General features: G+C 38.8%; 2 protein-coding genes across 5 annotated transcripts; one reads left to right on the top strand and one right to left on the bottom strand.

Annotated features, from left to right (window-relative positions):
- The first annotated feature begins 68763 nt into the window (after positions 1-68763).
- Positions 68764-93702, top strand: Rgmb (repulsive guidance molecule BMP co-receptor b). The gene is made up of 3 exons (XM_070031023.1): positions 68764-69070; positions 75401-75909; positions 90218-93702. Exons 1-3 carry the CDS (start codon positions 68914-68916, stop codon positions 90884-90886), a joined length of 1335 nt encoding a protein of 444 aa, XP_069887124.1. The 5' UTR covers positions 68764-68913; the 3' UTR covers positions 90887-93702.
- Positions 93703-125960: 32258 nt separating this feature from the next.
- Positions 125961-219945, bottom strand: Chd1 (chromodomain helicase DNA binding protein 1). 4 transcript variants are annotated; one of them, XM_070031018.1, is made up of 38 exons: positions 219532-219945; positions 216929-217122; positions 199514-199555; positions 185885-186086; positions 184647-184763; positions 182563-182627; positions 179792-179941; positions 179378-179649; positions 178301-178526; positions 177863-177963; positions 177335-177513; positions 175208-175335; positions 172841-173057; positions 172265-172354; positions 170919-171109; positions 169674-169862; positions 164084-164246; positions 163402-163554; positions 158148-158219; positions 157490-157639; positions 155989-156137; positions 155498-155594; positions 155308-155403; positions 152973-153149; positions 148935-149095; positions 147598-147639; positions 145023-145153; positions 144221-144359; positions 143899-144049; positions 142433-142555; positions 141600-141728; positions 140707-140952; positions 140212-140352; positions 133081-133259; positions 131479-131575; positions 130801-130852; positions 130089-130299; positions 125961-128985 (listed from the first exon to the last, which is right to left on the bottom strand). In XM_070031018.1, the coding sequence occupies exons 2-38, from the start codon at positions 216979-216981 to the stop codon at positions 128640-128642; spliced, it is 5427 nt and encodes a 1808-aa protein (XP_069887119.1). In that variant the 5' UTR covers positions 216982-217122; positions 219532-219945; the 3' UTR covers positions 125961-128639. The 4 variants fall into 4 exon arrangements, with proteins under 4 accessions (XP_069887119.1, XP_069887120.1, XP_069887123.1 ...); XM_070031019.1 differs by lacking the exon at positions 219532-219945 and adding an exon at positions 218851-219002; XM_070031022.1 differs by lacking the exon at positions 140707-140952 and having other exon boundaries at positions 219532-219944.
- Between the last annotated feature and the right edge of the window lie 68413 nt (positions 219946-288358).

The following is a 288358-nucleotide window of genomic DNA, read 5'->3' as shown; positions in this document are numbered from 1 at the left end:
CTGGTAATCTAAACAGAATAATTTTTGAGCAGTAAAATTGATGTGAAAGTTACTTTAGCAAGTTAATTGTGAAAAATGGCCATGATACTTTCAATGGCTTTATTTATAGGAGTTGTGATAAATAAGGTATTGTAAATATGAAAAATATGGAACACAAAAAATATGAAGAATGCTGTCATTTATGTCATTCCCCAAACTTCCTATGATGCTGAAGGAAAAATAAATACAATTACCGTGAAAATTTCATGAATATGTTGCTCTCTTAAAAGTCATATAATTCTATGTACATATGACCATATAAGATGATGCTAAGCGAAATGAACCCCAAGATAAGGACACAAAAGGTTTTTTTTCTTTATCGCAGTTGTTTTGTGATTTTTTTGTTTCTTTGGTATGTTCTTCCCCCATGGTATAACCCATATTTTCACTGAATTTTATTCTGGTACCCTGTATCTTGCATATACATTGTGTATACATGTTTCTAATGTATATGGGGAGGGGAAGGGAAATAACAAAATGCTGAAACAAGGATACAGGTTGAACCATTGTAACAATGAGACCTAAAGACACTATGCTGAAAATAAACTTTACAACTTGGGGTTGGGGGAGGTAGGAATTGTGGAGGTAAGAAGGGAAGGGATAGTAGGGGGAAAATCAAAGCAGGGGGTAACAATGCTCGATAGGAAATGTACTCATTACCTTACTTATGTAACTGTAACCCCTCTGTACAATATCTTTACAAATAAAAAAGTCATATAATACAGTGAAAACAGGGATTATACCATGGGGAGGAGTTGGGGAGGTAGGGAAGGAAGGGATGGTAGGGGAAAAACAAAGGAGGAGGTAACAATGCTCAATAGGAAATGGACTCATTACCTTACTCATGTAACTGTAACCCCTCTATACAGTATCTTTACAATAAAAAATATAAACTAAAAAAGTCATATAATTGTCTTAAATTTTAAAAATCATAAACTCAATGAGCATGGTCCCCAAATTCACATGAAAAAATGAAGAGAACCACTTATGTGTACATAATGAAAGTTATATGAATTGCCTTCAGGCCATTTAATTTTGCTCACTTTATTTTCTAGCTTCATAGGCATATGGATCCAGGTCCTTAAACCCACTCCTCTTCCCAGAAGACATCACAATGGGAGAGTTAATGAAGGGCAGAAGCATCTGAGTCCCAGAGATAAACTATGCTAGAAGGTTACTACACTATAACAGCTGTATCTACTACGACTATGAAATAACAAATCATAATACCATTAGTTCCTGATCATTTTTAAGGTGCCTACTTAATTGAGTTTTTAAAAAAATCATGTCAGTGACTAAGGAGGTAGTCCAATAGCAATACCTGTAAATAGTAATTTTAAAACAAACTAATTTTAAAACAAACAACCTTAGTGGAATTACGACTCTTTGTGCCAACCTGGTTTTGACAAAGAATGGAATCAGGCTGTTGAAAGATAAATGAAATCCTGATGGGTGTAGGACTGTCTTGAAATAAACTCCTCCCCTGGGTTTTTAAGGCATCCGCTCTGGCAGATGAGACCTCCAGTCAATCAGATGTGTGATTGCATCATATAAATGACACCCACTGGACTTGCCTTATTTGCTCTTATGAAATTCCTGTCAGTTTTCAGACATAAATAATGCAAGCAAATGGCTTTAGACACCATAGGCTGCCAATTATTATTGTGTCACTATCTCACCACCATTTGTTTAGGTCACTAGAGTATTTCTTTAAACACACACACATACACACACACACACACACACACACACACACACACAGACACACACACACACACACACACACACACACCACATATGATTCCAAGACACAGAATAAGTTCCATATTAAAGCAGTTTTCTTCCTCTCTACCTTCTTACAAACAAGTTTTATCTGTTCTTTAGAAGTCAAAATGGAAGTTTATCATTCACAAATGCCTTTTGTGTTTCTTTGAATTCCTCTACAAAAGTTCCAAAATAATATGTCTGGGAATTAAATAATACAAGCAATTACATCAGCAAAATGGAGCTTGCACTTTCCGTATTTTTAAAAGAACCATAACATTCCCAGAGTATAATCAACACATTTAAGAATTCAAGGGAGAGAATTACAGTGCTTGCCTTGGCCTAATAACTGAAATGAATCCAACATTTCCATTTTAAAGCCACTAATCCAAGAATAAAGAGGAGATGAAACAAACTCAGACAGCTATAAAACAGCTATGTTTGGGGCTGAGCACTGTGGCTTTCTTGAGTTTAGAGTTACCACAGGTTGAGACAGACGTTTGCTAGATGCACTGCAAAACCACATTACTTTCCTGAACCATTCTTTCTGCCTTTAGCAGTTTGATAAATCATGGCATGGGTGTCTTTATTACACTTTATTACTAACTCCATCTAGTAAAAATTTTATTGTGACATAGTGGATGCATTCTCTTGTCTTTTTCAGTTCCATATTGTTCATTTTTGAATCATTTAGAATGATTTTCTTTTTACAAGTTGCAATTTATTGCATGAAGTTCTATGGCCTTAAGAAACAAAAAAAAAACACTCAAATGAAAATTCTTAACAGCATTATACCTTAGCCTTGGATACAAGCAACTTCAGAGCTAAAGCTGCTTTATTTTGGTTTTGCTTCTCATATAGGGGGAAAAAAAGGGTTCTAGACTCAGAATTAGTCACTGACTTTTTACAGCTTCATTTGCTGTCCTGGGATGACTCAATAAAGCTGCATGAGCAGCCAGTGCTAGTCAACAAGGCCTTGATCCTATTATTAGTTTGTCATCACTTGGACCTAAATTCTGTGATTGTTCTTATTATTAAAATCATAGGTCCTCCACAAAGAACACTTCATATTTTTGAGACTTTTTTTTTTTTTGGTCGGTCGTGGGGCTTGAACTCTGGGCCTGAGCGCTGTCCCTCAGCTCTTCAGCTCTACCACTTGAGCCATAGCGCCACTTCCCACTTCATATTTTTGAAAGATAAGGCACCATGTTCAAAGGATGTGGAACATCTTCCCACCACGCTTCCACAGCAGTTTTCTCATTGGTCAGAACTGGAGAGCATGCCTCTGACATAACGATGCCAGATTTAGCAAATCAAAACCTAAGATGTCCAGCTCACCACAGAGTTCTGATAAATGACAAATATTTTTAAGCATATCCCATGTAAAATTTTGGACATATTTACAGGAAAAAAACAGATTATTTATCCTAAATCAAATTTAACTGAAAAATGTACTTTTGTCTGGCAACCTGACCTGATGATCTCAATGTGAAGTCTACTAGAGAGAGCACAGAGAAAAGAAGACAGTCCCATGGCTTCAGGTGACATGCTAAAAGTCAAGTGGTGGCCAACACAGAGGCTTTTAAAAGCTTTTCTGCAGGCAAGGAAAGTGGTAGCTCTCACCATAAATGCAGCTGGCTCTGAAGAGAGACTGAGCCTGGGGATAGCAATGACCAACAACAAAGATCTCAGTGACATTCTTCAGCTTCTTAATAAAGGACACACACCTGCTTCCTATGGCTGCCACCATAAGGTGGCTTTCCTGTGGGTATTCTTTTCAAGACTAATGGTGTGTGACAAAAATAGTCAGGCAAAGCCAGCAAAGGCTTTTCCTAAAAAAATTAGCTATCCAGCTTGTTCTAATTATTACCTCTCTTTAAGTATCTCTGACTATTCCACCCAATCATTCAAAGGAGTGAAAGGTCAAAGATCAAACATTTATTACTTGGAGCATATTTTTGTTTTGGACATTTTTTGGAAGAGAATCTTTGCAAAAAATCTTAGTTACATCTTTTTTAAATATTATTTTAAAGTTCCTTTAAAAAAATCAGTATAAAGAAGTAAGGGTAAAAGGAGAGGGCAAAACTTTTATAGACATATATGAAAATAAAATAATAAAACTCACTAAAATTTGTTCTAAGAGAAAGAGTAGATCATCAGGATGGAAAAACTGGGAGAAAATGAGGGAGAGGATGACACTATTCAACAAGAAATGTACTCATTTACCTGACTTATGTGACTATAGCCCTTGTATATCACCTTTACAATAAAAAAAGAAAGGGAAAAGAGTAATAGGTAGGGTGAATATGTATGCATATTATATGCATATATTAATTGTACAAAAAATCCTCTGTACAATTAACATGTTAATCAAATATATTTTAAATGAATTAAAGGAGCCAAAAATTATATTTACATTACACACAAAATATGCAATGGTGGTAGGTGGTAGACAATAACAGGCTAATTGATATGTTGGAAATAAATTTTTGCCACATTTTCCTCAAAAAAATAAATTTGTGTTTATCTCAGTTTAAGGCTCTAGTCCCTATTGTGTCCAGTGTCTATGAGAATTCTTAAATGTGGGTTTGATGGCCCCCACAGTAATCTACTTTGTGATTTTTTTCCTCTTTGTCTCCTAGAACTATTATTGGGTAGATGAGCATTAAAGATCAAAACATCCTTCTCCTTGACAGTGTTTCTCTTTCATTTCTTTCCTTCTAGTTGTAGGAAAAATAGCTGACAGATACCCTTCTAATTTTTAAAGCAACTGGAATGATTTTCATACTAAAGAGTGCAACATTCTTAATAAGTGAGTTTAAAGTAAATGTCATTATGTTAACCACTAGCTACATGAAGGTATTCAAATTTTACCTGAAATTGATCAAATGATAAAATTGCTCAGATGGTTAATGATTACTATTTTGGACACTGTAAGTGTGCAACATTTCTATCATCACAGAAAATTCTATTGGACAATGTTATCTAAAGACTCAAACATTTACACACAAAATGTGGGGAAATATGCATATTTTAGACACAACTCTGTCCTAGGAAAGTAGAAGGAAAAAAGACATACTTGAACAGTGAGTACTTGAACATTAAGTACTATAGTCCAGCAATTTCCATCATTTTGAGGAAATAAGATAGCAGAAAGACAACATACAGGTAAATACACTGTTCAAATGTGAATGATAATTGCTATTACAGTTGATATTAAGAATAGTCTTGCCAGGCAAAGGCAGCTTGTGTCTGTAATCCTACCTATGCAGGAAGCTAAGATCTAAGGCTTACGGTTCAAAGACAGCTGTGAAGGAAAGCCCAAGGAGACTCTTACCTCTAATTAAACACCAAAAAGCTGGATATGGAGCTGTAGTTCAAGTGGTATAGGGCTAGCTTTGAGCACAAAAGCTCAGGGACAGTGCCCAGGCCCACACAGAATTACCTCATTTTCTGTGCATTAATTGTTTGTGCCTGTAATCCCAACTGCTCTGGAAGCTGAGATCTAACCACTGTTTGAAGTCCACCCAGGCAAGAAAGCCCATGCAACTCTTTTCCTCGTTTAACCACCAAATAATTAAATAAACAAGCAAACAAACAAAAACAGAAGTGGAACTGAAGCTCAAGTGGTAGAGGACTAGCCTTAAGCAACAAAGCTCAGGGAGAACTCCCAGACCCTGAGTTCAGATCCCAGGATCAGCACCAAAAGCAAAAGAAAGAATAGCTTGATTAGTATTCTTCAACAAGGCTTCCAGTGTAAATTCCATTTGCCACTTAGTAGCTATTGGATCATAGGCAATTTGCTTGGTTTCTCTGGATTTCTGCCTTTTTTTAATTTGCTTCCCATAATACAGAGATAGCATAAGTACTTATCTTTTTAAGAAAGGTCATCTCATGTATGTCGTGGTCCCTGCAACACAGGCTGTGAACTTGTATAAATTGCCTCCCCCCACTATTGAGATTAAGAAGATGAAAGGCAAATTTATTCAAAGAGTTTGGACAGTAGCTGGTATATACTAAAGCATTTGACAAATGTCAGCTATTCATAAAAGTATTTTACAAAAGAAGAATTTTCCCAAAGAGAAAAATCAAATAGAAGAATTTTAAAAGATGTCATTCATAACCATGGTTTCTAACCAATCTTTCCTTGCCCTGAATTTGTCTTCAGAATGTAGAAATTTCAGTTTTAAAACCAGAAAATCCCAGGCAAACCAGGGTAAATTAGTTACCATTTTAAAAAGAAGCAATATACTTAACCACAAGAAATACTCAAAAGTGAATAAAATTTACTCTATCCAATGATTACCAGTATTAGCAACAGCTAACCATTAGGAATTTCTCAAACTAAACATAAGGCTCAGTGGATGTACAAGATTAGAGTGGAACTTTGGATTGTTAATGTGGATATCTGCATGAAAGCCAAAGCATCCCACTTGAGCAGAAAATAACACAGTGTCTGTGGCTTGTGGCTTTGAAATAACAACACTAGCTACCTCCACTTATGGTCAGATGGCCAAAGTAGGATTGCTTTATTTTCAAAATCCCTTTTCTTTTCTTGTTTGGCGTGAAATGGTTTGGGTTTACCCCCTAGTCTCTAAACCTGGAAACCTCGATTCCAAAGAATACTGCTGACCAGGAAATGTTTAATTGCTACAGAAACCCTTACTGTTGCCCTGCTTTTTTTACAAACCATAAAAGAAGAATTGTGTTTTCTCCCTGTGCACTTATTGTGTCGCCATTGTTGCAGTGTAATCTCTACCTTGGCACTTGGAGAAATGGGATTGGTAATGGTTTTAATTAAATCAAGTGTTTATGATTTCCTTTACAGCCCCTTCTTTGCACAGCCTAAAGCAAGAACACAGCAGGGTGGCAGCAGTCAAATCAGTGGAAGAGCACACAGAATTGGCCTGGTGGCCCTAAAGCTTGCAAGTTGCCATCTACTCTGTAAGTCTCCCTTCAACTAAGCCCTAAATTGGGTTTTATTGGGCAAACTCCAGCCACTTAATACTATCATGAGTCCCACCAACCAAAGTATCATTTCCTGCCTACATTTATTTGGAACACTGAGAGATAAAAGGAGGGGCAACATGTCAGTCTAAGACATGTTTTAATTCTGAGAAGTTGAATGTGCCCTCTTTCAGTAGGAATATTGTCTCAATTAGCAGCTCTATTTCTTTTTTTAAAGTTTTTTATTGTAAAAATACCATACAGAGGGGTTACAATTACATGGGCAAGGTAATGAATACATTTCTTATCAAGCATTGTTGCCTCCTCCTTTGTTTCCCCTTCCCATCCCTTCCCATCTTCCACCCCAGCAGCTCTATTTCTTAACTGATATTTGGGTTATCTTATTTCTTCTCTTTCCCATCAGTAAAGTGAGTAACCTGATCTCCTGGGCATAAAATACTCCTTATATGCCAGACACTGCTTGTTTACGCTTAGAATCCTAATTGAGATCCTGAGTCTTAATCTAACCCAGAAAAACGTTCATCCAATTCCATCTCCAAAAAGTAAACAGCAAAAAGTAAGGCTGGGAACACCAGTTGAACAAGCTGCAGGCCCTGAGTTCAAACTCCAGTACTGGTAGAAAAAAGAAAAAGAAGAGAGAGAGAGAAGGAGGAGGAAGAGGAGGGGGAGGAGGAGGAGGAGGAGGAAAGAGAGAGAGAGAGAGAGAGAGAGAGAGAGAGAGAGAGAGAGAGAGAGAGAGAGAGAGAGAGAGAGAGAGAGAGAAACTGCTTATCTTTTTCCTAATCAACATCTAAACTCTTTGTTCTTATGAACAGACAAATTTTTCTGCTAGACCATTTCTTCATTAATTCATCATCAACAAATGTCAGGGGATGGGGTTTGGTATTGGGATGTTATACCTTACTTAGAACACACTAGGGCAATATGAGTTAGACAATGCTTATCTCCAGTTTGCAGTGATTAGCAGTGATGGAGAAGAGCAGGGACACAAAGGCTTTTTAACTTGTTAGTTGGGGGATTGAGACCTTACAATTTAGCTCTTCCATAGGTTGTTTGCTTAATTATTCACTTTTTTCTGTCTCCATTTTCTGTCTACAAAATAAGGATCAGTAATCATACAGTGACCTGTGGAAAACCCCAGGGTATCACAGCAAATTTCACAATTATAATATATACCTGGGTTTGAAGCTTGAAAGAAATGAAGCCAAATAAGTCCTGTCCTAGGAGTATAAGTTGTTTCATAAATGAAAGCTCTTGCCTTTGGCAAGTATTCTAGGTTTCTTAAGCCTCTGATACTAGAATCAGACTGTTTAATAAGAAAACACTGCCTAAGTTGGGTGTTATAGATCAAAGCTACAATCCAAACTACTTGGGAGGTACTATTCTGAGTATCACAGTTCAAAGTCAGACCAGACAAAAAGAAATTTGCCAAGCTGCATTTCAACCAATAGTTGGGAACTATTACTTGTTATCCCCAACTATGTGGAAAATTATGGAAAGGAGGATAACATCTCAGTCTAACCTAGGCATAACGCAAAACACAGTCTCAAAAACAACCAACACAAGCCACAAGCTGGTGGCTCATACCTGTAATCCTAGCTACTACTCAGGAGGCTGAGATCTGGAACTATAGTCTGAAGCCAGGCTGAAAAGAAAAATCTGTGAGAAATGCTTATTTCCAATAAATTATTCAGAAAAAGCCAGAGATGGAGTTGTAGCTCAAGTGGTAGAACACTAGCCATGAGCAAAAGAAGCTCAAGGACAGAACCAGACCTGAGTTCAAGCTTCAGGACTAGCACAAAAAAAAGGAGTGAGGGGGTGGGAGAGGGGTCTTAAGTAGTAGAATATCTATTAACAAATGAGCTTAATCCCCAGTACCAACAAAATAAAATACTGAAGGACTTTTTGGAGATTATTTTCATAAAAACTATTTTAAACTTTTGTACCATGCATTAATAATACAAGAAGTTCACATTGTAATAATTCTGTAGATGCATACAAGAAACTTTGAATCAATTCTTCCTTCTACTTTATTTAGTATTTGGTAGTCTCATTATGTATTCTTCATGTGTGGGGTTTTTGGTCTTTGGTCTGGGGTTGGGTATTATTTTTGACAATTCTTTAGAATTTTTATCTGTTTTTGTATACATGGATGTGTAACAAACTTTAGTCCTCTTGCCCACCCAGACAGTACTCTCTTCTTTCCCCTCCAATCCTGCTAACATGAACCATCTGATTTCCTTCTGATTCTTCCCCATGCAGTCCTCCTTTTCTCTTCGTGTCCCATTATTATTACTGTTGTTGTCATTATTATTATCATTTTAGATATAAATTTCACATATGAACAAAAACATGTGATATTTGACTTTTGAGATTGGTTTATCTTGCTCAACATATCATCTTCAGTTCCATTTACTTTTTTGCCACAAAATATCATTCTTCTTTATGGCTGAATGTGGCTTTATTTTGTATATTTGTTGTGAATAGGGCTATAATAAACACAGGCATGCAGATACCTTTTTTGCATGTTGTTTACTCTCTGGAAATATTTCCAGCGTGGTATGGTCGGGTCATAAGGAAGGTCTATTTTTAGTTTCTTGAGCAATCTCCATACTGATTTCCATAGTGTTTATATTAATTTACATTTCCACCAACAGTATTGGAAAGTTCCTCCTGGAATTCTGGCCAGTATTTGCTGTTATTCATTTCTTTATTTGTCTGTCTTGATGATAGCTGTCTTGACTATGCTGAGTAGTAGTTTGGGTTTGCATTTCCTTGACCACTAAGGGTGTCAACAGTTCTTCATGTATTTATCCATCATTGTACTTCTTCTGAGAACTGTCTGTTCATCTCACTTGCCCATTTAATAATGGGACTCTTTGTCTTTTTACTGCTTAGGTTTTTGAGCTCTTTGTATCTTCTGGGTGTTCACTGGCAAAGATTTTTCCCCCATTCTGTGCAATGTCTTTTTCTGGTAATTGTTTCTGTTAATGTGCAGGAGCTTTTTTATTTAACATAGTCCAAGTTGTCCATTTTTCCTCTTGCAAAGACTCTTTTTAAATCTATTTGTTTATAAAACAATACCTACAGATGTCTGGAAATTGAAGACTAGGAAGCCTGTCTAGATATGAGCAAGCAAGAGGAACTTTTTCTGAAGATTTTTTTGTAAAAGAAACTCAACGTTATCCTCCAGTAACTAATATAAGCTCTCAATATGATTATTGTAGTTCACAGACGAAATAACTAAGAAAACAATACAAAACAAGATGCTAGTCGAAAGTAGCATGTAAATATAAAGCACCCCTGTATTGATATGATGGTTCTAGGAATTTAATCTACTTTAGATTTTGTTTTTCAAAAGTTGGATAAAAAGAAATTTCTTTCTAAAATTGACATTTGTTTGAGATTATCAAAACTGAAAAAAATAGTCTTTTAGCTTCCTAAAACTTAAATGCAAATTTAAAAAAAAACAGCAAACCTGAAATAGTTTTAAAAGAAAATAAAAGCAAACAGAAAGATTAATAACAAGCTGGTAATAGGTTAGCATTTGATATTGTCTGCACCTTTGATTCAGTTTAGGTCTTCAGCAGATTATCCAATTTAGCTTATTTTTATATAAATTAATACTTTTACTTGAAAGATTAATCTTTTTAAAATTTAATCTTATTTTTATTTAAATATAAATTTTTATTTAAATATAAAATATCATTTCAATATCAATTGAATATATTTATTATAATAAGGATTTAAATATATTTAAAAGTACTAAATATATTACAGATTGCATATTCTCAGATGAAACTTATTTTTACTCTTTCCTTATTCCTTTTTTTTCTTTTATTCACCAAGTTAATACATAGTTTGCTACTGATAGGATACAGTGATATTATATGCTTTCATATATGACTCCCCAAGGTCACAGCTTTACCTTTGTGTCAATCATATGAAAAATCTTTTTTTTTATTGTGAAAATACCGTACAGAGGGGGTTACAATTACATGGGCAAGGCAATGAGTACATTTCTTATCAAGCATTATTTCCTCCTCATTTGTTTCCCCTTCCCATCCCTCCCCCCCCCTGCCTGTTCCCCCTACCCCCAACCTCCACATGCCCCCCACCCCCAACCAAAGTTCTAAAGTTTGTTTTTCAACATAACATCTTGTACATCTCATTGTTGCAATGGGTCCACCTGTACCCTATTTAAACAATTTGTTTTTTCCCTTCCCAGCCACAAATTATACCAACATCAAATACAGTGAAAACAGGGGTCATAGTGTGGGGGAGGGACAAACAAAGCAACAAAGAAATAATCTTATAAATATGTTAGAAACAATGGCAAGAAAGAAAAAAAATTTGAGTCCTTATCTTGAGGTTCATTTCCCCTAACATCAACTTATCTGACCATTTCTGCTTGTCTCAGACTAGTTATTGCAAATAAGAGAAACCATGGGACTTATGGATCTTTGGGCCTGACTTACTTCACTTAATAGAATTTTTCCCAACTCTTTCCATTTCCTAACAAATGGGGCAATGTCATTCTTTCTGATGAAGGCATAGAATTCCATTGTGTATATATACCACTTTTTCTTGATCTATTCATCTGCTAAGGGGCATCTAGGTTGGTTCCATATCTTAGCTATAATAAACAATGCTGCAATAAACACAGTTGTGCTGCTAGCTTTAGTATGGTCTTGTTTGTGATCATTTGAGTAAATGCCTAAAAGTGGGATTGCTGGGTCATAGGAGAGCTCTATGTGGAGTCTTTTGAGGAACCTCCATACTACTTTCCAAAGTGGTTGAACAAGTTTACACTCCCACCAACAATGCAGTAAGGTTCCCTTCTGTCCACATCCCCTCCAGCATCTGTTGTTATTAGAGTTCTTGATTATAGCCATTCTAAGTGGAGTGAGGTGGTATCTCAATGTTGTTTCGATTTGCATTTCTTTTATGGCTAGGGAGGTTGAACATTTCTTCATGTTTCTATTGGCCATCCTTCTTTCCTCTCCTTACATATCACCCTGTACCCGAATCAACTCCAAATGGATCAAAGACCTCAGAGTCAAAGCTGACACTCTGAAAACATTACAGGATGGAATAGGAGAAACCCTAGGTCTCCTTGGCACAGGCCAAAATTTTCTTAAAAGAGATCCAGAAACACAACAAATCAAAGAAAGGTTGGACAAATGGGATTGTATGAAAAGGCAGAGCTTCTGCATGGCAAAGGACATAGCTAGCAAGATCAATAGAAAGCCCACTGATTGGGAGAAAATCTTCACTAGCCATACAACGGACAAGGGTCTCATATCTAAAATATAGCTGGAACTCAAAAAATTAAATCCCCCAACAACAGATTCTCAAAGAAACAACTGCCCAATAAATAAGTGGGCTAAAGACTTAAAGAAAAAAAGGTTAATATATATTTTTATTGTAAAGATACTGTACAGAAGGGTTACAGTTATGTGAGTAAAGTAATGAGTACGTTTCCTATTGAGCATTGTTACCCCCTCCTTTGTTTTTCCCCTACCATCTCTTCCCTCCCCACCTTCCCAACTCCCCCTTCCCCCCCACCAACCCCCATATTGTAAAGTTGGTTTTCAACATAGTGTCTTGTATGTCTCATTGTTAAAATGGATCAACCTTTATCCTTATTTAGGCATTTTGTTATTTCCCTTCCCCTCCCCAAATTAGAAAAATGTATATATACAAGATGCAGGGCACCAGAATCAAATACAGTGAAAACAGGTGTTATGTCATGGGGAAGAACATACAAAAGAAACAAAAACATCACATAGTACATTATAAGTACATTAAAAAGCAACAGCAAGAAAGATAAAACTACTTGTGTCCCTATCTTGGGGTTCATTTCACTTAGCATCATCTTATATGGTCATATGTACATGCCTTTTGACCTTTTCTGCTTGTCCTAGACATACATATATTAGTTATTGCAAATAAGGGAAACCATGGGACCTATGTTTCTTTGGGTTTGGCTTACTTTACTTAATATAATTTTTCCAAGTCTTCCCATTTCCTAACAAATGGGACAGTGTCATTATTTCTGATGGAAGCATAGAATTCCATTTTGGAGACACAGAGAGAAGGAGAGAGAGAGAGAGAGAGAGAGAGAGAGAGAGAGAGAGAGAGAGAGAGAGAGAGAGAGAGAGAGGGAGGGAGGGAGGGAGGGAGGGAGAGAGAGGGAGAGAGAGGGAGAGAGAGAGAGAGATTGACCACATTTTCTTGATCCATTCATCTACTGAGGAGCATCTGGGTTGGTTCCATATCTAGCTATGGTGAATAATGTTGTGATAAATATAGTTGTACTGGTAGCTTTAGTGTGGCCTTGTTTGTGATCATTGGGTAAATGCCCAAAAAGTGGGATTGCTGGGTCATAGGAGAGCTCTATGTGGAGTCTTTTGAGGAACCTCCATACTGCTTTCCAGAGTGGTTGAACAAGTTTACACTCCCACCAACAATGCAGTAGGGTTCCCTTTTGGCCACATCCCCTCCAGCATCTGTTGTTATTAGTTTTGGGGGGGGTTGTTTTTGTTTTTGTTGTTGCTGTTGTTGGTGGTGGTGGTGGTGTTTGGGGCCTGAACTCTGGGCCTGGGCACTGTCCCTCAGCTCTTCAGCTCAAGAGTAGCGCTCTACCACTTGCGCCACAGTACCACTTCTGGCTTTTTCTGTTTATGTAGTGCTAAGGAATTGAACCCAGGGCTTCATGCATGCAAGGAAAGCACTCTACCACTGAGCTACCTTCCCAGCCCCTAGATTTCTTGATTCTAGCCATTCTAACTGGAGTGAGGTGGAATCCCAATGTTGTTTTGATTTGCATTTCTTTTATGGCTAGAGAACTTTAGCATTTCTTCACGTGGCTATTGGCCATTCTTTTTCAGAGAAGTCTCTCTTTAAGTCTTTAGCCTATTTATTAATGGAGCAGTTATTTCTTTGAGGATTTGTTGTTGGGGGATTTAATTTTTTGAGTTCTAAGTATCCTACTAAAACTCTTATAGCAGTTGGAACCACCAGACAAACAAACCTAAATTAAGAGACATTATACAAAACAACTCACCTGTGTATTCCAAAAATGCAAGGATTTTGAAAGTAAATAAAAGATTGAGATCTATTTCTGACTGAAGGAGGCCAAGTACATGACCATTAGACATAATTTAAAGTCCTGAGTGAGATCCTGAATCATAAAGAGCAGCATTGGAACAAAATTTGAACAATCTATAGATTTGATAATGAGCTTCTTGGTTTCATGACACTGATCATTTTGCTGTGATACTAGAAGGAGAATATCTTTTCAATTGAGAGATAAATAGGCACCAGTGGCTCACACATGTAATACTAAGTACTCAGGAGGCTGAGATCAGAGGATCATGGTTATAAACCAGCCTTGGCAGAAAAGACTCAGTGAGACTCTTATCCCCAATTAATCACTCAAGAGGTGAAAGTGGACTTGTGACTCAAAGCAGTAGAGCACTAGCATTGAGTAAAATTGCTCAGGAACAGAGGCCAGGCCCTGACTTCAAGCCTCAGGAACAACAACAAAAATTATAAAATAAAAATTTTAAAAACACAATTTGAAAAGCTTAATACTACTGAGGCATCATGTCCAAAACTTATTCTAAAATGGTTCAAAAATATAAATAGCAGGAGAATCTAAATAAAAAGTACAGTGGAACTTTAACTAGGCATACCATCCTACAATATTGTGAAATTTATGTAATTACTTAATCTCAATAAAAACATTAAAAAATAAAAAAGTACAGTGGAATTTTGTATATTTTCCCTTTTATCTTTGTTTGAATTGAGGATCTTTTGCTTGCTAGGCAGACACTCTACACCTTAGTCCATTTTTGCTTTCGCTGTTTTTCAGAGAGAATTTCAGGCTTTTTTCCCAGGAAAAAAAAACATCATAGTATACTATGATGTTCTTACCAATGACTCTTGAGTAGCTGAGATTATAGGCACATGTAGTTTTATTCCCCTGTTGCCTTTTGTTTTGTAAAAGAGCCAAATGCCTTGTCTTGTCTTGTCTTGTTTTTGTTGTTGTTGTTGTTGTTTTTGATGAGTCACAGATTGTGAGGTCTAAATCACCTGAGAACTTACTTGGAATACAAGTGCTACATGTAGTGAAAAATCTCTTGTTAGTGGTGAGAACAATTTTATCACACTCAAAATCCAATGGGTAAAACAGAGCAAAGGGAAGAATTATTAGGCAAATATTTCTCTTATTTACTGAGAAGGCATCTCAGAGGCCAGGGTAAAGGCTGGAATCCAAAGTGAAGAAAACTCTTGGGAATAAGTAGGAATGCACACTAAGGTTTGGGTCTCCTTGATCTCCATACTGGGAGCCATTTAGAAGGTCTAAACACAGAAATTTCACTACTGGGGGAGCTAAAACTAAGTACTTCCATGTGGACACGAATTTGGGGAGGAGAGAATATGCTAATGTGGAAAGAATAGTCCTGGAGGATGTATGCTCCTTCAAAAACAAAAACAAACAAACAAACAAAAACTGTATGACAAATGCAGCATGCATTCCTTGAAACGTTGCTTCTGCAGTATTTGTACTGACTTACAGTGAAGTTTCACTTTAAATCTGAAGATCATGTTCACTGTCATCATATACATTCATACAAATAGCAAGTGTAAAAAAGTAGACAGTGGTGATTATTCCTCCAGAAATGTACAAATTTCTATAGCATTTTAAAGGAGGAAGAAAGGTCATTCATTCAAGGCAGAGGGTAAGAAATAAGATTTTGAAACAAAGTATAGCAAAACTACACCAAGCCATCATCAAAGACAAATTACAATATTCCTTGTTGTGTAAATTCTAGCATTATGCAGCCAAGATGAGATAATTAGTGAAGATAAAGACAAATCACCCCCAGAATGCAAAACCTCAAGAAATATGGACTACCTTGAAAACCTGCTTTTTCTTGGTGCCTTTGAAGATGGTCTCACAGTAGCAGGACCAAGGACCAATTGTCAGGTTGGGCCTGGGCCTTTGGCTTTAGCTGCTGAGAGAATCACCTCCTCACCCCTGGACTAATGGACAGTGTTGGCCATTTGTGAAGAAGTAATTGTGAGATTGAGATCCTCACACTATGAGTGATATTCAAATAAGAGCTATGTCTCTGATCCATGAAATCAAATGTTTTGTTTTTCATTACAAAGTAAACATTTACAGACAAATCCAGTCAAATGGAAAGGAACCAAGGCAATCCATCTTTCCCTAAGCCATTGTAGCCTAAGGTCTCAAGTTTTGCTGGCAGAATGTACCTGAGGTGAATATGTCAGTCCCCAGCTCTTCCAAACTGAAGGCTCATCTACATGGAACACCTCAGCCCCCATCAGGCTTGCATTTTCCATGTATGGTAAGTTTTATTATGAAAATTATTGCTCCCCTCTGAATATCCTTTACCTTGCTTTAGGCAACCAAAAAGACTGGAATTAGAAACGATGGTGAGGCAAGACCCTTTGAACACATAAACTGCTTTGTTAAATGTTCAACATATAACCTAAACTTAAGTAAGGGAAAGGGTGGGTTGGAATGGGTGGGTGAGAATGTGGAAAGGGGCAACATTGATCAATATTCACTGTATTCATAAACTGCTGCAACATCTTCAAGGTAATAAAAAATTCAAAAAATGGTGAAATGACAGTAGTAGGGTCAAATAAGAGACACAGCTGCTTCCTGTGACAAAAATTATCCTGTATTATCTCAATTATCTTGTATCTATCTGAATATATAAATACTGGGAATGGCAAATTCATTTGAAATATGTAAACCAATGAACACTGAACATTATAAAGAGAAAAAGAAGTGATGTTTAACTTCTTTGAATTTTGGAAACCAAGTTTCTATGGACAGATACACTATCTGTTGACTAAAACTATAATAAGAAGATAATCTTTGTGCATCCTTGCTAGCAGCTTAGGTCTGGAAATTCTTAGAGATGTTACTATAAATACTGAGCATATAATAGATACTATGAAAGCTTAATAGATGCTAACTGCTGGAGACAATGTTCCCATTGTAATGGCTACCTCTCTATTGTAAGACTATAAAAATAACGAACCCAATGCTTTTATGCAAGTGCTCCTAGAGGGAGAGAGAGTGAATATGACAAAGTACCACGTATATGTGGATGAAAATGGGATAATGAAATCCATAAAACTTGTCTTAAAACAGGAAGGCGATAAGAAATAATAAAGGGATAAATTTTACCAAAGCACATTATATGTATGCATCGAAGTGTCACAATGGACCTCATTTGTATAATTAATACACTCCAATTTTTTAAAAGTACTCTTAATTAAATTTGATTTGAATACATTTCATATTCCCTTTTCCAAACAGGAAAATGTTGTTAAAAGCTAAATTTTCATAAATCATGCCTCCCTTACTTAACAAATCTTGTTTTTATCGCCAATTGACAAGGTTAATTTTCAGTACAATTTCAGGATATTTTATTACTTTCCTGTGCTGGGAATGGAACCCAAAGCAAACTTGTACTTTTTACATCTCTGAGGGCAGTTTACAACCGAGATTCTACTGTGTTATCAAGACCTATCGTTAGAGATATATAAAAGATTGACAATTAACATACACAGTGAGAAGTTAATGGAGGCTTCCCTCTTTGGCTCTCCATTGCAGTTGATCTGTTTTGTTGGGATTGTTTTTCTGTTCTTTCTTTGCTTTACTACCCTCATGGCTCAGTTTTCTAACTGTGTTAAGTGTTTTTGAGGTTGCAAGTTTTAGAGAGGACATGCATCTGCCTACAGTCATTGGCTTTCTAATAAAGACTCCCAATTTGACCTCTAGAAAAAAAAAAGGAGGGAAGGAAGGAAGGGAGGGAAGAAGGAAGGAAGGGAAGGAAGGAGGAAGTGAGGGAGGGAGGATGGGAAGGAGGGAGGGAAAGAGGGAGGGAAGGAGAGAGGGAAAAGAAATTAATGGAAATCAAAGGTAAAAAAAAAAAAAAAAAGTCTAAATCCAAAAAAGATTCTACCTATGAGTAATTTAATCCATTCAACCAACATTGACTACATACATGGAATTTTAAGTATAGAACATATCATAAAAAAAGACAGAGAGATACTCAACATCTCTGGCCATAAAAGATATGCAAATAAAAACAACATTGAGATTCAACCTCACTCCAGTTAAAATGGCTATAATCAAGAAAATCTAATAACAACAGATGCTGGAGGGGATGTGGCCAAAAGGGAACCCTACTGTGCTGTTGATGGGAGTGTAAACTTGTTCAACCACTCTGGAAAGCAGTATGGAGGTTCCTCAAAAGACTACATATAGAGCTCCCTATGACCCTGCAATCCCATTTCTGGGCATTTACCCAAAGAAGCACAAACAAGGCCATACTAAAGCTACCAGCACAACTGTGTTTATTGCAGCATTATTACCATAGCTAAGATCATGGAACCAACCCAGATGTCCCTCAGTAGATGAACAGATCAAGAAAATGTGAGATATAGATATAGATATAGATAATGTAATTCTATGCTTCTTTCTATCAGAAAGAATGACATTGCCCCATTTGTTAGGAAATGGAAAGACTTGGAAAAAATCATATTAAGTGAAGTAAGCCAGACCCAAAGAAACATAGGCCCCATGGTTTCCCTTATTTGCAATAACTAGTATACATCTAGGATAATCTTAGCAGATGAGTAGAATAGCTCAATAGCTATGTAGATATGACCATATAAGATGACCCTAATCAAAATAAACTCCAAAACATGGAAGCAAGAGGTTTTTTCTTTGTTGTTGTTGTTTCAATGTACTATGTGAATTTTGTTCCTTTTGTATGTTCTTCCCCCTATGGTATATCCCCTGTTGTCACTGTATTTGATTTTGGTACCTTGTCATTGTATACATGTTTATTTTAATTAAGGAAAAGAGGGGAACAACAGAATGGTAAGACAAAGAACCAATGCAATAGCAATATACACAAGACAATATGTTGGAAATGATCTGTACAATTTGGGGGTGGAGAGGTAGAAGGAGGGAAAGCAGGAGAAAAATGAGGGAAGGGGTAACAAGTTTGATTTTAAAAAATGAACTTATTACTTTACTTATGTAACTATAACCCCTCTGTACATCACCTTGACAATAAAAAATATTAAAAATGATAGAGAAAGAGAGATAAATAAAGTATGATAAAAACAGACAGAGAAAAGACACACAGAGAATGCATCTCCCTTTAGTTCAGAGTCTCCTGGGAAAAACAGTCAAAGTAAAACCATAATTACAAATCAATATGATAATTGCAGGGATTCAAAAAGATTGCCTAGCAGCTGTGGTACTTGAAGGATAAGTATTAAATATCTAGATGGGAAAGAAAAGGGCTAGGTTTCACTCTCTAAGTAATAGTATCAGCATACACAATCATACAAAGGTATGTGACTTTTGGTTTATTATGTTAAACTGTCATTGAGTGGAAAGATGCAGAAACTGAGGAGATCCAGTTAGGAAGTAGAATGATCAGTTTTATGCAAAATATTAAAGAATTTGAACTTAAGCATGGCTTAAACAGATTTTCGGTTTAGATTGCTCATTCTGTAAGCAACATGAAGAGTACATTAATGGGCAAAACAATCACACATTTTAAGGCATGGTCTATGGGCCTAGCCAATGGAGAAAGCATGAGAAAAAGTTAATTTACCATTAAACATACTCCAATCAAGTAAACCAAAGAGAAAAATAGCTTTTGACAATTGAATCTGGAAAAACTAGGATAAAGTGGAATTTTCTCAAGATTACATAGATAGCTTCACAATAGTCATCAGGCTCACTCCAGCTCCTCTGATGTCCACCTGTATATTGAACTCACCTTGATGAGGACCAAGTCCTGATCAGTGGGAAGGAGTTTCCCACTCTCTGTTTCATGTCTCTGAGCTTGAAAAACATGGGCAGAAGGACATATGCCACTAAGCCTTCAGTCAGAAAATTACAGAAAGAGTGTTAATTATGCTAGCTGGCTCCTGTGCTCATTTCACCACATGTTATGGCCAGGAGACAAAACACACAAAGTAGCCAAGCCTAGTTGCTCACCTCTATAACCAATGGAGTCAGAACAGTGTAACAAACAAACAGCAAACCTGGGTAGCTAAGCACCTGCTACCTAAAAGAAGGCAGGAATATAGGAAGCAGAAAGAGGGAAACATTGTGTACAGAAACATTGTGTATATACCCCTTGAAGCAAATATCCATCTTAGTTAGCAGCTAAATAGAAACTGACAAGAACATGGAGTAACTTGAAGAATTATTGGTTAGAGAAAAAATATAATTAAAATTGATTTAGGAAGCCAGATTTATGAGACTTGTAGAGTGTCAGTTGGATTGTAGATACATCCGTTTTGAAGCAGATGGTATGGCATTTGAAATTTCTGTCAGAAGAAGAAATTGTGCAAATAACAAAAATCTTAATGTAATAATCCCATTGCAAAACACATGAGTATGCCTGACATTTTCACAGATACAGCTCAAGAATGATTAGGGAAAAGGTGAAAAAGGAGATGTTAGCAATAACACCTTATTATCCGCCAGAATGTGCCAAGTGGGGACATGTTGTTTACCTCAGTGGGAAAAGTGTGGAACATTTATTAGAAATGACATGTCATCACAAAAGGAGACAGCATGAAATTGTTGCCAAAGTGTCATTCTGTGAGGCCTCCTGATACACTAATAGTGCTTGATTTGTAGCAAGAAGTCCCACTAAGTAGTTAAGTAACTCTAAGAAAGTTCTCTGCCAACTAGTTGCTCAAATAAAATAGGATAAATTGCAACACCAACATTGCAGTTAGTGTACATAAACTGTCTTGCATGGGGAAAGAATTCAATAAATGCAAGTTTCCTTCTGACTGGCACCCAAGGAAGCAAACTCGCAAAGAGTATGCTAATTCAGTATGCAAAGAAGAATGTTTATCCAGTTTATGCTATATGATAAGATTCCTGAATATATAACATTATATAAGACACATCATTTCTAACCTCAAGAAGTTTGTGAACATTGATTGGAAGGAAACAAACAGGAAGAAAAGGTAAAGAAAATCTTCATTGTACTCTACTGATTAATAGATTGATTACCTTGGACTTTTTATCTCTGACGAGGGCAGGGTTTTATTCTTAACAGAGAGGATACCTACTCCACACATAGGTTTTCTTTCCTTGTGAGAAGTACTGTACCAGCAGGACCAGCTTCTAAGGACCTTCAGAATGGCTGAAATATCTGGATGGAATGTCACACAACCTTGCCTGAGACCAATTCATAACATTTTAGAGGGATGGGGAAGTACAAGAATGGAATTGTGATTACACGATACACTTGCCCTATCATATACTATGACAACCTAAGACAACAATATAATGGGCTCCTACAAACTCAGGTAGCTGCCAGCTTGAGAGCAATGGCCCTCAGGCTGCAGGGATAGTCTTCAGGATTGAATAAACAATAGACACATATTAGTGCATGGAACTAAGGGAATGATCTTTGAGTCCCTTAATCCATCGGATTACAGTGAACCAGTTGTGAAAAATAGGTTTTTCATTCCCTAAAACTTAGAATAAGAAGTCTTAATTCACAAAAAGAGAATATTTGCTGTAGGAAACACACCAGTTTGCAGCCAGTTTGCACACCAGTTTGTCTGTGTAAGTGGAAAAATGAGCAAAATATGTAGGTCCTACACTATCAGTGTAAACAGACTCAGATTCCATGAAGAGCTAAAGATACACAGCAGTACTTCTAAGACTCATCTCCCAGGCAGCATTTAATGCTTATGTGCCTGGAAATAATTATGATTGGGAAATTTATTGAGAAATTACAAAATTGTAGCTCAGTGAAGGAAAGACAAATAAGAACTTAAATGCCTTCAGATGAAAGCCCATGCTTTCTGGGCAACCTAAGTTTGATGTGCTAGTTGAAGGGGGATGAAAATTTTGAATAAATAATGAAGGAAGAAAATATCTAAATTAACTAAGATTACAAGACCAAATAGAGGAGACCATGGGTTGTTCCACTAAGTCCACTGCTGTAAGTGCTCTGTAGAAGCTGGCTAGTCACAGTAGGAGCTTCTGTGACTGACACTAATGGAGAACATAAACACACATGAGCAGTTGAAGGGGAAGGTAATTCTTGTCCCTCTCCCCACATCTTCTCAGCTACTTTGTGCTTTGACTGTTGCCACAGAAAGCAGCTTTTTAATATAAACTGAGAGCATGTCACCTCAGCTGTACGGTACCTCTCTAAGTTTCTGCCATTGTTTGGTAGGATCATTAGCATCATACATGGACAACCTGTGTGCAAGGCAATTAGCATCCTTTTCCAAACAGAAAGGGAATTTTCCTGTATTATCTGCCATTTTGTGTCCTTAGTATAGAAAGAAGGAGAATAAGGAAGGAGAAATTCAGCTATGTGATCCATCTAGCTCCTGGGAACAAGAGGATCAAGGTTGGCTGATCACAGCAACCAGAGAAAATGCCACTATTGAAGTAAGGAGGCCAGGGGAGCCATATTGGCCACATGGTGGATGGTAAGGTCTGGCATCTTGTCTTCATGCTAGGGGAAGGAATGCCTCCCTTCCCACCCACCCCCCCATCACCTGCCTCCCAGGTAATGGGCATACTCAGACCCCTGGAGGCAGGGGCAGGCACTTGGCTGACAGGTTAATGAATCTGTCAGTCTAGTGCCTGGGACTGGGAATTTCCTGAGGATCTGCCTCCTGCGCCCACCTATTGAGGCCTGGACCAGCCTAGCCGCTGGACTCCATGCCACGTGTGTCTCTGAGATCATGTCCTGTGTCCTGTCTCCTGGAGTCCCAATTCAGTTCTCCATTGGAGCTGAATTGGCTTGTTGGTATTGTTCTTGTTATTTTCTTTCCTCTTTAGCATGTTTCTTAGCTGTGTTATGTGCATTCGCGTGCTGCAACTGGCGGCCTGCAGCCTGCTAACTGTATAAGAAAGACTCCAATATTCTATATTTTAACATGTGTCTTCTGGAATGATTTACCTTACAACACTATGAACTGGTTTTCTCTCTTTCCCTGCTATAGTCTCATGTCTTACACTCTTACTTCTTTAGGCCTACAGATAAGTCTTTTCTCCCACTCTGTTTTCAGGGGACTTAAGCTGAGATCCCAGCTTCTCTCCAATTGCTTCATGTATTCTTTTTCTTGTAGATTTTTTTTGCCAGGTTTCCATGCATTACATTCCAGAATAGTGTTTGTAGATACTTTGAAATGCAGCCTAATGTAACATGTGATCTCTCATGATTACAGAATGGATTTGACCTCATACCTCCTAGTAATGTATCAAACAGCTCTTTATTTTCAGATGACTAGTTTTATGAAATTTAATACAGAATATTCTTTGTTCACACTGAATAATTTATGTAGAAGTTTTCCTTTTAAGAATGTTTCAGGGGGCTGGGAAGGTAGCTCAGTGGTAGAGCGCTTGCCTTGCATGCATGAGGCCCTGGGCTCGATTCCTCAGCACCACATAAGCAAAAAGAAAAAAGCTAGAAGTGGTGCTGTGGCTCAAGTGGTAGAGCGCTAGCCTTGAGCTGAAGAGCTGAGGGACAGTGCCTAGGCCTAGAGTTCAGGCCCCATACATAACCTGACGCAAAAAAAACAAAAAACAAAAAAAACAAAAAAAAATGTTTCTGGATTGCAGATTTTCAAATTGCTAGCAAAAGCACAGTGATTATCCAGCTAAAAATTGAAATAAATTTTTGATCATCTGTATTAATTCACATGCTATGAGAAGGCTCTCTTTAAAGTCTTTGAAGTATAACATGTATTATCTCCAGATTATTAATGTACAAGAAAGCTCACTGTTTGCAAGTCTATGGGCTTAACCTTACACAAATATTATTTTAATATCTGTTAATCCTCTAAATTGAATGATTTTTTTTCCTTTTCAGAAGCAAAAATAAATTTACTCTTGTTCCTGTGATAATGGATAACTGTTTCCCTAGACGAGGATTTTGAAAAATGCTGATACGGTGGTGCCAGGGTACTTGCATTGTTCACGCGAAAGCTTAAGAAGTACACAATATATTGGCTTTGTGTAAAGTTAGAGGCTTAGGAATGGAAAGGTGAGGAATGTCTTTCCTCAGTGTTGTTTGCTCACATCCTGGAGAGACTCAAATGGCCGATAAAGCTGAGCAATTGTTCCATGGAGGTTTTGTACCGGTTTCCGTGTAGGAAAGCTGTAATCTAGGCACAGAAGCAGCTATGTGTTAGAAGATTGCCTAAGAGAAGGCTCAAAACACTTTCTTGGGGGCATGCCACCGGGAACCTCTGAAGCAAAGAACTGTGAATTGCTCACCCTGCATAAAAAAGGCCCTGAGCCAATCCCCGCTGAGCACGCTTTCCCTTCTATTGTTCTATAGCCCTCCTGCAAGCAACAATTATTTGCACCCAGGCTAAAAGATTTCTTACTTTCTTACAAGAGAAGTCTTTAGAAAAAGGAATGCAGATTTTTTCCTTTCACTTCCCTGACTGGACTCAATCTTAAAAGTTGTACTGTGCTTCTGTTATTTTGATAATGGGAAAATAAAAGGGTACACCCTAATAAAACCCACCAAGGTGCCAAATAAATTCAAAATAACTTTACAATTGCAGTTTCTCCAACTACAAAGGTTCCATACCTTGAGATTAGGGAACCTTTGGTCTTTCCTAGCACAGCTGTGGTTGACGTTTGTGTAATCCTTCTTGATTATGTGAGAAGTGGGCAATTGAAAAGACAGCTAGGGGGAGGTCAGAACTCTAAAACCAGTAATAGCCCAATCTGACAGCCATTAGTGTTGAGGAAGTACCCACTGAAACCCTTTACTTGGCAATTCTGGATTTTACAGTCAATGCTTAATTTAGTCATTATATGGGAGGTAAACCAGTCACCATGGTGTTCTTTAAGAAGATGCCCAGTATGTTTTTTTATTCTTATTATAAAGGTGATGTACACAGGGGTGACAGTTACATAACTCAGTAAAAAGAACATTTCTTTTTGAATGACTTCACCACTCATTCCCTCTCTCTCTCTGTTTTTTCCCTCCCACCTCCACTCTCAGTTGTATGGTTCATTTTCCACATAGTGTTTAGTGAATATCACTGCTACATTTGTTCACCATTTGTCCCTCCATTTTGTGCTCTCCCCTTATCCTGAAAGTTTGCCTTTTCAACTTACCATGAAATCAAAAGAACCTTTGAATGTGAATCTTCTTATCTTAATATTGTACCAAGTATGTTAGGTTCTGTTTATAACCCCAGCACTTGGGTGGCTGATAGCAAGTTTGAGCACAGCTTGACCTTCATAGAAAATTTCAGGGCACCCAGGCTACAAACTGAGATTTTGTCTCAAAGAAATTTAACAAAAATAAAATTTAGGCATCAAGTCCTCCAAATGTTATTACAAAATCCTAATTTTGGGTTGTAGAGCTGTGGCTCAAGCGGTAGAATATCAGCCTTGAGTGAAAAAGCCAAGCAAAAATATGAGGACCTGAGCTCAAGCCTCAGTATACTCTCTCTCTCTCTCTCTCTCTCTCTCTCTCTCTCTCTCTCTCTCTCTCTCTCTCTCTCTCTCCACACACACACACACACACACACACACACACACAAAAGAAAGCAAACAAAAATATAATGGAAATTATGGTTAGCTGATATCCCTTTCCTCAGAAAAGGTCTCAAGAATATATGAAAGTGTAACAAGCCATTTCATATGAATGTTATTAGAAATTATTATTATAGGTTGTTGTATATTATTTTTATCTATCTACCTAAAACAACTTACCATCAAGCACACTGAAGGTTAAGTTGTGCCCAGCATACACAGGTCTGTGGGGTGGTTGATTCTATAGTATATTGTAAGTTGATTTTTAGGGAAACATAGAACAAGTATTTCAAGTAACTAACCTGTGGATATATTATCCATGTTGTTTATATACAGTACCCCTGAGCTCCCTATTGGCCTCTCTCTATTCCTCTGCTCCCTGCTTAACTCCTATACATCCACAGCTTTTGTCCTGATCAGGGGGATCATGGCTACACACACCACACTAATGCAGAAAGTAACAGAAAATATTTTCATTGGTCACACAGACATGGCCAAGGGCTTATTATTTTCTGTTATATAGCTTTATTGATGGGGTAATACAGATATATGAGGAAGAGTCCAAGTACTGTATGTACATAAAGACAAATAATGACCCTATTATCTTTACCTTGAAAACTGATTGAGAACTGTATAACTCTAATATTTAAGAATGTTTTGGCAAATATATATGTGTATATATACTCATATATATGTAAGTATTACAACTTATTTCATTTCATACATATTGTGTTATTTTTATTACTCAATTTTATATCTTGAAGATATGCTATTAAAAAAAATAGTTCTTCCTAGCATTTAAGAACAAGGTCTGAGACCAGACAATATGCCCCAGTCTTTTTTAATGCTTCATATCATTCACTATTTATAGCACAAAAACATATTTGCTCTTCTACCCCCAAATCTCCACTTCACTCTACTGTTGTTTTTCCTATGCATTTGGTAGTTGAGTATCTCTGAAATGAGTTTAATAGTCATAGCAAAAAATGAAGACCCTTTTGTTTTGCTCTACTGACTACAAGTGTATTGCAAAATATAACATCTACTTTGTATCTATTTTCTAGGAACTCGGCCTATCAGATCATTTCCTAAGCAGTAGGAATCATACTTGAGCAACGGGGTATTTGGTTAGGATATTTTTCTTTCACCCTTTTCTTTTTATGATGATGTTTACACAATTTGGTTTTTGCTTGTAACTGTCACCATTCTTAGAATTCTGTCCCTACACTGCCTAGTTAGAATGAGTAGGCAGCAATGAGTCATGATAACACAATGCGAACTCTTTGAGTTAAGAAGCTGTCTTAATTTTATAATATATTTCAGTAGAAATATATACAGTATTATTTCAATTGAAACACATCTAGACAACAACAAAAACTTTCTTTAGAGGGTACACGTTAGGACTCAGCTATTAAAAGTTGCTCTCCCTCTCTCTAGTTTCCTGTGCTTTTAAGCCTTAGTTCTAGAGCCTTACTTCTATTTTATAAGGTGTCATAAATGAATTAAACACCAGCTGCTCTGAACCAAGTTTACTTAGATTATGATACCTCGTGACCTTCAAATTCCCTATGCAAAGATCCTGTCTGCTCCTAGTCTCTACAAAGAAGTCTATTTTTGCCCGGATTCCAAAAGGAAAGAAAGAACTCTAACATTGAGGACATATTTTTCTTTTTTGTAAAAAAAGACATACTTTTTAAGTAATGAAGAAAGTAAATAATCTATTTTTGGCAATTTATACTATAATTATTGCACGAAGGCCAAATTATGATAACCAAACATGATTGAATTACTTCTATTTTTATGTCAAACCATAGTTTATTTTTAAATTGCAGAAATGGTTAAAGTTTTGGGGTCGATGTTTTAGGACCATAATATAATCATTAACAAGACTCTGACTGCATATGAAAAGAATAGGTACATTTATTTTATTAAGAGAATGGATAGTAAGCCTTTCTCATAGATTTATTTTTCCTATTCTTTTTTTATCATCTTTAAGTAGATGTACAAAGGAAGTGCTATATAACAAAGCAGCTTATTGAGTACAGTACATCTTCATCAGTCAACCCTTCAACATTCTCACCCCACTTCACACCACCCCTTTCCTTACTCTTCTTAATTTTGTGGGATTTATATTGGATTCTTGATTCCATGCTCCCCTATCTAATTCATCTAAAGCTTGTATTTTTCTAGTGAACTTGTCTACTTATTCATCCTCCAAGATGTATAGCAGCAATTTGACCAGTAACAATCTTTGCAGATAACAAAATGCCTATCCACGCTACATTCAATATAGCCAGTGAATCACCGTCATCTTAACTCATATACAAGATAATTAAATATATGATCCTCAACTTATTTATTTATACGTTTTTCACAATAGTACTGACTTTATAGTGTTATTGTAGAGATTGAGTCAATAGATATAGATTGAGTGTTAGATATAAGCGTTCAACAAAAGCCAGTTCTTTTTTTTCCTTTTTTATTTTTAGTGGGTTTTGTGAAATAGCTTCTCCCTGCATTGCCCAGGCTGGACTCAAACTCACGATCCTACTGTCATAAAGTTATCATTTTTAAAACTTCACAATTCCACAATGGGTTGCTCTACAATTTATTTGTCAAAATTCTTTTTTTTGGGGGGGGGGGGTCCTGAACTCTGGCCTGGGCATTGTCTCTCAGCCCTACAGCTCAAGGCTGGCACTCTACTACTTGAGCCACAGCGCCACTTCCTGCTTTTTACTTTTTGCTTCTGTGGTGCTGAGGAATCAAACACAGGGTGTCATGCATGCAAGGCAAGCGCTCTACCACTGAGCCACCTTCCCAAAATAAAATTCTTTTTTTTTTTAATTGTGAAAATACCATACAGAGAGGTTACAATTACATGAGCAAGGTAATGAGTACATTTCTTATCAAGCATTGTTGCCTCCTCCTTTGTTTCCCCTTCCTATCCCTTCCCATTCCCCCCCTCAGCCAAAGTTGTAAAGTTTGTTTTTTGACATAATGACTTGTACATCTCATTGTTGCAATGGGTCCACCTGTATCCTTATTTAAATGATTTGTTTTTGCCCTTACCCTCCACAAATTATACCAACATCAAATACAATGAAAGCAGGTGTTATACCATGGGGGAGGGACATACAAAGCAACAAAGAAATCATCTTATAAATATGTTAGAAACAATCGCAAGAAAGAAAAAAAAATTCAGTCCTTATCTTGGGGTTCATTTTGCCTAACATCAACTTATCTGACCATTTCTGCTTGTGTCAGACATGTACTAGTTATCGCAAATAAAAGAAACCATGGGCACTTATATATCTTTGGGCCTGACTTACTTCACTTAATATAATTTTTTCCCAGTCTTTTCATTTCCTAACAAATGGGGTGATGTCATTCTTTCTGATGGAGGCATAGAATTCCATTGTGTATATATACCACATTTTCTTGATCCATTCATCTGCTGAAGAGCTTCTTAGCTATGGTAAATAATGCTGCAATAAACATAGTTGTGCTGGTAGCTTTAGTATGGTTTTGTTTGTGATCATTTGGGTAAATGCCCAGAAGTGGGATTGCTGGGTCATAGGGGAGCTCTATGTGGAGTCTTTTAAGGGACCTCCTTATTACTTTCCAAAGTGGTTGAACAAGTTTACACTCCCACCAACAATCTTTTCTGTATGCCAACAATGAGAAAAGCGTGGCTGAAATCAGGAAAGCAACTCCATTCGTAATAGCCCCACAAAAAATAAAATACCTAGGAATTAACTTAACCGAAGAAGTAAAGGAACTCTATGATGAAAACTTTAAAAACCTGAAAAAGGAAATCAAAACAGAATTTACGAAGTGGAAAAACCTCCCATGCTCCTGGATTGGAAGGATCAACATCGTGAAAATGGCAATACTTCCCGAGGCTATCTACAAATTCAGTGCAATACCTATCAATATTCCAACCTCATTCTTCAAGGAAATAGAAGAGGCAATCCAAAAATTCATATGGAACAATAAAAGACCCCAAATAGCAAAAATGATCCTTAACAGAAAGAACAGTGCTGGAGGAATATCAATACCAAATTTCAAACTCTACTACAAAGCCATAGTAATCAAAACAGCATGGTACTGGCAAAAGAACAGACCTCAGGACCAATGGAATAGAATTGAAAACCCAGAAATGAACCTATAGATCTATAGCCATCTAATCTTCGATAAAGGAGTTAAAAAAATAGTATGGAAGAAAGACAGCCTCTTCAGTAAATGGTGCTGGCAAAATTTGTTAATCACTTGTAGAAAACTAAAGCTAGATCCTTATATATCACCACGCACCAGAATCAACTCCAAATGGATCAAAGACCTCGGAGTCAAAGCAGACACTCTGGAAACATTACAGGATGGAATAAGAGAAACTCTAGGTCTCCTTGGCACAGGCCAAAATTTTCTTAATAGAGACCCAGAAACACAACAAATCAGAGAAAGGTTGGACAAATGGGATTGCATCAAAATTCTTATTATAGTTGTTTTTTCTACTAAAAATGTCAATTAACATCCATGTTCATATGTCTTCCCATATATTTCTAAATATTTTGGAAAGCAATAAGTTTACAGAAGTACACTTTCTCAGTGTTTGATCATTCACAAACCAATATATTCTCAAGGCGGGGGCGGAGGGGGGGAGGGGGGGAAGAGAGGAAGAGTTGGGAAGGGGAAATGAAGGAGGAGGCAACAATGCTTGATAATGTACTCATTACCTTGCCCATGTAATTGTAACCCCTCTGTATGGTATTTTCACTATATATATATATATATATATATATATATATATATATATATATATATATATATTCTCAAAAATGCTCAGCAAACAAACTTGAGAATACTTATTGCAAAAGCACTTAACATGCATTATCAGTCTTTCAAATCTTTTTCAAAATGACAGACTAACGGGGGATGGGGGAGCTCATTATTATTATCTATCTGTTCAAACATTTTCAAATATTTGTCATCTGTATTTCTTCTTTTTAAATTTGCTGTTCATGCCAGGTACTAGTGGCTCATGCTTGTAATCCTAGCTACTTACGAGTCTGAAAGCTGAGGATTACAATTCAGAAGCCAATCCAGGAAAGGTAATCCATAAGACTCTATCTCCAATTAACTATGGAGTTGTGATTCAACTGGCAAAGTTGAATCTAGTTGAAACTAGCCTTGAGTAAAAAAAAGCTTAGGGATAGTGCCTACGCCCCAAAGTCAAGTCCCAGGACACACACACACACACACACACACACAAAATTCCCTGTTCATGATCTACCAATCTAAATTTTTTTTGTTACTGATTCTTTAATGGAATCATTTAAACATAAGAAAAAACAGATTGGGTGTATAACAAAATGATAGCACACTTCCCTGCCATGTGTGAGATCTGAGGTTCAATTCTCAGCACAGCAGAAAAAGAAAAACATTAGTGAAACAATCATTGATCTCACACATTGCTAATATATTTACCATATGTAAAGTTTTTAATAGCTTTCCTGTAAGTATTAGGGAGAAACAAAGCAGAAAACTGGACTTCCCTGAAGAAGTCACACCCACACATGCTCTGAAGTAAGCTTTCTTTGCTCCCCAGAGGAAGATTCCTTTGGCCAATCAAATGGCAGTAACCAAGGAAGGAGAGTTTGCTCCCACAGGAACTGACTCTTCTATAAATCCAATGCCAGAAAGATACAAGAGAGAAAAGGAAAAAACAAAATATAAACCAGCCTAACACAGTAACATCAGCTCCTAACACCAGCAAGGCAGAGGCAAAGAGAATCAAGATCTGGAGATCCACTTGGGCAAAGAGACTTAGACCCTATTTCAAAATAAAAAGGAAAGAGCTGCAGCATGACTCGAGTCAAGAATACCTAAGCACAAGGCCATGAATTCTAGCTCCAATAGTGTGTTGAGGGGTGAGGGAACAGTATTACGTCAACCCTGAGGTGTGAAGTGGATATTAGAAGAAGAGGAATTATAGCCTGTACAGCTTGGCCAATATGAGAAAAGGAATACAGCATGAAAAGGAAATGCTTGGAGAACGATTACAGTGCATTGTATCTGTGCTTTTTTGACTTCAAGCATTTTAAAGAGCAATGTGCATTTCTAAAAATCTATAAAGCATTTCTAAGAACTTCATTTAAGGAAATCTTACTATAAGAAGAACATATTGATCAGATCTCTAAGCCCAAAAGGCATTTTAAAGCTGTTTCTAATTAATATTCTTACAGAATACATTTTAAATTACAAACTCTTAACTCAATTTATTAACCATTTTCAAAGAGTTACTATACAATAGCTACTCTTCTGATTACTAGACGTGACGTTAAGAAATGCAAAATCTCCTTGCCATACTTGAGTTCATATTTTGAAATCAATAACAAATTTATAATACTCATATAAAACCAGTTCTTTGCAAATGTTTATGAAGAAAAAAGCTATCATGAAGTGTTAGAGTCTATCAGTAGAAGTAGAGGAGAGCTTTTCTTAGCAGGATAATAAGAGATAGAATAATTTTAACTCCTCAATAGCACACTTAAATAACATGAGCAGGTTTGATAAGAATATAAGAGTGCTGAATATCATGACCACTAGATCAATAGAAAATACTATGCAAGTAGATCCATCTCTTTTGATTCTCTATTGACTGTTGTTTGATTACTTTTAAAGCAAAACTGAGCTTGAAAAAATACAAAATTCCTCTATACTTAGAAAAAAATACATTTTGGCTTATCCAATGCATAGACTCATGCATGGGCTAATATATGGGCCAATGTGGGTAAAATACAACATGGATGTCTATTTTCATTTATTTCCATATTGACTTTCAGGCAGTTATTAGGGAGTGTGGGCTGGATTGATCTATAAAAGGCAAGACTAGACAGAAAATCTTGAAAAAAAATTGTTCATTAACTATATACTGAAAACCTACTATGAGTCAGAGCATGATTTAATATTCAATTCCTTGTCTTCCTCCCAGTGTTTTTCAGTTGCTTTTTTTTCCCTCAAGTACATGGCACAGTTCCTTGAACAATGAAAAGCCAATTTGAATTAAATAATGGATGAGGGAAGAAGCTGGCATCTGGGTTGGTTCCATATCTTAGCTATAGTAAATAATGCTGCAATAAATATAGTTGTGCTGCTAGCTTTAGTATGGCCTTGTTTGTGATCATTTGGGTAAATGCCCAAAAGTGGAATTGCTGGGTCATAGGGGAGCTCTATGTGGAGTCTTTTGAGGAACCTCCATACTACTTTCCAAAGTGGTTGAACAAGTTTACACTCCCACCAACAATGCAGTAAGGTTCCCTTCTGTCCACATCCCCTCCAGCATCTGTTTTTATTAGAGTTCTTGATTGTAGCCATTCTAACTGGGGTAAAGTGGAATCTCAATGTTGTTTTGATTTGCATTTCTTTTATGGCTAGAGAGGTTCAACATTTCTTCATGTGTCTATTGGCCATCCTTCTTTCCTCTTCAGAGAAGTTTCTCTTTAAGTCTTTAGCCCACTTATTTATTGGGCAGTTGTTTCTTTGAGGATTTGTTGTTGGGGATTTAATTTTTTGAGTTCCAAGTATATTTTAGGTATGAGACCCTTGTCCATGGTATGGCTAGTGAAGATCTTCTTCCAATCTGTGGGCTTTCTATTGATCTTGCTGGCTATGTCCTTTCCATGCGGAAGCTCTGCAACTTCATGCAATCCCATTTGTCCAACCTTTCTTTGATTTGTTGTGTTTCTGGGTCTCTATTAAGAAAATTTCGGCTTGTGCCAAGGAGACCTAGGGTTTCTCCTATTCCATCCTGGAATGTTTTCTGGGTGTCTACTTTGATTCCAAGGTCTTTGATCCATTTGGAGTTGATTCTGGTGCGTGGTGATATATAAGGATCTAGCTTTAGTTTTCTACAAGTGATTAACCAATTTTGCCAGCACCATTTATTGAAGAGGCTTTCTTCCATTCTATTTTTTTACCTCCCTTATCGAAGATTAGGTGGCTATCGGTCTAGCATATATCTGAGACAAGCAGAAAAGGTCACATAAGATGATGTTAAGCGAAATGAACCCCAAGATAAGGATATAAGTGTTTTTTTTCTTTCTTGTTATTGTTTCTAATGTATTTATCAGGTACCACGTGAGTTTTTGGTTGCTTTGTATGTCCCTTCCCCAAAGTATAACCCCTGTTTCCACTGTATTTGATGTTGGCATAATTAATTTGGGGAGTGGAAGGAAAAAACAAATTGTTTAAATAGAGATGCAGGTTAACCCATCACAGCAATGAGATGTACAAGATGTCAAAAAATGAACTTTAAAATTTAGATGGGGGGAGGGTGGGATGGGAAGAGAAGGGATGTGGAGATGGGAGGGAAGGAATGGTAGGGGGAAAACAAAGGAGGAGGCAACAATGCTTGATAAGAAATGTACTGATTTCCTTGCTCGTGTGATTGTAACCCCTCTGTACAGTATTTTCACACCAAAAAAAAAAAAAACTCATTAAAAAAAATGAGAGAGAACACCACACACTATTCAGGCAAGGAAAGAAGCTTATTTACTGAACTGCTGTCCCTGCCATGCATGGTGGATAGGCTCGGCTGAGAAGGAAGGGGCGACCCACCTCTGGGCCAGGACTTATCTAGGCCAGGGTCAGGAAGAGGTGTGGCCAGGTGGGGGAAAGGTGTGGCCACATTGGATCTGGACATGACCTCAGGGTCTGGGACCCTCCTAAGGTCACATGGGAGGCATGTGACCAGAGGTGGCCCAGGGTGTGACCTAGCAGGAAGGGAAGGTGACTGCTTCCAGGTCTTCCAGTTACCTAGGTAGAAACTTAGCCAAGAGGTAGGGAGGTGTCCCTGTGCAGACCTTACACTTTCATTCCTATGTAGAATCTTATAAATACGTGAGTAGATAGAAGGAAGTACTATTAGGGAGTGAAATGGATGACCAGTGGGAGAGGGAAGGAGAAAAGTACACTCATGACCTCCGGAGAGCAAGACAATCCATGGAGGCAAAGACAGTCAAAGGTGGACAGAAGAAGTATATTTGCACTATTTACACTGAGACTACCTTGTCCTAGACCAGATATCCAGAACCAAGAGCAGCCTCGACCACCAAACCTCTGAGCCTCCAACAGGCAGCCCCGACCCCCCGGCCTTTATTAGTTGGTCTGCAAATCACCAATGAGTCGGTCTGCAAACCTCCAAACCTCTAGCCTCCGAAGCTCCGAAGGGGAAGGCTTTCCCCTGTCTCCCCTTCCTCCTCCACCGCAGGCCTCTCCGCTCTCCACAGGCCACAGGCCTGCCCTGCCAGGGAGGTGCCTCTCCGCAGGCCTCTCTAGAGGGGGCCGCAAATGACCTCCACAGGAGCCCTGAATGACCTCCACAGGAGGCCCAGGATGACCTCCACAGGAGGCCCAAATGACCTCCACAGGAGGCACCGAATGACTTCCACAGGAGGCCCCAGATGACCTCCAGAGGAGGCCCCAGATGACCTCCACAGGAGGCCCCAGATGACCTCTACAGGAGGCACCGAATGACTTCCACAGGAGGCCCCAGATGACCTCCAGAGGAGGCCCCAGATGACCTCCACAGGAGGCCCCGAATGACCTCTACAGGAGGCACCAAATGACCTCCAGAGGCGGCCCCGGATGACCTCCACAGGAGGCCCCAGATGACCTCTACAGGAGGCACCGAATGACTTCCACAGGAGGCCCCAGATGACCTCCACAGGAGGCCCCAGATGACCTCCACAGGAGGCCCCGAATGACCTCCAAAGGAGGCACCGAATGACCCCTCAAGGAGGCCCTGGATGACCTCCAAAAGAGGCCCCGAATGGCTTCCTGGAAAAGCCCTAAATGACCCCCCGAGGCTGGCCCTGTCCTCCACAGGCCTGCCCTGCTCTGCTCCGGCAGGCTTTCCCCTAACCTCCCCTCTCCTCAGGACTCCCGGCAGACTCCTCTCCCCTCAGAACCCCTGGTTTCCTCTGGACTGCTTTCCCCCTAACCTCCCCCTAACCACTCCTCCGGCCTCTGGTTTTTCTCCTCGGGGTTTTCCAACTGCCATTTATGCTCCTCCCCAAGCTGCGCACTGTCCAATCGCTTCCTGACAGCTCACCAAGTGGGGCTCGATGCCCCACCCCTCCAGTGGCATGCCACGCCCCTTACAGTGGCCTGCCCCACTCCTTCGGTGGCATGCCCCGCCCCCTTTCCGAGGCATGGCACACCCCTCCGGAGGTCAGCCTCTCAAAGCCATGCTCCATCTGGTGGCCTGGTCTGTGGAGCGGTGAGACTCACCTCTTGATGCCCCGCCCCCTCCAACAGGCCAGGCCACCGGGCCACACAGACTATTGGGCCCCGCTGATTATCAGGGCCCCACAGGTTATTACAGTATGGTTAATGGGAGGAGGGGGAAAGTATGATCAATATGCCAGTATGTGATTTCATATACATGTATGAAAATATCACAATAAAACTATTTGGTATAATTAATATACATTTTTTTTAAATAAAAATTCTGAAAAACATTTTGCCAAGTGGATGAGTTTTTCAATGCAAGCTATAAAAAATTGATTAAAGAAAGTCAATGTGCAGGGCACCTGTGGCTCATGCCTGTAATCCTACCTACTCAGGAGGCTGAGATCTGAGGGTGGCCTTCAAAGCCACCTTGGGCAGAAAAGTCCATAAGGTTCTTATCTCCAATTAACTGCCAGAAAACCACTGTGGCTCATGTGGTAGAGCACTGGCTTTGAGCTGAAGAGCACAGGGACAGCGCCCAGGCCCAAAGGTCAAGCCCCACGACTGACCAAACAAGAAAAAGAAAAGAAGAAATTAAATGTGACACAAAAATATCTCAGGGGAGGGGAGGGAAGAGTTGGGGAGATGGGGAGGGAATGGATGGTAGTGGACAAACAAAGGAGGGGGTAACAATGCTCTTTAGGAAATGTACTCATTACCTTACTCATCTAACTGCAACTCGGCTGTACAGTATCTTTCCAATAAAAAATAAAATAAAAACCTCAAATGTGTATGGATAGGAAGAATATTGTTGGGGCTGGGAAGGTGGCTCAGTGGTAGAGCGCTTGCCTTGCATACCTGTGGTTAGTTAATTTAAAATTGTATTTTTGTTATCTTTAAGTAGCTATACAAAGGAGTTACCATTCAATAAATTATGACCAATGTCACCTCTTTCATGATTCTCCCCTTCCCTCCTAACCTTTTCCCTCAATTTTCTAAATTTCATGATATACATTGAATATGACTGTATTTTCCCCTCCTTCCTCTATTCATGTCTTCAATAAATGTAGTTATGTCAACTGAAGAATGAAATGAATGATATGAAGATTGAAATGAAATCTTCACCTCATGAGGCATCAAAAAATCAACCCCAATTGAATCAAAAAAATCAAACTGAAGTGATTCACTTAAGATCTGAAACTATAAAACAAAGAAGGAAACACGGAATCGCTATGATCTGAACAAAGATCTTGTACATATACTCCCAGAAGCAAGGCAACAAAAGCAAAATCATACAAAAGGTACCAAAAGAGACCAGAAATAAATCATTTTTAAACTATCAAATTGGGGCTGGGAATGTGGCTTAGTGGTAGAATGCTTGACTAGCATGCATGAAGCCCTGGGATCAATTCCTCAGTACCACATATACAGAAAAAACCGGAAGTGATGCTGTGGCTCAAGAGGTAGAGTACTATCCTTGAGAAAAGAAGCTCAGGGACAGTTCCCAGGCCCTGAGTTCCAGTCCCAGGACTGGCAAAAAAGAAAATCCCAAAAGTATGAAATGGGAGAGTATGTTTGCAAATTATACATCTGATAATGTTAATATGTAAAATGTATAATGAAGATAAACCTCTCAATAGCAAAAAAAAAATCACTTAATAAAAATAGGCATTGGCTTCATTTCTCAGATGAAGAAATCAAAATGATCATGAGTAAATGACATGTTGAAACCCATTAGTTTGGAAAATTGATCTATGCCAATAAAAAAGTTAGGCAATAAAAAATTAAGCAACCAGTATATGAAAAAATTCAACATTACTAATTTTCAGAGATATGCAAATTAATACTATAATGATATATATATGTTAGAATGGCTATTATCAAAAGAAAAGAAAGATAACAAATGTCAGAGATAATGTGATGAAAGGGAACCCTTACTCACTATTGGTTGAAAGCAGATTAGTTCAGTCACATCTGTTCTTAAAAAAAAAAATTAGAACTATCATATGATTCAACAGTCCCATTACTAGTATATGTTCAAATGAATTAGAATCAGTATTGTCACAGAGACATCTTTAGCATAAACATTTACAATCATGATGTGCTCATTAAAAATACTTTAAGCAAATTTTGTCATTTTTGACAGACAGATGTATTCATAGGATATTCAAGTAACTGAACTAGCCAGACACAGAAAGACAAATACTGTACAGTCTTACCACATGTGGAAAGTAAAAAAGTTAAACTTACAGAAACAGAATAAAATTATTTTTTTCAGAGGTTGAGGGAAGAGAGGTTATGGAGAGGTTGGTCAAAGGACACAAAATTTCAGTTAAATGAGAAGACAAAATCACATCACAGTGATGTACTTAGTAACAATACATTGTACATTTAAAATTGTCTGAGAGTAGATTTTAAGCGTTCTTACCAAACATTCACCAAACCTTTGAGTATGTATATCCATGAAGTGATACTTGCTAAATAGCTTGCTGTAGCCACTTCACAGTATATAAACATCAAAATATGAAATACAAAATACATATATACAATGTGTGCTTGTCTATTAAGCACTTTTTAATTTGGAATGGAATTCTTGAATTTTATGATTAAGACTCTGTATCTTCTATTCCTCCTTGCCTACCAACACTATTACACAATGAATTTTACAAATTTTAGCACACTTCTATTCTCAAAATGTTTTGCCCTATCTTAACCATTAACACAATAAAGTAGATTGAGAGTTTTCCAGTTGTTCCACAGGATAAAAGGACTCAGACTTCAGTTTTTGGATCCAAGACTTCCCTCATGATTCTCCCTTTATGATTAGGGTTATTGAGAAGGGTCAGCAGGAAGCACACTATGTCTGTCTACTGCTTATTCTCCACACTGCCTTTGCTAACCTGAGTATTTCTGTAGCTGACTTCATAGATGCCCCCAAAATGAGGTCTAAGCCCTTCTATTACAAAGATACAGGAAAGAGAACAGTATGTGCTTTGCAAACCTTTGTGCTCCCTTCACAACATCAAGGAAATTAGTGATCAATGAGCTGTCCTTTTATCTGTGAAGAATCCTCACTGACCCAAGACTGTACAAGCCCTCTGAATTACTTTTTGGAGGTGGAGAATAACTATACAAAATTTCTCCCAGCCTATTAGTCATTCCCATTTTAGAGTCAAAGTGCATTGTTTGTCTGGGATGAGTGAAGCCTGGGACCTCTGGCAACACAGCAAGAACCATTTGTTTATTTGTTTGTTTGTTTGTTATGTATTTAGTTGGTGTAAAGGTGCTGGTAAGAACAGAGAAAGTAATCAATTAAGATTAAGGTAGACTTGCTGCTGGGGGAAAGCAAAACAGGAGACTACTTAGCAGAATACTGATACTATTAAGGCTTAAGAATCATATATAGGAGCTGGGTGCAAATGGCTCACGCTTATAATCCTAGTTACTCAGGAGGCTGCGATCTGAGAATCACACTTCAAAACCAGCCCAGGCAGGAAAATCCGGAGACTCTTATCTTCAATTAACCACCAGAAAACCGGAAGCCGTGCTGTGACTCAAGAGGTAGAGCACTTGCCTTGAGCTCAGACAGCACCCAGGCCGAGTTCAAACCCCATGACTGACAAAAAAAAAAAAAAAATCACATATAGGACTTGAAAATAAATTGCCACAATCTAAATATTATGACTGTCTAATTTAATGGGCCACAAGACAATGCATTTTAACAATTCAATGAATGTGGCTTCTGAGATTACATTCAAGAAACAGTGGTTAAAAGACAAAGGAAGAAAAATACTTTTTCTGTTATATTTTTCCTGCAGATAATTCTAAGTCATGGATACTCTCAAATGTCAAGCATTAAAGAGAATAAATTAATAAATTTGAAATATATATGTAAAATGTAGATGCCAAGCTGCCTTGGTTTTTAAGTTTAAGTAAAAAGAAAATACATTAAAATGGCTTGATTTTTAATTCTTTGAAATAAAAATTTGATGTTATTACTACAAAATTTAAATACTGAAACTGTTGTTTTAAGTATATCAACATTTGGGGAAAAGTAAATTACCTAATAACAGTTCTTTCTTACCTGTGCTGCTTCTGGACTTATAATCTTCACAGAAACAGCTAGAACCACCCACTGTTCACCATGGCAAAGAGCTTCATTCAGTTGTGCAACAAAATTTTGTTCTTTGGATAAAAATAAATTGTAAACCGATTATATGTGGCTTACACTTATAATCCTAGCTACTCAGGAGACTGAGATCTGGGAATTAAGGTTCAAAGCTAATTGTCTGCAATTAACTATCAAAACTCCAGAGATGGTAGAGCTCAAGTAGTAGAGTATCAGCCTTAGGTATAAAGGCCAAGAGAAAGTGCAAGGCCCTGAGTTCAAGCCTTAGTACTGGCATAAAAATACATAGATACATACATGCATAAATACATACAAAAGTGAATAAACTTTTTTTGGTGGGGGGGGTCTGGTTGTGGGGCCTGAACTCTGGGCCTAGGCACTGTCCCTCAGCTCTTCAGCTCAAGGCTAGCGCTCTACCACTTGAGCCACAGCACCACTTCCGGCTTTTTTTCTTTTTGCTTATGTGGTGCTGAGGAATCGAACCCAGGGCCTCATGCATGCAAGGCAAGCACTCTACCACTGAGTCACCTTCCCAGCCCCTGAATAAACTTTTGACAAGATTTATATTGTATATGGAGAAACAAATGGTTTGGGTCTCATTAGCTAGGCAATGGAACTTCCATATTTTCTCAAATTTTGGGAAATTACCCATACATGAAGTATTTAAAATAAGAATAAATACTAGGTAAACACACCTTCCTGTATAGGAGGTATCTAAGATTTCTACTCTTCCAAAATCCTATGTCCCTGTGAATAGGGGAACACAGAATCTCCCACTCTTTGAATGTAACTTCAGGGACTAATCCATGAAATCCATGAAATGAATCCATGTGGTAACCTAGTGAGGATATGCTGGCTTTGACTCTTGATTTTCTAGACATAGATGAATGTCTGTTTTAACAGTTATTTTTCAGAAGTTAGCAAAAAAGACATTACCTAGCCAACAGAATACAACCAAGAGACATCAAATGCAGCCATTCTATTTAGGTCAAAACTCCATCCTGTCTCACGTCTGACAAGATGAGCCATTTCCACTAATAGGAAAAAAAGAGTGGGCATGCCCCTGTCCCCTACAGACGTGATAAATATTGTGTTTTAAGTGATCCTGGACAATCACAACTTCTTTTCCATACATCAAAGGATTGAGCTAAATAAAAGGAAATAGTAGCATTTTTTAATATTTGCATTGCATGATTTTTATTTAAGTTCATAAAATGTCAGGAGCTTCTTTCTAAAACCATATTTTGAAAAGTCCATTTGTTGTAAATAAGAAAGAGATTATTTTACTTTTAGATTGTTAACACCTTGGCTTCAGATCTCTTTCTAGTTTCCTTTCTAATTCATTATTGGAGACTCTTTACCATTACATTTTCTATACTCCTAGCCTTGACTTATTTCTATGTGTTCTATTTTTTAACTTACTTTTTTACATTCTCCATCTTTTAACTACCTCAGCAAATGTTTGGCCTCCCTTTTTCTAAGATGGATTAAATATTTCTCAGTGCCTTTACAATCAAGTGTTTTTGCACCAAACAGTTCTGGTTTATATTTGTAAAAATTTTCCAGGTAGATATGATTGGACAAGTTGGTCTTTAATGTTAGATTTCAGAATCCAGTCAAATTTTTCAGTTAATCTTGACAGACAGAATCCCATTCCTACCTTAGTACTCAATGCAAAAGTATAATAATAATTTTGCATACTGTATTCATATGAAATCACACAACTGAACTATGAAATCCTATTACAGCATGTTTTCCCTTCATTACACAAAAGGTAGCATTGACTGTATATTTTGTCAATATTGAGGACTGTGGACAAAGAACGAAATACATTTCTTAAGCCATGATACCACCTTGAATATCATGGTGTTCAAAATTCATCTAGAGAGTATGGGGAAATAGTAGAATGCTATGAACAAAATGCTTGGTGGGTAACATGGCTGATATTTCAGAGAACAGCTGTATTCTAGACAAGCTTTTCTCCTGCTGTCCATAGTGTGGTGATTGAAACTGCAGACCTCCCACCTTCATATAGCAGTCGGTGAAATTTCCCCTACATCATTGAAATGCACTCTAATTAGGGTCCTCTTTAAAGACCACCCAGAAGTTACATCTGGTGAAAAAAATGCAGCTGATTGGTCCAATTTGCATTTATATGTGATACAGGGAGGGACTAGATCTACATGCTTTTGAGTGACTTCTTTAAAAATTACTCTGTTTCCCTTGGGCCAAAGTGCAACAAACAACAACGCTGATATAATTCAGTATTCTCTCACTACATCTTTATGTAGAATATAAAGATATGGTGACTGTTTGTACATTGTCTTCTAAAGTAAAACACATTTTAGCATTAAAGAACATGCTCCTTACTTACTGAGTTGTTCAAAGTAAAGAAGAAAACAAAAAGGAAATATCACACACACACACACACACACACACACACACACACACGATCCTACAGTTCTCAAATTCCTTGCCAACAACATTTTGGCAGCAGTCTACTTACTTACCATCCAATGTCACTAACATCCCACTAATAACACACAGAGACCAATGTTGCTCTGGTTTCCTGACATGAGTCATTCATTATTAGATGCATGATTATGACCTATGTTAAACCTTATCTCCCAAGTCATAATTTTGTCAAATAAATACCAAGGAAAGACAAATAAATCTTTTCTTCATTCATGCCTAAGTTCATGGTTGAAGCAAAAAGATAGATTCAGAAGATAAAACATAAAGTCATTTACTATAAATTTGATATTGAATTGGGAGTCTTCTTAAACAAAGAAAAGGGCTCCTGTGTATTTGAATGCTCAGATGTAATGAAGAGTGAATTGTGTGGGTGCAGACATACAGTTGGACAAAGTAGGGTACAATCTAATAGTAACAAATGGAGGAAACTAAGCAAAACTATTTTGTCAAAATTCTTTTCTGTCCTTGAGTCTGAGAGATAGGACAATTCTTTTTTTTTTTTTTCACATGAGGGTCTTCTGACCTTCTTTGAAGGACAGCGAATTCTTCTATTATCTAATTCAGAGGAGACTGGTGAGAGCAAGGTCAGGGTGACCTTTTTGCTTTTATTGTTTTCTCAAGTGCCAGGGTGTCATATTTAGGGTAGCATATCCTGAATACATCTTAATTTTCTACCATTTTTTCTGTTGGAAATAAAATATACTTACACTTGACGCTAACAACATTAATTAAAAATAAACTTTATTGTTTCTTTTCTACTTATATTAAGAAAATCCTGTGAAATGTCAAAGAATTTTTTTTGTTTTGTTTTGTTTTTAATTTTATTTTATTTTATTTGTGAACATACTGTACAGAGGGGTTACAATTACATGGGCAGGATAATGCGTACATTTCTTACCAAGCATTGCAGCCTCCTCCTTTGTTTACCCTTCACATCACTTCCCAGCCTCCCCCCTCCCTCCAATCCCAATCCTTCTCCTTCCCCCCCTTACCCCCCCCTCCCCGCACCGAGGTTGTAAAGCTCGTTTTGGACATGACAACTTGTACTTCTCATTGTTGCAACAGGTCCGCCTGTATCCTTAAACAACTGGTTTTTGTCAAAGAATTTTTAAAATCTCTTTACTCTTTTCTTTGTGCTCTTTGACCTTTCTTTATATTGTATCTTCAAACACCTCATTTGTTTTTCTTTTACAAACCCAAGGAGAATTAAATTGTTAAATGAATCAGCTTTCCTTTTCATTGATGGTGAACCTTAACAAACATCTAGACAATATATTTGCATGCTTCATTTCTATTTGCCTGCAATACCACAAATGCACTTGAGTTTGACACCAACACCATTTCCTTTTAACCCAGAAATAAAGCCTAAAATTATTGGCATTACAGGAAGTTGCTGGTCTCTTGACAATGTGCTGCTGTATGAAAACTCCATATGGATATATGTTCATCAATCAAATATTTACTAAGCAACCCAGCATCAGTTTATATTGGCAGTAGTCTGGCCAGGATGATAATAGCATCCCATAATAGGATGGCAAGTCACAAAATAGGGTAAAGAAACCCTCCACACAGAGGAGGAGCAAGAAGCTGTAAAGGGAGATGAGATTTACACAAGGAAGACTCATCTAATAAATTCAATGATAATGACAGCCAGGTTTGTCAGGGTTAAGGAAAAAAGTTACAGTATGAGAAAATAGAAACCTAGAATGAAGCTTCTGTTTGCATTGGAATTAAGAACATTAGTACATGCTCACGATTTTTTAAATGTATAGATTGTAAAGCATAAATGCACATGTTTATGTGCAACTTAGTTTGGGAGAGTTTCATCACCACAAAAAAATTATTGGATATTAGATGAAAGTGACCAAGTTGTTTTCTCAGCATATCATACATTTGAGCTACACTGGATTTGGGTGTGCTGTTTTCATATTCAGAATATGATAAACAACTTAATTTCACTATGATGCTAAGTACCTCATACAAAAAACAGCAAAGTGACAAGTGTCGAACCAAACAAAATTTTATACAGCTGTTTCCTTAGATTTGTGGTCCTCAAAAACCTTTTGTCGGGGCTGGGAAGGTGGCTCAGTGGTAGAGAGCTTGCCTTGCATGCCTGAGGCTCTGGGTTCGAGTCCTCAGCACCACATAAGCAAAAAGAAATAAGCCAGAAGTGGCGCTGTAGCTCAAGTGGTCGAGTGCTAGCCTTGAGCTGAAGAGCTGAGGGACAGCGCCCAGCTTTCCCTCAAAAAAAAAAAAAAAAAAAAAAGAAAAGGAAAAAGAAAAAAACCTTTTGTCACCAAAAAAAAGGTCATGTGTAATTTGTGCCCAATATGTACAAGGTCTTCCATTTTAAATGTTTACTGAAATCATCAATGTATTTTTGGAGTGAAACACTAAAAGAAATGACAACCTGACTTGCCAGTAACAAAAGCATATTTCATTATAATTATGACTGAAAATTTTCAACTAACAAAGAAAAACATATAAAACTGTTACCACTTTCTTTTTGCTATTAGTATGTATTGCATTAAGCATTGTTTTGAGTTACAACATCATTGTTAATAACTGAGGTCTATTTTAGAAACACAAAGTAGGAAGACACAGCATGAACTATTGTCTTGCAAAAAAACTGTCCTGGTACAAAACTGGAGGTATAATTGATGCTGTGGCTGTGTTTATACAACTTCAACATTTTTTAATGAAATGATGAAGGTAGCCAATTCCTGTGTATCTCCTCAACTTCCAGAATTTCTTGCCTTAGTTAAGGCCACCACATTAAACACGGCATTGTGCTGAAGGCTTCTCAGCTGCCTGAAATAGAACAACTTATCTTCTTCTCTAATTAATGGGAAAAATTATACAGAAAATTGGTTTAATTATTTATGTTATGGACAACTGTAGCTACTGTCTTACATCAATTGCCTGTTATTGTAGTCTCAAAAGTCAATTTGAGTTTTAAGTTTGTCTACTCTGTTTGTCTTCTTCATAGAAAATAGGTTGGATACTATTAGCACTTCTTATTCTAAACCCTCTGCCTATCCTAGAGAGTTAATAGAAGAATGCTAAATATTTTCCACAGTACTTAATTATAAGAATGTATGTATATTGAATATACAGAGAATAAACTCTCTGCAATGGATGGATGAATGAAATAGTGGATAGTTGGATGGATTATCTTGGAAAATAAAATGAGTCATTTAACTTTTATGTGTAATTAGATGTTGTAGTTGGAATATGAGTTGAACAGTAATTATTTGTGCACTATCAATAAGCATTTTTCAGCTCTAGTCTCTATCAAAAATCAGTAACAATTTCTTACAACAAATAATCTGTATGATTTTTGTGGTGGTCATTGTGCTAGCATTTGATTTTGACTATCAAATATTTACTTACATTTTGGTGAAAGTTCAACTCAAGACCTCCTGCTTTCTAGGCAGTTGCTCTACCTTTTGAGGCATCCTCCACACTTTTAGTTACTTTTCACATAGGATCTTGTGCTTTTGTTCTGAGCTGGCCCTAAACTATGATCCTCCTCTCTATGACCTCATGCATAGCTGGGATTATAGTTTCAAACCACTATGCCTGGCCCTTATGATTTTATACATAGGTATAGATATTGAAATAGGGGTATTCCCAATGGTTTCTTAGAAAATGTTCTAGTAAGTAAGGTGAATTTTGAGTGTTCTCACGCCACTCTATTTAAGTGAAGTAATTTTTTCCTGCTGTTAGGACAATCTTGGCCTTTTTATCTGAGCCATTAGAAATAGATGAGCTTATTTTATTAATACGTCACAAACTACATGAATATTAGAAAGCTAAAAACTCCTGATGAACACTAAATCATAATTTTTTGTAATATTTAGGTCATGAAATTATGTCAGTTTAGATTCTCAAGTATCTTAGTTTTATCATCTGTACCGAATAGGTTTCAACTTTTATTTACAGTTTTTAATATTTATATATTGCCTTATTCACTTAAAACAGAAGTGATTATAACTCATTTCTCTTGATTTTTATATATTCAGACCATCACTATTAGGAGGATGATAGATGTGTGGAAGACATGTAGTGGATATGTGCTAAGTAATGCACATATTCTATCTTTTTAAAATACTATTTATTTGCATTATCTTTAAATGGTTGTACAAAGGGGTTTCAATTACTAAGTTAACTTTAAATTTAGCTTCCACACAGCAGCTTTGCTTATTTCATTCTTTGTCACATTGTAAGTCCCTATTCATTAAGAATTTTAGCTGATGGGCTGGGAAGGTGGCTCAGTAGTAAAGCGCTTGCCTTGCATGCCTGAGGCCCTGGATTCCTCAGCACCACATAAGCAAAAAGAAAAAAGCCGGAAGTGGCGCTGTGGCTCAAGTGGTAGAGTGCTAGCCTTGAGCTGAAGAGCTGAGGGACATTGCCCAGGCCAGTGTTCAGGCTCCATGACCGGGCCCCCCCCCCAAAAAAAAGAAAGAATTTTAGCTGAATTTCAACTGAAATGATTTGGGGTAAAAAAATTAAAATAGACATAATTAATTAGGCAATGTGTATATAGATTCTGGAAATTAAATCGAATTTAATCATAGATTCATTTCTGAGGCTAGATAATTTTCCTTAAAAAAGAAAAAAGCCATGAAAAGAAGTCAATAATGATCCAGTCAACCTCCTCAGAGATAGGTAATAGAAAATAACGTATGAAAAAAATATATGTGGGATAGACCATTTTTACCCAAAAGCCTTTATTATTCAGAGCATACATGGTATATACAGATGTGTAATTGTTAAATTTATTCCTTTTTTTATAGGTCATGTTGATTTTTATTTAGATTCCTCAATTTTCTTTTTTTAATATCAAATTTATTTCTTACATTATAGAAAGAGAAAACTCTGGTTCACTTTTGTAATCAAAACTCAGATACATCTCCTGACATCAGTTGGTCCTGCTCGAGATTAGATCATACTGTCTTCTTTGTTTTTTTCTTTTATTTTTTTGGCAGTCACTGAGGCTTGAACTCAGGGCCTAGGCGCTGGCCCTCAGGTCTTTTTCTTAAGGCTAGTGCTCTATCACTTTGAGCCACAGCACCACTTTCAATTGTTTAGTCGTTAATTGGAGATAAGAGTCTCACTGGGACTTTTCTGCTTTGGCTGGCTTTGAACCATGATCTTCAGATCTCGGCCTCCTGAGTAGTTAGGATTACAGGCATGGTCTAACAGCACCAAGCTTTATAATCTCTTTTTATGTTTGTAAAACTCAGAGTGACCCTAAAGTTGTCTGGAAACCAATAGCAGTTCAGCAGAGAAAGAGATTTTTTGTCACACATATGCACTTGGGGAGAATCTCAAAGGCAAGAGGGCTAGGCAGCATGCAGAAAAAGAAAGTTTTTATAATTTCAAAATTATGCTGAATAGACTTACAGTTATTGTTCACAATCATTACTTTTTAAAGTGTTTGAATTCAAAGCATTTTAATGAGTTGTTATTTATTCATGGCAAACCACCCTGGAGAAAATTCCTCAGAAGGATTTTTTTCCTGCTTTCCCAGGAAATACCTAGCTTGAAGCAAAATCAACTTCATCAATAAACATATGAATGTGTGTGCCAACACAAAGGTGGCAAACTGTTAGATTCTCTCAAATCTGTACCAAAAAAAAAAAAGTTAGCAGTACGCTGGATCTCCTTGCAATCTGCATTTCCCACACTGGAGTCCATTTACTGACAAGAGACTATTATTTGTGTTTTCAAAAAAAAGGGGGGGAGCCAGTCCTAATTTGGGTGAAACTGAAATGAGTTACACATAGGTCATTGGAAGCGGTGTGGTCTACAGTAAATGACAGATCTCCACAAAATTCAGTCACTGACATGCTGAGTGCTTTGAGTAAGTCAATCATCATCTCTCTGACTCAATGTAAGCAGTCAAAAAACTGCAGCATACAGAGAACTGATTACTAATGAATACCTGTAAATTATTTTGAGTTAAATTATCAAAAAGAAGAAAGTAGTGCCTTTCATGTAGTTTACTTGAGGACAAAATCTGGACCTTTTTGAGCCTTTTTCTTGGCTGTTTTTGCATGATTTGTTTTCTGAATGATAGTTTCTATTGGTTTGTTAGTCAGCTCTCATATGATTTGTTTGTGCTATTCCCTGTCTGCAGAATAACAAAAAGAAGCCAAGATTGGAGGTGTTTTCTGCATAATGCTAACACTAATCTCAAAAACTGGAAAAGTTCTAGTCATTAAAGAAGAACAAATGTCTTCCCTCTTCAGGGACATAGAAGAGAGAGAATTTGGCTAATGTCCTGATTTTTACAAGATGTCATGACTATCATTGGCTTTAAATGTTGATAAACTCAATCATATACTTCCACAGAGAAATCTAGGAACAATTTAGGATTGGAACTAGGAATACAAAGGACAACACAGAACAAGAAAAAAAAGTATGAGACAAAGCCAGGTACTATGTCCCATGCCTATAATCCTAGCTACTCTAGCCTGGGCAGGAAAGTCTGTGAGACTCTTATCTCCAATCAACTACTCAAATGTTGGAAGTGGAGCTGTGGCTCAAGTGGTAGAGCACTAGCCTTGGAAAAAAGAAAAACAGAAAAAAAGTTTGGGATAACATACACAAGGTCCCAAATACAAGCCCCTAGACTAGAAAAATAAAAGTGTGAAACAGTCAAGGATGAGTTAACTAAAAATTCAAGCAACCAAGTATTACAGAAATTTTAATCAGGTAGAATCAAAATCTTGAAAGCAATTAAACCTAGCAATGAAGGTCTTGGTAAAGGGAGAAGCACTGGGCAGAGTGCCAGGGATCACCTGAAACAGTGATATCCAGAGAATGGAACAACAAAGCTTGCTGAGATTGGTTTGGTGAGATAGTGTTCTGATCAAAGTACATTGTATACATATAGGGACATACCAAAATGAAACCTCCCTGAACAACTAAGCAATGCTCATTAAGGTTTAAAACAATAAAATTTAAAAAGAATATCACCTATTTTACAAAAAAAGTTATCTCTTCCAGAAAGATACTTTACCTTTATATAACTTAAACTTAAGGTAATCAGAGACTTGAATTAGTTGGATGCCAATGGGTCACCCCTATATTCCTACTACTCAGGAAGCTGGGAGCTGAGGAATCAAGGTTTGAAGCCAGCCCAGCAAGAAAAGCCTCTGAGACTCTTATCTCCAATTAACTACCAAAATGCTGGAAATGGAGCCGTGTCTCAAGTGGTAGAGCACTAGGATTGAACAACCAAAACTCAGGGACAGCTTCCAGGCCCTGAGTTCAAGCCCCAGGAGCAGCACACACACACAAACACACACATGTCCCTTATAACATGCACTACCAAGCAAAATAAACAATAAAACAATAAAAACAATAAAACTTATAAACTTTCAGATGAAAAAACTGAGGCTAAGACTCACAATAACATCAAAGGTAAGTTGGCTTCTGCATTACTAATCTATCTTCCTTGGAGTTCTTTGAGAGTAGAGTATACTGATGAGGAAAGAGAAGTTATTAGAAGGAGAATTACCAAACAAATTTCAGTAGCAAAGTCCTCTAAAATAGAGAACTTTAGTGTGAGCCACAGAAGAAAAACTATTCAAATAAAAATTTTTGTAAACCAAAGACATTTTGCACAAGGAAAATGTGGAATCATACTAAATATTCAAGCCATTTTATAAGACTTATATTTTACATTTGATTTTGGAATACTTACTTTTGGAATCATCATGAATGTAGAGTAAAGCTAGTTTAAACTTAAAGGGAGGATAAGAAAATAATAACCAATAATGTTTATTTGTTGAGGAGCTAATCAAGAATGACCAAAATGTTGAGTAACAGTGACTCATGCCCATAATACTAGCTATTCAAGAGATATGAGGATCTCAGTTCAAAGCCACTCTGGGCAGGAAAGTTTGTAAACTCTTATACCCAATTAACCACCAAAAATGATGGAAGGGGAACAATAATTCAAGTAGTAGAATGCTAACTTCCAGCAAAAAAAAGTTCAGGGATGTTGTCTAGGTCCTAAGTTAAAGCCCTGGGAATGGCAGAAAAAACAAAAACACAAAAACAAAACAAAACAAAAACAAAGAATGCCAAAAGCTCACCATGAATGAAAGCTGCCATCTATAACTGGAAATACTGAAGTTGTCTTTTTTTTAATACTCTCGCCCATAGCAAAATCCTTGGCATACCAGCCATCATTGTTTTGGCACACATGGTATTGTTTCTTCTTCTGCCAAACCCATACACCTCCTTTGCCTCCTTTGGTTATTTTTACAAATCAAACCAGCCTTTCCCACAGCTGTCTCTGAGGTAGAGGCCTGTCGAAAAGTTCCTACCTACCTTGTTTATGCCTCAGTCAGAATTTGCTTTTAAAAAAACACCTAATTAGGAGAATAATTCTCCACTTGTTTATTCTAACGATAATGTAAAATAGATTCAAGATTCAAGGAAGAGCCCCTACATTCAACCATGTAGGACAAACTGCACATTGCACCACACCAGACAAGTCCATGGGATAACATTTTTTGTGGACTTGGGACTGTGGCCTCTAGAAACTATAAAATGCAGCAACTCTGTTCTGTGAGCCCACAGAAATATAGAATGCACAACCCACACAAAACTACTTCTCTCTTCTCAAACATCTTCCTAATTTTATTTGAAATTTTCAAGACTGAGTAAATCAATGTCTGTTCAAGTTGTGCAGAGAATTTCTGTAGAAAATTTTTTTCACGTTCTTTCCTGACACCTTATTAAAAGAACAGAGGGAAGACATCTTAAATGTCTAATTTCCCTTACCAGTGAGAATATTGTAGACAGAAGGAGGGGTGTTTAGTAAGTTTATTTTGTCAGTTTGCATTGTTTTTCAGCTGGTATATTCATGAGCGCTCAACATGAATATTTTTGATGTGCAAATGTACAAACTGCATTTTCTGCAAAGAACATTTTAATTTTGTGAATATTCTTCACTATGTTATTACATCAAGTATCAATTTCATCACATTAAATAGTTTCAGAGTCTAAATGGTTCTATTCACATCATGTAATCTTATAAGAACAAAAAAAGATTGATTTTTTTAAAATTGGCTTTAATGTGCCTTTTCCTAATCAAATTCAGTATTGCTAAGAATTCAAATGTGTTTCTATAAATCTGAAAATATCCATCCAAACCAGGGTTCCCATGTTTATTTAATAATATATAAGACCCTCAAGCAGTATTGAAGGAAGTCACAAATATCTAAAAAATTCCACAGATACTCTCCCAATTTGAAAACAGCATAAAATAGTTATTTTGTACTCTGTGTAATAGTACTCTGTTATTAAATGGAATTGAATTAAAGAGATAGTGGAATATTTAAATGGACATAAAATAATTTTTTAAAGGAAGACTATAAAAACAATATGGTGTAGGGGCTGGGAATATGGCTTCATGATAGATTGCTTGCCTTAGCATGCATGAACACTTGGATTCCATTCCTCAGTACCACATAAACAGAAAAGGCTGGAAGTGGTGCTGTGGCTCAAGTGGTACAGGGCCAGCCTTGAGCAAAAGAAGCTCAGGCCCTGAGTTCAAATCCCAGAACTGGCAAAACAAAATCAAAACAAGATCTTGTGGAGAAAGTGAGCTCCTGTGGCTGGTTAGTTCTCCATCCACCATCCTCTCGTACTCCTCATGTCCCAAAGGCAGCTAGGCCTCTCTTTTAGCCCATGGGTCTATGTGGGCTCCCGTGCCCACCTTGGAGCTTCAGCTATATCTAAGCCAATCAGTATCTCACATTACCTTGAGCTATATTGGTTAATTCAGCAATAGACGCTTGACCTAGTTAGAAACCAAAAGGCACTTCTAGGGATCCTTGGGCAAAGAATCTTGTCCTTTGACGTTTAAAACCTAGACCACAAAAGATTGACAGCTGCTGGGACCAGGAGGTGTTTTCCTCAGGTCAGAGTTAAACAAGACATGATAGTAAAGAAGCGAGATGTGTGTGGATAAGTGCCTGTCTCCTATCTCCAGCAACAATGGTTGAACCCTGGTATCTAGCCAGACCATGATCTACAGTCAATTTTATTAGAAATCAGCTTTCAGCAAAAAATAGGAAAGGCAAATCACAGAAAAAAAATTTATTTCACACAGCTTTACTTTTCTCTATTCCTTCTCCTTTTATTATCTGTGAATCACAACTGTCTTCTTTATTTTCTGACTTGGCTCATTCTACCTCTTTTACAATGTACTTGAAAAGATTGGTCCTATTAGCTTCTCTAGGGAAGAGATTATTCTGCATTCATTTCATACCTGCACAATCTATTTATCTGACTTAATTTCTGGGACATAGCAGAGACTTCCAGTAATTATAGGAATAGTATGTTGTAGAAAGAGCTGTGAAGAAAGCATGCACACATATGTTCCAACTAGCCAATTGTTTTGCTAATGAACATCTTAGTGCCTTAATATTCTCATGTGTAAAGTAGGTATAATAATGTGTCATCTATGACTGTGATGAAAATGAAATCTTGTTTGCAATGTCTATATGATGCCTACATTATAGAAAATTCCCTATCATTATTAGTTTTTCAACCTCAATCCTCATGAGCATTGCATTAACTGATAAATCCAGAATGAGATGAGAACATGAGAGATTAATATGGATATAGACAATAGAAATGACCAAATTTAGTAAATAATGTGAAGATAAAAAATAACAAATTTTGGAAACACACTAGATAGTGTGGAAAGTAAAGAAAACTAAATATAGCAGAGCAGACTTGAAGACATATGAATACCAGAGGGGATTTCTATCAGGATATGGAAAATAAACACAGACTATATTATTCACTGTTTAAAAATTTTCTCTCCAAGTTCTAACAATGAATCAAACTGGCAATAGAAATAGTGAGCTATAATTTAATTTCTGTGAATTTTTTAACTAATCGGGCTCTATTTCTCTGTTAGGGCTCCTATCAATCATTTCACTAAGTAATTTCCCAATACATTCTATGCACAGAGTTCATCTGTAATAAGCAATTTGATAATAACCATGCATAGAGGAACAATATAAAAAGAAACTCCTCAATACTGAAAATGAGATATGCATTACCTTAGTACTTAGTTACTACATATGTGAAGTCCTGTGCCTTTCTACAAAATGTCCACTGAATTTTTGTGGTAAGATTTGCTGGCTAGGTATGCTGGGAAGGTAGCTCACTGGTAGAGTGCTTGCCTTGCATACAGGAGGTACTGGGTTCAATTCCTCAGCACCACATAAGCAGAAAAAGCCAGAAGTGGCGTGGTAGTTCAAATGGTAGAGTGCTAACCTTGAGCTGAAGAGCTGAGGGACAGTGCCCAGGCCCAGAGTTCAGGCCCCATGACCAACCAAAAACAAAAAACAAACAACAACTACAACAAAAAAAAATGATTTGCTGGCTAGAAACACCATGATAGACAAATATCTAGATAAATAAATCTAAATATCAAAGTGATATGGAAGGCAAAATATCTTTTAATGTAGTCATCGAAAGATGAATAAATGAAGCTACTTTAGCTCACTAATCCCTTTTCATTAGTGGAAAAAAAGAGTTAAACTTATTACAACAGTATATTTTCTCTGCCATTAGGGGCAATGCCAACAGAAACCAGTGAGGTCATTTGTAGATTAACTACAATATTAACCATATCTTGATTCAGTTAACATAGTCCATGTATACAAATTAGAGAAAGTGAAGTATCTCTTCTACGAAACTTAGATGAATAGATATTTCTGACCTGGTGACTTCAAAATTTTATATGCCTAAACATTTTTTAAAATTTCTTTTGTGGAATTTTTCATTGGTGTATATTAATTGTAGAGAATGAAAGGTTTCATTGTGACATTTTCTTATAAGCATTAAAATCTAATGTGATCAGATTCACTACCCCCCCCTTTCTACTTTATTGCTATCCTCCTGGATAGAATTCTTTCTAATATAAATTAGCTAATTCTCCAGTGAGGAACACTGATTGCTCAAGTTTATCATTATAAATAATAACTAATAAAGCCTTAAATATTTAAATACTCTCTAACTTAATATTTTCATTTCTAGGAATTGATCTTAACAACATGATCATAACTGTTCACAAGTATTTTACCATAGGGGTATAATATGAGATGGGTTGGTTTCCTAAAAGATAATTTATTTATGCAATGTATATTCAAAAGTCATTAAAATGGTCAATAATAACTGTTTTAATGAAATACATAACATTTACAATAATCTAACAAAGAAATGAAAAAATTCATATTTTAAATGAGGAAACTGTAAATGTTACTCTAAAAATATTATGATATTGTTCAATGGTTTAGTGGTGCTGGTCAAACCTATTGATGAGTGTAGAGTTGTTTGCTTGCAAACACAAAAGAAATACCAAAACTTATTGTGTTATTTTTCAGTCTTGTTCCTGACCATTGATACGTTCCTGCTTCTCTCCATTGCTATAAACTTGCCTTCCCTGTTATCTCAGTTTTGGCAATGAACCTGGCCAAAGCAGCCCTTTTTCATTTTCCTGTTTTACAGAATCATGAGATAGGGGCTGGGAAGGTGGCTCAGTGGTAGAGAGCTTGCCTTTGCATGCATGAGGCCCTGGGTTCAATTCCTCAGCACCACAGAAGAAAAAAGCTGGAAGTGGTGCTGTGGCTCAAGTGGTAGAGTGCTAGCCTTGAACTGAAGAGCTGAGGGACAGCGCCCAGGCCCAGAGTTCAGGCCCCACGGCGGGACCCCCCCCCAAAAAAAACAGAATCATGAGATATCAGTGGTCATTCAAACTACTAAGCTTCCCACCTTATTAATAGCCCTGCTGAAAATATGTGCTTATTTACTTATGACAGCTCAATTCTGGTTTTATTTTTGTTCGTTTAAGTTTTGTGATTTTTTTCATACCTTCTATATCACAGTCCATTCTTTTTTTTTTTTTTTTTTTTTTTTTGGTCCAGCTGTGGGGCCTGAACTCTGGGCCTGGGCACTGTCCTTCAGCTCTTCAGCTCAAGGCTAGCACTCTACCACTTGAGCCACAGCGCCACTTCTGGCTTTTTTTTTTTCTGCTTATGTGGTGCTGAAGAATCGAACCCAGGGCTTCATGCATGCAAGGCAAGCACTCTACCACTGAGCCACCTTCCCAGCCCAATCCATTCTTTTTTAATTTCAGTCCTAAAATTTGAAGCAGTCAAATAAAAATCCGTTTCTAGTCACTCTTTTTCAAGTATCTGAAAATCAATTACAGTAGCCAAAGTTGTCTTTTTTCCTTCATTTTTCATTCACAAAGGAACCATTATTATTCTTCTACTTTGTTCTGGGTGCTACTTTAGATACTAAAATTAAGCAACAAATAAGAGCAATACCTCTCTTAATTAGATTTACCTTCTGACCAGGTAGATTAGAAACAATAAAATAAAGATGCAAATAGGACAGTTCAGGAAAATCGACATGATACAGACCATAAAAAAGAAGCAAACGATGTAGAGTTCTATTTCTGAAAGGTGCATAGGACAGGCTGCTGAATGCAGTAGATACCTGAAAGTTGAAGCACTGACCAGGGGAAAAGCCAAGAGAGAAGGCCATTGGACAGAAACTGAACAGACCCTTTTCAAAGGAGGAAGCACAAATTACCAATAAATACATGAAAAAAATGTTCAACATCCTTTTATCAAGGGAAATATGAATCAAAACTACAGTGATGTTCTATCTCTTTCCAGTCAGAATGGCTATCATCAAGAAAACAAGTAACAAATATTGTCAAGGATGAAGGCACAGAATCACTTTTGATGGGAAGGTGAATTAGTCCAGCCACTATGGAAATCAGTATGGAGATTCCTCAACAATGGAAAAATAGAATTCCCAAATGATTCAGTCACACCACTGTGAGTATAACCCAAAAGAATTAATCAGCTTACTACAGACATACCTGCATGGCCATTTTTATTATGACACTATTCACAATAGTAAACCATGAAACTAGCCTAGGTGATGATGAATGGCTAAAATGTGGTATATATACACAAAAGAGGCTGAGTCATTAATAAGAATTAAATTTCACCATTTGCTGAAAAATATATGGAACTGGATGTTATCACACTCAGTGAAGCAAATCAGTCTCACAAATTATTACATTTTTTTCTCCTTTGTGGAAGTTAACAGAGAAAAAAGAAAGGCAATGAGAAAAATGGAAGAGAAAAGCAGGAGGACTGGGGAGTATAAAGAATCATAGCGAAGATGAACATGATAAAATTACATTATGTGTATTGATGGAAGTATCACAGTGAAATTTCTTTTTTTATTGTGAAAATATTGTACAGAGGGGTTACAATTACATGGACAAGATGATGAGTACATTTCTTAACAAGCATTGTAGCTTCCTCCTTTGTTTCCCCTTCCCATCCCTTCCCATCCTTCCCCCGCCCCCCACCCAATCCTCCCTGCTCCCCCCCCCCAAAATTTCTTACTTTGTACAATTAAAACATACTAATAAAAAGTGAGGGTAGATCCAAGTGGCAGTGTCTCACGTCTACAGTCCTAGCTACTCAGGAGGTTGAAATCTGAGGATCAAAGTTCAAAGTCAGCCATGCTAGAAAGTCTGGGAGACCCTGATCTCCAAATAACCACCAGAAAACCAGAAGTGGTGCTATGGCTCAAGTGGTAGAGAGCTCACCTTGAGCTGAAGAGCTCAGGGACAGTGTCCAGGCCCAAGCCCCATGACTAACAACAACAACAACAACAACAAAAAGAGGGTAGAAAGAAGAGCAAAGGAATTCACTCTAACATAAGAAAGCTCTCAAAAATCATCCAGGATCATTAAGGAATGTGATTGTGTCTGGAAAGGAGAGAAATGGGTGGAGTAATAGCCTGGAAGAGTGGGAGATGTAGGCAGCATCAGATCATACAGGGCCTCAATCAAAAGGGCAATTTCTTTCTAAATGCAATGCCAAGGACCAGACACGACAGAGAAATAAATCTAATGCCCATTAAAAAAAAGAATCATTCTGGCTGAAAAAAACATTATACACTCCCATTGGCATTTCTTACCAAATGATTGTATTCTAAAGCCTGCTCTAGTTTTTCTATATTCTTCTTCAGTAGGTTACCAGAAGTGAAGATAGCATTTTGAGTGTGCTCTAATCATTTACAGTAAGCTGAAACAATGATCTTTTACCCTTCATTTAATGTAGCTGAAGATTAAGATTGCTTGAAGGAATTTCAGAATCAAAAATAAATGAATTAGCTTATTAGAAATGATAGTAAGTAATCTTTGTGCATTTGAAGCACTGATTCTCAACCTTTGCCTGCTTATCAGAAACACCTAGAGAATTCTTTTTGAAACTCTCTAGTGACTAGATAATATTGTAGAATTATTAAATCCTAATCTCTGAGGGTATTCTTTCAGAGTTCCCTAAGTTATTTTCTTATGTACCCCAAGGATCCCAAAAGAAAACCCATACAAAAATGGTTGAGATTGTCAAATTTTGATATATAATTATTTGAGAAGATTGTTTAAAAGCATATTCTTAGTAAGTAGAGCTGTGACTCAAGTAGTAAAGCACTAGCCTTCAGCTGAGGGACAGCACCTAGGCCTGAAGTTTAAGACTGGTTTTTTTGGGGGGGGGGCGGGGCCGGGTAGCAAAGGATATTATTATTCCAGTGTCTTGACTAGAGTCAAGAAATCTGAGTTTCTAGATCAAAATTATGTACATATGACCAGATAAGATGATGTTAAGCGAAACGAACCCCAAGACAGGGACACAAGTGGGGTTTTTTGTTTTTATTTTTGTTGGTCGTGGGGCTTGAACTCTGGGCCTGGGCACTGTCCCTCACCTTAGCTCTTTAGCTCAAGGCTAGAGCTCTACCACTTGAGCCACAGGACCACTTCCAATCTTCTGGTGGTTTATTGAAGGTAAGAGTCTCACAGACTTTCCTGCCTGGGTTGGCTTTGAACTTCGATCCTCAGATCTCAGCCTTCTGAGTAGCTAGGATTACAGGTGTGAGCCACGGGCACCCGGCTACACAAATGTTTTGGTTTTTTTTTTTCTTGCTTGCTATTGTTTTTAATGTACTTATAATGTACTATGTGATTCTTTTGTTTCTTTTGTATGTTCTTCCCCCACGGTATAACCCTTGTTTTCACTGTATTTGATTCCAGTGTCCTGCATTTTTTATATATATATTTATAATTTGGGAAGGGGAAGGGATATAACAAAATGCTGAAATAAGGATACAGGTTGACCCATTTTAACAATGAGATGTACAAGACACTATGTTGAAAACAAACTTTACAATTTCCGGGGCGGGGCATGGGAGGGAGGAGTTGGGGAGGTTGGGAAGGAAGGGATAGTAGGGGAAAAACAAAGGAGGAAGTAACAATGCTCATTACCCTACTCATGTAACTGTAACCCCTCTGTACAGTATTTTTACAATAAAAAAATAAATACATGAAAAAAAGAAAAAAGATAAAAAAAGAAATCCGGATTTCTTTATATCTTCCAAATGATAAAAGAAAGAAAGAAAGAAAGAAAGAAAGAAAGAAAGAAAGAAAGAAAGAAAGAAAGAAAGAAAGAAAGAAAGAAAGAAAGAAAGAAAGAAACGGAATAGCAAAAGGCCTTGTCCAAAGCATGAACCAGAATCACTGGAAGGCCTTGCTAAAAATAAAGGTTGCCACTGGTTCCCATTTCTAGAGAGTCTGATTCAGTAGTCTGAGTAGTTACATTTCCAACAAGTTCATATACAATGCTGGACTATCCACACAGGAGTAATCTGGGTTCTAAAATTGGGAACACAAAAAGTTAAAGGACCAAATACTCTGACAGGTATGAAATAATATCTTATTATAATATTAATTTACTCTAGTTTTAATTTGAGATTCCCTAATGATTAGTGACATTGAGTATCTTTTCATATAGGTTGGCCATTTGTGTGTCTTCTTTGGAGAAATGTATATTCAAGTCTTTGACACATTTTTTAATTCGAGTATTAGATTCTTGTTTCATTTTTTTTTTTTGGCATTTGAGTCATAAGAGTCTTTCTATATTTAAGAGATTCACTTGTTGCAGATACCTGGTGTACAAATATTGTTTTCCAATGAAAAGGATTTGCCTTTTTACTCTTTATTATTTTCCACTACTTTACAGATGAATTTTTTAAGTATTAACTTTCCTTTAACTTGTACTTCATACCCAACAGAGCAGAAAGATCTAATATACCTAGAAGACAAATTTTTAGTTGGATATATTTCATTTGTCATTGGTTGCTCTTGTTTTTGATGTACTATCTATAAAGTCACTTGGGGAAGGGAGTAGGTGCCAATACCAGAGCCTGAGCTCAGGGTCTCATGCTCTTGCTTTGATTCCTTGATCATGGGTGGTGCTCTAACACTTGAGCCATACCTCCATTCTAGCATTTTGTTGGTCAGTTGGAGAGGGAGTCTCATATACATTTGCATTTGGGCTAACTTCAAATTTCCATACTCCAAGGTCTTAGCCTCCTGAGTAGCTAAGATTACAGATATGAGCTACCAATGTCTTGCTTCTAGTACTTTCATAGTTTCGGATCTTATATTTAATTCATTTTGAGTTGATTTTTGTATATAGTGTAACCTAAGAGTCCAATTTCATTCTTTGTATAAGGATATTCTACTTCCTTCAGAGTGAGGTTTAGAGTGAGGTTATGATGATATATACAATTTGGAGAGTGCAAACTCCAGATGAAATGACTAATAGTAACCAATAATGAAGAATGCTTCCTTTCTTCATGTCACTGGAGTTTGAGAACAATCAAGAAATCTGCCATAACTTTTGTCTGTTCCTTGAACATTCTAAACTGTTCTGCCTGAAGGTATTGATCTCTTTCTAGGCCCTTTCTCCAATTTTATTACATAATTATGCTGTATTCAGGCTTTCACATAGTATCTAAAGTTGCCCTTTCTATAAGTAGTTTCTCTCCTTTTCACTCCTGCCTAGTATCTACCATAACACTCTCTGCCTTATAACATTATTGAATTGCTTGTTTATTGACTTATTTCCTAACTTAACTTTCCACTACAAGAATATACATTCAAAAGAGCTCATTTTATTTCTTTACAATCATTACCTCCAAGGTCTTAGAAGATTGCCAGTCTCATCAGTGGATCTCCAAAAATATTGCTTCATGAAAAATGAAAGGGTTTCTAATCAAACATGAATGTGTATCAGAACCTTTCTTTCACAGATAGCAAATATGAATGATGTTGATTGCTTAGTAGGGTGTGTAAAGGCGTAGATCCTCATCTCCTCTGTCAGCCCCCATTCCCCAAGAGGAAGGAAAGGAAACTTTATCTATCTTCACATAGAAACTTGCACCAATCATGCATTCCTCACATTCTTCATTGATGGACAGTAACAGCTGAGACAGCTGAACAGCATCTCAATGATTCAATAGCCACAGCCAAGACCTCTGAGAGTCCAGTCCCATTTTCCAAGCTATCTTCTTTTGAAACAAGCACAGTCCTGAATTTAGAGAGATTTCTTTCATGCAAACTTCTCGTGAATATATACTATATGTAGTCTTGGGTTTAGCCTCAGGTTTGAGTCCAAAGTTGCTTCTGATACAAATACTACTTAACCCTCCTGTATAGCTCAGACAATTTGAAATGATGGGATGGTTAAAAATAAGAAGAAAAGGAATATTGAATATTTTGTATTTGTAAATATTTTTGTTTCATGGTATTAAATTGGCTGAAAAAATTATTAGGATTTTTGCTAGTTTTGTTAATATATAAGTATTGCTAAGATATAAACATATTTTACCTACATATTAAAATATGCCCTATTTTCCCTTTCATTTAATGTTTTAATTAGTAGTATGGCTTATTAGAATACAGAGTATGCAATTTCCCCTTTATCTTAGATTTCATGGTACTTTAAGGATTATAGTATACAACGTTTTTATTGGTGTTATGATTTTTTTGTCATGTGGCTTTAAGAAAGTGTCAACAAAGAGATTTTAGGTGTAACTTGGTTAATAGATGTGTACCTTCACTGTCATTTACCTCTAAAAAGGCTTTTTATTGACTTCTTGAAGTTCATTTTGTAGAGAAAATATAATGTGAAATTTAGAGGAAAATTAATGTGAAAATATAATTATCTTTAGTATTTGTCCCTTAGGATGCATCTTACAAGATCTAAAAGAGATGTGAGTGTTTGTTTATAGACTGTGATTGTAATTTACAAATACAACAGTAAAACCGCCAGCCTTTGCTGTTTTATGTTTTATTTTACACTGTGGGAAAAGTATAAAATCTTTTAGAATGACTAAAATAAGCATAAAAATAGCTTTCATATAGACAAAAAATAGGTGTTTTCCAAGTAAACAGATCTATAACAATGAAATGAAAATGGTAATAAAGAGCCTCCCAACAGAGGAAAGCCTAGGTTCAGATGGATTCACTGTTGAATTCCCTCAGACCTTTAAAGAACACTACTACTCCTCAAACTTTTCCATGAAATACAAAGGGAAGGAACACTACTGAACTTATTCTATGAAGCCAGAATAACACAGTATAACAACAACAAAAAAAAAACCCAGAGAAATGAAACAAAAGAGAGAGAATTATAGACCAATCATTTAAAAAATTCTCAATAAAATTTTGCAAACCAAATTCAGCAATGCATGGTCAAGTTCATTTCATCGCAGAGGTACAAGGATGGTTCAATATAGGGAAGTTAATAAACATAATACATCACATAAACAGAATCAAAAACAAAATTCACACAATCACCTCAATTGGTGCAAAAAAAAGCCTTTGATAAAATTCAACAAAATGTTATGATCAAAGTTCTGAAATAAAAGGAATATACCTGAACTTAATAAAAAGTTACACATGGAGAATGCAATCATATCATATTAAATTGGGGAAAATTGAAATTATTTCCCCTAATGTCAGGATTAAGACAAAGGTGTTCACTCTTAGCATTCTCATTTATTATGGTACTAGCACTCCCAGTCAGAGGACTAAGGCAAAAAAAAAAAAAAAAAGATTCAAATAAGGAAGAAAGAAGCCAAATTATCCCTATGCAGATATGATCCTATATTTAACAGAACCCCTCTGCAAATGAGTCAGTGGGGAATAAGATGTCAATTCAACCTAATTTGCTGACCAAATCTTCAGGAAGATCCCAGAGTGAAGTTATCAAAGAGACTGTCCCAAGGTGCAGAGAACAGGAGAGAGAAGGTGTAAGGCATTTTTTAACATCATTTTGCATCACATATATTGACTCTGGAAAGGAACACAAATTGAATAAAATGATTTGATACAAAAATATATTCCTTATTAATAATATTATTGGAACTATCACTATTTCAAGACTGTGTAAGTTGTCATGAGACTAGGGAAAAATTAAATGAATGGTTTGGTGGTCATTTATATGACTACATAGGGTACATTAGCAAATCCCAGTTATTCTGACCAGTATTTGTAGGAAATGGGTAGCTTGAAGAAGAGATTGTGTCAGCTTGCATCCGTACAGCTTAGCAAAGGAGAATGGTGAGGGGCTGGGGAAGTTTTGGGAAAACATCCTCTGAGCTTGCTCTTTGGGTTTGCTTTGAACTCTCTTTCATCATTATTTTATGCGGCAGCTTGTCTTTGTATTGGTAGAAGGAAAAGGAAAAACACAGGAGACCAGCCTTTAGTTTCTGAATCAAAGGTCTGCTTTGCTGATTGCTGAAGTGCCTTTTCAAAGGCAAAGCAAGTGGGAACATTAAAATTCCTGTTTCTATGGACCAGGAGCTGAGATTCTTTTTTTTTTTTTTTTTACTTTTTCGTCTTAATTCTCAATAGCCAAACAAGACGTCTCGATGTATCTTACATTTACCTTGAAACGTTCTTTTGTTTATTTATTGTTTTACCAGTTTGATTGGCATTTGGAAAAGATAAAGCAAGACGGGAAAACACCAAGACGTCGGAATCAGCAGAGTGAGAAGAGGAGTCTGTTGTAACCGAATTTCAGAAATGGAAAAAACTGGGTCATTACTTCTTAGCTATCTTTCTTCATTAGTGACCCCAAGGCTCAAAGATGTGAAATCAGTTGCCAAAGATCTACACGTAGAGTTAGTACCAAATCCTTCCTGTTGGAGTCCCACTCCTGACCCATGCAGCCTCTAGCGTTAGATGCGGGAACTGTTGGAAAAGGAGGGGGCGGGGTGGTGGGGAGAGATCAGCTAGGGAATGCGAAAAGGCTAGAGAGGGTCGTCGTGAACTAACTGCAAGTCAAGAGGCTTCAACATTTACCTTAAAAAGAGAAGCAACATTGAACCCGTTGAATAATTACCACTGAATATCTGGGAAGCTTATTTGCTTACCTGGAAGGTTAGCCTAGGAAAAAGCATCACCACGGAACCGTCCCCCACCCCAGCGCGCGCACACACGCGCACACACACGCACACGCACACACACACACACACACACACACACACACACACACACACACACGCTGATCAAAGAGACTGGTGCCCTGGAGCCTTTCCTGGACATGATCTTTATAATGCCCTTCCTGACCAGGGTCTCAGGGATTTCTTTCTCGCCTGGTCATTCGCACTTCTTCACCCTGGGTTTTCTTAAACTATAAATTCAAGTCACACTGGCACTTCCTGTGAACAAGGGGGGAAATCACTCGATTCCTTTTCTTCCACATTAGTCTAGAGACGCCTTTCTTACACACACACACACACACACACACACACACACACACACACCTCCTATCTAGGCACGTCGAGCCGGCTCCCGAGTCTCCTTGTGGAGAGGGGTGTCTTTCGAGGCCCTGGTGAGCGGCTAGAGAAAGGCGTTGTGCCCAGGCGCGAAGTGGACACAACCCGTACGGGTCAGTGCTGCTTTGCCCAGGGCACCACTGGCATCGATCGCCCCCCGGAATCGGGGGGTGCCACGGGTGGACCAAGGCGGTAAGGCGCGCGTTCGGGGCAGCGCGGAGGGTGGCACTGGCGGCGTGAAAAGTGTCTTTGTGCTAGAGCGGGGGTGGGGGGGGGTGGGAAAGGCGGACTAGGGGAGAAGATGGATGAGTCGGGACTTGAAAGTAGGGATCTGGGCCGGAGAGACTCTGGCACAGACAGCCCTGGAGCGCACTAGAACCTGGTGGGAGGGGGGGGGGAGACCCCGTCAGGGGTAGGAATGGAGCTGGGGAGGTTGTGGGCTCCGAGAGGCGCTTCGCGGGGTGCAAGACTGGGAAAGCAGGCGGCTTGGAGGGAGGAAGTGAGGGCGAGGGACTGAGGGCTCTGGCTCCCGGCCTCTCCCCTAGGTGGCAGAGGGATCACGCCGGCGGGAGGGTGCAACTGCTCCCACTCCAGCGTCAGGGAGCTGAGCGAGCACCCCCTCCTCCCGCACGGGCGGGGCCTCCTCCCGCCCCCGGGGGGCCCGGGTCCCCCCTACACCTGGACCAGAGGGGCGGGCGCCGCGCCTCCGCCGTCCTTCTGCGCCCCGGCCGCGTGGCTTGCGGCTTATTTTCCCAGCTGGCAAGCGTCGCGCTGCAGACAAGGGAATGCCTGTGGTGAGTTGTTTATTTTGTTGAAGTTTGCGGTGGGCCAGGAGGACGTGGGGGGCGGACGGCAGGCAGCGGGCCCCCGGACTGTTTTGTTTTGGTCTCCTTCCACCTGTGTGGTATAAATCTGCCAGCCTGAGGGCGGCGCGGGGGGCGGGGGGGGGCAGGGTGAGAAAGCCCCTTCTTCCCACTGGCAGACCAGGACCCCATCTCCTTCTCTATGCCTGGAACCGACTAGATCCTAACTAATGCTGCCCTCCACCCCAGAGCCTGGCTGCACGCCCCAGGGGAAGGCAGTCAGTGTCCAGGATCTGGGGGGGGGGGCAGCTGAACCCTGAATTTCCTCCCAAGCTCTCTTCCTTGTTCCTTGAGAAAAGTGGAGCTGACATGGAGGGCACCTATGAAATTAGAGGGAAGGTGTTCTAGAGGCTTCTGCAGTGAAGTAGGGGGTGTCAGCTTGGCCGGTCAATACAAACTGGGGTGATAGGTTAGCCAGACTTTCCCAGAGTTTAGGCTGGAGAGAAGTAGATGTTTGGGTCCTGGTGAAGTGGGGTTGGGGAGGGAGGGATCCAGAAGAACCCCTGGGGTGGGAAGTTAGTCACCGGCGGAGGCTGCTTTGGGCCTGGCAGAAAAGCCTAAATACATTAGAGAGCTGGTAACGCTTTTAAGGCCTTCTTGGGAGTGAGTGGTCGGCTAATGAGAGGTTAATTTTGTTTCGAAGGGAAGACTGAGCTGGTTTCCTGAGATAAATGGACAGGAAGCGCATTACCTCCGCGCGCTGGCAAGCGGCTCCCAAATGCTTTCTGCACCTGCCGCTTTGAGCCAGGCGAGCAGAGCTCGAGTCCGCAGGGATCCCGGGCCCGAGGGGCAAGCGCGGGGGATGAACCCCTCGCACCCCCGGGCCTCTCGCCCTCCTGGGTCTCTGCGCTCATGTCGAGTTCTGGGGCTCTTCTCTTACACCCAGGTCCTGCGTGTTCCGGAGCTCGGGGGCCCCTCGATCCCGCTGAGCCCCTTCCAGGAGCGGAAGGGTTAAGAATGATGTAAGTACAAACCACGAGCTGCTGGCCGCTGGGCTGCTGGGCTCTGGCTATTTCTGCCCTTGCTTCGCTTACACAGTGGACCGGGAGCGGCAGGGGAGCCCTTCCTCCAGAATGGGTTTGCAGAAATTGCAACCCCAGGTCTGATTCCTGGCTTCTGTGTCCTCCTCGTGTTAGATTTCTGGAAACGGAGCTATAACTGGGAAACAGTTAAGACAACGTGTATGGGTTCAGGAAATGAAACCGCATCTGCTTTAGAATCCATTAATGTTCCTGGCATGCGTTTTAATGCTGTCCGCTTGCATATCCATACTGGGGTATGCTTTGCTGATCTTTCCTTCCTGGCAACAAAGGGGGAAGGAAGAACGAATACAAGGGGCCACAAGCAGGCTGAATCTGTTCAGTTATTCAAGTCGCCAGCCACCTCATGATTCTTTCTAATTAAAATGTAAAAGTTATAAAAAGTCATCACTTTCACGTTTGCGTTCCCAGATTTGTCTTTGTTGAGTTCAAAAATCTTCCTTAAATTTGAAGCATGCGAGCCTGGGGGATGGCTGGGGTGTACATGACCATTCACCACACTCTTGATTTTCAAGCCATTCTTGATCTGGCCAACAGTCCCGATTTATTCGCAAGTGTGTCACCCGAGCTAATGTCTTGAAAATAGGAACCACCTTGCGGTTTAATTGGGAAAATTAGCATTTTTCTTACAGCGGCTGAACACTTAGGCAGCAATAAAAAGTGAATTGTTAGGCTTATAAATCTTGAGCTTGTCAAATTTTACAACAGAGGAGCAATAAAGCACCTTAGTGGAGATGAAGTTTTTCCTCGGACTCTTCAGTTCTTGTTTCATGACACCAGCATTTGAAGTAACTCGAGGTTTCCCTCTAGCGATAGGAAAAGTCTACGCCACTCGTTTAAAGAAAAGAATGGAGTAAGTAGTAGGAAGAACACAGAAAGTCACCAATAGAAAGACCCAAACCAAATTTAATCAGCTGATCCTTCACTTTGGTTATTGACGTATTGCTAACGAAGTGGGGTGCTTTTTATAGGGACCGTATTCAATCTTGGTTTAAGAAGAAAACCCTACAGCTTACCGTTAGTCTTTGTGAGCTAAACAGTTTCAAAAAATGAATTACAGTATGACTTTTTAAAAGACATTTACGAGTATTTTGTAGACTTTACTTCACAGATTATATATAGCAAGTTCAAAAGAGTAATTTTGGGCTAAGGTATTTAGTCCTCAGCATTATATAAAAATGTCAGATATGTCCTACCCCTCCCCCCCACCAAAAGTCATTTCTCAGGGCAACTGTGAAGCTATTATTAAGCACATTAAAGATAGATACAGGGCTTGGATTATATCGTGGGTAGTGAAAGGTGTGTTTACCAGCTGAGTCATCACAGTATGTAATAAGTAATGAAAAATTACAGTAAAAACACATACGTATCCTTCATTAGGGGGACCTAGTAGTTTGAGCAATTCACAATGTGTCTAATGACTAAGCTGGTGAAATCTAAGGTTTGCCCCCAATTATCTTGGTCCATTGATTAGCACATTGTAACTTGGAATGTTAATGTGTCTGTGGTTGATACGAAATTCCTAATTAGAGATTCTGAGTAACGTAGCGGGTAAAGGAGCAAACTATAATTTGGATGCAGTAAGTGGATTTTAGAACGGCAGTCCTGAGCAGAGGGCAGGGCAGAGGCCAGGCCAGTAAGCGATGTTTCCCAGACTTGGGGCCATTTCTGAGAGGAGATACCACTTCACACTTACTGATAACAAATTGGAGCCTGTCATCGATCTCACCGCTGCTTTATCTCCACTTAATAGAGCCATTTGGGGGAAAGATTTAAAAGTAGGACGTGACCTGACATAGAATTAATCTCACAAGACTGGAAATCTGTGGACAAGCCACTGAGTAACAACAAATCGTGGCACAATTACACTGCATAATTACACCGTAGGCGAACACGTGGATGTTCACCCACTCTCAGACCCCTCTCCTCGCTGCTTTGAGGTAGGGAAATGTCTAAGGAACAACACCGGATCCTCACCGGATCCTCTGGTGCTAGCCAGCGAATTCCTCCTGGAGTTCTCCGGTACCCTCCAGTCCATCCCTGCAGCTCGCGCTCGACCTCGGGTATCATTTGTGATTGGTTGAGATGGGGGACCTGCTGCACCGAGCTCAGAAAAGGCACCAGCTTCTTCCGAGAAGCTGGAGCGGCCGCGGAGATGAATGAACAAACACAAACTAGCAAAAATCTTGGGGGAGAGGGAACCTGATCATTTTAATGCAAGGGGAGGTTAAAGATAAGTTCCCTTGCAATTATCGCCGTTTCCCATTGGGTGCAAGGAAGCAGCACATCGCGGAAGGGGGTGGAGGAGAGAAAGCAGAAGGCGAAGGGAGGAAGGCAGGGCCGGGAGCCGCGAAGCCACCCGCAGCCAGCAGACACGGAACTTGAGTTGCCAGAAGCAGGCGAGGAGGCGGGAGGAAGCGCGGGTGCAGGCGCTTTGAGACCGAAGAGTGGCGGGCCCAGCAGGGCGGACGTCTGATTACAGCCAATGGGAAGAGGAGAAGGGGTGTGACCGGAGGTGGGAACAACGCGGATTGGTGGGTGCGGGGAGGGGGCGGAACAACAATGTAGGACTGAGATTGATTGACCGCGGGGCCCGGCGTGCGGAGATATCCGGGCTGCCCGCCGCTGCTCCCTGAGACTGCCGCCCCTCCCGTAAGGTCTACGCCGGCGCTCCACGCCCGCCGAGCCCACGCTGGCCCGGGCCGGGGCGCCCGAGCGCTCGGGGCTGGTGTTCGTATTCGCTCACGGTCTTTTGTGTCTTCTCTCCCCTCCCGCCCGCCGTCTCCGGCCGCCGCGATGCCTTCGCGCCCCGTGGCCGCCGCCGCCGACTCGCTCGGCCCGTGGCTCGCCGTTCGCTGCGGCGGTGGCGGAGGCCCGTCTTCGACCTCGGCCTGAAGGAAGAAGAAGAGGAAACGAGGCGAGCCCCCCGGCCCATGCCGCAGCCACGGGCCCGGACCCGCCACGGCGCCCGCGCCGCCGCCCTCGCCGGAGCCCCCGAGACCTGCATGGACGGGCATGGGCTTGAGAGCAGCACCTTCCTGCGCCGCCGCCGCCTCCGCCGCTGCCGCCGAGGCTGAGCCGCGCCGCCGCCTCGGGCTCTGCCCGCCGCCGCCGCCGCCGGCGCTGCTGCTGCCGCTGCTGCTGCTGCTGAGCCTCGGGCTGCCCCACGCAGGTACGGCGCGCGCGGGGAGGGGGGCGGCCCCGGGCTTTGTTCCCCTCCGGTTCGGGCCCCGGGGCGCCCCATCAGGTGGCGTGCAGCGGGCGGGAAAGGTCTCGGGGGGGCCCCTCTCCCCGACTTGCACCTTCGAGAAAGCCGGACCCACGGCCCGGTGCGGGGCACCCGGGGCGCTGGGGCCCAACCGTGCGCCCGGGGCGCTCTCCCTCCCCTCCTTCGCCTCCGCTTCATCTTCCCTCCGCACGCAGCCGAGTAGTGAGTTGGCTGGGGGCTTGTAGCCCCCCGAGACAAATGCTCCGGATGCTTTATTGCCCTCGGCCTTGGTGTTTACCGAAAGTCAGGCGGGCATCGGGTTTCCGCCGCCGCCGCCGCCTCGGAGCGGAGACAAGGAGCCTTGTGCGGCGGCCGCCCTGGAGTCGGGGGGTGGCGGCCAGGCCGAGCAGTTGCACCAGATGGAGAGATTCCTTCCCCCCAACCCCCCGAGTTTGAACACCCCGAGGTTCATCGCGAAGTTACTTAAGCTTCAGTTGTAGGTTTTGTCCAAACTGCTTTGAATTCAGCGCGTGGCCTCTTTTTTTGGGGGGGGTGGAACCCGGGTTCGTGACTGGCCGCGTGTTTTCGGGGGCTCCGTGCAGGGGGGTGACAGCGGCCGCCTTCCGGAGGCCGGCGGTCCTGCCTGCAGACGTTGCTCGCAGAGATGTTTTCTTAGGGAAATAAACCTGCCTGTGGGCCTTCTCACAAATAGGCGCTGCTTTTTTTTTTTTTTTTCCAGGCGTTTGCCTAGACACGGAATTTTTCCCGAGTGCCAATACTGAAAGAGGAATTATCCCCCATGTTTGAGAACCAGAGCCTTAGATGAGTTTCTTTTTTCTTCAGTCCTTTTTTTTTTTTTTTTTTTTTTTTTGACCCAGGTTTGTCTAGACCAGCAGTTGCAAGGCCCAGATTGGGAAAGTCCTTCACTGTGATGATGCCACCCAACTTGTGCAGAGAAATTGTTCCTTATTCAGTCATACCAGTCTCACTGAAAATCAGGAAGGTCTTTTAAGGAGTACAGGAAAAGGTGTCATGGAAAGATGGGGCTTCATGTACTTTGTGTAATTTTGCATTGTGATGTAGGATTGCCCATGCGTTTTCACCCTGTCATGTGGAGAAATGGACTGAAGTTCTAATAAAAAAAACGATTAAGTTTTAGAACATGAAAGCTTTAGATTAGTAATCTTAGAAAATAGTATCAATCTGCATGCCATTTCTGGAAAAATTATTAATGTACCAACGGATACATTAGTAAGTGTTCTTTGTGGAAGAAAAAAAAATGTGTCCATAATGCTAAAGTGAGTTTTATGAAATGGAAATAGCTAAGTTGGACTACGAGCTAGCAAGCCCCCATTGGCTGCTTAGATATTGTTTCCCGTAATTGTCGTAGCCCTATCTATGATGAGACTGGAATGTGGTTCTTAAAAATTCTTTGCCACCCATGAAAGGCCTAAAGAAGGTTGATTGCTTAAAGGCTCACAAAATTAAGGCAGCTTAGTTTTTAGATTTGGAACATGAGGCCTTTTTCAGTATTTGTGTGTCCATACTAGTCACTATTCAGTTCAGCACAGAGTCGGTGAGTCTTGATTTCTGTGGACAACTTGTTGGAGTAGAGCAATTAATCTGGTTATAGAAAGAAGGCTCTTTCTGAGAAGTCTCTTTGAAGAGTGGTGCTATTGAGATGCAAGGGTTGTTTCCCAGATTAGAGAGCCTACCAAGTGCCCGTTGCAGATGGACTAGCATATGTTTTATGTCTGTATCCATATCATTTGCCTCAGCACCCCATATGGCCCTGCCATTTCACTCAATTCAGCTTCAGCATATCTCATTTCTTTTCTTATAAACTGGTAATTGTGCTGCAAATTCACACATGCAGTCCTGGCATTAGGGAAACTGCCTTGAATGGTGAGGCCTTTTAAGTGTGACTCATTAAAAAATGATGAAATGAAAGCTCTAGAGCCACAAATCCTTTAGCACTTTCAATATCTAGCATGAAAATACTGTCACGGCTACTATGGATGATCTCCCCTCATACAGAAAAATGTGTACGTGCAGCTTTCAAATCTTGCCCCTAGGAAATGGCTCTTGCTTATTTACATATGCATACATGTTTTAAATTTTATTTTAAGCAAACCTCTGCAGTTCCTGAATAGAGATATGGTATGGGAGTTACTTGCTTACTTATATACTTCATGGCCTTCTTGGCTACATTCTTGAGATGGTTTCTGCTCTGCATTGTCTTGGCATTTTGACAGACGGCTTACTTTACCGCCTGTAACAGGCAAAGTGTGCATTGTCATTATAAATTCATGAAGCCTGGATATTTCTGGGTGTATGCTACAAATTAGTCATTATCCAGAGCCTGAAATGCAGCTGAAAATGCTGACCCAGAAGCATTTTCTCTCTGGTTAGCCCTCCTCCCTCCAGTCATCTCTTGCTTCAAATGGCTCCTAGAAAAAGAACTAGAGTTCTGTTTTGTGTGTAATTTCTCAGAGCCATCAGCACCTACTTGTTAGGAAAAAGGGAAAGCTTGAGAGTGAAGGTAGGGAAGAAAAGAGAGGAAAAGGAGCTCAGAAGCCAAATTGTGTTTCCCTTTACCTTCTGCACCGTTCCATCCTGATTTCCATGCTATTCTTACTTTTGGTATTTTATGACTATTTGAAGTAATTATAAGTAAATGTATGCTAGGATAGATTTTATAGACCATAAAAAGAACAAATAGGCCCTGCAAGTTTAGCGGAAAGTTCTTGCGTGTGCTGTCATTTGTAGTCTGAGTTGTTCATTACTGAGTGATCTTGGCCCTGTTTTTGTTTTCTACTTACTGTGAATCTGATTTTTTTTTCTTTTGTTCAGCTGTCAAGAATACTGTTGTTATGGAATTAAATAAAGATTTGGCCTATGGTAGAAGGTAAACAAGATTTGAGGAAAGGTGTCACATGCTGGCTCAGAGCAGCTGTACACAGTCCTAACTGCTCAAGGCCTTTAACACCATTTGCTGGTTTTCCCATCTGTAAAATGGCTTGTATTGCCTTTTAGGAGTTTTTGTCATTGTTTCATTTTGCTTTTCAGTAAATGTTACTTGTTTTGCTTTGTTTTTGACTGAAAATGGTATAATCTGTTGTGGAGAAAGGTATCCTGTAAAGATTAGAGCTATTTTTTTTATCAGTTTTGGACCAAGCAAGTGTAAAACAGGCCAAATATATGACAGTGGTTTTGTGACTTTTCTAAAATGATTATTGTAAAATGCTATAAATTTTTAGGTCCAAAACTATTAAAAATTAATTTTGCAGCAATCGCCAGTGGCTCACGCCTGTCATCCTAACTACTCAGGAGGCTGAGATTAGAGGATTGTAGTTTGTAGCCAACCCTGCTCAGGAAAGTCCATGAGACTCTTTTTTTTTTTTTTTTTTTACTTTATTTTTTTACTTTATTTGTGAACATACTGTACAGAGGGGTTACAATTACATGGGCAGGATAATGCGTACATTTCTTACCAAGCATTGCAGCCTCCTCCTTTTGTTTACCCTTCACATCCCTTCCCAGTCCATGAGACTCTTATCTGCAATAAACTACTCAGAAAAAGCCAAAAGTGGCACTGTGGCTCAAGTGGTAGAGTGCTAGTCTTGAGCAAAAGAAGTTCAAGGACAGAGCCCAGGCCGAGCTCAGGCCCCAGGGCTGGCAAAAAAAAAAATAAAAGACAGGGCTGGGAAGTTGGCTCAGGGGTAGAGCGCTTGCCTTGCATGCCTGAGGCCCTGGGTTCGATTCCTTAGCACCACATAAGCAAAAAGAAAATGCCGGAAGTGGTGCTGTGGCTCAAGTGGTAGAGCGCTAGCCTTGAGCTGAAGAGCTGAGGGACAGTGCTCAGGCCCAGAGTTCAGGCCCCACCACCAGACCCCCCCCAAAAAAAAAATTAAAAGATAGTAATAATTTTGCTGTTATCATATGTTGCAGTTAAAATGAATGTGAAGTCTAGGGTATAATATTTTTCTTGTTTAGTCTTTGAAATGTTTAAATGATAGAGTTGTTATCAGACTTTGTGCGGCCCTCCCTGCCTCACCCCCCCCCCCCCGTTCTTCTAAGTAAAGCCAGAAATAAATAGATTGCTGGCTGTTTATTTCAAACTTAAAAGCAGTTTGCTACTGAAAATATTAAAATGTCTTTCTAACACAATATTAGGATTAATGTTTGAATTTTCCCAGATGAAGTCCAAAATCTTGATAATATTCTGATATTTATTGAAATACATATACATGCATATATGCACAAATAAGCATACACACATATATATGGTACTAAAGATTGAACTCAAGGCCTCATCAGGCAAGTACTGTAGTATTTGAACAACATTCAGATAATTATGTATTTAAAAGTAAACCACTAAGCCTGGTGCAAGTGGCTTGCGCCTGTTACCCTAGCTACTCAGGAAGTTGAGATCTGAGGATTGCAATTCAAAGCCAGCCCCAGCAGGAAAATCCCTGAGACTCTTTTTTTTTTGGGGGGGGGGGGTGGGGGAGGTCCAGTCATGGGGCCTGAACTCTGGGCCTGGGCGCTGTCCCTCAGCTCTTCAGCTCAAGGCTAGTGCTCTACCACTTGAGCCACAGCGCCACTTCTGGCTTTTTTTCTTTTTGCTTATGTGGTGCTGAGGAATCGAACTCAGGGCCTCATGCATGCAAGGCAAGCGCTCTACCACTGAGCCACCTTCCCAGCCCTCCCTGAGACTCTTAACTCAAATTAACCAGCAGAAAACCAGAAGTGGCGCTGTGGCTCAGGTGGTAGAGTGCTCTCCTTGAGCTGAAGAGATGAGGGATAGCACCCAGGCCCAGAGTTCAAGCCCCATGACAAATCAAAAAAATAAAAATAAACCACTAGTGTTAACCAGGAGTGATCCATGCCTGTAATCCTAGTTCTTTGGAGGCTGAGGCAGGAGGATCTGTAATTAAAGCCAGTTTGGGCCTCATGCAGACCATTGCAGAAAAACAACAAATGAGCAAATGCATAATCCACTGGCCTTAGATTGTCTAAAACACTTTATGCTTGGAGGTCACAAAGGTCATCTTAGTACCTCATTTCTCAAAGGAGAGGCCTAATCCAACTTGAGAAATTAAGAAACTTCTGTAGTTTAAAAGCCTAAAAAGAACTTAGTAAGATAAATTTATATGACAGCTCATTTCCGTAAAAATCTGCAGTTGATGATAAAGTATTTCTCTTTCAGTAATTTTATTCCAATTTTGTGAAACAGAATTGTTAAACTGATTGGCAGATATGAGTAATGTAGTGTTCACAGTTCTTGTGATTTCTTTTTCTTGTGTTTTATAAATTGTTATTTGATAGGCTGGTGACAAAAAAAAGTTAATTTGAAGGGTTGGTTTTTGGTTTTGGTTTTTTTTTTTTTCAAAACATAGGACGTTATGCTAGAGTTATGAATTTCTGGTTTGAGGGGAGAAGTAAAGTTGATACATAATTACTAATTCTCTGCTCTATAGATCTCTAATTGCATTTTAAAAAATTATGGAGGTCATCATTGATTTTGTATACTTTTTAATGTCGTGCACTTGTAATCTGCTTGAGAGCTGGTATGCTGAGGTGACAGCACTGGATGTTTATGAAGAAAAGTAATACGTTAGGATCAAATGAATCACTCCATTTTTTTTGTAAGCAGAGAATTGACATTTTTATAGAAACAAGAAAATTGTGACCACGTTTGTTGCTAACATGCCTCAAGGAAGGAAGAATAACTTAGTACTAAGATTTTCGCCCTAATATTCTGATCCTGTAACCTTCTGAGTCAAGTAAAATTTTTTTAAATATCTATACTATCATTTAGGATTTTACCCCTTCCCCAAAGCTAAAGGCTTTAATCATAGTTCTTGCAAAGTGCTGCTCTTACAATGCTTTCCAAAGCAAATTACACAGTTTTAAAATCAAAACAAAGTTCATGTCTTCACCTTTGCATTAGTGCAAAAGAATCTTTGTCGAATTCTATAAATGTAGCAAAATTCATAAAATATTACTATCCCTTGTAATTTTAACCGAGGAACAGTAGACCTGACTCAGATTCATGCATGAAGGCCCATGTTTTGAAGCTTTAAGCTTAACCCACTGCGTGCAGCTTCTTTCACAGTGCCTTGAGAGACGTGTAAGGATAACACAACCCTATTCCTGAAGGACTCTTAAAATAGGAGTATATGAACTAGAACAGACAGTTCCCAGAGGAGAATGTCAATGTCATTTTCTCATGTAGCTCAGGAAGTTATGAAGCATTTACACATGTTTGGTTTTTCTTCTTTCCCATAGGTGACTGCCAACAGCCAGCCCAATGCCGAATCCAAAAGTGTACCACAGACTTTGTGTCCCTGACTTCACACCTGAACTCTGCCATTGAGGGCTTTGACTCTGAGTTTTGCAAGGCACTGCGTGCCTATGCTGGCTGCACCCAGCGAACTTCAAAAGCCTGCCGTGGCAATCTAGTATACCATTCTGCTGTGTTAGGTATCAGTGACCTCATGAGCCAGAGGAACTGCTCCAAGGATGGACCCACATCTTCTACCAACCCGGAAGTGACCCATGATCCTTGTAATTATCACAGCCACACAGGAGCCAGAGAACACAGGGGAGGGGACCAGAACCCTCCCAACTACCTTTTCTGTGGCTTGTTTGGAGATCCTCACCTTAGAACTTTCAAGGATCACTTCCAAACATGCAAAGTAGAAGGTGCCTGGCCACTCATAGATAATAATTACCTTTCAGTTCAAGTGACAAATGTACCCGTAGTTCCTGGATCCAGTGCTACTGCTACAAACAAGGCAAGTTTACTTTTTCTTTTTCTTTCTGCGCATGACTTGCAGATGTTCAGTTCTTCAGACAACTTTTGAAATCTATTATAAATGGCCTAGTTTAGAGAAAACTTTGTCTTCTTGGAAAGCAATTACAGAGCTAGTAAAAGATTAAATAAAAATTGTTTAGTAGGGAATTCGTTCTAGAATGTGGGTCTAAATTTAAATGGGCAGTGATACGAAGAATAAAAAGTAAACATTGAAATGGAGTTCTCCAGGGAGAAAAGGCAAGCTTACTTAATGAAAAAAATGTGTCCCTTTTTTTCAGTAATACCTTTTGAGTGCATATGCGTGTGACTCTTAAGGAAATATGTTCAGATTTATTAGATAACTGAAATGGGTGATCTGGATAAGGGAAGGTGTCAAGCCTAAGGCAGTGACCCATCAAGAAACATACTTTATTGGAGCTTTAAAAGTTATAGTGAATGGGGGGGGGGGGCAGAGGGGCCGGAGGGGACGTGGTCGGGGAGGGAGATGGGAAGGGTTGGGAAGGGGCAACAATGCTTGATAAGAAACGTACTCATTACCTTGCTCATGTAATTGTAACCCCTCTGTATGGTATTTTCACAGTTTAAAAAACAAAAAGTTATAGTGAATGTAATGGCCATGAACCTTGCTTCCCAGTATCAAACCCATAATGGTGTTTTAGTTATTAACTTCTTAGTGACCAAGGAAGTTAAAGACTTGAATGTTGTGGAACAATGATATATTCACCTCATGCAATGTCATGGCTGCAGGTTAACAGTTTAAATCAGAAGCTAAGGGAAGAGCTGGCAAAATTGAGTCATACTTGCCTGCCTGCCTGCCTGCCATGTAGTCCATGTTTGTCTGTATCAAAGAAGCTGATAATGTACAGAGATGGTTGACACCAACTTCAGTGCACCATTGTCTTAGCAGAGGTAGTTGGAGAGGTTTCTAGCTGCTGATTTAATTTAGTGCTGATTTAATCATTATTAGATAAAATCATGATTTCTATTAAAATAATGTTCTAAATAAACCACTCTCTTCCCTTTCTTCCCCAGCCATAAAACTGCAAACAGACCATCTCATCTTACTTTAATTTCCTAAGTATATTATACCTTAAGTTGGGTTAGATTGAAATACAGTTGACAAGGATCAAGCTTTTAAGATCCTTAAGACTATTCTTTGGATTCCAGGTCACCTTTCCTTATCTTAAAATGCATGGCATATTGTCTTAAATGAATTTAAACATTATTTTATGTGGCATTTTGTGAGACAGAAGGATTTTATAACACTTTAGGAGATACCTGGAGACTCCTAGGGATGTCACAAATCTAAAAGTAGAAGTCATTGCTCTGAACAAAATGACATGCACATGGGTCCAGACATCTTAGGGGATCTCCAAACTCTTTATCTTTTAACTCCCAGTAAAAGCTCAAGTTTACCTTTTGCCTTACCAAATTCTGCAACTTACTTTTCTTCCTATGGTTTCTATATGTAAGCAAGTAATTTTCCATAGCTCTATCTCACATAATTTATTTACTCTAAATCGTATTATGAAAATACACCATTGTGAGGTTATAAGATAGATCATAACCAAAATCTATTGTTGCTGAAGATCTGCGGGGCATCTAAAAACCTGAGAATAGTCATTGCAAATTGTCTTGGGAATGGGAAAGTTATCAGCAGTTGTTCAAATAATTAAGGACTTGGAAGGATCACTTCAGATTAAGACTACAGAGACTAATGAGAGCTGGTGCATTTGGAAATAGTATTTTCCGTGCCTTCCTTCCAATCACATGTCACTTCTTTTTGTCATTTGACTCGAAAGTTCTGTACATTTTACTGATGATGGTGAAAATATTTGAGGGACACCCAGTAACCTTGTACAATATTATATCAGTGGAACAATGCACACCAAGGTACTTAAAATGATTTCATTGCAGCAAATGAAAGTATAATTTTGCATTAGCCTTTTATTTGGCAACTAACAAAGGTTTTACCCATTTCAAAAAAGAAGAAAGGAAAAAAAAACCTAGTCTATTGGCCTGAATTCAAGAAGGCAAGGAGACTGTGTGGCTCTTTAATTACACTATTCGAAAGTATTTTGACACATCTGGTGACCATGTTGTATCAGAGGCAAATTGCTGAATGGCTTCAGGACCTCTCATAGTTGTTGGGAGTTTTTCATTATTGTTTTCTGCCCCTTTCTTTCTCTTAAGTCTCTCCAGGGCCCTATAAGCATCTGAAAGGTTATTCTTGATGGTCTGTCTCAAGGTTGGTATGGTACATGCTGGTGAAACTAAGCAAAGGTCTAAAACTCTATAGTACACTCTTACCTACCCAGGGTCAAATAAACACTTTAAAAACGATTACGCATGTTAAGAAGAAAAAGCATATGAGGTAAAAAGCATGTCTTACAAAATAAGTTCTAAACAAGATCTCTAATTTTTCCCTTGGGTGTACTATGTATAGTATACACATGTATTCAAAAGGATTTTTTCATGTGAGTCCCAGCTTGTGTTAGACTTTTTGTCACAGTGACAAATACCTGGAAGAAACAGTTTAAAGAGGAAAAATTGTTTCAGTCTAAGATTGATTAAAGCAGTGGCTTTAGATAGAGGCAAGGCAGAATATCCTGGCAACAGAAGTACATGACAAAGTCTTGTCATAATATGTCAGAAGTACATGGCAAAGTCTTGTCATAATATGTTGGACAGAAAGCAGAGAGAAAGGCCAGAGACAAGGTTCTGTTTCTACCGTGTGCCCCTCCCTCTACCTACTTCCTCCAACTGGGCCCTACCTACTTCTGTCCCCTCCCTGTAATGCTATCATACATTGATAGGCCAGGGCCCTCAACAATCCATTCACCTCTCAATGATTAAATCCATCATCAGGAAGTAACATGTCAACAAGTTTTCAGAGGGGAGTGAGAGGTGGGCTGTAGGGATGAGGCAAGATACTTCCCCTAACCATAACACAACTTTACTGAAAACAAGCACAGACATAAAGCAGTATTGAATAACCAGTATGGTACATTGCAGATATTAAAGCATCCTTATGTGACCAACGATGCATTGTAGATACTAAAGCATCCTTGTATGGCCAAGTATTTTATCTGAACAAGTGTTGGCTGGCCAGGTTTTGTAGTGGAAGTATTTTCTTTAAATACCCATTCATTTCATTGCTTTCATCTATATACTGAAGCACAGGATCCAAGGTATTTTGCCGTGTCTGGTCACAAACGCAGCTCAGTTCTGGGAGCCTGATTTCTTAAGCCATTTTTAAACTTCGCTTAGTGAGGGCTTCCTATTCCCAAAGCACTCCTCTTTCCTTCATCAAAGGACGCACACAAAATCTAAGAAACAGAATGAAAGAACATGAAGTTATCTGTATTTTAAAGGTTGTAAGGGAAGCCTTTTTTCCACGTGATAAACAATGATTTTGATTAAATGGTGATTTTTAAAAGCACATCAGCCTTCAGTATGGTGTTGCTTCAACTCCCCCTTGTCCACTGACCTCTGCCCACTTCCCTGGGCAGGTAGGGCTTATTTTACTAGCAGTCATGGTGTGTGCAGGTATGCTTTTTCAGGGCCACTGTTTTTGTTTATGCCATCCACTACCCTGCTTGTTCTCATGCTCTCTGGAGAATCTGTACCAGTTGGCCAGCTTGAGTAGATGTGTTCGTGAAGAGGAAGCCAGGGCAGGTTTTTCATCTCTCCACCCCAAGGCTGCCAGGGTTTCTGGCACACCTACACACCTTGGCTGAGATCCACATCAGCTCTGGGCCATCTTCCCCATCTTGGCTGAGAGAGGCAGCTGCAGGCATGCAGGTAACTGAGGGAGAGTTGAAATGAGAGGGACAAGCTTAGATCTGGCAGAGTTAGTTATCTACAGTGGGAGAAAGAGCAATTTTTCTTGTTGGGCGGGAGAAGGTATCCCACAGAAGACACGTGTGAATAAATCCCTTGTGTCTCAACGTATACCACAGGAACTAGCTCATCTGTGGAGATGTTTGGCTTCCCTCATTCTCTTTCACATTCTTTGCTGCCCTCCCAGAATCAACTCTAGTTTATTCTGTTTATCTGTGAATGTCTACATAAACAAAGTTGCTCTATAAGAATCAGCCATAATCAGAGAAAGCAATTGGGAAGTAAATTCTTTATTCTATGGAAATGATTTTGTACTTTATAAATGAATTCCTAGTAGCATATATTAAAATCAGTAGAGCCAGGATTTATCTCAGTTGTACAAATTTGCGTAGCATGAGTGAATACCAGGTTACATTTTAAAATTTTTAAATCATCTACGTTCTTTCTACTATCCTTAATTTCATTGAAACAAAATAAGAAGTAGAGGAATTGATTTGAACAACATCAGGCCTTATTCCAGATCTTCTATGTATTTGACTGTGCTTCTTCCTTGAAAAAGAAGAGGAAAAAGAGTTTTCCCTAAGGCAATGTGAATTTGGAGAGTGAGTGTGCTCTTTGTGCTTGACCAAACCAGATGACTGTTGGCCTAGTAAGTGGACATGCTGGGGTGTTTTGAATGTTCTTGCCGCTGCCATCATCTGCCAGCTCCTGATAATCCCATGGGCAGTACCCAGTGCCTGTCAGAAGCAGTAGGCCCTAATGGGCACATCAGGAGTGTTTATATATTTTCTATTTCTGTAATAATCCCTTAGTCTCAAATTCTACAGATACTTTCTCAGAAGTTCCTTACACTTTCAGTAGAGATGTAGAGAAACAGTATTGTTTATGGTTTAATACCTTACACAAGTTCTATATAACAGTTCGCCATTGAAATGAAACATCGGCCTGTTTATAGGCTCCTAGATCATGAGGTGTGTCCACTTTTCTGTACTGATTGACCCTTAGCGTGTATATATTTTTTCTACAACAGCATATGAGCCTGTTAATCAGTGTTCTGGATCATTTTCTGTTGGTTACAAAATCAGAGCCAGACATGCCTGCATTGCAAAGGCTTTCAACTGTCATTTAAGCATATCTCTGGATCAAGGTTTGGAAATCTGTCCTCTGTTGACCTCAAACCTAGTACAGTTTTTGGAGCCAAGTTTTTATAACCCATTATGTTTTTAGTATGTCTGCAAAGACTATGTGTGCTACGGATTAGTGATTCCTATTAGCTTTATAGACTAAGATGTTCCTTCCTCCCATTGGCAGAATTGTGGTTGCAAGGTAGGGACGTTACTGTTCTTGTATGTGACAGTGTTATGGAGGTTAGGGAGAATGACATTTTCTTTGAGAATATATAGAGAAATCGTTTTTCTTCCAGATACACTGTCTTATAGATACATTTGTAAATAATCCTTATAAATGTCAATTTTCTTATTTGTTTTTAGGAAAATGTGTGTTATATAGGTAATTCTTGCTTTTGGGGATGCGTTACTTAAAATTTTCCTAACTTTATATCATGATGCTAATAAAGTTGGTTGAGGCATATTGGGAACCAGTGAGAAAATGCCCTTCTCAGTCTAATCAAGGGTCCGATAAGTGTGTGATTCATTTCGTGATCTGCAGCCCTAAGTATTAAAGGAACCACTGTGTGGGAGACATGGAGTGACTGTAGCCTCTGCTTCAGTCTAAGCACGTCAATTTGCAAGAATCAGTAGAAAAATATGGATCTGTATATTTACTCAGAGGTTTACTGAGTACCCTTGTAGTGGGCTGATTCCAAGAGATTATTTAGCAAGTTGACATGAGTGTCATGAACAGGAAGGAGAATAGGCCAGAGAGATCAGCTACAGGTTACTTACATGATTTCCCAGGGCATACCCCTTCCTAAGTTGGCTGCTTTTCCAAGGGACAGTTTTTACTCCTGGGACTTGGCATAGTTTTTTTTTTTCATTTTACGCAGTCAAGATGGCCCCTCATGTTTATCTTTCTTTATGTTGATAATCATCTGTCTTAATTAATCATTTTTCAGGGTCCCATCTCATTGTTTAAACCCTCAGGGAACCATACTATACATGCCTTTTTCACCTTATTTTAGAAACAATTCTGATATATTAAAGAATGGATTTTAGAAGCATAGAACTCACCAATAATTTCCGGAGCCAGTGTTCTCATTTGTCCTTTCCTGTTGCCTATAATGTTCTTGTTTGTACTGGATTATAAGATCATAGTCTCAGGAACTACACCACTTTATAATAGTTTCAATAAAGTGCCTGGAAGTAAAAAGATTTCCAAGTACTTGTGGTGAAAGAAATCAAAGAAAGGAGAAATTATTAGCTAGATAATAAACCTGTAAGTGTGAAAGATCATTCATTTTGTAAGATGTATTGGCCCACTTTGGTTATTCTTTCTGCTATACTGTTCACACAGGTATATCTTTATGCTTTCCATGTGCTTTTAATTACTTTAGATAAGCCAGGTGCTGGTGGCTCACACCTGTAATCCCAGCTACTCAGGAGGCTGAGATCTGAGGATCACACACAGTTCAAGGGCAAGAAGGTCTGTGAGACTCTTGTCTCCAATTAACCAGCAGAAAACCTGACATGGTGCTGTGCCTCAAAGTGGTAGAACATTAGCCTTGAGCAAAAGAGCTCAGGAAGAGTACCCAATCCAAAAAAATATTAATACTTTAGGTAAGAAGTCATTTACCATCTTTGTAATCTCCCTAACAGTGCCACTGCTTATTCCCAGATGTGGTTTGGAAGGAGGAAGAATCCTTCAGAATCCTCCATTTGTAAGTGAAATTAACCAAAGGTCTGTCCAAGCTAGGCAGGATTCCATGAGGGTGTGGTGGGCCTTTGCTGCTTTAAAACAAATCCACACTCCTCCATACTTTAAACCAGAGGCAGGAAGCCAAGTCTGATACACAGCTGAGAGTCAGAACTTGTTTTTCTGTCACATGTCCAAATGTATCTCTCTGCCTGGTTAAGTTTTCTTTGAGTCAACATTTTGAGGGAAAGGGGCAAGAAGGAAACACTGGATAGTGGGGACTTTTTTTGTTGGCTTCCATTAATGCTAACCAAACAATTTCTGCCTCTGTGGAATGTGGCATGTAAAAGGAGTTACCTACAGTGTTGAACAATGAAAACTGCTACCTTACCCATTTTGTCTTTATTTGTTTTAACTGTAGTAGAACTTGCTCTTCCACTGTTTTAAATTTTGTGTTCTCATGCGTGGAGTCACCTAAGGACTTTGAAACTCTTCACGTTTTAAGTGTTAAGTAATAAGAGTTGCTAACACACATCTAAAATGCAAGCTAATAATGGGACAGCCTTGCAATAAACACCTGGTACTGTTGGATCAAGACAACTCAGGTGAAACTGCTTCTGTGGATAGTGGAGGAGAGGTGTGTGTGTGTGTGTGTGTGTGTGTGTATGTGTGTGTGTGTGTGTGTGCTAGAACTCGGGTGTGTGTGTGTGTTAGAACTCGGGTGTGTGTGTGTGTGTGCTAGAACTCGGGTGTGTGTGTGTGTGTGTGTGTGTGTGCTAGAACTCGGGGGTGTGTGTGTGTGTGCTAGAACTCAGGTGTGTGTGTGTGTGCTAGAACTCGGGTGTGTGTGTGTGTGTGTGTGTGTGTGTGCTAGAACTCGGGGGTGTGTGTGTGTGTGTGTGTGTGTGTGTGCTAGAACTCGGGACCCCCCACTTGCGCACCTCAGGTCAGAGAAGGGAATTCTTTTTTATGTTCCACTTAGCAGGTTATTGCAAGAGTTTTGAGCCAAAAGAACATTTATCTTAATTCTGATGGAGTTGTTTGATGTTGGAACATAGTATGGGCACTGTGGATTGAATTGATATGACATCATTAACTACTTCTCATCTGCTGTGTGGTGATTGTAGAGACTAGGGAAGGGGAGTTTCATCTTTCCACTCAAGGTATGTGCACATTCATTTACATACATGAGGTACTGCCAAGAGAAAATGTCTTGGTGAGTAGCATTTCAGTTAGCTGGCGTTTTGAAATACATCGTCACTGCTGCTAACCTCATTCCTGAGTTCCCAAAGAGCCTGTTTTGTTATTTTTGGTGGTAGTGACTGCTTGGTTGATTGGGTAGTTGTTTGGATTTTTTGTTGCTCTTTCCACCTTTCTGTGACCCCCACTTTTTTTTAGGGGGAAGTGACCAGGTCTGTGTGTACTGTAAGGCCTTCACACCCTTTTATTTGGTTATGTACTTCCTTGTGCTGAGCAGCAATCAAAAGGGTGATGGTTTCCCTCCCATCAATTTGGGGAATAACAGTGATGAGCCTAGGCCTGGAGCATTTGCCTAAGGTTCCAACAAAATTCCAGATCAGTGTCTCTGCCCCTACTTCCATCAGGAGGGGATACCTGGAGGCAAGAGCTGCTGGGGCAGATTCTGGCATGCTGAGAGTTACTGCCAACAGCTCAGACTCTCAACATTGAGAAATGCTTCTGGCCTCTAGTCTAAAAGGCTGGGGCAGCCTTGGCTTATAATAGTGTCTACACGTGCTTGCTTACCTTCACCTGTAGAAGCACCGTGACTTCCTACGTGTTAACAGCCTCCTTACAGTGCAAAGTCTAAACCTATCTATCAGACAAGCCGAGGAAGAATTCCTTTTGGAATTGTTACAATAGCCAAGACTTACAAGCCTGAAGACCCTTTCTCCTCAAGCTTAACACAGGACTCTAGCCAGTTTCCCTGCCTCTTGTTTTAAGTGTATAGAAATGATTCCTGAAAATTGTCAGTGCTTGTGTGCCTGTCCCTTTCATTGTCATTCCTAGACCAACTTCTTCACTCTTGGTGTTCTTTCCAGCCAATGAGCTCCATGCTTCACTGGACCACCCTAGCAGCCTTTAGCTGTGGGTGTCCTTACCCTTTGGTTTAGCGGCTGCTTCCTCCATTTGCTGCCAAGTACCCCTCCAGCAGTCAAGGCAGCCCCTGTTCCTGCATGTATTTATTACCTAGGGCAACACTGAAGAATTAAGTATGATCATTTCATTTCCTTGGATCTTATAAGTGCTCTGAGAAGAGATCACTGTGGAAACAGTCTTAAGGGTTGAGAAACCCATGTAGTTGGTATCTGTTTTGAAGGTAGATTTCTTAATTTCATTTAAGCCCTGAAAGAAGTCTAGGGTAGACATATGTACTCTTAGTATCTTCTCCAGTAAAAGTATTTAATACCTTGTACTGTTTATGAATCTTTAAGCTTTCTGTATGTCAGATATTTGATACGTAGGCTGAATACTAACTGTAAAATTACATTCTGGCATATTGAATTCACAGATTCCTCACATATGTCTTCCTTAATTATTTAGAAAAAATGCCAATAACCTCACATATTTCCAGCTCAGTATATTTTTTTCGTTGTTTTGTTAAATTTGGTACATGTGAAAAAAAAAGCCCTCTGGGTTTTGCATGGAATTATTTAGACAGAAAGTCGTTCTAAATAAATGTGTGTGGTTGGTATTTTTCTCCCTGCCCCACAAAAGGAAGACAGGCAGACGTCTCCTCCCCATTTTTTATGTAACCAAAGTAGACTTGCCTCCCTGCCACTCCATCTGACATCCACTGTCCACTTACCCTGGGAAGACCAGGGAGATACTCAAGAAAGGTTCTTTCTTGGGACTCTGTTTCCTTTGGGGGCTTTAGCAGCTTCCTAGTCACTCATTTCTCAACTCTCAGAAAAAACAACCATCCAAAGTAGAATTTAATTGTGTTAGGGATAGAGATAAAGCCTGAATATTTCTTTTTCTTCTCTGAGGTTTATACTTTTGATAGAATGGTTTTGATGTTCTTTTTAGAGGAATGCTTGTCAAGGCTGTACATTACATTTATGTGTAACACCCAAGAACAGTCTTAAACTTGTAGTTAGAATCTACTGGGTTTCTTTGGGTTTTGGTTGGTTGGTTGGTTGGTTGGTTGGTTTGGGGCTTGTACTCTGGGCCTGAGCTTTTTTGCTCAGGACACTTTACCACTTTGAACCACAACTCTGCTTCTGGTTGGTGGTCTATTGGAGATAAGAGTCTCATGGACTTTCTTGCCTGGGCTGTTCCAGATCTCAGTCTCCTGAGTAGCTAGGATGACAGGTGTGATTCATCAGAACCCAGCTGAATCTACTGTTGTTTTTAAATATATATATATATATATATATATATATATATATATATATATATATATACACACACACACACATATATATAATTACACTCAGAGAAATGACAATGTAAATATATAAGCTAATTATATAAAATAAAATTTATTTTAATTTCACATAAGCAAAATTTTAACTAGCTTTATATTAAAATTCTATCTATAGTTCAAGCTAATTTGTATCTACTGTAGTTTTCAGTCCCATCCTAACCCACAAGATACTTCGTTTCTCAGTCTAAAGTTCAGTTTTGATATTTGAAGATTCTACAAAGGTCCTTGTACTTTCAGTGCTAACTGGTCTGATTAAACACTGATAAATGTTCCCTCCAAAATATATGCATGCTAATTAATACAAATCCTTTGGAGAATTCTTTACTATCAACCATTGTGCAGACTGGATTCAGTGACTCACACTTGTAATGTGAGCTCAAGAGTCCAAGTTGTGAGGATCACGGTTCAAAACTATAACTTAGGGGGAAATGTTACTGAAACCTGTATCTCAACAACTAGGCCATCTGCGGTAGTGCATCTTCTGTAAGCTTAGCTATAAGCTAAGCATAAGTAGGAGGATAGTGGTCCACCAAACTAGACAAAAAGCACAAGACCTCATCTGAAGATAACCTAAAGCAAAGAGAGCTGGAGGTTTGGCTCGAGTAGTAAACATATGCCTCTAAGTGCAGGGCCCTAGGTTCAAGCCCCCCTTCTCCCTTCCCCAAATACCCTGTGTGCAGCATTTTGCAAGGCTGTTAGGATGAGGAAAGAGATCTCTGTATTTCGTGGAGAGGTAGTGAGTACTTCATGGAGTACTTCATTTTCACATAATGTACTTTTGTTTGCCGGTGGAAAGGAGAAGCGGGTGCCTCTTAATTTTGATCTTTCACAACAAACCTTCTTAAGGTATTCTGCCTCTTGTGTGGAAAGGTTGATTTGTAGCTGCTGTCTTTTTCCTCCTAATAGGCCTCGTGGGTGGCAAAGATCTCAAGGAATGAAACATTAAAAATGAATGAGAAGAACTAGAGTAGTTTCTGTAAGGTGGGTGGAGAATGGCTGAAGGGGGAGGGAGGCTTAACAAAAGGCATTGATGTTTTAAATGCACAGAAATGCCATCTATCAATAATAAATGGTGTGGCATAGAACAGATGTGCCAGATTGAGTTATTACAGTATATGGATTAGTTCTTGGAGGGTGGGTGAACCGCAGAACTGATGATTTTAAATTTTTAAATGTTGTATGAAAGCTTTAGAATACAATTTGGAATTTTTTTTTTAATATTGCTGTGATGGCTGCTATTTGGAAATAGAAAATGTTTGGAATTTCTAAACCTTCCAAACATCCAATTAAATTTTAAATGTTTTTGAAGTAAGAATTTTTAAGAGTGAACGAATCTTAACTTTCTAAGAGGAAGCTGGTCTGAAAAATGAATTTCTTGTTCTTCACAGCTGAGTGCTTGCTTTTTATGAGCTTGCATTGTAATTGTTCTGAGGAATGAAATTCTGTTACCAAACTCAAGTCATATGCAACTATTACCCAGACTTTTTTACATTTACATTGATGATATATCCAGATACTTGTTCGGTACCTCTTAATTTAAACTACAGAGGTGATCTCAGGAAAACTGGCTCATGTTTTGGGATCAATTCATCACCTCAGCTTGTTGATTCCGATGATAACTCTATGCAGATGCTTTGTGTGAGAATTCTCTCACTCAATAGGACAAAGAAAAGGAACATCAAGAGAAGTATTGCCACAATGCTCTCATTGAGAAAAACACTACTAGCAAAATGGAAAGACACCAAAATCTGAAGTAAATTATTTCAGAAGTGCAGATGCTAGAGAAGCAGTCAGGCCTTTCTTTATGTGATATTCTCGGTAGTGTAGTATTTTAGGTAGGGTCAAAGGCATAGCCGAGGACACAAAGCTGAGGTGCTTGAAAGGACTCTTGTGGGATTCCTGAGTTGAAATGGCTGTGCTTAATGAAAAAAACACAGGCGTGGTTTGACATACAGAACTATTTCACTCATCTGAATATTGATTTAGATTGTCCTTTTGGAAACTTGTTTGGAATTGGGTATCTCTGCTTTGTCCTAACAGAAGCAAATCGTCTATAAGTGCTGGTTCTTGCAAATAATGCTGGGTTGGTTAAACTAATAGTTGTTGTAGAATTTATTCAACCTTTGAGTGTGTTATGGTTGAGGATAGTGACTATATAAAAAGTCCATGACTCTATTTTTATCACCTCTATTGCTAACCTTCACCCTCAAGGTGTAGAATTTACTTGAGGTAATATTTTCACTTGCAACAGATCCTAGTGTGCCTAAGAAAGAAAGAGAGAAGGAAGGATGGAAGGGAGGAAGGGAGAGAGGGAGGGAGGGAGGAAAAGAAAAGTCCTTGTCAAACTGATTTTAGAACCACCAAATAAATCTATTTTATAGTCCCATTAGATATCTAGCTCAAAACCCCATTCACTCTGCACAGCAAATTTCCTGAAATCTCTAGTTCACCTCCTTTGAGTTGTTAAGATGATGTTGAAATATGAGAAGGCTGGTAGTGAAATCAAATTGTGACTAAGTAATTAGGAAGAGAGAAAGCCCAGCATTCTCATAGCACATTGTCTGGCTTTTAGTTGCAGCTGCAAACAACGGATATGAGTTTAACCAGTTGTTACAGTGCAGCTGGTTCAGATCTGGCTCTAAAACTGGCTGAAGTAAAATGAAATGGCTGGAAAATTCCAGTCAAGTAACACCAGTGGGAACATGTGGAATTAAATAGTGTGAGCAAATGCTGGCTGAGCTGGGGAAAGCCTTCAGACATAAACTTGACGGTGGTAGAAAGGACTTGGGAGGTGGGGGGGCATTTTCTGGCATTTTTTAACAAGGGTCTATTGTGATTAGTTCCTAGCCAGAGCTGGAAGGGTGTTTGCACCAATATCTATCTGCCTTCCTTCTTGACTGAAGTCACCTGATCACTTTGCAAAAGGAAGAAGGAAGAAGCTGTTTTCCTCAGTTACCAAGTACAGCCCTTTCCCTCTCTGTGTGACCCTGAAACCTCTGTCTTCCTCATTTCCTTTCTCCCCCCACCATGTTGGACACAAAGGTGTCTGAAGGTTCAAGTGTTTTTTGGTTTGGGTTTCTTTGTTGTGGTGGTGGTTGATTAAATAGTTGTTCCAGTTAAAGAATTCTACAGGGGAAAAAAGGAGTTTGCTACAGTGAAGCCTTTATGTTTTCTGGGAGACTTTTTCATTGCCTTGGGGCTGTGAGGTATTGAGAGTTGATAGGGAAGCTGCTAGAGGAGTTGAAGGACCCTGCTGCTGTTTGAAGAAAACATTTGCTGTAACTAGGTTTGGAGTCTTTGGTCTCTGCCAACGCTTGGGAGCTGTATTTGCCAAATGATTTCCATGTCACAGGGATTAGCTGGTAATGTGAAACGTTTGATTAAGGGCTTAAGAGAAATCTTTCCTGAGTCACATGATTGGTAGCTGTTGCTGACACTCCCTCCACCCCAACTCTCCCTCATTGCTCAATATTGATACTGTTCATAGTGATGGATGGATATATGTGGGGCTAGGCTAGTGAGGAGTCTTCACAGAAAGCAACTTTCCAGCCAAGATAATGTTCCCTAAGTCTTTCAGGTTCCTTTTGGGTTTCTATGTAACTTAGAAAGGAAGCCAGAGCCATGGCTTCTGCATTTGGGGAAGGAGACAGAAATTCAGAATAAAGCCAGGTGCCAGTGGCCCATACCTGTAATCCTAGCTACTAAGGAGGCTGAGATCTGAGGGTCATGGTTCAAAGCAAGCCTGGGCAGGAAAGTCTGTGAGATGCTTACCTCCAACAAACCACCAGAGAACCGGAAGTGGTGCTGTGGCTCAAGTTGTAGAGTGCTAGCCTGGAGATAAAGCTCTGAGGGACAGCACCCGGGCCCAGAGTTCAAGCCCCACAACCAATAAAAAAGAAATTAAAAAAGAAGAAAAGAAAGAAATGCTTATATCCCAATAACAACAACACTGATGTTTCTCTGTCTTTGGAAAGGGAGTTCGTTTTTGTTCATGTTTTTTTACTGATTCACATTCCCTGGATACATGTTAAATTTTCATTCTGAACACACGGGACTTTTTATTTTCACCATTTATTTGTGAAGCAGCACTTTTTGAATTGAAGTTGGAGATTCTGTCTCCAGCCATTCAACTCCGAATGGAGTTCTTCCTTCCCATGTGTTAAACTTGCCCGTGTTTCTCCCACAGATCACCATCATCTTCAAAGCGCACCATGAGTGTACTGACCAGAAAGTGTACCAAGCTGTGACAGACGACCTGCCAGCTGCCTTTGTGGATGGCACCACCAGTGGTGGGGACAGCGAAACCAAGAGCCTCCATATTGTAGAGCGGGAGAGCGGGCGGTACGTGGAGATGCACGCCCGTTACATAGGCACCACCGTGTTTGTAAGACAGCTGGGTCGTTATCTGACCCTTGCCATTCGAATGCCAGAGGAGCTGGCCATGTCCTACGAGGAAAGCCAGGACCTGCAGTTGTGTGTGAACGGTTGCCCTCTGAGCGAGCGCATTGATGACGGGCAGGGCCAGGTGTCTGCCATCGTAGGGCACAGTCTGCCTCACACCTCCTTGGTGCAAGCCTGGCCAGGCTACACACTGGAAACTGCCAACTCTCAGTGTCATGAGAAGATGCCTGTGAAGGACATCTACTTCCAGTCCTGTGTCTTTGACCTGCTCACCACCGGTGATGCCAACTTCACTGCCGCAGCCCACAGTGCCTTGGAGGACGTGGAGGCGCTGCACCCGAGGAAGGAACGCTGGCACATCTTCCCCAGCAGCAGCAACGGGACTCCGCGCAGGGGCAGCAGCCCGCCTGGCAGCCTGGGACTCACATGCCTCATCCTCCTCGTGTTTTTGTAGGGTTGGTCGTTGGTTTTTGTTTTGTTTTGGTTTTGTTGTTGTGGTTGTTTTTATCTATAACAAAGTTTTAAAAATATATATTGTCATAATATATTGAGTGAAAGAGTATATATGTATATACCATGTATATGACAGGATGTTTGTCCTGGACACCACCAGATTGTACATAGGCGTTTGGCTGTTTTCACATAACGTTGGATGTAGTGTTCTTTTGCTTGTATCAATTTTGTTTTGCAGTTTTGTGAAATGTTTTATAATGTCCCTGCCTAGGGACCTGTTAGAAAGCACTTTATTTTTTATATATTAAATATTTATGTGTGTACCTGGTTACTATGTATACTACACATACAAAAACACCATACACAGCATTCCCTTTGCAAGCGACCAGTTGTTTGTAGCTATTCTGGCTGTTCCCCATTGCCCTTCCCATTGCTACTGATCTGTCACCAGCCACGTCCTGGTGGAGTGGCCTCCTTCCCTCTGAAGGGCGTCTTTACCCCTTCTGCCCTCTCGAGAGGACAGTTATCTCTTCCACTGTAAGTGCTTTTGACTCACACACTGAGCCCCATAAGGAGTCCTCTTAACAGCTGTCTCTTTTTCAGAATGCAGAAGGATGTCACTGCAATCTTTGCTCCTCTCAATGCTGCTTGTCCATATGAACACAATGGTATTTCAGGTTGACGCATCTGAAACCACTATTACTGTAGGAATAAAAAGGTCTGGTGATGGCAATGTCATAGGGTACATACCAGGCTTCTTGTCAACTTCAGTAGAGCTCTTAGACTTTATTTCCCCCTGTGCCCTGGCTTAAATTGTAACTTTTTTCTCTTTTAACTACTCATCATTAAACAAAAACATGAAATCATACATTTACTAATAACCATGCCTTGTTTTTTGCCACTGTAATTCATGGAGGCCCATATGTTCTTCATTTTTTTCTTTGGCTATTTGGGCCTCAAGCACCATTGCGTGTGTCCACCCCAAGAAGCCCTTCTCAACCAAGGACTGGACTGTGCTAGTTTTTCTGATATGGAGGCCCAGACCTTATCACAAAGCTCTCCAGTCTTCCTTGCATGTCCCTATCTTGTCTTCCTCACAGTCCTTGGCCAGTGTCTATGCATCATGACATAGTAGAGCACTTAGGACAGAAAATCTTCCTCGACCTGACTTGGTGAGCACTTAACTGTGCATGCTCACTAGTCCTGATGTTCTTGCTGAATATTGCGTGTCCCAAATAGTTTTTCCCTCCTTAGATTTCTCCCTCTTAACTGTAATTGGATATCAGTTGTTTAGGTTGTTTAGTGAAATCCCTCAGAAGTAAAATGATCTTGATTTTTCACATCCATTGCTGACGTCCCTTGCAAAAGGGAAATAAGAAAAGGAAGCGAGAATAACAAAGTTAACTTCAGAATAGGTAGGCTTAGGTTGTGACATCTAAATGTAAATGTTCAGCTCGAAAACGTGATGCTATTTGTACTTTTCATAATTTTAGCTTAATGTAGACCAAAATAATGTTTTCATTTTGGTTCATCCATGCCTTTGGCCTATTGACCAGTGGCACTGGCAGAAGCCCAGGCTGGCAGCAAAGAAATCTGTCATTTTATGACATTCTACTTCACATACCAGTACAAAATTCACTGGTGGAATCGTGAGTTCATCTCTAGGTCCAAGCCTCTGCCTCTGATGATGGTAGAATAATCTTAGCCAGCTTGGTAGAAAAAAATGAAGGCACCCTGATTCTTAACTCCGCAAAGGTTCAACTCCGAAGAGGTGCAACTTAACTCTGAAATATCCTTTAAAATCCTGTTATGGAAGCTAGAGTAGGACTGACCTACCATGAGCTCTGAACCATAGCTGCCTTTATTCACCGGTAGAGCCATGTGCCAAGTTCAGAAGCCGTCGTGAGCTAACAGCTTTGTCTCATAACTGAGTAAAATAGGAGGGAAAATATAGAGGATAATTTTAGCCACTGTATGTGTACAAATTGTGTAAAAGAAGTAAAATCAATGATAGACTTTTCTATGTCCTTTTCAGAGTGAACCAAACAACCCCCTCTCATAGTTGGGAAAACAAAACTGGGTTGTATTGTGTGTCCTTTAACTGGAAAGTGCATAAAGAGCACCACGCATTGCTAGCATTAGTGGCAATCTGCTGACTTGATTCTCCCTTTATCATTGTCTCTGTAAAAAACGTTTCAGTCCCCAAGATAACTTGGAGATACAAGCCTTTCTCAAGATAAGGACTGGGTTTGGTTTTTGTAGGTCCTAGAGAAAATGTTGTGTACGTGTTGTTCCACGATACCCTTCTTAACCAAGATAATGGCAACACGCGGATAGGCTGTAGCTGTTAACGAGTCTCCCAGGAGAGCTTAAAGCATGGGGGAAACACTGGGTTTTGCAGATGCTCCACATGGCTGTCTTTAAAAGACTCAAAATTTTTGTCCTCCTTGTGCTTGAAAACCCCTCTTTTCCCCAGTGTGTTGAGTCTTTAGAAAGAAATCTTTAGATGTGGTTCATAGGAATATGAATAAGTATCTGTAAGACAGTGTGCAGTGTGTAAATACTTTAAATTATTATACTAGAAAAATAAAAGTTACCTACCATGCTGTGGAATGTTTGTTCTGTGATTATAGTGACACCTGCTGGTGAAGCTGAGAAACAGCTGCGGAATGGAGGGGGGCATTACAAAAGCTGAATAGTTACTGACAATTTGTACTATTTGCCCACTAACTCTTTACTACTGCTGTAGTTTTCTTTTGTTTTCTTATAAGCCTCAAGCTGTTGCAAATAAACCAGCATATGAGATTGGTCCACTGATATTGTCCCAAAGATCTGTCTTCTGATTGGTGTGTAGATTTCCACACTAGGGCATTAAGGGCCAGAAGGACACACTGTGCAGAGTGGAATCTATGTTCATCCTCATTAGAATGCTAAGTAAATTAGTTAATTAAACAGTCTGTCAGCTGAATGTCCCAAAGTAAGTCCCCCAAACTTGCATAAAGAAAACCCCAGAATAGCCTTTTCTAATTGAAAGTTTTTGTGGGTGGTGGTATTTCTATAATCCACTTTTAATTTCAGTAATGAAACTTCTAACTCAAAGTTTGTGTGTGTGTGTGTGTGTGTGTGTGTGTGTGTGTGTGTGTGCACGCACACACACACACCCACTTTGAACTTGGCCCAGACAATGTCCCTGAGCTCTTTTGCTCAAGGCTAGTGCTCTACCACATAAGCCACAGCTCCTATTCAGCTTTTAGTAGTTTATTGGAGATTATACAGTCACAGACTTTCCTACCTGGGCTAGATTTGAATCGAAATCCTCAGATCTCAGCCTCTTGAGTAGCCAAGATTACAGGCATGAGATACCACCAGCACCTGGCCCAATTCCAAAATACTTTTAAAAGTTGGTTTTCTGGTACAAGATTGAATATACAAGACTAAACAACAGATCAGTTTACCAAGTACAATTGTACCTGCCATAAGTAAACTTTGTTTTTTTTTTCAAAAAATAGGATTCTATGCACTAATGTAACACTGACAAGGGAAAAGGATGCTACTTGAGATCACAGAGGACCTCTGCAGCCCTCTAACAGGAAGCAGTAGTAGACCCACTAATGGTGGAGAGTAAGAGGGACAATTGACTTTCTAGGATATCCTCTCTTGCAATGATAAGTAACAGTCTCTTCAATGCATGGCTAATGGTCCCTGCTATGATGTTGAGGAGCAGTGGGGCTTGCTCCAGGTTTAAGAGGATTCCAGACAGGGTTTGCCTAGTGAACATTGTCTTTCTTGGGGAGGAATATAAGGTGGCACAAAATAAAGAGCTTATCCTACCAAATTGGAAATCCGCTGGGTGATACTTGGGGTTCAGAGAAGATGTAGAAGTTTATCTGGGAAACTTGGTGTCAGGGCAGCAAAAGATAAGAGCTTACAAATCAGAATGACAAATATGGAATGCATTCTAGTTACATTTTGAGCCACAAGGCCCTTATTAAGGGTTTGTGTACATGGATTTCTTTATGTATTCTATATTAGAGAAGGTAGCATGTCATCATGGTCAGGATTACAGGTTATGGAATTGCAGTTTTGCAGTTAAATCCATCTACTTTATTCATTGTGCATCCTTAGATATGCCAGCACATGCTCAGACTTCAGTTTCCTCCTCATTACAGTGAGAATCCTACGTGAACATTGCATGTCAAGTGCTCACATTCAGATTCACCTTGTGAGAGCAAATTGTCACTTTTAACTTTCTTGGCATAGTGTCAAATATGGACCTATATGCTACTTTAAAATGTACCTGAAATGGAATCTTTTTATGTTTACTTTGAGGAACTGGCAACCCTCAGAACTATTCCTAAAATTAGATTTACATTTAAGCCTTTGCATGTGTTTAAGAATTTAGGTATGACTTAAACTTTTGCAGAGAGTAAGATACATCCAAGAAGGATATAAATTCTGTACCATAGCTTCCAAGAAAGCACCTTAGACCAGTAGGTTAATAACTAAAGAAAAGTTGGCCTGTTTTGCGTGTAAATGTCTGTGTATGCGCCTACATGCATAGGTAGTGTTAATAAAGCCTTATATAAGGTTCAGCATTACTAATCACTTTGTAAGTATACGCTGAAACTTGTCCACTCATCAGAAACACATTCTTTGGCAATCATGAACTAGGATTACAAATTCAATTTACAAAATAACTCATTCAAATGCATAGACATTTCATTCAGTAGAAAAATTGGACTGAGTTTAATAATAGAAAGGAAAGAGCCATTTGTCTAGCAAACATTTATTGGCTACACATACCTAGTGATTCTAAACAGTTTTCAACTGTGTGTTTAATGTTGAACAGCCATATTTCCTTACATATAGGAACTTGGAGTCTAACAAAAAAGCAATATTATCTTTAACTTTCAGTGTTCAACTTTGAAGTTTCCAAATGGGCTGTAGGTTTTTATGGAGCAAGTGTAAGTCATCTCTATTTCAAGAGTTAAAGTACTTTCATAGTTCATGATTCATTGGATATGATTTCTCACACAGAAATCACCTGGGGTGGCAGTCATCTGAAGACTCAATTATGTTTGACATACAAGATGGCAACTTCAGATGATAATCCAATGGTGACTGTCCACTGGAAGAATGGCTAGGGCTGGGAACTAAAGTAATTCCATAAGACTTTTTTATGTCTTAATTAGTGCATGATTCATCTATAGAATGCTGTCTCTGACAGGGAGCATAGCAAAAGTGAGCGTGCAGGACGATCAGGGATTCTCTTTAATAATTATGGAAGATCATGAATAAAATTCAGATAAAAGCTACACCAAAAACTAGCACAGTGTCACTTCTACTGTGTTCCGCTTTTCTTTTTTATAGTACTAGAAAATTTTTTATAGTACTAGAAAATTTTTTATAGTACTAGGACCTCAGGCTTATTTGGCAAGTACCCCCAACCCTTTTTCCTTTAGTTATCTTTTGGATAGGCTCTCATACTGAGACTAGCCTCAGGCTGGAATCCTTCATAGATGGAATCTCAGGTACACACCACCATGCCTAGACAGGATCTAATGATCAAAGTTCCTCCAGATCTTAGCCAAATTCAAGGACATATAGAATAATCAGCCTCTTGATAATGGGGAAAGATTAGGACACAATATAGAAGGTAATATGGTATTAAAGATACCTTCAGACATTTTCAAGAAACACCATTTGGCACAAATAGAAAAGTCATTATTTCAACCAAGGTTTCATTTCACATTAGTATAGCCTAATATTAAGACTTTCTTTTTTCTATATTCACATTAGTATAGCCTAATATTAAGACTTTCTTTTTTCTATATTCTTAAATTTTTATTTTCTTGCAAAGATGCTGTACAGAATGGTTACAGGTATGTCAGTAAAGTGATGAGTACATTTCTTGTCAAGCAATGTTACCCCCTCGTTTGTTTTTCTCCTACTATCCATTCCCTCCCCTACTCTCCCCCCCCCACATCAAAGTTGTAAAGTTCATTTCCAACCTAGTATCTTGTGAGTATTGTTGTTGCAATGGGTCATCCTGTGTCCTTGTTTCAACCTTTTGTTATTCCCCTTCCTCTCCCCAAATTAAATAAAAGTATATACAAGATGCAAGGTACCAAGGTCAAGTACAGTGACAACAGGGATATACCATAGGAGGAAGAACATACAAAAGAAACAAAAAAAAATTGCATAGTACATTAAAAACAAGACTAAGAAAAGCCTCTTGTGATCACTTCTTCGGGTTCATTTTACTTAGCACCATCTTATATGTTCATATGTAAATAGCTTTTGAGCTTTTCTGCTAAGATTAGTATATTAGGATAATGTGACAAGATTATCTAGATATATACTAATTATTGCAAATAAGAGAAACCACAGGACCTATATTTTTTTAAGACTTGGAATGCAATGAATCATCTTGTCTGTAAGCAAACAAAGTGGTCCTATCTAAGACACTTTCCTAAGGAAAGAAGGAAATATCTCACTTGGAAAGGAACTCTCCCTGAATGGCAAGACAAGTTCAGGTCCAGCTTGTATATGACATATGCCCATACCCCTAATAGCACAGAAACAAGATGTTAATATTTAAGGCAAGTTAATAAACTCAAACATGAGTCTAATGCTCATCTTAGGATGTTACAACCTTTCAGTATTTCAATAAGTTAAAAACAAAAAGCCACTAATTTATCCAAACTATCAAATCCATTTATATGATACTAGTTAAGTGTTTCTGGGATATAAAATAGGCAAGCTGGGTGCTGGTGGCTCAAACCTATAATCCTAACTACTCAGGCATCCGGATCTGGTGTTTCCTGTAAACAAAGTCTCTTCTCCCTTTTCTACCTCCTGTCCTCAGGGTCAGCCTTGCTGACATTTATCACCGTGAAAGTGGCTGTTAGCTCCCAGCTCCCTGAATGATAGATTACAAAGAAAGTAGCAGGAGGCTTGTTCCCTGGAAGGCAGTGTGAATTGATTGTGTACTTGTGTTGGGTGTGTGGGTCAGGCTCAGGTGGCTCAGGAAAGAAGGTCACTTCCCTGGGCTGTCTCTGACCTCAACTATGCAATTCAGTTACCACTGGGTCATGTCATTTTTGCATGACCTTAAAAGTAGATCGAACAAGCCAAAAGACAATGCAAATAATGACCCATTTTGAGGAATCCTTCCCTGCCCCCCCCCCACCGCCAAAAAAAAGTAGTTAAAAGTTTAATAGCGGCCAAAGTGATAGACGTGTGGAAAGAAATTTCAGAAACAAAGCTGAATAACTCATTTTTCAGAAGAGTAAGTGGATCCATTTCATTTATCATGTTAACAGAAGCTTCAATAAACTCACAAGCAATTATCTGGCTAAGTTGGAAAGAATGGACACCAACAGGTAGACAGCATGGTCCAAAATGTATAAAATTTAAATATTGACCCTTTATTTTTAGTGTGTGGGCGGGAGGGGGTGAAATCCAGGACCTCATGCCTGCTGGGCAAATGCTATACCATTGACCTACACATCCCAGCCCTTAAAAGTACTCTTAAGAAGCTAGGTGCTGGTGGCTCACACCTGTAATCCTAACTATTCAGGAAACTGAGATCCAAGCATCACAGTTCCAAGCCAGCCCAGGAAGGAAAGTCTGGGAGACTCTTATGTCCAATTAACCACCAGAAAATCCAGAGTGGTGCTGTGGCTCAAAGTGGTAGAGTGCTAGCTTTGAGCCCAAAAGCTCAGAGCCAGGGCACAGGCCCTGATTTCAAGCCCCATGATCCCCCCCCAATGCCCCCCCTCCACAAACTCTTAATATAATACCTGTTGTATAGATGTACATTGGATAACACTTTCTTGGCAGAAAAATTAGCTCTAAAGGCTTTTTTTGTACGCTATGTCCCTTAGTTGCTTGAGACTCTTACTCTGCCTCTGTAGTTCAAGCTTTCTGAGCTATACTGACTCACTTCAAACAACCTCAGCAATCCTCATCCATGCTTTCTGTTAAACTGTGACGTTCCTGAAGAAAAAAAAAAAAGATGGAGACAACATGCCCAACTTTCAGAGAAGAGAAAGGAAATGTTCCTTACACTCCAGCCATAAAACATGAAAATGGCAAAGGGAAACCCACACCATTGCACTGAGGGCAGGCAGGGGATTTTCTGATGAGGATCTAAAACATACCAGTGCTGGGTTTTCAATATTCCTACCTCCTACCTTGCATGACACATTTCTACAATCAAGTTTATCTGATGCTGTTCACCTGGAACTCTTGCTGAACTAGTATATTAAGTAAAACAAAATAAATTTCCCAACAGTACTTTTTTTTTTCAGTATTGGAGTTTATACTCAGAGCTCATACTTGTTACACAAGTGCTCTACTCTTCAGCCATGCCCCCAGCCTTTTGTGATTTACTTATGTTTTTAATAAGTTCTCTTGCTTTGCCTTCACCATGATTCTCATACCTATGCTTCCCCTGTAGCTGAGATTATAGGCATGCACAGTCACACCTAGTCTTCCCAGAAACACTTTCTCAGGAGCTATTTAGCAAGAAAGCTTTCCCTTTGACGTACAATTCTGGATAATGTTATGCAATGTGTAAATTAACTATTGTATAAGCTTCAAGATCAATTATCTGGCAAGCTCAACTATCTGGAACATGTCAAATAATAATAAGATAAAAGTATTACATAAAGCATGGAAGAACCCTTACAAAATTGGACTCACAGGAGAATCTCTCTTGGCTATTACTCAGGACTCATTCATTTCAGTTCTAGATATAATTCTTACATGTTTAATCAGCCACTTTCTTATTTATTCAACTTCCTATTCTACCAGAACAAAAAGATGACAAACAGGGGCTGGAAATATGGCTTAGTGGTAGAGTGCTTGCCTAGCACACATGAAGCCCTGGGTTTGATTCCTCAGTACCACATAAACAGAAAAGGCTGAAAGTGGTACTGTGGCTCACGAGGTAGAGTGCTACCCTTGAGCAAAAAGAAGCTCATGAACAGTGCACAGGCCCTGAATTCAAGCCCCAGAACTGGGGGGAATAAAGAAAAAAATGTGCAAAAGAAGAAAAAGGGCTAGTAGAAGCAGGAATACTGGCAATAATCAAAACTAAACCTGACAATGGCCCTGGATGCAAACAAGAGAACTTCAAAACTCCTTGCTGAATAAAGGACATTTCATGATAAAAATCCCAGGCTGAAAGCATCCCAGCATCCCCTGAGTCAAAGAGGTTTATTTCAGTTGAACACAGACATGAAGAAAAGTTTGTTATATTTTGGATTCACCTAAATCAAAGGCAATACAATTGCTCATTCTATAAAACCTTGCAGTAAAAATGACTAAACTGAAGAATTTTGTTTGTGCATTTATTAAAGAACTACCGAGCCACTACTATGTGCTAAAATCCACTACTATCCCTTTTGGTTTTTAACTTTAGGTAATTGAAGTCTGAACGATATGCTATCTACTCATTCCTCTGATGACAGTAAGTTCCTCCTGTACTAAGACAGGCCATAAAGCTGTGGAAAACCAAACCACAGAGTCAACTTCTGCAGGTCACTGTAGCCCTGGATGTCTCTCAATAAATTGTTTATAATATGACTAAGGGTGGCATGAGACACAGCCAAAAACTCATTGCTTAGCTGGGCATAGGTGGCTCACATCTCAGGAGGCTGAGATCTAAGGATCATGGTTAAAAGCCAGGACAGGAAAGTCTGTGAGACTCATCTCCAATTAACCACAAAAAGCTTGAAGTGGCCCTGTGGCTCAAAGTGATAGAGTGCTAGCTAGCCTTGAGCCATAGCTAAGAGACAGTGGCCCAAGCCCTGAATTCAAGTCTCAGGACCGACAATAAATAAATGAATACATAAATAAACTCATTGCTTGTGTTAGACCTAAGAGAAACTTAGAAATAAGATACCACAACATGGTGATACATTTCTCTTTCTTAATATAAGGAATGAATATATATCTTACATTTCAGTTGTAGGCACTGTGAATCATATAACTGATTGTCCCTCCAATTATGTTTCTTTCTGCATCAGAAAATGCAAAGCCAAAATCAACACAAAGAGGGAATCCTCCACTTACTAGTACGAAAGAATTCTTCTGTACATTACGTTTTCAACATAGCTTTTTTGGTCTCACTCGCTTATTTTGAATTTATACCAGTTTGTTGTTTTGTCTTCCTTTTGGAAACCTGTATGTGCATATGACAGACACTATTCTAACTACATTACCTAAATTACAGGCATTAAATACAATTATTACATATACATATATACATATGCATATATAATTATATACATATACATGTAACATATGTGCTGGTGTAGTTCTCACGTGGGCATGTGGAACCATTTACATTAGTAGATGATTAAAAGCAGAGGCAGTAGGATTAGTCACCATTATCTTAGTCTGTTTTCTCTTGCCATCACAAAACTCCTGAGACTTAGTACTTTACAAAGAAAGGAGGCTGTCGAAGCTGAAAGTTCAAGATGGAATGGTCACCTATTCTTGTCTTCTTATGAGGGCTTTGCTGTCCTTTGCATGATAGAAAAGCAGAAAGGCAAACAGGCCTTTCTGGAAAAGAAAGCTCATGTACAAAAGACTTAAGGAAAATACCAAACTCTTAACCTGCTCTTGCAGTCACTAGCCCACTTCATCAGGAACTACATTAATCCCTTCAGAAGGGTTTTCTCTCCCATGACCCAGTTACTTATTAAAAGTCCAACTAACTCTCAACATCATCACATTGGAAGTCTGCAACATCCAAATTCTGAGGGACAGCCGTAAGACTCATATCATCTTTAATCTATAGGACACCTTTTCAGCAAATACAAATGTGTATGGCAATTCACCAATAAGTAATAGAGTTACTGAAAATTTCACTCGTACAGATAGCCTCATTTCCAAATATATTTGCAAATACACACACACACACACACACACACACACACACACACACATACACTTAAGAGAATCAATTCAAGTGGTTTTAATTCACTTTTTAAAATTTCTGAAGACCTCAAGATGCCATGGGATCTTTGCCACCTCAGTCACCTCCTCCCTGGCCTTCTGAGGGAGGCTGCTCACATCTTTATTGGCTGCCTAGAGGCCTGTGCATGCCTTGGCATAGCTTTACTTCATATGAGGAAATAAGAATTAATTACCATTTGCTGAATGCTCTCCATTGTTCTTGTTTCGGGTTAATTGTACTATTAGCTGCTCCAGATCAAGTTCTCCAAACTTCCAAAACTGCTGAGCACCCAGGAGCAGCAAAGAACATGCAAGGGTTTTCTCTCAGGTTTTCAATGCAGCATTCTGTAAATCATCTTGCTTTCTTTCCTTTCCTTTCCTTTCCTTTCTTTCTTCCTTTCTCTTTCTTTTTTCCCCTTTCCTTTCTTCTTTCTTTTCTTTCTTTCTTTCTTTCTCTTTCTTCTTCTCTTTCTCCCTCTTTCTCTCTTCCTTCCTTCCTTCCTTTCTTCTTTTCTCTTTCTTTCTTTCTTTTCTTTCTTTCTTTCTTTCTTTCTTTCTTTCTTTCTTTCTTTCTTTCTTTCTTTCTTTTCTTTCTTTCTTTCTTTCTTTCTCTTTCTTTCTTTCTTTCTTTCTTTCTTTCTTTCTCTTTCTTTCTTTCTCTTTCTTTCTTTCTTTCTTTCTTTCTTTCTTTTTCTATCATTGTTGGTCATGGGACTTGAACTCAGGGCCTGAGTACCATCCCTAAGCTCTTTTGCTCAAGGCTAGCACTTCCCCACTGTGAGCTCAAGCTCCACTTCCATTTTTCTGATGGTTAATTGGAGATAAAAGTCTCATGAGATTTTTGCCGAGGCTGGCTTCAAACCACAATCCTCAGATCTCAGCCTCCTGTACAGCTAGGAATACAGGCCTGTGTCTCCAGTCTTGAATTGCTGAAAATCATGAAACATCTGGACTAACTACCTCAGTATAGTTGATCCTGAACGAGTCCTCTTCTCTCTTCTCTTCTCTCTTTCCTTTTCCCTAATGTTTACCTTTGCATTTTCTATTTCTTTCCTTCCCGGTTTTTTTTTTGGGAGGGGGGGGCGGTGGAGTAAGTAATATTTTGAGATGTAATTTCAATAAGCCTAGATTAACCTAGAACTCACAGTTTTCCTAATTCAGCCTCCAGAGTAGATTTCTAGGATTTCAGATATGTACCACTATGCCCAGCTGATCCTTTTCTTTCCTCTCCTTCTGGTTTGATATTTCACACTGAGCGTGGCTCTAGAAAATTCAGAGATTGATGAGACCTTGTTAACTGAGGCAAACCTAACCCTACTACCTGGTACAAAGTGGATGTGTCACAAGAGCCTGCATTTATTTTATTTTACTTTTATTTATTTTATTAATTTTGTTGGTCATGGAGCTTGAACTCTGGGCTTGGGCGCTGTCCCTCAGATCTACAGCTCAAGGCTAACACTCTAGCCCTTGAACCACAGCACCACTTCCAGTTTTCTGCTGGTTTATTGGAGATTAGAATCTCACAGACTTTCCTGTCAGGGCTCGCTTTGGACCTTGATCTTCAGATCTCAGCTTCCTGAGGTGTGAGCCACTGTCACCCGGCCCATTTTTTTTTAATTTTTTGTTTTGTAATTCCAAAAACAAATAAGGAACTCTTGAGAATTAAAGATGTATCAGAACTCAATTCTCTAGAAAATTGGAAGGTTACTCTAAGAAATCTTCAAGGTAGCAGAGCAAATGAGATGGTGAAAATGAAAAATATTATTATTTTAAATTTATCAAAATATAAATCTCAAGTCAATAATTACAGAAAACTGAACTAAAACTGCTTATAGGCAGAGATATGGAAAATGTCAAGAAAATGAAAATATAAGCCGGGCGCCGGTGGCTCACACCTGTAATCCTAGCTACTCAGGAGGCTGAGATCTGAGGATCGCAGTTCAAAGCCAGCCGAGGCAGGAAACTCCGTGCAACTCTTATCTCCAATCAACCACCAGAAAAACGGAAGTGGTGCTGTAACTCAAGTGGTAGAGCGCTTATGTTGAGCTGAAGAGTGCAGGGACAGCACCCAAGCCCAGAGTTCAAGCCCCACGACCAACCAAAAAAAAAAAAGAAAAGAAAAAGAAAATATAGATCAGTTAGTTGAAACAAAATCGTGGGGGGAAAAAAGTCATATTGCATTGCTATCCCATCGCAGAGAAATATCTGACTAAACGTTACTAATAGAAATACCATAGGAATATAACTAACTTGTGTTAGTGCTACATTGGTAAAAAGTGGTAGAGAAAAGATATCCACAAAAATTTATTTTAAATGCTTAAAAGTGATATAAATAAGAATAAGCAATGAATATACATAATGTGCTAGCAGTACACACATGTTCTCCTCAGATCCAGTATAGTAGCTTCCTCATGGTCTATGAAGGGTTTGCCAATTTATTTATTTTTTAATATTAGAATATATACCTCGGGCCGGGCACCGGTGGCTCATGCCTATAATCCTAGCTACTCAGGAGGCTAAGGTCTGAGAATCACGGTTCAAAGCCAGCCTGGGCAGGACAGTCTGTGAGACTGTTATCTCCAATAAACCACCAGAAAACCAGAAGTGGTGCTGTGTATCAAGTGGTAGAGTGCTTGCCTTGAGCTGAAGAGCTGAGGGACAGCGCCCAGTCCCAGAGTTCAAGCCTCACAATCAACAAAATATACATACACCACACACACACACACACACACACACACACACACACACACACACACACACGCACGCGCGCACGTGCCTTGGCCACATACTGGTGGCTCACAGCTATAATCATAGCTAATCATGAGGCTGAGATCTGAAGATCTCAGTGAGAAACCAGCCCGGGTAGGAAAGTCCATGAAACTCTTATCTGCAATTAAACACTGTAAAACAAGAAATGGAGCTGTGGCTCAAAGGGGTAGCATGCTAGCCTTGAGCAAAAGAGCTCAGGGACAGCACCCATGATTGACCCCCTCAAAATAGATAGATAGATAGATAAATAGATACATAGATAGATACATACATACATACATACATACATACATAGGCCTCATAAAAACCTCATAAATTTGAAATATGAGATTAGTGACATTTTTCTAATATTTCACTATTGTAATAAATTTCTGTGCTTTAGAAATTGAACTGCATTGATTAGCAATTCACCTAAACTGAAATATTGTCTCTTGCTTTCTTGTATTTGCTACTCAGTTGTATACCATTACTTACATTTGCAATGTTCGCATTTTCCATTCACTGATACCATGCCAGTCAAAAGAAAAAAGTAGTTCGCTGAAGTTTAAAAGTAGGTGGGGAGGGAAGGGATGGTAGGGGGAAAACAAAGGAGGAGGCAACAATGCTCAATACCTTGCTCATGTAATGGCAATCCCGCTGTACAGCATTTTTACAATAAAAGACATAAAAAATGTTTAAATAGGGATACAGGTGGACCCATTGCAACAACGAGATGTACAAGACATTATGTCGAAAAATCAACTTTACAACTTTGGCGGGGGGCAGGGGAGTGTGAGAAGGGATGGGAAGGGGAAACAAAGGAGGAGGCAACAATGCTTGATAAGAAATGTACTAATAACCTTGCCCATGTACAGCATTTTCACAATAAAAAAAATTTAAAGTAGCAAATGTTAAGTACTGTAACACAGGTTAAAAGTGAACAGATAAGCAAAAAGCAGCACTCCAATGTGAAAATACACTGTGAACCTAAATATGCAGATTCTGCATGAGCAGCTGAGTCTACATATGTTATGATTTTGCACAAGCAGGCAAACAGAAAAGTGAGGAAATACTCTGAACAAATAGAAGATAAATTGATTTTATTGGAGAATTGATCTGCTGCCATCAGTTCCAGAGCATTCTCTGTTAAAACACTCGTCTATAGTGACACACAGCCCAAGAGGGTTTCATGGAGAGCGATTCTTCTGGTAAAATCAATCTGCTTTGCAAAACAACACAAAATTATGGCATTGTTACACAATTGTTTTCACCCAGCAGGTAAGTTATTAAGATATGCTGGCTACACTTTATTATTGTGAAACTTTTGAAACAAAAAGAAGCATACAGTATTACAGAGAGAACGGTATAATTGTAAAGAAAACATACCCAAACAGCATGGATGCCTTACCAGGAATCAATAGCTTACATAATGCTGAGTGTAATGGTGCCCACCTGTAATTACATCACTTAGGAGACTAAGGGAGGAGGACTATGAGCTCATGGTCAAGATAGCAAAACACTATCTCAAAACAAATGTCACTTTGCCTCAGAATTTTAAAATATGCCAATGGCAGATCCCAGTGTAGCTAGCTAGCTGTCAAATTGACCTCTGAAATCAGTGGGAGAGAATAATATATTCAACCAATTGTGTTTGAACTGCTACTCATGCCTATGCAATTGAGTTGATCATAGTTTGAAGCCAGCCTGGACAAAAAGTTAGCAAGACCCCATCTCAACAAAACAAGCTAAATGTGGTAGTTCACAGCTGTAGTTCTAGCTCCTTGGGAAGCATAGTTAAGAAATATTGTGGTCTTTTGCCAGCCATGAACAAAAATGTTAAATCCTATCTGAGAAAAACAACTAAAGCACAAAAGGACTCGAGGTGTGGCTTGAGTGGAACTGGACCTGCTAACCCATCCAAAGGCCCTAAGCTCAAGTCTCCAAATTGGGGGGGAAAGAAGAAAAAAACATTTCAAAAGGAGAAAGGGAGGTAGGAGAGCAGATAAGTTCCTGGGAATAAAAAAGTCAGTACACAGGGTATAGAACATGTATACAGAAGTAGCACAAAAAACAATTTTTTGTTTCCTTTAAGATGACAAATAAAAGTCCACTTCATTTTTGAAACTTAGAGCTTCTGTTTTTAATTCCAAATCTATAACAAAGGCAAAAGCATGTACCCTCCCCACCCCTTTTCTGCTGTTACTGGGATTTGAACTCATAGACTCCTGGTCTTACTTGGTCTTTTTGTTCAAGGCACATACTCTACCACTTGAACCTCTCCTCTACTTCCAAAAACAGGAAAAGAAAAAGAAAAGGTATGCGTGGTAGAGAATTCCTAAATCAGATTGGCAGTGCCTAGAACAGTGAGCAATTATAAAAGAGGAAGTCCTGTAAGTACTAAGATTTAATAATAAAATGGTCCAATAAACACAATTAGATAGAAAATGTAAATTTATTTCTAACCTAGAATTTTACTTTTTTTTTCTTTTTGTTGGTCGTGGGGCTTGAACTCTGGGCCTGAGCCCTGTCCCTCAGCTCTTCAGCTCAAGGCTAGTGCTTTACCACCTGAGCTATAGCGCCACTTCTTAACCTAGAATTTCAAAGACTATCTATTAAGCTTGAGGTAAGAAAAAAAAAGCAGTCATTATAAAATATATCCTTCGTGTGAATGTGTGTGTATGTGTGCACACACCTGCATGCTCTGGTAGTAGAATTTGAACTCTGTGCCTGTGCACTCACTTGGTTTTATTGCTCAAGTACTCTACCACTTGAGCCATAGCTCCCCTTGTGGCTTTTTTGGTGGCTAATGAGAGATGAGTCTCACTGACTTTCCTGCCTGAGCTGGATTTGAACTAGAGTCCTCAGATCTCAGCTTCCTGAGTAGCTAGGATTACAAATGTGAGCCACCAGCACCCAGCTGAAAACACATTCTCAAAGACTTAATTCTTGCTCATTTGTTACCAGTATGATAGTGGAGAATATGCTTGGCAAAGTAAGGGAATGACCGAAGGAGGAAGACATGGGATCTAAGAACAGAGGAGGAAAGAACAGAGCTGAGGAAAGAGCCCACAGCATGGTTGAGCAGCAGCTAGCAGCAAACCAGTCTGCAAGATGAAAGGCCATGGAGCTCTGACAGACTTCTTCAAGAAGACCAGATTAGTATTGTGCTTACTATATTTGAAAATATTAGAGACCTACACAATTAGGGGAGACTTTGAGCTCAAGTGCAGTGTATAGAAAACCAAGTATGGAATCAAAGCACAAGTTCCAAAGAGATTTTTCAGTGCTATGACAGATGCCTAAAAAGGAAAAGAGGGGACAAGGAGAAATTGGAGGAAGGGGGATATTAGACATGTAAATTTCCAATAAAGAAAGTGTGTGTGTGTGTGTGTGTGTCTGTATGTGTGTGTGTGTGTTTCTTAGATTAAAAAAAAAGAATATATGGAAAAGATGTTATAATTTTATTTGAAAATATCAATATTTAAAATACAACAGAAATTATGTTTTTGTCTTTAACAACTTCAAATCTACACAAACTATTCTTGTTGTCTTTTAATAATTTTTTTGACAATCCTGGGACTTGAATACAGGGCCTGGGCAATGTCCCTGAGCTTTTTTTTTTTTTTTTCCAGTTGTGGGGCCTGAACTCTGGGCCTGGGTGTTGTCTCTCAGCTCTTCAGTTCAAGGCTAGCGCTCTACCACTTGAGCCACTGCACCACTTCTGGCTTTTTCTGATTATGTGGTACTGAGGAATCAAACCCAGGACTTCATGCATGCAAGGCAAGCACTCTACCACTGAGCCACCTTCCTAGCCCCCGCCCAACCCCCTCACCCCCAAACTTGTTTTGCTTAAGGCTAGCACTCTACCACTTGAGTCATAGCACCATTTCGGGCCTTTTCTGTTTATGTGGTACTGAGGAATCAAACCCAGGGCTTCATGCATGCTAGGCAAGCACTCTATCACTAAGCCACTTTCCCAGCCCTGGATTTATAATTCCTGAGATTATTTTTAGGAAATCTGAAATTAAGTATTTTGCAAAACACCTATCAAATTTCACCCTTCTTCTGGTGTTCACTTTACTAGGTAGACTCACACTACCCTCTGGTGGTGAAAATAGGCAGTAACACATGGGCTGCAATTTGAATATGGAACACTTAGAAAACAGAAATTTTATTTCCTTTTGTTGCACTAAGCATCAAGTTCTATGAATACTAGATATGATTTTAAAAGATGAGTCAATGGAACATGTTGCCTTCTAGACTCTCCATCATCAGGGGATTTCTCTCTACAGGAATGTTACTATTAGATTCCTATTAGCATATACACCCTCGAGTATCTGCTTCTTTGAAAACACACACACACACACACACACACACACACACACACACACACAATTCTCCTATTTACTAAAAATCCTTCCTTGAACTCTGCAATTTTTTTGTTGTTGTTGTTGGTCGTGAGGCCTGAACTCTGGGCCTGGGCACGTCCCTTAGCTCTTCAGCTCAAGGCTAGCACTCTACCACTAGAGTCATAGCTCCACTTCCGGCTTTTTCTGCTTATGTGGTGCTGAGGAATCGAACCCAGGGCCTCATGCCTCATGCATGCAAGGCAAGCACTCTACCACTGAGCCACCTTGCCAGCCCCGAACTCTGTATTTTTTAAGATAAGGGTTCTCTAAATTTTTCAGACTCTGGCCTTGAACTCACAATCCTCCTACCTCAGTCTCCCAAGTAGCTGGGAACTACAGATGGGTACCATCACAACCAACCTCCACACTAATAAATAATGACCAATTTCTCAGTTCTCCCTCACTGTAAAATTTCTTGAAAAAGGTGCTACAGCCACACTCTCTATTTTCTTTACCTCACATGCTTCTTTTTTTTTTTTTTTTTTTTTTTTTTTGTTAGTCATGGGGCTTGAACTCTGGGCCTGGGCGCTGTCCTTCAGCTCTTCAGCTCAAGGCTAGCACCCTACCACTTGAGCCACAGTGCCACTTCTGGCTTTTTTCTGCTTATGTGGTGCTAAGGAATCAAACCCAGGGCCTCATGTATGTGAGGCAAGCACTCTACCACTGAGCCAACTTCCCAGCCCCTCACATACTTATTTTAATGTGGGAAAATATTTGACATTCACACATGGAAAGGACCTAATAAAACCTCAAACCATAAAGCAAAGAAAATATTATGGATTTGACTACTATTAAGATTTCTATTTAATGAAAGATTCCATAATTTTCATGATAAATATAAGTTGGCAGATACAATATTTTAAAACAACAAGTTTAAACATCACAAGAGAGGTGCTTATACTCCGTCTGAAATGCAAGGGAAGAGAAAACTGATCATTTCTTAAATGAAGATGTTACATTATACCTGTTAGATTAGAAAAATATTAGGACATTCAGTAATTACAGGACTGCAGGGTCTCTTGAGAGGCTGCTGAAAGTTTTAACTGGTACAGACTTTCTCTTTTTTGGTGTCTGTACTGGGGCTTGAACTCAGGGCCTATACAGTTTCTGGAGATTATTTTGCTCAAGGCTGGCACTTTACCACTTGAGCTATAGTTCCACTATTTTTGGGGGGTGGGGGGGAGGGAGTGGTGATTAATTGGAGCTTAAAGTCTCATGTACTTTCCAGCCCAGGCTGGCTTCCAGTGGTGATCCTCTGATTTCAGCCTCCTCTGAGCCACCGTGCTCAGCTATTCAGCTTTTCTAAAGAACAGTTTAGTCACATATCAGGGATGGAAGGCCCACAAAATCATTCTGTAGAGGACAGGCCATATATAACTTATTCTCATAAGTTTCTTCTTGGCTTCCCATGACTATTTGCCATATAGATAGAGCCTTTGGAAAATAAAACCTTTCTCACTTCAATAGAATTAAACAAACTATGACTAAGCAGCCTTGTTCCTGTATACATGTCCCTGAATTGGTCCCACACAACCCTGTAAAACAACATGTACAAATTAATATGTAAACTTCATAACCTGTTAACTTCAGGGTGTGGTTATAGGAAGTTGTTTAAACTAGACAGAACCCAGTACTGTCCAGACCAAAGTTAAAAACTAAGATAAGGCCGGGAATGTGGCTCAATGGTAGAGTGTTTGCCTACATGCAAGAAACCCTGGATTCAATTCCTCAGTACCAAATAAACAGAAAAAAACAAGAAGTGGTGCTGCGGTTCAAGTGGTAGAGCACTGGCCTTGAGCAGAAGCTCAGGGACAGTGCCCAGGCCCTGAGTCAAAAAAAAAAAAAAGATAAAATGTGAAAAATAAAAACACTACTATGGAAAATTATAATTAAAACAACATTTGTAAAATTACAACACAGGGCTGGGAAGGTGGCTCAGTGGTAGAGCAACTTGCCTTGCATGCCCGAGGCCCTGGGTTCGATTCCTCAGCACCACATAAGAAAAAAAAAAGCCAGAAGTGGCGCTGTGGCTCAAGTGGTAGAGTGCTAGCCTTGAGCTGAAGAGCTGAGGGACAGCGCCCAGGCCCAGAGTTCAGGCCCCACGACCGGATCCCCCCCCCAAAAAAAAATTACAACACATACTATTTCCACTCTGCTCCTTTTGATGCCAGCACTGAGGCTTGATCTCAGGGTGCCATATACTACCTAGCTTGGCTTTTTTGCTCAAGGCTGGTGCTCTTCCACAGAGCCACAGCTAAAGTCTGGGTATTGTTTGAGCTCTTTTCTGAAGGGAGAATTGCTTAGGCATTTTCAGTCCAGTCCTCTAATCTATATTCATAGCTCCTAAGCACTATTAAGTCCAGAGGTTGGAACAGATTTGTTTCAGTCTATCCCCAATTATTTGTGAGAGAGTTCTTAGTGTCCCCAGATCACAGGACAGATAAGAGAGAGCAAACAGAGGCCCTTCTGTTTTTATATCTCTGAGGACATTAGTTGTCTGATTTTAGTGGTAAAATAATTTACTCAAGTAATACAATGGATTCACTCTAGCTTGCCTGACTGTAATTGTTCAAGTGAGTATGTATTTCAAGGCAAAGTAAACCTGGCTTCTGGTTAAATTCGCACCTTAATGATTTAAGGTAAACCAAGGGAAAACAGGAGATGGGTGTTATTTATTTATAAAGTTTCTGGTGACACACTTATTACAGGCAGATCAAAAACCTCAATATAAGGCCAGATACCATGAAAATATACAAGGAAGGAGTAGGGGAAAAACTAGGGCTCCTAGGCACAGGTTGAAACTTCCTAAGTGAAGAAACAGAATCACAATAAACCAAAGAAAGAGTGGATAAATGGGATTGCATCAAACTGAAGAGCTTCTGCATGGCAAAGGAAATAGCTAACAAAATAAATAGAAAGTCCACAAAAAGGGAGAAGGTTTTTACTAGCTATGCCTCATATCTAAAATATACTTAGACCTTAAAAAGTCAAACCTCCCCCCAAACAAATCCTCAAAGAAACAACAACCCAATTGAGAAATGGGCTAAAGACAAATAGATTTCTCAGAAGAAAGAATGGCCATCAGATACATGAAGAAATGTTCAGAAGAAATGCAAATCAAAACAGCATTGACATTTTACCTCACCCCTATTAGAATGGCCATTATCAAAAAAAAAAAAAACTAACAATAACAGATGCTGGCAGGAATGTGGCCAAAAGGGAATGCTACTACACTGTTGGTAGGAATGTGAACTTGTTCAAAAACTCTGGAAAGCAGTCTAGAGGTTCCTCAAAAGGCCGGGAATGTGGCTTAGTGGTACAGTACTTGCCTAGCATGCATGAAGCCCTGGGTTCGATTCATAAACAGAAAAGGCCAGACAGGGCGCTGTAGCTCAAGTGGTAGAGTGCTAGACTTGAACAGTGCCCAGGCCCTGGTTCTAGCCCTAGGATTGGCAAAAAAGAAAAGAAAGGGGCTGGGAAGGTGGCTCAGTGGTAGAGCACTTGCCTTACATGCCTGAGGCCCTTAGTTCGATTCCTCAGCACCACATAAGCAAAAAGAAAAAAAGCCGGAAGTGGCACTGTGGCTCAAGTGGTAGAGCGCTAGCCTTGAGCTGAAGAGCTGAGGGACAGCGCCCAGGCCCAGAGTTCAGGCCCCACGACCAGACCCCCAAAAAAAGAAAAGACTAAACATAGAGCTTCCCTATGATCCAGCAATTCTACTCCTGGGCATTTATTCAAATGTCCACAAACCAGGCCACACTAAAGCTACCAGTACAACCATGTTCATTGCAGAACTGTTTACCAAAGCCAAGATATGGAATCAACCCAGATACCTCTCAGCGGATGAATGATATTGCACCATTTGTAATGAAATGGAAAGACGGAGAAAATTATATTTGGGTATTATATATAAGACCAAGAAACATAGTTGCATGTTTTCCCTCATTCATGGTAACTAGAATGTGCTTATAAATCTACAAGTAAACACATTGGATGGTAAAAGACAAAAAAATTACACTTGGTACAAGTTGTCATGTCCAAAACGAGCTTTACAATGTCGGTGCAGGGGGGGGGGGGAAGGAGAAGGATTGGGATTGGGGGGGAGGGGGGAGGCTGGGAAGGGATGTGAAGGGTAAACAAAGGAGGAGGCTGCAATGCTTGGTAAGAAATGTACGCATTATCCTGCCCATGTAATTGTAACTCCTCTGTACAGTATGTTCACAAATAAAATAAAATTAAATTTAAAAAAAAATTACACTTGGACATGATAAATTATGCAGGCTTCCAGAAATTCACAGTGAGATCCAAGGAGGATATTCTTAGGAGGTGATAACAAAGGCTAATAGCTATGTGCATATATCATCTTATAAAATCATGCTTATTGAAATGGATCCCAAGAAATGGAAGCAAGATTTTTTTTATTTTGCTTTTTGTTTTTGTATTATGGTTGTTTTTATTTCTCCTTTGTTGCTGTTTTGTATTTGTGTGCCTTTTGTCTTATATGTAAGTTTATCTCTGGGGGAGGGTAAGCCACAGCACAGAAATAGTGAGGCAAAGGGCAAACCAATTCAGCAGTGATACTCACTAGACACTATGTTGAAAGTGAGCTATACAACTTGTGGGCAAGGGAGGTCAAGAGGGAAAAACTGGGAGAAAATGAGGGAACAGGTGACACTGTTCATAAAGAAATGTACTCATTACCTGACTTATGTAACTATAACCTGTCTGTAAAACACCTTTACAACAATCAATCAATCAATCAGTATCTTACAGGCAGGATTTTCATTGGAGTTAGGTTAACAGTTTATAATCACATTTACTCAGAATTGGTAATATTGACCAGAATAAAAGGAAGAGATTCTAAAGTAAAGAAATAGTACTGATATGATCTTTTCTGAAACAGAATTTTATGTTTTTTTATTGTAAAAATAGTGTACAGAGCGGTTAAAGTTACATGAGTAAGGTAATGAGTACATTTCCTATCCAGTGTTGTTACCTCCTCTTTTGTTTATCCCCTACCATCCCTCCCTTCCCCACCTCCCCAACTCCCCCCAAGACCAGTTGTAAAGTTCGTTTTCAACATAGTGTCTTGTACATCTCATTGTTACAATGGGTCAACCTGTATCCTTATTTTAGCATTTTGTTATTTCCCTTCCCCTCCCCAAATTAGAAAAATGTATATACAAGATGCAGGGCACTGACATCAAATACAGTGAAAACAGGGGTTATACCATGGGGGAAGAACATACAAAAGAAGCAAAAAAAAAAAATCACATAGTACATGTTAAAGACGATAAAAACAATAGCAAGGAAAAAATATATATTTGTGTCCCTATCTTGGGGTTCATTTCACCTAACATCATCTTATGTGGTCATATGTACATAGCTTTTGACCTTTTTTGCTTGTCTCATACATATACTAGTTATTGCAAATAAGGGAAATCATGGGACCTATGTTTCTTTGGGCCTGGCTTACTTCACTTAATAAAATTTTTTCCAAATGTTCCCATTTCCTAACAACTGGGGCCATGTCATTCTTGCTGATGGATGCATAGAATTCCATTATATATATCAAGAAAATGTGGTGTATATATATATATATATATATATATATGTATATGTATGTATATGTGTGTAATTTAAGTGTACATATATGTCTAAACATATATGTATACATATATATGTACATGTATATGTACACACATATATAAATATATATACACACACCACATTTTCTTGATCCATTCTTCTACTGAGGGTCATCTGGGTTGGTTCCATATCTTAGCTATGGTAAATAATGCTGCAATAAACATAGTTGTGCTGGTAGCTTTAGTATAGCCTTTTTTGTAATTGGTTGGGTAAATGCCCAAAAGTGGGATTGCTGGGTCATAGGGGAGCTCTATCTGGAGTCTTTTGAGGAACTTCCATACTGCTTTCCAAAGTCTGAACCACAATTTTTGGGTCAGATTTGTTCAGGATTTTTTTTGAAAGCTTACTCTAAACTTTACAGATGAATCTGTAAAATGTATCATTATAGACTTTGTAACAAATATTTGTGAGATAGAGAACAAAAATATTTCAAATTTTATCTTAGAAATCTCTGTTCTACAATAGTTTATACACTTTGTATGTAGGGTCAACATGTGTCATGTACTTTTTGATCTTAATAAGTTGTAAATATACAAATTAGTATTATGTGTAAAAGTTTGTATTCTATGAATATGTGTTCACATATCAATATCTTTTTAATACATTTTTTATTGTGAAAATACCATACAGAGGGGATTACAATTACATGAGCAAGGTAATGAGTACATTTCTTATCAAGCATTGTTGCTTCCTCCTTTGTTTTTCCCCTACCATCCCTTCCTTTCCATCTCCACGACTATACCCCCCCCGCCCCCGCACACACATATCAATATCTATACAGATGTAAGTCCACATACACATTCATCAAGAGTAGTAGTAACCTGCAGAATTTGACACTTGACATTTGGATGGAATATAGCAAAGTCAAAGAAAATAGTACATAATCAAAAGATGACTGCTAGCTAGTCATTAGGTGCTCATGCCTGTAATCATAACTGATATTAGGGTAATATCCTAACTACTCAGGAGGCTGAGATCTGGAGAATTGTGGTTCACAGTTAGCTCAGGCAGAAAAGTTCACTAGACTCCATCTCTAAAAGAACCAGTAAAAAGCAAAGCTACAGGGCTGGGAAGGTAGCTCAGTGGTAGAGTGCTTGCCTTGCATGCATGAGGCCCTGGGTTAGATTCCTCAGCACCATATAAGCAGAAAAACCTGGAAGTGGTACTGTGGCTCAAGTGGTAGAGTGCTAGCCTTGAGCTGAAGTTCAGAGACAGCGCTCAGGTCCAGAGTTCAGAGCCCACGACCGACCAAAAAAAAAAAGAAAAGCAGAGCTACAGGTATAGCTCAAGCAAGTACTAGGCCCTGAGTTCAAACCACAGAAACACACACACACACACACACACACACACACACACACACACACACACACCTGCTTTTATGTATTCAAAACTTTATTTCAGTACTTTTGTTCTGTTTTTACATGTGAGATATAAGTTTTGCTTAAAGTCCTATGCCCACTAAAAAGAATTAAAATTGATAGGTGTTTAATTTCATATGGGCAAGGCTTTTAAAACTACAGGGTCAGCTCAGAGGATTAGGTCAGTCAAATATAAAAGAATATAAACTCCTGAAATCAAAGTTGGAAAAGCATTATCTAATAGAAGTATTTGTTAGATTTCCTAAACTTTAATTAGAGATGGAGAAGCTCCTCAGAAGGGAGGTTAGGAGTAAATACTTACCCCTGTGCTTACGGAGGAACTTTTTTTTTTTTTTTTAAAGTTGTTCCTGGGGGTTGAACTCAGGGCCTGGGCACTGTCTCTGAGCCTCTCTGTGTTCAAGGTTAGTGCTCAACCACTTGAGCCACAGTTCCACTTCCAGCCTTCTCTGAGTAGTTTATTGGAGATAAGAGTCTCATGGATTTTCCTGCCCTTGGCTGGCTTTGAACCAAAGATCCTCAGATCTCAGCCTCCTGAGTAGCTAGGATTACAGGCATGAACCACCAGCACCCAACAGAAGAAACAATTTTAAAAGAACATTACATCCTTTAAATCTTGACAAGTGTGACTCACTTTCACTTGCTTCAGATACATGCTTTTTAGGTTACAAATGATTTTACTCTTTAGAAAGTTCTCAAAAGATATTGTAAACTCCATTATGCTCTGATCTTCCTTCTCATTCTATTAAAATAAAAGACACATGACTCAAACTTTAACAGAGCTACACTGAAAGGAACAATTAACTTTTTATTTGTCAATCTTGGAGCTTGAACTCACAGCCTGGGCTCTGTCCCTGAGTTTCTTTTGCTCAAGGCAAGCACTCTACAACTTCTCTCCACAGCACCCACTTCTGGCTTTTTCTGTGTATGTGGTACTGAGGAATAGAACCCAAGGCTTCATGCATGCTAGACAAGCACTCTATCTCTAAGCCACATTCCCAGCCCCAACTATTTTTGTTATAGACTCAAAACTAGCTGGTCATCCCCAAACAGCAGTTTCCTATTTAGTTGTTGGAATTTTTCCCACCAAGGTATTTTTTCATCCATAATACCATTAATACTCACTGATAGACACATTAGTAACCAATCCCCAGTCTGAATGTGAAAATCTCAGTCTGAGTTATGAACCCAAGAGCTAAATGAACACTTCCTCACAGAAGGTATGCAGTTGGCAAACAAGCAAAGATCCAGCAATCAGGATCCACAGGAAAATGGCAAGCAAGACAGTGGGTATCACTCCACAGCTTTACAAGGGCTAGTGCCCAAGCACTGACACTACCAAATGTTAGTGAGGAGCAACAGAGTAACAGGAATCAAGGTGTCAGGGGGCATGCACATATGATATTACCTTGGAAGAAAGTTTGGAAGCCTCTTGTAAAGCTACATATACAGTAATATCCAGTACCTAGGTTTTCACCCAAATGAGCTGAAAATTTCTATTACATAAAAGCTCGTACACTGATGCTTATAGCAGCTGCAATTAAATCTGTTTCCCTTCATATGAGTAGATATGTTAGCTGTGGTATATTCAGACAATGGATGTTATTTAGTGATTCTAAAAAAGAAATGGGTTATCATGAGACAAGAAGGGTAAATGCATCTAAGTAAAGGGAAACAATCTAAAAAGGTCGTTATGCTGTAGAATTCCAACTATGATACCGAGAAAGGCAAAACCCCAGGCAATAATCAGTGGTTGCTGATCCTTGTCCATGACAAACTGCTGTGTTTTGTTGTCTACATGGGTTGTCAGGGCAGACATGAATAACTGCTGAGGAGGAGGAATGGAATAAATGAGAGTGCACAGTATTATGAAGCCACCACTGTATTGGTGCATACATATCCTTACATACACATTCAAACCCAAAGGAGGTCCATAACACCAAGAATGAACCATGATGTAAGTGATAACTTTGGTTAATGATGCAGTAGTGTTAATTCAGTGATTGAACCAAGTGTACTAAAGGCGGGGAAGGTTCATGGGAGCCCTGAGGGGAGATATGGATATGTCCAAATTACATCTCAATTTTGCTGTGAACCTAAACTGCTCTAAAAAGTAAAGGTATATTATTTCTTCTTCCTTCCTTCCTTCTTTCCCTTCCAGGTCTAGCTAAGTTGCTCATGCTTGCTTGAAATTTGTAATACTCCTTCCTCACTTTCCAAGAATATACAGTACTCTTAACAAAATTTTAAATCTTTATTATTATTGTTATTATAAAGGTGATGTACAGAGTGGTTACAGTTACTTAAGTAAGGTTATGAGGACATTTCTTTTTAGACAATATTACTAGTTCCCTTTTTCTCTCCCAGTTTTTTCCTCCCATTCCCACCCACAAATTGTGCAGTTCATTTTTAACATAATGTCTAGTGAGTACTACTGCTGCATTTTATTTTTTTAATTTTTTAAGTAAAAGGTATTTATTTATTTTATTTATTTATTTTGTCGGTCGTGGGCCTTGAACTATGGGCCTGGGCACTGTCCCTCAGTATTTCAGTTCAAGGCTAGCACTCTACCACTTGAGCCATAGCACCACTTCTGGCTTTTTCTGTTTTTGTAGTGCTGAGGAATCAAACCCAGAGCCTCATGAATGCAAGGCAAGCACTCTACCACTGAGCCAACTTCCCAGTCCATAAAGTATATTTTTAAAAGACAAATAAAGCACTTATTAGCAAGCATGCCTCCACTTTGCTCTGTCTGCTTCCCTAGGCTCCTGCATATTTAATGGTGGAACAGGCAGAGATTGTGGGATGTTTCTGCAACCTATCAATTAGGGGAGATAAAGAAACAATCACGAATGTATTCAGAAATTTCCATATGTTAAATCGCCTATGGTGCCAGGTCCCAGTGGCTCATACCTGTAATCCTAGCTACTCAGGAGGCTGAGATCTGAGGACTGTGGTTCAAAGCCAGCCCCATCAGGAAAGTCCGTGAGACTCTTATCTACAATTAACCACCAGAAAACCAGAAGTGGCCTGTGACTCAAGTAGTACAGTGCTAGCCTTGAGCTGAAGAACTGAGGGACAGCACCCAGGCCCAGAGTTCAAGCCCCACAACCAACCAAACAACAACAACAAAAAGCCTGAGGTAAAGACAGTAAAGGAAAAACATCGAGCATTTTCTTGCATTTCTATGAATCTGAAGTAAACCCAGTCCCCTCATCCACTATCAACGGAGAACCAGTATAGACCCACAAAACACAAGTCTCATTGACAAGAAACATTCCTCAATGGCAATGTCACACAGATTGACTGTAAAAGAATGTAAAATGGTTTCTTTTTGCTGAATTCACCTTGACCCTTAAGAAAACAACTAAGGTTGGGCACTGGTGGCTCATGCCTGTAAACCTAGCTATGCAGGAGGCTTAGATCTTAAGATTACAGTTCAAAACTAGCCAGAACAAGAAAACCAATGAGACTCATTTCCAATTTACCACTAAAAAGCTGGAAGTGGCATTGTGGTTAAAGTAGTAGAGTGCTAACCTTGAGTAAAAGAACTCAGGGATGCTGCCTAGGACTGGCAGAAAAAAAATGAACACCATTATTCTTGTAACTATTATATAGAATAGAGAAGAAAGCAATGCTAACATGCTCATTCTACACAGTCGGTACTACACGATACCAAAACCAAATAGAAGTACAATACTAAAGAAAAACTTTATACAAGTACAGATTTTATTTTATTTATTATTTTGCTGGTCCTGGAACTTGAACTCAAGACCTGGGCCCTGTCCCCCTCTGTGCTCAAGATTAGAACCCTACCACTTGAACTACAGCATCACTTCTGGCTTTTTCTGAGTGGTTTATTGTAAATAAGAGTATCATGGACTTTTCTGCCTGGGCTGGCTTCAAACTGTGATCCTCAGATCTCAGCCTCTCAAGTACTAGGAATACAGGTATGAGCTCCCAGCTCCCGGCTAAGTACAAGATCTCTGAATAAAATATTTGCAAATGGAATTAAACAATGCATTTAACATGTCACACTCCAAGATCAATGTGATTTCAGCCTAGGAATATAAGAATAGTTCAATATATGCAAGTTAATAAACAATACAGAATATAAGTTGAGGAAAATACCATATGATCATCTCAATAGATGCACAAAAATATCTTTAACAAAAAAATCAACTCTCCTCTATGATAAAAGCCTGAACAAACAAGTAATCACACATAGATGGCTATTTATGACAAATCTATAGGCAACATATGAAATTGAGAAAATCAAAAGCTGAACCCTGGTGGCTCACACCTGTAATCCTAGCTACTCAGGAGGCTGAAATCAGAGGATCACTGGGCAAAGCAGTCCAGGTCTGTGAGACTCTTATATTTAGGTAGGCACCAGAAAACTGAAAAATGGAGCTGTGTCTCAAAGTGGTTAGAGCACTAGCCTTGAGCAAAAGAGCTCAGGGACAGCACTCAAGCCTCGAGTTCAAGCCTCATGACTGATGAGAAAGAGAGAGAGAGACAGAGAGTCAGAGAGACAGAGAGACAGAGAGATAGACAGATTTTGAAAGAATTTTCTTTAAAATCATGAATGATCATAAAGATTTTAAAGCCAGTCAGTATACTGACTAGCTGCCTAAATTTTTAGCCACCATAAGGCAAAAAAAAAAAAATCAGAGAAATAAAAAGGACACAAACAGAAAGAAATTAAATTATCCCTATTTAAGATGATATGGTTCTGTACTGAAAATATACTAAAGACTGTATAAAAAAAAAACCTGAGATTTCATAAAGAGTTTTGACAAAGTAGCAAGACACAAAATCAACCAGAAGAAAGCAGCTTGTCTATCGTCCAATAACAAACAGGCTAAGATGGAAAGGAAGAAAATTTTGCTAATAACTTCTGCAAATCAAACAAGGAAAACAGGAATAAACCTAACCAATGAGGCAAAAATCTTTTGCAATGAGAACTGAAATACTGAAAAATAAAGCTGAGCAAGACACTAGAACATAAGACCATCCCTCATACTCATAGATTAACAGAATCCATATGACAATAGCCATACCATCAAAAGCTATCCACACTTTAAAATGCAAAGCCCAATAAACCCTAATTCCAGTCTCCACAGAAAAAGAAAATCAGTCCCAAAGTCTATATGGAAACACCAAAGACCCCAAATGGTCAAAGCAATCTTGAACAAACCCAGATATGCTGGCCATTTCATAAAATTTGAATTCAAATGAGATGACAGACCCATAGTAAGAAAATAGTATGCTAGTGACACAAAATGACCAATGGAACACAAACAGAAGACCCAGAAATGAAACCATAAAACCAGTTTCAGTCAGCTGGATCTCAACCAATATGACAAAATATATTTGTTAAACACACCTTTTTCAGCAAATGATCCTGAAAAACTGTGTATCCATATGTAGAAGATACACTAGAACCCTAGATTCTTTTTTAAATTAAAAAAATTAATTTATCTATGTGGTCCTGAGGAATTGAACCCAGGGCCTCATGCATGCTAGGCAAGCATTCTACCACTAAACCCAACCCCTAGATTTTCACTTTGTGTAAATCTATTCAAAATGGATCAAAGACCTTATTGTAATGGAACATTGGAAACTACTAGAGAAAAACCAAGAAAAATGCTTCAAAAACATAGGAATAGGCCAATGTCTTCCTAAATGGAATTTCTATAACTTAGGAAATGAGGGTAAAAATGGCAAATAGATAAGTCAACAAACAATTTCCAGAGACTCTACAGAATGAGACAGAGAATATATAGAGATATACCTATATATCTCTATACATATGAACACTAAAAGTTAAACACCAAAAACATAGCCCAATAAGTAGGCAAATGAACCAATATATACATGAAAAAATAAAAGAAATAAAAATAAAAGTGAAATTGAGGGTCTACTTCACTCTAATCAGAATCACCATCATCAAAACAAAAACAAAACAAAAACAAAAACAAAAACAAAACAAAAGCTGGTAGAGATTGAGGGGTGGGTAAGGAACCCCCATATACTCTTGGAGAGAAGTAAATTAATCTAGCTATTAATGGAAATAAGTAAAGCTTCTTAAAAAAAAAACAAACAGAAATAAAAGTACCATATAATCCTACTGTAACACTCCTAGGTATATACCTGAAGGGATAGGTTAGCATGCAATAGAAACTTGCATTATCATACTTGTTGCATCATTATTTGTAATAGTCAAGTTATGGTATGGATTAGGTATCCATAAACAGGTGAATGGATAAAGAAAACACATTGCATATACACAATGGAGTTTTATTCAGTCGCAGAGAACAAAGTTATGGCACATGTAGGAAAAGATAGAACTGGAGATCATTTGGAAGTCAGACGCAGGGAGATAAATGTTTTCTCTATATTCAAAATCTGGATTAAAGAGCTCAAGTGTAAGTACATGGAAACAAAACAACTCAAACCAGAAAACATACTTCTCCATCCAGACCTGGGGACTGGGAATGTGGCTTTAGTGATAAAGCCCCTGATGGAAAGTGTAAGGTCTGAGTTGCTCAATACTCTAAAAAAGATATAAGTGAAACCCACAAAAGTAAAATAGGAACGATTTGCTGGGAACCAATGGGAGAAGGGAAATGAGAAGCCAAGGCAGGAATTATTAAGAGGAAATATATATATATATATATTATATATATATATATATAGTGTGTGTATACATGTGTTTATATGAATGTATACATATATGTAAATCTGGCATAATGAAACTCATTATTTTAATAATTATATGCTACTAAAAATAGCCCATAAAATACAATAAAAATTAAAACTCCTCTGTTCCACTTAAATTCTATTTATCAAAAAGAATGTCAGGACATGGAAACATGTTTTGGGGGCATGGGCAAGGGGGGAGGGGGCAGGAATGGAGGAAGGGTGGTCAACTGTAGTCATTATGTTCAATGTAGACTGTGTAAAAAATCAACTATGTAACTTGAGGGTAGGGATGGGAAAGGGAAAATGGGGGAGAATAAGGGAAGGGGTGATACTGAGCAAGGAAGCACTGTATACTCATAAACTGACTTATGGGATTGTAACTCCTCTGTACAACCATTTAATAATAATAGAAATATTCCAAAATAGGAGGAAATTCAGCTTGTATATTTCCACAAGTAATACTTATGTCAATCACAAGACATGCTAGCTGAATGTATACATTTTCTTCATTAAATATACACATTGACTAGTCAGCCAGGCATACCCATAATACTGGCTACACAAGAAGCTTAGATCTGGAGATCATGGTTTAAAGTTAGACTGGGAAGAAAAGTCTGTAAGACTTCAACTCAAAAATATCAGCAAAGAGCTAGGGTAGGGACATGCCTAAAGTGGTAGAGAGCCAGCCAAAGCTTAAGACCCTGAATTTAAATAAGCCCAGTCTATCAGAAAAAGAGGGGGAAAAAAAAGCTAAAGTGTTTTTTGCTATATATGTAGCATAAAAATTCTCAACAGCTGCCTCATACCTTTTAGTTTGCTTTTAAAAATATTGCACTTTGGGGCTGTGAAAATGGCTGGCATGCATGAGGCCCTGGGTTCGATTCCTCAGCACCACATACACAGAAAAAGCCGGAAGTGGCGCTGTGGCTCCAAGCGGTAGAGCGCTAGCCTTGAGCTGAAGAGCTGAGGAACAGAGCTCAGGCTCAGAGTTCAGACCCCACGACCGACAAAACAAAAACAAAAAAAAAGCACTTTGTGGACATTTAGAGGAAAATAATCTCCAGTGTATATAACATGGAAATACAATAAGGTTTCTCAACATGATTTTTAAAATGTGACTGAAGCCGGGCGCTGGTAGTTCATGCCTGTAATCCTAACTACTCAGGTACTCACTCAGGAGGCTGAGATCTGAGCATTGCAGATCAAAGCTAGCCCAGTCAGAAAAGTCACCGTGAGACTCTTACCTCCAATTAACCACTCAAGAAAACGGAAGTAGCACTTGTGGCTCAAAGTGGTAGAGCATTAGCCTTGAGCAAAAAAGCTCAGAGAAAGCACCCAAGCCCCAAGTCCAAGCCCCCCCCCCATACACAAAAATAGACAAGTATATTGTGTAAATGTATGTGTATTTATACCAATGTATGCATATATAAATCTATACATGATAAAAACTATTTTTATAATAAACAAGCACTATGAAAAATGGCTCATGAAAGTTAAAAAAAAAAAGGAAAAATAAAAATCCTGGTTTTAAGTCAATAAAATTGGTAAACCTTAACAAAAGGGAAAGCTAAAGATCATACTTAAAAGTATGTTCAAGTATACACACACATGTATATATACACATATGCCAAATTTTGACAATTTAAGAAGTGTACCAATTCCTGGAAAGGCGTATTATAAAAATTTACTGAGGAAATAGAAAATCTGAATAATCCTACATCTACTAAAAAACACCCCAAATATCTCCACTGGTAAATTGTGTCAAACATTAACAGGTATTTCTCTTACACAAAATCTTATAGGAAACAGTAAAGGAATACAGGTTATCAATTCTTCAGAAAGTGAGCATCAACCTCGTATTGATAAAGGTTCAACAGAAAATTAATGACCAATATTGTGATCAACTTGGACGTGCAATCCTAAAAATAAAAGTAAACACAGAAACATTTAACAAATCCAACAGTACACGAAGGAGGAATAAACCTTCATAAAACAGGGTGTTTATCCCAGGCCTGTTAAGTTTATAAAAATTTATAAAAATCAATGTAATTCACACATCACCCAAGAAAAAAAAAGCCTAATGGACATTTTTTAGGAAACTTCTTCATAGAGCCCTAGAGCATATAAAGAAATCTGATGCTTTCTCTGGAAGATAAGGCATAGGCCAGGTATGTCCACTTCTCCTTTACAACATGGCTGTACCTAATGCAATAAAACAATAGTTAACAGACTTGTAAAGAAACCAAGGTTTTGTATTTGCTTAAAGTCATGACTTGAAGTGGTAGAGAAATCTGTCTTGCAAGAGAGCCATGAGTTCAAAATCAAAAGCTGGGAGTGAGAGTGAGTATGCAAGAGAGGACAGACACAAGGAGAGGAGAGAGGAGACAAGAGAGGAAAGAAAGAAGAGAGGGAAGGAGAGAGGAGTTAAAAGAACATGAGACAGTGCAATCTAGCATTTGGAAGGCCAAAGTGAGGCATTCTATATTAACATGATGAAGTCTAGTCTGGGGCACATTTGTAAATTCTAGTCCAATCTCGCATACCTAGATAAAAATACCAAATAAAGCAGTACCTTTTACTTTTTTAAAGCTAAATATAAGGGCAGTTTCACTAACCTACATGCCTTCTAAGGTAGAAAAATCCAGTTCACGAAGTTCAATTAGGAGAATGTATACATTTGGGGAAAAATGCTTAAAAACTGACTTACAACCCCTTTTCTACGCAATCTTACCTTTCCTCCTTTTACAGAGCTAACATTCCCTATCTTCAATTTCTTAAAAAAAAAAAAAAATCACAGGATTTTCCATAAGGCAATCACATCATGTTTTAAATTAAAAAAGACAAAGTGACCACACGATATTCTACAAAATCACTGATTTCCAAAACACCACATCATTTCAACTGAGCTGTTTTCTTACTGGTACCTTTAACAACAGGTTTGCCTCTGTGGCACAGTTGTCCCAATGCCTTCTCTTCAAAACTCCTCCCCTATCAAGTCTGGTAGTGGTAAGTTTCACCTGCTGTTTTAAACTGTCTTGAATTTAATGTTTGACAAAGGAATGAGTATTACTGTTTTTACATGCCAAGCCAGAAACCTAAAATATTTTTAAGTTATTAAGTTAATTTTTAATTGTTAGGCTATGAATCATTCAAAATGTTAACAACTCCTTAATTATAAAACTACAAAAACATTACAAATGTTTTGGAGGAATGATCACATATGAAGCTGACTATGTTACACAAAGTTGTAATGATTCTCTTTATTAAGCCATCCACTTTGAAATGAAAAAAAATCATGTACCTTCTGCTTTCCAGTATGAAAATGAATCTCTAGCATATTGTCTTTAAAAGCAGACAAGCCATTGCTTTTAATAAGAATCATTTATTTGGAGGGTTAATTGGTACAATGCTATGCATATTCTCATTCTTAAAAAATTAAACATAAATGGATAAAAATAGCAAAGCAAATGAGCATGTAAAAGACAAAAATAAGCATATTTTATAATGTTCCCTGTTATAGCTATGAACTACTGTTCTTCTCCACTGTCTTAGTAAATTTATGGCTTGTTCCTTTCTCACATAATTGCTTTTTACAAATTGACATATTTTCTATTACTAAATGATAGTTTTAGACTTAACTTAGCCAACATCCTCAATTAAATGAACTGTTAAAAAAAAATTAGAACCTATCCCCTTATCTTCAAAAATGCAGTATTGTTGTATAAAAGCTATACAATAAATATCATATAAATGTTCCAGCTACAAATTGATTTTAAAATGCCAACCCTGATTTAGGTCCTTTGCTTCTGAGTTTATCAAGCATCAAGTTTTAGTTGAATGCTATCTTGTGGAATAAAATCATTTAGAAAGCTGGGTGCAGTGGCTTATGCATGTAATGCTAGTTATTCAGGAGGCTGAGATCTGAAGATGGCAATTTGAAACCAAAGTTGAGACTCTGATCTACTAACCACCAAAAAGACATGAGTGGAGCTGTGGCTCCAAATGGTAGAGTGCTAACCTTGAGCAAAAACAAAGCCCAGGGACAGCACCCAGGTCCTGAGTTCAAGCCCCAGGACCAGCACCAAAAAAATAAATCACTTATATGGAGAAAAGTACAAAACCTTAAAAACTGTGTGCCAACACTGAGTTCTTTATATATAAATTTGAGGTTTAAAAGTTGAGTTGTTGCCTCACACATTGACAACAATGAAATTCACTTTTCTTTGAGGTTAACTACTTAAAAAGACTCACTGCTATAAAAAAGGGAGATTGAATATAAATTTTAGACTTGATAAAAGAAAATATGACAAATTTATGCACAAATTTTAGTTGACTGTTCCCACAACTAATACATGAGGATATATAATGGGATAGTATAGAATATACCCATACTTAAAATTGTCAAAGATTCAAATTTGTTGCATCACAGCATACATCCAAAATGTGTGATGTAATTCAAAAATTCCTACAGATAAAACAAAGTAAAAAAAAAAAAAAAAAACATGAATAAATATAAGACATTCTAATGTCTGTAGGAAGCCCAAGGATCCAAAGACCCAAGTTTTACTCTCTAGAAAGACCCAAGCCTTCAAAGCAGATTTAGCACTGCTACACCTTATCTATATTCCACTGCTTACGCTAATATCCTTTTCTGGCAGCTAAATGTCACTTTAAAATAATGACTAGATGTTTGGGAATAAGAAAGCAGCAGAAAACTACAGGAGCCCACATATCCTTTTACTTAAATTTAATTTGTCATAAAGAAGGTTTTTATATACAATCAGTGTGCACTGTAACAGTTTATATTAAAAGTCAATCGAGTTTATCTAAAATGTTAACCTGGCTGCATAGCACATTTGACATTATTGCCCTCATGAAAAGAGAAAACAAATGCATTTATCATCACTTTTGGCTATTTTGGATTTTGAGAGTGTTTATATGTCTACCTGTTAAACCAAATGCATCTGAAAAAATGTTTCCAGAGCATACCAATTTTTTTACGTACAAACAAATATTGACTAAAAAAGAAAATAAAGGGGAGAGGGAATAACATGTATCTAATAAAATATTTGATATAAAAAGAACTAATGGAAATAGGTGGCCCCTTTCCCCATTTTTACATTCTAAACAATGATTCCATCAAGACAAATCATTAGAAAGTGTTTTTACACTGATTTTGTTTTTTAATAAGAAGGCCTGAGTTGGTAGGGAAAGGAACAGTCAAAAAAAGCCTGAGAAAGGGAAATAAGGAAAGCTCATTTAATACATTTACAATAATTTACAGCCATCTCTTTTTTTGTAAAAAGGCATAATAATAGATCACAAACAGGAAATTCCTGGCTATATTACAGGTATAAGTACAGAATTTAAATATTCAAGCTTGTGATGAAAAGCGGCAAGGTGGTCGCAGTGTACAATGTAAACAAGTAGCTTTGGAAAGTGAACAAAGTCCTTGAGTGTTTTTTCTTTATTAAGAAAAGAACTCTCTTTCATTCCTTCCTGAAACATGATCACAGGTCAGAGTACATATACAAACATAATTTAAATGGAGGTCAGCTGAAAAATCACTGACTTTTTAAAAACAGTTTTATCCAGCCTATACGGATACGGGAGGGCAGTGTTGAGGTCCCTGTTATAGTAAACATTTTTCATTTCTTTAAAAAAAGAAAAAAAAAAGTACTACAATATTTGTAGTACAGTGCAGCATAATCCTTAAATATAAAAATATTTTCTCTTCTGTTGGGGTAATAGACCTTGCATCCTGGAAAGAAGTAACAATACTGCTACTGATAGAATATCTGTTTATAATCAATTTTTCAAGTCATGTAAGGCAATTACTGTGTTGGTTTATGATATATGGCTAAAAGTTAAGTCCAGAAAGACAAGTTTTTTGTTATGTTTTCCTACTGCTCCAGGTATGCTCGGGTGTACTTTTGTGTTCAACTGAATGTTCAAACGGAGATCTGGAGCCATAAGGAGACCGCTGATCTAGTGGTGACCTGGGGCCACTACTGGAAGCTCTGTGGTCCATTTGCCAATCTGAGTGATATCTATAATCCCTGGAAGATTTATGATGCGTGTATTCAGAACTTGACCGGTGATCTGAATGTAACCGATGATCTGAATGAGATCGATGGTCAGAATGAGATCTATCCTTTAAACTTCCTTCCAAAGTTGACCTGTGATCTCTACTCCTGTGATCATCCAGCTTTCTGTGTTTTTCTCTCTCACTGTAGTACCTAATAAAAGAGAAATTCAGCTTTTTAGTCAAATAATGCAAATTTAAATGTTAAAAAGAAACTTCCTAAAAAATACTTAACATATGCTTTTAATTGTATATATATACTTAGTATTTCATTAAATATCATAAATTACCTTAAAAACCATCAGGAATATTGATTAATGGAAATTATTTGGTTATATAACAATATAGAATATAGAATCTTACTTGTGGACAGGAGAAGGAGGGAGAAAACGAAAACAAAAACATATTTTCTAACTTAGGAACAATAATTTTAAAAATATGGAATTCACAATTCTCCCCAACAAATTCTGGGCCATTTTTACTTTAATCTGTATTTTGGAGAGCATTTGACCCAATAGTCTCCACAACTTTCACTGTGTACTTTTTTTTTTTTTTTTTTTGGTCAATCACGTAGCTTGAGGCACTGTCCCTCAGCTCTTCAGCTCAAGGCTAGTGTTCTACCACTTGAGCTCCAGTGCCACTTTCCGGTTTTCTGGTGGTTTATTGGAGATAAAGAGTTTCACGGAGTTTCCTGCCGGGGCAGACTTTGAACCGTGATCCTACGGTCTCAGCCTCCTCAGTAGCTAGGATCACAGGTGTGAGCCACCGGCACCTGGCTTGACTGTGTATTTTGACTTCAGTTTTTTAATTCAAAACTGTTTTATAGCCAGGCACTGTTGGCTCAGGCTTGTATTCCTAGCTACTTAGGAGGCTCAGATCTAAGGATCATGGTTTGAAACCAGCCCAAGGCAAGAAAGTCTGTGAGACTTGTATGTCCAATAAACTACTCAGAAAAAGTCAGAAGTGGTGCTGTGGCTCAAGTGGTAGAATATTAGCCTTGAACAAAAAAGGAGCTCAGGGACAGCTCTCAGGCCCAAGTTCAAGCCCCAGGATCAGCAAAAACAAAAAGTTTCATAGAAAAATTCAGTTCTTAAAATGAGTAACAAAAAGCACTGTATATTAACATTTCTTCTTATTAAATAAACAAGATCTGTTCTGATTTTGGAAAACCTCCTTGACCAAGATAGGTCAAATACATCAAATATAATAAAAAAGAGACATGTATAAGCAACATTTTCAAAAAAGTAAGTCAAGTACCTGCTGTCTTGCTTGTAGTGATCCCATTCACGATGATCTTTACCATTACTAAATGAAGAATAGGGTCTTTTCCTAGAATCAGTCTTTTTATAAGAATCTCCTTGGTGCCGGTCTTTGTGATGATCATGGTACTGAGATAAGTGTCTATCAGAAGAATAACTGTCCCTGCTGCTGTCATCATGATTTGTATTATCTTTTAACCTTTCTACATCTATTAGATAAGAAAAGAGACATTTTTGTTAATGTGGTAAAACTACCTTAATGGCTAGATAAAGAATAACTCCTTACTAAAACAAAATAATTTCCAAAATACAGTCTGTTAATAAAAATGGTTTAAAAAGCAGCACCAATGCTTAAAAGACTACTTGGTTTTGAAATGTAAAACAATTACAACTGAAAAACATTGTACCCACATTTTCCTTGGACTATCCTTCTGCTGACTCACAGAAAATCAAAATTCAATTTTTGAATGATATAAAACAAGAATTCACTCACTTAACAATCATCCTACATTTCCTAGAAACTGTCAAATGATTGTTTTACAGAAAGGATAGTAAGCTAAAATACTACAAGAGAATATGTTTTGAAAAAATAATGTAAACTTGTATGAGAACTACAGAATCCACTTAGCACAATGGTACTTTAAACAGTTTAAACCATTTAATAATGTGGTTTATATACTTTTTTAAAAAGGAAAACAGATTTAACTTACCTGGATTTCTAATCACATGAGCATTCAAGTTGCTGTTCTGGTCATTGCTTTGCTAAAATACATAAGAGTCTTTTTAAGTGGTTTAAAATACTCATACAAGGGGGATGGGGGAGAAAGGAAGACACTTAAAATTCCCACGTAAGGTATTAAAATGCACATGGAACACAAATGTTACTTTACACATAAAGTCTTTTTTTTTTTTTTTGGGGGGGGGGTCGGTTGTGGGGCCTGGACTCTGTCCCTTAGCCTTCAGCTCAAGGCTAGTGTACTACCGCACTTGAGCTACAGCGTCACTTCTGACTTTTTCTGCTTATGTGGTTGTGAGGAATCAAACCCAGGGCCTCATGTATGCAAGGCAAGCACTACACTACTGAGCCACCTTCCCAGCCCTAAAATCTTTTTTCTAAGTAGAAATTATATATGCTAGTGGCTCATGCCTGTAGTCTAGCTACTCAGGAGGCTGAGATCTGAGGATTGTGGTTTGGGCAGGAAAGTCTATTGAGATTCTTATCTCTAATGAACCACCAAAAGCCAAAAGGGAAGCTGCTGCTCAAAGTAGAGAGCACTAGCCTTGAAGCTTTGAGCAAAGCCCAGGGCTGATGCCTAGGCCCTTAAATTCAAGCTCCAGGGCAGGCCACCCCCTTTCAAAAACAACAACAACAAAAAGTATTGATTTACCTGAGATTCTTGCCGCTTTTTAATAGCATGCTTATATAATTTATGTAATTTTCTTGCATCAAATTCAGTAAACTTAGATACAAAAATCCACAGGTTTCTGAAAGAAAAAGGAAATTAATTTCCTGGAAAATACTAAGTTTTTTTTTTTTACAGAACCATTTGAGGCTCAAACAGAAGCACCTATCTTTCTATGTGATAGTCTAAACTAAAAAGATTAATTTTCATATTTATTTTCAGCATGATTCAAAGGACACTAACAATACTGTTCCTTCAAACCCCTTAATTTTATAGCCATTGGAATAAAAAGTAGAAATAAGCCCTGATTTAAAATGAATCAAACATATGTAAAGTGAAAAATTAAGAAGGTATTCAGGGGGCTGGGAAGGTGGCTCAGCGGTAGAGCGCTTGCCTTGCATGCCTGAGGCCCTGGGTTCGTTTCCCAGTACCACATAGGCAAAAAGAAAAGAAAGCTGGAAGTGGCACTGTGGCTCAAGTGGTAGAGCGCTAGCCTTGAGCTGAAGAGCTAAGGGACAGTGCCCAGGCCCAGAGTTCAGCCCCACCCCCCAAAAAAAAATAAAAATTTAAAAAAAAGAAGGTATTCAGATATTGTTAATGTTATTACCGACTTTATGGATGAGGTATGTTAATGGTTTGGGAACAGTATCAGATAAGAAAGGTTAGGCCAAAGATAGTCTTAAGGCATTAAAATGGCTATCACTGCCAGGTGCCAGTGGCTCATGCCTATAATTCTAGCTACTTAGACTGAGATCTGAGGGTCATGGTTCAAAGCCAGTCCAGGCAGGAAAGTCGGTGAGACTCTTACTCAGAAAAGGCTGGAAGTGGTACTATATATAGTTCCAGTGGTAGAGCATTAGCCTTGAGGGGGGGACTCTTACTTTCTGAACTGACACTATAAACCAAGAATGGCATGTATCTCTAGACCTCCTTCTGTTTAAAGCATGCATTAGTTATTAACCATGCATCATTTAATAATGTATACTAAGTCATCAAATTGAACACCTTAATGTAATTCTAAATTATCAGTAACACCTCAAAAGGTAAATATTATGTTAAGTTAGTCATCATAAGAAAACCCAAATATACATTGTAGTTATGACATTTACCTTGAAATATAATTTAAAACAATATTTAGCTGAGAAAACAAATACCTGATTCAACTGAAATCTATAGAACTAAGTACATCAAGACTTTCCCACATTCTACAGTTAATTCACAAGAGTAAGAAAATTAAAACTATCTTTTTGTTCATAATTCTTTATACAAATACATTTTTCCCTAGAAATACTTAAGTCAGGAATTAAGTTCTGCTCCTGACCTTATAACCTGCACAACTATCTCATTTTGGGTAAAGCATCAGAGCTGGACCTAACACAAATCAATAAGCATGCATCTCCTTAAATTCTATTGTTTTCAGCATCTCTTAATTACAATAATTTTTAAACAAAAATAGTACTGCATTTCCATTATTTTTAAGGCATTTGGTAAAAAATGTAAAGGGAGAACATAACAAAAATGGATACCATGAAAACTTGCTTAATGTCAACAAATACATAGTGATAAATTTAACAGTGTATCACTTACTTTCTCCACTGCTTAATTTGTTCAGGATTTGTATATTCTTTCAGACATTCTGTGATATGGTCTCCAATTTTTATTAAACATTGTCTGGTATGTTCCAGCTGTTCTCTTTCTGAGAGGCCTTTTTCGGGTCTATCAAGTTGTTTCAAAGCTGCTTTTACAGGCCTCATTCTTTCTTTACACTTGAAAACAGGAAAAGAACATAAATACATATATTAGAAACCTTAACATGGCAAGAGCGGGCTTGCTCAGTGACATTGACTTGAGTAAATATAGCACTGTAGGGTGATGAAAAAAGCAACTGCAGGTCACCTCACAAATCCACATCATTTTTCCCCTTTGTATTTCCTTCGGGAAAATAATTAATGTCATGTGAAAATCAGTCTTCACGGAAATACAAGCCTTGAACTTTACTTAGATTCTATAAAATTATTTTTAATGCAAAAATATACCATTCTAAGTAGTCTTATTAAACAGTCATTTCCTAACTACACTGTTGGCATTATTCATAGCTCCTTTGTTTTTTACTTCTGGTTTAATTTTGGTAGTTTACATCCTGCTAGAAAATAATATATTAAACACCTATAAGTTGAATATATGCTATGTTGTTAGCATTATTCTAAACTTAAGAAATAGATCAGTATGTATGATAGATGATGATTTTATAAAACCTAGAATCCAGTGCAAAACATAGTGATTTAGTTTTTCATGACAACTATGTTCAATACAAAGAGAAACAGCAGATTGCTTCCTATCTTATTTTACAGAGGGCATGTTATAAGCAAAATTTTGCTTGAAAATGTTTAAGGAAAAATATATGAATGCTAATGGGTCTGGAACTATATAAGAAAAGCGACATTAGGTGATAGAAATGACATTTGTCATTCCAGATGATATAATGATGACAATATACTACTTCAGGTTTTTGAAAGTTATTTATCTTTAAACCAAATTGTAGAAACAGCCCAGATGCCCTAAATAGATGAGTGGATTCAAAAAATGTAGTACCTATACACAATGGAATTTTATATAGCCATTAGATAGAATAATATGCCATTTGCAGGGAAATGGATGGACCTAGAAAGCATCATGCTAAGTGAGGTAAACTAAGCTCAGAGACACAAACCATACATTTTTCTCTCATCTGCAGAAGCTAGGTATAAAATACACCAGGACATGATAAATTGTACAGGACTCTAGGCATTCACATAGTAAGACCAAAGGAGGATACTCTTAGGGGAGGGAATACAAGGTGTAATGCCTATGTGCCTCTGGTCATATAAAATAAGATTTTTATATGATCCAGAAAATGTATATATATATATATATATATATATATATATATATATATATATATATATATATATATATATATATGTAATATATACAATAAAAAGTTTTAAGAGAGATGGAAAGTCATTTGAGAGCTCGAAGTATAGAAATAACAGATATGACTTAATTCTTCTTGTAACTATTACAACCACCAACTGCTGTATCAAGTACAAACTGCATTATGGAATGGTCATACTATGACAAGAGAATGGTTGAAACCGTAAGAACAAGTATGATCTTATTGAGTAACTCAGTAAAGAGATGAGTGTGGCTTATATCTCAGTATTTGCTCAATGTGTGGGAAACCAGAATTGATTGAAATCTATGTAAAAGCAAAAGCCTAAAAAGATGGAAACTGGAGATAATGACACAGAAGGCCAGGTGATTTATTACTACTCAGTTATTCATCAATAAAAGAGTATTCCTTAAATAGAAATAAAATCCAGGGCAAGCCCAGAATGCTTGGCTCTGGAATCTGTGTTTAAAACAATTCTATTTTTCATCTCTAGGATAATAAAAGATCATTTATGAAGATAAATGAAGGGTAAATTCATGGACAGAGTAGAACACTGTCCATTTATTTTAACAATTAGATGAACTTTGGTAAGAGGGGGAGGAGGGTCGGGTGGGGGGGTGGGGGAAGATGGGATGGGAAGGGGAAACAAAGGAGTGGCTACAATGGATTATCTTGCCCATGTAATTGTAACCCCTCTGTACAGTATTTTCACAATAAAAAAACAATTGGATGAAAATTAGAAGGCTGTGAGAGGGTAAAGGGAACCTATTCCCCTAGCTAGTACAGGGCTCCGTTCTGTTTGCTATGTCCATGCTCTGTCTGAGGCATTCAGGGGATCACCTGTAGGCTTGGATGCCTGCTGCCTATTCCAAGTGAGAACTTGCCCCAGGTTCACAGGCTATCCAATTTCTATGAGGCTAGCAATAATTGAAATAAGCAAAGTGTGGTTGAATGCTTTGACTACTGAGCCATATCCTAACTCCAACGGTGAGAAACAGCACCTCAACTCTGTCACTATACTGTCCTGCCTGAACATAGAATATCTCAACTGCAATTCTACAGGTGATTAAAACCTCCAATAAAGAGTAGGATTCAGATGCGCAAGAAATGTTAAAAAAAAAAAAAAAAAAAGCAGGATTACTCCTCCAAAACTATGCTCCTGTCTGACAAAAACATCAAACCAAAATTAGTTACAAAAGAAATAAAAAATTTCTTATACCCAACTCTAACCAATAGATAGGTCATCTGAACAAAAACAACCACAAAGAATCTTCAGAATTAAAAAAAAAAACAAACAACTATAGGTCAAATACACTTAACATATCCAGAGATTAGTTTCTCCTCAAAAGCCCACAGAACTTTCTACAAAATAGGTATCTTCCAATATAAAGCAACTCTTAAGAAATGTAAGAAAACTGAAATAATTTTTGACATTTTCTTAGGCTATAGAGGAACTAAAACTACAAACCAACAAGAGAAACCACAGAAAATACCCAAACACATGGAGACTGAACAATTTACCACCGAATGCGCAGTGAGTCATAAACAGAGAAATAAAAAATTCCTAGAATCAAACAAAAATGAAAACACAACTTACGAGAGACTTTGTGTCACAGCAAAGGCAGTTTTAAGTTTATGAGTGCCTTCAATAAAAAAAAAAAAAATCAGAGAGATCCCAAATTAATAACCTACTGATGTACCTGCAACTTTCAGAAAAACAACAACTAGTCAATTCCAAAGTAGAAAAAGGAAACAATAAAGAGTAGGGCAGAAATAACAATGGAGACTGAAACAATACAAAGAATCAACAGAACAAAAAGTTGATTCATTGAAAAGATTTTAAAAAAGATTAAAAAAAGGGTAAAAGGGGATGGGGAGGAAGAGCAAGGATAGGGGTTGGAGAGGGGGGAAAAATTACAAATTCCTTCCATATATACATATATATATGTATATATATTTTGACATAGAAACTCAGTATAGGGCTGGGAAGTTGGCTCAGTGGTAGAGTGCTTGCCTTGCATACCTGAGGCCCTGGGTTCGATTCCTCAGCACCACATAAGCAAAAAGAAAAAAGCCGGAAGTGGCGCTGTGGCTCAAGTGGTAGAGCGCTAGCCTTGAGCTGAAGAGCTGAGGGACAGCGCCCAGGCCCAGAGTTCAGGCCCCACGACCGGACCCAAAAAAAAAAAAAAAAAAAAGAAAAAAGAAAAAAGAAAAAAAAGAAACTCAGTATAATGAATGAAAACTAAAAGTGACACATTAAAAATCATACTATATGAAGTTTCACTGTAAGTACACAAGGATGTTTCAATACACATCCCCAGTACATATTAATAGGATACATAAAGAAAGTAAAGGACATAAATTGCCTAAGTATCTCAGTAGATGTAGAAAAGGCATAAGAGTATCCAGTATTCCTTCATGAAAAGTCCTGAAGAAAACAGAAATAAAAGGAATATACCACAATATAAAAACCTATAACTAACATTATATTAATTGAGGAAAACCAATACAATTCCTCAAGGTCAAGAACTAGGCATATAACGCTTGAATTCTTAGCCAGAGTAATTAGACAAGAAAGAGATTTTTTAAAAAGATGCAAATCATAAAGAAGTCATAATATTGCTGTTTTTAGATACAAAGATTAAAAAAAAAAAAACTAAAGATTCCACCAAAAATCTCTTGGTTGTAATAACTATTTTTCACAAAGTAGCAAAAAGAAAACAGCTTAGGTTTTCTATATACCAAAATCAAACAAGTAAGGAAGAAATCAGGTAAGAAACCCCATTTACAAGAACCCTAAAAACATTAAATACCAAGAAGTAAACTTACAAAAGGAGGCAAAAGAATTCTAAAATAAATTACTACCAAACTATAGAATTGAATTGAGAAAGACATTAGAAGGTGAAAACATGCACGTGTTCATGAATCAGCAAAATTAATATTGTGAAAATGACTACACTATTGAAAGCAATCTGAAGATTCAATGTAATTCTCATAAAAACTCATGTCATTTTTCAATAAATGGAAAATTAATTCATATAGAAACACAGAAGACCCCAAATAATACCTCACTTGATGAAATACTACAGAGCTACAATGTCCTTGCACAGAAACAGACACACGAACCAACAAAAGATCCAGAAACAACATTGGCTACAGCAATCAAGATTGACAAATGTGTCAAAAGTTATACATTAGAGAGCTTGTCCTATTCAATATTTATTGAATAGCGCTGGGGAAAGTGGTATCCACACATAGAAGACTGAAAATAATCTCAGCCTGCATAAATATTAATTCCAAATGGATGAAAGTCTAAATGTATGGTCTGAAACTTTGAAACAAACCGAGGAAAATAAAGGTAAGCTACTCCAAGATATATGCATAGGTGACATCTTTTTATAGGTATCAACTGCTTAGGAGCTAAGAATTAAAAAGTAAATTAAAAAGGGTTCTATACAGCAAAGAAAATTATCGGAACAGAAACCACCTATAAAATGCAAGAAAATCTTTGCCTCCTAGTCACTGAATAAAGGACTAATATCAGAATATATAATGGACTCTCCCTCAAATATCAAAAGAATTATTGAGAAGGGTGACAATGATCAAGATGCACTGTGCTTAAAATCTGAATTCTGGAATTAAAACTCTTTGTATTAACTACTTCATAAAAGAAAATATTTTAAACTATCCAATTAATGAGCAAAATGAATTGAAAAGATAGTTCTCAAAAAACACATAAATGGTCAAGAAATAAATTTATGAAGATGTTCCAACATTTTCAGCCATAAGGGAAATTAAAATAAAAACAACACTGAGATTCCAGGCACCTCAATTAGAATGACTTTAAGAAAACAAATCAAGTGGGGTGCCAGCAGCTTACACGTCTAATTCTAACTACTCAGGAGGCTGAGATCCTCTGAGGATCATGGTGTGAAGCCAGTCCAGGCAGGAAAGTCCATGAGACTCTTATCTCCAGTAAACTACTCATAAAAAGCCAGAAGTGATGCTGTGGCTAGCCTTGAGCAAAAGGAGCTCAGAGACATCACATAGGCCCAGAGTTCAGGTTCCAGGTTCCAGGATCGGGGTGGGGGAAGGAAAGAAAACAAATATAAGTTGGTGCATCACCATTTTATTGACTATAGATGTTCCTCAACAAATGAAAACCAGAATAACATGATTTCTACTGTACCATTCCTGGGATTATATCTGACAGTATAAATCAATGTACAAGAAAAGATAGTTGTATATCCATCGATTTATAGCAGCACTATTCATAACAGCTTAATTATGGAGTCAGTCTAGGTGTCCATCAAGTGATGCACAGATGAAAAAAACAATGTGATATACAGCATTTGATTAATAGTGATAAAATGAACCTAAGATTATGCCAAAATCTAATGAATAAAATGTCAAATTTGCAAAGCAATATAAAATATTCATGTTAAAAAGTTTTAAAGAGCATATATATGAACATATTACACTTACGTATACTGTACAAATGTGATACAATTGTATACCATACTGTATATTTCCTTCAGTTACTGTCTGTAATAATACATTTCTTAGCCTTAATTCAAGCTCTGAACATCCCATACCTGTTATGTACCAGTAATATCACACACATACAAATACTGTCTTCCCACCTCACAATCTTGTTATATAAGAGTTTCTTTTCTTTGGATATAATGTTTCATTATGTTTAACTAGTCATATATTAGGCCAGTGTTGCTCAATAAAAGATCTAAGAAATTTTGTCAATTCACAATGATTTAGTACACATAGATTGTGGGCTTAGAAATATTAGTAATAAATTTGACTGTGAAATTTTAGGTTCTTTAAATATAGGAATAAAACATTGGGGCTTATAATTTATGTTTTTGTTGTACATTTCACTATCTAGTAAAATATAGCCATTTTCATTTTTAATATTCTAAGAGTTTTCTTTTTTTTTTTTTCCCCGGTTGTGGGGCCTGAACTCTGGGCCTGGGTGCTGTCCCTCAGCTCTTCAGCTCAAGGCTAGCACTCTACCACTTGAGCCACAGCGCCACTTCCGGCTTTTTCTGCATATGTGGTGCTGAGGAATCAAACCCAGGGCCTCATGCATACAAGGCAAGCACTCTACCACTGAGCCACCTTCCCAGCCCATTCTAAGAGTTTTCTATAAGAGGCTGCAGGAAAAAAAAGCCTCCTCATTATAGGTAAGAAGCTCTATAAAATTGAGTTAAAGTTAAAAATGCCAGAATGAAAGGAACAGGATCTCTCTGAGTATTTCTTAATGCCTTTACTTCAGTGTTTATTTAAAACCTGTACCCTCCAAAATAGGGATAGAGTATGAATATAATGGAGAGAATGAACTTGTTCAAAGTACAGTGCTTGTATCCAGGGAATTATTACATCATACTGCTCAGGCATGCTAACTAAAAAATAAAACTAAAAATATTATTCAATGTATTTATGTGACAAAAAAAGTGGGAAATGTGAAATGAATCTGAAAGGAGTAAACAGGTGAGCAAAGGAGAATGATGGAACGGGTGATTCTGAAGCACTGGACACTTAGATGAACCCTCTTATGTAAACTTCTGAAGTACAGGAAAAAAATCATTTTGATGAAAGAAAAATAATATATGAAAAGAATTTTTTCCAAATTAATTCTCTATTGACACCTTTTAAAATATAAGTCTCTGTCATTAATCTGAATTATACTATCAGTTACAAACACCTAAGTTAAAAGGTCCAAAAATTAAACTGCAATTTAAATGACTATTCTGAGAAAGTCTACTGCTTACAATGCTAAATGTCTTCTGATCAAGGACTTCAGATTCTTCTGATATGGGAACTGGTTCACCACTTGCAGTGATATGAACTGGTGCATCTGACATTGAAGACTTTTTGGATCGCTCCTTATTTTCAGATTTGGATTCACTCAACTGAAAAAAAGAGGAAATAAAAGCCCCAACACAGGAACAAAATGATTAACATTCTTAGAAAACTTTTTTGTTCATTTCATTAAGTACTTATTTCTTTAAATACACTTGTCTATTTTACCCCTACTTCATTTGGAAAAACCAAAATTAAACCACCTTTCTAATGTTACCCTGTAGATAAGTCTATTTTAAAAAAATGGTCAAACCCACTTTTTCTCTTACTATATATATCAACACATACTGAAAAACTTAAGTTATTGAGACTAACATGAGCTGATGTCATTTCTAAAATGTATATCTAATTTTTTACTTTCTCAAGTTTATATTATGAAAACAAAGTTAAAAAAGTATGCATACTTTTTCTTCTTTTATGTTTTTTCTCTTCTTCATAGCTTCTTTTACTTTGTTTTCTCTTTTTTCTTTACAATCTTTTTCCTTTAAATCTTTATCTTTTAGCTCCCTTTCAATTTCTCTTTTATTCTCTTTTGCTTCCCTCTTTTCTCCTGGTTCCTTCTTTATACAAAGATCTGGCTCAAGTGGTTCTTCACCATCTCTTTCTGTTTTCATTCTTTTATTTGGATGTTTCACAGAAGCAACCTTATTCTGAAAGGTGCAAGTATGGCCAATGATATTACTAACTCAGCTTTGATACAGACTAAAATATTTTTTATGTAACTATGATCACATGAATATGGATTTTGAGAGACATATCCCAGAATCTCCTTAATAACAATGCATGTAATGTTTACCTTCCTATAAACTAAGTCAGTCTCATTCAAATTTACAATAAAATTCAAAGAGAAAACAGCTCAATGAAATAGTAAATGTTTAAAAAGAACAGAACCTTTATTCTATGCCTCAAACATATCTAATGCATATTCTATGAATAAGACATTTGGTATCACAGGAAAAAAAATTCAGTACTTAATGTTCGCTTTTTTTTTTTTTTTGGGGGGGGGGGGGGGGAAGCGGGGTCCAGTCGTGGAACCTGAACTCTGGGCCTAGGTGCTGTCCCTCAGTTCTTCAGCTCAAGGCTAGCACTCTACCACTTGAGCCACAGCGCCACTTCCGGCTTTTTTCTTTTTGCTTATGTGGTGCTGAGGAATCGAACCCAGGGCCTCAGGCATGCAAGGCAAGCGCTCTACCACTGAGCCAGCCCTAATGTTCACATTTTAAATGTAAATAAAATACACAAAAAAATTGCTGTATTCTTTCTGTATAAAAGGTTGCTACTAAATATGCACCCTTACTTTATCATCATCTTCATCAGACTTCTCTGAAGGCAGGGGAGAAGAATCACTCTTTATTTCCTCTTTTACTTTTATGGACTTCATCACTTTATTCTTCTTAGCTCTTGCTTTTTTCCTCTTGGAACCTCCCTAAAAATAATTTATTTAATCAATTCTACAGATTTTCTTGGATACTAATCCAAATGTTAGAACATACATTCCTACCTATACTTAAGTTTGTTGGTAATATTCTGCACCAAGGTTGGAAAGTCAAAAAAAAAAAAGCTCTAGGTTTATTGATCTAAAATATTAACGCCAATAACGAATACTAACCAATTTTAAGTATTCCTTTATAAGGAGAAATGAGATGGAAAGAATTGTCACCATTTAAATTATCACCTTCAACTAAATGGCACCAGAGAGTAAACAGATAAGGTTTTTAATGCTACACAGGTAGTTACTGACATTGTGATCACAGGTAAATTTTAAAGTCTGCTTAAAGACTCCCACCATCCTGAGCTCAGTGACACTGTCCACTAGAGTCTCTTTGTAAAGAAGCTCAATAACCTTTAACTTAATAACCCTTAAACTTTGCTGCCTGAAAATACTACAGGATAGAGGCTTAACAGAAACTAAAATACTCATCTATTTTTTTCTGATTCTTCTTCAAATTCTAGAAAAAAACAGGATCTCAATTCTGAAACATAACTCACAAGTTTTAACATACATGATAAAAATAATTTAAGAGAAATAAAACTACTAAAATACCTAAAACTTGTAACCTCAGAGTAATTATCAATATCTAGTATGTCAACAAACATGAAAAAGCAAACTGCTCTTAAACATTAACTTACTGCACCAGAAAGTCTCATAGCTTCTTTTTTTGCAAGGTCTTTACTAAGTAATTTGATGAGGTAGTCTGCACGTGTCTGCAACTGTTTTGCTTGTGGTTTTTTATCAGGATCATCTGGAAGAATCTGAAAAGGCAATTTATTATATAGGTGGCTTGCTTTCTGTTCTGCTTTTTTGAGGAAGGGATGCTGGTGTTTGAACTTAGGGCTTTAGGCTTATTTTCTCAGCTAGTGTGAACTATCCTTGAGTCACAATTCCAGCTACCTTTTTGCTGGTTTTTGGAGATAAGAGTCAAATAGACATATTCTGCCTGGGCTGGCTTTGAACAGCTATCCCATAGATGTCTGCTTTTTGACTTAGCTAGGATTACAGGCCTACACCACTTGTATCTAGCTCAGGTTGTTTCTAATAAGTAAAATAGAAAATTTTGTGGTAAAAATGGTTAGCGCCATTGACAAATGAGTTTTAATTCTTAGTAATTATGTATGCAAATTACACACACACACACAACAAATTTTTATACCTATATCACAGTCAGAGATTTACATTTCTTGGCCAAAAAAAAAAAAAAATCCCTTCTCTCTCTGTGCTATCAATGACAATGGGTTAAATATAATGTATATAAAAATTACCAAGATAAAAAGTAGCATCTATCTAAAAGGAAAACAAAATAAATCATTTTGAGAAAAATTTTCAGTGGAAATGTAGACTTTAGACTTTTTAAGTTTGGTTTCACAAAAACAAAAGATTGAATACTGATACCTAAAGCTTCCCATTTGGCCCATTAAGATAAAGAGTAAACAAGTGTTACCTATTGTATGAAAAGATACAATGTAGTATAATCAAATCAGCAAAAATTCATAAACATTGATACCTTTAAAAAAAGTTAGATTAAAAAAGTCCTTTTTATATGATGCACAGATTTTTTTATGTATAAAGCGTATTTTTCTAATTTAAATACCCAAGTGTAAAAATCAAGTGTGTTTCTTTAGGTTTACTTGATAGAAATTTCTGTACATTATATTTTGTATTACAGAGTGTTATATCACTGTACATTACAACACAGGACTTCGTAGGTTTTGTTACTTGAAGTAGAATAAATATCCAGAGTTAAAAAAAATGTATGCATTATCCTGCCCATGTAATTGTAACCCCTCTGTACAATATGTTCACAAATAAAATAATAAAAAAGTCCTTTTTGACCTTACTAATAAATGAAAGAACTATAACCTAGTAATCTGAAGAAATATATACATATGCCTTGAAAACAAATATAAACTCTCAATATTTATTTAAATCCAATACTTTCAAGAAAACCAACTTCAAAAGTGAAGTTCACAAAACTAACTAGAGCTATGGTTTCCTTAGTCCTGGTAGAGCTTATTCACAAGAGATTTTCCCCCCAAAAGAATTAGAGAAGAAAAACAAACCCATTACTGTTCAAGGAAGTCAAGAAATATAAAATTACCTTGTGTGTTAGACTGAGATCTGGATCCATTTTAATCATTTCCCAACTTCCATAGCCATACTCATAAATACCAATTAATAAATTGGAATCGTCTTCCTTGCCCCAGTCTATATCAAAATGAGCAGCTTTTGTGTGACATTGGATTGTATACCTAGTAACGAAATTACAATTAGTTTCTTAATAGCCTTAATGGAAAATTTTGTAAAAATGGGTGTATACTTAAAAAATTTGTATTCAAAACTAGCCAATAATACAAGAAATTAACATATTCATAACAAAACGGCTGATTAACCACAAAAATTATATGAAGTAAATAACTCACTGCTTTCTTTCTTCTGGATCAGAAGGAATAGATTTGTGCAAAGGTATTAATTCTTCTTCATGGGAGATGACTAGCTTAGCATTCACTTGTACTCCTGATATTCGGAATGTTGGACCCTTCACTTTTCCAAGTCTACCACCTTAATTTTTAAAAAAGTACAGAAAGATGTATGAAACCTAATTCTGGAAGAAGACTACATATGCTATTACATGAATACTGCCGTATTACTAGAAAATTTTAATCTCCACCATACATATACATACACACACACACACACACACACACACACACACACACACACACACACACACACACACACACACACACACACACACACACACACACACACACACACACACACACACACACACACACACATATGCTGGCAGATATGGAATAAAAAACTATTCCATGTAATTATCAAAATCAATTTTACAAAGCAGGTCTATTAATAAATACTGTTGGCCTCTAAGAATTCTACTACTTTTTTTTCAGTGTATCTGAATAGTAAATCTTATGTAAATATTTTTCTTTAGCTGTATCAATTTAAAAACAAGCATAATGAAATAGGCATAGTGCAAATCAGTAAGTAACATGTCTACTTATGGTAAAAAGATGGCATAATAATAATTCCTCATATTGTTCCAAACTGAGGAACTATAAAGGATTTCTATTGCTCTCAAAACTTCAATTCTGTTTGCTATTCCCAAGTACTGAGAATGGGCTTGAATAGGTAACTTAAGGTAACTAACTTAAAACTTTTCATTTACTTCTCTTTAAATAATTCTCAAATTAATGTTACCTGTTCGTTCTGTTCCTGAAGAACTATCCTTTAAAGCTTTAATGCAACCATTGTGTACCAATTCTCCTAGTCGTCTAAGGTCTGTTTCTGACTTATCAACTAGCTCAGCATCTCGAGCAATTGCATCTAATCTGTAAAAAAAATATATATATACATTTCAGGTAAATATGATAAAGTATGAAATGGTGCTGTTTAAGAAAAATTAAGCTTCAATTTGTTTTTAGATCTAAATGTCTTTCTACTGCCTGATCTGTAGATTCTAGTTTATAGAACTTTAGGGTTTTTTTTGTCAGTCATGGGGCCTGAACTCCAGGCCTGGGCCCTGTCCCTCATCTCTTCAGCTCAAGGCTAGTGCTCTACCACTTGAGCCACAGCGCCACTTCTTATTTTTTCTGTTTATGTAGTGCCTCATGCATGCGAGGCAAGCACTCTACCATTGAGCCACCTTACCAGCCCTAGTTTATAGAACTGCTATGACATACATATAAACCAGGAAAATTTGGCAGGGAAATATTGCAATAATATATTCAAGAGTAACAATAAAGTTAAAGAATTCATTACGGAGCAAATGGGAGATTATACACTAGTTGTGTAAAACTTGTTCATAACTCATCAAATTTCCAAAAGTTGCAAAGTGATAAAGTGAGCTGGGCGCCAGTGGCTCACGCCTGTAATCCTAGCTACTTAGGAAGCTGAGATCTGAAGATCAAAGTCCAAAGCCAGCCCATGCAGGAAAGTCTGTATGACTCATCTCAATTAACCACCAAAAGTGGCGCTGTGGCTCAAGTGGTAGAGCGCTCACCTTGAGCTGAAGAGTTCAAGGACAATGCTCGGGCCCAGAGTTCAAGCCCCATGACCAAAGAAAAAAGAGAAGAAAAATGATAAAGCTTTGTCAAAATAATATAAATGAAAAAGTAGTATAATTTATTACAGGACATTCAAAACAGTTTTTCCATGATCTAAAGTAATAATCCAAGTATTTCACTGCATTTTAAACAAATCATCTCAAACTAAATAAAATAGGCTATATCTCCATAATAATCAATATAATACATTAAAAAAAGAAATCAGAAAACTAGATGAGATGGGTGAACAGGTATGTCGGGGGGTAGAGGGTGGGGAGAGAGAATGAAGGGCTGACCCTGAGGAAATGTATTGTACATATGAATAGATTAATATTAGAGTGGTAACTCCTTGTACAACTCTTTAAAAATAAAAAATAAATAACTCTGATGGAGTAAGACATGAAAAAAAATCAAATATCTCTATTTTACGCCTATGGGGGGGGGGGGGAGGAGAAAGTATGCTGGTCCTGGGGCTTGAATCAGGGTCTGGGCCAAGCTGACTTCAAACAACAATCCTTGAATCTTAGCCTCCTGAGTAGCTGTTAATCCCACAAGCACCCAGCTGTTTCGGGCATTTTTAGAGAAGAAACAATCTAAATCTTCGCAGCTTTATAAAAAGAAGTGGGTTTGCAACGACAAAGAATAAATATCCAAATAATAATTATTGTTGACCTATAACTTCAAGAACACTTAACGGGTTTTTTTTTGGGGGGGAGGGGGGGGTCCGGTTGTGGGGCCTGAACTCTGGGCCTGGGCGCTGTCCCTCAGCTCTTCAGCTCAAGGCTAGCACTCTACAACTTGAACCACAGCACCACTTCTGACTTTTTTCTTTTTGTACATGGTGCTGAGGAATCAAACTCAGGGCCTCATGCATGCAAGGCAAGCGCTCTACCACTGAGCCACCTTCCCAGCCCCACTTGACGATTTTAATACACTTTGTGTACTAAGAATATGTAACCAGGGAAAACAGATTTCGCTAAGTTAGCAAAAACAAACTGGTTAGGTTAAAAGTTCAATCAAATGTTTTAGGGATAAAATTGTATACTTTCATAACTTGTTACAAATAAAATATTTTAAAAATAAGAGATTATGGAAAATAATTTATACCTACAATGTAATTTAACATGCATTTTACAGACAGTTTTGCTTAATAAAGAATATTTAAGGGGGCTGGGAAGGTGGCTCAGTGGTAGAGTGCTTGCCTCGCATGCATGAGGCACCACATAAACAGAAAAGGCCAGAAGTGGCGCTGTGGCTCAAGTGGTAGAGCACTAGCCTTGAGCTGAAAGAGCTGAGAGACAGAGTCCAGGCAGAGTTAAGCCCCACAAAAAAGAACATTTAAGAGACTTGAGAGAAGAATAGAACATATGGGCTAGAAATGTGACTTAGTGGTAGAGTGCTTGCCTAGCATGCATGAAGCACTGGGTTCGATACCTCAGTACCACATAAACAGAAAAAGACAAAAGTGGCTCAGTGGTTCAAGTGGTAGAGTGCTAGCCTTGAACATAAAGAAGCTCAGGGACAGTGCCCAAACTCTGAGTTCAAGCCCTCTTCTTTCCCCTCCCAGACTGGAAAAAATAAAAAAATTTAAATCAATCTAAAATTTTTATTTTGTACTACTAAATCTGTATCTGTTAAAAGCAAATTCATCAAAGTAGCAAAGTAAACAGTAATATGAGTAAAAAAGCTAAGAGTATATAATGCAATTTGAGAATGACATAAGTATTTACCTTTCCAGAGGGCCACCAAATTTCTTATAACTCTTGATAAACCTAACAGAAAATAAATGTATGATTTAAATAAGTGCCCATAATCCACTAAAACAAGTGTAATGTACACAGAAACAAAAAATACTTCTTAGTACAAAAAATTAATTCAAGACACTGTTACAAAAAAATGAATTATGGTATAAATTAAAGAAATCAATCTATATCAAGTAAGATAAGACATTTTAACACAGAATGTAAGATATCAATATAAATAAAACAATAGAAACTACATTTTATTTTAAAATTTACTTTATTATTTTCACAAGACAAAAGAAAAAAGTGGGAAGTGCCTCCAGAATTATCAGTCATATCACACCTCCTCCTACTCCAAGTGATGATTAAAAAATTACCAAAAGTTTTTCTTTCAGATGTGTATCAACAATGGTAAATAAAAATTTTACTTCAGAACAAAGCTACTTATGTGGTTGATGGATGAGAGAAAATATCCAGGAAAAGTAGAAGATGAAATGCTTCTTCGACTAAAGACAGAAAGTCCAGCAAAGCAGATTGTCATAAAAGTACCCTTACAAAAGCTAACAATGTATTTAGTTTTCTGGTGGGAACAATGAGGAAGAACTTTGTCAGGTCTATGATTTAAAAGAAAAGAGTTACAATGGCTTGAAAGAAACAAAGTCTGAATATAAAAATGAACAACCTTTTTACAAGTATAAAACTATTACCTAACACAATAAGCTACTATCTCATTCCCCTTAAACACATATGTACATATTTAAGCATATTTTAAGTAGAAGCTACAATTTGTCCTATATGGCCAATCTTACCTCTATTCTTATTTAGCCATATCAGAAATGATTTTCCCCCCTCTGGTACTAGGGATGGAAACTGGGGTTTTCTTATGTTAAGCACAGGATGGACTGCTGAGCTGAATCCCCAGCTCCAGAAAAGTAATGACCTCAGTGTTAAAAGAAATTAGAAAAATACAGAACTAAATTATCCCCACACAAAACAGTAATACTGGTATAATCACAAATCAAGTATGATAAAATATAATTTTATTATTCAAAAGGGCCATTTTTTTGAAACACATCAGCGTAACCAAAAATTTTAGTAGTCTAAATGGTCTAACAGTAGATAACATGCAAACTTCGTAATTTAGCTACCCAAGCCTGCCCCTAAGGTTCTAATGACTACCCAAAAGCAGAACCAACTAATTCTATTCGAATATGTTTATGTCTTCTAAAACTTTCATCTCAATTTCTGCCAATTAATAGACTTGCATATTTTAGTTTTACACTGTAATAAAATGAGTTTAAAACAAAATAGTCTTATCATCTTACCGCCTAATTTCTGCATCACTAAATCCTTTAATATTTTCACGAGGGATAGTGCGTGGTCTTCCTCGTTTCTTTGGCCTTTTCCTTTCTGAGATTGAATCACTATCAGATCCAGAGTACCTTCTACTTCTACTGCGCCTCCCTTCACTTCCATTGAAACTAATCTAGAATTCGGAAATAAAAAATTTACTCACACTTAGGATAATCAAGGCTTACTTACACTGTAAAGGCAAACAAAAATACTCCAAAATACTGTATAAACTTTAAAAATAGTATTTTATATATCAAACACATTGCTAAAACAGAAAAATTGAATAGAATACAAGGGAGAACATAACACACATCCATGAGAAAATATTGATGGTCTTATACAAAAGCTTTTTATAAATCAACACTAACCTATTTTTTGTACAATTAAGGGTAGTTAATGAGCAACTGAAATCGTTGTATAAATATAAAATTATATTACCTTAACAGTAATTTTTAATGCAAAGTAACAATAAAATGCATTTTTAATATATCAACTTGACTTACATAAATAAGCAACAATGGCCAATAGTACCAACAATGAATACTGATACATCTTTGGTGAATACTTAAGCTATGAGAGGGTAATTTGGCATCACTGTACTAAAAACTTTTAAAACTTATTCTGTTGACTCAGCCATATAACTTCTAGGTATTTCTCCTAAGGAATTGTTAGGTAGATTATCTAGTAGTCCTTTACAAAATAAACAAAGCATAAACAATAAAACATTCACCAGAGACTAAATTCATACAAAGCAGTGCTTTAAAAGCCATGAAAAAGGACAGGCAAGTCTGTGAGACTCTTATCTCCAATAAACCACGAGAAAACCAGACATGGTGCTGTGGCTCAAGTGGTACAGCACTTGTCTTGAGCTGAAGAGCTAAGGGACAGCTCCCAGGCCCAGACTTCAAGCCCAAGGAACAACAGAAAAAAGAAAAAAGAAAAAAAAAAGGAATGTGTTTAATATTACTGCTCAGTCATATGTCTGGCAAGTTGATTCCTCATTCCTTTTTACCATTTTTCATATGTATGTACTTATGTATGTATGTGTACACCACACACACACACACACACACACACACACACACACACACACACACACACACACACACACACACACACACACACACACACACACACACACACACACACCCCTTACTAAAGTTTACCAAGATGACCAAGTATTTGAAAGAAAAAAAGTGCCAAAAAATCCACATGCATGTATTTTTTTATAATATCCATAGTTCTAATGAATACATCAATATATACACTGTTTTGGGAGTGTTTCCAAAGCCTCTCACATATTCTGAACCCTTAATATGGTAAACATTACTTAATTTGAAGCCAGTACTTAGTTCTTACTTATATTAACTTCCCTGCTCCCCTTCAAAAGTCTCCACACTGGGCACTGGTTGCTCACTTCTATAATCTGACTTACTCAGGAGGCTGAAATCTAGGAATGCAGTTGGAAGTCAGCTGAGGCAGAAAAGTCTTGAGACTTTATCTCCAATAACTACCAAAAAAGTTGAAACTGTAGCTATAGTGGTAGAGGTCTAGTCCTGAGAAAAAGAAGCTCGGAAACAGCAATGAAGCTTTGAGTTCAAGCCCCAGGACTGGCAAAAAAGTCCGTCTTCAAAATTTAGTGAGGTACTTTAAAACTCAAATAGTCTTTTTTTTTTTTTTTTTGGTCGGCAGTGGGGCTTGAACTCTGGGCCTGGGCGCTGTCCCTCAGCTCTTCAGCTCAAGGCCAGCGCTCTACCACTTGAGCTACAGCGTCACTTCCGGTTTTCTGGTGGTTAATTGGAGATAGGAGTCTCAGGGTCTCTCCTGCCCGGGCTGGCTTTGAACTGCGATCCTCAGATGTCAGCCTCCTGAGTAGCTAGGATTACAGGCGTGAGCCACCAGCGCCCGGCTCAAAACTCAAATAGTCTTATTCTTTTTTTTTTTTTTTTTTTGGTCCAGTCATGGGGCCTGAACTCTGGGCCTGGGCGCTGTCCCTCAGCTCTTCAGCTCAAGGCTAGCGCTCTACTGCTTGAGCCACAGCACCACTTCTGGCTTTTTTTTTTTTTTTCTGCTTATGTGGTGCTGAGAAATCGAACCCAGGGCCTCATGCATGCAAGGCAAGCGTTCTACCACTGAGCCAATTTCCCAGCCAAATAGTCTTATTCTTAAATAAATATTGAAAAAAGAAATTGGTTAAGGAAAGAGTCCATATCCCCTGGCAGTATACTATTTAAAAAACTAGCATTTTGTTCATTTGGGCCACCAAAGAAACAAAACAATTATAAAAATTCAAACTGCACAAGGAACATGATAGTTAAACTAGAAATCATTAACACTTAGAAAGCCTTCCATGTGAAACTTTTTTGGGGGAGTCAGTTGTGGAGCTTGAACTCAGGGTCTGGGCACTGTCCCTGAGCCTTGTGCTCAAGGCCTCTTCCAGCCTTTTCTAAGTAGTTCATTGGAGATAAGTCTCACAAAGTTTTCTGCCCAGGTTGGCTTCCAACCTCAGATCAGGTCAGCCTCCTCAGTGGCTAGGATTACAAGTGTGAGCCATCGGTACCCAGCTCATTTGAAACATTTCTAAGACAATACAGGTATAAAGAAGGAAACCTGAGATATATATTTTCTTGGGGGGGGGGGGGGCAGACGGTACTGGGGCTTAAACACAGAGCCTAGGTGCTGTCTCTGAACTTTTTGTGTTCAAAGCTAGTGTTCTACCTCTTAGGTCATAGCTTTTTGGTGGTTAATTGGAGATGAAAGTCTCACAAACTGTCCTGCCTGGGCTGGCTTTAAAACACAATTCTCAGATGTCAGCCTCCTGAGTAGCTAGGATTATAGGTATGAGCCACTGGCACCTGGTTCACATGGGAAATTCTGAATTACTGTGAATAAAGGAAATTAAAAGTAAAACCAAGTATTTTCACAATTTAAAAAAAAAGTAAAACTATTAATGTGTAGAATACACAGAAAAAGTAATGCTTACAAGAGAACATATCATTAGCTGCTAATAGTACAAAAACTGAATGATCTACATTCAGTTAGCTTACCTTATAAAACTTAAAAGAGCAAATTAAATCAAAAGCAAAAAGTAATGGTTTAAAAAACAGAAACACATAAAGTTAAAAACAGAAGAAAAAAAAAGTCAGGCACCAGTGGCTCACGCCTGTAATCCTAGCTACTCAGGAGGCTGAGATCTGAGATCGTGGTTCAAAGCCAGCCTAAGGCAAGAATGTCCATAAGACTCTTATCTCCAATAAACCACTAGAAAACTGAAGTGACGCTAGGCTCAAGTGGCAGAGCACTAGTCTTGAGCTAAAGAGATGAGAGACATCGCACATGCCCATATTTCAAACCCCACTACCGATACACACACACAAAAAGAATGAAAGATCACTTAAATACCCTACAGATATTGAAATAAGAGACTATTGTGACTTCATGCTTATTCAGTTCAACTTAAAGAAAAACAAATTCCTCAAAATAAATTATCAAACTCATTAAAGAAATAGATATCCTTGGGGAGGATAAAGTGTAAGTTAGGGATTAGCATTGATAACAGTGCGTTTACCTTTCTGCTCCACTTCTACTTACTTAAGCATCAGAAAGAGAGAGAGAAAACAAATTGAAAAAAAAAATGTGCAAGAAAAAAAAAAAGAAAAAAAGAGAGAAAAAAAAGAGAAAGAAATAGATATCCTGAATAGTTCTTTAGCTAAAAAAGAAATCATAGTTGAAAGAAAAAAAAAATCTTTCAACAAAGAAACAACAGGCTCAGGTAGTTTACTTGACAAATACTCCCAACATTTAAAGAAGAAATATTCCCAATTCTACCTAAACGAAACTTGAAATAGACAGGAAGTATCCTTTTCATTTTAGGAAAACAATCAAATTACAGACATAAACAACAAAACTATGGACAAATAAAATACCTCTCTGAAGCAATACAAGAACCAATCTAGAATGGATCCTACATTACTATATTATAGGAATATCTTATTAATTTACAAAATCACCTGTTTTGCACAATTTCTCATTCGTGGAAGCATATAGATTTCCTCAAGTTCCTTTTGCCTTTCTTCCTCTTCTAATCGTCTTCTTTGATCTTCTGGAATGATTTCATCCCAGTTCTTTGAATTCCTTTCAGGTTCTAATTCAATGTCATCTTCATCCATGTTTGAAAAATTGGCAACCTGATAAATTCCACAAGTTTGACAGAGTAAATTATTATAGGTTTAAGTGCGTGACAGAATGACAATGAAAACATACTGTCAGAAAGTGATGGTAGGGAAAAAACAAAGCAAGGGGTAACAATGCTTGATAGGAAATGGACTCATTACCTTGCTTGTGTAACTGTAACCCCTCTGTACAGTATCTTTTCAATAAAAAATATATATATTTATTTAATTTTAAAAAAAACATACTGTCAGCCAGATATCATGGCCTATGACTGTAAATTACAGCTAATAAAGAAGCAGGTGTATCATTCTGCATCTAGGAGTTCAAAACTAGCCCAGAGAGCATAGTAAGAGTCTACCTAAAAAAAGAAAGAAAGAAAAAACCTCAATATCTAAGGACAAATATAACTACAGAATAAACCAAGTACATCTGCTAACCTATCTAAGATTTATTTCTTCATTAGGACAAAGTAGATCAAAGAGAATATTCCTTCCGGGAAATATTCTCTTTGCCCTGTTATTCAACAAAATTAAGAGTTCCTTAGAGACAGAGAGTACTGATATCAAAAAAAAAAGTAATTTATACTAATAACTTGCTACATAACCATCTGCAGGAATTTCCAGACTAGTCCATGACCTATGAAGCACAGAAGAACAATATTTATACTTTTAAAATTATATAAAAGGCTAGGCACTGGTGGCTCATGCCTTTAATTCTAACTACTGAAGAGGCTAAGAGATGAAGATCACAGCACAAACAGTTAAGTCTATGAGACTCTTATCTCCAACCTAGAAAGCCTACAGTCCAGGCACTGACCAGTACTCACCCCCCCAAAAAAAGATCATATAAACAAAATATAAAGACCAACCGAGATAAGGAAATCCATAACATATTCTCTAAACCCTTGATAGGTTAATAAACCAACCAACCAACAGGTAAAAGATGGCCTTAATGTTAGTCATTATTAAGAATCAATTCAGCCGGGCGCAGGTGGCTAACGCCTGTGATCCTAGCTTCTTAAGGGCTGAGATCTGAGGATCACGGTTCAAAGCCAGCCTGGGCAGGAAAGTCCATGAGACTCTTATCTCCAATAAACCACTAGAAAACTGGAAGTGGCATTGTGGCTCAAGCGGTAGAGCGCTCGCCTTGAGCTGAAGAGCGCAAGGACAGCGCCCAAGCCCAGAGTTCAAGCCCCATGACTGATCCCCCCCCACCGAAAAAAAATCAATTCACTGGTATAAAATATCCATTACTTTTTCAGTCACTGATTTTTTTTCAAACTGTCAAACTAAGAGCAAATATTTAGAGGGAGAAAACACTATAATTAGATGAAGCCCAGGCTACCAATTCCAAAAAGCTTCAACTTTAAACAGGATTCTAGTATCTCTTTGCTTCAGTGCTTTTTCCACAACTACTGTCTATCCTCCACACAGCACTCAGCTTTAATGATGTATGCATCCATTTCAAGTAGTCTGTAAATATCTGTTAAATTAACAAGCACCATAGATTGAATTGACCCTTAAGAACTTCAGCTCACAAATTTCAGCTCTCAACTTCCAGAGGTCAGTTGACTCATATTGCTTTAGGACTTCTTGTAACTCTTCAGAAATCATTAAACCAGGGATTATCTGTAAGTATAAACCTTAAGTACTGCTCATTTTTCTGACTGATTTATTAGAGTGTTGATATCTGTGATAATTCTTTTATCAAAAATTCCTAAAAAATCAATTGGAAGTCTTCAGTTGTAGAATTTAAATAAAATGTTCCATTTAAGCCATCCATGGTAAATAAGCACAGATTTAGGATCTCAACATTTAGAAAGCTTAGGCAGGACAACCTTGAAGCCAGAGTGGGTTACATAGTAAGCCCTGTCTCAAAACAAACAAAAACAAACAAAACAAAACAACTAACAAAAGAATATTTGAGGACATGCTATTTGCTGAGCAGAATTTTAAGTTTTAATTAGGAAATAACAACAACCATTTGCATACAATTAAATTTAACTATTAATAAATGACTTACTTTCAAATTAGAAGTTTTCAAAAAACATACCAAAGTTTAAATAAAAATTATTTTATTGCTTATAATCAATTAATAAACCACTAATTTAATTCAATTCCTTCCTGATCGATAATTTTTTAAAAAAAGAAAGAAAGATAAAAAGAAACCTACCTTAAACTGGGAAAGTAACTCATCTCCTACAGTTAAAGGGCCTGGTTCGTTCTCATGTGTTTCAGCCCTCTTCAAGATTTCATCTATATCCATTTCCTATAATTGGAAGGAAATATTTACTTTAAAAATAAATGAATCCTTTCTCCTCTTACCAAATAGGTAACAACACATAGCCTGGGGCAACTTTTACCTGGGGCTCTTGTTCTTCTCCTTCAGGTTCCTTAAAAAGTTCCTCAGCACCAAACTTCAAAATGGCTGATAATTCTTCTTTATTGAAAGGAGTAGAACTAAAAACAAACAAAAATACTTAACATTAGCATGTAATACTTACAAAACACTTTTGTTATATTGGAAAGTCACTTTTATGACAATTATAAAACTAAGTTAAAGTTTTATGACTTTAAAAAGTTACATAACTAGGTTAAAGTTTTAGTGTTTATTTTTAGTGTTTATTTTATAATTAAAGAACTTAAAACATACAGGTTAAAGGGAATAAAGCCATAGTGGTAAAGCTAAATATTCAGTAACTATAAATCAGTTTTGTGTCTTCATACACTCTAAATCTAAAAATCACAATATAGAATACAACACACTTCAGTAATCTACTTACAATGATAACATTTTAGAAAAATGAGTTAAGGGTGACTCTAAAATGATATTTTTTTATAGTCAAATAACTACCTCGAAGGAGCAGAACCTGTGTGTAGTACTGTCTTCCCGGTTGTGTCCATTCTTTGAATCACAAGATGATCTAAAACCATCTTCTTTTTGGCCCTTTCAAGAATATCTTCTTCAACTGATCCCTTTGTTACTAGACGGTATATATTCACCTGGAAAAATAGATATGATATGGGGAAGCAAACTTCAAAAGAAAGGATTTGTTTTGCTAACCTGAAGTGCTTAATAATTACTTCACTGACTAGCCTGTTATCCTATATGAAGTTTACAATAGTCAAAAGCAAAAAACATGCAGCAATGTATTAAAGTGACAGTTCTTCAATTTAAGAGACCATTTGATAATGTTATCTTTTGTATGTTTTTCTTACATTCTTAAGGAATTTACTTCTTGTTATTTTCCTTTTTTGTATTTAAAGATTGATGGTTACTTCTAAGTCACAATTTAGGGGGGGGGGGGAGAAAGTGCAAACCTCTAAGAACCTCAGACTGTACTCCATTACTCTATACATTATAAAATTCTATGAACTGTTCCTTAGGCAAAAGAGAAGCCCTGCCAAAAAATAAGACATTTCAAATTGACAATAATGAATGCACAGTAAATTTTCCTTTTCCTTCTTGGTCAGAGAAGTAAAAATACCATATTTGAGTGTGGCGTTTGTGTGGTGCCACATAGTTGTAAAGAAAATATTAAGTGGAGGGGGGAGGGGGGTATGATTGGGTGGGGGGGAGGGGGGAGGCTGGGAAGGGAGGTGAAGGGTAAACAAAGGAGGAGGCTGCAATGCTTGGTAAGAAATGTATGCATTATCCTGCCAATGTAATTGTAACCCCTCTGTACAGTATGTTCTCAAATAAAATAAAATAAAATTAAAAAAAAATATTAAGTGGAATTAGGTTTTTATGTGTCTAGAATTTTGTAAGAACATGGGCTAATGTATTAACAGAAAATCAGCACTGTGCTACTCAAATTCTCAAAAGATAAAATAAACAAAGACGGTAAAGGGTTTTTGTTTTGTTTTGTTTTGCTTTCCTATTATCAGGGTTTAAACTTTGCAATTTAACTTAAGTATGACCAGTTAAGTCACACATCTGGCACAGTTTTTCTGTTAACAGTACACAGTTTCATGATGGACTTTTCTGCCCAGAATGGCATCAAGCCATAATCCTCTTTAATCTCAGCCTCCAAAGATAGAAGAATTACAAGTATAAGCCACCAGTACCTGGTGACATTGAAGTTTTTATATGAAATAAAAATATTCCATTCTTCAGTTACAAACAGAATATGCATTATCTAAGCAGAATACAAGATCTTAATTTAAACATAGTTTTCACAATTTTGTCAGCTCCCTATGGATGATTTTGGTTGCCTCCTTACATACTTATTAAATAGCAATAGGATTGTATTCTAGTTATCCTCCATTACTCTTGGTTAATTCCACACATTAATCATTTAAAAAAAAAAATCCTAAAAAACAGATTCCCAAATAGTAACAAAAATTAAAAATACCTGTTTTTTTTGCCCAATTCGGTGAGCTCTTGCCTGTGCCTGAAGATCATTTTGTGGATTCCAGTCGGAATCAAATATAACAACAGTGTCAGCAGAGGCTAAATTAATCCCTAAACCTCCAGCTCTTGTAGAAAGCAAAAAGCAGAAATCCTGTAAAAAATTGTAAAAATACAAGATTATAAATTCCTCTATGCTGTGTTCAAATAATCAAACTGAAAATGTACAATTGATATCCTCAACTTAAAAAGTGTTTTACTATAAAACTACAAGGCAGCATTAAAAATAACTAAATTGTAAACCTTAGCAAGATACTAAAATACAAATCCATATGGTAATTCTATACAATGTTTACTTCTGATGAAATGGGAGAATTAAGCAGGGGTGGTACAATGCCTTAACTAAATCAGTGATTTTTATGTATTAAAACCAAAAAGGCGCAAATGGAAAAACGATTAATAAAGTGACCTAATTTACTTTGAAGCAAACTGCTATGCTGAAATATTAAAAATTCTTCAGAATGTAAAATAGAAATCATACTTTAAAATCTCACTTGCTAAGAAAAGCTGGCTCGCCCCCACAAGATGTTCTCTGAAACAAACTACAAATAACTACACAATACAGTGACTAATATAAAATTTGGTTTTAAAATCATTCATACCTCTGATCCCTCAGCATTGAAATGATCTAGAGCTTGTTTCCTCAGTTCTCCTTTTATTGACCCATCTAATCTCTAGAATAAACACATCAAAATAGTAAGCAATTAAAATCAAGTTTAAATTTACAGCTCAAGAAACACTAAGTACAGACTGGTGATTAGAACCAGATCATTAGCACCAGAAACCTGCTCAAAATCCGTATTGCATGAGAACTTTAAGGGAAGGGTCTAGGCAAAAGCTTTCCAGCTAATCCTTATGCGTAGAAAACTTTGGAAAGCATGATATACTCTAGTCAAAGAATATGCATGAGAACCTTATATAGTAGATGCCTTGGGCAAGCAATTCAACTCTTCTCTTACCAAATTTTTTTCTCAATAACACCAATATACTAGTGTCTCCTTCAAAGACTACAGAACACTCATGGAAAAATATAGCACAGTTCTTGGCACTCAATACTAAACATCCAGTACTATTGGTCTTGGAGTGTAGGTCAGTTTTACAGTGCTTTGTCTCAGAGAAATGAGACTCTGGGTTTTATCCCCAGCCAGTGTGGGAAAGTAAGTTGGGAGAAGACACTATTATTTTCACTTAGATTATCATGAACAACTGTTTCATAATTGTCAATATGATACAGACTAGTAATAACTTGTTACTCCAATCCATGGATCCTCACATTTAAATCACAGATTAAATCATTTTTCTGGAAAGTTCTATGCTAACCTGTGCATTTTTATGACATAAAAAATTTTAAAGTAGTTAATAATTTTGGATATTCTCAATGAACAGAAATAAAAAAGCATTTTAAACTGAAAATGCATGTATAGAAAATGTACAGTCAAGAACTCATATTTTCCATATTAACTGAACTAAATATCATAGCCTGTACAATATCATAGCCAGTGCAGCTCAAGAGATAACTAGTTATCAAGTGCAAAGCCTGAGTTTTAGCCGCAGTACAGCTCACCCCCAAAAGTAGGTTACTAACAGAGATATCATTATTCTCTATCAAACGAAAAACCTGAAGGAGCTCTGAAAATTCTTCATCATATAATAAGAGAAATTCCTTAGCTGCACTCTTTCTATTGGAACAATAATGAAAAATAATAGGCATAGTAATGAAGTGAACATTCCAATATTAATAAATGAGCTGGGCACTGGTGGCTCATGCTTGTAATCCTAGCTACTCAGGAGGCTGAGATCTGAGGATCGTGGTTCAAAGCCAGCCCGGGCAGGAAAGTCCATGAGTCTCTTATCTCCAATAAACCACTAGAAAACCAGAAGTGGCACTGTGGCTCAAGCTGTAGAGTGCTCGCCTTGAGCTGAAGAGCTTAGGGATAGCGCACAAGCCCAGAGTTCAAGCCCCACAACTGACCAAAAAACAAAATAAATAAAATAAATGAAACCAATGTCATTTCTGTACATCTAAAAATGAGGGAAATTAAAATTAGAATAAAATTAACTATCTACAATAAGTAAAAGAAAAACTCAGGAAACGGTTGTAATAGAAAATGTGAGTTGTGGGGCTGAGAAGGTGGCACAGTGGTAGAGCGCTTGTCTTGCATGCATGAGGGTTCGATTTCTCAATACCACATAAGCAAAAAGAAAAAAGCCAGAAGTGGAGCTGTGGCTCAAGTGGTAGAGCACTAGCCTTGAGCTGAAGAGCTGAGGGACAGCGCCCACGCCCTGAGTTCAGGCCCCACAACCAGACCCCCCCAAAAAAAGAAAAAATGTGAATTGTGCGGCTGGGAAGGTGGCTCAATTGTGCTGCTGGGAAGGTGGCTCAGTGGTAGAGTGCTGGTCTTGCATGCACAAGGCCTTGGGTTCGATTCCTCAGCACCACAGGCCAGAAGTGGCACCGTGGCTCAAGTGGTAGAGCATTAGCCTTGAGCTGAAGGACAGCACCCAGGGCCAGAGTACAGGCCCCATGACAAAAAAAAAAAAAAAAGGCAGGGAAGGAAGGAAGGAAGGAAGGAAGGAAGGAAGGTGAAAATGTGAAATGTAACTCAATGGTAGAATTCTTGTCTGGCATGCAGTAGTTTCTTCTGGATCAGATTTTGATCATCAGAAGGAAAACAAAACTTGTCATTGGTTGGCTGAACTCTTTTAGTAATTATGAATTTATTCCTTAAAATGATACAATCAAACAAACATAGGCGATCATTTTAAACAAACTTTCAGCCAAAACTTTGATTTATTTTATCTGTTTTAGTTCTCTCTATCTATCTATTGCCAGTCCTGGGCCTTGAACTCAGGGCCTGGGCTCTGTCCCTGAGCCTCTCTGTGCTCAAGGCTAGCGCTCTACCACTTGAGCCACAGCGCCATTTCTGGCTTTTTCTGCTTATGTGGTACTGAGGAACTGAACCCAGGGCTTCATGCATGCTAGGCAAGCACTCTACCACTAAGCCACATTCCCAGCCCAGCCCTGTCCATATTCTACTCCCAAAATACTAGGGTCAAGAATCCCTGAAAAGCCGGGCACTGGTGGCTCACGCCTGTAATCCTAGCTACTCAGGAGGCTGAAATTTGAGGGTGGCAGTTCAAAGCCAGCCCAGGCAGGAAAGTCCATGAGATTCTTATCTTCAATAAACCACTAGAAAACTGGAAGTGGCACTGTGGCTCAAGTAGTAGAGGGCTCATCTTGAGCTAGAGTGCAGGGACAGCACCCAAGCCCAGAGTTCAAGCCCCAGGACCGACAAAAATAATAATAATAATCCCTGAAACTCTGATGACTCTGCAATGTAAATTAGTGCACTTCTAAACTGTTCTACTGATGCGTTTATTATTCAGCTTCCTTGGACTTGCCAAATCTGTTACTACAAAACCTCCTACCATTCAGATTTTATTATATTTTAAAATTATTCTATTTGTATAACATTTACTATTATTCTCTACCATTCAGATGTTATTTTTTTTTCCCCCTCATTCCTGTGGCCTGGAAAGTTTGTTTTTCCTAATCCCAAGTGCTCTGGATGGACTTTCTGGAAAATGAAAAGGTAAATTTGTGGGCAATTCGCCATTTTTAAGAGAAGCCCTTTAACTTATTTTAAGACTGTCTCTAAGGGAAATTTGTATTAGCATGGAAATCAGGCTAGTGGGTTATTTACTTGGAAACTGAAGAATATGCTCCTTTTTTTGCAGCAGGGTCTACCAAATTAATCAGTAATAATCACACTAGCTAACTTAGTATGCCAAGTTTATTTAACTTGGTTGAGGGTTGGTTTAAATAATTAACTGGCTAAAAATAACTTGGCAATACAATCCACAGATTCATTTGCTTAAGTGACAGACTGATTTAATACTTTGGAAAGATAACATTAAGGTATGACAAAGGGCTCCAGGGGAGACCAAAATTGTTTTTTGGGACCTGATGAAAAGGAGGTTAAAAAATATATCCCTATTAGCTCCCCACATAGCAGAACAATGATGCTTTTTTAAAGCTAAACAGGCAGGGATTAGTTTTCCTTCTTCTAATGACTAAGAAAAAAAAGACAGATAAGCTGTTTAGATTTCCTTTCTTTGTTTAATATGCTACTGGTTTCTTTTTTCAGGTGTTTCTTAATACACCCGTACTGCAAGGTAATGGTTCATACTCAGTAGACTATCAACAATGCTTAAGTAGCCAGCCCCTGGTGGCTCACACATGAAATCCTAGCAACTTAGAAAGCTTAGATCTGAGACTCAGAGTTCAAAGCCAGCCCAGGAAGGAAAGTCCCCATGAGACTCTGACCACCAAAAACTGGAAATGAAGCTATGGTTCAAAGTAAACATTAAATAAGTAAATAATAAATGATTTGTTAAATAAAAATTAAATTAAAAATAGTAATAACTTACTATTTCTACATATCTTAACAGTAAAGAGAAAACGATGAGAAAATGTTTCAGAGAATTTTTCTCAGTTTATAAATGGTCTAAGCTGTCACCTACACAAAGCAGGGAAAAAGTAGTCAAACTGGAAAGAAAACTAATAGCATTACTTCCTTTCCATTAAAAGTTATGATTGGTACAACCCTTAAGATCAACAGTATCTTATTTATTCTGGCATTATTTAAACAACACCAATGAAAACTAGTTCTCTCTGGGAAATAAGCTAATAATGAGAAGGGATTTGGAGCAGAGACTGGTGCTCTCTAAGTTCTGTTTGTTATACTGTTTTCTGATTTGACCATACACAAGGCATCTTATTTAAAAACAATCTAATACAGGGAAAACAGGGAAGAAGCGGAATGGAACAGAAATGGTAAGGGTAGCCATAATTGTTTCCAAGGTGATGAAAATATTCTAAAATTGATTGTGGTCATGGAGATATCTATCTATGATAGTGTAGCTTAAGTCAAGCATTGTATGGGCACAGAAATTAAATCTCAAAGCTGCTATATTTAAAAAAATTTTAAACCCTCAAAACTCAAAAAAATGAGATTATTCTACTTTTCCTCTTATTATTTATACATTTCTTGATCATGTTCTTACCAAACACCTATCCTTCATAGAACTGGAGTTGTTATACAGTAAGATTAACATTTCATAAAAATATATAATCTAGATAATGTAGGGTTATTAAACTATTATGACTAAAATATTCCATTAAAATGTTACTTTTACCAAACAGCTATTGTAATAGTTGTAATGTTTGCATTCATTTTTAAGTACCTGTGTTAGAGACAGACTGAGTAAAAATTATAGGGGTTTAGTATTCCTATTCTGTCTGCACCAAACATTTACAACTTACAAGCTGTGTATACTAAGTATTTGTGATGTTCTCAGCACTGCTCAAAAAATTATTCTAAGAAATAAATTTTCTATGAAGTACTGAGAATTACATAGAATGCTAAAACTGAACACTCATCAATGTTAGATTTAATTGCATTGAATGGATAGATAGAATATGAGCCTGCTATGGTTTGGCTTTATTCAAAAAACTGTGTATCAAAGTAAGTACAAATACATTAGTCACTAAACCTGTAATAATCCTGGCATCCATGTATTCTGCTCTTTCCTATACTTAGATATAATCCTAATTTCTAACTCATAAGATCCCCCATTTAGATTTCTTCCACCATAGAAAACATCATGCCTTAGTCTAATTTATAAAATCTAAAGTAAACATAGAAAAGAAGGATAAAAGAAAACAAAAACTCAACAGAAAATAAATACTGCTTTGCTGTTGAATATAAAATAAAGAAAAATGATCAATGACAACTATAATTTTTATGCCAAACATACTTAATTAGACTGAAATGAACAAAAAGAATTACTTACTTGAAAAGGAAACTGACGATATTTTAAATATTCTGCAAGTATATCCAACATCCGCACCATTTGAGAAAAAATTAATACTCGATTGCCCCGTTCTCTTAGACGAATTAACAATTTATCAAGAAGGATCAATTTTCCACTACTACGGATTAAGTGCTAAAAAATAATTATTTAAAACTGTTACATATGAAAAGCAAATTATAAGTTGGAACACCTAATGAATTATAAGGTGGAACACCTAATATTTTAATGGCTTTATTCTAAATTGCTATTTCAAAATTTTCATAATGTTGGAAATTTAAATAATTTCAGAAATTTATAGGCCATTTCTGTTTTGCTCTATTACATAAGATAAAAGTTATTACATGTTTAATACATAGGTTCTTGCATTTTTAAAGGGGAAAAGATACAGTTTCACTCTATCTTGTAGTTGTTATACTGTTTCTCCAAAATAACAAGCATCCAGGAAGAAAGGAGTAGCCAGATACTAAGTTAAAATTTTTCAGCTTTTCTTAAAGACTAAAATGTACTAAAGACTATGACTTAAATAGAAATAATTTTAACTTCTAGTGAATATATATTAAAAGCACTTTTCAATTAAAAGTGCCATTTTTCAATTAAAACTGAAATACACATTTCTAAGATTCGATTTACCGAAAAAATAATAACATTTAAAACTTCTTACTTGTAAGGCTTCTTGTTTATTATAGAATTCATTATTATCCGGAGGCTTAATGAGGTAGCAATGGTTACAACATTTCTTTAGCTCCATCATAATGTTCAAAAAGCCTGAGGTACTGCCCTTAGAACCTTTGCTGAGGGCTTTGTAATTCCTAGTTAAAATCCATCTTTAAAAAAAATTATAGATTACATTCAGTACAACAATCACCACATTAAATTCTAAAATTATAAAAACGAAAGCTAGTCAAAACTGCACTATCTTATCTAGTATACAACAAACTAAGCCTGATTCATATGATACATAGCAACATATAACTTGTTATTTGAACAATCACACATAGTAAATAAAGCATATCAATCCCTTTTTCCCAAGTCATATACCTTAACTTTATCAATTTTACATTAAAAATAGCTACTGGAAGTGGCACTGTAGCTCAAGTGGTAGAGCGCTCGCCTTGAGTTGAAGAGCTGAGGGACAACGCCCAGGCCCAGAGTTCAAGCCCCACGACCGACAAAAAAAAAAAAAAAAAACTATATAAAAATAGCTACTGAAATTATTTTTCACAGACTTGAAAGAAACCTTCCAGAAGACACCTGCCTTTAGCTGTTCTGTCCTTTGTAAATTGCAATTACAAAATATACAACCATCAGGAAAAAAAAATGGTGCTGTTTTAGTATCTCAAATGACATATATTCTTCTCACCAGAACCTACTTTATTTATTTTCTACTGCAACTTCGATTCTTCTTCTTACAAATTCAGTCATTGAAGAGGCACGGAAATTTTTAAGTACTTAATGTATAAATATATAGTCTTCTATTGCCATTATTTTCTTTTTTTTTTTTTTGGCTGGTTGTGGGGCTTGAACTCTGGGTCTGGGCACTATCCCTCAGCTCTCCAGCTCAAGACGAGTGCTCTACTGCTTGAGCACAGCACCACTTCTGGTTTTCTAGTGGTTTATTAGAGACAAGTCTCACAGACTTTCCTACCAGGGCTGGCTTTGAATAGTGATCCTCAGATCTCAGCCTCCTAAAGTAGCTAGGATTACAAGCATGAGCCACTGGCAGCCAGCAAATATTTATTTATTTATTTTGTATTGCCATTATTTTCTACTGGTTCATTACTAAGCATATCTTGCTATACCTGGACTAAAATGTAAAATGTTTGTGGGAAATGCTCAATGCTGTAATAGGTAATAAAGACTAAAGTTTATTCTCCCCATGTAGAATTTCTTCTAAGATTTTTCTAACGAGTGACATTCTAAATTCTACAGATTTATGGCAATATCTTGTTGCTTTACCTAACGGATCTAATGTTTGAGGTCTGCAGCACATGAACACCAGGGAGAACAATAGAGGAACTATGTTTTCTCGAACTTGTGATCCTCCTGCCTCATCCTCCTCGTTGATTACAGGCATGCGCCACCACAGCCAGCTGGAACTATGTTTTCTATTTCAAAATTTTCCCTAAATTTCCAAGTTATTTGCAATTTTCAAATTTTCCACAAATAAGTGTTTTAAAACCTACCTCATACCAATCAAATTAAAACACCACCATTTTGCATTATAGAATATATTCTTTCTATAAAGGAAAACCTAAATCTAAATAAGAACCTAGATATATCTTCCAATTTGTGGGAAATACAGGGGATATACTTTACCACAAAATATACAAAACCTAAGCTGTAGAAAAATTCTACATAATTTTCTTATCAAATGATTGTCAAGAAAAATAGGATGTCAGAGAATTAAAAATGCAAACATTGCCACAGAAAGAGCTATTTCAATCTTCACTCCCACAACCTTAAAAATAAACAAGTTTGTGACAGTAAAGATAATTTGAAAATTGATATTGAATACTGATTCCCCCTCCCCACCCCCACCCCCACCCCCCCGTTCCTGAGGCTTGAACTCGGCCTGGGTGCTTTCCCTGGGCACTCTACCACTTAAGCTACAGCACTACTTCCAGATTTTTCCAAGTAGTTTATTAGAGATAAGAGTCTCACAGACTTTCCTACTTGGGCTGGCTCAGAACTACAATCCTCAGATCTCAGCCTCCCGAGCAACTAGGATTACAGGCACAGAGCAAACACTTATTTTTCAAAAGTGAACATTTTATATATATACTAGTTTAACTTCAGTGAGTTGAGGGGAATGGGGCTTGACTCAGGGGCCTTATCTTTGCTAGTCAGACCCTCTACTACTTCTACCCCTTTATGTCTTCGTTATTTTTGAATAGGGTTCTCTTTTTGCCCATATTGGCCTGGACAAAAAAAAATCCTATTCACCCTTTGTGTGGCTGGAATGACAGGTGTATGCTATTATGCCCACAATTTTAACTGGTTGAGATGGAGGCTCACTAACTTTTTGTTGTAATCTTTCCAATCTCAGACTCCTAAGTAGCTAAGGATTTTGGATATGAGCCATAATGCCTGGCTGGATACAGTATATTTAAATACCAATTAAGATACACAAAAAAAATTTTATAGATATAACTAAATATTTATGGATAAAACTAATCTGAGATGGTCAAACAAACAAGAAGTGGCAGAAAAGTGCTCCATGTTTTCTCTCAAATGTTGAATGTAGGGTGTGTGTGTGTTAAAAGGAGGATTGTTTGGGGAGAGGAATCCAGTAGGATGGTGTGTGTGTGTTAAAAGGAGGATTGTTTGGGGAGAGGAATCCAGTAGGATGGGGGTGGTGGTGTCGTGTGTGTGTGTGTGTGTGTGTGTGTGTGTGTGTGTGTGTGTGTGTGTGTGTGTGTGTGTGTGTGTGTGTGTGTGTGTGTGTGTGTGTGTGTGTGTGTGTGTGTGTTAAAAGGAGGATTGCCCCCCGCTTTCACTATATTTGATGTCAGTATAACATGTGGAGGAGATGGGGACAAACAAGTCGTTTAAGGATTCAGGTGGACCTGTTGCAACAATGAGAAGTACAAAATGTCATGTCAAAACCAACTTTACAATGTCGGTGTGGGGGGGGGGGTATTATTGGGTGGGGGGAGGGGGGAGGCTGGGAAGGGAGGTGAAGGGTAAACAAAGGAGGAGGCTGCAATGCTTGGTAAGAAATGTATGCATTATCCTGCCCATGTAATTGTAGCCCCTCTGTACAGTATGTTCTCAAATAAAATAAAATTAAATTAAAAAAAAAAAAAGGAGGATTGTTTGGGGAGAGGAATCCACTAGGATGGTTAAAAGAGACAGTGATTATTGTACATTGTATATGTATATGAAAATAGTATAATGAAATGTAAAAACATCCATAATAAAAGGTGTACTGAAGGGGCTGGGAAGGTGGCTCAGTGGTAGAGCGCTTGCCTTGCATGCATAAGGCCCTGGGTTCAATTCCTCAGCACCACATAAGCAAAAAAAGAAAAAAGCCAGAAGTGGCACTGTGGCTCAAGAGGTAGAGCGCTAGCCTTGAGCTGAAGAGCTGAGGGACAGCACCCAGGCCCAGAGTTCAGGCCCCACGACCGGAAAGTATACTGAAATCTACTAAAATAAATCCAAATATGATCAAAGTTCCTTATGCACATGTATGCAAATACAATGAAACCTCTTTGTACAAGTAATATAGGATAATTTTAAAGAGGGAGCAAAAGAAACTTGAGCATATAGAGATGAAAGAAATAAAGTTGATTGGGCATTTACCCAAATGTTTACAAACAAGACCACACTAAAGCTACCAGCACAACTATGTTTATTGCAGCATTATTTACCATAGCTAAGATATGGAACCAACCCAGATGCCCCTCAGTAGATGAATGGATCAAGAAAATGTGGTATATATACACAATGGAATTCTATGCCTCCATCAGAAAGAATGACATTGCCCCATTTGTTAGGAAATGGAAAAACTTGGAAAAAAATTATATTAAGTGAAGTAAGCCAGGCCCAAAGAAAGATAGGTCCCATGGTTTCCCTTATTTGTAATATCTAGTATATGTATGAGTCAAGCGGAAAAGGCAGATAATGTGATGTCAGGAAAATGAACCCTTAGATGTGTATTTTAATGTTTTTTTCTTTCATGCATGTGTTTCTAACACATTTATAAGATTATCTCTTTGTTGCTTTATATGTCCCTCCCCCACAGTATAACCCCTGCTTTCACTATATTTGATGTCAGTATAACTGGTGGAGGAGATGGGGAAAAACCAGTTGTTTAAGGATACAGGTGGACCTGTTGCAACAATGAGAAGTACAAGTTGTCATGTCCAAAACGAGCTTTACAACGTCGGTGGGGGGGGGGGGGGGGGGGGAAAGGAGAAGGATTGGGATGGCGGGGAGGGGGGAGGCTGGGAAGGGATGTGAAGGATAAACAAAGGAGGAGGCTGCAATGCTTGGTAAGAAATGTACGCATTATCCTGCCCATGTAATTGTAACTCCTCTGTACAATATGTTCACAAATAAAATAAAATTAAAAAAAAAGAAAGAAAGAAAGAAAGAAAGTTGAAAGAAAACCCAAGACATACAGAATATGTTTCTAAACTTATGGTGCTTACAGAATTTTTTTTTGTCAGCACAAGGGTTTAAACCCTGGGCCCTCTACTTGTTAGGCAAGTACTATGCCACTGGAGCTATTTGTAATGACTTACATATTTTTCACCATAAAATATAAATGGCTCTGAGACACCAGACATTTGTAGCAATGTATCTAATTCATGCTGTTATACTATGAATAGGTTTTAGTATTTATTTTCCTTTCTTGACACTAAAAACTGTTACTTGAAGTGGCACCGTAGCTCCAAGTGGTAGAGGGCTAGCCTTGAGCAAGAGTTCAGGGATAGCACTTAAGCTCTGAGATCAAGCCCCAGGATCAAAAAAACAGAAACAAAAATTAAATTGTTACCATATAGACTGACATAAAACTTACAAAAATATGACTTGTTAATGCTCTACAAAAAATGAAGTCTAAAATTCTTTTTAGACCTACTTTTTTTTACCTCTGTCACTTAGCACAATTACATAATAATTTAGTGCCACAGAAATCCTAAATTAAAAACACAAAATTAAGCTGGTCAATGTACTCAGGAGACAATTTAGGCCTGGGGGGGGGGGGGGGGGAGAGTTGTGGAAGTGGGAGGGAAGAAATGGTAGGGGAAAAACAAAGGAGAAGGTAATAATGTTTGATAGGAAATGTACTCGTTATCTTGCTCATGTAATTGTAACCCCTCTGTACAGTTTTACAATAAAAAATGTCCCAAAAAAATGTACTCAGGAGGATGTCATTGAGAAGACACAAAGCCCACTGGACTCAATCTCTAAATAATTAGCAAAAAGCAGGGCTAGAGGCATGGTTCAAGTACTAGGGTGCCAGCCGAACAAATAAGCAGAGCAAGCATAAGGTGCTGAATTGAAGCCCTGACATGGAACAGGGTGTGCATGTACACTCGCATGTCCACACCACACACACATACACACAATGAATTATTCCATCTTGGACTAGTGATTAAATCTTTTTTCTTTGGCAAGAATAAACTTAGGCTAAACCTTAAGATTTGCTGCTACTCTTAAGACCATATTTGTGTGGCTTCAAGTTAAGAATAAGAAATTTAATTCAGAACTAAATGTTCGGAACATGTATACTGTATACAGCTTACTTGTAGTATTGTTTCTGTAAAGCACTCATTTCCATTCTTAAAATCTGCTCAACCTTGGCAGGAAGAGATTTTTCTACATCTTTCTTAACGCGACGTAATAAAAATGGCTCCAGCTCCTTGTGGAGGCTTGCATAACCATATTCTCTCCCTTTTCCATGTTCTTCTTCAAAATCTTCCCAAGAAGAAAACCTTTAAAATTTAAGATATTTAAGATAATGAAACAGAACTGGGAGTGTGGCTTAGTGAAAACAATACTGAAATAAAAAGTCAAATTGTATGAGACCTAAAATTAGTAACTTATAATGAACTATAAGTGGTTTTCTAAATTATGATTACTCTCAATTTAAATGAAGTATCTGCAAGTATAGAATTTGTCTCAAAAACTTTTCTCAAAACTATATACAAGGGGCTGGGAAGGTGGCTCAGTACTAGAGCGCTTGCCTTGCATGCCTGAGGCCCTGGGTTCGATTCCTCAGCACCGCATAAGCAAAAATAAAAAAGCTGGAAGTGGAGCTGTGGCTCAAGTGGTAGAGCGCTAGCCTTGAGCTGAAGAGCTGAGGGACATCGCCCAGACCCAGAGTTCAGATCCCACAACCGGATCAAAAAAAAACAAAAACAAAAACAAAAAACTATATATAAAAGTTAGTAATCTTTCTCTAATTTTCCTCACTTACAGAAATGGATTATCAGTGCCTTGTGGTGGTAGTAACTGCTACTATTAAATATTAAAATGGTGGGCTGGGAAGTTGGCTCAGTGGTAGAGCGCTTGCCTTGCATGCCTGAGGCCCTGGGTTTGATTCCCAGCACCACATAAGCAAAAAGAAAAAAAAGCCGGAAGTGGCGCTGTGGCTCAAGTGGTAGAGCACTAGCCTTGAGCTGAAGAGCTGAGGGACAGTGTCCAGGCCCAGAGTTCAGGCCCCACAACCAGACCCAAAAAAAAAAAAAAAAAAAAAAAAATTTAAAATGGTATTACTTTAGTTTTCCAAAGTTTATGCTGCATACGTGAAAAAAATCAACTGTTGTAATTTACTGTATGTGGCTATATATAAAACTTTTAAAATTCCAATTTAAAACTCTGCAACATTATCCCTTCCATTTTTTCTTTTCCTTCTCAGTAATGTGTAATACAGTATTTTAAAAAAATAAAACCACTTACAGACATTAATCACGCTATTCCCGCCCCCACACTGAACATTATTAGCTTGCTAAATAATTATACAACTGCATATCCCAAGTTTGTCTTACTTTTCTGGCATAATGAAATGTAGCAATGACCACAGCTCTTTGAGGGAGTTTTGTAGCGGTGTTCCAGTGATAAGGAGGCGATGATTAGATTTAAAATCTATTAAAGTTTTATACAGAAGGGAATCATCATTTTTTAATCGATGTGCTTCATCAACACCTATAAATGCCCAATTTAGACCACCAAGGAATGCCTTAAAAACAGAAAGACAATGTTAATATTTTGAGAACAATGAAATTCAAGTTTACCCTTCCCATTTGATCTCAATTTTATGAGGATTAAAGATGGGAGAAATTAAAACTTTAAAAAATTCTAAATTTCAAAGAAAAATTATTAAGTATTTTATAAAACCTTCAAATCAAGAAATTCATTCTGAAAAAGTATAGCTTTATGACTAATTTTGGCCATGAGAAAATACAGAATATAAACTCAAGATCCTGAGGATTGAACTCAGGGTTTAGGCACTGCTCCTCAGCTTTCTGTGCTCAAGGCTAGTATTCTACCACGTGAGCCACAGATCCTCTTCCAACTTTTCGATGGTTAACTAAAAATACAAGTCTCATGAACTTTCCTGACGAAGCTAACTTCAAACACTGATCCTTAGACCTCCTGACTACCTAGGGTTACAGGTGTGAGCCGCCAGAACCTGGCTCAATTCAAACTTTTACTCTTATGTACTGGCAGGAAAGAAAACTTGTATCACAACTAGAAATTAACAAAAACCTTTTACCCTAAGTTATGTAAGAGTCTAAGACAATGTCAACTTGGAATGGTCATACTTCAAGTACAGTGTAATTCATTGCACGACTTTTATGGACTACAGATTCCTAATATATAAATTTCAGTATCTGACTTATACCACCAGTCTGACTCTGCTACTTACTAGCTGTGTGACCTTAGGCATAGTCATTAAAGTCAGAATTTTTCTTTTCAATACAGCAGAAATAGCAAGTGTCTTATAAAGTAGAAGTAATATTTAAATAACACAGTAGCTATATAGCACTTAGGGTATATGATGTTTCACACAGTGGTCATTTAAACATGTTAGACATCTTCTTACAAACCAACAAGCATTAACAGACATTCATTTAAGAGTTCGGAAACTTTTTTATAAAGGGGCAAAAAATATTTTAGACGTTGTAGCCCAGTAAGTAGTCTCTATCACATTCTTCTTATACAATCTTTTAAGTTTAATCTTTTGAAAGTTTTAAAAATGTAATGAATATTCTTAGCTCAAGGACCATAAAGAAGTGTGTAAAAAAAGATTTAAGTGTCTTTTCATCCTTTTTACAACTATATATAGTATAAGAAAATTGATTAATACTAAACAAACATAGGTTATACATACCTTATCCTTCAGTAAAATCTCGTAAGTTGTTAAAAGTATATTAAATTTTAACCGTTTGGTCTGGGGATGCATCCATTCATGAGTTCTTATCTATGAAGAAAATTTCAGGACAATATAAAAAGAAATGTAAAAAAAAAAAAAAAAAAGAAGTACCCTTCTACTTAAAATGTATATCAACTAAATTAAAAAGCCATTTAAAATACTCCAGACCCTATGTACATGTTCATGTAATAACTGAATTATTCTTTATATAAGATGCTGTTGATTTTATCATTAAATGTAAACACCCCAACATATCAAACTTTTAAAAAAAATTAAGCAAACCATTTTACTACGTATTTTCTACTAAAGAGTTCTCATTTAATGAAACGTAACAGCTAATTCATTTAATGACCCACATAAAAGAAAAAGAAAATCACATACACATATAAATACTGAACTAAATTTGAATTTTACTACACCAATTAAACATGGACTATTGTATTTATTCTGGTATGCTAGACCAAACAAAAGACATAATATGCATTCTTAAAAATAAGTATGTCTAGACTTCTATTTTGAGAAGAAATGTCTTACCATGTTTCTGCTATTAATGTCACCTAAATAAACAACAGCATTCATTTGAGAAGCCCACGTCTGAATCTCCCTTTGCCAGGAAGTTAAAGTAGAAAGTGGAACAACTAGTAGAAAAGGTCCATACAACTGATGTTCATGAAACAAGTAGTTCAAAAATGAGATCGTCTGTATTGTTTTTCCAAGGCCCATTTCATCAGCAAGTATACAACTATTTCCTCTATAAAGTTAAACAAAAAATTTTATGTATGAAACAAAGGCTTCAATACACAAAGTTTTTAATATCATGTACAACCATTTATATGACATATATAGAATTATATAATGTCATTTTATTAGCTACAATTAACAACAAAAAATAATCTGGCTAAAGATGAAATCAGTAACATTATACGAAAATTAGGGTTTTACTATGATAGGCCAGAGGTATTAAAGATCAACAGTACTGTCCTTAATCAATTATGAAGCCAATACTACCATTCACCTGACAGAAGTAGAGTCCAGACATAACTAAATGAGTAAAAGGTTATCTAGAGAGCACATAGGTGAAACTGTAAGTTTATTGTAGAAAGTTGCCTATACGGGCTGGGAAGGTGGCTCAGTGGTAGAGCATTTGCCTTCCATTCATGAGACCCTGGGTTCGATTCCTCAGCACCACACAAGCAGGAAAAAAAAGCCGGAAGTGGCGCTGTGCCTCAAGTGGTAGAGTGCTAGCCTTGAGCTAAAGAGCTGAGGGGTCCCAGGCCCAGAGTTCAGACGAGAGGGGGGGGGGAGGAGAAAGAGAAGGAAAGAAAGAGAGAGAGAGAGAAAGAAGGAAAGAAAGTTGCCTATACTCTCAAGAGTGGGGACCACCCAGGATGGGGAGAGTTGGAGGTCTAAGCATGTGCGATTTTTAAGTTGATTATTTTTTAGGAACAGCAACAAGATAAATTCAAATACCATTGGATTTCCTTCCTGTTACTATTTATACAAGTTATGATTAATACAAAGAAAATGCCAAAAGGTCTTAGCCTTTATGTTATTGGAAATTATTTGTAAAATTTTTATTCTTTTTTTGGGGGGTCCGGTCATCGGGCCTGAACTCTGGGCCTGGGCGCTGTCCCTTAGCTCTTCAGCTAGCGCTCTACCACTTGAGCCCCAGCGCCACTTCCAGCTTTTTTCTCTTTGCTTATGTGTTGCTGAGGAATCAAACCAAGGCATGCATGCAAGGCAAGCACTTTACCACTGAGCCACCTTCCCAGCCCTGTAAAATTTTTATTCTTTCTGCCACTCTTTAGATCCACTGCCCATCACCTCCCCCCTCATCCTTCCTTTCTGCCTACATAGCTGGAAGATGGCAGACACAAAGAAGTGAGCTGCTTTTACCCTCACTGCCTATGGATTTCTCCAACAGATTTCTTCACAATTGTAAATGAGAATAATTTCCTAGTTAGCAAAACTGGTGGTACTCTGCAAGGGGACAAAAAAGCCTTCAAAAGTTTGAAAAGATGGAGAAATTAACAAACAGAAAAACTGAATTTACAAAGAGATATTGGTGGATCTAAATCCCAAATCTCTTAACTCCTTGACTTGCTTTTAGTCCACTGACTATTGCAGCCTACAGTAATACATTAGAATAGTGCTAGAAACACATTTCATCTATCAAGGTCTATATTCCAGTATCAAGGAACTGCTGACATCTTAGAGCAAGGTTTGAAGATCATAAGAAAACATCTTAAAACCTCTCAAATACTTTTCAACTGAAAATTATTGTGATTTTTCATTATGTTTAGCAGCTTACTCATAAGTGAAATCTGATATTCTTTAAGCTGAAGAATTATGGGCTAAGATGAAGAAACAAATAAAATGAAATAATGAAAGATTTAGTACTTTTTGTATAGCCTAAAGAGGTTCTAGGCAATCCACTAAAGAAACTACTTCAGGCCAGGCACTGGTGGCTCACGCCTGTAATCGTAGCTACTCAGGAGGCTGAGATCTGAGGATCGCGGTTCAAAGTCAGCCCGGGCAGGAAAGACCATGAGACTCCTATCTCCAATAAACCACCAGAACACTGGAAGTGGCGCTGTAGCTCAAGTGGTAGAGCGCTCGCCTTGAGCTGAAGAGCTGAGGGACAGTGCCCAGGCCCAGAGTTCAAGCCCCACGACCGACAAAAAAAAAAAAAAAAAGAAAGAAAGAAACTACTTCAGGAAATACTGGTTTGTCAGTGTGGTCTCTGGGACCTTTCCTGCTCCATCATGGGGTCACCACTGGGTGAGTATTGAGGGAAGACTGCTAATTGGATTTACCTTTAAATATACAATTTAGTTATCTGAGGTGGGAAGGGAAAATCTTATTATCTCAAATTAAGTACTTTATTCAAAATATACTTACTTGCACCAAGAGTGAGCAAGCCAATTTAAACCATTCAGCTGATAATCTCTTAATTCTAAACCTTCATGTCCTCCAATATAGCATGGCTGCTTCTTCAGTGCAACAAATCTTGGTCTTTGTTTTAATACCTTTAGTAGAAATAAATGATATGTATAGTTACAGAATTTAAGCAATTATAATACACAATGAAAATCTCAGCTTTCACTATGAACTTTAATACTTCATCCTGAGTCATCATTTCAGACTTTTTTGGGGGGGTCAACCATGGGGCTTGAACTCGGCCTGGGCGCTGTCCCTCAGCTATTCAGCTCAAGGCTAGCACTCTACCACTTGAGCCACAGCTTTTTCTGTTTATGTGGTACTAAGGAATTGAACCCAGGGCCTCACGCATTCAAGGCAAGCACTCTACCACTGAGCCACCTTCCCAGTCCATTCAGACATTTTATGACTAAAAATACTTTTGATAAGCTAAGTGTGCGGGTGTATGGCTATTCTTCTCCAGAGACTGAAGTAGGAATATTGAAAGACAAGATCAGTTTGGGCTATACAAGAAAACCTGGCCTGTCTCAAAAACACGGAAAAAAGCACAAAACATAATACATATGAGAATTTGGTCAAATACCCCATTTTCTCTGACTCTAGCAAGAATTCAGTGAAATACTTGGTCATTTCTTTGAACAAAACAAAATTTGGAAAATAACACATCTGCCAATATATACAAGCATTATATATTTCACAAAGATATTCAAAATCATGCATAACCACTGCTTTGGCCTCAACTTAGAAGCAAACAGTAAGATTGGAGTTTTCCATTCAATTTGATTTCAAAATAGCATGGTCAATTTAATTCAATCTTACAACAATAAGTTTTAATAATAGTGGCTCATGCCTGTAATCCTAGCTACTCAGGAGGCTAAGATCTAAGGATCATGGTTCAAAGACTCTTATCTCCAATTAACCACTAGAAAAATGGAAGTGGTGCTGTGGCTCAAGCGGTATAGCACTCACCTTGAGCTGAAGAGCTCAGGGACAGCTCCCAAGCTCAGAGTTCAGGCCCCAGACTGACATGGGAGAAAAAACACACACACACAAAAAACTATCACTTAAGGCTGGGAATGTGGCTTAGTGGTGGAGTGTTTGCCTAGCATGCATGAAGCCCTACGTTCAATGCCTCAGTACCACAAAAACAGAAAAGGCCAGAAGTACTGCTGTGGCTGAAGTGGTAGAGTGCTAGCCTTGAGTAGTGCCCAGGCCCTCGGTTCAAGCCCCAGGACTGGAAAAACAAACGAACAAAAAACGAACACTTGTGGGCTGGGAAGGTGGCTCAGTGCTAGAGTGCTTGCTTTGCATGTATGAGGCCCTGGGTTCAATTCCTCAGCACCACATAAGCAAAAAAAGCCAGAAGTGGTGCTGTGGCTCCAGGGGTAGAGCACTAGCCTTGAGCTGAAAAGCTGAGGGACGGTGCCCTGGCCCAGAGTTCAGGTCCCACGACCGACCAAAAGAAAAAAAAAAACAAAAAACAGCTATCACTTGTATCTTGGGATAGATGTCAGGTCACATTCCTGTAATTCTAGCTGTTTGGGTGGTAAAGATAGGATTGCCGAGTTCAAATCCAACCCAGGCAAAGTTAAACCTAACCTCAAAAACACAAGAGCAGAGGATTAACTCAACATTGGCATACATGCAGTCAAATCCTCAGTAGCTCCAACAACCATAAAACCATACCACTAATATTTCCATATAATCTGCAAAATCTCAGCATTATTAGTTAAGGTAGTCCTGAATACTTTCTTATATGTCTCTCTTTTTTCCTACTTTAGGAGAAAATATGTACTACCTTTCAAATCGAACAGACACCTCTAGTATCCAAACAATCCTTATGCATGATTGAACATCTACAACCATCACCAACTGAACATCTTTCTTAAGACTGTCATTTACCTTAAATAAAAACAATGTTGGTTCTAGGATCACAAAGCAATGAAGAGGATCCTCACCTCCTTAAAACCTTTTAATCAAAAAATACTCTGTCTATCTGAAGTTAAGATTCATGTCTATCTATACTTAAAGTATTATTTAAGATATATAAGCACATTTCATTAATTTAAAATTGCAAACAATACTCACTTTACAATCTTTAAAAGGAGTGGTTTTTGATTGGTTTCTGCTAAAATACTCATCAATACATGCTTGAAACTTTTTTGAAATGAGAGCTCCATCTTCCCAGCTGCACTCTGAATACGGAAGGCCCTGCCATTTGCAATAATAATCAGGATAACCAGCTGCTGACTTTTGATTGGAATGAGCTATGAAAAGAAATCAGGTATTATTTTATTTACATTTAATCTGAGATTATGGTTTCTAATTCTTAGAAGACTACATTAATAAAAATTAGTGAACTACTTCACAATACTTTATTTTAGTCAGAATAAGCTACTACTATATTTGACGTACAAACAGTTAATTTCTGATGTTTAGATAGATTTCAAGTATGAAAAGGTAAAAATCTTGGTGGGATAAGTTTATACTCCTAGCTACTCAGAGTGCTAAGGCAGAAGGACTGCCAAATACAAGGCCAGCATGGACAACACAGCAATATACATCTCAAAACAAACTAAACTAAATAATGTTTTGTCAGAATCCATCAATACTAACCAATTATACGCTCCACTATTTGATACTGTTTATGTAGATCATCTGTAAGTTCTTGCTGGCAATTATAGTATTCCACATCTTCTGGTGAAGCATTTTTCAACCTGTAAAATTTTAATCCAGGAACAGCCTTCAAAATTTTCTCTAACTTTTCCTTCCAGATATTATCTACAGCACAAGGTATCCCATTTTGACAGTTGATCATTTTAATTAAGTTTGAACAAGAAAGAAATTAAAAAGAAATAAACCATAAATTTAAACTTTCCAATTTGCAATATAATGCATGAGGCAATCAAAAAGAGGTTATGATTACACCTAAGAGCTTCCACCTTGATATGAAATAAAGCACAAACAAACAGGCTGTAAAGTGATCCTTAAAACTTCTTATCCTTTTTTTATTGAAATAGCTTAGTAATGCCATATGGCATGTAGTATATTTACCATCGTATTGTTTCCTGATCTTTTTTCTTATAATTATCCAATTTTTTCATTCCTCTAACATTTTGTTGCTTAAGAGTTTCTTCTGTCTCCCAAGTGTTGTGAATATGGGACCATCCTTTCCATTTAATTAAATACTGGATGTCTCCTGGTTCCTTGTTTTTGTCAAATCCTGCATTGGGGTCACCATCTGCTTCAACTGCATATATGGTTGTAGTAGCACCAGTAGCTAAAAAGGAAAGTATAAGGTAACTCTATTGCAAGATTATCCTTTCAACTCAGTTTCAATAATGTAAATATAAAAATACTCTTTGAAAAAGATCAACTCTCAGGGAAAACTGTTACATATAACAAAAAGAGAGACCTTGAGATTTTGAGAAATAAACTAATCTCGGGGCTGGGAAGGTGGCTCAGTGGTACAGCGCTTGCCTTGCATGCATGAGGCCCTGGGTTCGATTCCTCAGCACCACATAAGCAGAAAAACAAAAAGCTGGAAGTGGTGCTGTGGCTCAAGTGGTAGAGCGCTAGCCTTGAGCTGAAGAGCTGAGGGACAGCGCCCAGGCCCAGAGTTCAGGCCCCACGACCTGACCCAAAAAAAAAAAAAACAGAAATAAACTAATCTCAGTTTTAAAATTAGGAAAAAGGATTTCAAACTGAAGTGGACTCCTTAAAATTATATGTGAATATGAGGCAGATGGAAAATTTTAATTGTTTCAATTTCAAGTTATCTTTTAACACTATATCAAGATAACAAGATAAATATATTTAAGATGTAAGGGAAAAATTTTTCAGAAACCAAAACCTTTATGAAATCCAAAATCCTTAAATACCAACTAAGTGTGTATAACAAATACTAAATCATAAACCAGAATTAAGAATCCAAAATGTAAGATATATACAGTCATATTGACATTGTGAAGAAATATCACGAACTAAACTAAGTAGTTTTATATTAAAAAAGTAAAATAGTAAAAAAGTCAAAGCTATTAGTTTTTAAAATTGAAAAATTTTCAAGAAACATCTTACAATACTCTAGGTAAATGTGACTGGAACAAACAGTAAAATGTCTTTTCAAAATACCTCCTTTTCTCCCAATACGACAATCCATAAACCTTTCTATTGTTTCAAATTCCTCTTCCTCGGGTTGAGGAACATCCTCTCCACAGACTTCCAGTAGGTCATCAGAATCTGTTTTCATTTCTTCATCTTCCTTGTAGCTAACATTGACAGTGGCTTGTCGACGAGAACTTCTTTTGTCATTATCATAATCTTCCTCATCATCATCATCTTCAGATGAATCAATCTGTCTCTTTTTTTGTCCAAGAAGCTTTTTTCCATTTTTTGACTTAGATCTAGTGAGAACCAGAGCAAACGAAAGTGTCTTTACCGAAGTTTTATAAGCAGTCATAAAACAAAATTTGAGAAATCATATACAAAAAGACAACCTTCCTAAATAATCATTTTTAGCTCCACATCAGGAAATACTATACTCACCTACTTGGAGGTTTTCTGCTTTTGACTTTGTTTTTTGGCTCATAATCAGATTCTGTTTCATCACAACTACTTTTATCTCTTTCTTCTTCAGATTCTGAATCTGAACCAGACTGAGATGGAGATCCTGACCCAGACATCTGCCAATCTTCACTGTATAGAAATTTACAAAACATATTCATTTATACATAAGTAAATTCTGTGACTAATAAAATACAATATGATCAAATCAGATAAATTACAATCCACTGGCTATAAACAATACTGTTGCTTCCATCCATATTACAAAACACCAGATAACTAATATAGTAACATTGGGAAATAGTCATCACAGAATCCTCTTTTTTTTTGTTTGTTTGTTTGTTTAATAGTAGGTTGTAGGGCTTGAACTCTGGGCCCAGGTGCTGTCCCTTAGCTCTTCTGCTCAAGGCAAATGCTCTACCACTTGAGCCACAGCACCACTTCCAGTTTTCTGGTGTTTAATTGGAGATCAGTCTCATGGTTCTCAGCCTCAGAGTAGCTAGGATTACACACATGAGCCACCAGTGCCCGGCTCCTCCTTTAACTCCAGTTTTAATGATCATTTAGTTAATCCTCAAATAAATAGCAAACAAATGATGTTTTGATGCTCTTTCTGGATGAAAGCATATGATAATTTAAAGGACTGTCATGGACTTAAAAGTTTTTGAATAGTAGACTTGCCATCACTAAAAAACAATTTTTTAAAAAGATTATAATTCAGCTAGGCACTGGCTCATGCCTGCAATCCTAGCTACTCAGGAGGCTGAGATCTGAGGATCACGGCTGAAAGCCAGCCCAGGCAAGAAAGTCCATGAGACTGGGGATTGACCTTTCAGAGACTCATGTTTTTTCCAATTGGCTTTTTGCTGGCTAATTGGAGGTGGTGTTTAAATACTTTTCAGCTCAGGTATGGCTTCAATCCTGAATCCTCTGATCTCAGCATTTTGAGTAGCTAAGATTATAAGCATGAGTCACTGTAATTCCTTTTTTTTTTTTTTGGGTCCGGTTGTGGGGCCTGAACTCTGGGCCTGGGCGCTGTCCCTCAGCTCTTCAGCTCAAGGCTAGTACTCTACCACTTGAGCCACAGTGCCACTTCCGGCTTTTTTTTTTGCTTATGTGGTACTGAGGAATCGAACCCAGGACCTCAGGCATGCAAGGCAAGCACTCTACCACTGGGCCACCTTCCCAGCCCCCACTGTAATTCTTTTACATACAATTAACTATTCCTAACAGGAAAGCATGAAATTTTGGAATATTCGTAGGATCACATCAGTGCTCATGTTTCAGATTCTGAATTTTTACATTAGAGACTTTCAAGAGACAACAAGTCTATGGAAATATTCCAAAATCTTAATTTTTAAAACTGAAATAATTCTGGCCCCAAGCATTTCAGACTTCATTATGCCTAGCCTACTTTAGCATTGTTTTTCTTCCATTGCTCTGCCTCTCTTAACAATAATTTTGACTACACTGAAGGCATAAATGCAAACAAGTTTAACTGAAAGACTGCTCCACTTTCTAGAATTTTTTGGTGATTAACTTGGGTAAGAGTTTCATGAATTTTCCTGCCCAGGGTGATTTCAAACCACAATCCTCTGATCTCAGCCTCCTGAATTGCTAGGATTATTATTATTATTATTGCTAGGCATAAGCCATGGGTGTTCCAAATGATAGATTTTATATCTAAGCAAACCTATCTATTAGCTCAAATAACTCATTTTTATAAAATGTTATTTGCTATATCCATGCTAAGTTTAGCTACTAAATCAGGCTGGGTACTAGTGGCTCGTGCCTGTAATCCTACTCAGGATGCTGAGACCTGAGGATCAAAGTTCAAAGCCAGTCTGAGCAGGAAAGTCGGTGAGACTCTTATCTCCAATTAATCATTGAAAAAGCCAAAAGTGGTACTGTGGCTCAAGTGGTAAAGTTCTAGCCTTAAGCAAAAGGAGCTTAGGGACAGAGCTTAGGCCCACAGGCTCAAGGCCCAAGACTAGCCCAAAAAAAAAAAAAAAAAAAAAAAAAAAGGAGGGAAGAGATGAAGAAAAGAAATAAAGAAAAGATAAATAAAAATGAGAGGAAAACCAAACCCTTCTAAATATATGCAATTTCAGAGTGTGATCTACTCTTCATAGTATCTGGGTCAAGATTTGTAGATAAGGGGCTGGGAAGGTGGCTCAGTGGTAGAGCGCTTGCCTTGCATGCATGAGGCCCTGGGTTCGATTCCTCAGCACCACATATGCAGGGGAAAAAAAAGCCGGAAGTGGCGCTGTGGCGTAGGGCGCTAGCCTTGAGGTGAAGAGCTGAGGGGAAAGTGCCCAGGCCCAGAGTTCAGGCCCACGACTGGACTCAAAAACAAAAAAAGATTTGTAGATAACTACAGTGAGTTTCTACTTAAGTTCTGCAGATGTTAATTTCATGTGTAGAAAACAGTAACGATAATTAATTAAAACCAAATCCGTCATCTTGTAACCCTTAATGCCTATGTCTTCCAAGTTATGAAACTTTTAATATCATATTTTGGTATTATTTTAAATAGATTTTTAAATTTTATAAACATATGGGAGAAAAAGTTATAGGAAATAAGGAATTGGCATTAATATCCCAGATGGTCACTGAAGGATAAATGTTACGGACCAATGGCTTAAATTAACTTGCAAAATACTAAAAGAGAAAATTTTACAAAACAGATTTGGGGACTATTTTTAAAAGAAAAGAAAGAAAATCAGTAGGAACTTAGTTACAATATGGCGTACTCTTTATGTTTTTTCCTTTTGACGGCACTTGATGAATCATCAGACTCTTCACTACTAGAGGAATCCTAAGAGAAAAAAAATAAAATCAGTGTCATTTTACTCATTAATAAATTAAAATTAGTTATGGAAACAATTTTTTATTTGGTATATTGTTGAACATGTGCTTTGCTAGTAACAGTATCTGCAAAGCCTTTTGTCTTCATTGTGTTCCATTTATTAATGTACTAGTATTTTTGTTTCAAATTAAACTCATGATCACAATGTCAGCATTTTGCAACAAATGTAACAATCTATATCTCTGCAGACCATGTCTGCTATGTACTGTGGCCCCAAATTGGGAAATAATGCTTTTCTTCACCATTAGCTTTTGATACAGTTTTCCCTGAATGTTTCCCTGAATGTGCACGCACGCATGCGCGCACACACGCACGCACACATACTCACACGAATGCTTGTACGGGGACAGGAACTATTATATCATTTATTCTTTAAAACTACTCTTTCAAAACTATTATGTCAATTATTTTGTGTTATTATTGGGGGACAGATAGAGAAGGGATGGTTAATGTGTTCTTCGATGTAGTTGGTCAGAAATAGTAACTTCTAAATATTTTGTACCAGGAATAATTTCTAAATACTTTATACCAGGATGAATAACTTCTAAATATTTTATACCAGAGTAAGGATAGCTATAGTTAGCAACAATTAAGTATTTCAAAACTATCCTATACTTCAAAATGATTAATGGCCAGGTACCACTACCTCATGTCTGTAATCCTAGCCTCCTAAGGAGGCTGAGATTTGAAGGTTGAGGTTCAAAGTCAGCCTGGGCAGAAAAGTCTCTTTGAGGAATCTATTTCCAATGAACCACTCAAAAACCACAAGGGGAGCGATGGCTCAAAGTGGTAGAGTATCTCTGAGCAAAAGCCCTCAGGGACAATGCCCAGGCCCTGAGTTCAATCACCATGACCTGGGAGAACAAATATTCAATGTTCCCAAAAGAAACTGAGTATGTCTGAGGTTGTTACTCCAGACATAATAACCTGTTATATGCCAAGTACCTTGGTGTAATAATTGCTTATTATATACATATAATGAAATGTTGCATGTAATATGTACAAATACATGTAATTTAAAAATAAAAGTAATCTTAAAGCTGTTTGTTATTATATGCAAATATAATTTAACACTCTAATATTTCTTCCTTCACTGATGTCCATGCATATATAAAGGCATTTATAAGTGTATATACTATATTAATTTATTTTGTATTTATTTTCATTTGTTTGTCGGTTGTAGGGCTTGAACTCTGGGCCCAGGCACCATCCCTCAGCTCTTCAGCTCAAGGCAAGTGCTCTACCACTTGAGCCACAGTGCCACTTTCGGTTTTCTGATGGTTAATTGGAGACAAGAGTCTCATGGACTTTTCTTGCCCAGGCTGGCTTTGAACAATGTCCTCAGATCTCAGCCTCCTGAGTAGCCAGGATTATAGGCATGAGCGACCAGCACTCAGCTTACTTTTTTTTTTTTTTAAGACATAGGGTCTTAGACTAGTATAGCTTCAAATTTTCAATCCTCTTGTCTAAATTTCAACTACTATTGGAATTATAACCATACACCAACATGCCCAGCTAGTTTATTTCTAATTCTGGTGTAAAGACATTCACACAAGCTGGGTACCTGTGGCTCACTCCTGTAATCTTAGCTATTTCAGGAGGCTGAGATCTGAGGATTATGGTTCAAAACCAGCCCGGGCAAGAAAATCCCTGAAACTCTTATATCAAATTAACAACAAGAAAACCGAAAGTGGAGCTGTGGTTCAAGTGGTAGAGCACTTGCCTTGAGCTGAAGAGCTGAGGGACAGCGCCCAGGCCCAGAGTTCAAGCCCCATGACCAACAACAACAACCAAAAAAAGACATCTGAACAAATTTCTCATTGACTGGGATTCATCTCTAAAGATGGAGTTCACGTCTACAATTCAAAATGTCTGAGACATAATATTTCCTATTTGCACTTTCAAAACAATTATATTAAGTAACTAGGCATATATCTCTTTTAATATGCCAGCTTGTATTGAACTGACCTCTTCTGATCCACTATTAGATGAAGCTGGATGTTGCTGCTGTTGCTGCTGCTGCTGCTGCTTCTTGAGCATTGCAGATCTCTGAACAGCCAAAATACTAGGGCTAGATTTCCAAAACTGTAACAGATACATAAATCAGGTAATAAAATGTGTATGTGTTGGGGTGGAGGGGTACCACCATGGGACAGGGACAACAAGCTATGATAATTCCAACATTTTTCACTCCTTCCAAGTAATAAATTAAGGCTATTTTATTTGCTAATGTTATATATAATGCAATATCACTGCAACAGAAGTTAAATAAAATGACTTTAATTGTATTTTAAGTAATTTATGGTAAGTTGAATTTCATAGATATCCGATTGTTTACAGTATTATTTTCAAGAACAAAGTGATAATATAATACTACACACAATGTGGCTATTTTATCAGTGTGAAGATAAAGAACCTGTTCAAAATATAAATACACTTTGACACTAAGCACATTACATTAGCTCTTTTTTTTTTTAATGGTAAAAGTTCTCCACTAATGAAGCAATATGTTGATTTGTATTCTTGGCCTGTGCATCTTATCTCCTCATGGAATGGAACTCTAAGTAATAAAGCATATACTGTTAATGAAGTTGGATGTGTTTATTTACAAGACCACATAAACCCTTAATATTCATCCCTGATTTTGTAGTGTTAGGGATGAACCCAGGTCCTCCACACAGAAAAACAGATGTTCTATCGCTATATCCTCAGCCTCAGAAAACTTGAACATTTTTGAAATTTCACCTCTGTCTCAGAAGAGGCAGAACTTTCTATGTTTGTAAGTACATTTTATTCTTGCTGTTTTAGTTAGATATATTAGTCCAAATATATTAACACAGGCTCAAGAATTAGTAAAAGTACAGGCTGGGAAGGCAGCTCAGTGGTAGAGTGCTTGCCTTGCATACATGAGGCCCTGGGTTCAATTCTTCAGCACCATATAAGCAGAAAACACCAGAAGTAATGCTGTGGGTCAAGTGGTAGAGCGCTAGCCTTGACCTGAAGAGCTGAGGGACAACGCCCAGGCACAGAGTTCAGGCCTCACGACCAACAAAAAAAATAAATTAAAAAAAAAAAAAAAGAATTACTAAAAGTACATTTAATGTTTAATTTTTCATTCTAGAAGCTCTACTAAGAATAGTATAAGCCAATGCTAGAAATTTGCCCAAAGTAATAAGAAATCTATTTTTCATTGATAATTTTATTACCTCTGCTCCATCAACTTTCGGTGGTTTGGCTTGAACTTTGTTTTCTCGGGATGTATCTGACTCAGATTCTGACTGACTGCCTGAGTCAGATCCAGAGTCAGAGTCACTGCTACCTGACTGGCTACTGCTTCCATCACTACTGCTTCCAGAACTTGAACCTGATCCCGAGCCTGAAGCTGACCCAGAATCATCATCCGACTGGCTAAAAGTTGAAAATAAACAGATTTCAAACAAAATTCATTAGGAATTTAATTTTTCTTAAAAGTAGAAAACTCAAGTCATTAAACATTTCATATATCAACTCTATGTGGCCAAATAGAAAAAGGAATATTAACTTTTAAATAACTCACATACATATTTGACAGATTAACTTCAGTTTTGGCTAAAAATAGGTTGGAATCATAATCATAATTAGCAAAACCTACCAAGTACAGAATCCTAGGCTATAAACTTAGACAAAACAAGAAATAGAACATATGCCTTTCGTTATGTGGAAAAACGAACTTTACAACTTTGGTGGGGTGGGGGGCTTAGGTGGGGGGTGGGGGGAGGATGGGAAGGGATGGGAAGGGGAAACAAAGGAGGAAGCTACAATGCTTGATAAGAAATGTACTCATTATCTTGCCCATGTAATTGTAACTCCCCTGTATAGTATTTTCACAATTAAAAAAAATTTTTAAAAAGAACATATGCCTTTAAAAGGCTAGCTGTAGTAATTATAAACTAGGAATAATGTCAAGAATTTGTTGCTGTACCAAGTAGATATGTATTTGTAGTTTCTACGTGCTTGCAAAATTCTACCTCTGAAGGGAGCATGGTGGCAGCGTGCTCTTCTAACTGCATTAACATAGGCTGTGGCAAGAGGAACGTGAGTTCTCAAGGCCAGCCTAAGCAACATAGCCACAACACAGCCAGACTCTTGTTTCCAACAAAATGCAAAGAGGAAAATAATATTTATAACTCCATTCTGTTATTCCAGGAGATTGCAATTTATTGTAATTAAGACACTATAATTAATTTGCTTTTTAAAAATAAGTTAACCATCTGAGAAAAATAAATCACTAAAATTTTTATGGTTCCACAGAAATAAACCTAAAATAACAGCAAATTCTCATGATATTCATAATTTCTACAAACAACCATAAGAAAACAATATCTCATCACAAAACTATTTAGTCCACTTCTAAATCTTGGTAGAAGGTAGTAAAAATACAGTTTAAAAATACTTGACTACACCTTCTTATTTTTATTTCCAAAGACATCTGTAGTAAACATCTGAATTACTGAGAATAAAGCATTAAATTACTGGCCACACAGTAGATTCAGCTTTTGACATGATTTCATGTTTTTACTACAGGCAAAAACAACATAGCAAACAGAGGCATCTTTAGTTCTTTAATTTTCAAAAGTGCCACCAGATGGCAGAATTGCTCTAAGAAACATTTTGCATGAAAACAAATTAGTAAGAGTTTGCAGAAAGGATTCTGAGTCTGCAAGTATAAGTTTAAAATTTTTAAAGTATAAACAAGCCATATCCATGTTTTTTAAATCTACAAGAATAAGTGTTCATTACTTCTAGGTTTATGCTACCAAATCAATTATACCATTATTTTTATTTTTGATCATGTGGTTGTAGCCTCTAAATGCCATTTAACTTTTTAAAAAGGATTGATACTTTCCCTGAATTCTTTGAAACGTTTTAACAAATGTATCAGAGAAGTCATCCTTCTTATATACAAGTCTCCATTAAGTCTCTAAGGATTTATTCAATTTTTACTGAGAACCGTTCATATATTAGGCATTGAGGACACTTAGATAAAACAAAGTCTTTGCCAATACAAGAAATTCTAACCTTGAGATGTGAACATTATGTTTAAGACAACTGATCTAAATAAAAAGTACCATGTTTAAAAAAAAAAAAAGTGCCAAGTTTGGTAGTACCGAAGAACATTCAGAATAAACTGGTATTAAAACTTCCTGGGTACTGGCTCCTCACTCCTATAATCCTAGCTACTTAGAAGGCTGAGATCTGAGGACCCACAGTTTGATGCCAGGCTGGTCAGGAAAATCTCTCAGATTCATCTCCAATTAACAACCAAAAAGTTGGGAGAGTGGAGCTGTGGCTCAAGTGGCAGAGTGCCAGCCTTGAGCAATAGTGCTCAGGCCCCAAGTTCAAGCCCCAGGAATAGCACTAAAAAAATGAAGAATTAAAAAAAAAAAAAACAGCTGGGTGCTGGTGCCTCACGCCTGTAATCCTAGCTACTCAGGAGGCTGAGATCTGAGGATCACAGTTCAAAGCCAGCCTGGGTTCCAATTAACCAGCAGAAAACCAGAAGTGGCTCTGTGGCTAAAGTGGTAGAGTGCTCACAATGACCTTGAGCTGAAGAGCTGAGGGGCAGTGCCCAGGCCCAAAGTTCAAGCCCCATGACTGACAAAAAAAAAAAAGAAGAAAGGGAGAGGGAGAGAGAGAGAAAGAGAGACAGACAGACAGAGACAAAGAGAAAGGGAAAGGGAAAGGGAAAGAGAAAGAGAAAGGGAAAGGGAAAAGAAAGAGAAAGAGAAAGGGAAAAGAAAGAGAAAGGAAAAAGAAAGAAAATAAAGTAATAATAATGCCACTGTATAATATACCAGAGAAGAATGTATGGTCAGCATGCAATACAAATACTCATGTTTACTGTAGCACTATTTAATAGCTAAGTAATAGAATCAGCCTATGTATACCCATTAGCAGATTAATAAACAATTGTACACAGCCACACACATAATGGAAGAAAATATACACACCAATGGAGTATTATTTGGCCTTAAAAATTGAAATTAAGTAATTTTCAGAACATGGACAGAATTGGAGATTATGTTAAATGGAGTAAACCAGAGAGAAACAGTATCAGCGGGGTGCTGGTAGTTTACATCTGTAATCCTAGCTACTTGAAAATGAAAACAGAAGCTTGTGGTTCAAAGCTAGCTTAGATAGAAAAGTTCTCACAATCTCCTTCTCAATCCATAGCTAAGTGAACTAACTGGTGCACACCTATCATCCTCAAGTTATGTATAAGACTGAGACTGGGAGGATCTGTCTACATGAGACTAGGTTCAGAAGGAAGCTGGACAACACAGTGGCATGAGCCTACTACAGTGGTCTCAGCAACTGTAGTTAAAGTAGGAGAATCACAGCTCAGGTACTTACCTAGGCAGGAAGTTAAGACCCTATCCTAAATATAATGACTGGAAAAACAGGACCAAAAGGCATGATTCAATAGTAGAGAGCCAGTTTTGCAAGTTCAAAGCCCTGAATTCAAACCCTAGTACAAAAAAAAAAAAAATTCAAATGAACAGTGGAGATGATTGGAGAGAAGAGGAAGTGAAAAAAGGAAAACCAAGAGAGGGGACATATGATTGAATTATATTGTATGTACATCTGAAAAAGACATAATGAAACCCATTCAAAATAATTCATAGGGGCTGGGAAGGTGGCTCAGTGGTAGAGTGCTTGCCTTGCATGCATGAGGCCCTGGGTTTGATGCCTCAGCCCCACATAAGCAAAAAATAAATAAATAAATAAATAAATAAATAAATAAATAAATAAATAAATAAATAAATAAATAAATAAATAAAAGCTGGAAGTGGTGCTTTGGCTCAAGTGGTAGAGCGCTAGATTTGAGCTGAAGAACTGAAGGACAGCGCCCAGGCTCAGAGTTCAGGCCCCACAACTGGACCCAAAATAATAATAATAATAATAATAATAATAATAATAATAATAATAATAATAATAATGCATAGAGAAAAGAGGGAAGGGGGGAAAAGAGGTAGGAGAAGGGAGAGGAGGGGAAGAGAGGGAAAGCGGAGGGGAATACAGAACAAAAAATAGTTCTTTGCAGATTTTTTTGCATTTATGACAATATGCGTTTGGCTATTTGTTCTCATCAACCAATGTAAACATCTACGAAGTTTTAAATTTATAATCATCTACCTCTAGATCTTGAGATCTAGATTCCCTTCCACACTAAAATAAATTATAGTTCCTCTGAGAAATGGAAAATTTTAAGGCTGTGACAGGAAAGGTACAAACTGAACCTAAACAATCTTACTGTGCTAAAATTCAAATAATCAAATAATCAAAAACAACAGAATGGAAGTGGTGCTTTGGCTCAAGGGGTAGAGTGCTAGCCTTGAGCTGAAGAGCTGAGGGACAGCACACAGGCCCAGAGTTCAAGTCCCATGACCCACAAAACAAACAAACAAACAAAACGAAAAAAACAGAAAAAAATGAAGGCACGTCAAAAATATACAGGAGGGAAAAGATTTAAGAGCCAATATAAATACTATATAGAAATGTAACAATGAAATTCCCCTCTAAACAAAAAATGTAATCTAATAAAAAAAATAATAATAAAAAGAGTCTCCTGGCACTGGTGGCTCATACTTGTAATCCTAACTACTCAGAAGGCTGAAATCTGAGGATTGTTGTTAAAAAGATAGCTGGGGCAAGAAAGTCCATGAGACTTTTATCTCCAATTAACCATCAGAATTCCAGAAATGTGGCTGTGATTCAAAGTAGTAGAGCACTAGCCTTGCCCAGGCCCAGTGTTCAAGCCCCATAAATGACAAAACAGAAAAACAGATGCAATGTGAAGAAGCTTTCATTGGCCAAATAGAACTTGAGTAACAAAATGAAGATAATAAAAGATTATTAAGAACATTAACTCCATGCCTATAATCCTAGCTACTCAGGGGGCTGAGATCATGGTTCAAATCCAGCCCAGGCAAGAAAGTCCATGAGAATCTAAACAGAGCGCTAGCCTTGAGCTTGAGGGGAAGGGCAGTCAGTGCCCAGGCCCAGAGTTCAAGCCCCATGACCAACCACCCCCTCAAAAAAAAGGAATAGAATGGAAACTGTGGAGTCTTTTCTAATAGGTGACTCAGATACACAGAATAGGGTCTGATAGAGCTTGGAATGCCAAGTGATATACGTGGACAGAGTAGTAGTATCAGGAAAGTACCACTTTGCATTCCTCACAGAAATACTGGTAAAAGGTGGAAATCAACTATAGATTCTAAATCTAAAGGTAAGACTTTTTTTAAGTAAGATAATTACACAGCCTCAAAGTATCTTCTCACAAGTTGCAATTAGCTGTAATGAAAAAAAGTAAAAAAACTCTGGAGAAACCAGACAATACCCTGTCCTAGTGATTAAAAAAAAAAAAAAAAAATGTAGCAACACTAGGGAGAAAAACCAGTCTCATAAGGACAAGAATCACGTGTGATACGGAAAAAGGAAAATAGGACATGAAGGGAACAGGCAGAATATCAGGGATGTGGAAAGAAAAAAAGGGGCTAGGAAAAGATGATAAACTGGATGAAAAACACCAAGTTAGTTATATGCATGTATGAAAATGTCATAAGTAAACAATTACTTTGAAAAACGGAAATACACTAGAAAGAAAAAAAGTAGCAACACTATAGGGATGACAGACAACAGAAGATTCTAGATGTGAGAATAAGGGATAACTAATCTAGACTTAATAAAGCTCTAATTTTTAAAATGCATAAATTAATATGCATGTTTCAAAACAAATAATCTCAGACACACATAAAGATTAAAGGAGATTAAAGTGACATGTCAACTGCAATGCTGTCTTACACTAGGAACTAACAAAGATTGAATGACTGACCACATTGAAATACAAACTGAAGATTAAGATATTGCATCAATGTAAACTTTGCTGCATATATTACTATACAGGCCTTATAGAAAAGAACACTTTCGGGGCTGGGAAGGTGGCTCAGTGGTAGAGCGCTTGCCTTGAATGCATGACGCCCTGGGTTCGATTCCCCAGCACCACATAAGCAAAAAGGAAAAAGCTGGAAGTGGCGCTATGGCTCAAGTGGCAGAGTGCTAGCCTTGAGCTGAAGAGCTGAGGGACCGCGCCCAGGCCCAGAGTTCAGGCCCCACAACCGGACCAAAAATAAAAAAAAATAAAAAAATAAAATAAAATAAAAAAATAAAAGAACACTTTCATTTTAAAAAAATACAAAGAAGGGCTGAGAAGGTGGCTCAGTGGTAGAATGCTTGCCTGCATGCTTGAGGCCCTGGTTTCAATTCCTCAGCACCACATAAGCAGAAAAGGCCAGAAGTGGTGTTGTGGCTCAAGTGGTAGAACGCTAGCCTTGAGCTGAAGAGCTCAGGGTCAGCACCCAGGCCCAGAGTTCAAGCCCCCCCGAGCAACAACAACAAAAATACATACAAAAATGTAAGAGACATGACTTTTGCAACTAGTATTATATATGTGTGTATAAATATGCTAAACTTCCCTCCCCAATGGTATAAACCCTGCTTTCATTGTATTTGATGTTGGTATAATTTGTGGAGGGGAAGGACAAAAACAAACCATTTAAATAGGGATACAGGTGGACCCATTGCAACAATGAGACGTACAAGTCATTATGTCAAAAAACAAACTTTACAACTTTGGTGGAGGGGAGGGATGGGAAGGAGGGGGAATAAAAATAAGAAATTTTTTTAAAAATCTAATACCACTCATGATTTAAAACTCAGTAGGCCAAGGGGCTCATTCTCAACTTGACAAACAAATATCTACAGAAAACCCTCCACCTCTATGCTTAATGACACAAAACTGGAAGCCCTCCCACTTAAAACAATTCACTCATGTATAGTCTTACCACTCCTTTTCCACACTGTATTTGAAGGTATAGCTAATAAAATAATACTATGAAATAAGAGAATAAAAAACAATAAATAAATAAATAAGCAAGCAAGCTAAAGTGAGTATGATGGCTCACACCTGTAATCCCAACTACCCAAAGGGCAGAGAGATTGGAAGTATTACAGTTCAAAATCAGCCCTAAGCAAAACCACAAAACTATGTAAATAAATAAAGGGATAAAAATCTATTACTATAAAGATAAAAATTAGTGAATCTGAGCAAGGGCACAAAAAGCGATTAATTTATTTTTACAAATTCTGTAATCTGAAAACAATTCAAAAATTTAAAAATAAATTTAAAAATAATTTAGATTTCTACTATCTCAAGTTTCCTTCAGTAACATTCGATGCTGTACAGTTTTATTTGCAGGTAATAAAAGGTAAAGATGAGAAAATTTAAAAGCCAGAGAATAAGCAAATAACCATTAGTGGCATAAGAAATAATAAATGCAATATGTAACTAGTCAATAAATTGGCTGAATGGTAGAAACAAATGTAGAAACAGACAAAAGAATAAAAATAAGCAAACAAAACCCATTTAAGAAACTTGAAAAAAGTGTTAAAAGAAATTAAATGAAAGTTGCCTCAGCAACAACTGGATAAATTACCATGTGTCTCCTTTTCCTTACTAATAGAAATCTTAATGTATAGTCAATTAATGTAAGGTTAAACAGCACAAACTTCCTGTACAGCTAAGAACTTAAGTTATGACAAATGAGACATGTGCAGAAGTGTTCAGATGTGCTTCCCAGAAGGACATCCACTCAATGGCAGATGACTCAACTTGAAGGTGCTCCCTTTATTAAATCTTCCAGTTTTCATTCAATGTTTATAGTCAGAAGCAGAAAAAAAGATGGGAAAGTTCTCAAAATTCTCATCTGGATAGTTTAGTATAGAAGCCAAGGTTCTTTTTTGTTTGTTTGTTTTGTTTTGTTTTTGGGGTTCGGTCATGGGACCTGAACTCTGGGCCTGGGCACTGTCCCTCAGCTCTTCAGCTCAAGGCTAGCACTATACTACTTGAGCCACAATGCCACTTCCGGCTTTTTTCTTTTTTGCTTATGTGACGCTGAGGAATTGAACCCAGGGCCACAGGCATGCAAGGCAAGCACTCTACCACTGAACCACCTTCCCAGCCCCAAAGCCAAGATTCTTAATAACTTGAGGGACTAAAAATAAATAACATTCTCTTCAATATAATCATGAAATCTACTTCTTAAAATTTGAGATTTAAAAGGTTAAAAAAATTAAGTTCAAAATTATCCATGCTAGAGCCATAATAACAAAAACAGCTTAGTAATGGCGCAAAAAACAGATCCAAAGACCAATGGAACAGATTAGAAGATCCAGAAATAAAATCACACACCTTTAGTCAGCTTATATTTGACAAAAGAGCCAAAGACATACGGTGGAAGAAACAGCCTCTTCAACTATTGGTGGTGGGAAAACTGGGCAACCACATGCAGAAAACTACAAGTGGACTTCAGCCTGTCACCATGCACTAACATCAACTCAATGGATTAAAGACCTTAACATCAAACCTGAAACTCTAAAACTATACTGCAGGACAGTCCCAGGATCACAACAAATTGGAGAGATTCAACAAATGGGACTATCTTAAAAAAGTTTCTGCACAGCTAAAGACAGAGCTACCAAACTAGAAAGACAGCCAACCAATTGGGAATAAATATATAAATATATTTATTTTTTTATTTTTCTTTTGGTCAGTTGTGAGGCCTGAACTCTGGTCCCTCAGCAACTCAGCTCAAGTTAGCTGCAGTCGGAAAATAATTCATGTCTTATTTATCAGAACCTAAGCGCTTAGCTGTACAGGAAGTTTGTGCTGTTTAACCTTACATTAATTGACCATAAATTAGGATTTCTATTAGTAGGGAAACGGAGACACATGGTAAGTCATCCAATTGTTGCTGAGGCAACTTTCATTTAATTTCTTTTAACACTTTTTTCAGGTTTCTTAAATGGGTTATTTTTATTTTTGTCTATTTCTATATTTATTTTTAGCATTTGGCCAATTTATTGCCACTTGAGTCACAGCACCACTTCCAGCTTTTTCTGCTTATGTGGTGCTAAGGAATCGAACCCAGGGCCTCATGCATGCAAGGCAAGCACTCTATACTAAGCTACCTTCCCAGCCCCTAGGAAAAATGTTTACCAGGAACATATCAGACAAAGGCCTAATATCCATTATATACAGGGAACTCAAAAAACTAATCCTTCCCAAATCTAACAAACCAATCATTATTTGGGCAAGGGAACTAAGAAAGACTTCTCAGAAGACGAGATAAAAATAGCAAAGAAACACATGAGGAAATGTGCATCATCCCTGGCAGTAAAGGAAATGCAAATAAAAACAACCCTGAGATACCATCTTACCACAGTCAGAATGGCCCATATTCTAAATTCAGCCACCAACATATGCTGGAGGGGATGCAGAGAAAGAGGAACCCTATTGCATTGCTGGTGGGAATGTACACCAATACAACCACTTGGAAAGCAGTCTGTAGGTGCCTCAGAAAGCTAAATATAGACATCCCCTATGACCCAGCCATACCACTCCTAGGCATCTACCCTGAGCAACAGGAAGCAGGATACAAGGACACATGCACCTCCATGTTCGTTGCAGCACTATTCACAATAGCCAAGATATGGAAACAACCCAGATGCCCCACTACGGATGAATGGATCCAAAAATTATGGTACCTATATACAATGGAATATTGCACAGCCATTAGAAAGGACAAAATAATGGCATTTTCACAGGGAAATGGATGTAACTAAAACAAATCATTTTGAGCAGGGTAAGCAAGCACAGTCTCCCTGATATGTGGATGTTAAATTCAAAATGAAAGGAGATATGACAAAGTAAACAGGACTCAAGAAACAAAGGACCTCTACTTAATTGTCATATCATTTCTAAATGACTCCATGTTCTTGACCACATATATGGTAAATACATGTGCACATCTGAGAGAAGCTAGGAAGAGGGCACAGAGCAGAGGGAAACAGGCAAATATACAATAGAGAGGCCCATCAGAAAACAAACTAAGCAACTCAAGGGCAGCAACTGGGACAGAAGGGAATGAGAGGGAAAGAGGAAACAGCTTACACTAAGCAAAAGGAAAGAACTGTACACATCATCCAATATGAAAGAAATAGTTGTACTGTCAAAGCTTATAGAATTCATAAACTTTTAGACCATGATAATAACAATTTGCCTTGTGAAGGTTAAAATGTGTGTGTAACCCTAAGTATCACTATCCCACAATACTGTGAAATTTATGTAATCAATCACAATAAAAATTATTTTAAAAAATGATCCATGCATTACATATAAATATTTTGATTCTGTACTTATGGTTTCACTAAGAAAATTGCTTTTCATATTCTAACCTGCATCAATATTACCATCTCTCCCAAATTTTAAAATTGTATATTCCAGAGTTTGTGGTAAAGCCACCACTATACCTGATTTGGGACTCTTAGTTACCTTTGTTTTCTGGGATAAAAACTTGACCTCTAACTTTGCAACTTAATCTAAAACCATTCTATTTCTATTCTTTATTTGTGCCTACTTCCTTCAGTCTTGCAATTTGCCATGCTTCTTTTCCATCTCCCAGCCTTGGTACAAGTAGCTATAACTACCGACAAAGTTTGCTAATTATCTCATATCCTCTTCCCTAGTACCCTATTCATCCTTCACTTCTCAAGACATGCTTTTCCTAGACCTCCCCTACAGAGAGGGGAATACTTCAGGCATTGGGCATTTAATATAAACTAAATAAGTACAGGACTGGGTACTGGTGGCTCATGCCTGTAATCCTGGCTTTACCCAGGAGGCTGTTATATGATGATGGTGGTTGAAAGTCAGAAGTCTTCCCAGGCAGAAAAGTCTGTGAAACTTATTCCCAATTAATCATCACAAAAGTGAAAGTGGACCTGTGGCTCAAGTGGCAGAGCACCCAGAGCTCAAGGACAGCACCCAAGCCCTGAGTTCAAGACCAAGAACTGAAATGACACCTATTGACCTCCCCCAAAAAGAGCACAGGAATGTTTTTACATAACAAGTGACTTAATTATTAGTACTTTACCCGACTGAATTTTTTTTTAATTGGTCATGGGGCTTGAACTCTGGGCTTGGTTGCTGTCCCTGCGTTCTTCAGCTCAAGGCTAGAAGCTCTACCACCTGAGCCACAGCACCACTTCCAGACTGAATATTTTTAATAGATCACTAATACTATCTTTTCTTTTATTTTTATTCAAAAGCACTTTAAAGCCTAAATCTCCCACACAAATTCTCATTCAAGTTTCTTTCATTAAATAACTTGAGGGTTTTTTTTTTTTATTGTTTTTGTCTTCTTCTTTCCTCAAAGTCAACTAATTTGAAACGATTAAATCTAAATGACTTTGGAGCCAAGGGCCAGTGGCTAACACCTGTAATCCCAGCTACTCAGGAGCTGAGATGTGAAGGCCATGCTGCAAAGCCAGCCCAGGCAGTAAAGTCCATGAAAAACTCCAATTAACCACAAGAAAATCAGAAGTGGAGCTATGGCTCAAAGCGCTAGAGTGCTAGCCATGAGCGAAACAGCTCAGGGTCAGCGCCAAGGCACTGAGTTCAAACCCTACAGCTGACCAAAAACAAAAAAAAAAAAAAAAAAACCAACTTGGGAAGAATCAGAAAATCTTGATACACTGAGTGCTTCCCACATGGCCAAAACTGCCTAAAACCAAGTGAGTGACAATGGTTCTATAGATGAGACCCTTAACTCTTTAACTCACAAATCACCTTCCCCAAACAAATGTCTAATACTTAGAATTTTTCATACATTTATATAATCTGGTTTGTTCCTATGGTATTTTTTCTCATTTTTTTCCAGTTGTGTCATTTTTTAAATGTATTAGTTCTATAGTTTACAAAATATTTTCATACTGCTTTTTATTTTATCTAATAATGAAAGTATTCTTTTTTGGGGGTCGGGTCGTGGGGCTTGAACCCTGGACCTGGGTGCTGTCCTTCAGCTCAAGCAAGACTAGCACTCTAGACTAGCACTCTAACACTTAAGCCACAGCGCCACTTCCAGCTTTTTTCTTTTTTGCTTATGTGGTGCTGAGGAATTGAACCCAGGGCCTCAGGCATGCAAGGCAAGCACTCTACCACTGAGCCAAATTCCCAGCTCCAATGAAAGTATTCTTGAATGCATGTAAAGGATTTCCTTCTTAAAACCTTTTCATAGAAAGCCAATTCTTCCAATGTTCTGATTCACAGCAAGTTACCACTTAATTTCAGCTGCAACCAAATTCCTACCTAGTTCCAATCTCAACTGAAACTCGTCCTAAACTAGGCAAACCAAAACTGATTTCCTACACAATTATACTGGTTGACTGTGTGTGCCAGGCAAATTGAGCTATACATAAGTCAAGGAACTGTTTTTATTATTCCACAGGACAGTTTGCTAAATTCTCTTGTTGCCTTCCCTCTGTCATAATAGGTAAGTGCCAATGCCATTTAAAATAATTGCTTTGAGATTCTTTTTAAAAAGAATTTTTGAGGGGCTGGGAAAGTGGCTCAGCAGTAGAGTGCTTGCCTTGCATGCATGAGGCCCTGGGTTCAATTCCTCAGCACCACATACACAGCAAAAGCTGGAAGTGGCACTGTGGCTCAAGTGGTAGAGTTCTATCCTTGAGCTGAAGAGCTCAGGGACAGCACCAAAGCCTAGATAGAGTTCAGGCCCCATGACCGACCAAAAAAAAAAAGAAGAAGAAGAAGAATTTTTGAAAGATATGTGAGGGAAAATTAAGGGCTAACTGGATGGTATTTTAAGCTCAACTACAATTTTTTTCACGATTTACAGCCCTTTCTTGTCATTGTAACTATGTTTATATTTGTACAACCATTACATAAGCTTTGGCTTTCTGCCACATGGAAATATACCTCAAAATTCTGGCAAGATAAAAAGATATAAACTGTATAAACCATACTGTCTGACACTTAATAGAAGTCTAATATTGATAGCTTAATAGCTATTACAGAAAAGGACCATTCATCTTTCTCCTAAATGGAAGATAAAAATTACTTCAAAAAAACCTGCTTTGGGCTGGGAAGGTGCTCAGTGGTAGAGTGCTTGCCTTGCATGCATGAGGCTCTGGATTCGATTCCTCAGCACCACATAAGCAGAAAAAAAAGCCAGAAGTAGCCCTGTGGCTCAAGTGGTAGAGTGCTAGCCTTGAGCTGAAGAGCTGAGGGACAGCGCCCAAGCCCAGGGTTCAGGCCCCACGACCGGACCCCCCCCCAAAAAAAAAAAACCTGCTTTATGGGGCTGAGAAGGTAGCTCAGTAGTAGAGTGCTTGTCTTGCATGCATGAGGCCCTGGGTTCAATTCCTTAGTACCACATAAGCAGAAAACTCTGGAAGTGGTGCTGTGGCTCAAGTGACAGAGCGCTAGCCTTGAGATAAAGAGCTGAGGGACAGCGCCCAGGCCCAGAGGTCAGGCCCCACGACTGACAAAAAAACAAAAACAAAAAACTGCTTTAGGTGTTCTTTCTAGGACTATGATAATTTTAAATATTCAGAAAATGTCTATGACTAAACCAATACACATACCAGAATCTTCAAAATAGTATAATAAAAAGAGAGTAAAATGGTTACTAGTTGTACTATGTATCAGACATAATATTTTTGTTTAATCTTTTCATATACGTATTATGAATGAACAAATGAGATTCAGAGAAGGCTAAGTGTAAAAAGCAAATTTCAACACAAATACACAAATCTCATATACATACATAGAAGTGAGAATATTCAGAAAAAGGAAAAGTAGGAAGATGGAAGTAATTTGTTTTGAAACAATATTCCTTAATGTTTGGTTCACAAAAAACTTATTCATAGCCTACCTTCTATCTCTCCTCTTCCACTGGTATTTCGGTTTCTTTGCCCTGTAGAATTAGACATGCACCTCAAGTTTTGGCTAACAAATACATGCCAATCAAGCCAAAGATAAAATTTCCAATTATCTCTTTCAGCTAGATGTGGCTATGTGAACAGGTTTTAGTCAATGTGATATGACCAAAAGTGAAGTATCATTTATATAATCTTAATATGTAATCTTATATAATCTATCCTCCTCCCCATTAACATCCCTTTCTGGTGGATGAAAATAACCTTAACTATGTAACTGGAAGCCACATGTTAAAGATAGCAAAGCTGTATGTCCCTCCCCCATGGTATAACCCCTGCTTTCACTGTATTTGATGTTGGTATAATTTGTGGAGGGGAAGGGAAAAAACAAATTGTTTAAATAGGGATACAGGTGAATCCATTCCAACAATGAGATGTACAAGTCGTTATGTGGAAAAACAAACTTTACAACTTTGGGGGAGGGGGCTGGAGGTGGATGGGGGGGAGGATCAAAAGGGATGGGAAGGGGAAACAAAGGAGGAGGCTATAATGCTTGATAAGAAATGTACTCATTATCTTGCCCATGTAATTGTAAACCCTCTGTACAGTATTTTCACAATAAAAAAAAAAATTTTTTAAAGATATCAAAGCTGTCTGACTGGAGGTGGCGCTGTGGCTCAAGTGGTAGAGCGCTCACCTTGAGCTGAGGGACAGCACCCAGGCCCAAAGTTCAAGCCCCACAACTGACCAAAAAACAAAACAAAACAAAACAAAACAAAAAAAGCTGCCTGACTAGCCAGGAAACCAGGATAACCTCCATGGGTAGAACTCACTTGACTGCGAAAAGGAAGTAACTGCATCTGAGCCCCTTTGTTTAGAGAATTTTAGAAAAGAACTATACCTGGTTGGCTAATAAACTATACACTAAACATTTTTGAGAGATCTTTTGTATAAATAGAATCTGAACTCACTTGCTCATCCCATCAACAATTATTGGGTATAACTTTGTACTAGGGATAAAACCCAAGGAAAAGAAAAAAAACTTTTGCAGAGATTCTATTCAGAAACTCCAAGCATTCTACCACTTAAATATGCCCTTTGTTTTTTAGATTGAGTCTCAAATTAACTTTGGTGAGACGTAACCCTCCAACTTCCTCTTACCAAGAAGCTGAGATTACAGGTGTGCACCAACATTCTCTCTCTCTCTCCCTCTCTTTCTCTTTCTCTCTCTCTCTCTCTCTCTCACTCACACACACACACACACACACACACACACACACACACACACACACACACACAAACTCTATACAAATCAAAAGTATTTAAAAAAAAAAGCCACCTATAATTCTAGTTACTCAGATGGCAGCAATATGAGAGAGGTCACAGTTCAAAGCCAGCCCAGGCAGGATAGACCATGAGACTCTTATCTCCAATTAACCAACAAAATAAAAATAAAAATAAGGAAGTTGTTTTGAATGCTCTAAACTATGAATCCAATGCAAAATTGTACAAAAGCAGCTTTCCTTTAAAGTATAATAAATTCTATCCCCTGAAGTCTTTAAAGAAATGAGAATGTAACTGCCAGAAAGGGATGGTATAAAGGTTAACTTTTAGCATAACCAATTTAAAAAATATCTAGGTTAGTGGATTCGTGGTGTTTAATCTGAGGTTCAGCTTCAAATTTTTGTGTGTGTCTGTATTTTATTTTTGTTTGTCAAAACAAACAAACTCAGGGCCTGGGCACTGTCCCTGAGCTCATTTATTCAAGGCTAATGCTTAGCACTTTGAGCCACATTGCTGGGCCACTTCTGGTTTTCTGGTGGTTAATTTGAGATAAGAGCCTCATGAACTTTCCTCCACTGGCAGATTTCAAACCATGATTTTCAAATCTCAGCCCCCAGAATAGCTAGGATTACAGGTATGAGCCACCAGTACCAACTTATTTTTGGTTTTTAATAAGTTCACAGAATGACCATGTAAGCTTTGTATACATACAGTTAAGTGACATACAGTTAAGTGTCACTGAAGCTTTATAAAATACATGTGATTACGATATCAATGACTATTTACAACCACCATGCAGAAGGCCAACACAAGGCCAACACAAGACAAGTGGAAGAGAGTAGCAGGTAGGAGTTGTGAGATGAAATTAGACTGTTATGAGGTGAAATGTGCTGAAGGTTTGTGAAAAAATATACATTGGGGGGAGGCATGGTCATTCCATCGCCACTACTTTTGTACATGCTTAAAGGTACATTTAGTATTAGAGTTAAAGCTTTTAAAATGTTTAGATTCTTTTAAGTTTAACAAATACTGCTACTAAAAAATAAAGTACCCAGAGCAATATGACTTTTTTGTCGGTTGTGAGATTTGAACTCTGGGCCTGGGAGCTGCCCCTCAGCTCTTCAGCTCAAGGCGAGCGCTCTACCACTTGAGTCATAGCACCACTTCCGGGTTTCTGGTGGTTAATTGGAGATAGAGTCTCAGAGACTTTCCTGCCCAGGCTGGCTTTGAACCATGATCCTCAGATTTCAGCCTCCTGAGTAGTTAGTTAAAGGCATGAGACACCGGCACCCAGCTAACAATATGATTTTCAAAATTCTACAATTATTTATAATTTTGTATTTCATCAGTCTACACATATTCTAGTGGGTGTATGCTGCATACAAGAAAAAAATCTGGGGCTGGAAAGGTAGCTCAGTGGTAGAGCACTTACTTGCCTTGCATGCATGAGGCCCTGGGTTGGATTCCTCAGCAAAAAGAAAAAAAAAAAAGCCAAGAGGAGCGCTGTGGCTCAAGTGATAGAGCGCTAGCCTTGAGCTGAAGAGCTGAGGGACAGCGTCCAGACCCAGAGTTCAGGCCCCACGACTGGACCCAAAAAAATAAAAAATAAAAAATAAAATTTCTTTTTGGCAATACAAGAGTTCGAGCCCAGGGCCTCCCTCTTGCTAGGCTCTACCATTTGAGCCACCTCTTTATGCTCTTTTGCTTGAGCTAATTTTTCAGACAAGATCTTTATGGTTTTTGCCCAAACACGGCCAGAGATCCTGTTACCTATGCCTCCCACCTATCTGAATCACAGGTATATACCTCCATTTTGCAATGTTGGGGGTCACTTGGGTTGGCCTCAAACTCTAATCTTCCTAATCTTAATCCAAGGATCTCTACATCCCATTTTGCTGAAATGCAAAGCACATTTAATAGTCCTAAATTTTAAGATTTCCTAGGCTTTAAATGATCTCTTAAAGAAAATCAAACAACAAAAAAATTATAAACTTTCACTCTAATTTTAGGCCTGACTATGGATGTCAACCATTTGTCATTATGATCAAACCTCTCTTCTACACTTGAACTACTACTACACTTTGACTCCTTGCATTTGCCAAATCTAGCTGCCACAACATGTATTTGTAAAGATGGCCTCTGGATTATAATTATTAGAGAAGAAACTCAAATTTTAGAGTTCCATGGTATCTACTAAATAGTAGTTACTCAATCATCTAAATTAATGCTTTGAGGGCAAACAAAGTATTTCTGAAAGCAACAACAGAGCTGAGAAGTAGCTATTCCAAGTCATTTTTATTAAGGGTACCCACTAATTTTTGTAACATTCAATTTGTATTCAATTTGTATGTCAATGGTAACTTAGCTAATAATCTAGCCACACCTCAGAAGCTTTTGAAAAGTTAACCTAATGTTAACTTTTAACAAAGTAGCCATTTCATATCACAATGAAACACATTAATATACTTGGAATTAAAAAGTTACTCTTAAACAGTTACTTAAATATATTATGTTGATTCTGGTGCAGTAGATAACTGGGGTCTCTCCCTAAAACTAGTGTTTCTGTCCATTTCATTTACATGGAGAATACGCTTCTACCCTTTACTAGGCTTCCTTTGTTCTTTTTCTTCCACCGGGAACTAAGCCACACAAAGACTTCAACTTACTATTGAATAAACCTCAGAGTAAAGAACTGCAAGGCTAGCAGTCCAGATACGTTCTCTTTATACAAACTTTTGTCTCCATCACTCATCTGAATAAATACCATTGGTTCTTCCTTCCTCTCCAAACTACAATTGTTATCATTAAGATTAGAAAAGTTGCCAGGCACTGGTGGCTCACACCTGTAATCCTAGCTACTCAGGAGGCTTAGATCTGAGAGTTTGAGGTTTGTGTTTTGAAGCCAACGGAGGAAGTAAAGTCCATGAGGCTCTGATCTCCAATTAATCACAGAAAAAGCACGGAAGTGGCACTGTGGCTCAAGTGGCAGAGAGCTAGCCATGAGCAAAAGGAGCCCAGAGACAGCACCCAGGCCCAGAGTTGAAGCCCCAGGACCAGAGGGAATTAAAAAAGTTTAAAACTTTACAAAAATTGTCCTGTAATTCAATACAGTATTCTCTTCTGCTTTGTCCTCACTTGTTTGCCTATATGGTACCCTAATTCTGAATAAATTTTAGCTGATTATATATGTAAACTGGTCCTACCATTATTACCAAGAGGTTAGGAACCTCCAGCCCTTAGGCCACTTAAGGACCCCAAAAATCACTCGGTACATAACTGAACAGATACATAAGATTCTGATATGTTTACTTATATAACTCATGGCTATTTATCTGCACTGAGATTTTGTATGGCCTGGAACAAAATTACAAATTACCGGGGCTGGGAAGGTGGCTCAGTGGTAGAGCGCCTGCCTTGCATGCCTGAGGCCCTGGGTTCAATTCCCCAGCACCACATAAGCAAAAAGAAAAAAGCCGGAAGTGGCAATGTGGCTCAAGTGGTAGAGTGCTAGCCTTGAGCTGAAGAGCTAAGGGACAGTGCTCAGGCCCACAGTTCAGGCCCCACGACCGGACCCCCAAAAAAAAAAATTACAAATTACCAAATGGCCCCCCGACAGGGGAAAAAAATGTAGTACAACCCTGGATCTAGATTATAATAACCTTTCAACAAGTTTATTTGTAATCTTAAAACATGATAAGATGTTGCAGGTTGCAATATTTCCTATATATGCATATGCATTTTACTTTGATTACAATTTTTCTGAAAGGCCTGTTAAAATGAGAATTATGACTCAGTAAATCTGATATACAAGGAGACTTTTAGGGTAAAAGAAGGATCCCAGGATGTAGTACGTAGTACAACAAATGAATCTAAAAAATTGTGACATAATCACATTAAAAAGTGGGAGGAAATGAACTGAGTTAATTTTGGAAGACAATGGTCTGAGTAGATATAATAAGGCTAAATATAAAATACATACACAGCCGGGCGCTGGTGGCTACGCCTGAAATCCTAGCTACTCAGGAGGCTGAGATCTGAGGATCGCGGTTCAAAGCCAGCCCGGGCAGGAGAGACCGTGAGACTCATCTCCAATAAACCACCAGAAAACCGGAAGTGGCGCTGTAGCTCAAGTGGTAGAGCACTTGCCTTGAGCTGAAGAGCTGAGGGACAGCGCCGAGGCCCAGAGTTCAAGCCCCACGACCGACAAAAAAAAAAAATACATACAGTGTTCTAGTTGCTAAAATTTAGCAATTATTTATACAATATGATATAATCACAATTCAAAAAGTAGGGAAAAAATGAACTGAGTTAACTTTAGAAGACAATGGTCTGACTAGATACAAGTCTAAATATAAAGTACATGGTAATTCTAGTTGGTAAAATAACTTAATAATTAGTAATAAATAGTTTACTGTAGTGTGGCCAAAATATTCTCAAACTGATATATATATAAATATATATATATACATATACATATACATATATATATACACACACACTATGTTGAATACAAGTGCATAGATGTTGGTTGGATAGTGGGAATTATGCTTTTCACTGTTGGACAGAGAAGTCATAAAAGGTGTGGGTGGTTAGAATTAGCCTTATAGTATAGCATTCACAGTGGGAGTTATCAGGATGTACCCATGCCTACTTTATACACACATACATACACACACAGATAAATAACTATAAATGTGTAGATATACATAGACTTGTAATATATACATATATTGCCTAAGTTTGTCTGCTTTATTTGCTGACAGGGCCTAGAAGTAGTGACACCTGAACAAAATATGCACATACAACACACAAACTTTATTTTCTAATACTGTTCTATAATAAAAGGAACCAAGGCTCCTTGGAAAACTGCTGATTTTAGGGCTTCCCAAGGTCAAGGTTTAATTTCTTTGAGCGACAAAATAACTTACTGTACTATACCTCAAGTGTAAAATATATACACAAATAAATGCAGATTATCAAAATTCTAGCTGACATATGTAATGCTACTCAACACAATAGGGAATATATATTAATTAACACTCAATGTCATCTAGAGTAGAATAAGGTGCCGTGACTTCCAAAATTACAGTAAATAAGAAAATTGATACACTGAAGAAACCTGACAATTCACTGAGAACATTAACCAGTTCAGTTCCCTATATCATGTGTTCAGGATACTTTATTACTGTAGTTATCTTTTCTAAAAACTAAGAGCCCTAGTTTATCTGAATAAAAACAACAAATTCAGATTTAGTGACCTTCGACAATTTATCTTGAAAAAACTTAATTAAGGCCACGAAAAAAAAAGACAGAAAATCATACAGATGAAAGGAGACTGAGGGGCAGGGAAGGTGGCTCGGAGGTAGAGTGCTTGCCTTGCATGCATGAGGCTCTAGGCTCCACTCCTCAGTACTACATAAGCAGAAAAAGCCCGAAGTGGCGCCATGGCTCAAGTGGTAGAGCACTAGCCTTGAGATGAAGAGCACAGGCCCAGTGTTCAGGACCCACAACCGCAGGGGGGTAAAAAAAGACAGAAAGGAGACTGAAGAGATTTAACATGCGATTTAACATGAGATTTAACATGAAGAGATTTAAATGCGATGTAAGCCAGGGTGTTGGTGGCTCACATCTGTAATCCTAGCTATTCAGGAGGCTGAGATCTGAGGATCACTTTTCAAAGCCAACCCAGGCAGGAAAGTCTGTGAGACTCTTCCCCCCCCCCCCCCAGTTGTGGGGCCTGAACTCTGGGCCTGAGCACTGTTCCTCAGCTCTTCAGCTCAAGGCTAGTGCCCTACCACTTGAGCCACAGCGCCACTTCCGGATTTTTTCTTTTTTCTTATGTGGTGCTGAGGAATCGAACCCTCAGGCATGCAAGGCAAGCGCTGTACCACTGAGCCAACTTCCCAGCCCTGTGAGACTCTTATCTCCAACAAACCACCAGAAAACTGGAAGTGGCACTGGGCTCAAGTGGTAGAGCACTAGCCTTGAGCTGAGGAGCTTAGGGACAACACACAGGCCCAGGAGTTCAAGCCCTATGACCAGCATAAATAAACAAACTAACTCACTCTAGACTAAATCTAGGAACACACACACAAAAAAAGACAGCAATGCAATGTAAAACAAAATTGTGCAATCTAGTGAAAGATGGTATTTTTTAATGTCTGTAACCCTCATTTCCTAATCTGGAAGTGGGAATGGTAACACTTGAAATAACCCAAGTAATATATGTGCTTCATACTTGATTCAGTAAGAATAAAAGCTTATTATACTAACTGGTAGCCACTTACACATTCTTGCTGGAATAATCCATGACAGTGTTCTTGGATATTACCAGAAAATAAAAAACATATATAACATCAATAACCGGAAGGAAGGAAGGAAGGAAGGAAGGAAGGAAGGAAGGAAGGAAGGGAAGGGAAGGGAGGGAAGGAAAGGAAAGGAAGGAGGGAGAGAGAGGAAGGAAGGAAGGAAGGAAGGAAGGAAGGAAGGAAGGAAGGAAGGAAGGAAGGAGAGAGAAAGAGAAAGAAAGAAAGAGAAAGAGAAAGAGGAGAAAGGGAAAGAAAGACTCCAGATAAACAACTTCATAAAGACACATGAATTTGATAAGTGTAAAAACCATTTAGAAATCGTTTAAAAATTAAGATTCTGATTCAGCAGGTCTGGAATAAAGTCCCAAACTCTGTATTTCTAATAAACATTAACACTGATGGTCCAAGAACCACATCTGGAATTATATTTTATGTATTTTTAAATTTTCCCATAAAAAAGGTAAAAAAAATTCCCATTTCTTTCCACAAAAAAAGAAAAGAAAACAAAACAAAACAAAAAACATTCATTCACACTCTCACTATTGGTATTATTTCCAATACCAGAGTTTGAACTCAGCCTCATGATTGCTGGTTTGCTTGCTTGGCTGGGGCTCTACCAATTTGGCCGTATCTCCAGCCCAGATGGGACTGGTTCTTTTGGAGTCTAAAGCACCTTTCTGCTGTGCTTGCTTCAAAAACTTCATACTCTAGATCTAAGCCTCCAGAATAGCTGGAATTACAGGCTAGAGGTGTTGACACCTAACAGATTTTTTTTTTTTTTTTTTTTTTTTGGTCATGGGGATTGAACTCTGGGCCTGGGCTCTGTCCCTCAGTTCTTTAGCTCAAGGCTAGTACTACCACTTAAGTCACAGCGCCACTTCTGGTTTTCTGGTGGTTTATTAGAGTCTCACAGACTTTCCTGCCTGGGCTGGCTTTGAACAATGATCCTTAGATCTCAGCCTCCAGAGTAGCTAGGATTACAGGCATGAGCCACCAGTGCCTGGCCAGAAATATTTTTTAAACACAGATATAAGCCACCTGCTGTCAAGAACTCAAAAGTAATGTTAGGCACCATAACAAATGGGTAATTTCACCAACCTAAAGTGCCTGCACATTATCTTAGGTATGTATGTACATATGCATGTATGTATGTGTACATGTGTGTGTACCCCCCACACACACACGGAGTGGGAAAGCAAAAACTGTGGCCGAAAATGAAGTAATACACAATTCTCATATCTTCGACAGTTAAAAATAAGTCCAAATACAGTAAGTAACCTTAACCATAACTAAATTCTCTGAGATTTGTCATTTGGCTAAATTCTATTGTGGAGACAGTAACCTATTACTTAAGCTCCTGTGAAGCAGTATATTGAGATTTCAAGAAAAAAAATTATTATAAGCAAGGGTTCTATAGTACAATACAGGATATTTAAGAAAGAAAAACAGGAAAAGATAAAAAGTACATATTGAACTGAGATACAGGGATTACAAAAAAACTGAAATGTAAAGGAATCATTCTTTCCTGAAGTGAATGATACTAGAGGGAATTTTAACAACTAGTTTCCAATGAATGATTTCTAAGCAACCTAGCTTTGTGATTTCATATTTTCCTATCTTCCTAAAAGTGCCTCTAGTATAATTTTTGAGACTTAGTAGTGAAGGACAAAAATAAAAAGGCTATAAGTAAATATAAACCAAATGAGGTAACTACTTTAATGAGCAATGCCTTAAAAATAAAAGTTGTTTTAAATTTTTTTAGTTTAAGTAAAAAGCTAGCTTTTACAGTGAGAAATCATTATCATATATATATATATATATATATATATATATATATATATATATATATATACACACACACACACACACACACAAATCTCAGCACTCAGGAAGCTGAGGCATGAGCTACAGTCCAGGCTACTTAGTGAGATAGTATCTGGAAAATTAAAAAATTACACAGTGGTATCCAACCAGATAAAAGATACAGAGTGAAAAAGATAACTTGTAGCCATATGTAAGTGGTAGATACCTGTAATTCCACTACTCTGGAGGCTTAATGGGCTACATAAGAGATTCGATGCCAATCTGAGGTACATAGTGATACAAACTCAAAAAAACCCAGGTCAGGGGCTGGGAAGGTGGCTCAGTGGTAGAGCGCATGGCTTGCATGCCAGAGGCCCTGGGTTTGATTCCTCAGCACCACATAAGCAAAAAGAAAAAAGCCGGAAGTGGCGCTGTAGCTCAAGTGGTAGAGCGCTAGCCTTGAGCTGAAGAGCTGAGGGACAGCGCCTAGGCCCAGAGTTCAGGCCCCGCGACCGGACCCAAAAAAAACAAAACAAACAAACAAAAAAAAACCCAGGTCAGCCGCATCTATAATCCTAGCTACTTGGGAGACTGAGATCTGAGGATCACAGTTCAAAGCCAGCCCCGGGCAAGGAAAGTCCATAAGACTCTTATCTCCAATAAACCTCTAGAAAACTGCAATTGGCGTTGTGGCTCAAGCAGTAGAGCGCTTGCCTTGAGCTGAAGAGCTGAGGGATAGCGCCCAAGCCTGGAGTTCAAGCCCCACGACCAACCAAAAGAAAAAAACAAACCCAGGTTTGTTCAATGGTAGAGTACTTGCCTAATAATATGTGCAAGGTCCTGGATCCTATCACCTAACAAAAAAAGGGACCTGTTAAGGTTGAGTTCATGGTCCTTAAATTTAACACATCATTTATAGAATTTAGAGCTTCTCAAAGCATTTAATTTGTGTGTGTGTGTACAGGGCTGGGATCAAACCCACAATTTTGGATTTTAGGCAAGCTCTTAACTACTGAGCCATATGATCAGCATCAGATTTTAATAATCTTTTCCTCCCTCCTTTCTCTGCCCCACCTCCTCTCTTTCTTCCTTAGAATACTTGGGTTTCAATCCAGAACCTTGGAGTCACATATCCAAACCTGTCTACATTTGGTTATTTTTCAGCTAAGATCTGTTGTTTCTGGCCCAGGCTGGCCTCCAAACACAATTTTCCAACCTATGTCTCCTAAATACCTTCTGATTACAGATATGCATCATCATATCTGGCCTATATACTTAGAGAAGGCCTCCATAACATTTTTAGTCCATTCTGGAAAATAACTATGAGCCATCTCTGAGATTATGGAATTATATGTATTAATCACCTCCACCAGCAGTCTTTTAGTTCAATCTTAATTTTCAGAGTAGATTTTTAATTATTTTTACTTTGTCAATAATGGGGACCTTATACTTACTAGATAGGTACACTTTACTTAATTCATGCCTCCAACTTCACATATTCTTTTTAATGGGCATAATGGTTGTATAACAAATAACAATGTTTGTGGAATACTGTGCAAAATTCAATAAATGCACACAATATTAATAATCAGATCAGAGTAATTATCATGATTTTCATTCAGAACATTTCCACTGATCACATTTCCAACTCACTGCCTACAACTACTTCTTCCTTAAAACATTTAAAAAGTTGTGACCCAAAGGTTCTTAAAAATAAAACTTAAATTATTTTCTATAAGCCAAAGAAACTGAGCAAAATACAGAGCCCTTCCTATCTTTGTAAATATAAAATTTACACACATATTTAAGACATGTATGCTATGCATTAACACTAATTTTTTTAAGCTACAAAACAAAGAATTCAAGGGCTGGGAAGGTGGCTCAGTGGTACAGTGGTTGGCTTGCATGCATGAGGCCCTGGGTTCGATTCCTCAGCACCACATAAGCAGAAAAAGCCAGAAGTGGCACTATGGTTCAAGTGGTAGAGTGCTAGCCTTGAGCTGAAGAGCTGAGGGACAATGCCCAGGCCCACAGTTCAGGCCCCACGACCCAAAAAAGAAAAAAGAATGCAGGCTAGGGCTTTTGAGCTTCCCTAGTATGTGCAAGTCCCTGAGTTAATGTCCAGCATGAATTTTTTTAAATAGTAGACTAAAAGTAATAAAATATTCTAAGAATCAGATTAATAGAATCTCTAAAGGTACTAGACATGGTATTACATGCTTGTAATTACAGTACTCAGGGGACTCAGGCAGGGGGCTGATAAGTTCTAGGCCTACTAAGGCAACACTGCAAGATCCTGTCTAAAAACAAAAAAATTTCATTAACAACTATGGATTAACTGTAAATGGTTAAACTACTAAAGGTGCATCATCAACATTTTTCCTACTCTGTAGGAGTTATTCAAGAAGCTATACACATGTAGAGATTAAAATAACTATATTAAATTCTTGTAAATATAAAACATACTTATAAATTATTGAAATTTTCATCAATGGGCAAGCAATACAAGCATGTATTGGTCATCTAAAAGTAAACAAAATGTGATCACATATTTCAATTACTTTCCAATGATTTATTTCATCATTCGAAGTGTCATCATTCATTTTCAAATTTAAATGGAAAAAAATGTGGACTACCAGATGTACCCTACTGACAGAATGCTTATCTAACATGCACAAAGCCCTAGGTTTGATCCTCAGAATAGCAAAAAGAAATAGGCAATGTGGGAGTAAGGGGTAGGAGGTGGGAGGGTTGAGAAGGAAACAAGGAAAAATGAAATAAATTAGAAAGAAAATTAAAATTTTAAAACATTTAACCATAATTTCAAATACTCTTGTCACAAATAATACAAGTCCCCACAACTAGAAATTAATGCTCTGAAATCCTCCAACACTATCTTGAGAAAGCTCAGCTTCAGTTACATAAAACTTTGTGTTGAGTGCAAACAGTTGTACAGGTGCATCCTGACCTATATATATATGTATTTTTTTTTTAGTAACTAAGTCTCAAAGTTATCAGTTATGGCATAGAAAAAAAAAAAAACCTATTTTCCTGAGTACTCATTCTACCCAGAAGGAATCAACTCCTTACAAACACATTTTATGTATATAAAAAGCTAATGCACCAACGAAAAAGGCCAAACACTAATTCTACTTCATTTCATAAATTCCAGTGGAAGAAAGGAAATTCTAAAGCAAAATACATTTTTAAATGCTTAGCCCGTAACAATTCAAATTTTGCTTAAACTACTTAACTTTAACTTACTTAGTTTAAACTAATGTGTATCAACTAAGAGCAGAGTATTCCTCATTACTCTTAGCATTTGCAGAAAAATTTTCGTTTTCACAAGAAAATCCCTGTCTGTAAAATTCACATCCCAGTCTTTTAAATAGGTACTATCTCTTTCTCTGAAGAGAAAGGAAAGGAACTATAACAAATGAAGAGCAAAGAAATACATAGCAAAACTCTAAGGAAAAAAAATGAATGCAAAGTAAGTCTTTCTTCCTGAGAAACTCCAAAGTGGATGTAAACTGCAAGGCAGATGTAACTCCTTAACCAAGTCTCAAGCACACAAAACTATATAAAAGTATATTGAGTATAATAAGTAATTCAAAATAATTCCATAAATATGCTTTGCAATTACTTAAAAGTATCATAAAGAACACTTTAGCCAGGCACTGGTGGCTCACGCCTGTAATCCTAGCTACTTAGGGACTGAGAGCTGAGAAAGCCAGACCAGTTAGGAAAGTCCATGAGACTCTTATCCAATTAACTACCAAAAAAAAAAATTTAAAACAAGTGGAACTGTGGCTCAAGTGTCTACTAACCTTGGGTAAAAGCAGCTCAGGGACAGCACCCACATGGAGGTCAAAAAAAAAAAAAAAAAAGATACTTTGCTGGGCAATATAGGTTGAAACTGTTGTAATCCTGGCTATATATGATCAGGGGATCTAGAGAGAGGGTGGGGAGTTTGTTAGGCTGCATCTTGACCAAGGGCTAAAACTGTGGTTTTTGTTGGTCATCCCAGTGACATGAGAAAACACAAATGGGAAGATCACACAAGGCCAGCCCAGGAAAACTCTATCTCAAAAATGGTTAATTCAAGGAACTGGGAAGGTGGCTCAGTGGTAGAGCGCTTGCCTTGCATGCCTAAGGCCCTGGGTTCGATTCCTCAGCACCACATAAGCAAAAAGAAAAAAGCCAGAAGTGGCGCCGTGGCTCAAGTGAGCGCTAGCCTTGAGCTGAAGAGCTGAGGGACAGGCCCAGAGTTCATGCCCCATGACTGGAACCCCTCCCCCCCAAAAAAAGTTAATTCAAAAAGGAACTGCTAGGGCTGGGAAGATGGCTCAGTGGTAGAGCGCTTGCCTTGCATGCATGAGGCCCTGGGTTTGATTCCTCAGCACCACATTAAGTATTTAAAAAAAAAAAAAAATGGGGGAGGCTGGGAAGGGATGTGAAGGGTAAGCAAAGGAGGAGGCTACAGTGCTTGATAGGAAATGTACTCATTATCTTGCCCATGTAATTGTAACCCCTCTGTACAGTATGTTCACAATAAAAAAAAAAAAAAAGAAAAAGAAAAAGAAAAAAAAGAATTAAAAAAAAAATCCGTAAGTGGGGCTGGGAAGGTGGCCCAGTGGGTAGAGTGCTTGCCTTGCATGCATGAGGCCCTGGGTTCGATTCCTCAGCACCACATAAGCAAAAAGCCAGAAGTGGTGCTGTGGCTCAAGTGGTAGAGCGCTAGCCTTGAGCTGAAGAGCTGAGGAACAGCACCCAGGCCCAGAGTTCAGGCCCCACAACCAGACCCAAAAAAAAAAAAAAATCCGGAAGTGGCGCTGTGGTTCAAGTGGTAGAGTGCTAGCCTTGAGCTGAAAAGCTGAAGGACAATGCCTAGGCCCAGAGTTCAGGTCTCACGACTCAACCCAAAAAAAAAGGAACTGCTAGAGTAGCTCAAGTGGTAGAATGCCTGCATAGAATAGTATGAGAATTTAAGTTCATATCCCAGTATTTATATGGGGGGGATCCTTTCATTTAGAAGATTTTTCTTCTGGACTATCAGATGAGGTTTATTACTGCTCCCTGCTTTAGGTATGGCATGGCGGCAAAGACTACAATGTATAAATAGTGAGAGCATGCCAACAAGTCTCCCTGCATATCCAAATAGAGAACATACTGTTGTCATATTTCCTATTTGTTGTAGGCTGGTTCCTGCATGTCCTCTATTATCTCTCCTTATTAACCATTTCCTTGTTCAATAATGAATAAAACTATAATTACTACAATCAATCTTGTACTTTTTTTTGGGGGGGGGCGTCAGTCATGGGGCCTGAACTCTGGGCTTGGACACTGTCCCTCAGCCCTTCAGCTCAAGGATAGCGCTCTACCACTTGGGCCACAGCACCACTTCTGGCTTTTTCTGCCTAGGTGGTGCTGAGGAATCGAGCCTAGGGCCTCATGCATGCAAGGCAAACACTCTACCACTAAGCCACCTCCCCAGACCCTCAATCTTGTACATTTTTAGAGACATGCTAAGATTCAAAAGTCTTTAACACAAACTGTTGGTTCTAGTCAAATTGCTGTGTGGAGGGGAAGGGAAAAAACAAATCGTTTAAATAGGGATACAGATGGATCCATTGCAACAATGAGATGTACAAGTCGTTATATGGAAAAATGAACTTTACAACTTTGATGGGGGGGGAGAGGATTGAGTGGGAGGGGTAGGAAGGGGGAGGGAGGATGGGAAGGGATTGGAAGGGAAAACAAAGGAGGAGGCTACAATGCTTGATAAGAAATGTACTCATCTTGACCCTGTAATTGTAACCCCTCTGTGCAGTATTTTCACAATAAAAAAAATAAAAATTGTTGTGTGTAACTTTGTAAGAAGTGGTAAAATCAATTCAAAATTAGTTTAACTCCTCCTCAATTTATGTTTGAGAAAATCATGAGAACAAGTCAGTGAAAAGATGAGTTTAAAACTCCTAAGCAGGGCTGGGAATGTGGCTCAATGGTAGAGTGCTTTCCTGGCATGCATAAAGGCCTGGGTTTGATTCTTCAGTACCACATACACAGAAAAAGCCAGAAGTAGCGCTGTGGCTCAAGTGGGTAAGTGCTAGTCTTGAGAAAAAGCCAGAAGTAGCGCTGTGGCTCAAGTGGGTAAGTGCTAGTCTTGAGCAAAAGAAGCTCAAGGACAGTTCACAGGCCCTGAGTTCAAACCCCAGAACTGGCCAAAACAAAAAACAAAAAAATTCCTAAACAAATACTTGGTTCAACTAAATACTTTTTCCCCCTAAAAGGTTTTACTTTATTCTCTATGATGTTCTTATTACCTAAACAGTCTGAAAAAATCATCTAACAAAGCCACAAATTTCCAAGTTTACAAATTTCAGACCAAGTACATATGCAACATAATTTTCTTTTTTTTCTTTTTTTTGTCGGTCATGGGGCTTGAACTCTGGGCTTGGTCGCTGTCCTTGGGCTCTTCAGCTCAAGGCAAGCGCTCTACCGCTTGAGCCACAGCACCATGTCCCGTTTTCTAGCAGTTTACTGGAGATAAGAGTCTCACAAACTTTCCTGCCTAGGCTGGCTTTGAACCTCGATCCTCAGATCTCAACCTCCTGAGTAGCTAGGATTACAGGCGTGAGCCACTAGAGCCGGCTTGCAACATAATTTTCTAAGCAGTTTTTTTTTCCCTTTAAACCTGTCAAGTTTCCTGTGTGCTGGCCATTTCATTTTTCCCCTCACTGTTATTAACTGTTCAGTTATATAGTATTCTATGGCACATCAAACATGGAACTGATTATAAGTGAACAATGAGGTTCAATACATGAGAAAACTATCAAGCCCTTTACAAGTTGTATCTCATTTGATTCTCAATTTTCAGTGTAATCCTCATTTTATAGGAATAAAAAAGATTAACTTACCTTAATTCAAAATTAATAATTAATAGGATTGGGATTAAGTAACTTTGCAATCTCACTTCAATGTCTATTTACTTAATTTCCTTAAGTATTTTGTGTGTGTGTGTGTGTGTGTGTGTGTGTGTGTGTGTGTGTGTGTGTGTGTGTGTGTGTGTGAACTATGTGGATTGTGTTATTAATGTGCAGGTAACTCAAAAGATAGAGCCAAACAAGAATTTAGAGTGTTAGGACCCGGCATGGTGATACATTCCTGTAATCCAAGCATTCTACTAGGGAGGCAGGTCAGAGATCAGAGTTCTGAACTCAAGGCCAGGCTGTGCTACACAACACTCCAAAAACAATCTTAAAAAAAGCAACAACAACAAAACAGGCACATACAACAACAAAACCACAAATAAGAAAAAAACTTAGATGCCAAGAGGTTTTCTTACACATAAAATGCTTAATAGTTTACTTCTACAAACTGTATCTGCGTTGAAAAAACAAGGGTCAAGAATTCAACTAACTTACAGATAATTACAACTCCGAGGTGAAAACGGAAGTAGGAAAGAGTTATAGTAATACTTCAACCAGTGTCCAGATCAATACTATCTACATGTTTGGCCAAAAGAATATGTTTTCGATCTGTTCTATCCAAAGAGACAACCATATGTAACAATTCAGCCCTTGAAATGTGCCTAGTATGACCAACTAATTTTGGAGTATACTGTAATTTGATTTAAATTTAATTAGCTGTATGTGGCTAGTAGCTACCATAAAGCACAGGTGAAGAAGACAAAATGCCAGAAAAAGGTAAATACAGAAATTCCTACTGCATTTACATGGACATTTCACTGATAGTCCATTCAAATTAAATGTAATTTACTTGCTTCAGCATCAATTATTAACTGAAACATTGTGAACCTCCAAAAAGATTTAAGTTAATAAAGCATTTTATATTTAAGCTCTCTGAACATCTTTTTTAAAAAAATCACTAAAACATCAAATATCAATGTCTTAAACTATTAAAATTTTTAAAAATATTTGGGCCTCATAGGTAACAAATTTATGACAAGCGGTAAGTTTAATTCTCAAGTATACAATCAGTAAATGTCTTGCTTACCTTGATTCTCCACTACTGTTTCTCACACTTTCTTCATCACTCTGTCCATTCATTGTAAAATCAAGACGTTTTAAAACAAAATATAAATCTTCCCAGTTTAAAAGATGAATATAAATACTGACTCCTTGAATATCAAAATTTCAGATGTATTTTCTTCAACATTCACAGGTTTGCTGGGACCCTCTTTGATTCACCTAAAGAAAATGTTTAATAGTTAAGAATATTTCCTGTATAAAAACAAAAACAAGCCTCTGTTTAGAACTTCTTGAAATCTACCTTAGACTAAAGGTGGTTATTTAAAGTCTATAGTCTACTCAGGAGGCTGCTATCTGAGAATTGTGTGGTTCCAAGCCAGCCCAGGCAGACAAATCCACTACTCTTTGAAATTAGCCAGCAAAAAGGAGCAGTATGACTCAATTAGTAGAGCAATAGCTATGAGAGGAAAATGCCCACAGTGGGAGGCCTTGAGTACAAGCCCTGGTATCAGTGCATGGGCACGCACACACACGCGAACACATAGAAAAACACACACACACACACACACACACACACACACACACACACACACACACACAATTACTGGAATATAGTGTGCCACTGTTAATATAGTTTTGCTTGAAGAACTTTAAATACTTGTTGAGTGATAAAACTTTCAGACTAATTGCCACTGTGAAGCAATATTTATATAGATTACTCCTAAAGAGGTAACATATACATACTTCCTAAGAGTCTTACTTGGCAACTCTGTCAAATAAAGAGGGATGGAATGGTTACGTTCAATGAAATCCTAATTACTATCACCAAGAACTTCGAGACTTTCAGACTAATTGCCACTGTGAAGCAATATTTATATGGATTACTTCTAAAGAAGTAACATACATACTTCCTACCTCTAAAGAGGTAACATATACATACTTCCTAAGAGTCTTATTTGGCAACTCCATCAAATAAAGAGGGATGGAATGGTTCTGTTCAATGAAATCCTGATACCAAGAACTTCGAGTGAAGTTTTAAAATTGATCACATAAGAAAAGATATGATATAATCTTAGTAAAACTGTACATGTCCAAACAAACATGTTCTTCAGCAGGTGAGCTGACAGTGGAGAGGAAAAAATATATATTATTTACCAGTTGTGGTACCTGAATTTCTACGAAAAGACTGGAAGGTAACAGAGATAATGTACCCTAACAGCTGACTGTTAAAGTAGGAGATTTGTGGCAAAATAATAATAATAATAATGGATCAAGAGGAGAGTATTTCCCACTTCTCAAAATTTCAGTACAACACTAGAGTCACCTACAAGCTATCCACGAATAAACAAAGGAGATCTCTGGCAGGGGAGGGAGAGGAAGAAGCGGGGGAAGACGTCAGATCCTTCCCCAGCCAGAAAGTAGCGAGACAGCCTGAGCAGAGAGTACAGTTGTCCTCCGACCTCAGCCAAAAGAATTCATTACTACTTTCAGTTCCAAAAAGCCGGGGGCTTAAACGAGCTTCGGGCCAACACGTTCCTAGTACACTCCGCATCTGGATCCCGATTTTTAAAGTCTCCGGATCCCAGTCCAACAGCCTCTCTCGAAGAACAGGTTACCTCAAGAAACTAACCCGGGCCACTCAACATCCATTCCCCCAGGTTTACCACCAATTCCAACTCTCCCCAAAGAGCTCCCCCACCAGATACAACCGAAGTCTCCGACAGCCGAAGTGCTCTCTCTCACGAGCCGCTTCCTTCCTCAAAGTCCTCCCTGGAGAAAGTTCACTCCTCTTTTCCTTCTCGCCGGTTCACCTTCCTTTTCGCCCCTCAAAATGGCTTTCTCGGTACAGAGTAACTTCCTCCCCCGCCGCCGCCACCCTCCCTCCCCCGAGGAACACTTCTGCGGTGCTTCTCGGAGCCCGACGTGCGGCTCGGGGGCAACACGGACCTCTCCGCGGTCTCCCGTGGGTCTCCACAATGACTCTCTGCCTAAGTCGCTAAACCTTCGTCAATCCTCTACTGAAGTTTGCGCGGCGAGGCTCGAAAGCACGTTACGATCCATCCTCGCTCAGACGTCCAACGCTGGAGCCTTGGCTCTCACTAGCCTTCCTCCGGTCCCCTCGGCCTCCTCGGCCCGCTCCCGGGACTCCATCCCGGCCTCCAAGCCGCCCTTCCCGCCTCAAACTTCCCTCCGACCCGCCCCGCGCCCTCCCAGGCTCGCCCGGGCCGCCGCCCCCTCCCCCTCCCCACCGCTCCCCACGTGCTGGGTGCCCGGGTTCCAGGAGAACCGACGCGGGGGCCAAGTACTCGCCAGTCGCGGACTTCCCCGTGCGGCCTGGCCGGCCCTCAGCCCTACAAGCCCGAGCCGGGCCCGCGGGGCTCCGGGATGCGCTCGGCGGTCACCGGCCTGCCCCTAGCAGCTCACACGCCCCCTGCGCGCCCGGCCCGCCCGCCGCCGGCCCTCGCTCGGTCGCCCGGGCCTGCCTGCGCCCGGCCTCTGGGCCGCCGCCGGGGCACCGCGAAGTCCCCCCCCCCCACCCGCGCCCGCTCCTGCCCGCCCGCCCTCCGCCCGGAGGGCTCGGGTCCTCACCGCCACATCCTGACCCACACCCGCCGCCCCCTTTCTTACCGGCGGACGTGAGGACTTGGCGGGGCAGGGCGAGCCGGCTCGCGGGGAGCCGGCTGGGATCGGCGGCCTCCCCCGCGCCGGGGCCCGCGATCTCGGTCACAGAGTCCTCGGGGTCCGGGCGTCTCGGGGTAAGCCAGAGTCCGGAGAGGGAGGGAGACGAGGAGAGCCGCGCAAGGCGAGGGGAGTCCCGGCCCGCGGCACCGACGCGCGATCCCTGCCGAGTGGGTCCCCAACAATCAATTCATTATTGAAGCACCAGAGGCGAAGGCAGCCAGAGCAGAAGTAACGAGTCGTTGTCGTCGCCGCCGCCGCCGCCGCCGCGCGCGCGCTCCCGCTGCTTATCGGCTCCCGGCAGCCGCCATGACGCCGAGAGAGCGAGCGCAACCGTCTTCCGTCGTCGCCGCCGCCGCCGCCGCCGTCGCCACCGAGGTCGCCGCCGCCTCCGCCTCCGCCTCCCGCGCGACGTAAGCGCTTCTGCTCACTCCCCTTCCCCACCGGTCGCGAGGCGAGCGGCCGCGCGCACGCTGAACCCTTCCTGCTGGGGCAAGGGCGGGAGGAGCGATTACGTCGAGGAAGTCGTGAGAGTTGCTGAAGAGCGATTGGTTCCGGGGCGTGGCAAGGCGGGGACTGGGCGCGCGCACGCGCTCAGGGCGGAGCGTGCGCGCCCCCTGCTCGGAAGCTGCCGGGAGTCTGGCGGCGACTGTGGCCCGCTGATCCTAGCTCGGGTACCCGCCCTTAGCGGCCCAGCGCTGAGGCTCGCTGCGTCGCGGCTGTGAGCGCCTCGGTCCCCGGGGCCGGCTGGGTGGCGCCAGGACGTGGAGGCAGAGAGACTGAAAAGGAACCGGGGAGAAACTGGGGTGGGACGTGGTGGACACTGGCTGCGTTGAGACTTGGGGAACCGCGTAAGGACCGGGCTGGAGAAGCCGAAGGGGGGGCCCCGGGCGGTACTTGAGGGTCGGTGGCCCAGGCCTCGCTCCGCGTTCCCGCCTAGCCCGAGCGTCGTCGGAGAGCCGGGGGCCGGGCGGGAGCCGCTGCGTCACACCGGGCAGCCTGGGAACCCAACTGTTGGGCAACCGGGGTCGCTGCCCTCTCGCTGCTTCCTCTGCTGGGGCGACGGGAGGCTGAGTCTCCCTCGGGGGGCTGAAGTCTGGCATGGGTGGGGCACCCCCGGAGGAGGAGGAGGAGGAGGAGGAAAGAAAAGCTAGGCCTTAGTCGTTGACCTCGCGCGACGCTGCCCGATTGGCCTGTGGGTGGCCCAGACCTGATCTGGGGAAGTTGTTTTTTCTTTCTTTTTTCCTTTTTTTTTTTTGTTTAACCACCTTTCCTTACTGGGACCCTCCCTCCCTGGAGGGCGGGTGGGAGGGTGTGGCGGCGCCTGCTGGCAGCGACCTCGGCCTGGAAGAAGTTGGGCTTGAAGCTGGGTGGGGGGGGGGGCGGCTTAGGGTTGGACGCGCGGGCACTCTGTTGCCAGTGTATTTTTTTTTTTTATTATTTCTTCAGGGTTCAGACACTATTGCTTTCAATGGCTTGGAAGCTGTCCTCTCAAGCATGACGGTTTCCTGCTTTGCGTAAGGTTTTTTTTTTTTCTTTAAACAAGATTCTCTTACGCTTCATTTGTTTTTTGCGGTCTGCAGATTTCTTTTTTTTTTTTTTTTTTTTGCACTCGAGACCTGTCTCCATGAAAAGACCCTCCTGGCTTCAGCTCTCCAGTGTTGAGGTGTGTGTTACCGCTCCAGGCCGACTTTTCTTCCTCACAACCTCCCTCCCCCATACACACACACCTTTTTACCTTTTTTTTTTTTTTTTTTTTTTTTTTTGAGAGGGTCTCAGCTTTTCCCTAGAATGGCCTGATTCTGAGATTCTCTGGTCTCCACCTCCCTCATAGCTGAGATAACAAACACCATCCACTTCCTGGTTTAATTTTTGTTGTTGTTGATCCGTTGCTGGGGCCTGGACACGGCCTGAGCTCCCCCTGTCAGCTTTTTTTTTTTTTTCCCCCCCCCTTAAAGCTGTCGTTCAACCCCTTTTCCCAGAGCTCCACTTCCCTGGGTTTAATTTTAGAACTTGCTAGCCTATCACTGTGGCATATGTATATACCTGTAACCATACCTACTCATGAGGCTTAGAGGTGGTGGTGGTGGGCTGAGCAAAGGAAATAATAAAACTAAAAAGGCCTTAATAGAAAAAGAACTGAAACCAAAACAGCAGCTGAAAGGATGGCTCCAGTGTTAGGGCACTCAGTCTAGGTTCAAATCCAAGTACCACCACCAGAAAGATAACCTTAGTCAATCTACTTGTTGTAATGTGCAGAAATAATCATTTTGCTATATAAGAAGTTGGGAAAAGTACACGAGACCCATATAAGAGACCTATCTACAGTCATTGAAGAGTGAAAGTAAATGTAATATCATCCTTTCTATGCTCAATGTCCTTAGCTCTCTCTCCATCTCCTTTTCCTTCCCCCATCCCCTCTCCTCTCTTCCTTCTCTCCCTCCCACTAAAGCTAATAACATTAATGCCGTGAAGAAAGCAAGATCGTTTTTTTTTAATCACTGCTTTTCTCTAAGTCTCTAAGTATTATGAATTAAGTGCTAATTTAAGCTTTGTTAATATTAAACCTTAATTATGGGAACCTCTAATTTGTGCCTGTAGGTTTTTCTTTTGTTGTTAGAGTAATAAATAAAAAATAAAAGCTAAAAAAAAAGCTGCAGGAAAACCTTGACTGATAAGTTATTTTATAGTCACAAGCATTCAGATAATAAAATCTTCATTTATATCCATACTACATTTGTCATTGTCTTACAAAAGTAATTACAGTGTTTTTACATGTGCTCTGAAAGCTCCAACCTTTTTAAGTTAATTGTGCTCATAGTATATATATATATATATATATATATATATGTATATATATAAAATAAGAGCCCTAGCAACTTTTTTTGCGGAAGCATGTCTTGCCAAACTAATCTTGGAGACATATTTCAAGTAAAGTTAAAATACTCTATAACTGCAGAATTTTAGAATGACCTAAAAATTGGGGGGAAAAAATGTAAGTCAGCTCTTAAAATGTCAATGGGTAATTTATTATTTGCATAATTAAATTTTCACATTCACCATTGAGTAGATGTTTTTTAGCTCTTGCTGATACCATAAAAATAATAGCTAAGCCTGGCACTAGTGGCTCACACCTGTAATCTTAGCTTCTTAGGAGGCAGAGATCTGAGGATCACAGTTCAAAGCCAACCCAGGCAGGAAAGTCCATGAGACTTATCTCCAATAAACCATCAGAAAACCGGAAGTGGCGCTGTGGCTCAAGTGGTAGAGTGCTAGCTTTGAACTGAAGAGCATAGCACCCAGGCCCAGAGTTCAAGCCCCATGACCAAAACAGCTAAATGATAATATGGATATTAAATAGTAAAAGCCACAGACAAATTTTTATCAATCATGAGATTTTTTACTATGATTTCATTTCCCATTTTAAAAAAAATTCTTTGAGAACAGTATAAACTATCAAAATATTTTGTGGGTCTTTAGTTCTGATACATTCTACTTACAATAATTCCCAGTGAGTATCTGTGGTGGTTAATCATGGTTTTCAACTTAATTGCATGGAGAGACACATAGAAGAACATTAGTAAAGCTTTCCTCTGTTCATCTAAGAAGAGGTCATTTCCAAAGATAGATAATGAGGGCCCTGACCTAATCAATGATTTAATCTTTTTACGGATTCAAAATTTGACTTTACTGGGAGGCAATGATCTGTGGTGGTTGGGGCTCTGTGAGGAAGTGGGTTGCTGAGGGTTTGCCTTTGGTGCTTATTAACGCAGCCTGAGCCCCTTCCTGTTACTTCTGAGCACTGATGGTTCATGCCTATAATCCTGTCTCCATGTGAAGCCTCCCAAGGCAGGAATAATACACATTCAGTAGAAACCACAAATTTTAAATTTTGATCTTTTTACTGGGCTAAGGGTATATGCAGTAAAATGCTCTTGTGATATCAGCTCAGTAGTGGACATGATCTGTAGCTCCCAGTCACATGATGTTGAGGCAAACAACCCATACTGTAGCATATCATGTGGCTAAACTATGATGTTCAGTGGGTTAGGTTTGTTTACTTTACCTTTGACTTAGAACACATTCAAATTTATCATGGGTTTGTGGAATGGGATTCCATTTTAAGCCACAATCTGTAGCATACAATCTTAACCTATAGTATCATGAAGGTTGCTGAACAGGAAGATTTCTCCAAAGTCCTTTGACAGAACTTAAGAAATTTTCATAGTGAAGGTTCACCATACATTCTATGGTCAATGATTATTGTCTGCAGGTTGAAGTAGACAGCAGAAGGAATCACTCCTCAAATTATTTTCACAACTACTTTATTGCCTGACACTCTCCTTCCTCCCTCTTGGATACGTAGAATTTGCGGGTCCTAGGGTAGCATTTGAAAAAAAATCTCAGCTTGTTCTGATATGCATCACAGCACATCCCCCCAATACAGGGACTTGAACTCAGGGCCAGGCTGCTGTCCTTAGCTTTTTCACTCAAGGCTAGTGATTCAGAAGGCTGAGGTCTGAAAATCTTAGTTTAAAGCCATCCTGAGGAAGAAAAGTCCATGAGACTCATCTCCAATTAACCAGCAAAAATTTAGAAGTTGCTGGGTGTCAGTGGCTCACAGCTGTAATCCTAGCTACTCAGGAGGCTGAGATCTGATGATTTCGATTCAAAGCCAGCCTGGGCAGGAAAGTACATGAGACTCCTCTCCAATAAACCACCAGAAAATTGGAAGTGGCACTGTGGCTCAAGTGGTAGAGTGCCCGCCTTGAGCTGAAGAGCTGAGGGACAGCGCCCAGGCCCAGAGTTCAAGCCCATGACCAAAAAAAAAAAGCTAGAAGTGAAGCTGTGGCTTAGTGTTAAAACACCAGTCTTGAGTGAAAAATCTAAGGGACAGCACCCAGATCCTGAGGTCAAATCCCAGTACTGGCAACACACACACAATCATATACCACATATGTAACCAATTTAAACTAAGACATTTGATCACCAACTGATGGTTGTTCACTGACCTCACAGAGGCAAGAGGTTCACTGGACTGGTAATGACAGGGCTTCTCTACCATTGTGCAGAAGACTGTCCCAGGTCTTGGTTTTTTTCCTGTTCCATCTTGCTGGTGTCCCCATGTCCCCCTACCCTCTCACGTATTTCAATATGAGCCACAGATTAGGTAATCAACATGAAAAGAAGAAAAAAATCATTTCAGACCAAGCAGAAAAGCTATAGATACATGGAAAAAAACATGGTTTTCTTTGCCATCAAAAAGCTCATAGGGAGCTGAAGAGCTGAGGGACAGCGCCCAGGCCGAGAGTTCAGGCCCCATGACCGGCAAAAAAAAAATAAAAATAAAATAAAAATAAAAAAATAAAGAAAAAGCTCATAGGGAGAAATGTTATAGGGTAGAAACGAGAAAAAAGAAAGACCTAAGATGTGAGGGCTTTTGTGTCACTTGGAGGGAGTTTGAATTTGTGTGTTAAAACAATGGGGACTAATAGTGGTTTGGGTAAAGGCATAGGATGAAAATGTCAGTTTCATGTTGAATAAGAATTTCCCTGTACTACCCTCCATCCCACTGCCCCACAAATTCTAGGAGGAGGAGAGGAGAATCAACAAGGCCCATCTATCTTAATCCATTTGGATTTATGCGATAACATGAAATTTGGTCTTTGCCTTTGGTTTCTTTCACAGAGCTAAAACCCTGGGAATCTTATGCCTATAAGGACCCTCCTATTATTCAGAATGAGTCCTTGTGTTTGTCTGGTTTTTGTTACTATAACAAAATACTAGAGGTGGGTGTGGGGATACAAAATACTGACCCAGTTGCCTTAATTCAGAACATTCCTAGGTTGGTCCAGGAAGCTCAAGTGGTAGCATTCCTGCTAACCAAATACAAGACTCTGAGTTCCATCCCCAGTATTACCAAAACAGAAAAAAGTTTTTTGTTTGTTTTAGTCACTCACAAATACCAGGTTTGGTTCTGAGTAGAAAGGATATAATAGTCACTGACCGTCCTTATGGAGCTTGCTGGTAAAGTGCTTCTGTTTAAGTTCAAATTATGGAAAGAGGATGCTAAACCACAATATGTATACATATCTACCTAGCTGGCCTAGTTAGTTAAAAACTGTTTGTCCTTAGCTAACTACCAGCATCCCCTCCCATACTTGCCTGAAGACTCTGCTAGTAATATTTACTTTCCCCTCTTCAAAGAGGTCTTAAGGTCAAATAAAAAATACTACCTTCCTTGCTCAGACAACTACAAATCTATATGAAAGCCCAATAATTAGTACACTTATTAAGATGATATTTTATAATACTATGCTGATGTTTTTTTTGCAGCCTTCCTCCCCAAAGGCTTTAAAAATATCTTACAAAAGGAGACTGTGGATTACTACTTAAAAGAAGCTACACCAAAAAGGACACTGATTAGCTGAGACTCAAAGCTGACTTTCTTGACCTCTCTAGGAAGAGAATTGTCTTGCAAACTTCAAGAGTGAAAAGGTTTTCCCAAACTCCTTTTGCTTGTGTTTAGCATATCAAAAGCTAGGCCTGCTAACAACCCGAGCTTTCAAACCACCACCAACCACAATAGGAAACGTGTTGTATTTGATTGAGTTCACATGCACATACATTTGCTATATGCATGTGATTGCTGGAACAAACGTTTCACACTCAAGAATACTTCTATTCCTTGCAAGGCATTTTGAAAATATATCCACTATTATTTCATTTTTTTAAATATTCAGAGCATAATGAGCTGTGAGTGGATTAAACAAACAAAAACAATAGCCAAGGGGTTTTCAAAGAGAAGTATCAATGAGATGGCCAAAGAAAAAAGGTTAATTTTGTTTCTGCAGGAAGGGAAGGACATTGAGAGGTGGGGGAGGGTTGGCGCAGGGGAGCCTGGGAGAATAGTTTAGAAAGATAAATGTCAGATTTCCAGTGTTGAGTTAGAATTGAACACAAAGAAAATATATTGAAATTTTAGTTTTATAATGTCTGTTTTAAACAGCTCTACAATTGAAGTCATAGACTCTGGGGAAAGTGGCATAGGAGTATCATGAAATTGAGACTGGCCTCAATCTCAAAACCAACAAAAAATATATAATTGTGTGTGTGAGATAGAAACAGAAAGAGACGGAGAAAGCAAACCTACTATAAAAATAGAAGCAGAGCTAGAGGGAAAGGAGATGCTGAATGTCTGTGTTATGATGATGATAAGCATAAGGTGACCCACAATCACAGCTGCAATTTGACCAAAGAGGCTGTAACTGACCCTATGAAGACATTCAATGAAGTTCTTCTTTTAATGATGGTATAATAATGAGAGAGCAGGAAGGAAAGGGAAGGGAAAGGGAGAAGGAAAGGGAAGGGAAAGGGAAAAGGAAAGGAAAATAAATGGAAAGAAAAAGAAAAGGGATAATAGATATCCAGTGGTAGAGTAAACTGTATGTAGCATTGTTAGTGTCATCTTGATAAAGAGTAGGGAACAATTACCTATATATATGTGGGGGGGGGCAGCAGGAGGAAAGTTGTGAAAGATGAGAACATGAAAATGATAATGTGGAATAGGCAAAAAAAAAAAAGAAGCACAGATTTGCATATTATGAAAGCACTTAATGGCCCAGATATGTTATAATTACGTGGCAAGTTGTATTCATGTAGATAATAGAAGTTTGTATCTTTACACTACCTCACTTGTCTGTCCCACCCACACCTTGGAGGCAGTTACTAGATTTAGGCTGAAGTTATCTTAAATTTACATTTTTTCTTTCCTTGTTTCTCAAAATGCAGAGGAACTCATAAGAAAGATGATGTAGAAAATCAAAGACTGCCAAGAGCTAGTAACTCAGACCTGTAATCCTAGCTATTCAGGAGGCTGAGATCTGAGGATCATGCTTCAAAGCCAGCCCAGGTAGGAAAGTCCTTGAGACTCTTATCTCCAATAAACCACTCAGGAAATGGGAAGTGGCACTGTGGCTCTAGTGTAGAGCACTAGCCTTGAATTCAAGAGCTGATGGACAGTGCCCAGGTCCAGAGTTCAAGCCCCGTGACTGATAAAATAAAAAGCAAAACAAAACAAAAAACCACCAAAACCCGAAATGGAGATTGACTCAAAATGCTAGAGTGCTACTAGCCTTGAGCAAAAAATGCTCAGGGATAGCACCCAGGCCCTGAGTTCAAAGCTGGGGAGAGAGAAACAGAGAGAGAGAGAGAGAGAGAGAGAGAGAGAGAGAGAGAGAGAGAGAGAGAGAGAGAGAGAGAGAGAAATTAAAAGACATCATTTTCATTGTACATTACAGGAGTAAGTGTGTGGCCTCATTTGTATGTGTTTAACATACAGTTCTGCTTTACCTAACTACAAAGTATTACAAATGAGTGTATGTGTGTGTGTGTGTGTGAATGGTACAATGAATCCTAATGTTCTTATTGCAAAGCCTCAATAATCGCTGCTTTAGCAGTCTTATTTAATCTATATTCTCACCACTTTGTTTTGTTTTGTTTTCCTTCAAGGTATTATAAACTCTAGATATTGTGGCATATATCTCTCCATACTATATCTTTTAGTTATTTTGTTTAATGCCTATAGGTCAAAGAGGGCAGGGATTTTTATCTGCTCTATTCCTAGAAAGCATTTTCAGAAGGACCCGACACAAAATATATGCTCAGAATACACTCTCAGTTAGTAAACATGGAACCCAAAAAGTGACATTTTTAATTTCTTGCTAAGTAGGCTTCTATAAAGTAAAGAGAACAACCAACAGAGTTAAAAAGACAACCTCTAGAATGGGAGGGCATGATGGAAAACCATGTATATGGAAAACTATATTTGGTAAAAGATTAATCTCCAAAATATATTAGTACAAAAATATAACCCAATAATCAAATAATGGATAAACCCATTAAAAAGACTCATTATTTGAACAGACATTTTTTATCCGAAGAAGACATGCAAATGGAAAATAACTACATGAAAACATGCTCAATATCACTGTGAGAGAACTATAGGTCAAAAAAATCACAAGATACATCCTCATATCTGTCACAATGGTTATTATCAGAAAAACAAAAAGTGTTGGTAAGAATATGAGGAATTTGGAGCCACTGTATGACTACTGGTGGGACTGTAAAATGCTGCCACTACTGTGGAAAAACATATTGGAAACTACTTAAAAAATCTACCAGTTGGTCCAGCAATCCCACTTCTGAATGTACACTCAGAAAATTAGAAATCAAGGCCACTAAGCAATATTAACACTCCTTTGTTTGCTTCAGTGCTCACTCTTTTTTATTTTTTTTGTCATGGGGCTTGAACTCTGGGCCTGGGCACTCTCCCTGTGCTCTTCAGCTCAAGGCTAGTGCTCTACCACTTGAGCCACAGAACCACTTCTGGCTTTTTCTGCTTATGTGGTGCTGAGGAATGCCTCATGCATGCAAGGCAAGCACTCTGCCACTGAGCCACCTTCCCATCCCTCTTCAGTGCTATTAACAATAGGCAGAATATGGAAACAGCCTAAGTGTCCAACTTGGATGAATGGGTGAAGAAAACCAGTGGTATTTGACAAGTAGATTATGTGCTGGCACCCATGGTTCAAGCCTGTAATACTAGCTACTCAGAAGGCTGAGATCTGGGGACCACAATTCAAAGCCAGCCTAGACAAGAAAGTCAGTGAGACTCTTATCTCCAATTATCCACCAGAACCCCAGAAATGGTGCTGTGGCTCAAAGTGGTAGAGTGCTAACCTTGAGTCAAAGATTTTGTTGGTGGTGATGGTTGTGGGGCCTGGGTGCTGTCCCTGAGCTCTTCAGTTCAAGGTAAGCACTCTACCACTTGAGCTACAGCGCCACTTCCGGTTTTCTGGTGGTTTTATTGGAGATAGGAGTCTCACAGTCTTTCCTGCCCGGGCTGGCTTTGAATCACGATCCTCAGATCTCACCCTCCTGAGTAGCTAGGATTACAGGCGTGAGCCACCAGCACCTGGCTTCTTGTGGTTAATTGGAGAAAAGAGTCTTAAGGACTGTCCTGATCAGACTGGCTTTGAACTCTGATCCTCTCAGATCTCAGCCTCCTCAATAGCTAGGATTACAGGTGTGAACCATCAGTGCCCGGCTTAGCTATTATTTTCATAGTATCAACAACAGCTAAAAACATTTACTCCTAGCTATTCTGGAGGTTAAGATCTGAGAATGGCCATTTGAAGCCAGCCCCGGCATGAAAGTCTGTGAAACTCATCTCCAATAAACTGCTCAGAAAAACCTGGAAGTGGCACTCTTGCTCAAATGGAAGAGAGCTAGCTTTGAGCACAGAGAGGCTCTGGGACAACACTCAAGCCCTGAGTTCAAGCCCCTACGACTGGTAAAAATTAACAAAAAATGAACAAATAAATAAATACAGTGAAAACTCAGTTATTGCCCTGACTAGTACCAGGTGTTAGGCCCTGAGTTCAAATGGCCAATACTGTCCAAAAAAAAAAAAAAAAAAAAGATTAACAACTATTAACAAAGCAAGAAATACTAAAACTAGGAATTCTGGTCACTAAAAGATACAATTAAGGATGGATGTGGTGGGTATATGGCTGTAATCCCACCATTTGGGAGGTTGAGATGGGAGGGTCATGAGTTGGAGGCCTGCCTAGACTCTGTCTCAAAAAACAACAAAAGATAATTAAATGAGAGAAAAACACAAGCAATACATAGGAAACGCCTTTTGCAAAATCATAGTAAAGAAATACTACACACAAATAAAAATAGGCAATAATAGGGAATTTTATAAGAAATTTTAATAGGGACATTATAAAAGTAGATATCCAGCTGATCAATCAATACATGAAAAAATTCTTAACATCATTAGTCAACAGGGAAATAAAAATTCAATCTACAAGAAAGTAATATTACCCAGTGAGAAGAGTGGTTAAAAAATATCACAGTGAGGGCTGGGAGGGTGGCTCAGTGGTAGAGCACTTGACTTGCATGCCTGAGGCCCTGGGTTCAATTCCTCAGCACCACATAAGCAAAAAGAAAAAAACCAGAAGTGGCGCTGTGGCTCAAGTGGTAGAGCACTAGGCTTGAGCTGAAGAGCTGAGGGACAGCGCCCAGGCCCAGAGTTCAGGCCCCACAACCGGACCAAAAAAAACAAATAAATAAATAAAATCACAGTGAGAGTAGATGTGTATTTAAATTCTGAATGTTGGTGTCAATCTGCACCTTTTTAAAATTTTTATTTTATTTATTTTTTTTTTTTTTCTCGGTCTCCTGGGGCTTGAACTCTGGGCTTGGGCACTCTCCCTGAACTCTTCAGCTCAAGGCAAGGGCTCTACGACTTGAGCCACAGCACCACTTCCAGTTTTCTAGTTGTTTATTGGAGATAAGAATCTCACGGACAAGCCGGGCTCTGGTGGCTCACGCCTGTAATCCTAGCTACTCAGGAGGCTAAGATCTGAGGATCGAGGTTCAAAGCCAGCCCGGGCAGGAAAGACCATGAGACTCCTATCTCCAATAAACCACCAGAAAACCGGAAGTGGCGCTGTAGCTCAAGTGGTAGAGCGCTCGCCTTGAGCTGAAGAGCTGAGGGACAGCGCTCAGGCCCAGAGTTCAAGCCCCATGACCGACAAAAAAAAAAAAAAAAAGAATCTCACGGACTACCAGCTGGCTTTGAACCGTGATCCTCAGACCTCAGCCTCCTGAGTAGCTAGGATTACAGGCATGAACCACCAGCAACCAGCTTGCACCTTTATTTTTTAAATAGCATAATGGTTACAACTTTTCTTTTTTTGGGGGGGGGGGAGTTCCGTCCTGGGGCCTGAACTCTGGGCCTGGGTGCTGTCCCTCAGCTCTTCAGCTCAAGCCTAGCGCTCTACCACTTGAACCACAGCGCCACTACTGGCTTTTTTCTTTTTGCTTATGTGGTTCTGAGGAATCGAACCCAGGGCCTTATGCATATAAGGCAAGCACTCTACCACTGAGCCACCTTCCCAGCCCCTTTACAACTTTTCAAAAATGACATTGTATCACAAAATTAAATGTACACATTCTCAATAAAGAACTATTTTACTTTTAGGACTATACCCACCAAAATATATACATATATGGTATCAAAATTACACTGAAGGCTGGGAGTATAACAGAGTGGTAGAACACTTGTCTTGTATACTTGAATCTCTGAGTTCAGTTCTCAGCATTGATTAGGAAAAAATTAGTAAGTAGGGTCATTAATGCCTGTAATCTCTTAGGAAGGGTGAGGCATAAGGAACAAGAGTTTGAGGTCAATCTGAGGTACATAGTGAGATACTATCTCAAGAAAACAAGACTACAAACAACAACAACAACAAATCCCCAAACACACATGAAAAAAATCCATGAAATTTTATGATGGTATATTGTATTGTAATTGCAAATAGGTAGCAAGTCAAATAGAACTAGAATGGATAATGTGTGGTATATTCATAAAATAGAGAAACATTTGACAGTGAAAATGAATATTATCTATTTACATATGTGCATAAATATCACAGATTGCTTACTGAAAGACAGGAGACATCAAGAGAGTTTGAGATGCCTGATTGCACTAATGAAAAGTTCAAAGATAGGGAACAAATGATTTTCAGAAATGTTAAAGTCATTATATACAGAAGAGATCAAGTAATAATTATAATTATGTTTTGCAGCACTGAGAATCAAACCCAGGATCTCAAATGTATTAAAACTCTACTCATCCTCAGACTTAGGTTTTTTAATGTGTCAGGTCAATTAAGAATCTACAGCAGGGGCTGGGAAGGCGGCTCAGTGGTAGAGCGTTTGCCCTGCATGCCTGAGGCCCTGGGTTCGATTCCTCAGCACCAAAGAAAAAAGCCAGAATGGCGCTGTGGCTCAAGTGATAGAGCGCTAGCCTTGAGCTGAAGAGCTGAGGGACAGCACCCAGGCCCAGAGATCAGGCCTCACAACTGGACCCAAAAAAAAAAAAAAAGAATCTACAGCAGCCATGCTGAGCTAAAATTATCAGCATCTAGCTAACTAGAGTGAGTCAATGAAAGAGGAAAAAAATATATATATAATACAAAAGACCCTGAAAAGGAAAAACCATTAAGACATTTTTAGAAAAAATGTAGATATAAAGAAGAATATGTGAAACAATTTTGAGTGACGGAGAAATTGTACTTATTTATTCTGAAAGCCAAATTCCATCCATGGTTCATTAATCTATCTCCAATAATGATTACTAAAAACTGTTTCAAATATTCACAACAAAATATACTTACAAAGTCAACTTCCCAGGGGTTTTTTTCCTACCATGATAACATTAAACCTATGTGGGTTTTTTTGTTGTTTTTGTTGTTTTTTTTGGGGGGGGGTCCGGTCATGGGGCCTGAACTCTGGGCCTGGGCACTGTCCCTCAGCTCTTCAGCTCAAGGCTAATGCTCCAGCACTTGAGCCACAGCGCCACTTCCGGCTTTTTTCTTTTTGCTTATGTGGTGCTGAGGAATTGAACCCAGGGCCTCATGCATGCAAGGCAAGCGCTCTACCACTGAGCCACCTTCCCAGCCCCTAAACTTTTGTTTTATAAAGCATCTTCTATTTCAATTTTTTTTAAATCAGGAGAATGCTATCACTTTTGCAGAAGAACTGCCTTGGATGGGGAGGCAGGATATAAGATCATACTTACTACATAGCAATGTTTCACTTACTAGAGAGCAATTCTGATGCTCCATGGCTTTTTAAAAGATTGCTGGCTCTATAATGGGACATAAATCTTTAATTTGTACACAACTTGAAATATATTGCTATTATAAGCTCTTTAAATGACAACGTTTTACTTTGAATTTTATTTTATTTTATTTTTTTTTTAAAGGGACATTTCCAAGCCTTTTATTTTATTTTTTTTGGGGGGGTCCAGTCATGTGGCCTGAACTCTGGGCCTGGGTGCTGTCCCTCAGCTCTTCAGCTCAAGGCTAGCACTCTACCACTTAAGCCACAGCGCCACTTCCGGCTTTTTTCTTTTTGCTTATGTGGTGCTGAGGAATCGAACCCAGGGCCTCATGCATGCAAGGCAAGCGCTCTACCATTGAGCTATCTTCCCAGCCCCTACTTTGAATTTTAAATAAAACATTTAATATGCAATTTGCTTAATGTACAATTGGTTACACATCAACTGCTATAATATAAACCTTTACTGTGGGAATGCAGGATATAAGGTATAAAGGTATTTTTACATAAAAGTGAAACTGAGTCCTTTAAGGTACCTTGTGAACTACTTGCAGGAGGTGGGAACGTGAGGGGGAGGGGAAATCTGGAACTTTTTAGCAGAATGCCCTGAGGTTATCTGGGAAGTTTAGAGCAAACCCATAATTAATTAAGAAAATAGCTAAATAAAGCTCCTATTTTACTGAACTGTAAACTAAGACACCTATATAGAGACCAAATGCTCTAGATCAGAACCATAGCATTTTGATAAACTATACACATCATGAAACTCATGATACCAAATTGGTCGATTTAGCCTATAATAATTATTAGTATTATTAGTATATAATGACATAATAATGTTATTATTGTTATTATTATTATTATTTTGTGCCACTACTGGGGTTTGAACTCAGGACCTCGAGATTCTTCGTGGCTTTGTAACTCAAACTGGAACTCTACCACTTGAGACACACCTCCACTTCTTAAGTATGGTCTTTAAGTATGTAGTTTAGTGTTGTTAAGCACTCTTACGGTGTTATGAATCTATTCAGAAAATTTCTCATCATCCCAAATTGAAACTCAGCATAAATACTTTCCAAAGGCTCTGGTAACCTCCATTCCATTTCCTGTCTTTATCCATCTGATTGTTCTAGTAGGAACTTTAAATAAGCAAAATTGTGGTATTTGTTCTTTTGTGATTGAACTATCTCAGCATAACGTCCTCAGGTTCATCCAAATGGAAAGTATGGTCAGAATTTATAATAAAAGCTTGGGAAGGTTTATTTGAAAAATCCCTATAGATGTTTTATCAGAAGGCATCTAATTTATAACTTAATCTGAGGAACATCTCTTCTGGAAATTTGCCATGTGTCAATCAAGGCCTATTTTAGGGCTTTCAGGGAAAATTGTGTGTTACAGGCCACTGTCCAGACGGCACCAGTGTCCTGAAGGATGTTGATAAAGCTAATGAAGTCTGCATAGGATTTTCTTTAGAATGCAGACTCCTCTGAAGCACCTGGAGATAAAGAAGTATGGCATCTACAACTCCTCTTAATTTTCAGAAGTTTACTACTATATTTTTAAAGAGAAAAAAAAAAACACAAAAAAGTAGTAAAAATACAGACCACTGGAAGATCTAGGTGGAAAGTATACAGACATTATTCACATTGTTCCTCTAGACTTTCTGAAAGTCTGGAATTATGTAAAACTAAAACCTACAAAATAATGCGAATCTCAAAAAATGAAACATAGATCTTCCCTACAACCCAGCTATACCACTCCTGGGTATTACTCAGAAAAATCACAAACTAGGATACCATAAAGCCACTTGCACAACTATGAAGATAGATGCTGTATCATTCACGATAACCAAGTTATTGAAATATCTCTGATGCCCTAAAGTGAATGAGTGGACCAAATTAACATGGTACATCTATATAAAGGCATTAGAAAGAATAATATAGAAAGAATAATATTATGTAATTTTTCAAGGAAATGGATGGACCTAGAAAAAAACATATTCAGTGAGGTAAGCCAAACTAAGAGACAAAAATGGCACCTGTTTTCTCTTGTTTTTGGAAGCTAGATCTAAAACACACTAGTACATGATAAATTATATAGGACTGCAGGCATTCACACAGTGAGACCAAAGAAGGATACTCCTAGGGGAGGAACACAAAGGCACAATGCCTATAGGTTTCTGATCATATAAAATAATATTATTGAAATGAATTCCATGAAATAAGAAGTTTTTTCTTTGCTTTTGTTTTTACTTTATTCTCTTTTTGTTTGTTCATTTATTGGCCTTTGGGAGGACAAAGGCAGAACACAGAAATGGAGGGACAAAGTGTGAACAAATGTAGAAATGGTACTCACTAGATACTATGTTAAAAATAAACTATACAACTTGTGGGTGGGGATAAAAGGGAAAAACTGGGGGAGAAGAGGGAGCATTATCCCAAAAGAAATGTACCTGTTACCTGACTTAAATAATGATAACCTTTACAATAACTACCTGACTTAAATAATGATAACCTTTACAATAACAATTTTAAAAGTTTTTTTAAAAAATGCACAGATGAGTGTCTCATCCAAAAAAAATTGATGCACAAAGTAAATTGTATACTTATAATTGTACATATCTAAAGTATAACTACATAAAAGTTGAACATCGAAAAAGTGTTTGTAAGAATCATGGCAGAAGTGGAGCTGTGGCCCTGAGTGGCAAAGTGCTAGCGAGCCATGAGAAAAAAAAAAAAAATGTGGACCAGAGGTTCAAGCCTGTAATCCTAGCTACATAGGAAGCTGAGATTTGAAGATCATGGTTTGAAGACAGCCTGGAACGCCCCCCCCCAAAAAAAAAAACCCCACAAAAACAAACAAACAAAAACTAATGAAGAATGTTCAGACCCTGGTTCAGGCCCAAGAGCCAGCACCAGATAGACAGAGACAGACAGATAGACAGATAGATAAATAGATAGATAGATAAAATGGATTCCAGAGTGTTTCTTAAATGGCAGGTGTCAGAATTTGATTCTGAATTAACACTGATTGGGAAGGTGCAGTCAGGAGAAAGAAAAATAGTTTTCTGTGATAAAATCATAGAACACCAAAGTGATCATTTAATAGGAACAGATGTTCATAGTATATTAAAAAGGAGATCATTGGACCTTATTTTTATGTTTATTCAATTGAGTTTAACTTCCTCTGGAACAACATGACTTTTTTTTTTTTTTTTTTTGGTCGTGGGGCTTGAACTATGGGCCTGGGCATTGTCCCTGAGCTCTTCAGCTCAAGACGAGCAATCTACCACTTGAGCTACAGCGCCACTTCCCAACATGACTTTTTTTGAATATTGGTTAATTATTATCTCAGGTTATTTGCCTTATGAGTTTCCATTGCAAGTAACCTAAAAATAAATCCAGTTAAGATATTATATTTGATGAAGATATCCCCAGAGTATGGGGATGATGTATGATATGGAGTCATATTTTGAAGAGACGATTATAAATTATTGACAAATTTGGGGGACAGTAAATACTGATTATAGCAGAACATAAAGTGGATTAGAAGATTTCTTCTTCTTTCCCTTCCACCTTCCCTTCCTCCCTTCCTCCCCTCCTCCCCTCCCACCTTTCTCTTCCCCTTCCCTCTCCTCCCCGCCTTCTCTCCTCTTTCTCAGCACAGATTGTCTCCATGTTGCCCGAGCCTGCAATGATCCTCCTACTTTCGCCTCCCAAGTGCTAGGATTATCAACATGCGCCACCAGGCCTACCTTAGATGATTTGTTCCATTCTTAACTTCAGGATGGTACAAATTTTTTTAGAAACATAAAATTAATCTAACAGATGGACATCGATTTTTAATTGCTTTAATATGTTGACCTTATTTCTCACTCTTTTTTTGTCAGTCATGGGGCTTGGACTCTGGGCCTGGGCCCTGTCCCTCAGCTCTTCAGCTCAAAGCTAGCGCTCTACCACTTGAGCCACGGCGCCACTTCTGGTTTTCTGGTGATTAATTGAAGATAAGAGTCTCATGAACTTTCCTGCCCCAGGTGGTTTTGAACCATGACCCTCAGACCTCAGCCCGGAGTAGCTAGGATTACAGACATGAGCCACCAGTGCCAGCTTGTTTCTCACTCTTTTAACAATACTAGGTAGATGGCTTTGGATGAGAGACTTCTAAGTACTTGTTGAGGGATTTCAAAAAATAAGGTTCTGTCTTGTTCTAGTTGCTCTAAGACCTCTCCAATAAATTGTAGTTCTAACATAGAAAGACTTTGAGTAAGACTGTAAGTGCCTCATGTATCATTTGTTTCCTTATTCTGGCTAGAACCCAATCTTATTGCATGTTTAAGTGCAAAGGAATCTGAAGAACATCATCTATGCACTCAGGAAGAGACATGAGCTATGAGCCACTGGACACCTTGTGCTAAACTCCCATTGAGGTACTCAATGATTTTTAGATAATACTGAATTTTCAGCTTGGCTTTAGGGAAATATTAATCATACACATACAAAAAAACTACCCATTTATCTTCGTTCCCATTGTTTACTCCACTTTTCACTTCTCCTTGAAAACAAGCAGCTAGTAGTAAGAAGATTTTTTTTTTTTTTTTTGCCGGTCGTGGGACCTGAACTCTGGGCCTAGGCGATGTCCCTCAGCTCTTCAGCTCAAGGCTAGCGCTCTACCACTGGAGCCACAGCACCACTTCCAGCTTTTTCTGCTTATATGGTGCTGAGGAATTGAACCCAGGTTCTCATGCATGCAAGGCAAGCACTCTACCACTGAGCCACTTTCCCAGCCCTGTAAGAAGATTTTTCATTTACCAAGTTTCACATAGTCTACCTAATAGTAGACATTGGTGATGAAAAACTAATCTAGACACCTGGACATGGAGATCTCAAAAATGTTATGAATATCTCAACAGGAACAGGCTTTTCCTTCCCATCCTGCGTCCCTGTGTGCTCATTTCATTTTACTTTGTCTCAAACAAGATGCAATTTAAGATATTTCCTGGAAAAATTGATTCACAATGAATTATTATGAGAAATATAATTCATTTGAGATATTACCAGGCACACGGAGGAAGCATCTATGCACAGATCATGTTCTTTTTTTTTTTTTTTTTTCAGGTAAGGGGTAGGTTTATTCAGTAGACCTGCTGGGACCAGGCAAAGTTGGCACTCCAAGCGGCTGGCAAAAGACCTGGGAAGGAGGTGTGAAAGAGCTGAGAAAGAGCTAGAAAAGAGAAGAGAGGGCTGGGAAGGTGGCTCAGTGGTAGAGCGCTTGCCTTGCATGCCTTAGGTCCTGGGTTCGATTCCTCAGCACCGCATAAGCAAAAAGAAAAAAAAAAGCCAGAAGTGGCGCTGTGGCTCAAGTGGTAGAGCGCTAGCCTTGAGCTGAAGAGCTGAGGGACAGCGCCCAGGCCCAGAGTTCAGGCCCCACGACCGGACCCAAAAGAAAAAGAAAAGAAAAGAAAAGAGAGAGCTAGGAAAGAGAGGTGGGAAAGAAAGAGCTAGAAAAGAGAAGAGAGATCTGGGAAAGATAAGAGAGAGCTGGGAGCCGGGCGCTGGTGGCTCACACCTGTAATCCTAGCTACTCAGGAGGCTGAGATCTGAGGATCGAGGTTCAAAGCCAGCCCGGGCAGGAGAGACCGTGAGACTCCTATCTCCAATAAACCACCAGAAAACTGGAAGTGGCGCTGTAGCTCAAGTGGTAGCGTGCTCGCCTTGAGCTGAAGAGCTGAGGGACAGCGCCCAGGCCCAGAGTTCAAGCCCCACGGCCAACAAAAAAAAAAAAAAAAGGACATGAGTTTAGGATTTATTTTTGTCAGAGTCTTCAAAGAAACAGAGCCAAGAAGAAGTGAGAGTGGGGAGGGAGAGAGGGAAAGAGAAAGACTATGTGTTTGATATTGGTTCATGCCTTTATAAAGATTAAGAAATTGTCCAGTGCTTGTGGCTCATGCCTCTAATCCTAGCTACTCTGGAGGCTGAGATTTGAGGATTACGGTTCAAAGCCAGTCTGGGCAGGAAAGTCTGTGAGAGTCTTATCTCTCCAATCAACCACCAGAAAACCAGAAGTGGTATTATGGCTCAAAGTGTTAGAGCACTAGCCTTAAGCAGAAGAGTCCAGGAACCGTGCTCAGACCCCAAGTTCAAGCCCCATGACCAACAACAAAAAAATTAAGTTCTACAATGTACTATTTGTTAATAAGCTGGAGACTCAAGTCAAGAACGCTTGTAGTGTTATAGTGTAGGTCAACATTCTGATAGCTGGGGAGCCAATGGTATACATTCTCTTCTGAGTCCAAATTACTGAGAACAAAGACCACCAGAGTGGAGGAGATCTATGTCCAGTTCAGGAAGGCAGAGAGCAAATCTATCATTTTTCTGTTTTTGTGTTTTGTCAGGTTTAAGTAGGTTATATTATTGTGCCCACCTTAGGGAGGGATATCTGCTTTGCTCAGCCAACAAATTCAAATGCTAATGTCTTCTAGAAACACCTGTAGAGATACATAAATATAATGTTTAGCAAGGTATCTTAGTATCCTGTGGTCCAGTACAGTTAAGATATAAAATTCATTATCACAGTATGTTTTAGTTTATCATATAGGTCCAAAGAAAGACTTTCAGGGGCCTTGCATAAAAGATAAATTTTTGATTGGCATTAACTTTTTTTTCTTTTTTGTCAGTCATGGGGCTTGAACTCTGGGCCTGAGCGCTGTCCTTCAGCTCCTCAGCTCAAAGCTAGTGCTCTACCACTTGAGCCACAGTGCCACTTATGGTTTTCTGGTGGTTTATTGGAGATAAGAGTTTCAAGGACTTTCCTGCTCGGGCTGGCTTTGAACCTCGATCCTCAGATCTCAGCCTCCTGAGTAGCTAGGATTACAGGCGTGAGTCACCGGCGCCTGGCACTTTTTCTTTTTTTAACTGAGTTTTGCAGCATGGATCTGGAACATAATTATCATAAACAAATGCCTTGGAAGTCTAAGGTTTGTATTTAGAGTGAACACTCTGGCTCGAGATGAGTGACTTGAAAAAAAATGAAAGGTACTCTAATACAAATATTAGGTCCACGTTCAGTCCTCGTCATCTAGGACATACTGTTCCCAAATGTAATATAGGAATCCTTACTGCATGTGGTAGCATGTTGGTTGTCCCGGATTGCTTTCAATCCTATCTATCAGGTTTAGCAGTCAGATGCATACTGGCAGGCGAGTAGCATTTATGAATTCTGGGGGTTACAGAATAACTACTCCTTTCAGTTGGAGGATTCTCCTGAATATGGCCAGACAGCTTGGTAATTAATCTTTTCAGCTGTAACATCTTCCCAAGACATGAAATTTGATATCCAAACAGTGGAAAAGTAGAGCTCACAAATGTTTATGACTGGACTCTGCTGATAGCTTTGGTTATTTAGTTGGTTGTCCTAACACCACCCCTAAGGTATACTATTACCTTTAAAGAAAGAATGAAATTGGCAGATCCAGTCTCTGTTCTCTTATTGCATGTACAGATCCAGATCATGGTAGATTCACAGCATTGGAAATCACATGTATTTGGGTCTAGGACAATGATCCCAGTAAGTAATAGGTAGGTTACACCCCAGTCACAGGAGAAATTGTTGCAAATGTATTACTAATTCTTATAGCTCCACAGACAGCTCTGTACTTCTTCCTCTGCCCATCCTTAACACTAATGCCTTGTTGAAATTAGTCTAGGACATTTTCTCTGCAATGTTAGAACCTAGGAGCTTCTTGTATTCATAGATTGATGAATAGCTTTTTCCCATAGCCCTTGTCACTACTTATTCATTACTTAATAATTTTATTGTTGTCTGTTTTTTTCGCTCCGATAACCTGAACTCTAGCATTGGTTCGGTTACTGCAATATCTTCAGTTTTCAGTGCCAGGTTTAATTAACATTGGGCAAAGCATTGAAGATTTCTGTCTAGATAAGACAAAATAGTTCATGCCCTTAAGGAAAGAGATATATAATAATTTAAAAAGTGTAAAGCCGGGCTGGGAAGTTGGCTCAGTGGTAGAGCGCTTGCCTTGTATGCCTGAGGCCCTGGGTTCGATTCCTCAGCACCACATAAGCAAAAAGAAAAAAGCTGGAAGTGGCGCTGTGGCTCAAGTGGTAGAGTGCTAGCCTTGAGCTGAAGAGCTGAGGGACAGCGCCCAGGCCCAGAGTTCAGGCCCCACAACCGGACCCCAAAAAAAAAAAAAAGTGTAAAGCCTTGGATGTTTAAAGAAGAGAAGAAAGTGAGGGAGGTAATGAGAGGGAAAGAGGAACAGCTGACACTAAGCAAAAGGAAAGAAATGTAAGTATCACCGGATGTGGAAGAAATAGTGGTATTGTCAAAGCTCCTAGAAATCACAAAGGTTAGACTATAATAATGACAACTTGTGTTTATGACTTTATGTATGTGTTTATGACTTTAAGTATTACTATCCCACATACTGTGAAATTTGTGAAATTTATGTAATCACTTAATCTCAATAAAAAATATTTTTTTTTTAAAAAGGGAGAAGAAGCCCGGGTGCTGGTGGCTCACACCTGTAATTCTAGCTACTCAGGAGGCTGAGATCTGAGGATCACAGTTCCCAGCACTTGGGAGGTAAAAGCAGTTGAGCTGAACAGTGAAATAGCTAGATTCTTTTTCAAAAAAAAAAGAATGGGGCGCTGGTCGCTCACGCCTGTAATCCTAGCTAATCAGGAGGCTGAGATCTGAGAATTACTGTTCGCTGTTCAAAGCCAGCCTGGGCAGAAAAATCCTTGAGACTCTTACCTCCAATTAACCACCAGAAAACCGGAAGTAGCCCTCTGGCTCAAGTGGTAGAGCGCTCGCTGGGGGGTGGAATGTGGCTTAGTGGTGAGAGAGCTTGCCTAACATCCATGAAGCCCTGGGTTCGATACCTCAGTATACATAAACAGAAAAGGTTGGAAGTGGCACTACGGCTCAAGTGGTAGAGTGCTAGCCCTGAGTTCAAGCCCCAAGACTGGCAAAAACAAAACGAAACAAAAAACTCATATATTAAATATTTTATTTTAATTAAATAATTTACAGGGCTATTCATTTACAAATTTCAAGAATGAGTCTCCTAATATCTGGCATGAAAAAATACTCAAAATGGCCTGATAGAATACAAGGTGACTTCTCATTTTTGTGTGTGTGGGTTTTTCTTTTCTTTTTTCTTTTTTGTCGGTAATGGGGCTTGAACTCTGGGTCTGGGAGTTGTCCCTGAGCTCTTCAGCTCTACCACTTGAGCCACAGCACCACTTCCGGCTCTGGTAGTTCATTGGAGATAAGTCTCACGGACTTTTCTGCCTAGGCTGGCTTTGAACCTCGATTCTGAGATCTCAGCCTCATGAGTAGCTAGGATTACAGGTGTGAGCCAGGGGCACCCCGTGATCATTTCTGTTTCTTTAAAGTAAAATGGGGTTTATGAAATACTATTATAAAATTATATATTATAAAATACTATTAGTATCGCTTCTTTAGACCTTGTAATAATTCACTCTGTCAATTTTTATTAACACCGTGAATTAATTGTACAAGGACTGTTTCATTGTGACACTTCCATATGGACATATAATGTATCCCAACCAGTTGGAATCCTAGTCAGAAAATAATTCCTGCCTCTGTAACTTCCAGAGTTATCTTTGTGTTTTTTTCTAGTTTATTTATGCTTCAGGTCTTATTTTGAGTTGTTTGGTCCTTTGTCGAGGGTGGGAGATGGGGGTCATATTCATTCTCCTGGAAGTAAGTAATCAAATTTCCCTGCACCATTTGTTGAAGAAGATGTATTTTCTCCAGTGTATGTGTTTGACTGCATTGTTGAAACTTAGATGGCTATAGGTGGGTGGTTTAAGTCTTGGGTTTTCTATTCTATTCCATTACTCATCAATACTTGTGCCAGTACCAAGCTGGTTTTGTGTGTGTGTGTTGAGTGAAGGAGGGTAGTGATTTTGTTTCCCTATGGCTTTGTACTATAATTTGAAGTCCAATATCATGACAGCTCTTTTTGCTCAATCAATTTTGCCAATTGAAATTTTTTGTTTTTATATAAATTTCTGGATTGATTTTTCTATTATCATGAAGAATAAGACTTTGATGGATATTGCATTCAAATTGTAGATTGCTTTTGGCAGTACTGCCATTTTCACAGTATTAATTCTGCCAATTTATGAGCATGGGAGTTCCTTCCATCTTCTGGTTCTTTCTTCAATTTCTTTCTTCAAAGTTTTATAGCTTTCATTGTATATGTCTATTACTTCCTAGTTAAGTTAATACCTAGGCCTTCAAAGCTATTGTAAATACAATTGTTTTCTTTCTCATTCTATTCATCAGTATATATAAAAAAAAGCTATTGAATTTTGAGAATTTATTTTATATCCTGCTACATTTCCAAAGATGTTTATCTGGAAGTTTTTTGGTGGTATCTCTACAGTTTGTAACTATAGGGTCATATTATCAACAAATAGAGATAATTTTACTTCTTCTTTCTTTACCTATCTACATTTCTTTTATTTCTTTCGTTGGCCTTCTTGCTCTGGACAGAAATTCTGGTATTGGATTGAATAAGAATGGAAAGAGTGGAAACCATTGTCTTGTTCCTGACTTTAGGAGACATGATTTCATTTTTTTCCCCCATTTAATATGGTATTGGTTAGAGGTTTCTTGTATGTAGCCTTTATTAAATTCTGAGATATTTCTTTCATTCCTAGTTTCTTCTATGCTTTTATTATAAAAGCATGTTAAATTTTGTTAAAGGCTTTTGCTGATGATTATGATTTTTATTCTTTGTTCTGTTTATGTGATGAATTATTACATTAATTCATTCATGTATGTTGAACCGTCCTTGGGTCTCTGGGATGAAACTAACTTAATCATGGTATGTATTCTTTTAATTACATTATTGAATTCAGTTTTTGAGAAATTTATTGAGAATTTTTAAATTCATCAAAGAAAATGGGTAATAATTCTGTTTTTTGTTGCTGGTATATCTCTGTCCCACTTTGGAATGAATGTAATACTGGCCTTATAGAATGAATTTTGTAGTATTCCTCCCATTTGTATCTCAAGGGAGACATTGATGAGTATTAATGTTAGTTTTTCTCTAAAGTTCTGATAAAATTCAGCCATGAATCCATCCAGTCATAAGCTTTTCTTTGTTAGCAGATTCGGTTACTGCTTCAATCTTATTGCTTATTAGATTTGTCTATGTTATAGATTTACTTGTGTTGTTTATATCTCCTTTGTTCTATTTTGTTAGATCAACTCTATCTAGAAGTTTGTTTCTTCTAGATTTTTCAGTATTTTTGACTATATATATATATTTTTTGGGGGGGGGGTCTGGTCGTGGGGCCTGAACTCTGGGCCTGGGCGCCATCCCTCAGCTCTTCAGCTTAAGGCTAGCGCTCCAGCACTTGAGCCACAGCGCCACTTACGGCTTTTTTCTTTTTGCTTATGTGGTGCTGAGGAATCGAACCCAGGACTTGAGTATATATTTTCAAACTATTGTCTGTGATCCTTTTCCTTTGGTTTCACAGCCATTTGTTGTGATATTCTCTTTTTCACCTCTAATTAAGTATCTTCTCTCCTTCTTTTGTTCAAATTACCTAGGGTTATATCAATCTCATTTATGTTGCAAAAACAGAGGTCTTATTTATTGTTTCATTAAATCATTTTTTGTTGTTGTTGTTGTTTGCTTTTTTATTATTGCTGGTCCAGGGACCTGAACTCTGGGCCAGGACATGCTGTTTCTGAACTTCTTTTGCTTCTTAGCATTCTACCACTTGAGCTCCTTCCAGCTTTTTTGAGTAGTTTGTTGGAGATAAGTCTCATGGACTTTCTGTGCTGGCTGGCTCTAAAGTCCAATCCTCAGATCTCAGCCTCCTGATTAGCTAGTATTACAGGCATGAACCACCAGCACCCAGCTTTCCATACTTTTTTTACTTCTTCGTTTCATTAATTTGTACCCTAAGTTTGTTAGTTTGATTATTTATATATTGTTTATTTATTTATTCTGTGTATGTTGTCTTGGGGCTTGAACTCAGAGTCTGGGCCCTGTCCCTGAGCTTTTTTGATCAAAGCTAGCACTCTACCACCTGAGACACAGATCTACTTCTGGCTTTTTGTAGTTGTTTTAGTTACTTAATTGGAGAAAAGAATCTCACAGACTTTCCTGTTCTAGCTGTTTCAAACCATGATCCTCAGATCTCAGCCTCCTGAGTAGCTAGGAATATAGGTATGATCCACCAGTGCCCGGCTATTCTATATTTTCTTTTGCCAGTTTTGGGTTTGGTTTGTTCCTGTTTTTCGAGATTGTTTTGGTGCATCATTAGGCTATTTAATTGAGGGCTTTCTGTTGTAAGCTTTATCTATTTATCTATTTATTTATTTATTTTGATGAGGCATTAATAGTTATACATGTTCTTAGCTCTGCCTTTGCTGTTTACCAAAGGCTCTGGCAGGTTGTATTTTAATTTTCATTAGATTCCAGAAACTTGCTTCTTTTTCCCCTTATTTCCTCAGACCCACTCATTATTCAACAACATATTGTTCAGTCTTTTATCGATGAAGAGAATTAAAATGTGCTTTGGGGGGCATCTCATGTCAGATGCTTTAAAGATATAACAGAAATTGAGAGAGTACTACTAAGGGAGTACTACTTTACTACTTGAACATTTTCAACCCAGCACATTAAAAACTATTTCCTATCATTACTACTGTTTTTTTTTCTTTTTTAAATTAATGCTTTCCCCATTTTGCAGGTCAAAGCAAGAAAATATTTTGTGCTCTATCATGTATATACAATATGTATATATACATGTGTACATGTATATATGTGTGTGCATGTATATACAATATGTATATGTACATATGCACAATATGTATGTTCATATGTTTTCCTCCTGCTATTATTTCAACTGGATTACCACTCAAGATTTTGGCAGTTCTTGCTAGCCGCTGGTGGCTCACGCTTGAAATCCTAGCTACTCAGAGGCTAAGATCTGAGGATCAAGATTCAAAACCAGTCTTGGGAAGATAAAGTCTGTCAGACTCTTATCTCCAATAAACTACTCAAAAAAGGTGAGAAGTAGCACTGTGGCTAGAATGGTAGAGAGCTAGCCTTGAGCACAAAGAGACTGAGGAGTGGAGAGCTGGTGATTCAAGCCTGTAATCCTAGCTACTCAGGAGGCTGAGATCTGAGGATTAGGGTTCAAAGTAAGTCCAGGCAGAAAAGTCTGTAAGACTCTTATCTCCAATTAGCCACCAGAAAACCAGTGCTATACCACAAAGTAGTAGAGTGTTAGCCTTGAGCAAAAAAGGCCTCAGGGACAGTGACCAGGCCCCAAGTTAAGCTCCAAGACTGACAAAAAAAAAAAAAGAAGAGAAAAAAAAGATTTAGGCAGTTCATTTTCCATCTAACTAGGATTGTAGAGTAACTGCCTCTAAGCCTCACCATAGCTCTCTCTTAATTATCTGGAAATGAGATATATACCCTCTAAAGGCCTGGTATTTCCCCTAAAAACTTCTGAAGTAGGATAGACCAACACAATAACCAACTGTACATGTGACAATTCAGGGCTTCTTGCCTGCAAGGAAAGCACTTACTACTAAGCCACATTCCCAGCCCTACCCTTGTTTTCCTTAACCCATGCATTCACATATATAGGGAACTTGTTGTAGCCTGAGTTTTCTCTGCAGCTATAGCCTAGATCATGATTCACTATATTTATGCTAAAAGTTTTAGCCCTTTCGATGCTAACCCTAAAATTCCTATGGAACATAGGTGGGTCAAGTTCCAGAGAGTCCCAGGACCCACATGAGCAACTTGTGCCCACAAATTTGAGAGAAAAAAAATTCCAGGAATCAATCATAATCACTACAGTAATTTATACCTAAGTTGGTGTCTTGAAAAGTATGACTATAACACCAGACTTCTCTTTCTGGAAAATGGTTGAAAATAAATAAATGAATAAATAAAATAGATCAGCACCAGAGGTGTGGCTCTAGTTGTAGAGCCCTAATTGAAAGTGAAAAAGTGAAAGTGCAAGTTCAAGCCCCAGTACCAATACATATACACAAAATTAATTAGATATAAATAAAATAGACATAGTTTTAAAAATTATAAGTAAATGGGTTGGATAATAAGCAAGTGCATACAAATGCATTAACTGAAATCTGATTGTTTGGAGGGACCATTCAAATAGTGTAATTCCTTAGAAATGCAAAGTCAAAACTTAACAAAAAAAATCAGGAAGTGGATACTTGAAAAGGGTGGGGGTGGGGTCAAGGGGACTGGGGTGGAGGAATGAAGAGGAGAAGAGGGAAAGAATTTAGTCCAGACTTCAAAGTATATCTACAAAGCTAAGAAGAATGAGCAAGGCTTAGTAGTAAGTGCTTTCCTTGCAGGCAAGAAGCCCTGAATTTTCATGTGTACAGTTGGGTGTTCTAAATTACCAATTGATTGTAGGGGAAGGATGGATGAGAATGTAGGAAGGGGTGGCTGTAGTAAAGATAATAAAAGAAAAACTTTATAGTAAAAAAGGATCATCATTCACATTCTAAATCCAAAAATTAGAATTCTGCTGAGTGTGTGTATGTGTGTGTGTTTGTGTGTGATGTGTTCAGGCAATCAAGGGAATGGGAAGAATACTTTCATTGTTTTTCAGATGATTTTTAAAAACACATTGTGGTTTGTTTGTTTTGTTGTTGTTGGTCATGGGGCTTGAACTCTGGGCCTGAGCATTGTCCCTGAGCTCTTCCTCTCAAGGTGAGCACTCTACCACCTGAACCACAGCACCACTTCTGGTTTTCTGCTAGTTAATTGGAGATAAGAGTTGTTAGGTTTTTTTTTTTTTTTTTTTTGGTCCGGTTGTGGGGCCTGAACTCTGGGCCTGAGCACTGTCCCTCAGCTCTTCAGCTCAAGGCCAGTGCTCTACCACTTGAGCCACAGAGCCACCTCCGGCTTTTTTCTTTTTGCTTATGTGGTGCTGAGGAATCGAACCCAGGGCCTCAGGCATGCAAGGCAAGCGCTCTACCACTGAGCCAACTTCCCAGCCCCGAGTTGTTAGGTTTTTAAAAAGAGGTAGCAGAGTAAGAACAGCACCAGGCATATGGTATTCAGGTAAGGGGTAGGTTTATTCAGTAGACCTGCTAGGACCAGGCAAGGTTGGCACTCCACGCGGCTGGCAAAAGAGGGCGTCTGGCCCTGCGTTAGACCTTATATAGGGTAAGGGGCAGAGAAAGGTCTGTCCAGGTAAAGGGAAGTGGGACAAGGTAAGAGGTGGAACCAGGTGGGAGAAAGGTGTGGCCACATCAGATTAAGATGTGACCTCTTCCAGGTGTCCCAGTTGCCTAGGTAATGCAGGTACTGGGTGGAGACTTTGCTTCGAGGAGGATGGAGTCTGCTCGCCATCCAGGAGTGGACCGTACAAGAGTCTCATGGAGGGCTGGGAAGTTGGCTCAGTGGTAGAGCGCTTGCCTTGCATGCCTGAGGCCCTGGGTTCGATTCCTCAGCACCATATAAGCAAAAAGAAAAAAAGCCGGAAGTGGCGCTGTGGCTCAAGTGGTAGAGCACTAGCCTTGAGCTGAAGAGCTGAGGGACAGCCCCCAGGCCCAGAGTTCAGGCCCCATGACCGGACCCCCCAAAAAAAAATTAAAAAAAAAAAAAAAAAAAAGAGTCTCATGGACTTTCCTTCCTGAGCTGACTTTGAACAGCCATCCTCAGATCTCAAGCCTCCTCATTGTAGCTAGGATAACAGGTGTGAGCCACCAGTGCCCGGCAAACACATTGTGTTTTAAAACCAGTAAATAGGGCTGGGAAGGTGGCTCAGTGGTAGAGTGCTTGCCTTGCATGCCTGAGGCCCTGGGTTCGATTCCTCAGCACCACATAAGCAAAAAGAAAAAAGCCGGAAGTGGCGCTGTGGCTCAAGTGGTAGAGTGCTAGCCTTGAGCTGAAGAGCTGAGGGACAGTGCCCAGGCCCAGAGTTCAGGCCCCACGACCGGACCCAAAAAAAAAAAAATAAAATAAAATAAAACCAGTAAATACAATTTGCAAAACATTTTTATCACAGAAGCCTAAAGAAAGAAAGGCCTTAAACATCATATATATCATGATTTAGGGCAGCTCAATGGAAAAATATAACATAAGCCATATAGATACCTTTGAATTTTCTAGTAATTACATTTTAAAAAGTGTAAAAAATTGTTTGTTCTCTTGTGAGATAGGGGATTGCTACTTAGTATTGAACTCAAAATCCTCCTATCTCGGCAACATCATGGTGGGTCACCACCACACCTAGCAGAAATAGACAAAATTAATTTTTTATTTTTCTGTCCTGGGGCTTGAACTCTGAGCGCTGTCCCTAAGCTATTACAGCTCAAGGTGAGCACTCTACCACTTGAGCCATAGCACCACTTCCAGTTTTCTGGCAGTTAATTGGAGATTTCACAGACTTTCCTGCCTGGGCTGGCTTTGAACAGTGATCCTCAGATCTGAGCCTCCTGAGTAGCTAGGATTACAGATGTGAGCTACTGGTGCCTAGCAGCAAACATTAATTTTAATAATGTTTTATTTAACCCAGTATCTCAAATCAGATATTTTAATATTTATAAGATCTTGCAGTTCTGACTCACCACATTCGGAGTGCTCAGTAGCCACATGGAAACTATCCACTGTGCTGGAGAGAGCCCCTCCCTACACATCCTTCCTTGCCTCGGGCCAATAGTAGGACTGCTATTTCTCTAAGGTAAGAGACTAAATAAAAATATAAATAAGCTGGGCGCTGGTGCTCATGCCTGTATCCTAGCTACCCAGGAGGGTGAGATATGAGGATCATGGTTCAAAGCCAGCCCTGGCAGGAAAGTCTGTGAAACTCTTATCTCCAATAAACCACCAGAAAACCAGAAGTGGCAGTGTAGGTCAAGTGGTAGAGCACTAGGATTGAGCTGAAGAGCTGAGGGACAGTGCTGAGGCCCAGAGTTCAAGGCCCATGACCGACCTAAATAAATAAATAAATAAATAAATAAATAAATAAATAAATAAATAAGAGACAAGTGGCTCACATCTGTAATCCCAGCTTCTTAAGAGTCTGAGATCTGAGAATCTAAGTTTGAAGTCAACCTAGGTAGAAAAAAGTGCACAACTCTTCCAAACAAAAAAATCCACAAGTAGGGGCTGGGAAGGTGGCTCAGTGGTAGAGCGTTCGACTTGCATGCTCAAAGCCCTGGGTTCAATTCCTCAGCACCACATAAGCAAAAAGAAAAAAAGCCAGAAGTGGCGCTGTGGCTCAAGTGGTAGAGCACTAGCCTTGAGCTGAAGAGCTCAGGGACAGCGCCCAGGCCTTGAGTTCAGGCCCCATGACCGGACCCAAAACAAAACAAAACAAAACAAAAAACACTCAGGAACAGCATGTAGGCCATAAGTTCAAGCCCCAAGACCTACACAAAATGAATGAATGAAGAAATAAGCAAAATAAGAAGTATGTTGTTTCAATCAAAATAACAAGATAGGTCAATTTTGGACAATTGTCAGGTTCACTTTCCCTGACTGCTTAACCTCGACTTAGGTCTTTTCTGAGATCTCCCTCTTGTTTTCTTTTTCTGAATTATTTCCTTTGTGCTCTAAACTTCCCATTATTTTGCCCTCATAATTCTGAACTGAGGGTGGTCAACCTTCAGTAATTTAGACCTTACTATGAGCTGCTTTAACCTAGGTACACCCTACTTTTCTTTGTCCCCAGTTCTACCAGCACTGTGCATGGAAGGGCTCATAGGGGAGGGATGGGTGAGAACATAGATTTGTTTTTGTTTTGTTTTTGTTTTGTTGATCATTGGGCCTGAACTCTGGGCCTGCGCTGTCCCTCAGATCTTCATCTCAAGACCAGTGTTCTACCACTTGAGCCATGGCACCACTTCCAGCTTTTTCTGCTTATGTGGTGCTGAGGAATCAAACCCAGGGCTTTGTGCATGCAAGGCAAGCACTGAGCCACCTTCCCAGCCCTGGCTGAGAACATTGAAAAGAATGACTTTGACCAAGACATATTGTTAGATTATTTGGACTTTGCCAGAAAACCACACAGACATCTAGGTACAAAGAGAACAAAGAAAGGTTTATAGCCAGGAAAGGGGCCAGCAAGACCATTTCTTACAAGGGAGAAGTGAGGGCTGGGAAGGTGGCTCAGTGGTAGAGAGCTTTCCTTGCATGCATGAGGCCCTGGGTTCGATTCCCCAGCATCACAAAAGCAAAAAGAAAAAAAGCCGGAAGTGGTGCTGTGGCTCAAGTGGTAGGGCGCTAGCCTTGAGCTGAAGAGCTGAGGGACAGTGCCCAGGCCCAGAGTTCAGGCCTCACGACCGGACCTCCCCCCACCAAAAAAGGGAGAAGTGAGAAGAAGCACCAGTTATTGTCTGAGATAACCTATATAACCTAGGAGGTTTAGGAGGGGCTAGAAGGGGCTAGGAGGTGAAGACCTTGGTATGGACGTGAGGGCCAGGGGCTTCATCATGGCAGAGTAGGATTTATGCCTGCTGTCAAATAGTAGATAAGGGCCCTGCAGCTGCCCAGACCTGAGGGTCACTCTCAGAGGCTCCTCTTGCCTTATATGGTGGTAGCTGCCCCAGAGAAGTGCCATCCCAAGGTAAAGGGGTTGGTGCTGATTATTTACTGCCTTTACTAATGGGCCTAGAGTTGTCTAGGAAGGGAATGTGCGAGGGGAAGAAGTGTACTAAGTTATGGGAAGGAAACTCATTTCGCTAACACATATTGTATTAATAAATTGCTTTGTTAAGATCAATAGAAAGCCCATGGATTGGGAGAAGCTTCACTAGCCATACAACAGACAAGGGTCTCATATCCAAAACATACCTGGGACTCAAAAAATTAAATCCCCAAGGAAACAACTGCCCAATAAATAAGTGGGCTAAAGACTTAAAGAGAAACTTCTCTGAAGAGGAACGAAGGATGGCCAATACACACATGAAGAAATGCTCAACCTCTCTAGCCATAAAAGAAATGCAAATCAAAACAACATTGAAATTCCACTTCACTCCAGTTAGAATGGCTATAATCAAGAACTCTAATAACAACAGATGCTGGAGGGGATGTGACCAGAAGGGAACCCTATTGCATTGTTGGTGGGAGTGTAAATTTGTTCAACAAGCACTTTGGAAAGCAGTATGGAGGTTCCTCAAAAGACCCCACATAGAGCTTCCCTATGACCCAGCAATCCCACTTTTGGGTATTTACCCAGATGATCACAAACAAGACCATACTAAAGCTACCAGCATGACTATGTTTATTGCAGCATTATTTACCATAGCTAAGATATGAAACCAACCCAGATGCCCCTCAGTAGATGAATGGATCAAGAAAATGTGGTATATATACACAATGGAATTCTATGCCTCCATCGGAAAGAATGACATTGTCCCATTTGTTAGGAAATGGAAAGACTTGGAAAAAAATCTATTAAGCGAAGTAAGCCAGGCCCAAAGAAACATAGGTCCCATGGTTTCCCTTAATTGCAATAACTAGTATATATCTGAGACAAGCAGAAATGGTCAGATAAGTTGATGTTAGGTGAAATGAACCCCAAGATAAGGATTCAAATGTTTTTCTTTTCATGCAGTTGTTTCTAACATATTTATAAGATTATTTCTTTGTTGCTTTGTATGTCCCTCCCCCACGGTATAACCCCTGCTTTCACTGTATTTGATGTTGGTATAATTTGTGGAGGGGAAGGGAAAAAACAAATTGTTCAAATAGAGATACAGGTTGACCCATTGCAACAATGAGATGTACAAGTTGTTATGTCGATAAATGAACTTTACAACTTTGGCGGGGGGAAGGGGGAAGTGGGAGGTATGGGGGGGTGGGGGGGTGGAGATGGGAAGGGATAGGAAGGGGAAACAAAGGAGGAGGCAGCAATGCTTGATAAGAAATGTATTCATAAAATTAAATTTAAAAAAAAGAGAAAACAAAGAAATGTATTCATTATCTTGCCCATTTAATTGTAACTCCTCTGTATTGTATTTTCACAATAAAAAATAAATAATAAAATAAAATAAATTGCTTTGTTAAATGGCAGCACCTTTGTACAACTACATATATATACATTTTTTTTCTTTTTTTTCTTTTTTTGGTCCGGTCATGGGGCCTGATCTCTGGGCCTGGGCGCTGTCCCTCAGCTCTTCAGCTCAAGGTTAGCGCTCTACCACTTGAGCCACAGTGCCACTTCTGGCTTTTTTTTTTCTGCTTATGTGGTGCTGAGGAATCGAACCCAGGGCCTCATGCATGCAAGGCAAGTGCTCTACCACTGAGCCACCTTCCCAGCCCTTAAAAATATTTTTTTAAAGAAAAATAAGTTTTTCTCAGCCGAGCACTGGTGTCTCATGCCTGTAACTCTAGATACTCAAGAAGCTGAGATTTGAGAATTGAAGTGTGATGTCAACCCAGGCAGGAAAGTATGAGGCTCTCATCTCTAATTAACTACCAAATAGATGTACTGGTGGACATGGGGGTGAGGCTCAAGTAGTAGGGCACTAGCCTTGAGCAAAAAAGCTCAAAGGATTGGGCCCATGCCCTGAGCTCAAGCCCCAGGACCATCTCTCTCTCTCTCTCTCTGTCTCTCTCTCTCTCACACACACACACATACACACACACGCACAGTATTTCTCTGCCTTGCTCTTAAATCACACCTTTCATCAGCTTTGAAATCACACAACCTTGGTTAAGTGTATTCTCTCATGGTGACAGAGATATACTTTTCTGTCACTTATTTTAGAGCTCCAGTAGGGATTTTCTATATTTTCTCTATAGTTACATATTACTTCTTCAGCTCTGGTTCAGGAATAGAATAAAGATCCTAGAGTAGAAAACCCAGAGCAGGGCTGGGAAGGTGGCTCAGTGGCAGAGCACTTGCCTTGCATGCCTGAGGCCATGGGTTCGATTCCTCAGCACCACATAAGCAAAAAGAAAAAAGCCAGAAGTGGCGCTGTGGCTCAAGTGGTAGAGTGCTAGCCTTGAGCTGAAGAGCTGAGGGACAGCACCCAGGCCCAGAGTTTAGGCCCCAAAACTGGACCCAAAAAACAAACAAACAAACAAACAAAAAAAAAACCCAGAGCAATTTTTCAGACATTAGAGTCACTAAGTCAAATGACTATATATCAAGATCCTGTCTTGAGGCTGACCCAACAGATTAGGACTAAATCTATACTTTCTCCAAGACTATAATTCATTTATTGGATTACATTCTGATACATTAATAGCCCTGCTTTGTATATGGAAATTTGTTCATAAATACAGCAACTGTCCTTAAAATGTAATATTCCTCACTGATCAGAATACATTATATTCATAAACTGCTTTGTTAAATGGCATGTTGTACAACTAAAGATAATTTTAAAAAGTTAAATGTAATATTCTTTAGTGTTCTTACCTCTCAAACCTTAAATGTTATGAGTGTACTCATTTGGTCATCTTAATTACGCCAGATGTTGGTGGTCAATATTCCAAACTATCAATCAGGTTGGGCTTTGGCATTCAATCCAGTGTAGTTTACTAATTGTTCAATCAGGACTATGTAAGCTTCCAAGTTTCCTCTTACTTTGGCCTGAAGCAGACTGAAAGATCATTCTCCAGGAATGACATGCTAAACTTGGATCTCAAAATATTACTACTTGAGTTGAGTTAAAGGCAAGACAAGATGAATACAAGGAAAAATGGATCACAGGACTCAAGGGCATTTCCTTCAGAGGCCAAATCTGAGCTCATGTGAAATGTAATCTGTGTTTCTAGTACTGCCATTGTCTTGCTGGAATTAATTTGGAGTATAAATTCTGTATCAGAAGGATGCTTCTCCCTGAGTATGGTGGTATACAGCTATAATCTGAGCACCTGGGAGGCAGAGGTGTGAGAATCTCAAGTTGGAGGCCATTTTTGTGGTATAGATCAAGGCCCTGTATCAAAACAAAACAAAGCAAAACAAGAACTTCTAAAGTCCACCAGCCACATTGGAGGTTGGCACTGCAAATGTGCATACTCCAAAAGTTAAAAGAATGATATGCTTCTGAGGGAGTCTTAAAATTGGTCATCACTCCAAAAGTGTCTCCTAGCTAAGAGGAATTCTAGAATACTTTCTAAATATCTTACTAGATTGTAGTACCAATATCTAAGATAAACAATGGAGACAGCATCATTCTGTGGAGGAATGTGATGAGGACAGCTTGCATTTGTAGCTATGTGAGTTGTCTTTAATATCAAGAATAAATGTCTAGTAGGTAGTTGGGTATGTTGGGCTAAAGCTCAAATTACAGTTTTAGCATAGGGATAAAGACTTGCAAGACAAAATAATAAAGGTAGTAGTTGAGAGCTCAAGATGATCTTTAGATCTTCTGCAACTCTATTACTTTATAATTATTCCTTTTTATATATTGTTGATGACAAATTTAAATTTTGCTAGCAGCATGATGTTAAAAATGGGCAGACTGAATGTCATTCTCCTTTTGTGTCTTCTGTGATATAATACATGGATTCTGTGTTTAATTGTTCTATGTAAAGATTTTCTTTTCAGGAATGTTAACTGGTGCAGAAAAGGAAGGGGTGAAGGGCTGTTATGCAATTCTTAGCAGTAACTCTGTCTCTAGGCAGATTTCACACTTTCACATTTAGTGTCTTTATGGAGTTTGGAGTATATATACTTCTAATGAGTGCTTGTAAAAGTTAAAAACTTCCCCTTCCCTTTCCTCACCTCCCTTTTCTCCTTTTGCTTTTCCCTTTCCCCTGGCCTCCCTTCCCCTTCCCTCTCTTCCCTTCTCCTCTCCTCCCTTCCCCTCCCTCTCCTCTTTACTCCTTCCCCTCTCCTCTCCTCCTCCCCCCTCTCCTCTTTCCTTTCTCCTTTCCTTTCTTTCCCCCACTCACTTTTTTTTTAATTTAAATTTTATTTTATTTTATTTGAGAGCATACTGTACAGAGGGGTTACAATTACATTGGCAGGATAATGCATACATTTCTTACCAAGCATTGCAGCCTCCTCCTTTGTTTACCCTTCACCTCCCTTCCCAGCCTCCCCCCTCCCCCCCACTCACTTTTGATTATCTTTATCTCCTTTCTTTTCTCAGTCTCTTTCATATTTAGTATAATATTGAAGTAAAGATATTGCGTCTAACTGGCGCCATCTTGGCCATGTGGTGTGTGATGAGGAATTGGGTTTAATTGGCACCATCTTGTCTTCATGGTAGAGGCAGGGAAGTTCCCTCCCCCACCCCACCAGATGATGGGCTTGCCTGAATTCTTAGAGGTAGAGGTGGGGACTTGGATGATAGGTTACTGGACTTGTCAGTCCTGTGCCTTGACCTCATGAGACTCCTGTGACCCTGCCCCCTGCCTCTGACCCTATTTAGGCTTGGACCAGCTCAGGCACCATTAAGCCAAGCCTTGTGTCTTGTGTCTCCTGGCTCTCCTAGGTCACTATTGCATACCACTTCAGCTCTCCATTGGAGCAGATCTTGTTTGTTGGTATTGCTTTTCTGCTCTTTCTTTGCTTTACTACTGTCATGGCTCAGTTTTTTAGTTGTGTTAGGTCTTTGTGACAAGAGTCCACCTGTAGTCACCAGCTCTCCAATAAAAACTCCAAATTTGACCTCTGAAAATGTGGCTTCTCTGTTTTTCATGACAGTTCCCATACAACTGAAGTAGGCACTGAGAGGAGACTGGAGCTGGTACAGCTTCTTTCCAGGCTTTGCCTTTGTTTTAGGGATTTTAAGAAAAAAAAAAAACTAAACAAGGTTAACTCAACCTTGGCTCCAACCAGCCCAGTTCTTGGAATGGAAAGAATGCCTCTAGGTCCCCCTCCCCTTAACAACCTAACCCACCTTGATTGTTCAGTTAAGGACTGACCCATAAAACAGATGGGTTTTAATCTGGCTCCAACTGGCGACTCCACCTATTGGCTACCTGTGTGTGGTCTGGTATGACCATACAATCCTTAGTGTGTGTTACGGTTATGATCCCAGATCCCATTGGTCACCTGCGCATGACCAGGCTTGACCTAGTGAATTTTGCCTTTAAAAACCTAAGTATGTGGGCTGCTCGGGGTCACAGTATCAGCTCCTGAGCCTGTGCTGTGGCCCTGGCCAGTCAGTGTAGGAACCTTCTCAATAAAGTTGCTTCTTTAATATCAACTTTGTGCCGGGCGCTGGTGGCTCATGCCTGTAATCCTAGCTACTCAGGAGGCTAAGATCTGAGGATCGCGGGTCAAAGCCAGCCCGGGCAGGAGAGACCGTGAGACTCCTATCTCCAATAAAACCACCAGAAAACCGGAAGTGGCGCTGTAGCTCAAGTGGTAGAGCGCTCGCTTTGAGCTGAAGAGCTGAGGGACAGCGCCCAGGCCCAGAGTTCAAGCCCCACGACCGACAAAAAAAAAAAAAAATCAACTTTGTTGCGGTGGGCTCTGTCACTCCGGACGACTAGGTGGGCTTGCCTGCCTGAGTAGGGGTCTTCCTATGACACTTAATGGGGGCTTGTCCAGGATAGAGCTCTTAGCCGCTCCAACCTGAGGGGGACTGGGATCCCCAGCTGGGAGGACAGTGTGCAGGCACTCTGCTGTTGGAGAGAAGTTCTGAGGAAAGCCTCGAGGTAGGCCCGGTCAACCTAGGTAGAGAAGGTGCCAGAGTGAGGCCACAAGTAGGGTGAAGTTAGATCTCAGCCTTAGGCCTTGGCTCAGGGGTCTAAGCATGGGGGAGAACCTGTCCATCTGAGGGAACGGCTGCTAGGGACTTTTTTCCCTTGCCCCAAGATGACTGGGAATTCTCCTCTGCCTTGGAAGGCCCCGGGGTCAACATTTGCAGGAATCTAAAAGAAAAATCCTCCGGAGGTGAGTGGGGGAGTTGAGTCCCCTGGTAAGTGAATGGTGGTGAGATGTCTGTCACCCCATTCACTGAGACCTGATTTTGTCTTTGTGGCCACTTGTCTGTCTTGTTTACTTCGGTGTGTTTTCTGTTCTATGTTTCTAGAGGTAGGGAAGTTCTGGATGAGCATGGCAGGCTCATTCAGCAGACTCTGGATTCAGCTTGCTGAGTGGGAGCAACACAGAGTTCTGGTAGGGATAAACTGGGTCCCATTAGTCTCCAACTCAGCCTTTCGATTCTTGTCTTGTCCTGTTTTAGAATTGGTACCAGTTTTGAGTGTGGATCCTTCGTTTTTGTGTTTAGTTGTGTTTTTGTTATTTATTTGAACATCTCTGGGGGAACAAAAGTTACAGCCTCCAGCTAGGCTCGGTCACGACCTGCAATGGCCCCTTCCATGTGAGGCATGGAAGGTTGCTGGACTAGTTTGGGCCCCTTCAAGCCTCAGGCTGAATTTATTGTCTTAGTTTTTGTTTAAAAAATGTACATACAACTGATTTTGATTTTTGTGCACTTTTAAGATCTGTGTGAGTGTTTTGTATGAGTGTGAACATGTTCAAGATAAAAATTGTCAGCATGCTGTAACAATTGGGTGAAATTAAATTTAAAAATCAAAAGGTTATGAGGTTTGGACATTATACCAAAAATTTTAAAGAATCTTCACATTGTTTTAAAAGGCTTTTTAAGTATTCTTTAATTTGAAAATTAGAAAATCTGGTATTTTAAAATCTAATATTTTAAAATGCATTGGCTGTTTGGGATTTAGTTCCATTGGCTAAAATTTGGGGATAAGTATTAGAAATTTAAATGTAAAGCTTAGTTTAACACTGTCAAAGACCATACCTGTTTTGTTTGTTTAAAACTGTGTATTTCATTCAAGAACCAAGAGAAAAGAGAAGGGAAAAACTTAGAAGACAACAGAAGACATTTCTTTAAGGGTGAGGGGTGAACAGGCAGAAGTGCAGTTCAGCTGGTCATGCATGGTGGGACAGGCCCTGGGAGGAGTCCACACATGGTGAAAGGGGGCAAGCTGGCACAAACATAGTTCATCTAACCCTAAAGAGTCAGATTGGGTGTGTGCCCATTCCATAGAAGGGGCTGAATGGCCCATCTTTGCTCTCTCTTTTCCCTGCAGATAGACTCTGGAAACCTGATGGTTAAAATAAGTGATGTGATGATCTGATTAGTATTGCTAAAACTTCCCCTTGGATGTGTTAACATTAAAATTAGGAAGGCCTTAAAAAGAGGGTTAAAAAGTTATTTGTATAATGTGGCTTACTTTCAATTATGTTCTACAATTAGGATGTGTTCTTAAAAGTCATAAAGGTGTTAAGTCTAGCTTCTTGGTACAGTAATGGTGATTGTAATTCTTGTATTAAGAAAAAATTGGTCAGAGCCAGGACATCATGGGAAGATACTTTTGTAAGCATGCCTAATATCCATGATTAGCTACCTTGTAAGGGACAGGAACTTGCCATCCTCTGTGGCTAAAGTTATAAAATGTGGGGGATAGTTTAAATCTTAACCCCTTTATGTGCCAAAAGCTCTAATTGGCAGTAACTTTTGAGCTGACACCAGCAACATGAAATTCATCTGCTCAGGAAAAAGTTTGTAAACCTGAGAGTGTGTTTCTATTGATATCTGTCTGAAGGCCTGCACATCTAATTTAGGCATTGTTATGGTCACTAGAGATCACATTCCTAAGCCATCTGAAAGATGCTTTTGCAAACCAGAGTGCTAAACAAGCGACACTGCTGTAGCTGCAGAAAAGTTCTGTACAGTTGTAAAAATATTCTTAATGACATCTAACCCTGATAGCCTCTTTGTAAAATAGGCTAAGATTATAGATTCCTGGCTAGGTAGGATCACTGCCCCTGAAGTCAGCTTGAAGAAGTTACAGAAGATGGACCTTTGCCCTTCTACCCCCTTTTAAGATCAAGAGTCCAGAGTCAGTTTTGGAAAAATGAGGCAAAATAGATAAAATAATTATTTTTTGAGAAAAAGGCATAAAGAACAGTGTTAACAGTTGTAGGTATGCAAGTGTGGAGACTGTATCTGTCGGAGATGGTTACAAAACTAAGCCTTTTGTGTCTGTTTACAAAAAATATCTGGTTAGTAAAAAAGTTGGCATTTTGGTAAATTGTCCTAGGCTATTGTCTAAACAGTCTTAAAAAACCAATGAGGCCAAAGCCTGCCAAGTCTATATAATGTATCCTTAACCAGTCTGTGTAGAAATTTGCAGCCCAGCACGAGGTATGACAGACCCTTGGAGCCACTGAGAGACCCTGTTGCTGTTGCTGCTGCTGCTGCTGTACACCTTAATGGGTAAAGTTCAACTACGGCCTGACAGTCACCTGGAGGAACTCCTGCCTGATTCCATCACCTGAGTCTGCTTCCTGGTTGACAGCTGCTAAATCTAAGCTCTTGTGGTACATTCTTTTGGGTGATATCCAGAAACCCTCTCTATTCCCACAGTGGATATTGGGGACAAGGATATCACTGGCTTGCTTGCCTTAGGCACTTCAGTGCATAGTGACTGGAAATCCACTCTATTGTCACAGCCTAGTTTGGCTCTGGTATGGTAAATGAGACCCAGCCCTACTCTTAGCCTTAAAATCTAACAAGCTTCTGCATCACAGTGGTGCCTTAAGGCTGTTCTAAGATAAAGGTTCCGCAAGCCAAAGGAAAATTGGGCAGTTTTAAACTCTAGCCACATAGAAAGTATAAGTATGTAGCAAATGGTATGATAATGTCTTGAAATTGGAGCTTACGAGTACAGCTGGTATAAGTTAGCTGTGCTTGTGCTATACATAAAGTCAGGATTGGTGTACTGATGTGAAATATTCTTTGTCTTATCTATATGCCTATTGCAATCTAGATACTGGTTAGTTAGAGCCGCCAGGTAGCTTACGAGTACAGCTGGTATAAGTTACCTGTGCTTGTGCTATACATGAAGTCAGGATTGGTGTACTGATGTGGAATATTCTTTGTCTTACCTATATGCCTACTGCAATCTAGATGCTGGTTCAGTTAGAGCCTCCAGGTAGACTCATTGGCAGAGGTAGTTCTCTGAAATCGCTGGGTAATGGACTTCTTCTCATGAAGCAAGGTAGCCTTTGTATTAGGGAAAGTTTGGCCTCAGTTAGAAGAGTCTGAGGGACTTAGTCATGTTATCACCCTGTCTTCTCATGGTCCCCATGGGTGACAACCCTAATAACTGCCCTGGCTGGTGTAGTTCTCTTGGTTCTGACATTAACTGTTGGTTTCCATGGATGATGACCCTGATTTCAGCTATTGCTGCCCACCTTGATTCTTTTCCTCCTGATGCTATTAATTGGCCCTTGTGTAATTAATGCACTAATGTCATTCACACAAAAGAGGATTGGAGCTGTAAAATTAATGGTAATGAGAACTCCATATGTTTCCATCCCAATAGAAAAACTGAGTCAATGATTCGACTCAGGAACAAGTCAAAGGGGGGAGTGAAGTAGGCGCTGAGAGGAGACTCGAGCTGGTACAGCTTCTTTCCAGGCTTTGCCTTTGTTTTAGGGATTTTAGGGAGAAAAAAAAAAAAAAACTAAACAAGGTTAACTCAACCTTGGCTCCAACCAGCCCAGTTCTTGGAATGGAAAGAATGCCTCTAGGTCCCCCTCCCCTTAACAACCTAACCCACCTTGATTGTTCAGTTAAAGACTGACCCATAAAACAGATGGGTTGTAATCTGGCTCCAACTGGTGATTCCACTTATTGGCTACCAGTGTGTGGTCTGGTATGACCATATAATCCTTAGTGTGTGTTACGGTTATGATCCCATTGGTCACCTGCGCATGACCAGGCTTGACCTAGTGAATTTTGCCTTTAAAAACCTAAGTATGTGGGCTGCTCAGGGTCACAGTATCAGCTCCTGAGCCTGTGCTGTGGCCCTGGCCGGTCAGTGTAGGAACCTTCTCAATAAAGTTGCTTCTTTAATATCAACTTTGTTGCAGTGGGCTCTGTCACTCAGGGTGACTAGGTGGGCTTGCCTGCCTGAGTAGGGGTCTTCCTACTACACAACAATATCTCAAACTAGTATTTGAGAACATCTGGCTTTAAAACTAATTTTAATGGAGATGACTATTTAGATAACCAAGTTGTTGCAACTATCAAATTTTAATGTGCATGTCAGTTACCTAAATGTTTGTTAAAAAAAAATACAGAATCATAGCCATTATTTTCCAATCCTAATTTAAATTCAGGAAGTCTAGGAAAAGGCCAAAGAATTTTCAGGAGGCAGTTTAGATTTTTTTTCCTTTTTTTTTTTTTTTTCTTTTCCTTAAAAAAAAAAAAGGCAGTGGCTGGGAATGTGGCTCAGTGGTAGAGTGCTTGCCTTGCATGCATGAGGCCCTGGGTTCGATTCCTCAGCATTACATAACCAGAAAAACCTGGAAGTGGCACTGTGGCTCAAGTGGTAGAGTGCTAGCCTTGAGCTGAAGAGCTGAGGGACAGTGCCCAGGCCCAGAGGGGTAGGGTGGGGTGGGGGGGGGGGGAGGGTGGAGGCAGCCAGGAAAAAAAAAAGGCTGCCAGGCATAGGTGGCCCACACCTGTAATCCTAACAATTAGGAGGCTGATTTCAGTTCAAAGCCAGCCTGGGCAAAAAACTGAGACTATTATCTCCAGTAAACCACTCAGAAAACCAGAAGTGGCTCAAGTGGTAAAGTGCTTGCCTTGAGCTGAAAAGCTGAGGGATACTGCCCAGGCCCAGAGTTCAAGCCCTGTGACCAACCGGAAAAAAAAGGCATAAAAACCAGAGGTCATATATCCTAACTTCATATTCTATCATTAAACTGCACTCCAGCTCTGATATTTGCATTTCTAATGAACACTCATACTTGTGTTTATCTGATGATACCTTGAGAAAAATTATTGTTAGGTTTCCTCAAAGATACCAGAGTAAATATAAAACCTAATTTCTCAATTTGAGATTCAAATATCACAAAGAAGCCCATGAAAAATTTTAGGAGATCCTAAAAAACTCAAGTGCAGAAAAATATATATTACTTTCAGTAAATTCCAATTAAACCTTAGCAAAGAATTTTGAGAGCTGGGGTTTGGTGGCTCATGACTGTAATCCTAGCTACTCAGAAAGTTGTGATTCTCAAATCACAGTTCGAAGCTAACCTGGGCAAGAAAGGCCATGAGATTCTTTATCTCCAATAAACTATTCAGAAAAAGCCAGAACGGTGCTGTGGCCAAGTTGATAGAGCACTAGCCTTGAGCCAAAGAAGCTCAGGGACAGTGCCTATGCCCTGAATTCAAGCCCTAGGACCAGCCAAAAAAAAAATTATGAAAGTATAAGCCACAAGCCATAGAAATATGAACATTTCTTCTAGCTTTATCATCAAGAGAAAATGTATTTTCATATCACAATAAAGTAATTGAGGGGCTGGGAAGGTGGCTCAGTGGTAGAGCACTTGCCTTGCATGCATGAGGCCCTGGGTTCGATTCCTCAGCACCACATATGCAAAAAGAAAAAAGCTGGAAATGGCACTGTGGCTCAAGTGCTGGAGCGCTAGCCTTGAGCTGAAGAGCTGAGGGACAGCGCCCAGGCCCAGAGTTCAGGGCCCACGACTGGACCAAAAAAATAAGTAAATAAAAAAAAATAAAGTAATTGAAAATATCTTAACATGGTATTTACAAACATCCCTACTGTATCAGGGTAAAGATTGCCTTCTTTCACTATCTTATATATTTTAATGTGTTTTACATTATTATAAGGTCTATAGGTTGTACTAAAATGTCAAAAATGTTAATGACACTATAAACCTAAGAACTTGAAGGCAGGAATAAGTAGCCCTTTATTGAGGCATTAGACAAGTTTGTTACTTAATTCTATGGGAAATAATGTTCCCAAACATACATATTAGTTGACAATCTTGCCCAGGTCTCCTTTCCTGGCTAACTTCTAATCTTAGTGTCATATCTCCTGGACTGCACAACTTCTCTAGTTTGTTTATTGCTCTTCAACAGTTGAATGACTCTTGTTTTCCATGAAGGATAATATCATTTAATCACAGATCTTAAACCCATTATGAGCATTAATTAATGTCTGACATCTCTTAATGAGGTAGGTAAAACCATTATTATTTCAGAGATGGGAAAATCATGTCTAGGCAAGTTCTTAGGCCACCCAAGAAATTGTAGCTCATTTCCAAAATTAGTGCTTACATTTTTTATATATAAACAAAATTTGGGATTCACTGTACACTGGTCTACTAAAGAAGCAATCTAGTTTTCAAACTTTCTTTTAATTGATGCAAGTATAGAGGTATTCTTTCCTAAGACAAATATTTGATAGCCAATATTCATCCTGCTCTTTTTTTTGGGGGGGGGGTCCAGTCATGGGGCCTGAACTCTGGGCCTGGGCGATGTCCCTCAGCTCTTCAGCTCAAGGCTAGCGCTCTACCACTTGAGCCACAGCGCCACTTCTGGTTTTTTTCTTTTTTTTTGGTTATGTGGTGCTGGGGAATCAAACCCAGGGCCTCAGGCATGCAAGGCAAGCGCTCTACCACTGAGCCACCTTACCAGCCCCTCATCCTACTCTTGACTCAACAATTTGTTGACTAGGCTGTTCTCTACAAAACAAAAATTAGACATGTTAGCTGGAAGAAAAAGCCTTAAGTCAAAAGACATAATTGAAAACCAATTAGTTTTCTTTGAAATTGTCTTTGAAAGAAAAATTTAAAATAAGTATAAACCACCATCTATTGTTAAATAGATCTATCGGCTTTTTTTTTTTTTTTTTTTTTTTGTCGGTCGTAGGGCTTGAACTCTGGGCCTGGGCGCTGTCCCTCAGCTCTTCAGCTCAAGGCGAGCGCTCTACCACTTGAGCTACAGCACCACTTCTGGTTTTCTGGTGGTTTTTTGGAGATAGGAGTCTCACAGTCTCTCCTGCCCGGGCTGGCTTTGAACTGCGATCCTCAGATCTCAGCCTCCTGAGTAGCTAGGATTACAGGCGTGAGCCACCAGCGCCCAGCTTCGGCTTTTTAATTGAAAGATACCCCTAGTAAGAGTCAGAATGGAAAGGGTCCATATTAGTTATGAAAGCACATTTATCTTTTCTTTTTTTGGGTCCGGTCATGGGGCCTGAACTCTGGGCCTGGGCACTGTCCCTCAGCTCTTCAGCTCAAGGCTAGTGCTCTACCACTTGAACCATCTCCACTTTTTTTTTTTTTTTTTTTTTTTGGTAATTTATAGGAGATAAGGGTCTCATGAGCTGAGCACTGGTGGCTCACGCCTGTAATCCTAGCTACTCATGAGGCTGAGATTTAAGGATTGTGGTTCAAAGCCAACCCAGGCAGGGAAGTCCGTGAGAAAAAGTCAGAAATGGTGCTTGGCTCAAGTGGTTGAGCACTAGCTTTTAGCAAAAGTTTAGTCAGTGCCTAGGCCCAGAGTTCAGTCTCCAGGACTGTCAAAAAAAAAAAAAGTCTCAATGAATGTTCCTGCCTATACTGGCTTTGAACCATGATCCTCAGATCTCAGCCTCCTGAGTAGCTGAGATTACAGGTATATCTTATACATAAGTAAATACTTTTTGTGGTGAGTTTGTTTCCTATAGACTCATGTTGTTTTGATTGGTGACACTTGTGTGTCTAGGCTTTTTTGTTGTTTGTTCACTTAATTTATTTTTTGAGACAGGGTCCTACTACTGGCTTATCTCAGACTTGTAATTCTCTACCTCAGCTTTCAGAGTACTGGGATTACAGGTGTGCTCCTCCATGCCTGATTGTGTGTCTGATTATAATCAAACTTTTTGTTGTTTGACTAGTTTATCTGGCTTGGCGGAATAACATGGCAACTTTGAAAATTCTTTGTGATTATCTTTTAAAATAGTATTTATTTTTATTTCATTGCTTTCCTAAATTTTCCCTGGCTTGGTCAGGAAGGCAAACAGAACACAATTGAGTACACATGAAAAAAATAAACTAATTTTCTAAAAGTCATTATTCAAACATTTATTATTGAACATTCAGGGATATTAAATTGCCCCAGTATTTCTCAAAAAGATTCTGATGGAAATTAATATTCTGAGATGAATTTTTAAGAATTATCTTCCCCTCGCATCGTTGGCTTCCTTTTCTACATAAAAATAAACTATTAAGAAGAATTAACTCCTCTTTACAGGAAAAATCTATTTAACCTTTGTAAAAAAAAACAAACAAACAAGGAAACAGGGCATGGTGGCACGTGCTTGAGATTTCAGCACTCTAGAGGCTGAGGTAGGAGGAGCACAAATTTAAGGTTGGCTTAGGCTGTACATGCAGTCAGTTCCAGGTCAGTCTGCAATAAATACATCATGACATTCTGATTCAAAAACAAACAAAAATTGATTTTTTTCTTTTGTTTGTCTTGTTTATCAAAAATTACAATTTTTATACTTTTATGTATCCGTTAATATCTTTCTTGTCATGCTAGGATTCAACCAAGGACCTCATGCTTGCTAGGAAAATAATGTGCTATTGAATTCTGAAATTTAATTTAGAATAAAGAAAGTAAGGCATGATGGCACATGTTTGTATTCCTATCACTTGGGGGTGTGGATGCAGAAAGGTCATATTTGAGGACAGTCTGAGCTACATAATGATACCTTGTCTCCAAACAAAAGTTGAAAAGGAAAAATAAAAAGATTGTATTTATGAAGCAGTAAACACGTAAATTGATCACGTAAATCTCAATTCTGACATTCTCCTCTTCCTTCTCCCCTTCCTCTTTTTCTGCAGGGGTACAGAGGTTTCAATTCCACAAGCTAGGTAATGAGTACAATGCATCTTGATCAATGTCACCCCTTCCATCATTCTCCCCCATTTTCCCCTCTGATCCTTATCTCCACTGAACGTATTGATTGGGATGGAACCTTCCTAACATTTTCTTCCCAGACGGACTGAAATCATGATTCTCCCGATCTTAGCCTTTTGCATGCTGGAGTTATAGGTGTGCATCACCAACCCTGGGATAGTACAGCACATCTTAATAATCTGTGTGGCAAATAAGAAGTTATTCATTTAGTGCCTTTGCTATTTACCAAAATGCAATATTTTTCTTGTGGAAAGGCACTTATGTGATGAAGTTGAGAACCAAAACCAGCTGTCTTATTACTACTATTATTATTAGGTACCATTTCTATCTGAAAGAACAATTGACAGACAAATTGGGATATTAAGACTATCATTTTATTGGACTCAAAGATTGCACAGTTTCCAGTGAAAAATTCTGGCTTTCCATTAAAAACTCATATTTTGGAAAACTATCTGATCCTGTGAGCATAAAAACTTCATAATAGAGACTTTTAATGGATGTTAATTGTCATATTAATGAATGTAATTTTATTGTGATATTATAAAAAGAAATGTATTACCATTTGGGAGGTCTTATAAGCCAGTGAAGCAATATTTTCCAAATGTTCAAAGCACAAGGTTACAAAATGGAGCATGGTAAAATGTTCATTAAGAGTGCAAGATCAACCAACAATGTTAATGCAACACAGTGCATTAAATAACACATTTCAATAAAATGCAAGAGACAAATTAAGAAAACTGTCTCGCCACATTTTAACATTTCCTAAGAAGTACAATTCACTTTAGTTTCACATGTATAGGATTATAGTTTCTATTTGAGTACAAAAATGAAATGAGCCCATTTTTAAAGTTTTACTTGAAAATGTACTGTGTCAAAACTTTTCATCCTTGAACTTTCTTGGGTAAATTCCAGAACATTCTGGTTATTTTGTTATTAATGTATCCTGAATGGCTTGTAATTACATCCTCCTTTTCTCATTCTTGATGACACCCACTGCTATCTCTTCAGTAGTTGGAGTCACCAGGAAATGGATACAAAGGTTTAGAAAAATGCTACAAAACATGAACTGTCTTAGAACATCCCCAAATGATAACTCTGAATCTGACTTCTATTCCAAGTCCTGTGTTTTATTGGAGGATGACAGATAAAAGCAGCCCGAAGCTGTGAGAAATAGGGCTTCTTTAGCTTCTTTGTAAACCTTGGGAGTTAGGAGACCATTCTGGTCAGAACTTTTGGTAGAATTTTTATGTTGCTAATATATGGTAATTAGTATTTCTAGACTTCAGCTTTAAGCCTGCATCTAAATTTAAGACAAGAGAAAAATCTACCTATTCTGTAGTCAGCCAAGTTACCTTTATACTTCCATGGAGAAAGAAATACCTCTCAGAATAAGAATAAGTTAAGGCAGTTCATGTTCCAAACCTCACTGCCAAAGATACTTAAGGGAATACTAGGTACAGCAGAGGTAGAAGGACAGCATAAACATAAGCCCAGGAAAGAATAAGATTCAAATAGGGAATAGATGAACAAAGGAGATCTAGGCCAGTTTCAGACCTGTTCAACTCCAGTGGACTAGCCGAACCCCAAAGATGAATAATAGCAGAAGAAAAGAACAAGCAACACTAGAATCAACCTGGAAAAATTCTCTCAATGCAATCACAGGAAACAGGGACCACCTCTCAGTCAGAACCCTGAATGACAATGGGATCAAATCTTCAATCAAAGACAAATTGTTTGATTGGATTTAAAAACAGTATCCAACAGGAAATACACTTCCAATGAAAGACTAAAAGCGAAAGGATGGAAGAGGTACACCAAGCATGTGAAAGTCAAAAGCAAGCCAGAGTAATGTACTGCTTAGGAAGTGGGAGAGAACTCAGGCGAATCCCCCACTTCCTTGTTTAACACTGTCTGGAAAGAGAAAACTCTGGCTTTTTTGTTTGGATGTTTTGGCAGTGGAACCATAACTTCCTCCTTAAACAGGTAAAATGTGGGGAATATGTAGAAGGCAGAAAGAAAACTAAGTGGACAGAGAAAAACAGAGGACAGAGCAGCTTGAAGTGGTGGAAGGAAGGCTCTGTTCTCCCTAGGAGAATTCTGGAGAGCTCTGGGCAAACTCCAAAACAAAACAAAACAAAACAAAACAAAGTAAGACATGGAGAAATCTTCAGTGTTTATGTATAGAAGGTGCCAAAAATTTCGATGAGCTGGAAAGTCTACTCAAAATTTGCACTAAAGACATTGTCCAGTGACTCTAACTGTGGTGACTCATCACATAGAACCCATAATGAGCTTAATTTTCACAGACCACATGTTGAGCAATTGTCCTTGGTATATGGCTTTATTATGACATCATTCTCTTTTAAGAACAACTTTTATTTCTGGAAAACTCTACCGTGTAAAATTATCTGTAGCCATTTTGCATTAAATGAGTGCAAAATTCTCTCCTTGTAGTATTTCAATGCCCTGTGAAGAGACTTGGTTACTGCAATGAAAATTAGTTCCTGACGTCTGAATTCTGAATGCAGTCTTACACGAGAGGGCAAAAGTGCAGAGTTGAGTTTATATACATAGAGTGGTCTAGCTATTCTTGCATGTAAGATATAAACAATTGAGATTTCTATTCTCTGCACTTACTCTAAAGTAGTCTCAGTAAGTGGACTTTGGAAAGTCAACTAATTTTACAGCTGAGCCTAGTTAAATGAAATATTGCTTATGTTTTTTAGGCTTTAAGGGAAAGAACTTTTTCTTTTAGTTTCAAAAACTTCAGGTAATTTATTAAAATAATAATTTATTATTAGCTTAGTGGTCAAGTATAAGTTTCTCATGTAAAAGAACCCACACAAAAAATTCCCAGCACTAAAATTCAATAAAAGAAATGCCACCAAAAATTGGGAGATAACTTGGATGTAGGTGGTTCAATCCTGTAATCCTAGCTACTCAGGAGAGATCTGAAGGTTGCAGTTTGTAAACCAGTTCAGGCAGGAAAGCCTGTAAAAAACAAAACAAAACAAAAAAAAACTATTATCTCCAATTAGCCTCCAAAAAGTTGGAGGTGTAGAGCCCAGGCCCAGAGTTCAAGTTCCAGTACCTGTGCCTAATCCGTGCAAGTGCTTCCTCACCCCCCCCCCCCCCCGCCCCCAACACACAATAGGCAGTGAGCAAAGTTCTCAGTTACATTTAGTTGCTGAAATCATTACCTAATATGTCCCTGTTCACTGTCATGGGATTTATGTTAATTTTCCTATGATTGCTTTTACTTTCTGTGCTTTTATTTTTTTGTGGTTCTGGCAATCAAAGCCACAGCCTCACACGTTGGTAGGCAAGTGCTTAATCTCTGAGCTATATCTCTAGCCTATCCGGTGGTAATATCTTTCATTGTCGTTGTTTCGATTTTTTTTTAATACTAATTCTTGATATTTAGCCCATACCCGCCTCTAAATCTTAATCCTCCTGCCTCTGCCTCTAAGAGTGCTAGGATTACAGTTTTGTTAACATGCCTTTGTTGTTGTTGTTTTCTGTTTTTTCTTTTTGTGTATTGTGGGGCTTGGACTAAGGACCTTGCTCAAGGCTAAAGCTTTACCATTTTGAGCCACAGCACCACTTTCAGTTTTTTTTTTTTTTTTTTCCTGGTCATGGAGCCTGAACTCTGGGCCTGGGCACTATCCCTCAGCTCTTCAGCTCAAGGCTAGCACTCTACCACTTGAGCCTCAGTCCCACTTCCGGCATTTTCTGCTTATGTGGTGCTGAGGAATCGAACCCAGGGCCTCATACATGCAAGGCAAGCCCTCTATCACTGAGCCACCTTCTCAGACCCACCACTTTCAGTTTTTAAATGGTTAATTGGAGATTAGAGTCTCATGGATTTTCCTGTCTAGGATGGCTTTGAACTGTGATCCTCAGATCTCAGCCTCCCCAGTAGGTAGGATTTTAGGCATTAGCCAGCAATGCTAGCTAAACCTACTATGTTACAAGGCTCCAATCTAAAGGAAATCTAAACTCCTTTTCAATTGCAAAGTTAAGATCACCACCAAAGAGTATTACCCCGAAGTGAATTCAAAAGGGAGTAGAGCATCTCTTCTCTTCAAAAGAGGTCAAAAGTGACCAGCAACTAGCTTTTTTTTTTTTTTAAGTCAGTTGTGGGGCTTGAACTCTGGGCCTGGGCACTGTCCTTCAGCTCTTCAGCTCAAGGCTAGTGCTCTACCACTTGAGCCACAGCACCACTTCTGGCTTTTTCTGTTTATGTGGTACTGAGGAATTGAACCCAGGGCCTCATGCATGTGAGGCAAGCACTCTACCACTGAGCCCCTTTCCCAGCCCCGGCAATTAGCTTTTAAAAGTTCTAAATAAAACTGTTCTCCCTGGGTGTTGGGGAATGAAAAAGCCAGCCATTCCTTCTTAAGAAACTGAGATCTGAGAATAGTGGTTCAAAGCCAGCCAGCACAGGAAATGCTACCATACTCTTGTCTCCAATTAACCACTAGGGTGTAGCAGTGGCTCTAAGTGGTGAAGTGGAAAGTGAGCAAAAGAGCTTAGAGGCAGCACCCAGGCCCTGAGTTCAAGCCTTATAATCGACAGGAAAAGAAAAGATGCTATGGTTTAAGAATTATAAAACCTGTGGAGGAGATGGGGAAAAACCAGTTGTTTAAGGATACAGGTGGACCTGTTGCAACAATGAGAAGTACAAGTTGTCATGTCCAAAACTAGATTTACAACGTTGGTGCGGGGGGGGGGGGGGGGGGGAAGGAGAAGGATTGGGATTGGGGGGAGGGGGGAGGCTGGGAAGGGATGTGAAGAGTAAACAAAGGAGGAGGCTGCAATGCTTGGTAAGAAATGTACGCATTATCCTGCCCACGTAATTGTAACTCCTCTGTACAGTATGTTCACAAATAAAATTAAATTAAATTAAAAAAAAAAGAATTATATAGAAGTTTTCCTTTGCCCATGAAGAAAGTGGAATATGGCCTTTAGTGTACCTCACACGTATAAAAATGGTAGAGTGTACACTAGAGGAATGCTCCATGTCATCAAGGTGGCATCTGTCTCTCAGCAATAACTTCCTTCCGCCCTGCTCCAGGATATGTAATATCTGCTCTTTATATGCTTTATTTAATATATTTTTTCCTGGTAAATGTTGGCACAATTCCAAATTTGATTTAGGAAAACAAAGTAATTTGATGTCTTCTGTAGCTGGGTGTGGAGAGGCATTTTGTCTTCTAGAAGCTCATAGGACTTTTGCAAGATTAGATACATATGCAGAGTTGTCTTCATGATTGTCAAATTTATTCTGAAGTGTTTATGCCAGAGACATAAAGTTATATATGATTAGTTAGACATAAATCAATATTTGATTATTTTTTTAAGAAAATATTTAACCTCATAATAAAATTTCAGCAGGGAAAGATGATTATTCAGCAGAGCCTAAAGTTTGTTTTTCAAAAGGTATGTTTACATACCTTTTTCATATTCACTTACTTTTCTGTCTCCTTTACCTATTCTATTTATCTTCTTGTTCCATGTTTTTATTCTCACTTCCTCTCTAGACTGGTTGAAACTCAAATATTTAAGTCTGAAGACTTGTTAGACGGAATTTTGTACATGTACACGTATATGAGATTGTGCTCCGAGATGATAAATGGCGACTGGCTGATGGTTTCAGTATCCAGAGTGATTATGTATTTGTTTGAGAAACAAGATTCAGTATACATTCTGTGTCTAAGCCGAGCAGTCACTATTCATTTGTTAGCTATGTGAGAAAGAGAGTCTACACTTTTAGACTCAGAATTTTCCAAGGAGATTGGAAATCCTTTTCTTTTCAATGAAATACTATGCTTTAAAAAATAAATGTCTTGCCGGGTGCCAGAGGCTCATGCCTGTAATCCTAGCTACTCAGGAGGCTCAGATCTGAGGATCACAGTTCAAAGCCGGCCTGGGCAGGAAAGTACTTGAGACTCTTATCTCCAATAAACCACTCAGAAGACTGAAGTGGCACTGTGGCTCAAGTGGTAGAGCACTTGCCTTGAGCTGAAGAGCTGAGTGATAGCACCCAAGCCCAGAGCTCAAGCCACATGACAGACAATAAATAAGTAAATAAATAAATAAATAAATAAAGTAAGTCTTCTAGGTGTTGGTGGCTCATCCTTGTAATCCTACTTACTCAGGAGGCTGAAATCTGAGGTTTGCCATAAGGCAGGAAAGTCCATGAGACTCTTATCCCCAATTAATCACCAAAAAGCAGACATTGAGCTGTGACTCAAGTGGCTAAGTGCTAGCCTTGATCACAAAAGCCTGATGACAGAGCCCAGGCCCTGAGTTCAAGAACTAAGACTGGCACAAATAAACAAACAAAAAGATAAAAAATAGTAAAAATGAAAACAGAAGCACTATTCCATTCATGGATTGGCCAAGGTCAAATGGAATGGTGAAATAACTATAGTCATATTACTGGCCTGAATGTGAGTTGAGAATACATCTATGAAGAACATGTTGGGGCTGGGAAGGTGGCTTAGTGGTAGAGCACTTGCCTTGCATGCATGAGGCCCTGGGTTCAATTCCTCAGCACCACATAAGCAGAAAAAGCCAGAAGTGGCTCTGTGGCTCAAATGGTAGAGTGCTAGCCTTGAGCTGAAGAGCTGAGGGACAGCACCCAGGCCCAGAGTTCAGGCCCCACAACTGGAAAAAAAAAAAAAAAAAAGACATGTTGGTATTGCCATGGTTAGGTACAGATAGCTAGATGTGGTAGGTAGTATAAGCCTATAATCCTAACATTCAGTACCTGGGGAAAGAGGATGGTTAGTTCAAGTCCAACTTGAGCTACATAGTGATACTCTGTCTCAACTAAAGAAGAAACAGAAAAGCAAAAAGCAAAACAAGCGCTGGCCTTGAGCTGAAGAGCTGAGGGGCAGTGCCCAGACCCAGAGTTCAAGACCTACAACTGACAAAAAAAAGCAAACAAGAAAACTAAGGTTAAATAGACACAAAGGCATATATGTACATATATATATATATATATATATGTATATAGAGACAGATTCAATAATTTTCCTTCTATAAATTTACAAATATACTTGTATACTTGCGCAATGATATGTGTATACGGATGTCCAGTTTATCACTGGACAAGTCTCCTTCAAAACAGAACAGTTGAAGTTACTTATATCAATGTAATGAGATGCTGAAGAGCCATGAGAATGAAGGCAGACCTATATTTGCTGAAATGACAAGACTTTTTGTTTTTATATTCATTTTTTCAGTTTTTTAATTTTCTTTAATTATACAAAGGAGTTACCATTAAACAAAGCAGTTTATAAATGTAATATATCTTGATCAATGTCATCCCTTTTGACATTCTCATCTCCCCCCTACCTACCTTTTTCCTCACTCTTCTTAGTTTTGTAGAGTATACATTGGATTTTGTCTGCATTCTCCCTTTCTTTTCCTCTTTATTTGTCTACTCTTTCTCCTTGACCCTACCCTACCCCTTTAGAATACCCCTTCTTGGTGTTTTATTTTGCTTTTCTAAGAAATGATGCAATTTGAGTTCTCCCTTGAATTTACTGTATTTCAGTTAAAATGGTAAGACTTATTAAGAAAATCCAGCTGTAGAATCAACAGCTTGTATTATATTCTACCATTTGTCTCATTTATTTATTTATTTGTGTTTTTCCTAGGGCTTGAACTCAAGTCCTGGGCACTGTTCTTGAGCTGTTTTGCCTAAGGTTAGCACTCTACCACTTGAGTCACAGCTGCACTTCTAGCTTTTGGTGGACATAATTGGACATAAGAGTCTCATGGACCTTTATGTCTGGTCTACCTATGAACCATCATCCTCAGATCTCAGCCTCCTGAGTAACTAGAATTGCAAGCATGAGCCTTTGATGCCCCACTCCTTAATTTTAAACATGTACTGAATACTTTATCTTAATATATATATATGTACTTTATGCAAGATATATTTTTACATAAAAGAAAATAGAGCAAGTGAAATACAAATAAAAGAATATTGATTTAATAACATTTATTGAATTACATTTAATAACATTATTGAATATATTTAAATATTTAAACATATATTTAAATACAATCTCTAAGAATATAAAATAACAACTAGAGCCAGTTCTGTCTCTGGGAAGTTGAATTGAGGTAGGTTTGGGAAGGTGTCTTACTTTTTGTTGTATATTCCATCTTACTTTTCAAATATTGCTTCAAGTGCACATATCATTTATTTGAAAACAAATTGCTGAACAAGTGTGGTTGCTTGATTGAAATTATTTTAAAGAATCAAAACTCTAAGTAGGCCAATTGACATGTCACTGAGCTGTCCCTCTCTCCCTGTTCTCATCTGAACGCTTAGAGGGTAACCTTTTTCTCTTCCTCAATGCTAATGCCCAGGGCTTTCCTAAAAGCAGCCACTCAGCACAGACATGTTTCCTCTTGTTTCACTTATCTCACTGTTTGTCTTTACTTCTTTTTTTCCCCTACCCTGGCCCATTCTAGTCTTCCCTAAGGTCTCTGGCTCTCATCTACTGTTGGAAGGTGAATCATCCCAGAAGCCACATTTTGGAATATGGAATATTGGAGTTTTTATTATACAGTTGGCAGGCTGCATGCAGCCAGTTGTTACAAAAGCCTGCATGCAGACCCCAAATACATACAACACAGCTATCAAACATGCTAGAAAGGAAAGAAAGAACAAAAACACTACCAACAATGCCAACAATTCAATTCAGCTCCAATGGAGAGCTAAATTGGGACGCCATGATGACTGGAGACAAACCAGGAGACTGGACACAAGAGAGGATCACAGAGACATACATGGCATGACTTTATGGTGGCTGGTCTAGTCTGGGCCTAAATAGGGCCCAAGAAAGGGGCAGATCCACAGGAAATTCCCAGTTCAGTAACCTATCAGCCAATGCCTGCTCCTGCCTCTGGGGTCCTGGGCACACCCATCACCTGAGAGGCAGGAGATGGGTGGGTGCATTTCCCTCCTGCAACATGAAGACATGATGCCAGACCACCATGTCGCCAATATGGCACTGTCAGATCTGACCTCTTTACATCACTACTTACTGTGCTCCTGCTGCTGTCCAAAATAAGAGCACAGATGTCTGGATTTAGGCAAAACTGTGGTCTCAATTAGGACATCTGATTTACAGTAATGTATTTAGATTCTGGCTGCTAGTTATAAAGTAAGGAGGTCAGCTCTGGCCGGTGCTATATTGGCCTCATGCCACATGTGTCTCTGTGATCGTCTCTTGTGTCCTGTCTCCTGGATTGTCTGCAGTCATCATGGAGTCCCAATTCAGCCCTCCAATGGAGATGAATTGGATTGTTGGTATTGGTTTTGTTCTTTCTTTTCTCTCTAGCCTGTTTCCTAGCTGTGTTATGTGTATTTGGGGTCTGCATGCCTTTGTAACTAGTTGCCTGCAGCCTGATAATTGTGTAATAAAGACTCCAATAGGGGCTAGAAAGGTGGCTCAGGGGTAGAGTGCTTGCCTCCCATGCATGAGGCCCTGGGTTCAATTTCTCAGCACCACATAAACAGAAAAGGCCAGAAGTCACACTGTGGCTCAAATGGTAGAGCGCTAGCCTTGAGCTGAAGAGCTCAGGGACAGCGCCCAGGCCTAGAGTTCAAGCCCCATGACTGACAAAAAAAAAAAAAAAAGACTCCAATATTTCCTATTCCCAAACGTGGCTTCTTGGATGATTCATCTTAAAACAGTTACAGATAGTGTAAATCTTTCTGTACTTCTGAACCTTGACTTTTCCTTTTTAAAGGTATATGTAAGAATGCCGGTTTAGGATAATTATTGTGAGATTTGTGTGTGTGTCCTTTAAAAAGGGGTATAAAGGTCAGCATGGTGGCATGCACAGTAAGCCCAGCACTTAGAGGCTGAAGCAGGTGGCTTGTGAGTTTGGGCCAGCCTGGGTTATTTTGTAAGACTTTGTCCCAAAACAAACCAAATCGAAACACCAAAAAAGAGGGTCTAGTACAGAAGTTATAACACAACAAGTTAACTAGTGTTGTATGGGAATTCGATCAGCAAGATACAGAGATGCCACAATTTAAGAAGTCGAATTGAGAGTCTTCATTGGAGAGCTGGGGTTAACAAGTAGACTCCTATCTCAAAGACACACAGCCTCAAATAGAGCTAGCACAAAGCTTTTAAAGGCAAAAACCACATGTTGGGGTGGAGAGCAAACCTTAACAAAAGTGTTATACATAAAACAAAGCAAGCTAGATGAGGTTGCATTTTCCTAATAAAAAGTGGTATACATAGGCAGAGCAGACTATCCAGGGGAACCATTAGGGACAATCAGGACCCAAATTACCTACAGGAAGCCTGAGCTTCCTGGAGCCCAACAACTTATGACATATTCACAATCCAACAAACTCTAGAGTTCTCAGCAAGTCCCCGTTTTCTATTAACTTCTGTTAAGATGCCAAGATAGCATTACTTATATCCAGTATTCTTTATTCATTCCCCAGTGGTTTTATGTACATGAAATCAAATAATTGGTTTCTCAGTGTCAGAGCTGCATTGGGCCTTAGGACAATGAACCTAACTAAGTTACTTTGGACAACATTTACAAGAGGCTCTCTGTTTCATTAACATAACTAGGAATCCTTTCCCAGGTTAGGCTGGGTAAAGTTTACAAATCTAAGTATCCCAGAAAGAATGTCACACACTAAAAGTCTTAGATCTAGCAGATTCAAAGCGGCCTCTCACCCAGAATCAGCCCTGTATGATACAGCCAGACCGATCTATTTTCATCACAGTGGGAGTAGTCAGGATGATGATGTAGGCAGGATCCCTTCCAGCTGGTTTTCAGGCCAACTTTGATGAACTCTTAGCCCAAAAGGAATCTCCAGATTGGAAGGGATAGGTTGGATGCAGGCTGGGCCATAGCAGTGGGTCCTGGACCTGTTTATATACCTCCTGCTGACTTGCCTGCAATATTTGTCCAGACTTAAGGATGCATTTTTATTTCACCTAGGGGTTGGGTAACAGGCTGGGCAGCTACTGGTTTTCAAGGCAGCTTTTCTCCTATGCTAGGGATAATGTACCAGGGTGACAACTTTTGTTTTTGTTTTTTTGTTTTGTTTTGTTTTTTGTCCAGTTGTGGGGCCTGAACTCTGGGCCTGGCCGCTGTCCCTCAGCTCTTCAGCTCAAGGCTAGCGCTCTACCACTTGAGCCACAGTGCCATTTCTGGCTTTTTTCTTTTTACTTATGTGGTGCTGAGGAATCGAACCCAGGGCCTGATGCATGCAAGGCAAGCGCTCTACAACTGAGCCACCTTCCCAGCCCAGGATGACAACTTTTGGTAACCAGATTTCCTCCAATAAAGCTAGAATTTTCTGGGCAAATATAGAAGGCTTGAGCCTGTAATCAAACCACTGTTTTCTCATGCCTTTCCCTTTAATCTATCCTGCCTTATTTTTTCCAAAAATGACTTTGGTCCCTTAATCTTAAAGGGAGTTGATGGGTGAAGATCCATCTTCTATAACTTCTTCTAGCTGAATTAGGGGCCTTGACCCTGCATAGCCAGAGACTTATAACCTTAGCCTTTTTTTACCAAGGGGTTGCCAAGATGCAATGTCATTAGGAACAATATTTTACTCCAAATGAAATTACATACAATATTTGACTTTTAACAACTGCACAGATTTCTCCTTGGACTAGAATACTGCCTCCTGTTTTGAACTCATGTCTGTAAAAGAGTTTTTCTGGTAGCCTGGGGAATCTGATCTGTGCTGACTCTCACAATGACGAAGTTACTTATGTAGGCTTTTAGACAGCACTCAATAGAGACACAATTTCAGGTCCATGCCCCTTGAGGTACAAACCTCCTTTCTCAAACAGGTGAGTTTATGTGGCTGGTGCCAGATAAAAATTTACTGCCAATTAGGGCTTTGAGCAGATACTAGGGAATGGGGTTTTAAACTATCCACCATTTCACAGCTCTAGCTTTTTACTACCCACTATAACAGATGACTGACAGGTAAGGGTGTAAATTCCTACAAAGTAGAGAGACATGGGCATTAGATCAGCAGGCTTATAAGCTATTGTTCTTCTGATCTCCTGGCTCTGACTAATTTTGAAGAGCCAAAATAAATTGATTCCAAGATCTGATGCCATTTTTCTCATATGAGCAGTGTCTTTCAACTGTCTCTGGGTGCTCCATTGTTTTCAGGACAAGCATTGTCCCAGGAGTGTTTCCTCCATGCCCCCATTGGCATTTCCCTTGGTTGGTTGCTGGGTTTGAACTAAGGGCCTAGGAGCTGTCCCTGAGCTCTCCTGCTCAAGGCTAGGCTACTCCAGCACTCTGCTGGCCAATTAAACACAAAAGTCTCACAGGGACCCTTCTGCCTGGGTTGGCTTTGAACTTCAGACCAAATGAGACTTTGTCAAAAGTTCTTTGACTCCAATTGAAGCAATAAAGTGATCAACAGAATTTTTGTTGGTGTTGTTGATCATTGGGCTTAACTTTGGGCCTCAGCGCTGTCCCTCAGTTCTTCAGCTCAAGGCTAGTGCTCTACCATTTGAGCCACAGAACCACTTCCGGCTTTTTCTGTTTATGAGGTGCTGAGGAATCAAACCTAGGGCCTCGTGCATGCGAGGAAAGCACTCTATCACTTAGCCATCTTCCCAGGCTAACAGAAATATTTTTAAAGTATGGCTTACCTGGAAGTTAGTAAGAATCAAAGTTACAAACGTATAAGAGTCTCTGTCTCAACTGCCCAATAAATAAGTGGGCTAAAGACTTAAAGAGAAACTTCTCTGAAGAAGAAAGAAGGATGGCCAATAGACACATGAAGAAATGCTCAACATCCCTAGCCATAAAAGAAATGCAAATCAAAACCACATTGAGATACCACCTCACTCCAGTTAGAATGGCAAAAATCAAGAACTCTAACAACAACAGATGCTGGAGGGGATGTGGACAGAAGGGAACCTTACTGCATTGTTGGTGGGAATGTAAACTTGTTCAACCACTTTGGAAAGCAATATGGAGGTTCCTCAAAAGACTTCACATAGAACTCCCCTATGACCCAGCAATCCCACTTTTGGGCATTTACCCAAATGTTTACAAACAAGACCACACTAAAGCTACCAGCACAACTATGTTTATCACAGCATTATTTACCATAGCTAAGATATGGAACCAACCCAGATGCCTGTCAGTAGATGAATGGATCAAGAAAATGTGGTATATAAGCAGGGCGCTGGTGGCTCACGCCTGTAATCCTAGCTACTCAGGAGGCTGAGATCTGAGGATCACGGTTCAAAGCCAGCCCGGGCAGGAGAGACCGTGACACTCCTATCTCCAATAAACGACCAGAAAACTGGAAGTGGCGCTGTAGCTCAAGTGATAGAGCGCTGGCCTTGAGCTGAAGAGCTGAAGGACAGCGCCCAGGCCCAGAGTTCAAGCCCCACAGCCTACCAAAAAAAAAAAAAAAAGAAAATGTGGTATATATACACAATGGAATTCTATGCCTCCATCAGAAAGAATGACATTGCCCCATTTATTAGGAAATGGAAAAACTTGGAAAAAATTATATTAAGTGAAGTAAGCCAGGCCCAAAGAAACATAGGTCCCATGGTTTCCCTTATTTGCAATATCTAGTATATGTATGAGTCAAGCGGAAAAGGTCAGATAATGTGATGTTAGGAAAATGAACCCTTAGATATGTATTTTAATGTTTTTTTCTTTCATGCATTGGTTTCTAATGCATTTATAAGGTTATTTCTTTGTTGCTTTGTATGTCCCTCCCCCACAGTATAACCCCTGCTTTCACTATATTTGATGTCAGTATAACTTGTGGAGGAGATGGGGAAAAACCAGTCATTTAAGGATACAGGTGGACCTGTTGCTACAATGAGAAGTACAAGTTGTCATGTCGAAAACGAGCTTTACAATGTCTGTGTGTGTGTGGGGGGGGAGGATTGGGGGGGAGAATTGGGGGGAGGGGGGAGGCTGGGAAGGGATGTGAAGGGTAAACAAAGGAGGAGGCTACAATGCTTGGTAAGAAATGTATGCATTATCCTGCCCATGTAATTGTAACCCCTCTGTAGAGTATGTTCACAAATAAAATAAAATTAAAAAAAAAAAGTCTCTGTCCCTCTGTGGGTCTGCCTGTAATTGTTATAGAAGACCTGTAACGGCAAACTTCCATAGCAATTAACCACTCATTTTCTTAATTTTTAACTGAATATAGAACACTAATTGAAACCATTGTTACCAAGTCAAACTTTTATGATTACAATGAAGAATGCAGAAAAATGGCTCTGTATCCACGGCAGCTCACATCCTTGAGAAACAGACGTCACAGAACAAAAAGAATTTCTCCTTTTTTCACTTTGACACAAACATTTAGGACAATTCTTACTTTCTTAGTTTTCTTTTCCCAAGAACCCATTTCTGATTCAATTTCCAAAGACTTTTTGCTAACTTTTAGCACTTTGCATTTAAATAGTCCTTTGGAAACCCCACCCTTTTACCTTGCAGCCCAGTTTTAAAACTGACTTTTTCCCCCCTGCAGTCTGAGTTAACTCTTAGGAAACCTCTGAATTCAAATGATATAGATTTTCTACATGTAAAAATTAAATGTAGTGGCTCAGTGGTAGAATGCTTGCCTTGCATGCATGAGGCCCTGGGTTCGATTCCTCAGCATGACATAAGCAGAAAAAGCCAGAACTGGTGCTATGGCTCAAGTGGTAGAGCGCTAGCCTTGAGCTGAAGAGCTGAGGGGCAGTGCCCAGGCCCAGAGTTCAGGCCCCATGACCAACAAAAAAAAGAAAAAGAAAAGGAAAAAGAATTACATATAGACAGGCACTGCACCAAGAATCCAGACTTAACAAATTTGAGGAACCCCAGAATAGCTTGCTTTTTCCAAAATACATCTGATTGCAAAATACTGTAATGCTAACTTATTACATTATCCAGAGAGATTAACCTCCTTTTTTTCTTTTTAACCCTCCTTTAAAGCTTTCCAATTTTTTTTTATACACTCAAAGGAAAGTGTTGGAAATACTAATCATAATACCCACATTATCATCAGATTTTCAGTGCCCATCTGCAAGGGAAAGAAAGAGACAGAAGCAAAGATGGGCTACTGGGCCCATTTTGTAGAATGGACATATACCCATCAGACTCCCTAGGGCTGGATGAAGTGCCTTTTTGCCAGCTCATCCCTACTCCTCAAAGACAGGCCCATCCTATCCTTGGGCATCTCCAGAGGAGCTGAAGCAAACTAAAGCAGTTCCAGACAGATAGAGCAGACAATGTCTTTGACAATGATAAACCTTTATACTCCAATTTCTGATACTTAGCATCAAATCTTAACAGTGGAGGAAAATCAACCCTAAGTCCTCAAGAGATTCATATTTATTCATTTATTTATTTTGTCAGTCGTGGGGCTTGAACTCTAGACCTGGGGGATTTTCCTGCGCTCTTCAGCTCAAGGCGAATGCTCTACCGCTTGAGCCATAGCACCACTTCCAGTTTTTTGGTGGTGTATTGGAGATAAGAGTCTCATGGACTTTCCTGCCTGGGCTGGCTTTGAACCTCAGATCTCAGCCTCCTGAGCAGCTAGGATTACAGGTGTGAGCCACCGGCGCCAGGCTGAGATTCATATTTTTGTTAAGCCAGATAACTCATGATTACAGTGCTAACAGCTTTTAGCTTGAACACGTTCACACGCATACTCACACAGACATACTTGTGCAAAAACATCTTAAAGCACACAAAATGAATACTGGCTATACATTTTCTGGAATTTCAGTGGCAAGAGATAGTTTTGCCAACAAACAAGCAGAATATCTTACTCTTAGAGTTAAGATCTGAGACAAGGGGCTGGGAAGGTGGCTCAGTGGTAGAGCGCTTGCCTTGCATGCATGAGGCCCTGGGTTTGATTCCTCAGCACCACATAAACAAAAAGAAAAAAGCTGGAAGTGGCGCTGTGGCTCAAGTGGTAGAGCACTCGCCTTGAGCTGAAGAGCTGAGGGACAGTGCCCAGACCCAGAGTTCAGGCCCCACGACTGGACCCAAAAAAAAAAAAAAAAGATCTGAGACAATTTTTTTTCTCGAAATTGCCTTAGCATACCCCAGCCCTGTTTCTCCAGGGCTTGCTTGTATTAGCAAGGCACACTAGCATACCAACTGATCTCTGAATACTATCAGATGGAGGAAGGGTAGGGGTGGGGGTCACATGAAGCTAAACTGTCCAGTTTTAGACAAGAACATTTTTGTCGGTCATGGGGCCTGAACTCTGGGCCTGGGCGCTGTCCCTCAGCTCTTCAGCTCAAGGCTAGCACTCTACCACTTCAGCCATGACACCACTTCTGCCTTTTTCTGCTTATGTGATGCTGAGGAATTAAACCCAGGGCCTCATGCACGCAAGACAAGCACTCTATCACAGAGCCAATTTCCCAGCCCTAGACAAGAACATTTTAAAATTTCACACTGCTAGGATTAGCTAAATGTAGGATCCAGGCCCTTGGCTGCCTTAGCACTACCTCTGACTATTGCCACATGGAGGGGACACAGCAGGCTTTGATTCCACCCACAGAAAAGCCTAAATGAAGAACAAAGACATAGAAAACAAGGAGCTACATTACAAAGTGATACCAATTCTTAAGAAAATAAAATAAGAGAATGGTAAGACCAAGATAAACACAGAAACCAAAGCCAGCTGACTTTGGGCTTCTCCCACTAAGTGGGATCCCCACTCAGCTGTAACCAGAACTCTCTACTGTCCTGAGAGCATGATGGGCAGGTTTTGGATCCACCCCACCTCAGTTGCTGCAAAATTCCCTATACTGAGTGGTCCTTTTCCTCTGATCTTGTCAGCAGCAGAGGGGAGGGAGATAGACTTTGAGCTAGTCTGCTCCCTGGGTCTTCCCATATCCAGATGGATCTATTTCCAGAAAACAGAAAAACAGATAAACAGAAAACTAACCAGACAAACAGAAACTTACTCTGGAGGTGTACTGAATGACTCCAGAAAGATTTTAACAGCCTGTCAGTTGTCCACGTTCTGTCAGGGTGGAAGAGCCTGTGGGCCGTGAGAAAAGTCCAAAGAGTCTGCCTGCCCTTTAGAGTCTCCTATTTCTTGGCAGCTGGCTCATTGAGGCCATCTGCCAGTGGCTGGGGCCTCCAAATTATTGTATGGAGAGAAACGGAGAAGCCACATTTTGAGGTTGAATCAGGAGTCTTTATTGGAGCTCTGGGGTCAGCAGGTAGATTCCTATCTCAAAGACACCCAGCCTCAAATAGAGCTAGCACAAAGATTTTATAGGCAAAAGCCACATTTTGGATTGTATATGTATAAAATGTATATGTAAAATAAAGCAAGCTAGATGAGGATACTCATTCCTAATAAAAGCAGGCAGAGCACACTATGCAAGGGAGCAATAAGGACCCCAATTATCTAGAGGTAGCCTGAGCTTCCTGGAGCCCAACAACTCATGACATATTCGCAATCCAAAGAATGTCCTCTATCAACTCTAGAACTCTCAGAAAGTCCTCATCTTCTATTAACAATCTATCAAGATGCCAAGATAATGTTACTTAGATCCAGTATTATTATTTCACTACCTGTTAATTTATTCTTAAAAAGAATAATAATAGTTAATTCACTCTCAAGGTCTCAAGCAGTCTTTTCTTTCTTTTTCTTTTTTGCCAGTCTTGGGGCTTGAACTCTGGGCTTGGGTGATATCTCTCCAGCTTAAGGGGAGAGCTCTACCACTTAAGCCACAGTTCCACTTCCAGTTTTCTGAGTGGTTTTATTGGAGCTAAGAGTCTCATGGAGTTTCCTGCCCGGGCTGGCTTTGAACCATGATCCTCAGATCTCAGCCTCCTGAGTAGCTAGGATTACAGGCGTGAGCCACTGACACTCGGCTTAAGCAGTCTTGTAACTACCAAAATTGTTTAGCTTTTCCCATGACAGTACAGTATAAATAAATAACAGTGCAAAAACATTTTAATTTCTTTTTTTTTTCTTTTGTCAGTTGTGGCGCTTGAACTCTGGGCTTGGGCATTGTCTCTGCTCTCTTCAGCTCAAGGCCAGCACTCTACCTACTGCTTGAACTACAGCACCACTTCGAATTTTCTAGTGGTTTATTGGAGATAAGAGTCTCATGGAATTTTCTGCCTGGGCTGGCTTTGAATCACGATCCTCAGTTCTCAGCCTCCCGAGTTACTAGGATTACAGGTATGAGCCACTGGTGCCCAGCAAGCATTTTAATTTCTGCAAGGATTAAAATATTAAATTCAAAGCAATAAAGCTCAATATTAACTAAACAACCACATCTGTATGTTGTGAGGGAGGGAACAGCTTGAGGAAGCCTTAGTTTGAGCTTAGAAACAGGAAGTAGTTCAAGGAGTCCCTTGGGTTATGACATTGTGGGACTGTTTACATTAAATAATGTTAATTAACGCCTTGCATCCCTTGGGAGAAAAAACAATATGGGCTAAAATGTGACTGTATTCTAGCAAAGCTATCCTTAGAGAATTTCAGAAATTCTCTGAGGATTTCAGAAACCCTGAGGGACAGAGTCTTAGAAATCAATATTTTGAGGAATTTCCTTTACCATCTCTTTTATCTGTGAGCTGTCATTTCATTATAGGAAAAGTACATTTATTTATTTAGGGTCCGGTCGTGGGGCCTGAACTCTGGGCCTGGGAGCTGTCCTTCAGCTCTTCAGCTCAAGGCTAGCACTCTAACTTGAGCCATAGCGCCACTTTCGGCTTTTTTCTTTTTTGCTTATGTGGTGCTGGGGAATCGAACCCAGGGCCTCATGCATGCAAGGCAAGCACTCTACCACTGAGCCACCTTCCCAGCCCAGAAAAGTACATTTAAATATATATCAAGAGCCTGGGAAGGTGGCTCAGTGGTAGGATGCTTGCCTCCCATGCATGAGGCCTTGTGTTCAATTCCTCAGTACCACATAAAACAGAAAAAGCCAGAAGTGGCACCGGCTCAAGTGGTAGAGCGCTAGCCTTGAGTTGAAAATCTGAGGGACAGTGCCCAGGCCGCGTTTAAGTCCTACAACTGACAAAAAAAAAAAAAGAAAAAAAAGAAAAAAAGATTAGATATTCCAGAAGAGGTAGAGACAGGTTTATCTGATATAGAAATCTTGTACAAATGTAGATTGCAGTGGTAAAGAGAGCATGAGAGGCTATTAGTTAAGACATATTAAAATATTCACTTTTTAGCATAAATTGACAATGAAAGGCCAAAGCTATTTTAATGAGTTACGTTTTCATAAAAATGGTAGGCCCAGCATGGTGGTCTGAATTCACTCTCTTGTAAATGTTTCCTGGTTATTGTAGAGTTAGAGCAGGTTAGTGCTTGCAATGTCTTCCAAGTATGTGGTTTTTGAGTGTATAATTTTCTTCTAACAAGTCTTTGAGCTCATTTAGAAAGAAATTGTGGAGGAGGGTGTGAGGGGAAAATGAGAGAAAAGGGAGGGAGTAGCACTGTTCAAAAAGAAATGTACTGGGCTGGGAATGTGGCTCAGTGGTAGAGTGCTTGCCTAGCATGCATGAAGCCCTGGGTTCAATTCCTCAGTATCACATACATAGAAAGCCAGAGGTGGTGCTGCGGCTCAAGTGGTAGAGTGCTAGCCTTGAGCAAGAGAAGCTCTGGGACAGTGTCCAGGCCCTGAATGCAAGCCCCAGAACTGGCAAAAAAAAAAAAAAAAAGATGTACTCAGTATCTTACTTATGTCACTGTAACCTATTTGTACATCACCGTTATATATATAGTTGGTCGTGGGGCTTAACTCTGGACCTGAGCACTGTCCTTCAGCTCTTCAGCTCAAGGTTAGGGCTCTACCACTTGAGATGCAGCACCACTTTTGGCTTTTCTGTTTATGTGGTGCTGAGGAATCGAACCCAGGGATTCATGCATGCAAGGCAAGCACTCTGCCACTGAGCCACCTTCCCAGCCCCTGCAATATATTTTTTTTAAAGGAAGAAATTGGTAATACTCATATAGTGTTTTCAGCTTTCCAGACATGAAATCAGAAGATTCCCCTATTCAGGCAGAGGATATGGAATATTCTGGCTGCTGGATTTCAAGAAGCTTCTTGCGGAGAGGAAGACAAAGACCTGTAAGGTGCACAGTGAATGGAAGCACAGTGTCTTAATTTGCTTAGAAAGTGCTGACAGAGCTAGGCATTTCAACAGCATTTCCTGTCTCACAAACAAGTTCTCTATTTGGTCTTCAATGATGGTAAAACAGGAATCAGAAACTTTTACTGGTTGCTCAAAAGCAGAAGTTAAAATCATTTCAAAGAAAGAAAATGCAAAATTAGAACTGAAACTCCACTTTTACCTATCGTAGAAGGAGTGGTATGCATTTGTTAGAGCTTTTTACTCCATTGCGAGTCAATTTTATTTTTTTTTATTTTACCTTTAAAAGTTGTCTTTATGGGCTGGGAAGGTGGCTCAGTGGTAGAGCGCTTGCCTTGCATGCATGAGGCCCTGGGTTCGATTCCTCAGCACCACATAAGCAAAAAGAAAAAAAAAGCCGGAAGTGGCGCTGTGGCTCAAGTGGTAGAGCGCTAGCCTTGAGCTGAAGAGCTGAGGGACAGCGCCCAGGCCCAGAGTTCAGGCCCCACAACTGGACCCAAAAAAAAAAAAAAAAAAAGTTGTCTTTATTTTGCACAAGTGACATTAACCCCAGATTGCCTTTCATTACGTCTTAAATCAGGATATAGCTTTGTGCTTCTTATCAGAGTATAGAAAATAGTTCTTAACACCTTTGTGAGTAGTCTGGCCTTTCCAGTGCAGATGCATTCTCTGACATCAGCTCTCAGACCTTTCAATCTGATTTGGCAATTAGACCTATCTCCACTATTAATCAAGATGAAACAATCCTACTTTCAGTGCCAAAAATGGGGCTGCGCAATATGCAGGTGTTTGTTTCCCCCCTGCCCCCCGCTTTTTTTTGGGTGCAGGTCCTGAGCTTGAACTCTAGGCCTGAGTGCTGTCTTTGAGCTTTCCTTGCTCAAAGCTACAGTTCTGCCACCAGAGCCACAGCTCCACTTCCACCTGTTTTTTGGTGCTTAAGTGGAGATAAGAGTCTCATGAATTTTCTCGCCTGGGCTGGATTTGAAGGGTGATCCTCAGATCTCAGTCTCCTGAGTAGCTGGGATTATACAGTTTGAGCCACCAGCTCCCAACTTGCTCCTTTATTTATTTATTTATTTTGGTCGGTCGTGGTGCTTGAACTCTGGGCCTGGGCACTGTCCCTCAGCTCTTCAGCTCAAGGCGAGCGCTCTACCACTTGAGCTACAGCGCCACTTCCCCAATTTGCTCCTTTAAAAGCTCTCTA

The sequence above is a fragment of the Dipodomys merriami genome, unplaced genomic scaffold (genome assembly GCF_024711535.1).
Source record: "Dipodomys merriami isolate MVZ:Mamm:240054 unplaced genomic scaffold, mDipMer1.0.p SCAF_20, whole genome shotgun sequence".
NCBI classification, from domain to species: Eukaryota; Metazoa; Chordata; class Mammalia; order Rodentia; family Heteromyidae; genus Dipodomys; species Dipodomys merriami.
The sequence above is the reverse complement of the archived record's forward strand: the minus strand, read 5'-3'. Positions and strand labels throughout refer to the sequence as shown.

Bases quoted from the DNA above. Each gene is read 5' to 3' on its own strand.
- Rgmb (XM_070031023.1), top strand. From the start codon at position 68,914: ATGGGCTTGAGAGCAGCACCTTCCTGCGCCGCCGCCGCCTCCGCCGCT. The intron at 69,071-75,400 runs GTACGGCGCGCG...TCTTTCCCATAG, and splicing joins CCTCGGGCTGCCCCACGCAG to GTGACTGCCAACAGCCAGCC. The intron at 75,910-90,217 runs GCAAGTTTACTT...TTTCTCCCACAG, and splicing joins GTGCTACTGCTACAAACAAG to ATCACCATCATCTTCAAAGC.
- Chd1 (XM_070031018.1), bottom strand. From the start codon at position 216,981: ATGAATGGACAGAGTGATGAAGAAAGTGTGAGAAACAGTAGTGGAGAA. The intron at 184,764-185,884 runs GTAATAAAATTA...TATCTGTTACAG, and splicing joins CGAAAGTTGATGGAGCAGAG to TTTTGGAAATCTAGCCCTAG. The intron at 130,300-130,800 runs GTAAGTTAAATC...CTTATCTAATAG, and splicing joins TCATGTGATTAGAAATCCAG to ATGTAGAAAGGTTAAAAGAT.